Genomic DNA, 237479 nt, shown 5'->3' on the forward strand with positions numbered 1-237479 from the left:
CTGAACTAAGTGCATTGGCGCCTGTACCGATGGAGGTCGCTCCATGTACGGCTGTTATGGAGAATTGGAGGCACTCGTACAAAGCAAAGCTCTTGATGCACTGTGGACCCACTGCATAATTCACAGAGAAGCCCTTGCGTCAAAGCACCTGAGTCCTCCGCTGAACCTATTCCTGGAAATTGGTGAATTTCATAAAAACTTAGCCACAGAAGGTGAGGTTTTTTAAAAATCTGAGGAGATGGAATCTGAGTATACATCTTTGTTGTACTACTGTGGCTCGCGATGGCTCCCCGTAGGAAAGTACTGTCCCGTGTGTTCGAATTACGACAGGAACTCTTGTCTCGAAGAAGAAGATCATGAATGTGCTAAAAACTTTTTAGATACTGATTGTTTGTCAAAATTAGCATACCTGTGTGATCTATTCAAAAATTGAATGAATTGAATTCCTCTGCAAGGAAGCAACATTCACATTTTGAAACTTGCAAATAAAGTTTTAGTCTTCAGAAGAAGTTACTACCATGGAGAAGAAAAATTAATGAAGATGGTGGCAAAGACTGTTTCCCCCTGTTGCAGCAGTTTGTTACATCCAGTGAAGTGATTTGATCCACGAATTAAAATCTGATCTTGAGGAGCACCTGACACAGCTCAGTGACTGGTTTGAAAATTACTTTCCAGAAGATATGGAGAAGCTTGCATGGATCCAAGACCAATTCAAGGCTAAGGCTTCATTTGAATTTACTTCTGCAGAAGAAGAACATCTTATTGAGCTGTCTTGTGACAAAACTTTAAAAAGAAAATTTGGTAGTATGGAACTGAGTTTTGGATATCAGTAAAAGATGAATATCCGTTGCTAAGTGCTAAACCTCAGTGAATCCAAATTCCATTTTCGACGTCATATCTCTGCGAAGCTGGGTTTTTAACGGTTGCTGTAATAAAATGCAAGTACCGCTCGAAAATCAACGTGGAATAGGAAATGAGGGTAGGGGTGTCCAATCTGATTCCAAGGTTTTAGAAGGTGTTCAGTGCCAAATAGGTACACACATATAATTAGTAATTGTGGTTATTTAAAAATGAAATAAAAATATCGTTTTTAACTTTCAATTTGCGTGTATTACTCTTTCAAATGACTACTAAGTTGTTATAACATAAACACTTAATAAGTATTAAGTTGTTTGAACCTAACTACTTAAGAGGAACTGTTAGATTTTTCTTTTTGCCTAGGGTCGCCGAGAACCGAGAAAGTTTTGAATACATTGATCTAAATCAGTTTTCATAATGCATCTGTTATTTCATAGAATTATGATATTTGTTTTGCTATTTTTTTATAATGATTGACTTTTAATAGATAATTTCTAAATACAAAAATAGATAAAATTTTAAATGTTTTAGCGAAAAGCTATACAATGAAATATTTGCGTTTTGGTCATTGCAAGGAATCGTACCTTATATTTTACGTTGAAAACCTGTTAACTTATTGACACACAGGAGGACTATAGAGTTAAAAAAAACAAATTAGTTGATTTTATAGATGTTGAATATCCGGAACTTTTCCGATTATATGAAATATTTTTTCACAAATGTATATATGTTACCTAATTTTATTTGTATCCTTTTGACGAAATAAAACAAATGTTTTATTACTAACGTTATTTAAATGTTAATCAAGAGTTTATACCTTTCGACGTTTCTAACATTGTTACACAAATGACCCACACTCGTGTTATGAGCGTGGCGCAGTGGTTAGTGTTTGATGTAGGAAAAAGAGAGAGGAAACACAATCTTTACTTCGGAACAATATGTGTGTTGTAAGAATGAGCGTCCGACATTACTATTTAGTGAGATAGTAGTTAGAAGTAGGTATGTTCGACTGAATGTTTTACATCTAGTTTACTACTTTAAAATTAGTCTGTAGTTTTACGGAAAAACAAGAAACATTAAGGCAAATTTTAAATATTCTCAAATATGGTAAAATTTTGCTAACTCATATTAGCTTATACGTAAAAGTGTATTTTTAATGAAGCTTTATGCCAAATGTTATTTATATATATGAAATTCCTAAGATACTTTTGATTCATGATTATAAAATTTTATGTAATTTAAAACCTTAAAAGTACAGACAGTGTGTTAATACTGTTGTTAATATTTTTTTCGTACACTAATTTCTTCTAGTGCTTTGTAGTTCTTGTGATATTTGACTTTATAAAATACCTAAACATAGCATACCAGAATATTGCAAAAAATGGTGTTATATCAGTTATTCAAAACAAACAAATGTATAATTAAGTTATATTATTTCAGGGTTTATTGATTTTTTCGATTAAAGGTAAAAGAGTAAGAGTTTTGGCTTAAATGATTATGCAATATATTAGTATTTTTCAGATTAAAAATACGAGAAAGAAATGTTTGTTACGACACCATTGATAAAACGAGATCTAATTTTGGTTTTATTTGTGAAAGAACATGTTTTCAACTGTAACTAATAAGCTCAATTCTACTTGTACATTTCAGAGAACACATTTGTAACTAGTGTTAGTAAAGAATTTACAAAATTAGCTTTTAAATCTTTCACTTTTTTCGAATTATCGTATTTGTATGTTATTCCAATATTACATGTTTACTAGTTCTGTAAAAACTGTTAACCAGACACTTTGTTAAACAAAATTTGGAATTCATAAATATATAAAACGATGTAGTTTAACCTCAACGTTCATGGCTTCTGAATACTAAATAATAATAACAACATAGTTTATCATAATCTAAAAACCTGAATGAAATCAAATGAAAATCCTATATTATTAAACGTTTTGACAGCTTTATATATGAAATTCGTTTGAAAAGTTGTCATAAATTTAAATCTGTCAATTTATTTACCAATGTATAAATTGATCTATCTAATTTTAAAGTTTTATGAAAAAGTAATTATTTTCTGTTATCCATGTACATATTAATCATTCTTCTAATGATGCTAACTTAAATATACCTTTAATGACAATTTTTTTCATATTTATTTCTTTGAAGCTAGACATGTATATATCGTAAATAATGTGAATAACCAAAGTATTAATAACGTTACCTTCATTTCTAACATTAATAGCACATCATTAGCATTGACGTAACATGTTACTGTACAAATATACCTTGTATGACTAACGAAGTAATATGCTCAGATGTGTGGTGGTGTACCAACATGACAAGTTGTAGATGCTCAATTCAGTCAATTTGGCTATAGTTCATACACATTTGGCTATCTACCGACCTGTTCAGCCAAACCAGTAGATAAAGTCTGATGTAATGAAGTACATGTTTTTACCAACATAGTTTGGTAAAAAACTGGATATCTGAGTTACTTCCCTGATTCAAGTGCTCTTAATCATGTTATTATTCATTGTTAAAGCTACAGCTTGGATAATCTATGATTAGATTGATGAAATAATAACACCTTGTGCCTAAAAATGATATGTTTCAGCTACAGAAAGATTATCAGACAGATCTAAGACGATTCTTTCAAGGAAAAAACTCGCAATTCTCTATTAGAGTTTAGTTAAATGTGGTCAGAACAAAACACTTTGGAATTTTGAATGGTGTATGAAATTCCCAGGTATTTTCGGTCCTTAGATTTCATAAAATCTAAAGTATCTTATGCTTTGGAGTTTTGAAACCATTAACTACGTCGCAGGCTGACTAACATCTCTTTGTGGTTCAAGATACTTGTACAATGTGTCACCCTGCACTAGTAATTAATAATACTTGTATCAAACGTTACCTGCAGGCACACCTTTATGCTTTGTTAAGCACACAATAACGTAATTGTTGCATGATCCATTCTAGTGGTGAATTCTTTCTCATCAAAGTAGGGTAGTAATGTTTAAAAAATACTACTTATAAAAACAGTTACTTTTTAACATACAGTATCAGCATTCAAGTAAGTTAGTGTATGACTCTCACATGTAAACATACACTCAATACTGTTCCAGTTCTGCTATCACTATAACCAGTCATCTGGGATTACTGGACGGACCTAGTGAGAGTAAGCCAGAAACGAAGCTTCAAAGTAGCACAGTCCAGAACATGTATTTACCTTCTTGCATCCATAGAAGGTACATATCATCTCTAGTTGATGTTGGCAATGGTGCAGTTATCTTGGGAAAATTGGCCATAAACTGTAGAACATAAGACATTAAGTCTAAAACGCAGCAGACTTTTCATTTGGTTTAAGACTGTTGCCAGTCCTTGAATGAAGTATAAGCCTCAGTTCAGTCTGTGAAGTTATTAGTAGTGAGTGAGGTACATGTACCAATCACTTCATTCATTCTTGTGAAATGGGTGAGTGACATCTGTAAAGAAAATCCATGAATCGTCTGCTGAAACTTATTGTAACCTGAACATTAAACACCAAATACTCCTCCAAATAAAATAGTGAAAAAACAGTCCATAATAAACGACCACGTCTTGAATATTATGAACAGCAATCTTCAAGATGTGTGACACCTGTACCTCATTTTCTTATATAACATTCTCTTTTAGACAAACCTTTAGGGCAAATGTCTCCCTTTTTTTATTCAGAAGGGACTAGGGGAACTTACTGGCTCTCCATAGTCAGTCAAAAAGCTTTGCTCTGGTGACATATTGGTGGAAACATCCACATCTAAACACAGTGAATTCGTCTTGCATTCGAAGGCCATTGATGTTACTCCCCATGCTACTTTGAATTAGTCATGAAAATTTATTGTTGAGAGGGATTTGAAGAACATTCCCAAGTCACAGATTCTCGCTGGTTTCTATGCCCAAGGAGTGTCTGCAGTGAGGCGTATCTTCACACGCAAAGATAGAATTATGATGCTAACCAGTGTCCTCATTTCAACATTTACATCACCACGTCCACCTACCAACATCAAGGCAAGTTATCTTAATTGCAACGTAAGGCCATACATTCCAAACCTTCTTGAATGTTTCCAGTGTCAGTGATTCAGTCAATCGAAGACATCATGTTGTGGTTCCTTGATGTGTGCTCATTGCAATGACAAGGATTGCAATGCCTATGAGTGTGAAACATACCCTCATTGCATTAACTGCAATGGCTCTCACCCATCCTGCTTTTGTTTTTGCCCTAAGTGGTTGGAAGAAAAAGAGGTGCAACGTTTGAGGATGATTCAAAACTTTACTTACCCTGAGGCTCAAAAGTTGCTGTCCACTACTTCATCTCAGATGTATGCTGCTGCACTTTATTCCACTACTACAGTGGGAGTGCAGATGGATCTCTCTGTGCCTCCAAATGAATCATTCTCAAACCAAATGAAAAATCTCTTTGACTTCTATGGTTAAAAAAGTTGATGAATCAACGTCAACACCCATCTCTGTCCCTAACAATCATTCCAGTAAACCCCAAGATCCACTTCCTGTGGTTCCGGGTACAGGCATTTATTCGGGTACATCTTCTCCCACTCCATGATATAAAACAATCATTCATTCACGTCCTCAGTCCTGGAATCCTTTACAAAGACAAATAACCTGCCCAATCGACCCAGGACAGGATCCATGGAGGTCGAAATACCTCCCTTGAAAAAAAAAAAAAAGACTTGGTCGAAAATAAAAGGGCTTTCCACCCACTTCGTCTACACATAAATATAAATGGCTACCTTGATACAATGGAACTATCGAAGTTTACGTTCTAATCTGGATGACATCAAAGCACTGATTGCTTCCTGCAATCCTGTATATCTTTCCTTACATGAAACATTTCTGCAACCTGCTGGTAGTCACATTTCGGCAGTTTTATTTGTATAGAAATGACAGGCTGTGTGGTGGAAAAGTGCATAGAAGGATGGCACTCTTGTTCGATCAGCACGTGTCCTCCCTGTCTTTGTCATTCAACACGCCCTTGGAGGCCGAAGCCATCCGTGTTTCCATTAGTCTTACCATCACTGTTTGTTCTCTCTACCTATGGTTAATCCGACCTTGATTCTCTCATTGAACAGATGCCATCTCCATTTTTAATCCTGATAGACTTTAATGGAAATAATCTCTGGGGAGTACTGATATTGATGGGAGGGGGTCGCTCCACAGAATGTATGCTCTCAGGTCACAACATTTCTCTATTCAGTACTGGTTCTTATACTTATTTTCATGCACCTAGTCAGTCCTTTACTGTTATTGATCTCTCAGTTTGCTCTCCTACACTGTTCTCCCACTTTTTATGGAGGGTTGACAATAACTTACGAGGCAGTGATAATTTTTCTATGATTTGAGAGAGACTGACCATTGTTGATGCCACCCAACCCCGTGTCTTGATGGAAGCTGGATCAAGCCAACTGACCTTCTTTCATTGCTCCCACATAATTTGATTCTGCCATCGTCTGTTAACCATCAATAGACGAATGCATGGCAGCAGCAGCTGACTGTATTATATTGACAGCTGCTCAATATACTCCTAAAACCTCGACAAGTTTTCCACAATGTCCTCGTCCGTGGTGGAATCCTTCCTGCCACATGGCAACGAAGGCTAAAAAACAGGCCTGGGATACTTTTCATAGGTATCCCACACTCTTGAACCACATCAATTTTCAGCAAGCTCGTGCACATGCTCAGCTGGTAAGACATCAAAACCATAAGGAATCGTGGATTAAGTTCACAACCAGCATGTCTTCTGCCACCAGTTCCAAAGTCATATGGGACAAGATTCTATAAGTCAGTGGGCAATATAATTCCATCCCACACTCAATCTTGCTCTCTGATGACCAGGAAGTAGCTGAAACTCAGAGCATTGCTAATACTTTGGATGAAAGCTTTTGCCAGGTATCTAGCACTGATGCTTCATTCTCAATCTTCTTAGCAATCAAGACTCGAACAGAGCAATCACCTCTTTCCTTTCAAGCTGATTGTATCTACAACTACAATCGTCCCTTTACGCTGGTGGAACTGAAACTGGCCCTTCACCAATCTGGCAGTACATTGGACCTGATGATGTACACTACGAGATGCTGCGCCATCCATTTTCTGCTTCTCTTGCTATTCTTCTGACAGGAGAATGTTTTTCCTGGTGCCTGGCACCAGGCTATTGTCCTACCTTTCCCTAAGCCTTGAAATGATGCCAAGATTCCTTCAAACTACCGTTCAGTTGCTTTAATAAACTGTCTCTATAAGACCTTAGAGATGATGGTCAATGCTCGTTTTCTTTGGTTCCTCGAATGAAACAGCCTCTTCTCCCCACTCAGTGTAAGTTCCGATGCCAGCACTCCACCATGGACCACCTGATTAAGCTTGAAACGTCAGTCAAAGAGCCTTTCTCAAATGACAACATTTTGTATCAATATTATTTGACCTTGAGATGGCTTATGATACAACATGAAGGTATGGTATTTTGTGAGGCCTCCATGTATATGGGTTACATGGTCATTTGCCCATTTTTATTAAACATTTTTAAGATACAGGCAATTTCAAGTTTGTGTTGGTTTGACACTTTTCTGTTCTTTTCTACAGGAACTTGGAGTCTATCTGGGCTGTGTTTTGAGTGTCACACTTTTTAATATAAAAAATTAATGCCGTCACTGAACAACTCCCTCTTACTATTGAAAACGGACTCTATGTCGACGACTTTCACATCTCGTGTCGGTCGTCGAACATGAGGTATATTGAGCGGCAGCTACAGACTGCTCTCAATCGTTTCCTGAAGTGGACTGCAGCAAATGTTTTTAACCTTCCTTTCTCTAAAATCGTTTCCATGCAATGATCCTGAACTTTGTATCAGAGACGTTATGCTACCTGTGGTCCCTGAGACAAAGTTCTTGGGATTGTCTTTGACCATGAGCTGACCTTTATACCACACATCAAGCAGCTATGAGTCAAATGTACAGGAGCACTGAACATCCTCCATGTCCCCTCCTCCACCACTTTGGGAACAGATTGATGTTTTATGCTAAAGATATGTCGTGCTCTTATTTGATCAAACGAGACTATGGGTCACTGATCTTGGGCTTTGCCAGAACCTCGGCCTTAAAGATGCTGGATCCCATTCATCATCAGGGACTTCAACTCTGCACTGTGGCTTTCTGCACTTCCCCAGTCCAGAGCTTGTACACAGAGTCTCATGAATTTCCTCTACACCTCTGCTGTTTGGAACTGTCTTTACTCTACCCTTTGAAACTTTAATCCTTACCACAGCACCCAACCTGGGGTTGTGTTTTCCTTCTTCAGTGGGCCATGCTTTTTTAGAACAGACGATCTGCCATTGTTCCTTTTGGTCTTCATATCCAGGTGCAGTTGAATGAACTGGATCTGTCCTTGGATAACATTGCTGTATCCACTGGTCAGCCCATCCCACCATGGCTTATTACAATCTCCAAAAGTGACCTTTCTTTAAGTCATCTGGGAAAAGCAGATACTCCTGATTAGAAATACTGTCTTTTATTTGCTGAACATCTTTCGAACCATCTTTCCATTCCTATTTATACAAATGGCTCAAATGATTTGTTGTAGTTCAGTGGTTGTGCACAGAATCCCCTCTACAGTTTTTATGTTCACTGCTGAACTATACGCCATTTCTCTTGCCCTGGATCACATAAAAGCTAAGCAGGACCGAACTTACACTATTTATACTGACTCACTTAGTTCTCTTATGGCCCTGGAATTGCTTTACGTTAGTTCTCGCCGATATTCAAAAACCGACTGACCCATTTCTCTTTAAGATATACTTTTATCCAGTTTTTTGGATACCAGGCCATGTTTGTTTTCGCGGGAATGGGCTCGCCGACACCGCAGCTAAATCCGTCTCCTCTTGCACTATCACCATTGTGCCTATTCTGTACATGGACTATGGTCCTGTATTCAAGGCTAGGCTCCGTGCCATTTGGCAGTCGGCTTGGAGTGAGCAACGTGAAAAAATAACTTTTCCAAATCAAACCTTCTTTTGGACTTTGGCCGTCTTGCTTTCGTAAGGATTGAAAAGAGGAAGTTGTCCTAACTAGACTATGCATTGGTCACAATTTTTTAACTCGTTATTTTCTTTTATCTGGGTCTGATGCACCAATGTGTTATCTGTGTAACACTAATGCCACATTAAGCCACATTTTACTGTCTTGTCGTCATTACGACTCTCAACGACGGTACCATTTTAAACACGTTTTGTCGCAAGGTTTATCCATAACATTAGCCTGTCATTGGCGATGGTGACAGTGTTCACCCTATAATGTTTTTAGTCTTTTAAAGACCATTAATTTTTTAATGCTATTTAAGTTTTTAATTTATACATCAGACCTTTTTTTAATGTGATTCCCTTTTAAGAATTAAAATACATCTAGTTCGATTTAAAATTAGAAAATAGATGTAACATCAAATAACTCGAAACCGGGACTGGTAAGGCCAACTTCAGGTGACTAACGCTGATGTTTGAACTACCCGTTAGTCATCCTGACGAGTTATAGTAATTAAACTTATGCTACAGAAAGTCTTTTAAAACTTGTTTTACTTTACTTTCTAAAAACGGCTGTGATGTCAAATAACCTAAACCATACCTGGAAAGGCCAACTTCAGATGACTGATGGTGGTTTTTGTACTTACCTGTTAGTCTTCCTGGTGAGTTGTGATAATTACAATTATGCTACAGAAAGTCCTTTACAACTTGTATTACTGTAGTTTTTCTCTTACTGCTGTAAATTAGATATAAAAAATGGATTTAATGGTAGTTGTGTTTTTAATTCAAAAATTAAACTTTGTTTTACCTTGATTCCTTATTACGGATTTTAATAATTTTACTTTAATTTTAACTTCTTACCGGATGTTTGGCGCAGATAACCTAGTTGCTTTGCGCCATAAAACGCCAATCCAACCAACCAACCTAAAATGTTAATTGTATCATCCGTCCACTAGTAATCTTCAGCTGCAGAAATGGTTTCAACTCCAATATAGTGTCTAAAATCAAGATATTAAATAAACAGAAAGGGTCTTACTATATGGCGAGAAAATGCACCTGAATTTCTGTGTTGTATGCCCAGGTGATGCATTTTTACAAAGTCATATTTGCTGTCATCTGTTCTATACGTTTAAAGCTGATTAATCGTTTTAGCAAAGCAGATTCCACAGAAATGTGAACTTATTACAATACAAGTAATGTTGATAGTTCTTTCTTCTGTGTAAAGTATCTATGTTCGGGATACTTTAGTATATGACTATCATAAACAATTATGTGTTACATTCCAACCTAAAATGATAACAATGTCTTGATTCTGCTACCATTAGTAACAGTGTCCAATAAGAACTCACTGTCTTATCATGATTCGTCTTCATAGGAACTTTCACTAAGGTAAGCTTTTGGTATTAGAATGTTTGATCACACTCTTTGCTCTATTTAAAGTTGTCTCAAATTTAGTGAGAACGGGCTGTTTTAGAGAATAATGACGACATACCATCACTAATATTATCCATAACCAAGGCAAATCTAGAAGTCTCCCTTAATCATAAGTTCAAGCCACTCTCTCACTATTGTTAACTTAGCAGGGTCTGTAAAGACTCCACTGCTCAGTTAAATGGTCAGAATAAAAATTAAGCATCAGATGAGGGCTTGCATTAGAAAATCCCTGATGGCTTAGTTGTAAACCTAAAGGCTTGTATTACTAAAAACTGTAATTGTATAGCTTTGTGATCGACAACAAATGGCTAAATCATCAATGAATACGTTCTGTGACTCAAAATGCAAATTGTCAACAATGGAATAATAAATTTGCAATGTAATGCATACACTGCATTTCAGTATCACTCAACGGCTTAGAAAGCAAGGAATGCTAATTCTTTTAAGTTCTTCATCACTATTCAGAATAGCAATTGTCCTATTTCTCAATAATGGAGTAGTAGTAACAAAATGTAGTTCATAAATTCTTCTAGTCTTTCCTATCCACTGGCTCATGAAACAACGAGCACGATTTCCTTTCACTCACTAGTTCCATGAACTAATGAAGATGAAGCAGTAACTCGATAATACAATTCCTACACTGTTTGCAGTGGTACTCAAGGGCTCAGTCTATTTTAGTCAGCATTCTTCCGACTAGCTTTTAATAATCAGGTAAAGATCATATCACATTTAAATGTGCATCAGTTGATAGATTAGAAAGCAAAGAACGATGCTTCTTTCAGTTATCACGTTCTTAACCTATTGATCATTCCAACTTCAATAATCATACCTATCCATGTATTCTCAAGACGGCTGGTATTGGTATTAAAACTAAAATAAAGTACAGAACGTTTCGACCTTCTTAAGCCATCTTCAGGTTAACAAAGAGATTTTGCAACTGAATGTTGCTGGACAACAGTTTTACTTTAAGTGGGTTTCTCGTCATCACGAATCACATTCCCACCTGTACTGAGCAATATGCTAATACTGACATCCATCTGATTTTTTGAACTGGTAGATGTTTCAATTTCCAACTACTCATTTGATTCATTAAAAACTTTCAGCTTTTTCTCCCTTGTTTGATTGGTTAAAATGACTCAAGACGCTTTTCCCATCCGTTTCTTGCTTATCAGACTTCTGGTCAAGCCAATACAGAAAAGGCTTGTCTGTGATATATGAATAGCTTGTCAACATATTCCACATGCTTATATGCATCTCTCATTCACTGTAATTCATAAGTCAAATTGTCAATTTGTCAAAATATCAGATACAGTCCAATACAGCCAGATCCAAATTGCTTTTGTGCAGCTAGCATGTACTGCAGCCACACCTACTCACTGCTTGGGAAGAACTATTTTTTCACCATCCAGTCATAGTACTTCTGTCAGTAGACTACTTTTCCTAATTACTTAGGTAGATTCATGTACACCAACCATCACTGACCTAAGATGCTCTACGTACTTGTTGGAACAATGGAGGACCTCTTGGTGAAGGATCATATATCATAACCACAGAAGTAACACTTTCCAACAGAACATGAACAGGTCGGTAAACAGTTTTTATTCTTGTCCTGTTGCACAGTGTCACCTTCACACATGACAAATATTCACCCTCCCTAGTCAACTCTGTAGGGTTTAAAAACTTCACAAGCATCTGCTTGGAAGTTTATGTTATCCATTCTGCCAAATTATCAGATTTAGATAAGATAAAGTATGAGCCTTCACCACACCTAACACGACACAGCTCAAGAAATATTTGCCTGTTGAAGTTAGTGCCGTAGCAAATGTTGATTTCTTTTGGTGCTTCAAGTCATGCTATCCATTTTTCAACTAACACTCTGTAATAGCATGTCAGTGATAAACTTTGGTATACTTTGTTAAGTACTCAATGATCATTTAGCAATGACTTTTTGCAATCTCCAGAAGTGGACCAATGATATTTGGGTCTATCTTCATCAGAGGAGACCTAACAATTCTCTGTTAAAGTTTACCCTGTTTTGGTTATTTTTTCTCTGTTGGTACAGAATTCACCTGAACATCGAGCATCTCAACACATTTAAAACCAGATAAACCACTGTAGAATGCTGGAATAAATCTTGCTTGTATCTTGGTTCCCTTCAGTTTACGTGTGGTGTAAGTATAAAGTATATTTTGACACATACTTCAGGGGACAATTAGTTGCAAAATTGTCAAAGTACCATGATCTGTGGGCTGATAACATATGATACATCACTCTTCCTTGCACTTGCTGCTTATACACGTGCTACAGATTACACGTACACACATACCATGCTACTTATTTAATACTGGTTGGGCTTGGCATTGGTGGATATCAAGGTCCTTCAGTTGTTTGTTCTCAAGCTTCCAAACTATTTACTTCAGCATCCATCCTTCAATAAAGGCGTCCACTTCATCGTCAGTTTTCATTAGAGTTGAAACAGATGTGGTTTCAAACCCACATGGTGTGCCAAGTCAGAACATTCAATTAATAAACAAGATATTATCTTACAGTGATATAGTCCATCTGTGTCCATGTCTTGTGGGCACAGGCTATGAATTATGACAAAGTAATATTCTTCAAATTTTATCTAATTTCTGTTTTTAAAATAAAGTGTGGTACATCCAAATAGATGTACAAGTAGATTACCACTACGAGCAGTTTTTATTCATCATACAATATATGTGCTTTAAAGTCACGTGTGTATGTATGATTAGTGTATATAATTACGCATTCTACTCCATAATAAAACTCCAATAACAACTCTGACTCTACTATCACTGGCAGTACAAGAACATATACTATAGGAATTGGAATGCCCGATCATATTCCTCACGCCATACAAAATGGAATACCACTGTTATAAAAGATAACAATGGTTTTGCTATCTTCGAAGAATTAGTCATAAATCACCAGTAATTTACACAAAACTAAAAAACTTCTAAATTTTTTTTGTTTCATAATAAGTCGAGACTGATTTGTTACTGTAGCTTTCTTAGCCAAGTCTGTCAAGACCCAATCACTCCTTATACTGTAGAAGTTTAAGATGGCTTATTTGTATTTTAAGATTGCATCTAAATATTAAGGGTGACTCCCTTCTAACAACTGGCTGTAGATAGCGAAAAGCAGTAGGAGCTGAGACGTCGTGGATTCGAGCTCTTCTAAGGCTTGACTTATTTTCCTTAGCTGATGACTGATTTGACATCGGCGTCTGGATCGTGTCTGATAGATAGACGGAATATTCTCGCGTTTGGTTGCTATGGTCGCAGATATTATCTGTTATATGTTTTTTAAGGATTAGTAATGGGAAAATTAATTTTTATGTTTCAGTTTCTTTGTAATTTTTTTATTTATTTATATGAAATTCACCATTATTATTTTGTAGTGCTGATGGAAATTTCGCTTATTTACAATTAATATATTTGATAGCTTTTGAATTATTGTTTATATATTTATATATAGATATTCTAGAAATTAAAAGGTAAGCAATCAAATTTCATGAATAATTATTGATGATAATTTAGGTAGGTATGTAATAACTCTGAGTGATTGTTTTATTTGTAAGACCTAAATACGAAAAGTTGGAAACCTGGCACCAGGTCGCAGTATACATATGAGAGTATTCAGAACATGTTTAGGTTTGGGATTAATTTGCTCTTCTTATATGTAAGCGTAGTTTGTTTAAAATTAACTTTTAATATATGAGTTTTAAGTGCATATGGTACTTAGATTACAATAAATAAGTTTTATATGTAGAATAAAATTTAAGTTACTCAATTACAGTTGCTTGTATTAATTATTAATATTTGTCATGTTTATTTTCAGTGTTAACCACGTTTAATTCTTTTTATAACATACATTTTTATAGTATAATTTATAGTAATATCAATTCTAATCAATTATAGTAATATCAATTCAATTAAAATTGTTAATTTTGCAGGACCTATGCAGGACATTTATATTCCGGACGATGTAACTAACATTACAACTACAACTTAAAAGCAATTCCAGAGATTTTGTTTGTGCTTTAAATCAACGTGAGTAATAGTTGTGAAGAGTCAATATTTGATTATGGAGGCAGCTATAGCCATGGAAGATGCAATAATTATAGGATAATGTACGAGTATGCTTATGAGGGTTAAAGCCAGGGAGCCTCTGAAGTTTTTCAAGAACATGTAAAAATTGCCCTATCATATGTTACGAATTTCAGTATAGGTGTATACTATACTGCCTTTGTTGTTGTTTTTCACTCATATATCGAGTTCAGTGAGATAACTTCTTAGCCTTATCTCTCCAAAAGAAAATGCATTAAGAGATTTTAATCTCTCTCACTGATATAACCTTTCAGATTCTAGTATTATCCTCATAGCTCTCCTCTGGACCATTTCCAATAAATAACCACCCAGATATGACATAGGAAGGTAACCTGCAATTCACATTATAATTGTTATTTAGCAAGTAGTGAAATGTATGCATTGTTTGCCTTTTTGTTATTCATGTTTCAGATGGTGAGATGTGAACTGTTTTCTCCAATTTCAACTTCTGAACATTCTGTAAATTATGATGAAGGTAGCAGGATTCATGTCAAAAGCTATGATTTTGCAAATGAAAATGAACAACAACTCTCTGTTACAAATAAACCTGGAAGTTTTATTCCAGACTCTGGCATGAAAAAGTCACCCTTGTTTACTCTGGAAGCAAAACTCTATTTTAGGACAAAAGAAAAAAGACCAATAATTTATAGTATAAGAAAAAGAGATCAGAATACTAAATACAGGGATAATAGCTCCATAAATGAAAGATTCTTTTCACAAAGCCAAGAAAATGTTACAAGTAATTTGGTCAACATTACATCTGCTGTGGAATCCTTCAGTAAAAATAATGATGAAAATGTGGAACAATCTAAAAGTTTCTTTAGAAAAATTCACATGACAATTACACGTTCAAGAGATGCACTCTGGGCATTCACAGCTTTGATGGTGTTGTGTATTCTTCTTGCAGTAGCTGTTTTGTGTTCTCGCATGTGGCAGGATCACCATGGTATACCACTTTATCAACCTCCTATACCTGATCTTAATGAGAAGATACCTTTTAAGGGTAAGGTTGTTTTTGATACTACCTACTTGTTTTGCATAATAAGAATACTCCATGAGCTAGCTAGATGCAACAAATACACTGCATTAACTTGTTCAAAGTTGGCATAACTTGAGTTAATATGGTTCTAGTATAATATATGAAGTTTATTTTAAGATTTGGATGTGTATTAATCATTCTTTGTAGTTTCATAATTACTTGAAACTAAGTAGTTGACAGTTTTTTATTGACTTCTTAATAATGTATGTTGTACCTTTTCATGGGAATTACATGTATAACAATAAGGTATTAACTTGCATCCTTTCAAAATTCTTGGAATTTGTTCTTGGATGGAGTATTAAGTTTTTTTTGATTGGTAAATTTGTAAATGATGTGTTTCACTGTTACATATAGATACATCCCCTATTGTTAAAGATACTTTTTAATCTATGTGTTAAAGTGAGCTAGCTCTATGTCCACGCAGTGCTTTGCTAAATCTTGTATGAGAATATACTATTTAAGGTAAAGTATACATATGACTATACATTAAAAACTAAAAGTTGGCAAAGCCATGGAATTTTTTTTTTCCATTTTCTTTTGTGTCTTGTACATTTCCACCCTGCTATTTACTAAAGAAAACACACTGATTTGCAGTAAAGGCAAACAACAACAAATTAAAAAGGCTATATATCTCTGTCTCTATTGTTTCTATAATTAATAAAAGAAATATACACAGACTAACTACTCTGAATAAAATTATTATGGCAAAATGTGTTGATATGTAATGGGAATTGTATGGAAGTAAGATGCAACTAAGAGTGAAAGCAAGTCCTTTGACTTCTGTTATGATTCCAACCTTTGTAATGAGAAATTTTGAAACCAGTATCTCCATTGACAGAAACATAACTAAGCATTCTTATCAGGAATGAAAAACATCAACATTAAATAACAGATTTACATGATCTTGTTAACACGTGCCTGTTTTTATGAATTACTATAATTTGTCTGTAGATGTTTATTACTAATAGTTTTTATACATAAGAATGTTATTTAGTAGTAAATGGAATTATTTATAATGCAGAAAGATAAACTTTACTTCCAACTGAAAAATAAAAAAAATCATATTCGCATGTTACGATTAATACAACTGTTGGTGAGTAAAGTAAATCTAATTTTGTTTATACTAAATAAAGGAAAATTAGATTTTAAACTGTACATACCATTGGTATACTTGGAATTTTCTTCTTTTAAGCTTGAGTATTATTTCTAATTAACATTACTACTGTTGTGATTTATATCACTTAGTAATTGTCTTGTGCAGTATTGAATTTTAGGAAACTTTTTTTAAACAGTAAAATCAGCTGGTCACAAGCAATAATTTGATTTTGGCCAAAGGCTGAAATCAGACATTTAATATATTTATGTAGAGGGTTAGATGTAAGATATGGTAACTGGGATATTTATACAAGGCCTAAGTCTACTGAGAAGGCTTACAGCCCTAGTTAAAGTACCTTTTTTTTTAAGCACTGTTTCCACACTTGAAATGCAATTTACTTAGCCCATAATCAATTCTAGCTAAATGCTGGTGTCTCTTATTGGTTAAGAAAAAGCAGAAAGATAATGAGAGACTAAAAGAAAAAAAATGGCAAAGCAGTTAGTGAAAGACAACTGCTTGAAAAAATGTTAAGACTATTAAATATTTGGTTTTAAATCTCTTGCAGATAAAGTAATTACAACAATGATAGGTTTATTGATGTTACAGTGAAAGACTTTTGACTTTTATAATTAACTGTCTGACATGTTGGAGATTCTGTTTTGAAACCCATTATACCTAAACCTGGCCCTGTTTATGTGTAATTACTGTTCAGGGTACTAAAGTATTTTCTGTATATAACCTGCAATGAATGAATATTGCACTAACAATTAAAACAGTTTCAGGAGAAAGCTTGTCATAAAGTCCAGCTCTTAACAGTGTAAATATAATGTTTAAATTTAAAAAAAAAAAAAAACATTTTGTCTACTTTATTGATACGTTTTTGTAATGTTTTCCCATCTTTGTTGCTAGTATTGACTTTGTAATTGTGAATACGACATTTGATATAAAAGTAACCACTCAATAATAGTTGTGCAATATTGAAGAATTTATTTAGAATGTTAGCTTACACAAATTAATTTTGGCTCTACACTTAAGACCAATTTTATACATCTATATACATGTATATAAATTATATATTCAATGGCAGCGCTAGGATATTTTTGTTGGGGGGGGGGACTGAGGTAAACTGTGGAGGGGGCTTCCCAAAATGCCATCAATATGAAGTATAGATGGTAAATTATAATAATGTAAATATCAAGGTACATTTCAGAAAGGTGTGCTATTTTGAACTGCATTTTCACTGCAGTTTTCATTGGAAACTCATACTCTGATTAGTAATTCATTATTACAAGTTAGAAATAATCTGTTTATGAAAATATGCATATATGTAAAAGAGGAAGCTCACCTAAATTCCACCCAAGGTAATACATAATAATAAAGAAAATCAAGATTAGTTTAGATTGAACATTTAATATACCATTAAGAGTAAAGCTACAAATAAAAAGAAATACAACATAAAGACATAGTTTACATAGCAAAAATGAATTATCCCATGTGAAGTTAATACACTCTGAGGAAAAGTAAGGTCACTATCAGGCTAACTATCTTTCATCTTAATGAAGACGTTGAGTTCTACAGATCTATGTCTCTTTGATGTTAATTGTTAAGCAACAACGATGATTGTGTATTCCACATTTTATGAATATATGTAGGTAATAATATTGGGGGGGCTTGGCTCATTTGGTGGCTCAAGAAGTGCCACTGTATATATTGCATTTGTTAACAAGCTTTAATATTTTCTAAAGTAACAAAATATTTACTTTCTGGAATAATTAAAGAATTCAGAAGAGTAAATTATATATCAATTTTGAAGATAAAACAATTTGTGATTTAAATTTGAATTAGTTTTGGAAGTGTAATCTTACTTGGTCCACATCATCTACTACCAGGTGTTTTGTTTTCACTATACTCTTAGAAAATGTCATAGAAAGATTGTCTTTGAACTGTCTCAAGTCACATTTGATAAATTTTGTATGTATTGCATGATGTGCTCCAGTGTTTTATTCCTGTTTTTTGAAGCTTTCTGGTTTTCCATTTACACTTTCTGGTTGTATTGAGCTCATTAAAATTTTTTTTTTCCCGTATGAGTAATTTCATGGTTGAGTACTTTTTCATAGACTAATATTTTTGTTATCTAGGTTTAAAAAGATATGGTAAAATTATGTTAATTGTTATTAAAAAATGTTTTCAACTTGTGCAGTTAAATGTATTTATTTCCAAAGGCCCCCAAGTAACTCGGGGAATGTCTGTGAACTTACAAAGCTAAATGCAAAGTTTCATTACCTATGTAGCTTTGTACTTAATTACAAACAAAATATCTCTCAAAGATTAATTAAGAAATTATTAATTAAATAAGAAATTAATATTTAATCAAAAACATTTCTTCTGCCTTACTCAGATTCTAATCCTACTTCTTGAAAGATGAGGTAAGTGAAGTATAGTTTTCCATCTGTGTTATGCAGGTTTTGCCATATAGAGGGCCTTTTAGAAGAGAAATCTTAAGATAATGCTGCAAAATGTTAATATTTCTGGTTTGTACAGGTTTCTGCCCTATGCAATTTCTGGCTTAGACAGGTTTTACTGTGTGTATATAGTATCAGTGGCACTTAAAAGGACAAAAATTGTATCATTAGGATTTAACCATGATTGTCAACAAAGTACAAATATAGTTCAAGATGGTTAATGGCAAAACCTGTGCATATACATGATGTACATATGGACTGCATTATTTTATAATACGTGTTTGTTATAAATAATGGAAAAACTAAATATTTTTAGTATCAATCAAAACTCTTTGTTTTTTTTTATATTGTTCTTTTATTAATTTTAAATATTTATTTATGCTTATCATAATTATGTGGATTTTTAATATTTAATATGAAGTTCTTATCCATTTTTGTAAATGCTTTATTACCTCCCCAAAACTCCTGTAACATGAATTTATAAAAAAATAATGAGATGTAAGCATCTTTCTCAGTTTCCCAATACATTCATCTAGATCAGTGGTTCCCAATCTTTCTTGTGTCCTGCACCCCTAAAAAATTTTAATATGTTCTCACACCCCTCACAGTAATTATTTATTCAAGAATAAAGGTGAAGGTGGCCTAAACAAATGTTATCTTGCACCCCCTGTAACGCTATCTCGCAACTACCTGGTTGGGAACCACTGATCCAGATGGATGGGGATTATATCCTGACAACATAAATATTGCAGTATTCATCTTTAATTCACTAACAGTGACATTAAATTCTTTCTATTGACCAAGAGCATATATTTAGCTCTCTTAATTTATTACAGAGAAGGATTATAAAAGAAACTCAGAATTTTCATAAAACTCTCTCTTGGGTCCTTGGTTAATCATGAACAGTTACATCCACCAATTGGCTAAGCTGTCTCCATAAATTTATGGGAAGCAAATTATTTTTTGATACATTATAGGACTTTTAGTTGAACCAGTTTGATCACTTACACAATGAAATTCACTGATTTAGCAAATAGTTGCTTCTGTTTCTCCTAAGAATACAACAGCACATACTATCCTAATCAATACATTTCTATTAGATTGTCCATCAGCTGAATCTTCATCTCTGTTCTTTAATTTTTGGAGAATAAATGAAAATTTATTCAAAATTAATGTCTTTCCTTTAAAAAATGTCAAATATTTTACTTAAATTTAGAGATCTGAAAATTATATATACAGTATATGTGAAACTGACAAACAGCAGAAATCTCATCCCAAAAAACTCAATTATTTTTTTATTCTTCAATAAAAAATGTACATTTTGTTTGTATACAGGGCAGCTAGTATTTCTCAGATTGTAGTATGTACAACCAAGCAAAACAAAACAGAAATGGGTGGCAGTTGCCTTTTCTTCAATCAGCATTTCCAAATAGTGACAGCAGCAGATAGCTTAATAGTTTCATTATAACAAATACAGGATGAGCTAATGGGAATCAAACCTGAGACCTTTAAAATCCTTCCTTTCAAATCACCAAAGCTAAACAACCTGTAAAAAGAAAAAAAAATTGTATAGTTAAAAGTCTGTAGAGCACATATAGCCCATTATGTGGATTTGTACCTAACAACAGATAGACAGTTTTGCAGTATTTCATACTTGGAATAATAAAAAATAATAATAATCAGAAACCCTAATTTTGATTAACTGACTTAAGCAATTGTTGGAATAATTGGATAGCTAATTTCAGTTAGTTGATTATTTTTGCAACAGTTGATTTGATAATAACTTGAAATAATTGTATGTTGGAATAATTTGATAAAAATGTAATAACTAGAAATGTTACTTTTGATTAATTATTTACATGTTACTAATCACTGTGATCACTTCTCATAGGTGATCAACTAAACTGCCCAGCTATAAGTACAGGACACTAAATTTAAATGTAAACAAATGAGGGGAATTTGGCAAACTGGTCCAAATATTGGCATTAAAAGCCACAAAAACATAAAGTTTATAAATAAAAATTTAATACATTTGTGTTATGTATTTTTTGAAAAATCCACTCTCACAAAATGGCTTCAGTAATCTTATGAACAAACATTTTGTGAACAACCACAAGAAATTCTAATGGAATTATGTATTTTTTGAAAAATCCACTCTCACAAGATGGCTTGAGTAATCTTATGAGCAAACATTTTGTGAACAACCACAAGAAATTCTAATGGAGTGAAATTTTTATAAAAACATTTTCATTTGTTCCTACTGTCATAAAATACTGACATGTATATACATTAGCTGATATGGGATAATTAACTACAAACTTTGAAGTAAAATCTCTCCTTCCAGAGGCTTTAGGGGCAAAATTAATGTTCTTGAGGTGGCTGAAAAGACGACAGAAACGGAGAACCAAAAGGGAAACAGGAGCAAGTTCAATAGAAATGGAAGAGTTTCTGAGTGGAACTCTTTACACTGATGAAGAAATACAATAAATTAACTCCCTCTGTTTTTTGTTTTAGCAAAATGTTTGCACTTGTCAGAATATATTGTAATAAAATTGAGAAGCCTTGCAAATGGAATAAATATATTGGTATAACAATTAGAAATAAGCCACACTTAAAAATACTGTTAGGAGATGGACTATGGATTAAAAAAAACAACACTAACAAACTATATATATTAACATTTCATAAAAGTATTGCAAAATATTTCCTTTTTTTATTTTTCTTATCAGGTGAAGTAGCAACTTATGAAAAACAAAACCTTAGTAAGTTATATGCATGCTTTTCCTTGAGTCCACAATTCAGGTCTTAGACAAACTATTTTTAAATAAACAAATTATAATTATTTATTGTAAAATTAATCTGTGCATTACAATATATAATTGTGTATGTGCCAAAATCATTGTTTTTCACTATTGTTGAATTTGTTTCCCTTTAAGTTGATGTGTAGACAAGTTTTATTTGAAAAATTGCTTGGTGAAAGCAAGACCTTTTGATTTCTTTGTGAGGTGATGTTTCAAATGTGAACTTGATGTATATGTTGGAGACATTAGATCTGCAAATCTTTTATATGTTGGATCTAGCATATGGTTGTGTTTGAAAGTATTCAATCTGGAAGTTTAACTTATCAAAATTAAACTGAAAAATAATATTCAGCATCCCACTTTACATTTCTTGCACAATTTACAGGTCTTGTATGGCCTGCTGGTTAGAGCACTTAATTTGCAGCCCGGGGTTCATAGGTTCAAATATTATCACTGAATATGCTTGCCCTTTCAGCCATGGGTCAGTCCCCATTCATTGGGAAAAGAGTAGCTCAAGATTTGGCAGTGAGTGTTGTAGACTAACTGTCTTCTCACTCGTCTATCACTTCTATATTAAGAATGGCGAGTGCAAAATGCCCTGAAGTTACTTTATGTGAAATTCAACAAACGGGTATATTTTACAACCATTTTGAAGACCTTATACTATTATATTTGATTGTGCTTTCAGTATTAAAGTATAGATATTTTTGTTCTCCTTACTTTAACTTTCCAATTATATTTAAGAAAGTTAACACTCTTACCTTAAATTGATGCATGCCACACTTACTACTGATTTTAATAAGTATTTTACATGTACAATACATTTACTGAAAAGAAAAACTGAACAATATTATCTGAACTGACTACATTTGATAATTAACATTCTATTAGCTTAGCCAGCAGTTCATTGGACTTGGTGCAGAAGTGATACATTCTAACATATTTTTGTTAAAAGGCTGCCTCTGAAATATGAAAAGCATCTCCTTGTTGAATTACTCTTATGCTGTCAAAACATTATGCAACAAAAGTTCTTGATTTTCCTTGACATAATCAGAGTATGCCTCAATTTACCATAAGTTGTCCACTGCACTACATGACTTGTTGCATCTGCAAATTGTCCCTTTTCATCATAATCCAAATCATTTTTAACAGTCACACTGTTAACTTTTTCACAGTTAAACTTAAAATGGATGTTAATTGCATATCTTGGATTCTGCAGCTTTTGAACCCTTTGCAATAATCTTTTCCTCAAGTCATATTTTGGTTTATTATTTGCATTGGGTGGAGGACTTGACCTTCTGATCTTTATAGCCTTGATGCTTTACCTATATAGTTCTTGAAAGGCTGTATATCCAGATTGAGCCTTCATACCTAAAGCTTAAGCTGTAAGGAAAGATAAGTGCTGTTTCTCATATACTGTTCCCTGCCTTCACTGATTTTGATTTTTGTTCTTTGAAATGTTTGTTCTGTCAGGGTTATTCATCATTACTTAACATGTATCAAGTCTTGCAAGGAACCTCAGAAAAGGTTTTTTTAATACCTTGTGATCATTTATTACCTATATTAACATAATAGCTTGAGTAGTTGCTTTAACTTTTATTTACTAGGATTTATCTAACTGCCTTGAAAGTAAATTTAGGTTACATCTTACCACAAATGTCATTTGGCAATATGGTCAGAGTATCCTTATGAGCACATTATGCAGGTTTCAGTGTGAACAAAAATAAGTTCTTAATGTATTCCTTAAAAAAAACGTTTTAAAATTCTAGTTGCCTCTCATTACAATTCTTTAAGCTAGAAGTAATTCTTATCAGGTCAGTTATTCTTTTTATTTTCTTTGTAGTTACCTCTTATACCTATTTTGTGCATGGTAACCTGCATATAACTATGCCACCCAATACACTTTTTTTTACCAAATGCAGGGTACCTTGGGTTGTATAGCAGTTTGATATATACAAAAAAAGTCACTCCTTTATAACATGAGACATGCTTCATTGGACTCATTCAGTTGGGAACACTTGCATGTTACACATACCTCAGCAATTGTACTGTACAAAATTCCACCATCTGTGCTGGCATTTCATTTGCAAGTGATTCCAAAAGATATGTGAGTTACCATCACAATTGCTACTACAAAATGCAGTTCACTAAAGAAAAGCAGATATATAAACCCTTTTGATAAAGGTGCAGTAAGTCACATGTAAGATGGAAAAGTGGAGAACTTTGGATAAGTTAACAAAGGATTTTGTATAAGTACCTATTTCAAATTAATTGTAGTTTTAAAAACATTATAAATTTTAGTTTTTAATAGTTATAACACAAGGTAACAAAAGTTATGGAGTTTTCTGAATAAAAATGGATCACAACTTTATTAAAACAATTGCAACTTTTATTTTTTGCATTTTATGAAGAGCTAATGTAATTTAAGTAAATACTGTTGGCTTATCAGCCAAAACCACCTTTATCCGAGGGTTTTGTTGGAATGAAAATTTTCAAAAGATTGCATACTAAATCTGTATTTGTCTTTTCATTCAACCTGTTTGTCAATTTGTATCCATGAAACTGCTGGATTAGCCATATGAAAGTGTTATTTGAAGCACTTGATTGCCAAAACCTGTTGGAAGTTTAGCTTTGAAGAGACATCAGGTGTGTGATTTACACCTCACATTTAACTACACTTTTGCTGATGTACAGGGTCATATTAATGAAAAAATTGATGCAGTTCTAAAATATGTTTATTCAAGGTGGATGTCTCCAGAATTGCTCAAAGTTTTCATCTTTCTTAGGTTATGGTGTTACTTTAATATTTATACACCCATTTGTATATTCTCTTTGTGTGAATGTGTCTGTCTCTCTCTACATATATATACAAAATATGTCCATTATTTTTACAATATTACTTTTTTTTCATCAAACAGTATTCTTGTCTTTATTTCTTTTGCATGTAGTTATTTTTTTGGTGTGAATATTAACTTGAAACCTGTTCTTAATATACAGTTTAGTTTGATCTAATTTCCTTAACCACACCAAATTATTATTTACATCATTACCATCTACTTTTCTGTTAAAACTTAACAACTTGGTTAGGTTTTATAAATTAAAGTGGTCAAAGTAAACGTTTTAATAGCTCATTTTTATACCCCATTATTACAGCTGTATTTAGTATATTCTCTCACAGAATGTTGTGATACATATTAGTGTACTATTTTTTATTTATTTTTTTTGGTTTTTAAAGTAATCCAGGAACTAACAACTGGGCCTAAATGACCTAGTCTAGACAAATAAACAAAATGGTACACTAAATACAGCAATTCATAACCATTTTTACTTTTTTTTTAATTTAGTTTTTATTGCTGTTTTGGATTAATTAAGTACCGAGTCCACTGAATCCAGATGGTAAGAGGAAGAATTACAAATTCTACCTGGTAGTTTCAGGGTTAATAGTTTCGAAGTAGTAATTGAAGATGTTCTGCAATATTTTCCAACAATATTGGAATAGAAATGTGTTACAAAGTGACTATGGTTGTACTGTTACCTACTATAGAGATAGTGTTCATAGGTTTAAATTTTTAAACCCGATTGCTTCATCTCACGTTTTTTATCCATTGATAATTTTCTATTTTTCACCCTTTTTTCTCCAAGTACCAGTTTTTATTATAAATGTAAAATGACAAAATAATCATAAGTTACAATATTTTGATGCTTCTTGAAAGTGATTGTGATGGTTTCTATTCGAGTAAAAATAAAAAATTATAGTTTGTAATTAATCACATTTAGTGAAGTCTGAATGAAAACATGCACCAACCAGTTGTAAAAACAAGTTTTAACAAACATGTTTGCAGGGACATCAAGCAGCTACTTTTGATGAGGGGGAGGGTAATAATAATACAAATACTGAGTAGGTACCTTCTATTTATTATTAACCCAAATATGTTGAAGTAATTTGAAAATATTTATATACTTTAATAACCAGTGATGAGTTATTAGTAATAACAAGTCTGTGTTTTACTTTTCTTGTTATTAAATCCAATAAGTTAAAGTAATTTGAAGATAATTTATACAGAAATCTGGGATTATTAAAGGGTGTGGAAAGCATTTGGAAGGGCGAGGCTACATCCACCTACAGCCTATGAACATGCTGCCACTTTGTGTAATTCATCATTACTTCCAAAACTTTCTGTCCACACCACAATAACAAGTTTAAATTAGATTGTTAATGACTCTTCATGGTTTTACTTACATCTTATGATTTAAAATTTACTTTTTTTTTGCATGGGTATCTAAAAAGTTATTTTAACAAAAAGCTTAAAATCTTTACAGCCATTGCACAAACTGCTGACTAAGAAATTATTTTTCAAGTAAAAAAAACACAACAGAGAACAAGGAATGAAGAGAATTAAGTCATTCGTAATTCACCAAATGATTCAAAACATTACGTTCTCTTTACCCTAATATTGTACTGGGAGTTTATTAGTGACAGTTCTGCCAGTCACAAGTTTTCACATGGAAAGAAGTACCTTCAATTTTTATGGTCAAAACTTGAGCACATCTCTTAAAAGGTTACAACATCAGTTTTAAATTTTAAAATATTTATTTGTAAAGATTAGAAACTGGTGTAGATTTTCCTTTGTCACTGTTGAAAAAATCAAGTTTCTGGAACTATCCAAATTTTGTATTTGAATAGAAAACCTATGATATAAGAATAAATTTAACTTTTTAAATGTCAGTCTTGGAAATAATATATGGATTTCCAAAGGTAATAATTCACAAGAGTTAAAATGCTTTAACTAGGTGTTTTGTAAGGAAATTTTTTTTAGTTAAAAACAAAACAAACTCAAGACCTGATGCATAAGTACTACTATGCCAGTTTAGTTCCCACAGAGTAATTTTGTAGCAAAACCAAAAAGAGAATTATTGGTTTGTTAACATCTGCCACACAAGCCAAGCTAGTATTTTTTAGTACTGACCCTGACATGGTCAACAGAAGGGGTCATATAAGAAAGTGGTGATTACTTTGATGGGCCTTGACAAATGAAGATTGGTACAACTTCTAAAATAAATATATTAATGAAAATACATAATGATGAAATATGTAAGGAAAATACTATGGTACCATGTTAGGCATTATGCCATACTTCTTATATTTACTATTCTCAACAGAAATGGTATTTTCATTTTGACAATTGCCAGAGAAATCATAATGCATTGTGGACTTTCTTTCAGCTTCAACACTGCCTCTCTGGGATTTGTGCAATTTCTACAATATTCTTTTCTTGTTGCTATTATACAGTTCAGTCCTGAGGTATCAAATGCAATAACAGTTGATTTTTAATTTGGGAAACTACAAAATTCACACTGAAATTCAGACAGATAAAGAAATGTTTCAAATTAGACTTAATTTCTGCCAGAATGCTAAGATTTATGTCAGTTTTTTTTCTATTTTTATTTTAAACCTTTTTACTATTTTAAATGTACAATATATTTAAACTGATCCTCAAACTTCCTAACCTTATGTTGTGAAAATGCAATTGACATAGAACTGTTATACAGTAAAAATATAAAAAAAATGCTTTAAACCTTTTCCCCCCCTCAGTGGTTTTTCATCATATTTTAATTCATAGAAAAATTTATTGTTGAATGTAAAATACATAATTACAGAACTTGTATGTTTTTCTCTTTTTGAGTTTAAATACAAAAAAAATTCTTATTTGACATGAGAAATAAATATTAAAGAAACATCCATTAATATTCTTTATAAACAAATTACAGTCTCTTTAACAATTTCTTTACATTTGCTGCCAAGAATCACACATTAGTAATTATACAGAATAGACAAAAACTATGCTTGCTGAATATTTAGTACTAGGAGAATTTCCATGTTTGAAATTGCAAGATTTATGTTTGGTAGTCATGACAGTATGGATTTCTAAGTATTAACCATTATCATGTTAATTAGTAAGGTTATTAGAAAACTTTCCGACTCTAGCTCCTGACAAGTTCTAATTAAATGTTTAACAAGGAACAGTTGTTTTAAGGTCCATATTTTTGTTAAGCAACACATTTACAACTGCCCAATTTTGGGGTAAATTGATGAAATCATGGTTAAGGCTCAAAATAATGTTATTTATCATTACTGTACAGTAACAGATTTATTATATTAATGTGCAATTTAACTTATAGTACATTTAAGATAAAAATTGTTCAAATTCTAATGAAAAGTACACTGATATGATAGTAATGCTTTAAAAGGATAAACAATTATAACACACAGACAAAAAATATTTACATTACTTAACATGTTTGAACCCTTCACGTGTTGATAGCAATTTTATTTCTTCTTAAGCTTGTATAGTTAACCCCCCAAAAAAAAATTTTTTTACATAATTGTAAAAATAGAATTCCTTAACAGGTTGTTCCTTTGTATTAAAAAGTTCAGTTAAAAACAGAAAGGACCATTTTAAATACCTCTACTTCATTTACTTTAATTTTAAGCTATACGTAGAATAATTTAAGAATAGCAGTTTAGCATAATTAAATACCCCAAAACTGCATGATCATATGATGTACCACAATATCAAAAATTGAACACATTTTAAATGAAAATGTAAAAAATTAATACTTTTAATTCAGCATGTGTAGTTCAATGAAGCAGAGTATGAAATACTAACTGTATATAAACACAAAAACATAATACAAACTAAGATAACACACACAGTCTAGTTGATTAATTATTTATTCAAGAATGACAATTAACAGCAAGAATTTTGCTAGGAAATGTGCCATTACATAAGAATACTGACAAAAAAAACACGGAAAAACAAATGGTTTGTGACTCTGCATCTTCTAATAGATTAATTCTAGCAGCACATTTCTAGAAAGGGAGACTAATACACATAATGAAACATGACTAAAGTAAGAGCAGTTTATTTCTAACAGTGGATGTTGATTTTGTCTAAAGATTTTTCTATAGAAAGATAGTGATATATACAGAAATTACTGTATTTGAAGCTGTGAAATTCATAGAAAAACACACAAAACATGAACCCTTAAAGTCAGAGCACGACAAACATTTCAAGTGTAAATGGAAATAAGCAGAAGAATTAAGTTCCTGATGCCACATCACAATAATTTAACCAGGACATCCTCCTCAATGTAAAAGTGCTACCTCCTTCCCAACAACATGAGAAAAATTTCATAGCAAAGAAAACCCCACTAAACAAAAGTTTCATAAATTTGTTTTGGAAATTTTTATTTGGTTAGTGACCAGAACAAACAGCCTTTATAGTCAATATAACAACAGAATAAGAAATTTTATTAGCACAGTAGCCTCTCACAAGTTTTTGCAAATAACAATGAAGACAAATCACTAACTCTATGTCAATAAATTTAACAGTGTATAGCAGCAACACAGTAAGATTTAATAATTTTTAATAGCTAGAGGAAAGCAGAATACAATACACTTTAGTATATTCTGCCTCTGTTATCTAATATCTTTGAGAAATTAACAGAAAATGTACAAACATGCTGAAAGTTCCAAGATGACAGGAATGTGGTTTGCATGTAAATATGCAATACAAAGAAATAGTATTAATATGGGTTTGACTAAACCAATGCTTAAAAATTTATGTATAAGAATAAAAGGGAACAATTTGGTTCTTCATAAAGTGTGTAAGGAATACAATTCAAATTCTGATACTTTGGTAAAATATATCAATATACTTTGTAAAGACATAAAAGTTCACCAAGAGCACTGTTGTAATAAATGTCAACTTCAAACCACTAGAAGTGAAAAAAGTAAAATATTAGACAAACTCTATGGCCAATTTTGCACCAAGACCAAGAAAGATGTTTAGAAGTTTAAAGACACCTCCTTGAATAAATAAGTTCAAGAAGCTTTCTACATAAAAACTATTTTCATGAAGAATTCACCATGTAAACAATACTTCTCAAGGTTCACAACATTTCTCTAAATTTGATGTTGCAAAAGTATTCAAGAGAAACTTATTTTTAAGTTATCTCAAACAGAATATTATTCCTAAGAGAAATGTTAAAACAATTGTTGTGTGTCAACCAACCAAACCAATATTGTAATGGTTATTGTCTGGAAAACAAGCACACTGAAAATAAACTATTTCCATCACAGAAGTTCCAGTTTATCATAAGTTTTATAGTATCACAATATTATCTTAACATTTTACTTCTGGTTTATTTTAGAAAAAGGATACAAAAGATGTTTCATAAGGTAGAAAAATTTGTATTTTGCACTAGAAAATCACAGGAAAATAAACTGCTTGGATTCCATAACTTTTCTTCATTAAAGCTGTTATAAGAGAGAAAATTTATAATACTGTTATAAAAAGTTATAAGAGAGAGAATTTATAATACACAATGTAGCTAAGTGTAAAAATTCATGCCTCATGATCTACTTAGTGAGTTGGGTCCAATTAGAAGCATGAGAACAGTTACTAAATGTACCATTCTAATGATACTGATAACAGAAGTTGTCAGTTGTAAAGAGAAATTGTACAAAAAAAAACAAATAAAAGTTAACTGATGTTAGAACAAATAAGTTCTGACAATGTTGTCTTGTGTATTATGTGTAAAACTGCAACAGTCAGTACTCCCATAAAACTACCTGTGTCAAATTTAAAAATTAAAGGTACAGTAAAATTTGATACTGTATCATAAAAAGATGTGATGTATACAACTACATCAAGTTCAATTCCTTGTTTGATTTATACATCTGTAAAATTAGTAAATGTCCAATACAAACATTTTTATTAAAATAATATGAATTACCAATTATATACTTGTTAATTTAAATAATTTTCAGGTTACTCTTATATGTACTGCCACAAATAGCTATGACAAAGACACAGCTTCACCCAAGATAAAATGGCATGATTTCCATTACTCAGTTATATAAATAAAATCAAATGTACTTCAACAAACCCCCCAAGTAAAAGTTTCATTATAATATGAGGATAATTATTTCAGACTGTATTGTTTCTTACCTACATCCATGTCAAGCTAAGTTACATACCAAATCAGAACATGCACAATGTGAAATCTGATGAACAGTGATGATAAATTTTATAATACTTGTATTTTCTATTAATACTTTTAACTAAATGTTTCATTTCTAACTCTTAGTTTTTTTCCTTTATTTCTTTATAACATAGCCTAGTAAGTGATTAAATTAAATGTCACTATAAACAGATTTGTTCATAAAGTTAAAAACTTTAACCATATTTCTTTAAAAAAACTGATTTTTACAACTATTTCTGTATTTACTAAATGTTAACTTCTCACTGTGACATAACTACGTATCTAAACACTTTAGTTATTAACATAAGGATTGATTTCAACAAGATCAGTTAAATCTAATTTGTTCATTAAACTTAAATTTACATAAAAATACAGTTCTTGAAGTAAAGTTTTACCTACGAGAAGCATGGCACTTTGACAAAAATTTTGAAATGAATAAAAAGATAAATCATAAGATATATTCCATAACGTTCCCAGAGATATGCTTCATAAGACAAAGTGCACAATAAGTTTAAATGGTGCAAGTAAAAATGATACAATTAAAAAATAAGCTTAAAAATTTATATTTTTTTGTTGACATTCCAACAGTGCTCTAAAGAAACATGGCTGAAGGTTAACCCAAGTATAACACGGAGGAAATATGACAAAATGGAGCTACAAACAGCAATTAAAGGATACTCTTCTAGTGGTTATCCACAAGATCATGCCTTGAACATGAAAATTAAAATAATTAAATTGATTACAAATCTGCATTTTACGTTAATGAGTAATTTTCAACAGATCTAGACAAACAAATGAAACATGACTTATGAGACATCTTGTTCTTCAGCATCTTCAACCTCCTCTTTTTTTGACTGTTGTTCATTTTCTCCTTCTCCTATAATGCAGGACAAAAAGGCACAATTCAAAAGAATATCCAGATTCATCAATCCATGAAGCATTCATAAATAACAAAACTAATCTATAATGTGTTTAACAAAGGCATACAAACAAGACTTTCTGGATGGACAGTTAGTTGACAAATCAGTAAACTTATGGGAATATTAGATCATTTGTGTTTTTATAGTCAAACATTTTAAGATCCATTATTATGCTGAGCATTCTAATAAAATATTAAAAGTTCTGAAAGAGGTGTTGAGACAATTGTCTTACCCCCTTCAAAAATGTTAAAATGGTATTAAGTGTTCATGTTATATAGCAACAGCTTTTTTCTTTGGAGTATTACTAGGAAAACAATATTGCTTTTCTTTATAAATGAACTGACTAAAATATCAGACATATGTACAGAAGAACAAAATTGTTTTTGCTGTATTTAAATGCCAGATAGTGTTCATTTGAAGCATTATGGGAAATCAAGATGCTTCCCTGACATCTCGTACATTTGGGGTCAATGATCAGTGCATATAGAAGCAAAAGCTAATGCAGAATGAGGGTAGATAAAAGTTATTTAATTCTTGAAGGAGTTTAATAAGTTTCCAACTAGTAACCAAAATTAATGCTGCTTATTACTTCATTTCAAATAAAAAAAGTTATCAAACTTGAAATTATTAGATAAAATTAACTTTTGGAGAAATATTTTCTTATGGCACTGTACTAAAACTTGTTTTTATTCAGAATTAGGATTATTTCAAATCTAAATGTTTAAAAGATAAACTTACTCCACAAACTGGCTGTGAAATGTTAGTACAAGAACAAATGATACAGGTTTAACTTCAGTATGTTTTGATTCTTCAGCCAAAAACACATCTTATTTGAGAGAAAATATTCTGATTTAAAATCAACTATTTTACTGCACATTGTTCAAATGCTTAACTGAAAACACCTATTCAGATAAATAGTTTACATTGTGCTACTTGAACTTTGGAGGCAGCATGGCTCAGTGGCTTCACTCTTTGGGCACATACTCAGATAACAGAGTTTGAAAATGGTTCACATCACACTGTTATGTTATTAATAAAGATACTTTAAACTAACAGTTTCACTCTACAGAGCTTTTTGTTGGGGGTTAACCTGTGATGAGCTGGCATCTCTTGAAGTAGGAATATGCTACCATTTTCATCTTCTAGTGACACTTAAGCCAGAATTCAACACCAGATCCTAAATGTCATCTCAGCACAAAAACAATTTAGCCTTGTTTTTCAGCTTTACTAGTCAAATAGTTAAATTAGCCTTCTAAAGCAATCACATATATGTTACTAACCATTGAAATTCTTTCTGCAAACCAGAGTTACATAAAAAGAACATTAAAAGAGTACCACTTCCATTGTAAAGCAAGAAAAAATGAAAATTCTTGAATAAAAGCACACAAATACTTACTGAGAATTAAGTTCTCTTTTAAAAAATAAAAATCAGAAATTAGTATTAACCAAGTCAAACAAATTAGAAGAACTTGATGTATATCTTCTGAAAGCTTGTGTTACATGCTTTTACAGCAAGACTTTCGTATCCTAAAATGCCATTGTGGGGTGACTATAACCCTATAAAAGTTAAACCTGTACACTAAACACTGGTGTTCTAGGGTGAACATAATAAAGTTTATACCAACTTCAAGATGAATGAATAAAGAAATATTCAATCAATACTTAATATTGGTTGTTCCTTATCTGAATTTTAGGACTGTTTTGCACCAACAGGCCTATTGTCTGATTCATAACTACTTTTAATAAGACTTGAAGTATTGTGATTCACTGGATAATTTACTCATATAACCCACAGAATGAATGAGATTTGTTTTTCAGAAAAAAACCCAAACAAACATGCATATTTTAAGTGAAATCAAGTGCTGATTCTGGTTTATTAAATTGGTAAATATAAAATAACATTAGGTTTTACTTTTGTACTTTAATTTAAAAAGTTATAATTTATTCACTTCAATATAATTATTAGGTTGTCCAGGAATAAATGTTGGAATTCTCACAATGACATTCAGAAGCTGAATACTGATTAATGTATCATTGGTTGGTTGGTTTGATCCAACGTTTGCCACTTACAAGGTGTCTTAATTGTCTGTTATTTCAATTTTACTCAGAGTAAGTTTTGCAATCTGCAAGGCAACATTGACAAGGGCTTACATCTGATTTTCCTATACAACTTCAAACTTAGACAAAAAGCTATCAAAACTACACAGAACATCAACCAGGCATTCAGCCATGGATCTGTTACTGAACTACAGTTCAGTGTTGGTTCCAAAGGTTTTGACATGGAGATGAAAGCCTTGAAGACCACAAGATTGTGAAAGGAAGCCATCCTTAGATTAAAATACATTAAGGGAAGCAGCTGAGACCAACTCTCCCACAACAGTATGCAAGCTTGCACAAGCAAATCAAGCATGCCAACCATCTGAGTGCAAATGGAAAGATGAAAAAGTTGGATAAGTGGGTTCTGCATGAACTGACTGAACAAAACCAGCATTATGAGACCTGTCAAGGATGACGCTCCAAAAATTGAATGAATTAGGAATCAAAATTCTACCTTGTTCACCTTATTCCCTACAGATTTTCATTTTCTCAAGCATTTTGACAATTTTTTTTTAACTATAAAAACTTTCAAAACCAGACAGCTGCAGAAGAATTTTCATGGAGTTTATTGACCATAAAAACTGATTTCTACAGCAGGGGCATAAAACAGTATCATTACATGTTTGCAAAAGTGTGTCAAAGCAAATAGTGCTTACTTTGATAAAAGCATGTTTTACAACACTAGTTTATAGTTTTCCAAACTTTGCAGTTCAAATATGACATTTATTTCTGGATAACCTAATAAACGAGTAAGTTGGGAAGTTAAAAACATGTGTAACCAAATAAAAATAATATAGTTAAAGTGTCTTTTCTGAAGTTCATAAATTCCAATGAAGAGAGAACAGCGTGAAACTATCTTACCATCATGCTGCATGTCTGATGTCCACAAGGTAAGGTTATCCCGCAACAACTGCATAATTAGAGTTGAATCTTTATAACTCTCTTCACTAAGTGTGTCCAGCTCTGCTATAGCCTCATCAAATGCAGCTTTAGCCAGTCGACATGCTCTGTCAGGAGAATTAAGGATCTCATAGTAAAATACAGAGAAGTTAAGGGCAAGACCCAACCGAATTGGATGAGTTGATGGCAACTCACAATTGGCAATGTCACTTGCAGATTTGTAAGCTAGCAGGCTGTTTTCAGCAGCTTCTTTCTTATCATTTCCTGCAGCAAATTCAGCAAGATAACGGTGATAGTCCCCTTTCCTACAAACAAAAGAACAAAAACAAGTTTAATGTACTAAAATAGCAAAAATGTGGTAATCTAGTCCACAGTAAAACTTCACAAAATTTAATCAAATCATTGCCATACAATACTAAAACAATAGAAGCAATATTATAGTATGAAAGTCCATTTAACAATAACAGCAGTGAAAGGTAATTCTGCAAAACAGTTTATTCTAAAGCACATCTAAACATTAAATTATAATAAGCAATATTTTCAATATTGTAATTTAGTTCTTTGCTATATGGTGCTGTTAATCATGATGAGGATAATGCAATTCCTAAAACTTTCACGTATGTTGAGGATTGAGAAGCTTTGTGAAATATCTAGAAACAATGGTACATTATAAACAAATAGAGTCAGTAATTATTCAATGAGTGTTTAAGATCAGTGTTAGGCACTCAGAGTTATCACATCTTGTCTGCTATTCAGTGAATTACACATTTATTGATCAAAGAGGAAGCACATTAATAAAGAATTTCAAACTTCTGTTGAAATGTGTGTGAACTTATGCCTACAACTTGTATTAAAGTGAACATAGACTTAAATATTAAAGAAATTAACTAATAAGCTTTCATTGGGATTGAACTTCACATTATTTTTCAACAAATAATTACAAAGAATATATCCATTAATAAAACATGTTCCAATATTATGTGAAAAGGATGAAAATGTCACAAGTGAACCAACATGTCTCATCTTTAGGTCAACTTTATTAAAAACAGTTTTTTAATGATCTGTTGAGTAATACTTACACATCTTGTTATGAATTATTATTTGTAAATATTTGGCCCACTTTCTTTTTTGTTTTGTTTATAGTGGAAATAAAGAGTTACAGAAACAGTATTTATGGAAGTATAAATATGATGAACCTTCATAGCGACTACCAGTAATTGAGAAATTACTCATCAATTATGATATGATATATATTTTAAATGTATACAGAGAAATGAAAAAAGTAAAAAACCAATTGAAATTTACTTTTGGTAATATTCTGATGATAACAGAAGCTAAAGATCACACTATTTATGTACAACATTTTACTACAGTCACAAAACATTAGTAACTTGCTCATGAGGTGGACAATAGGATTTTATTTTTTCTTACCTAACATAATGAGTACATTGAAGTTTTTTTTAAATTTTGGTCATTTGCTTCATTCATTCAGCACTCCAACTCTTAATTTCTTCACTTTAGGCTAGACCAAACTTGCCAAGTTTGCAACACCAAATTAACCTTCATAGTTTCCACACACTACCTTCTAATATGTTTTGTGTATCTTCACAAATTTTGCAAGCTTTCAGTAATCACCAAGTCATTTGTAGCCAAAAACAAAATCAGAATTTTTAATGAAGTATTTTCACTGAAATTTTATCCATGAATGTGTAGAGTCAGAATGTCAATTTCTTTGAATGCAAAGTGATTTTCAAGTTAAGATAAAAATAATTTTCTTCATTAAAAACTTCAAATTTCATCTGTATAACTTATAAAATGTCTCAAATAAATTCCAAAAATTTTTCAGTAAAACTTTATATTTTATCTGTACTTTCCTCTACCCTAGCTCCATATGAGAGTGGTTATATGATCTTGTAATTACCCTTTTTCATTTCTAAACTGACTCGTTTTATCATGAAACTAACTGTTTGTCCAAAATACCTTTAAACGTAAATACAAACAGATGGGTACTGTTTCAAATTTTATTGTTTTATTGCTTTTTAAACATATCTAATTAATATCCCCCCCCCAAGAAACTCACATTAATGTTTTTAATGTAACTCACTAAAACCTGACATGCACAGAAAAAAAAATGCCCATAGTGAAAGTGTTAATATTATCACACTAAACATTACCCAAGTTAAACATATAAACAAAGTTCAGCATCACTTTAGGTAAAGTGATATGTCAAGAGTCATGATAAATGTAACTGACATATTTCACACTTAATATTCTTAATGAATAAAAAAGGCACTTGTAACATTTGCTTTTAATTCCACACCTTCAAATAATTTTCAATGTTTTACCTAAAGGCTGTAAACTGTATCAAAGTCACTATAAAGAGTTCAAAAATATATTAATTTAATAAATAGAGTGAAAAATCACATCTGAAAAAATTGTGTAGTACTTTAAGGATTTTTTTCTTGTAACTGATATTTCACACAGGATAAAAAGAAATTGGCAACTACATAACTGAAATCATATTCCCACAAAAAAGTAACTCACATTTTGTAGTAAAAGACTTTGGATTCCCCTGTGTTAGCTACAGGAACAAGGTGTTTATCAAGAACATCTAATATATCCTGACAAATGTCACGGAGTTCATTCTCTACCTGGAAATGGAAAACAATCATAAAGAAAGAGCAATTGTGTATTTTCATCTTATTTAACTGTGTGCAAAGCTATATAGCAGCCACCCCCTACCATTACTGGACGTCTTGATTTTATTTCAAATGAACTTGAGGTGCACAAAATTTAATAGTAAAAGTTTTAGCTAAAAGGAATCAGCATATGAACTTTGTAACCTTGTACATCATTTGTAAAAACAATCATAAAATAAAATTACATATTTTATATATACACACACACACACACACTGGAGCCTTAATTATCTGCTCAGATCCGAAGAGAGCAGAAAATTGTGGATAACTGAGGTATTAGTGGATCTCATTAAGTAGCCAATTATTCAATCTAAATGAAAATGTTCAATACATTTAATTCCATATTTTAAACTATAATCTTAGTGTTATTTAATCAAATTATCCTCAAAAATTAACACAATCATAAAAGTGAAGTGTTGACTTCTCAGACTTTCATGAATTACAAGAGTCCAATTCCACTTTTTTCTCCTCAAATTTTCCCTCTTTTGATTGCCCATTAGCATTCAAGTTGAATTTAATTGCTAACATAGCCACAAATATATCCTATATTGATGCTTTTTTCTCCTATAGACACAGAAGTGTATTCACCATGACTCCTGTGAAAAATAAGTAAAAAATTGGGGCAAATCTATCCTTGGGAATTATCACCAAAAAGCATTTGTTAAAAGACTTAAGATCCCAATAATCTGTATGAAAGAGGACAATACGTAACTGGGCAACACCCCAACATAATCTGAATGTGAATCTGTGGCTAAAGGATGCCTGTTGTACAGTACAATACAGCAGATGACAAATGAAGTTGAGTGAAATGGGAATTCTGTTTTTTATATCATGTTTTTAATAGCTAATCAAATAAAGTTAACCAAGTTACAAATATCTTATATTTCTGACTTACCAGCCAAAAATAAAACAAAACCAGCCAACTTATGATTTGAATAATGCCAGATCTTGCACGAACTGCAACACCAAAACTTTTGCAAACAAAATTAACTTCTGAGTGACAATTTCTCCAAAACATGTAAATTATTGTCCAGAATTATCATGAAAATTATTTGGAGAAAATAAACCTAAAAAAAATGGTAGTGCAGATAATCAAGGCACAAGTGTAGCTCTCATTATCATGTACAAACAATAATGTAGGTAGGTTAGGCAAAAATAGCTCCTAGACCTCTTTTAGATTTCTTTTCATTTCTTTGTTGTTAAATTCAAGAGATCAAAACCTGGTTTTTAGCATTCAAGTTTTCAAACTCACTACTAAGCCACTAGGAGCAGGATTTTTAGAGACATCACTAAGATTACTACTTATATCTAAACATCACCATTAATTAACAAAAATACAATTTTCTATATTAAAAATTGTACATCCAAATAACTTGCTTGCTTCACCCACAAACATTACTCAAATTTAGGATAAGAGACCACCAATATTTGGGAAAGGATGAAACAAGCAACCAATCTGTATTCTAATAAATTAAACTTAGGGAAAGTTTATACTATAAAAACAAGATGGAATTCTCAACAGCCATGGCACTTGAAACTCTTAGGTAGGATTAGAGTAAATTAATATACAAGCCCTTTGCTTTTTTTATTTTTATTAGCTATATTTTCATACCAGCAATATGAAGTGTGGAGTACTCATATAGCCTATTAAATTTTTATTTCTCATCAGGATCTCTAACTGGCCTACCCTGAAATGGAAATTCTTTCATTCAGGATTAAAGAAATTTAATCTACAAAAACTTGGGCATGGTCAAACACATCAAAAGGGTTTGACCTCGTAAATTCATAACTCTAATTTGATCTCAAATTGCTCAAGAATTGAAACTATGAGCTCAAAGTTTGTACTTGTAATAAAAAATATTTTTTTTATGAGCCACTATATCACAGCTATCCATAAATATTTTAAATTTAAAAATAATTTTTAACATTAAAGTCTTGAAAATATAAATTCACTCTCAATTCAAATATTCAGACACAGGAATTTAAAGGATTTCACTCACCAGGCAAAGGAGGCAGAGATTTTGAAAGTAGCATAAGAACTACAAAATATATCTCATAAAATACAATTAATAAGACTATACAAATTAAAATATATTGTGCTCTTGTATTTTGTGAATTCTTAATAGTTATTTTTAAGATGTCAAAGAAAGAGAGAGGGGTGAACAAATCAGATAAAAAAGATTCAAAGCAACAATACAAGAATTTCCAATTTCAGAAAATATTGTGGAATAATTATTACAGACAATCTTTACACATAAGATTATATCTATGGTAAATATTTCTGATCCACCCAAGCTTTTGGTTGCAATTACTTGTAATATTCAAGACTCCTTAGTTTAAAAATTGATGGATAATTTTCCCTTCCCACAGATTTTTTTCAAAAATCAGAAGATACCTATGATAGGCTTAATGGACTATTTTGGCACCTACTAAATTGGTCTTACTGCATTTACTATTGGAATTCACATATTTTATGACATTTTTCACATTATTTCTTAATGAAAATTACATCAGTAAAAGTACTTTCTATTCAAAGAACTATACATTGTAAACTATGTTTTCTTTTTTTATTATGCTAAGCTAAATATAAAATTTCTTTGCTTGATAATCTCAAAATTCTTCTTGTCATTCACACACACATTCAAAAGCTCTTACCCCCTAATTTTGTTTGTTCCAATATAAAAACATTAAATGTCAAAATTCATTCATTTTGGAGCATATTTAAAGGCTTCTCAATGTGATTGAAGTTCTAAACTGCAGTGACCCCTATACAATGCAATATAAAGTTTTCCAAAATTTATTTCAAATATTTTTATTGTCTATACAACAGTATAATTACATTATTACGTGTTTTTGGTGTGATTAGATACTTTTTCCTTGTTACCGTTTCTTTTCTGCTTTAGGTTGGTTGATTGATTTAGTGTTTTATGGCACAAAGCAGCTAGGCTATCTGCACCAAACATCCAGTACAAGTTTAAAAGTAAATTTAGTAAAATTTATAAAAGGAAATTAAGGTAAAACAAAACAAAGTTTAAAAATAAAAAAACAAACAGCATAAAACCAATGTTTATATCTAGTCTACAACGTCAAGAGAAAAACTACAGTAATTCAAGCTGAGGACTTTCTGTAGCATAACTGTAATAATCATAACTCGCCAGGAAGACTAACAGGTAAGTACAAAAAAATCACTGTCAGTCACCTGAAGTTGGCCTTTCCAGTCCTGTTTCAGAGTTATTTGACGTTACAGCCATTTTCAAAAAGGAAAGTAATAAAAAGGTTTTAAAAGGTGTGGAACAAAATTATAATAATATCTCCCCACAATGACTAACGGGTAGTTCAAACAGCAGTGTTAGTCACCTGAAGTTGGCCTTCCCAGTCCTGGTGTCGAGTTACTTAATGTTATGGTCAGTTTATAATTTGAAGTTGAACTAAATGAACTGTGATTCTTAAAAGGGAGCCACATTAAAAAGGTGTAAAGTATATATTAAAAAACTTAAATGGCATTAAAAAGATTAATGGCCTTTAAAAAACTAAAAACATTACGAAGGTGGACAGTGTCACCATCACCAATAACATTGTCTAACGTTATGGACAAACCCTGGAACAGAACATGCTTAAAATGGTGCCATCCTTGAGAATCATAATGAGAACAAGAAAGTAAAATGTGGCTTATTGTGATCTGAGTGTTACACAAAATACACACTGGTGCATCAGTTCCAGACAAAAAAAAAATGATGAGTTAAAAACTGTGACCAATGCGTAGTCTAGTTAGAACAAACTCCTCTTTCTGATCCTTACGGAAGCAACACAGCCAAAGTCCAATATAGGATTTTATTTGGAAAAGCTTGTTTTTGCATTGCTCACTCCAAGTGTAATATACACGAGTTTTTCTACACATTTGCACACATTGAGTATTTGTATTATAACTTTTGACACTGCAAGTGTACCTTCATAAAATTTGGTAGACATTTAGTAAAGTTTACAAAACTGACCTTTAATTCTTCCCATTTTAGCTGTGTTTTAGTGGAGAAGTATTTTGTAATATAGTCACATTTCAATTATTACACATTATATACAGTTTTTGAATACAAAAAAATCAAATTTTTTTAATGAAGTATTTTTACTAGAGATTAATTTGTGAAAATAGAGTCTGTTTCATTACTAGTCTGGGTGCAAAGTGATTTTATGTTATGACTGAAAAAATCATTCTCCATTCCCTAAAATCTCATTATTTGCATAAATCTAAAACCTGAAACATTTACACACACACACAATTCAATAATCAAAAAATCATAAATAACTATAAACTTATGCACTAGAATTCCACTATAATTTATTAACTTTAGTTACTAAGGATTAAATTTTACAAAATATGAAACTTCGAGCATATTAAAACACAACCTACCTCCTTAAAAACTTGAATCAAGAAAACAAGGAAGTCTTTTCAAAGATTAAAATGGCTGGGAAAACCACACTGGGGACAGTCTAAGCTGTTAATTGGTTATTCACATGTCAAATACAGGAGTAAGAGTATAAAATGGTCCATTTCAAAAATTGAAAAGCATTGAACAGGGCAACTGTTTGATTCAGTACATAAGCCATATCTCAATGAAATGAAAAGATATGAGGTTATTTTATATTCTAGCTTGTCAATATTATTAATTTAAATTCCCAATTTGTACAAAATTATAGACTATGTATTTTGACATCACAAACATCTAATTTTAAACAGTGTTGCATTCAACATATGCGATTCACTAAAATCTATATTTAAATATGTTCTTTTAATATTTACATTCTAAATTAAGAAATTAAATCATATAATATTAGTTTGAATTATAATCTACAATTTGATTACAAACTTAAATTTAACTTCTGAATACAAGACAAGAAAAGCAATGACATGGCCTTTGAACCCTGACCCATTACTAAAGGGTTAATAAAATATGCTTCTAAATTAGCAAAGAAGAGAGAAAGTTTGCACTTGTATATCCAGGTAATTTCCTTCAGAAGTTTTGCATAGCAACAACTGCCACACAAAATTAACTTTACACAACAATTTGACAAAATTCCATAACACTCATAAGCAGTCCTAAGTGTTGCACTTTCCAAAATAGAAACCAGACTGTTTTAAAATGTAAATAAAAAGGCCATAACATACACTGAACTCCTTGAAAAATGTTTTTATATTCAGTAACTTTAAAAGCTTGTACAATCCAAAACAAAATACTGTACTTTTTTCTTTTTTTACAGGTTTAAATAACTGATTTTTACATTAATTTTCATGTATCACAAAATTTAAAGTCTATGACTGCCATAGTGTACAGGATTTGTGTCAGATTCCAAAAACTTGTATACTATCATGAAACCAAACAAATATTTTGGAAAAATCTCGTATCCAATATGTAAATGTAATTGGAATGTCAGGGACAAATGTCAAGCAACCAAAACTACAATGAAAATAAAAATCATGGTTAATATTAATTATACCAAATATAACAGAAAAGGTATTTTAAATCTTCAAAATTCTTGAGGATTTTTATTGGAAGCACTTTCAATTTTTGATAAAAGTTGCAAGTTAAGCATTATAATAATTGAACCTGTTTATACTCTCTGCAAAAGTACTTTTGAATAGCAACAAAGAGCAAATGGATACCAGAAAAGTGATTCCCTGTTTATCTACACAAAAGTATTTTTTAATTTCATGATAATTTGTCTACAGGCTGAAAAGAAATTTAAATGTAAATATATGAACAAACATCATAAATATCCTATGCATGGTTTGTGATGAGTAGTTTATTTCATGGGAAACTGAAAAGTAAGCAACTTGAACCTATAATGTACTCATGAATACAGACATATATAAAAACATTACAATTTTTGAATAACAGATAATGTTCAACGCTTCACCTTTATACGATACTGACGAATCATTTCAAGTTTTCCTTCATTGCCTTTGTTCTCTTCCTTCTGCTCAATACTACTAATTATCCTCCAAGAAGCTCGCCTTGCTCCAATAACATTTTTGTAAGCAACAGAGAGTAGGTTCCGCTCCTCTACAGTAAGTTCGTTATCCAGGGATGCCACCTTCTTCATAGCTTCTACCATTTCTTCTCAGAGCAAAAAATACAGTTCAGATAAGTTTGGTGTATAATTTATAAAAACACAAACACACAATAGTTTTTCTAGGACTTTTATAACATCATTTAAATTTACAACTCTGCAGATTTAAACTAGTAAAACTAGCAGAGTAACTAACACTGCTGGATAAAAATGGCATTAATTGAAAAAGTTATTTTGATTAAATCAACCATATTAATTGTGATTTTCTTTTTTAACACAAAAATCAAAATGATTTATTACAACCTAAATATTTTAATTAAAAATCAATAAAGGGACTACATTATGCAAGGAAAAATAAAAATTTGCTACAGTTATTTCAATCAAAATTATGCCAGGTGAATTGCTACTGTTTCTTGCATGAACTTTGCATAAAATTTAAAGTTTCCAAAAGAAAATTCCATACTCTTTGGTGTCCCAATTTCTACTTTGTGGTTGAGTGTCATTTGCAGTGTTCTATTATTTTTTCATTTAATGAAGAACTGATTCTTTCAAACACAACCTAAATGAAAATTTGATAAATATTTTTGTAAAAAGTCACCATATGGATGATTCTTGTAAATGCATGCAAGCAGAGTAAAAGATACAGCTGAAGCAAGCCTATATAATTGGGGGGAGTGTGCATGCATACTCAAAAGAAAGCACCAAACATTTTCGGTCAAGATAAATTAGAGATTATGCAAGTTTTTAAACCATTTTAACATAATCATGGATAAAATGATTAGAAATCCTCATGTAGAGGAAACGTAAATAGCCCTATTGATGGTACACTACCCAAAAAATGTAGCTTTTTAAGTTTGAGACTAAATGGACAGCTGTTTGCAAAACAAAATTGCTATTTAGATCACTTGGCCTCAATTTACAACCTCAAAATAGCCTCTGAGGTTATGATCACATAGCCCATGTTACTTCCCACACACAGTTTATCCACATCCTGAATACAGTGTTTTAAGGTTTAAAGACATTGCTATGTATAAGGAGCAGACCCATATGAAAAGTCATTTCATGATACTTTTATGCCACTAATAACTGATATGTCACTTGGCATATACTGAAAATTCAGGTTGAGCTATTTAACATTTAATGATAATAGTATATAAAAACTGGACTAATATGTATTTGTTTTAGTTATAACAATCCAGTCACATTCTTATTCAGTCAATTTATAACTATTTAGGTATTAAAAAAGTAATTATTTAAATTTTCTCTGTCCTTCTCCCATAATTTAGCTGTTACATGGGACAAAAGTTATGCTTCCAAAATAATATTCAGTGATTGTTATGGAACATAATTATCATCTAGTGGTGAAAAACATTTTTGCCCAGTCTTGCAATCATGATATCCTATTGAATACTATTAAAAAAGCTAAATAGTAAACATTTTATTTAATAATTTATTATATAAACCATATTTAAATGGTGAGTGAAACCAATATTAGAATAAAACTAAATTCTCCAGATGCAGAAGGTTAAAACACTCCACATAACTAAAAACTAACAGGACATGTTTGCCTTGTTACCAAACTTTGTTTATGTAATACAACAGAAGTAATTTTCACTCATTCTGAATTGCTACCATTTGCTTTAAATCAACATCTTCAAATAAATATAATACTGTTTACAGTCAAAACACTTCATCTAGCACAAGCTAGTTTTCTAGTGTTCAATTTTTATAACAAATAAGTCATTCTCTAGTATTTCAATATTCCCAAATATATTTAAACAAAACCAAGAGTAAATCATTCACAAACTAATAACTTAGTTATTATACCCCAAAACAATACCATTAATGTATATAAGTATAGGCCTAAACACATTAACAGATGAGGTATTCCATTATTAAAGTAAGGGTCCAGTTTGAATGGACACAATTACTATATTTTAGTTTTCTCTCATCCAACCATCCTTCAGTCCACTTACTTACCTTTTCTTCACTTGATACAATTTCTTAGCTAGCCTTTAGGGTGCCACCCTACCAAAAGCTTTTGAAAATCCAAACACACCAAATCTACACCCTTGTCATAATCAATAGAATGTACTACCCTCCAAAAAATGAAAAAAGAATAGATCAGCAGAGGAAGATTTTTCATTTAGTGAATCCATGTTAATTTTCTTTTATAAAAATCACATATTACTGGTGGTTTTGAAAATTTACCAGCCTCTAGAATTCTTCCAGTCACAGAAGTAAAACTATATGGCCTATAATTTCTAAGCCAACATTGATCATCTTTAAAAACACTGCAGTAACATTAGCAGTTCTCTAGCCCTCAGTTGCCTGCTCATTGTATATTAACCTACCACAAAAAACACTACAAAACTGAAATACTTGATCTTTGATCTCCTTCAAACCTCAAAGTGTACGTGGGACAAAATGGCTATATATCACTATCTTTTTACAGTTACATTCAAAACTTAAACAACTTAGCATTAAAATTTAGTTCATATGTAACATATTAACATTGAAAGTCTTAATTTCAAGATGAAATATTTAACCAAATTCTCAATCATCAAATGTCTGTATCAAGTGAGCTCTTTCATTCAAACTGTTCATTTTACATCTTCTATTTCAATATGACCTTCCAGCTTTCCATGGAATTTCACACTTATACTATAAATGTTTCTCACACCTCTGGCAAAATGAACTTCCCTGACTCTTCCCATAGACTATGATCTAGGTTTGTAATTTATCATTACCTATAGCAAAATTTGAAATTACAAAAAACATTATTAATGTACTGTCCAATAAAGACAAAAACAGTGTTTGTTAAGAGTCAAAGTCTGCTTAAGTGTCATGTTGCAAAGTTTCAATGCAATAAGTCATAATGTTCTTAAATTTAGTATGTTATCAGAACACACAAAGGCAGTTTATTCATTTGTATATGAAAGTGCATAGTATTCACACTTATTTTAACAACAAAAAACATTAAACGCACACAAAGAACTATAGATTTTAATCATTGCAATTACTACACTGACGTCTAAACGTCTGGAGACGAGTAAGTAGGTGTGCATATGTTACAACCTTTTTACAGAGCTAAATTTAACACTCCTACAAAAAGACGTTTCTAGTCCTGATTTCTCCAAGCCCGTTCCCCTGGCTGTGGTTTAGCTAGATAGTAGATAGGGACAGTGGGAATCTCATTAATCCATTCATTAATGGATTTAAATGGCAATTTCATTTAAATACAAAATTATTAGCCTAATATTAATAACCTTTCAAGTTGCTCTGGGGCCTATTAGGCCCCACTTTTCATAGGAGTGTTAAAAGTTAATGAAAACCTTATCATTGTGCATCTATACACTTGGTATCAAAACATAGTTAATAAATCAAATTATTAATGATGTTTTCAATATTCACTTTTTCATCACAAAACACTTGTGCACTCTGAAGTGTATGATTTAAATAATTTTTTCACCTCTATTTCATATTCTGAATATAAAGGCATACTAAAAATATTTATGAAATGCAAGCTAATTCATACAATGCTATCTCACTTCTTAGCCTGAGATCCTCTTGTACTTAGATACACACCAGCCATAGCCTCATATCACATCTTTCAAGAAAAGGTCAATACATCTCTTTGAAACTTCCAATTACATTAATTACAAAAAAACAAAATTTGAGATTTTGTATAATGCTAGTTTGTTCTCACAGTAGCTTTTAAATTATCCTGCACAGACATCAAAAGTTACTATCACTTAGTTCAGCTCGACCATCAAAGGGAACTATTTAATGCACTCAGTTTAGTTAGAAAAGCAGTTAAATAATAGTTGTAGACCCTTCTTGCTTTGTGTAAGTTGTCATTATGTTCTAAACTGACTTTAAGTAAATTCAATACAGTAACTATGTCCCTAACAAAAATTAACTTTTATCAACACTTGAGTTTTCAATTGCATAAAAGACTAATATGTAATTATTAAATTTCTTTATTATGTACATATTTATTTATTGTTATAAAAGTAATTAAATTGCAAAATTTATAAATCTATCACTCTAAATGAGAAAACATAAATGAAAATATTTCAAAAGTAATAAATTAGTTCCCCAACCAGGTATGGTTGTGCATTACACAATTTCTAGCTTCTTATGCAAGTTTAGTAGTTAGACATGGGTCAAAAACCAACAAAATAATAAAAGTGAATAAAAATAATCATAATTTGTCTCACTCCAAATGTTCCACCATTTCAACACTTGCAAATATGTCCTCATTTGTAGTTAACAATAAATCTACAGTTGCATCCCCTATGGTTGTATTTTTAACCATTTGGTAGAGAAACTTCCTGAATTACTTCAAGAAATCTCTATCCACCATTACTTGATTCCATACAGTTACAATTGTATGCTTTAAAAATAGCCTCCCAACAATTAAAACATCAAGAGTTTGATAATTAATGTTATTTGCTAATCAATTAATAGTTCAGTCATTAATCAATTATTCCCATGAGACTTTGTTGAAAAATAAAAAATATTAACTAGAATCATTAATGTTGACTAATTTCCATCAACTTTATGAATTTAATGATGACATTTTTGTTATAACAATGAGCTAATCATAATTTTGATTAATCAGTTAACTGCCAGTTCTAAGCTTCTGTATTCTTAATAGTATCAGCACTCATTTCATTATACAATTTCACATTTAAAGTCATGTGTCTCATTAATAAGCCCTATAAAAATTGTTAATTAAAAATTATACCCTTGAAATCCATGATTTAAACTCAAATTCTACAATTTAACTGTAATTCTTATGTCTTCACTCACAACAGATCAGTCCTTTACATAAAATACTCTTTACTGCCTCTTTTTAAAGTCGATCACTATAGCAACTTATAACATGACATTTCAATATTCACTAAATTTAACACAGCTTCACTAATTCTTATGTCATGTTTTCCATTTCAACATAAACCCTAAAAATCATCCATTCTGTACCATGTTTTTTTAACATTAAAATAACAGCAACTAAACATTTTTTACAGCTATTATTTAACTCTTATGCAAGGGGCTCAGTATAATATACAAGACTTTGTATATACATTTGCACACATTATGTATTTATAGAATAACATCTGATACAGTATGTGTATCTCCACAAAATTTGGTAGACTTTTAGTAAAGATTGCAAGTTGTTTGTACATACAAAAGTATTTTCAATGAAGTGTTTTTGTAAAGATTTGTTTGTGAAAATACCTAATCTGTTCATTACTAGTCTGAGTGTGAGGTGATTTTCAGGTTATGACTAAAAAACTATTCTTTGCCCTAAAACCAAAGTACATTTCATATGTTCCCTTTCATTAAGACTTTATATTTTTTGTTTGTTTCTTTAACTTGTGTATATGGGGTCTGTAAATTTGATTGATGTTGTAACCAACTTAAAAAAAAAAAGGAAATATAAATGCTTTTTTCATTCTAGAATGACTACAAATTATAACAAAAATACAAATGCTTAATCTGAATAGCTTAAATAATATACATTTATTATTTTTTGTTATACTAACCTTCCAGCCATGTTAGGCTACCATCCACTGATATGGTGCACATGCACTCATATTACCATATCCAATAACATAAAACTGGCCTTTTGTCTTTATAAAGTGACTCTTGGCTGTGCTTTTGTAGACTAGTATTTTGTAATATATAGTCACATTTCAATTAGAATACATTATACATGTATACAGAATACTAATATTTAAAAACCTGTAATTAAAAACATTTGTTCTTCTACTTGGTTGCTGCTTGATACAGGTTGCTAAGTGTTTTAAAATTTCATATGTGGAGAGTAAAATATTGACCCTAAAAATATTTTATATATATATATATATAGCTAAGCAACCAAAAAAATCAAATTACTACACTGATACCATAGAATTCATCTAACTTATCATGCTTCTTAACAAAGCTGTATTTAGATCTAACAAAATTATGAAATTTAAAGTAAACCTTGATTCGAAAAAAACAAACAAGGTAGCCTTCTAAAGCATTGAAATGGCTGAGAAAACCACTAAAGATACATTTCTACGTTGTCGATTGGTTATTCACGTCATAAAGGGATAAAAGGGACCATTTTTAAAAACAAGAGGTGAGCATGGGAACACTGTCCGATTCCCTTGTATCAGTAATCTAACTTCCTAACTCCTACAAAACTATAAACTTTGTATTCTGACATCACAAACATCCAACTCAAACCAGTGCTGCATTCAACATGTGACAAATACTGATGTTCAGGTGTGTTTTTTTCAATATTTATTTGTAAATTAAGAAATTAAATCATGTATTATATGAAAATTTTCAGTTTGATGCCAAACTTCAGGTGTTAAATTAATAAATGAGGTCATATGGCCTTTGACCTATCATAACAGGATTAACATATTCTCTAAATCTTTATCCAGTCTCCTCATTACCACAGCTTTCTCATCAACTCATCCATTTCAAATTTCCTAAGCTTCCCCACCATCATATGTTTATTTTGACCTGTTTTTCATAAATTTCTTTAGAGGTTACACAAACATCTAGCTGCGAAGTCTATTTAACTCTCAGCACAGGCTCAGTTCTGGAACCACCCTCAACCATTTTGTGCTTGTTATAGTTTTATGTGAGAACTTAAAATTATAAGCATATGATTAGACAATATTTGGCAGATTATCAGTAAAAAATCAAGGCTTTCATATACAAAATATCAGATTTCTTTTATCAAGTCTTACGGTTTGATAAGCAATGTCTTTCTCATACCCTTTTTTTCTTTTCACATGTTGCGTATCCAACCTGTAAAGTAATTTTCATTTTAAAATTAAAGATACTTTTATGCATCATAAAATTTTCAAATTTTGAATGAGAAATCTTTATAACATTCAGACAGTGATCAAATGTTGCTTATGAAAAAAAGATATTTTTTAAGTTATTTTCACAGATGAATCTGTACTGGTTCAATTGATTTGACTATTCTTGTAACTACCATAAAAAATTAAGAAATATAAGCAATGCTTCTTTGTTTCTAGAAAGACTACAAATTATAACATGAAAACAAATGTTTAGACTAAATAGTTTAATTCTCATATCATTATATCTTTATTATTTATATTATCTTTCCAATCACACATGGCTAACAATACAGAAGGTAGAATGATACAGGGTACCTGCACTCATATTACCAAAACCAATAATAAAAAATATGGTATTTAGTCTTTACAAAGTGACCAGTATTGGTTTTGTTTTGTAAAATACATTATTTACATATAAACCTTATTGCTATTTACAAACAAGTTCTTAAACTTATTTTTCTTAAAACATAGACCAATAAATAAAGAAGCAAACAATTATTTCTTCTACTTACAAATTCTGTCATTTGCTTTTTGTTCCAAGTTGCCAAGATTAAAGCCATATAATATTTTACACGTGAAATGAAATATTTGTTTAGGTTATACATTATATTGGAATTAACCAAAAAAAAATAAAAATTATATTGATACCATACAATTCTATTATAACTTATCAAGCTTGGTAACTATGCTATAGTTAGGTCTAAATAAATATGAAACTTTAAGCAGACTAAACACAACAGCTTGAAGTTTTGTATCAAGAAAAAAGAATGTGATGTAGTAGTACAGGAAGGCATTCTGAGCTTCTGGTTGGTTATTCAGGTCAGACAGAAGTGTTTTGAAAAATGGAAAGAAGCAAGCGGAACCACTGAGACTGATTCATTACATGAGCAATGTCTTATGAAACAGAAAATATAGGACATTCCTATTTTATATTCTCACATTTCAATATCAGTAACTTTAATTCCTAATTCATATGAAACTACAGACTTTATGTTTTGACATCATAAACATCTAATCTGAACAAGTGATCCATTCAATACATCATACGACACAAAAATCAATGCTTAGGTGCGTATTTTAATATTTAATTAAGAAATTACACAATGTATAATAGAAAAACTTGAATTATATTCTATAGTTTGATACCAAACTTACTGAAAATTTCCTGAAATAACAGATCAATAAAATTTTGAACAAGTGTCACCAAACTCAATGATATGGCCTTTAACCCATTACTCATGTGGAGAAGGTAAGTGGAGCCCATATGTAGCATATCTTACCCTTACCTCAAAAACTATCCAACTGGTCCAACCTACCCATCTGTTGCTCTAAGCATATCCTCAATAATTTTCTATTTAAGCTTTGGATTCTGCTAATAATTCATTCCCACATCTATCAAAAAAAAATCACTTTCAAGAGTCGCATGCCTACTTCTATCTCTAAATCTCTTTACAATTTTCAACATTGTTCACTCTTGCATTCACTATGAAAAAGTGTTTGATAAGAGTAGCCAAGGAAATTATGTGCCAATTAATTTTATTTCCATAGTAAGAAATGTCTAGGATCTGATGAAACCTTTAAGTCATTTAATGACATATACTTGAAAGCTAATATGAATTCACAAAAAGGAAATCTTGTCTTTTTCATGTTACATTTTTTGAAGATATTTGTTATTTAAACACTGGAAAGGGTGTGTATTTGGTATGTACTTAGATTTTCAAAGACAGCTGTTGATAAGGTGCCACACAAGATACTGGCTATGAAAATAATACAGAAGAGTTGAAGAAAAGTTAGTTAATCAAATAAGAGAAAGCAAATATTTTTTATGAAGTCCAACCAAGATGAACTATTGTAAAATGGTCCTGAGGTCATTTCGTTTTTGTTATTCACATTAATGATAATGACAGGGACATACTTAGTGAATTACTATCGTTTGCTGATGACTCTTGAGTATTTTAAGTCTTACTGAAGATTCTGAGGTACTAGAGAATGACTTGGGTTAATTAGTAAATTATTTTAAGTCTTACTGAAGATTCTGAGGTACTAGAAAATGACTTGGGTTAATTAGTAAATTGGGTAAATAACTGACAAATAACCTTTAATTATATTAAGTGCAAGGTAATTCATTTAGTCATCATATTACACATCACGTTTAATATAAATGGAAATTCACTTAGTATTGTGAATGAATAAAGAATATTAACAAGGTTTTGTCATCAAGGTTTTGCTCGATTGCTAATAATAAAGATAATAAATTTTAAGGATATATTTAAACATGCTGCTTATAAGCCAAAATATACTTATATCTATACATATCACTAGTTATGCTTAGAACAATATGTACAGTTTTGGCCTAATTTTCTAAGAAAAAGAGGCTGACTACATGGAAATGATTAAGAGGAAAGCTACTAAATGATTCTGTAAATGAAACATATTTTATGAAGATATTTCACTTCATCTTCAGAAGAAGGGTAAGAAAATATTCATATGAATGTTACAAAATTATGAAGGTTCATTGGATAAAAGCTGCTGATTTCTTTATGATATACTCTGAAAAAAAACAGGATGAGAGGAAGCACATTTAAGTTCTAGTAAAGACAGTTTTACTTTTTCTGACAAAATTTTTTTACTGAATGAGTTTTTGTAGAAAGTATTGGAGGATAAATCTAAAGGTTTATGGTAGAAATGATGATTTTATAAAATATTAAAACAATGTTTATATCTTTATTTTTCTCAGAGGTGAATGTGCAAAGTGCCTTTAAGGGCTGAATTGTCTCTTGCAATATTTTATGTTTCACTTTTACAAAGCGAGTGTAACAGTACAATCTCTAATACTATAGAATGAAAAGTTTGTTTTGAATTTTGCACAAAGCTACTCAAGGGCTATCTCCACTAGCTGTTCCTAATTTAGCAGTGTAAAACTAGAGGGAAGGCAGCTAGTCATCACCACCCACTGCCAACTCCTGGGCTACTCTTTTACCAATGAATAGTGGGATTAACTGTCACATTATAACATTTCAATGGCTGAAAGGGTGAGCATGTTTGGTGTGATGGGAATTCAAACCTGCAACTCTAGGATTACCAGTCAAATGCCTTACCCATCTGGCCATGCTGGGCCTCAGAAGGAAAATATCCTAAATTTTTGTTCCTAACCAATTCAAACCCATTTTAAGGTATTATGCTAGTCTGGGATTTATAATGTCTTTTCTTGGATCCTTTTAAGAAAAGAAAATAGCAGTAATTTTTCCAACAGCTTCTACATGAAAACATTTTAACTTCACACTGTATGTTTGTAGTTACTTTGTCTGACATAACATTTATGATTACTGTTGCTAATTTTGCTGTCTATGAAGAAAATTTGTGTGGTATACTTTCTTAAGTTTGTAATTAATGTATATAACATAATTAAAACAACCTATGATTTTTAACCATACAGGGGAATATGTATTTCAAAACTCCTTGATATGTAAAATTATCACACTCAGCTACATTTATTACAAGTTTTGCATTACATCCCATTAAAATATTGTGTGTCAATATAAAATAAATCTATTATTACATATATAATCTGATAACTCTATATACATTTTTAAACAGTTAACTGCAAAATGGGCAATGTTCCATTTGACCATGAGACTATATGAATATCATGATTTAAATGTTAGGCTACTACTTACTTTCTTAAGAAAAAAAAAGAAAGACCCTTCAGTCTAGAAGATGTTTCTAACAATAAAACATTTTAACAAATTACATCCCAACCTTTTTTTCAGGTAACTTATTCCCCTTCATTATTTAGTAATATTTAAAAATCTCTAAGATATGAAACAAGTTACAAATATTCTTTCCCCTTAAATACCCTTTCATAAAATATTTATTTTCCAGCATTATCCTCTTTTTTTATTTAGCTTGGACAGCATAAACAGAAAAATGCCTTAACAAAACTCCAAGTTAAATTTAATAAATTGCCCACAAAAATCATGATCTTGTTTCACTTTACATTGAAAAAAATTTAACTATTTATTCATATTAACAAAGCCACATACTGTTTTACACATTTTTAAAACAATTTGAATGTTCCTTAAAAGCTCCTAAAACCAGATAATTACTAATGTAACTTGTAATCATGTCCGATCATTATTCTAATGCCATTATTCAAATTCAGAATATCTATCTTATTTTATTTTTACACTAAAATAGCATGGTTAAGCCTAATTTTAGTATTACTTAAGAAAGAATAGATCGGAAATAGTCACACATTTAATTTTAAGATATCTCAGAGTCGTTGTCTTACTCACCGTCATAACGCTCCGCTTGTTCCGCTAATTTAGCTTCATACACGTTATCTTCTCTCTCCGTCATTTTTATATAATCCAAACGAGTTATTTGTCACTTAATGTTAATAATTAAAATAAAAGTAAAATATCTTAACAGATTAATACTGTAATACTAACAGTCCTCAACAAAAGACACGTACCCTTGCGCACAACACCTCCTTAAACACAACTATACGGAAACCTACAACGCTCATTAATGGTCAATCATCATGCCACTACTAGTGTGCATGTACCGCTTAGTGTATTCATGCGCTTATACGAAACTGAATTAAAAAAAAATATATTATATAAATAACCGTGTTATATTTAAATAAATATATTTACATTACAATTGTATGGTAAAAAGTAAGTTATATTAATTTTGTTAAATTGTTGAAAAATACGAGTTACGTTAAAAAGAGTAACAATCAATCCGTTACTGCCGACTAGCTGCCATCCTTCCGATCAAGTAACAACATTATAACCGAGGTGGATATCCTTAATAACTTTCCATAAATACAAATTTAATAAGAAGAAATCAAAACTATATATGGCATATTTCGTGAATTTGATAACTATGTATTCAAATATTAACAAAAAATAGTGTCAACTTTTGATCTAGTAGTTGCCAAGATATTAGATTTAAAAGGCATTTGAAATGTTTCTTAATGAGTGGAGATAATAAAAGAACTCGAAAATGTCTTGAGAAAATATAAAAACGTTGAATGCATCTGCAGGAACAATTTTGAACGATCAAATGACTTCTTGTTTTTCATATGGCACATTATATCATTGCAAGGAAGTCAGTAGAGTAGCGTTTGTGTTTTTTTTATAACAAAGCCACACTGAGTTATCTGCTGAGTCTACCGAGAGGAATCAAACCCCTGATCTTAGCGTTGTAAATCCGTAGACTTAACGCTGTATCAGCAAGGGACAGTGTAGTAGTTGTCACAATAAGCTCTTTAAAATGATAAAAGCTTATCCATTTGCACATCTAAGCCTTGCGACATAATATCTCTTTTAATGTAACTATATCTGAGTTTCTTTTTTTTAATATAAAAATATTAAATCGATTGAGATACAAATTTTGCAAGTACCTCTTTAAATCTGTTTTTTTATTCGTTCTTGATATTAAGCTAAAAATATTTCGAATTTCATTGAATGCGTGTGTGTGTTTTTCTTATAGCAAAGCCACATCAGGCTATCTGCTAAGGCCTGGCATGGCCTACCGCGTTAAGGCGTGCGCTTCGTAATCTGAGGGACGCGGGTTCGCGCCCGAGTCGCGCCAAACATGCTCGTCCTCCCAGCCGTGGGGGGTGTATAATGTAACGGTCAATCCCAGTATTCCTTGGTAAAAGGGTACCCCAAGAGTTGGCAGTGGGTGGTTGTGACCAGCTGCCTTCTCTCTAGTCTTACACTGCTAAATTAGGGACGGCTAGCACAGATAGCCCTCGAGTAGCTTTGTGCGAAATTCCCAAACAAACAAAAAAGCTATCTGCTAAGTCCACCGAATGGATTCATTGAATAGTAGGAGGTTTAAAGGTATAACTCGTGTATTTTACAACATAAAATTAAACCCACAGAAATATTTCTTTGTCTGAGAGCAGGATTTCCTTCTTTATATATATATACATAAATATATTTTTAGATCACTTGAGTGGTTTTTAAAAGAACCAAACCATGTTAGTATACGAGAAATATTTGAAGTGTTTGAAAAATTAAAGACTAGGCTAAACCTTTTGTAGAATTACACATCATTGAACTCTTTTCTTAAGACTTGAAACGAAAACTTAATCATTAAGCATTCTCGAATTTCATAAGAAGAGATCTAAGCTTGTTAGATATTTATAAATCTCTGTGTTTCTCTGTTGTGCTAGATTCTGTTAAACAGGGACAACTACACAGGGTCGGTCAAATGGACTGACCCTGTAATGGTAAAGGAACATTGGCAAAAATTCCCGATTTACTAAGTGTATATACCTGAAACATAGCAAGCTTTTAGTAGTATATACGGGTCTGTGGTGCACACAAAGCTAGCTGTGTTTGAGTGTTTGAAACATACTTGTATTCTAGATATGCCTGTGACATGACGACATCATTCTGACGAGTAAGAGTGTAAAGACGTGCTCATGTGAAGAATAGAAATCTTTTGTCCATCGTATAGTTTGTACATTGTATCTGCATAACTTCCAAGATGCACATATACATATTTTTTATATTATTTTATAATATCTCTGGTATTTATTCACTTACGCTATCACTGCCTTGAAGTGTAGTGTAAAATGAATTATTGGTGATTCTGACATCAAATACATCATATTAATATTTAGGGCCCTACTTGACCTACTCGAACGATTCTTCTCGTTACTGAAAGAGCCAGTCCAGGAATGTTTCGTCTCATGGCTGTTAACATGGTATCAGTAGGGTAAAAGCTGGTAGCTGGTACCCAATATAGGTCCTCGTTACTCTTGGTTTGATTTTATGTTTTTAAAGTGTGGAAAATATTCTTTCTGTAACTGTTCTAAACTAAATATTTTAGGAAACAATTATAATGATAGAGGTATAAAATTATAGCTGTCAATGATTCTAATTTTCAAACTTTTGATGGTCTTACCCGTAATTATTCCTCCATTTACGAAAAGGTCAGGCTTTATCCCTTAGTGTAAAAGATAATACAAACTCGATAAGTCCGTCAAAACCTTTATTCTTGGAAGCTATAGCAGTAAAATTTTTGTGCTCTTTCGAAAACAAGAGTTAACAAAATTCGTCAAACGAAAAACAACTGTTTCTTTAGCGTTAAAATTATAGTCCACACAATAATTCACCTCATGAATTACGGTTTCCTGGTCGTTCTCAATATCAAAAAATAAATATCTTTAGGTGAATTTTTGACGTCTTTACGTTGGAGAAAACAAAATGATTATTTAAAACGCGTGATTTACATCTTAGCATCTTCTTTCACTACATCGATGAAAATCTGGGTAACCTTTTGTTTTTCTGTTTGTAATAATAAAGTATTTATGTGTGTGTTTTCTTATAGCAAAGCCACATCGGGCTATTTGCTAAGCCCCCCGAGGGGAATAGAACCCCTGATTTTAGCGTTGTAAATCCGGAAATATACCGCTATACTAGCGGGGGGCCAAAGTATTTATTTGTACATTGACAAAATTTTCACATGAAGACATTGTTTGTTTTATGTTTTCTGTCGCAATCAACAAAAACTACGGACTGATCCCCCGCTGGTACAGCGGTAAGTCTACAGATTTACAGCTCTAAAATCAGGACTTCGATTTCCTTCGATGGACTTAGCAGATAGCCTAATGTGGCTTAGCTATAAGGAAACGCATGCACTGATATTTTGAGCATTCGTTACTGTAACAAACCTGAGAATAATTTGTAGAATGGTGCATGTTTAAAACATTAAATCTTTTAGCACAATCTGAATAATAATAAAACTTGAAGTATTAGTCCACCTGTTGACTTCCAGAACTGAACTACTCTCGGCTTATATCTGGAAAAATGGCTGTATCCCATGCTAACACACACTGAATTATCGATACAATTTTTTGACTCGACTAGAAGAGCAGAAACATGCAATCATTCTAGGTCTTCTCTTTCTCCATGGTCCCAAACCACTCATAACTAACTGTCGAGGACATTCCGCCCTACTCCTAGCTCCCGAAGACGCAATAGAATCTCAGTCCGACACTCGACCACACTGAGAAAAAAAAAAATCTGTGTTCGATCTTGACCACACTTTTCCTTGCTCTAAACTTAAAACAATGAACAAGATAAAGATATGCGAGCACCAGAGATATCTTCTTACTCCAGGGGTATTTATTTCCACACAGCAACTGTCAAGGACACTTCACTGCACTTCATGTTTTGGCATTAAGACCCATTTTGTGAGTCAGTTGCTGGTCCTCCAGCACAAATAATATACTAACTTCTCTAACTAAACAGAGAGAGGTTTCTGCCCCTCTTCCTAATACTACAGAATAGTATATAAAACATTATTTAAAAGAAAAAAAGGGAAATTGTAGTTATCTATTTATCTTTTTCTCTTTTCAAAAATTTACTCGTATCTCGTCGCACACACTGGGAAAATGAATGACTAATAATGGACAATAAATGATTCATTTCTCAGTTTGTTTCACAACTTGTGTAGGTCAAATATACAATCAACACATCCTAACAGATACACACTTATAACTATTGTTGGTCTACTGTAGTCTTTCCTCTATTTCGAGCGCTTGAAGTAAAACAGTATGTTTGTTTCGGCATTGTGGATTTAAGTGTCAGAACGTAAAGTCCAGAAATCCGCCTCTTTGTTCCAATAAAAGGCTCGACCGAAACCAAGTTTATTTTAACTTCCGTTTCCATGAGTCAGTGCTGGTAGTAGCTCATCTTATGCTGGAGCTCACTCTTCTCGTGACTACTGGAGCACTTTCTCTACCGTTTTAGACACTTGCTGCTTGAGCTCTCTCATAAAAATCATTAATAAAAACAAATGAGTTTTCCAAAAATATATTGAGATATTGAACAGTATCCTCGAGTATTCGATAGGTCCAACCTTAAAGACAAAGGATTGATAGTTGTTTTTGAATTTCGCGCAAAGCTACTCGAGGGCTATCTGAGCTAGCCGTCCCTAATTTAGAAGTGTAAGACTAGAGGGAAGGCAGCTAGTCATCACCACCAACCTTCAACTCTTGAGCTACTCTTTTACCAACGAATAGTGGGATTGACCGTAACATTATAACGCCCCCATGGCTGAAAGGGCGAGCATGTTTGGTGCGATGAGGATTCGAACGCGCGACCCACAGATTACGAGTCGCACGCCTTAACCCACCTGGCCATGCCGGGACAAAGACAAAGAAAACCTTTCTTTAGTGTAACTGGGCGTTGGCACAGTTTAAAACAAAATAGGTGTGTTTTACACACTTAATGCAATGACAACGTGGGCATACTACTTTAAGCCCCTTAAGACGTTTGAGAATATTTATTATATTATGGGATACTTTAAAATGTAAAGATTTTCTTTTACTCCCTATTATTCTACTGTTTATTATTTTCCAAGTGTATTTATTGTTTAATTGTGGGTTTTCACTTTGAATTGTAAAAGTAACTGAGGGAGTTGTGGTATCATTTGTCTTCTCTTCTGTTATTGAGTAGAGTTTTATCTTACTATTGCTTCGATATGTTTTCAGTACAGTTTATTTAAAAAATATATGTAAATTGGTAGATCCTGTAGTCTGATTGCTTGTATTTATTGTTTTTCTAAGAAATATTTGATTCTGTTTCTCACTGTGTCGTTACTGAATAAGACAGTTGTGATCAGAGTGAAGAATTTTACAAGTTAGTTAGTAAGTTGAAAACCCTTAACACTACAACTGATAGAAAACATTCAAGGATGAAAACGTACAAGATGGGTAATAAGAGATAACCCTGTCTCACACCTGACCTTACTTTTCAAAAAAATCTGTTAAAGAACTACTAACATTGATCCCAGCTGTGACGTTTGTGTAACTTATTTTAATTCAAATTATCAGTTCTTCTGAAAAGCTGTAACAATGTATTTCATAAAACTAGAATTGCTGGTAAACCCTATCAAAAGTCTTTTCCTGATGATGCGAAAGGACGCAAGAAAGAGGACTGTGGTTGTCAGACAAACAAATGATGACTCGTAACATATTTATATTAGAAATATATATCACGTCTTAGAACACTAGTCTTTTGTAAGAAGTGGCAAAATGGCAATTGAATCTGTTACTCTTATTATATTATTGTTTATGTATTTAGTAAGAATGTTGTAATCAACATCGCTCAGTGTAATGGGTAATCTATTAAAAGATTAGTTTGCTCTTTTTATACCACAAGATAACACGCCTTCCTTAACGAAAAAAGGGAGAGTACGTTTATTTAGTGGTATGTTGAACATTTCTACGTTAACAAATATTTTACACTTACAAGCATATAATACTATAAAATACTAATATTGTTAACGAAAACGTTTCATGAAAGTCTACTGCGAAGCCAGCTAATCCTGAGAAGTTTTGGGGTAAACGTATTTATTACTTTGTATACTTCTTTATTTGTTATAGATTGATTTAAACTTTTGATTGTTAATCGAGGTTAGTACTCGGTAATTTCCAATGATTCATCTCTACTAACGGGTTTATATGCATATAATTTTTGTAGTATCCTATGCCTGTAAGACTAATATATTTGTTACTGTTTTACCATTGTCTTTGTATTATTGTTGATTTATCTTTCCATAATCATCACCACTAAGACCCCCATGGCCAGGTGGTTAGGGCGCTTGACTCATAATTTGAGGATCGCTGGTTCAAATCTCCGTCACGCTAAATATGCTCGTCTTCCCAGCTATGGGAGTGTTGTACTGCTTGGTCAATCCAATTATTCGTTAATAAAAATAGTAGCCCAAGAACAATCAACTATCATCATTATCTTGGCAGTTATTTATATTTAAACTATTGTAGATGCCTGAAAAATAACCAGGAGCGCCAAGAAACCGTTGTTTCTCTTTGCCTAACTTGTGGAATATGCGGTTAGTTGTTTTCATGAATCAAGTGGATTATTCATTGTTGTCGATGTGGGTATTTAGAATTACCACGTGGTGACAGCGGTCACGCTCCGCGAAGTTAAGCATAATTAAGTGATTTAAAGGTAAAGAAAACCATCGTCTGATCAGTCTGAAGACTTGGTCAAATCTCTCACAGAAATGGATTATTGAACTAGTGACTTAGATTTTAAGTATCTTGGTTAAGATTTATTATTGGTATTTAAAAATTATTGGTTCGTGGTTTGTTTAGTGATTGACCAGAAAAGAGTGTGACGTAAGTATAGCTAATGAATGAATCGTGTCGACTCAATTGAACCGGGAAAGCCATGAATATCTCAAGCTGAGAACAGGAAGTTGCTGTGGTCGTAGTTGTTGACAGGGTCAGGGATGTCAATATCTTTGATGTTGTGTCATCGTAGCTTGGCTTACAGAATAGATCTTTAAAGCTGTAGGTAAAGGGTGTCTGTGGCTGGTCGTAATATTCATCAGACTCTATATGATCTGAGTCGTTCGAAAGATTGGATCTCAAGATGGACATGGAAGTCTAACTTGGAATCCGTCCATTGGGTGGAGGGTACATCTGGCTGCCTGGATGACCTGAGAAAATGGTGCAAGTCGTCACTGAGTCGCTCTTTAGTCTAAATTCATTTTCAATTTTTGACGATACTCTTGGTTGGATGCTTGAAAACTGCCAATGTTGAGACATTGGACTTTGTGAGCTGTATTCCTTGAGCCTGCACTGCTTGTCTTCGATAAAAACTTCTTGATTGTTTAAGTTTGTGTAAACTTGTTTATAAGAGCAAGTGGTATGAGAGTTTGCTTCTTGGCTTGTGTTGTCTGTATAGATATGTCTGTAGGTTCTTCGAGGCTGATATGTCTTGAGTGTAGGTAGGAAGCGTTTCAATAATCGTTTGCAATGCACTAACTAGTGCAGGAAATGTGAGAGTCCTGTTGAAATATGTTGTAGAAGAAAAGTGCCGTCTCTATCCTTCGGCTCCAAAATGGAAAAAGAAATAAGAGAAACCATTGGATAATAATTGCTTTGCAGTGGATTTGGATGTGGTAGCAGTCTTAACATACTGGGTTGGTAAGCCTGTGGTTCTTGACTTGATGTGGTGTGCAGAATGAATCGAGTAGTTAGGTATGTTCTGTAAACGTATTTTTATTTCGTCCAGTGAGGTGGACTGGTTGATGCTCCTAAGAAAAATAGAAAAAAGTTGTTGTTATCTCGTGTAAGTTTACAAGAAATGGAAAGGCTTGTGTTCCATGAGGGACAGAGACAGGTGAAGTCTCCAGGAGTAAGAGATTAAATAAAAATTCTGCCCCTTTGTAAGGGTCTAGTCCTCATGGGATCAATGACAGTATTGAGCTTTTGCTTCCTCAAAAAATATTAATTTGGTTGAGGAAGAAGTCCTCTTAAAGCCTGTAGGTATGGGTTGCGTGAATAGTCTTTCCGTGGGAAGACTATCCTCTTGATCGTGGAGCATAGAGATAGATGTCTTCATGACTTTGTTTATCATTTATATGCTTGATTGAACCCTAAAAAATGGTCTTGTACAAACTAATTGTAGTCTGATTTGACTGCAGTTTATATATGAATAAGTGACCCAGATCTGGTTGATTCCTATATATTGTGAAAGAGATTTAGCCAACCCAGAACTGACCTTTTTCATTAGTCACATGAATGTCAATGACCTCAACTTGAAATTCAACCTGTTCTAGTGCCATGCAATATTTGAAACCAATATCTATTAGGATTTGTGTGATATAAAGTAGTACTGATTTGTATAATTTTAAGTGAAATGATAATGCACGTTACTGTAACATTGTTTCAGAATCTAAATTTGTTTTGAGATAGTTGATAATCTAGATTTTCTGAGCCTACAAACTGAAATATTGCATGTTTAGTTTACATTGTATCCTTTATTTCTTTATGTATTGACATGATTTTAATACAATGTAAGTCTTGTAATAAATTCACTGATTGTTTCCAAAGAATGCTACACAAATGATATATATGAACTCTAACTGAAATAGTAATATGGGCATATGTAGAAAAATCTGTATGAAAGCTAATCCAGTATTGAAGTTTACTCAATAAAAGTTTCAGTATGTTTGTCAAGTATGGGGTTTTACATTTTTGTTGTAAAGTACATTCTGTAACGATAAACAGTAAATATGTTGGATTTATAAATTGTGAAAGAATAATCACTTGATTTATAATTAAAGGTCCATTTAAGACTGATATTAATTTCTTTTTTAAGTTATGAAGAATATTCACTTGTAAAATAAAAATATATCTGATGCTTTGGTAAAATAATAAGTTTAAATGTTACAGTGTGCACAAAGTGAAATTTTAAAAGATATAGAACTATGATTTCTGGTTTGTTTATCAATTTCAAAGAAATGAAGACTTCACCAATTTTAGCCTTAGACAAGCCTAAGGAACAAGCTTTGGCAGTTTTTAGAAAGCTTGACCCTTTTATAGTTGGGTTTATCAACTCTATTTGAGTTAACAATATCAGTATGAGTTAGAAATCTGTGCAAGATAATAAATGTATACGATTTGATTTATGCGTAAAGGAAGTTTATTTATAAGCTGTACTTTAAACCCACAAAACTTTATGCATAAAGTTCTAAGTCAGAAAAAGAAAGCATGTGAAAATATATACAGAAAGATAAGAACAGTAATAATATGTAGATCCTTTACACTTTCGCAAAACAAGTCAACTTATAAAGCTAAACATGAGATTTAGATAAGCACCCTTTTCATGATGATTACATATTAGATAATATATTAATTATAGAACAAATTGATTAGCGGTAGGTGTTTTACTTATAACATTTCAGAAAATGCAAAAAATATGTCATGTAAATGTGATATAGAAGCAAAACTACAATCAATATATCGATTGTATACTAACTCAATAGTTAAAAACACAGTCAGCTTTATTATCTGTTTCGTTCAAGATTTATGAAAATGACAAATTAGATTTGATAATAAATGTACAGCAGTAAGTTAAATGTGTAAGTAGCACTATCCCCCTATATAAACACATGCAATACAATTAAACATATGAATGAAAAATATGAAGACAAGCTGATACAAGTTGAAATCTGTATACAGTGCTATGGACATTTAGTAAAACTGTATGTTGAGACAAGTTTATAATCTGTAGAAACACCATTAATCTTTGTAATACAAAGAAATTTATAAACGAAGTATTTTGTCAAGAACATTTTTACCGATGTGTTAAGCCAATAAAAATACTAATAATAATTTTTAGATGTAATTATATACAGACATTGATAAATGTTGAGACACATTATAATGAACTCATCGTCCAATTTAACTATTCGTTTAGCGCTGATATTTGTCACAATGTCATTCAAATTAGATTAAATTATTAATTTTGAGACTTTGATTGTTACGATAAAGTTAATGTCATGTTAATCTGTATTACATTTTAGTGGTTCGTTTGCACAATATAATTGAATAGTGTGATTTTTATAGCCATTCTTATAACAGATCCATTGCTCCAAAGTGAGAAACACGATTATTGTCCTGTGACAAAAGGATGATATGCCATTGATAAACATTTATTTGTTTATTTACTATTTTCTCTTTGAACTAATTGTATGGGTAGAAGATATCCCAGTATGGAGTTAGACAATATCTATATCTTTTTGTATTAGGTTGTTTTTTTTTCAATTTCATTGTTTCCCATTGAGCACAGAAATCTATAATTAAGTAAGTGTGCAACTTGACAATTTTTAAGTAGAAAATTTCAAATCCAGCTCTGTCATTGGTGAAAGTCTGACATGTCTGGTGAAAGACTACAAGTAAAAGTAAACTTTCAGTCTATAATAGCTTTCTTTTTGAAATTATTGAAATGCACTTTAAATGCCTTACCTTAAAAGTTTTGCAGCTTATTTTAAGGAGATTGCACTTATTTGTCTTTATTCTTTTGGAAACGCAAAAAATATACACAAATTTGCTAAAAATGAGCAAAATCTCTATGAACATTTTTGTAGTATTTATTCTTCAAAGAAATTGTTATAAATCAGAGGAAGAAGACAGGAATTGTAGCAGTCGAGTCGAAATAATTGACAGGAATAGCAAAACATTTGCGTTACTTCATGTTCAAAACAACGCATTTGACAGTAGAAATGTTGTAGAGATTTCTGTTTTTTTAAGTTGGTACGTTGAGTTTAATAAAAAATCTTGAATTTTGCTTTTATGAAAAAATATATGCTGAACCAAAAAGTAAGAAATATCCTAAAACCATTTTCATTACAAAATACTTTTCTTATTCAAGTTTAAGCGCTTATTCTAACCATGGTTTAAAGAAGTTAATGTGTGAATCAGAAAAACTAGGAAACTTAAACAGAAGAAATACGAAGTGTGATCAAAAAAGTATTAAGACATTACTTCTATTTTGAAGAATAATGTACATACATCAATATTATATGCTATGCCTTTCAAAGTAATATGTCCCAGCTGATACACATTTGTTCCAGCGTTCCTGCTATTTTCAGAAGCAATACTGAGAGTCTTCAACTGTTATGCGACTAAGTTCTGCTTTCATATTATTATGGATGGTTGAAATGCCAACACATCTCTTTCCTTTCAATTAATTTTAATTTTGGGGAACAGAAAAAGATCGGCAAGACTGGGAGAACACGTGGGGTGTTGTACCACAGGAATGTTTTTTCTGCCAAAAATTCTTGAACAGACACAGCAGTGTATAAAAGCACATTGTCGTGATGAAGACACATGCAGAGTTTTTCAGTTAAACTTACCTGACATGATCCACAGTAAATATCCAGTTCATCAGAAATTTCGCGGATTGTTAATCATCGATCACTTCGAATTTTTTTCTTTTATCTTTAGCGGCTGTTTCATCAGTGAACAATGTCGACGGTCGTCCATAACGTGGGTCATCTTGGACCGATTCCCGGCCATCTTGGAAGCGTTTTATCTACTGATAAGTGACAGCCTTACTTGAGTAGTCATCACTAAAGACAGTTATTAACATTTAGAGTATTTCTGATCCTCCTTTACCAGTTTTCACACAAAATTGATGCAAACACGTTGCTCTTATTTTCTATCCATTTTTGTTGCGACAGAAGCAAGAGATACGTCTGTCTTTGAACACGTTTTTCGCAACACGAGTATAAGGTCAAATTTTTTCATTGCTAAATAGTAAAATATGAATTTAATACATCATATTTGTTAAGTGTTATGCATGGACCTTTGATTTTATCTAATGACTAAACAGAACCACTTTCTTCACAAGATGGATATCCATCACCTTTCCCATCTTCAGAGCGAACTCTCATCTGAAAAATATGATGTTGAAACAGATGATTGCACAAATAAACTAAGTTCCAATAATAATAAAACAAATGGGGAAACTTTTCGAAACGATTGGTTTGTAATGTTCATTAAATGACTTTTCATTGTGGTAAACTAAACAATATTACGCAAACTTTAAATTTATGATTTTCAAAACCGAACATAAAGCGCAAATTAGCTTTGCTTGCATTATAATCTGAAACAAAAACAATCTCATCTATTCAGTTTAATTGCCCAAATGAACAAAATGCACGTGAGTTCACTCTCTTTGCTTATTGAATGATGAGTAACGCGTAGTTATTGGTACTGCTAAATAATTTAGCGTCCTCATTATAAACTTAATTTTAATAGTGAATGATTAAACAAAAATTAATAAAACTACATTTTCTGAGCACGTGTAGAATGAAATTAATTAAATAACTGTTTTCACAGACCTTGCGAAACATATGCACAAAATGAAAATGGTTTTAACCTACAACAGTGAACCCTTTGGATATGTTTCGTTGAATTGTAAGATTGATTTGTGAATCTCATATGTAATCGATGTAATAATAGTTTGGCTATATTGTTACCGTGTTTCTCCGAAAATAAGACAGGGCTTATATTAATTTTCACTCCAAAATATGACACTAGGGCTTATTTTCGGGGGATGTCTTATTTTGATATATTAAAAAAATGAAGTTACAAAGTAAAACTATTAAACTAACCATTTAAAACAAACTATTATTAAACTATTAAACTAACTGATTAATACTTAAACAAACTAATTAACAAACTATTAAACTAATTAATAAATTAATTTTTTTTATTTATTTCCTCTTCCTGCCACTCTTAACTAGGGCTTATTTTATGGGTAGGTCTTATTATCGGAGAAACACGGTATTGTTGGATTTCGGTTAAAATCATAAAAAAATGACTGACTTTGTATTTACCAGCATTTTTTAATCATAATATATGTAACAAGCATTATTAGAAAGTGCATCTAGTTAAATATCAAATTGTCGGTCTTTGTTTATCCTTAGTAATAGTCCACCGATGGCACAGCAGTATGTCTGTAGACTTACCATGATAAAATCCCGAGACTGATTCCCCACGGTGGACACAGCAGATAGCCCAATGTGGCTCTGCTTTAAAACAAATAAAATAAAACGTGCTAGCGTTTTTGAACATTGTTAAAACTTCGAGAAATTCGTGTGGTTTGTATGAAAACGACTAGTCAAGAGACAGAAGAATATTGTTAGTCAACTTCAGTTAGTGTGCTAGAGACCTCAGAACTTATAAGTGTGACTTACGCTTATTGATAAGAAAACTTCATAACTGAACCAGGAACGTATATAGATTTCAAACAATACAAACCGCTCAACTTCACTGAATTAGTTCGGACACTATCACTTCTACGAGGACACTAATTATGTAAGAAATAAGCTTGTAACCGGTGCGAGACAACCAAGCTGAAGTGTGACATTAGCAATTCAGAATTAATTTGCACGTCGTAGACGTCGATCGATAATAAAATATCCAGTTTTAGACCAGATATGAGACTCAGCATAATCTTTAAGTTTGTAAAACTTGTGTATGTAAACCATCATTTGTAATAACTATTAGTAGTATCAGTTATTATAAACTGTGTTTTGGTTTGTTTGTATATTAAAATATATTTGTATTAAAAAGGAAAATTTGGTGTATTAAACTTGTTGGCAAATATTATACATTTAATACATATTAACATTTAATTAATTTGTAAATTAAAATTAAAATTTCTGTTTATTTGAAATACTAATACGTCAGCATACGTAGCATAATAAATTGGAAACTCGTCTAGAATCGGTTATAGTACATAAAATTGTCTATATGTTTCATTTTATAATGTTAGTACAAAAACTAACGACATTAGGTTATATTTTTGTGTTAGCAACATGATATAAACGTCATTGTTGGAACGTAGTGTTACAAAAACGCACTGGCTTTTCTATATACTAATCCAACTAATTTTTACCAATAATTACTGCGTGAATACTTCACGAATTCACAAAAGAATTTACCGACGATTGCACTTTTTTGCCTCTGTTGGTGAAGCTGGACGTCGCAAAATGTATTTATTTATTTCAGTTAACTACGAAATGTGAAATTAGGGTATACAATGGAGTGAAGGTACTCATTCCCTCATTATTTCAGGGCTGTACGCCAGTATGATATTAATAATTTTTTTTACTTTCACGTAAAGAAAGCCGGCGAGCTCATGAAAAGTCGGCTAAACCAGTCATAACTGGCCATAACTATATCTTTGGGCTTATATCATTTTGGTTTGTAACATATATATAATTAGTCATAGCATCTACGAAATACTTATTACGTAACGTATCTTGTAAGAAAGGCTTTTATTTACAAGAAAAAATGTGTTCTATAGATTTTCCAATTGTACCGAATTATCCAGTAGAACTTTCTCTACCTGCAGATTTCATCCAGTATAACCTTATCTACCTGTAGATTTCACACACGACTATATTAGAAACGGGTATCATTTCTATAGACATGTTTTGTTTTTCACTCCATAAATTCCTTTTTTTTATTCAAATTTCTTTTATATCAAACAATTTAATCTATTTTGGATATTTGCGCAAAGCTACAGAATGATTAACCTGCGCTAGCCGTCCCTAATTTTGAACTAATAGGCATAAGAGAAAGTAGCTATCAACAACGATCACCGCCAACTCTTAGGCTACTTTAATCGGATAGTTGGATTGGATAGTTTTGAAATAACGTATAACTTTGTTGTTGTTGTGGCTAAGGGGATGCAAGCCATGAACACGCTACCCATTGCTCTGTTAAACAATTATAAAGGATACCTGCCGGGGTCTTTACATATATTAGTCATCTAACGTATATAAAAGCAAGTGTGTAGTACGTTATTCTTGATTTTTCAAAATAAGAGGATTCATAAAAGCCAAAATGCATTTATTCGAATAGAACACTTCGATTACTGTCTTCCAATTACGAGTTTAGTGACGGAGATGCAATGAGGCCGTGAAGGAGGGGCGCTATGAGATCTTATAGGTATAATGAGTGTTGGGATGATAAGTCTAATGACGTACTGTGGAATCACCTAGCCTAAACCCAAGTCCATAAAATTTATCATGAAAATAAAAATATCGATTCAAATTTAAACTTAAATCTTTCTAAATTAAACTATTTTCTGTTATATTCTCAGATCTCTTTAACCAGTGGAGTCTATGTAACTTAAGGAATCAACATTTTTTTTTTCAGTTTGAATGTCGATATGTTTTATTTTATACTTTCAATACACAGACAAACAAGAATATTAAATTATACTTTTGTTGGTATGCGACTCCACATGAAAGCCATTGTCGGAACGTAGTGTGACCAACAGTGCACTGACTTTTATATACAAAACAATCTAACTAATTTTTACCAATCATTATTTTATGAATACGTCATGAATTCATTTCATAAATGTTCTTAATATTCATTGCCTCACAAATGAATTTACGGGCACTTGACTACCTCGGCTGCACTTTTATGCCTCTGTATTTGCCAAGCTTGATTTCGCAAAATTTATTTATTTCAGTTAACTATGGTTGTTTGTTTGTTTTTGAATTTCGCGCAGAGCTACACGTAGGTTAGCTACGCTAGCCGTTCCTAAATTTCCAGTGCAAGTCTAAAGGAAAGGCAGCTAGTCATCACCACCCATCGTCAACTCTAGGGTTTCTCTTTTACCAATGAATAGTGGCATTGACCATAACGTTATAACGTCCCCACGGCTGAAAGGGCGAGCATGTTTGGTGTGACGAAGATTCGAATCAGAGACCCCCAGATTACGAGTCGAGTGCTTTAACCACCTGTTCATGCCGGGCCAGTTAACTATGAAATGCAAGATTATGGTATATTACTTGATGAGGTTTGTAGTACTTGCTCTGTCATTTTTGACGAGCTGCACGCTAACAGTGACGTAATTCAGTCTGAGTACGTAGTACTAATTACTATAGGCTCAATTTGTTAACGGTAACATTTATAAGACTGCATTGACGAAAAACAAAAGATCATCGCAAAACCAAACATTAGTTACATACAAAATTAAAACAGTTTAATGCTGGTGCTGTTTAAAAGCTGTAACTATGCATTTTGATTGTCATTATTAGCATGCCCGCAGGGTATGGGGTACTATGGAGGTCTTTAACCCCCACTTTGGAAAAATATTCGCTCTCAGAGAGAGATTGAGAAAAGAGGGTGAAGAAAAGGAAATAAAAGAAAAAACAAGAGGAAAAAGAAAAAAAAGGGAAGAAAATACTGAAGGAATAGGGAAGAAATATGGATCGGATAGGGTGTCTGAAAAATCACCATAATAATAGCAAGATTAAGATTTGACTTCTGTTTTTTTTCTTCACTCATTTCCTTACCGTCGGATAGCGAACGCATGCATATCAATAAACAATTGAACAGTGGATCAAGTGAGATAATACAATGACCAATATAATTCTGTTTCGTTTTTGTTTCTTTTACCATTGTCTTGTTATGATTGAACAATGAATATATAGAATACATTTTTTAAATATTACACTGATTATTTTCATTTCTTTTTTTCCCATTTCTGGACTAATCAGTGTTTACCCTTTTCTGTTCTAGCTCTTTACGTAATAAGTTCAAAGATGCTGGGTAAAAGACATGCAAGTGATCGTCACAAAATCAAATGCTTCGAATGTAGAAAAGTCATGGATAATTACTACAGACACAGACATAGTGATATGTTGAAGACCGGTAGAAGTCCAAAGTCCTCTGAAATCGTATCAGAATCGTAAAAGAAGATATTAAAGTTTTTGTCTAACTTCATCTACATCATCATTCTCAATGAAAATAAAAACTAATGAACAGTCAGTAGAAGTAGAGACTGGTTCAAATTAAAAAAAAAAAAAACAGTTTGAATGACCCAGCTTTAACAAAAGTCGAAAGCACTGTTTCAAAAGAGGCACACGATTTTTAGGAAGAAACTCTTTTAGATGAGGTGGAGCCTCTCATAACAAATTCTGATTCGTCCAGTGACGATTCAGAAGATGATCAAAATGAAACTATTCGGATAGAGTAGTCGGCAGAAAAAGTTAGTGGTTCGGAACTTACTGGTCTACAAAAACAACAACTTTTCGAATTCCCATCTCGGATTATCTACGGGGTTCGCTGATCATTTCAAGCTGAGTGGTATACAGAATTACCTTGGGTATCTCATCATCAAAATCATGATTCTTATTCTGCAACTTGTGAGAAGTTTCTCTAAAATTTTGTAAGACATTCACATTTGTTAAATGATCAAAATAAGAAAGATTGCAAAAACATACTAAAGGTGTACACCACCAAAATTCAATGATAGCATGGATCTGTTCAAACGCAACAGAATTTCTTCAGAGTTCTGTACTAAAAAACAAAGGGAAAATGAAATACAACTGAACAGATTTTATACTTTAAAAGTGATATAAACACTCGTTTTTGTTGTTCTTAATAAAAACATCGTAATTAGCGGTGACTATGAAGATCGCCTTAAGGTACATGATTCTACTGATGTAGATCAAGGAAATTTTCTTAAAATTTTGCATCTGTGGATTAAGGTTCATCCATGGTTTAAGGAAAGCTTCACAGAGCTAGTTGGCCGATATAAAAAAATGGTTGAGTTGGGATATTCAAAATGAAGTTTGAATCTGAATACTATGAACGTGAGAAAATTAATAACCGATGAAGTAAAATCCAATGGTTTTATTCTGTCACCACAGGTGAACCACGGATATCAGTCGAGACGAGCAACTCTTTCACATTTCAGAAGGTGTTATTAAATAATAGTTTTTAGGCTTCTTCTAAGCCTTCTAAAATCAACGAAAGCCCAAGCCCTTTTTGAATTTATTACAAAAACTTTAGTGAAACAGAATCTCGATCTTTCTTTGATAGTTAGCCAAGAATACGACGGCACCTGTAATATGAAAGGTGATCATGTTGAGCTTCAAAGTCTAATCAAAACTGTGGCCTCAAAACCAATTTATGTCCATTGTTTTGGTCACTTTATTAATCTTGTCGTTCAAGAAAACCCTAAAGAAAGCTTAATCACTGAGAAACACTAGGAACAATACAACCGATTTATTCTTTTGTTGAGGGAAGTTTTAAGCGTTACCAAATTTTTCAGGTCATTCAAAATATTCTCGGAGAGAATATCATTGTAATTCAGTTTTAGAGTGACACCCGCTGAGCTATAAGACATGCCGCAGCAGCGGCTTTGAAAAAACGCATTGACGCTACAATTTCTGCCGTTCTTAAAACTTTTTCAAACGATCCCAACACTTCGGCTACGGGTAAAGGCCTTTCAGTTTCAATCTGTGACTTAGACTTCATTTTTACTCTCCTAGTCTTGGAAAAAAAACGTTAAGTGAAACATCATCTTTGTCAACTTGCATTCAATCAGAAAATAGATGTCTTTTTTGGCGAGAAAATCTGCTTATGCAACATTCAACAACCTTAAATCACTAGAGACAAAAGAAAATTTTTCGAAGCTATGAGATGAAGCCACAAATTTGATGAAAGACATAAAATAAATAATTAAGGAAGAACAAGAAACTGGTTTCAAACAACTTACCGTTCCTTGCCGCCGAATACCGACAGAACGTTCCTTAGGAGCTGGATTGCCATCTGCTAATGCAGATTTTCATAGTACAACCTCCTATGCAAAAGATGCCATCTTGTTTCCCATTGTACGAGCTTTTAAAGAGCAAATTCAAACTCTTTTCGATGAAAATTATTAAAATATTCTTTGCGGTCTCTCTTCTGTCATAATGCAAACATAAAAAGAAGATGCTTTAGATGACGTCTCATTACTTTGTGACTTTTATGGACTGAATATGAATCAATTATCTTCAGAAAGAAATATTGTGGTTGGTTTTCTCAATAAAAAGAATACAAAACCCCATTTGTCTTCGGGATATAATTTGTCATAATGGATTTATGAGAATGGCATCTTTCAACTCCTTCCAACTTATTCTCACTTGGCGCAGATATTCAGCACTGTTCCAGCCTCATCATGTTCTGATGAAAGATCGTTCTCTGCTGATCGAATCAAAACTTAATTACCTTTTACCATTATACAAGAAAAACTGTTTCATGTTGCCATATTGAATATTGAACGGAAAATAACAAATTTTGTGATAGAGAACAAAATGGAAGAGATGATCAATGCTTTTTCTCATCAGAAGAATCGTGAAAACTTCTTATTTATTTGAATTTTATTTGGTCTTATGTTACATACAAAATTAAAACAGTTTAATACTGGTGCTGTTTAAAAGCTGTAACTTTATATTTTGATTGTCATTATTAGCATGCCCGCAGGGTATGGGGTATTATGGGGGTCTTTAACCCCCACTTTGGAAAAATATTCGCTCTCAGAGAGAGATTGAGAAAAGAGGGTGAAGAAAAGGAAATAAAAGAAAAAACAAGAGAAAAAAGAAAAAAAAAAGTGAAGAAAATACTGAAGGAATAGGGAAGAAATATGGATCGGATATTATTTATTTGAATTTTATTTGGTCTTATGTTAAATGTGTTATAAAAGTAAAAACACTAGTTGGAGTGAAAAAATTATGTTTACGGTTTTCGATTCTTAAAAGCAAATGTATGTTGTTACTTTTTGGGAGCAATTAGGGTACTAAAAATTTATGTTTACGTTTTATGATTCCTAATAATAAAAATATGGTGTTACTTTCTCCCCATTGGGAAATCTGCCCTGCAGGCCTGATTATTAGTGGGATGTAATAAATTTCTTCGATGTAAAAAGTCAGTTGTTTAGTTTCTATTTATTAGCTACAACTTTTCTTTCTGTATAATTTGGTCTTTTATTTATTAGAAATAAAATAGAAATTTAAATTTTTGTCATTGTATGTTACTCTACTATTGTAGGATAAGAGTTAAATCTACCAAAACGAATGTATTCTCACAATAGGCTCAATCACATACTCTTTATCTTTTTTGAAAATTTGGCTATTTAGGTTTTAAAAACTCATTAAAATAATGTTTATGTGCAAGTGTTTGTGTTTTTTCTTATAACAAAGCCACATCGGGCTATCTGCTCAGCCCACCGAAGAGAATCGAACCCCTGATTATAGCGTTGTAAATTCAGAAACATACCGCTGTACTAGCGGGGGGCGTAGGTGCAAATACCTTGGAGTTCCAATTTAGCTGTTCCAAGTTTTGAATTAGCGACTACAGAGACATCTTTTGCTACAAAGACTTTGGCCGACTTTGAACCAAATAACGGAATTATTTTACCATTTATATAATGCAAATAACATAAGAAGGTCTGTCGGAAACTTGGATTTCCTGATCCGCGGTCTAGCATGCTAATCACGAAGCCACGACTATTAAACATAATATTTTGCGATCTGAATGAAAATAGATCATTCACCTGCCCATTTTACAATATTTTCTCTTAAATTGTTTTTATACTTAATTCAGACTAATGATCGCACTATTTGAGTTATAATCTCAAAAAAAAAAAAAACGTACACAAAAGCGTGTGTGTATGATTGCTTTTACACCAGAGTAAGAGGTATCACTCGTTCCACGTTAGCACAATTCATAGACAATTTAGAAAGGATTTACTTTTTTTAAATAAAGTAGCTGCTAAGTGATAACATGTGCAATCATACATGATTAACACACATTAGTTACTCCTTTAAATCTAAAGTTAATTATTTTATAGTTATTTTAATTGGTTAAAACCAAACGCCACAAATTAATTAAATTAATAGATACATTTTTTTTCATTTAGAAAAAGGTTGATTTTGACATTTATCTCCGAAAAAGAAGCTTACACTTAGGTTAATATTATTATTAATTTCTATTAAATATTCATATTGTGTCCGGATTATTTTGAGAATACGACTGATAGGCCCGGCATGGCTAGGTGGTTAAGGCACTCCACCTGTAATCTGAGGGTCACGGGTTCGAATCCCCGTCACACCAAACATACTCGCTCTTTCAGCCGTGGGGCGTTATAATGGTACGATCAATCCCATTAGTCGTTGATAAAAGAGTAGCCAAGAGTTGGCGGTGGATAGTGATGACTAGGTGCCTTCCCTCTAGTCTTACACTGCTACATTAGGGATAGCTAGCACAGATAGCCCTCGAGTAGCTTTGTGCGAAATTCCAAAACAAACAAACTAGTCTTACACTGCAAAATTAGGATGGCTAGCTCAGATAGCCTTCGTGTAGCTTTGCGCGAAATTCAAAACAAACCATAGAAAATAAAAACGGTTGCAGCCTACTTATAGTCATGTAGCAATGCAAAAATAGGCTTAACGAATGTTTTTATATATTTATCATTAACAGCTTAAGCACAAAAAATAAAAACGGTTGCAGCCTACCGAATGTTTCCCTATCGCCTGTTTAACGGAATTTAGGGCAATGTCACGCTACCTGAACTGCGCACTAACAAATATATATTGTTGGAACTCCATAACTGGAGGGAAGAAGAGTCGACGTTTTGGCCTATATGAAACTCCTCATCGTGTAAATCAAATGAAAAATAAGCTTAAGATATATACATCTGCTATTAGCCTAACACGATATTTTCGAAATATAAATTCAACAGTATTTACAAGACCAAAGCCTTTCCATTGATCTTTAACAGAATAAGTTGTTTAAAATAAATGGCTAGTGTTGGAGTTATTCAGTATAGATTAAATAGCTAACACTAAGATGATGAAATAGATCAGAGGAAAGGTTATTAACGGTTAGCTCATACTCAGCAGTTTAATATTTACCAATAACCATTCATTAGCAAATTTGTTGATACCAAGGTACTAAACTAGTTGTTTTCTTTAACAGCGAGTAACATATATCTGTGCATATTATGCATAACAATGACAAAACAAAGAAATGACAGATGACCTTTTTTGTTCTGTGCTTTACATATTTAACACGTATTTGGGTAAGAATTCTAACATGTAGGATTACCTTAATGTTATTTGTCTGTGATAATTTTTTCTATTCTTATTATTAAAAGCATTTCTATAGGTAAATTTCATTTCTCCTAGTATTTTTATAAGTCTATGAATTATTGAAAGATGTCATGTCTCCATATTCCTAAATAATTTGTTGTTCTTTTTTCGCGACATTTTGTTTAATTTTAAAACGTTTGGAATCGAAGGCTTAATAATATTTCGAGTGTTTTTGTGTTTTTTAAAGTTTGTTTTCACAACTGTAGCTCATGGATAAATGTAGATGTATTTTTTTATATATTTAATAAAATGTTTAGTTATGACACCAACATTTTTCCATCATTAAATCACATTTATCGATTATTTACTATGATATATGCTTAACGTATTTATTCAAAAAACGCTGACATCAAAATATATATTGGAACGTGATTTTTCAAAATATGCTATAATAACTTAACTCTGTTTTGGGTTCTTGCCACAGAAGGATTGAGCTTGATCTAATTACTGAACTGATTATTACTATTTTGATTTCTCTAAACTGCAAATGGTATAATATATTACTAGTACAAACATAGTTGACGTAATCTGAGTAAAATATTGTAAAGTTCTGCGAGAATAAAAGAGGAAAAAAGTAAGTTGCAATGCTAGAATCTTGGGTTCGATGTCCCATGTTGGAGAGATAGCCCATTGTGTAGAATTTTGCGTTAACAAGAAAATCACACACTTTTATAAAACATTGTTGTAATCTCACTAAATCCTAATATGATATTATTGTAATCTAAAGCTCTTCGAAAGGCATGAAAGAGTAGTGGGGATGGGAGTATAACCGAGATGTGTGACTGTAAGTCAATATAAACAAAAGAGTACACCTTTTATAATTTCGCTCAAATAGTTATTTGATAACTGACAAGTAACCCTATATTCTTTTTTAAGGAGTGAAGTAAACACAAGTATTAATAAATACAGAGAGGTTTATGTTCCAAACAGCTGATTTTGTTAAATTTTCTTTTTGTTATCGAAGGTGGTTTTTCTTAAAATGCTTTTTTCCTTGTTAAATTTCATCGAAGTCAAAAACGTTTCACAGGTATGTTACATTTTTACACTTTCATGTCTGTAAGACGGTCTGTGTAAACACTCGCGAGTACTGTAACTAAGAAATTAAAATTGATATAGAACATTATAATAGCTGTTTTATACCTTAATGAAGAAGGTTGTTTAAATAAAATTATTGCTGTTTTGGCTGAATAAGATGTTATTACGTTAAACATCGCTTTTAACATCTGACAAACAAGTATGTACTGTCTTAGTAATAAACTTGTCTGTTATGTTTGTTTGAAACATGACGTATTTCAGAAATGCTCTCACTGTGCCATCTTTAATCATCAGTAGTACGAATATTGGAAGTAAGTGACTTTTAATCACAATAAACTCTATATAACACATTATAATCGCTGTACACATATTTCTATAGATTATCTTTGAACTTTTCTCAAATAAAAGTTTTAAATTGGAACTTGAACAGTGGTCACGTAAAAGTTTCAACGTAAAACGAGGGCTAAGGCAAACTGTTCTCACCTAAGTTCTGAACTAATCTCTCATGATTACAAAAACATAAATTTTATACATTTAAGATACTATATACAGTTATACATGAAAACTGCTTAAAATTAATTCAAAGCAAAATCGACAGTTTTTAATGTCCATGTTTCTCCAGATAGGATTTTTAAATAGTGTTAACTATTTTTAAATATTTTCTTTGTAAAAGCCGAGCGTATTTTCTCTTCAGGTTACAACTAGCTGCTTCAGCCTAATTATAATAATATTTAAATCTAAATTCCATTCACTCTATTGGTTGTAATAAAATGAAACATGAAACAGTTTGGCATGCATAAATTTTACAGGCGATTCTACTTGAGCAAGTATTTCTTGTTTACAAACTCAGAACTATCCTGCCTGTTTCAAGAAACAAGATGGCAAAATTCACATTGATGACCTTTGTAACTGTCTAGTTTTTAAAAGATTCTATTTCTTCAAAACGATGTTCATTGTCTTCTGTACAAAAGGAAAGTGTTTTCTGTTTTAGACTGGCATGATGACAGTGACTTCTGTGAAAAAAAAATATATATATAATTATATATATTATAAAATTTATAATATAACTGAAGATTATAATTTTAAAAAAACACTATTCCTTAAAAACAAACACTCGATAGGTAGAAATATATACATATAACTAAAATATTTTCTATGCCAAGGGAACAAAAGGTCAATGACATTAAATACATTTACTGTTGTTGAGATTATAATAAGTAATGTCTTTTGTATTATTATTATTACAACAAATCAAAAAAACGTCACCATATAATTTTCATATTATTATTATACTATTCTAAGTTATTTTTTTTTGTAATCGTCAACCTCTCCATAACTCGCCTGTGATGACCATTACATAAAAAATACATTATTTAACATTTACAACAATTTGTTTTAATGGAATAGTAGGTCCTGATGGCAGTTTATAAATGAAAGCAACAACTGTTTCACTACAATGATTACATTAGTATATAGGAACAGTTATTTATATTGAGACCAAACTGATATTTCGTGGAAAACATAGGAGTTGGTCTAGTCGTTAACACTTAACACTAAAGTGTACAAATCACATTTGATGTTTATTTTACTCTTTACTTCAGTGAGGAAGGTAAACGCTTCATGTTTACTAATAATTTTCATTATTTTTCTTACATACAAATCTCTAACTGTTCTAACAATAAAACGTTTACTAAGGAATGAGGTTAAACTTATTTTGTTCTGCTACTTACTTTTTAGAATACTTCTTTTTGGTTTTACGTGAATTCTCTTATGAAAAAAAATTATTGTATAGTAGAATACGCCAACTAAAAGTGGGTGGCGATCTTTTCTTTAGGCGGATCATATGATACATGAAGGATTTATCTTCCTCGTCTTTTATCAGAATGAGCAACAATGATGTGGGTTGTACATGTATGTTGAGATGGATGGCACAACAGAGTTTCATATATAGTCTGTGGTGTCACAGTCTGGAACAAGTTACAGATCTAAAACAGAGTTAGATCTCAAGTAAATCATTGTCTAATCGAACTGTGTATAATTTGCCACATCCTTTTACAGACTGCCATTCACCATTGTATCATGTATTTAATATTAGAATTGCCAACTAGTTATTTTACTTTACACTGATAATTTAGCGACAGTTCGTGGTAGAGGAGAGTAAATATCAGATACAATATACAGAGATACGGTGAGAAAACTGTAGATGTGTATTTCAGAGGTTCTAAAGGCTATGCTATTGTAGTGTATAAACTGTAAGGCAGACAAAATTATTTCGATTATTCACATGGATATCACATTGCACTTTGACTTGTTAGAGTATGAGTCAGACTAGTGTTATAAATGTCTGACAAATCTTTAGTACAAATAATGTTGTAACACATCTGATTTTTTGTGTACAAAAAGTATCATATTTCGTATAGATAAACATAGAGAATTTAAGATTATAATACCCAAATCCAAATTATTTATTCAATATGAGTGTGTCCAACATAGTAATTCAATTCACATTTAGTTAATCTGAAGGAAAAAACAGCATAACCAGAAGTACCACAAAATGAGGTAGTATGGTACCATAATTGCAGGATATATTTTTACAGCTTTCTGTCTTCTTGATGATTACATTTTACTTTGTTCTTCTTAACTCTTGTATAATTTAGTTTCAAAATACTTATACAAGATGTTATTGCATTTTAAACTAGATGAATGATTTATAATCAAGAGGACGTGTTTGTCACTTGGGATAGACGACTGTCTAAGAAAGTGATAAGGTCTCAGAGAAGTTTTCTTCTAAATTCCTGTCTTTCACTTCTGCCAATATCCATAACCGTAATCTTAATACATACACAGACTAATTAAGGGGAAAAGACCAGTACGAGATGTCCATAACTACTGACTGAGTTCTATCACCAGAGGGTTGACCTCAGGGCAAAGGGAACACAATTGATTGCAAGTAGGCATGATGACTTCAGTCTGAAACCAAATGGAGCAGTATGTATCAAATTCCCAGGCATTTATCAACCATTATATCACAAACCTGACATTTGGTGATGTCAACTAAGATTAAATGAAAGAGACTGCAGGTGCCACTGGTGAATGGCATACATCAACCCAACCTGTTTTGCTGCCAAGTAAAACAACAGGCATCAAATGATAAATATGGTGACCTTTCGAGGAGCCATAAGTCTTACTGTGACTGGATGAATGCTTCCAGTGTGACTATTGGCCATTGAGAAACCTTTGGTCACACATGGCCTATGCATGAGATGTTTTCAGCAACTACTTGTTTTGTCTCTTAGGGTTAAGGATCTAACATTTATACAAATATAGGGAGCCCTGAGCACATGTACTGTAATGCACTCCAACATTTAGGAAATTTCAGCCTCATGTTAACTGAGACTGTGGAAACATGCTGCTGTTGGCACGGTAAGTACCTTTGAGTGAAGTTAGAAATATTTCTTCCCCAATATTCACGATGGGACTAAAGAAGACTCAAATAATTTAATGCAAACGTCTATTCAGTTAATCGATTAGAAAGGCTGAATTCAAGAAAAAGCAAAGCAATGCCTATTATTAAGTCTGGTACTTGACTCTTGCATTTAAGTCATATTCAGTCACTGTTACACAATTGAACAAGTTGTGCTGAAAGTTTAATTCAATAAAGAATCATGCTATTCGTTGGGTTAAATTTAAGGTCTGAAAGAGAGGGTCCTACAGAGGGCTTGTCTACTTATATGAGCAATCTTACCCACCTATGTAAGAAGGCATATTCTGCTAAAGTATCAGAAAATAATGAGAATAGTCTTGTTCAAAGGTTTATTAAGGGACTATCAAGTTAGATAATATTGCATCAACTGGCTGTGAAGGACGTTTTCATGCAGAAGGAAGCAGTAACTATGTAGACTAGGTTTGAGATGATATCTTTCATCAAGTGACAAGAGAGGAAGAAGTCCACACTGGTAGTGCCTATACTTTATTTATACAGTCTCATGGGATTCTAGGTAATTCTATATATCCATTGGTAATTAGTAATTATTTTTTATTCCAAAAATGTACAAAATCGTGTGACACTAGACATCAAATAATAATACACTGGATTGGATGTAACACATAAATGATATTAATAATAACAAAGATAACTTATGAATTGATATGGAAGGGAGCCATGAAGTTTTAAGAGATATTAACAATAAAAGTACAACTTTAATTCAGATTTTACAACTGTACATAAACTTGGCCTATTCTGCTTTTATGAAATGAAATATAACTTAGAGATGAGTAAACCGAATACAACTTAAACATAAAATACTAAATTTTACAGGCAAATTATAAAAGTAAATTCAACGATTCTGCAAAACTCCACACATATTTAAACATTCCACAGTCAGTGGTTCTTTCCATAATTGTTTCTGAAATCATGGAATCACAACCCATCCTAGGGAGTGAATATTGGGATAATGTAACAGCAAATGTCTGTAGTTATTTAGGACAGTTATTTTAACAAAATGTCTAACAATACAAGGATATATTACAGATATGTTGATATAAATAAATATATATATATATATATATATGTTACATATATATTTATATGGTTGCATACACATCTGATGATGTATATACTTGTATGTTCTGTTGTACACACACATAAGGACGTTACATAATGTTACTTATAAAAGTTGTATAACAACATCAATTACACATAAAAATGTTAAAGCATTAAGGTTGTAAGTAAGCTTCTATTACTAATCTGTGAAACATTATTGCAAATATAGCATTAAATATTTTCATTGATGTTAACAAAAGAATATTTTCAGTTATAACATTGAAATATTCAGCAAGAAGTGAATGTAAGCTCACACTATAATGAGAGAAAATCCTGATATCTGATACTTTGGATAATAGTTTGCATAAAACAAAGACACTTGTAGGAGATCAGGTGCTGTAGGCATGTCGTCATTTTAAATCCCATTATGCTCAGTCCTTTTTCTCTATGAAAAGCATAATCCGAAAAGTTTCCATTTGATTAACTTTTAATCAAATCACACTGAAGATCAACCACTTTATTTATATTGGTAGAAAACTGAGATTAAAAACAAAATTCAACACTAGAATAGTGAGACAGGTAGAAGATCTTGACATTTGGATCTAGCTTGAGAAACTGTTTGATGTAAATGTTAGGTTGATTATTGCAAAAGTAATGAAAAAAGTAGAACAGGGCGGTTTCCTTGTGACTGCCTTTTTAGTTGTTTTTTTCCACTCATAGAGCGATTCAAAAATAAATTACAGTTCTAATAGGAGTAAACAGTAGGTTGGCAGTTATGTAATTAACTAACGAATTATGTGGAAGAAGAATTACGCTTGTCCCTCTGTTATAAATAAACTGTATCTTCACGTAATTATCTTGAAATTCTTCTCGATAAAAAGAAACTCAGGTATCAGTGTTCTATAGCTGCAATATTTATAATCCACGATATATATTTTTAAAAGTATAAGAAATGTTACAAGAGATGAAAATGATCATATTCAAACCAATACATAAAAATTTAAAAAAAAAACTATACACAACGGGAAAGATTATCTACATGACAAAAGTAATTTAAAAATAAGCTCATATTTTTCTGTAATAGAACTTTCATAGGGTAAATTTACAAAATTGATATTGTCCATTGACACATCCTCACTTTTTAGATGCGGATCGGATCTATGTAAGCCTCTGCACAATTTTGATATTAGTTTGTTTTATTTCACTATTTTGCTTCAATGTTTTTATATGAACGTCATTATTAAACAACTTCAGTATTATTATGCTATTTATTATTATGAAATGTGATAAATGCCAAAAGACGATATTGTTTAGAGATGGCGCTAGCTACATTCTTCTAGAATTTATTTATGTTAAGTTGTCAAGAGTTTTAACTTTTTACTTCGTGCTACAAATGTAGAAAATACAAGATGAACATATTTCAGTGCATATTTAATTGTATGTATACCATACGCGTATGTATGAGACAATAAATATTAATTTATTCAGTAGAACAACAATACTGTTACACATAAGTAGTTATGTTATCAAATGAAGCTGACACTTCAGTCTTTATGGTACCAATGGTGTTTAATAAAGATTTTCTCTTAAGTAGTAGTTTTTAGACTCAGACTGGAGTAATGTTAATTCGACGTTATTTTAGTTATACCGAAGTAATAAAGATTTCTCACAAGTTGTGAGAATTTATTATGATCCAAAGAGAAAAGGCTCATATGAGGACTACAGAATAGCGATCTAAGAAAATACCTTCAATGAGGAAAGGTCACTTTTGTCAAATATTACAACAGATTACAATGAAACTAACAGAAGTCATCCAAACTACGATCTTTATCTATATTTAAATTCTGGCAGGCCCGGCATGGCCAGGTGGGTTAATGCGTTCGACTCATAATCTGAGGGTCGCGGGTTCGAATCCTTTTCGCACCAAATATGCTCGCCATTTCAGCTGTGGGAATGTTATAACATCACAGTCAATCCCACTATTCGTTGATAAAAGAGTAGCCCAAGAGATGGAGGTGGGCGGTGATGACTAGCTGCCTTCTCTCTAGTTTTACACTGCTAAATTAGGGACGGCTAGCGCATATAGCTCTTGAGTAGCTTTGCACGAAATTAAAAAAAAAAAGTTCAATCCTGGTGCATCCTAGAGACATCCAGGTTGTACAAACTATAGGTATTTAAGGTTGAGCATCAGATCAAGAGAAATAATCATGCTAAGTGTGTACTGTTATGAAAACGTACCCGGGAAAAATAGTTTGTACTTGACAAGTACCAGATGACTGATGCTAATATGAACTACTATACCAGTTATAACAGAACAAATCTAATTAATCTTATAGAGCTTCCACCCACTTGCAGCAGAAAAAAGATCGGATGAAATACGTCTTGAAGTTAAATGATGACGAATACTTTTAAAGTCACTGATCAAGTATCAGTATGATGATGCGTACTCAAGGATGCTTTGTTTGAGGAAGACTTATGTAAGGTCTGCGAAAATATGTTTGGTGACATAATGACACGACGATTACTCATCACATATTCCAAAGTTATGTTGAAGAGATTCGCTCTTGGTTACAACAATAAGACGTGGCGTTGTCGATAGAGAATATAGAAGTTCATTGTACCTTCTTAATGAGCTGAATGTAAAACACAAACGTTATTCTTTCTACGAAATGGATGTAACCAGTATCTTACAGAGTTACGAAAATTTTCAAGACTCATTTCACAAGTGCTTTGAGTGTTAGAAACAATAAATAGTCATATGAAACTACTGAGCATGTTACTCACAAACCTGTAGCTATTGTCGTTGTTGTTTTAGCGTTTCTTGCAATTATCTGCTTTAACATAAAATATCGAAGTTGATTCTACTCTTCACAATGCATGCACGAGCTGATAAAACAATTAACAATTAATTTCGTTAATGGATCGTTGAGGAAAAACGATTAAAGCATATGGTGTGGCTTTGGACATTTTACAGTTTCCTGAATAATGTAAGCAGTTACTGACACTGTTTATTCCAGATGAAGTAGGAAGTATCATAGATGGACTATGTGACGTTTGGTATAAGTAGTGAAAGAATCGGTTTTATCTCTGTAAAAATACACGCCCAACACGTATCACTTAAGTGTACTTCCTTTGAATGTGCGTTTTACATATAGCAAAGTCTCATCTGGCTACCTGCTATGTCCACCGAAGGGAAGCGAACCTCTGCTTTTAGCATTGTAAATCTACAGACTTGCCGCTGTTCCAGGGGGGTACGCACTTCCTCTGAATTCTGATTCCATGTCTGATGATGTTCAGGATGTTGTTGCAGTCACTGATGACCTTCTGATAAATTACTGAACAATGATTGAAGGTGGTGTGTGAGCCCTTATTGTTAACGGTATGTGAAATGTGACATTTTTATAAGTGAATTACTAACAATAAAGTTTTTCAATATTTGCAGGACAAAGAGAAAATATATGTAAAAAATAAATTCGTAGCTGTTGTAGCTTAAAGACTAAGAAAAGAATAATAGGATAATACTTTTGATTTTTACTACTTTTGACGTTGTCATTAATGGTTATAGCACACTAGGCTAGATCATTGTAATATTTTTGTCAAAATGCTTGATATTTCTCATTAATGCAAATATACAAATAATAATGGTAAATACAGCAACTACACAACGATTGTAGGGCATAACATGAAACGGTTGTAAACTTCGGCGAATACATTTGAATTACCTTGTTTATAAATCTCAATCTTGTTAACCTGATCTGTCTATACGTATATTTATAAATTATACTACAAAATTACATACATACCGTTTATCCTAGAGGGCGCTGCAGAAAGGAACAAAGGTTACGAGATGTCCATACTAGCCAATTCCAATGTATCCACCAACAGTTGACACAAGGATAACCATCAGTACGGCCAAGCAAATGAACATTATAATTTTTTTCTGTTTTGAGGTAAGAAATAACCATCTCAAATTTCAAAACATTTACTAATGACTTTTGTATACAAATGTCTATGAATACAAAATAACTACTAAGACGAAATTTAGAAAGAAAAACATAATTTACATCTAAGAAAGCAATAAGATTTAAAATAATGATTAATATCTTAATAATTTAGTTATAAAAAGAACCGTCTCATTAGAACAAATAATAACTGTAGGGCATAATGTGGTACACTTTGGAACTTTGGGGCTAAATGTAAACATAAATCGCAACACATTATTCGAGTTACTACTTGTCACTGGTTTCGAATACTTCTACCTCTCATCAATTACCTTGAACAACATAAAGTCGAAAGAAGACTCTTATATAGTGGTGGAATGTATACCATATAGGCTTGGCATGGCCAGGTGGATTAAGGTGTTCGACTTGTAATCTAAGGGTCACGGGTTCAAATCCCCATCGCACCAAACATGCTCGCCCTTTCAGCCGTGGGAGCGTTATTATGTAACGGTCAATCCAATTATTCGTTGGTAGAAGAGTAGCCCAAGAGTTGGCGGTGAGTGGTGATTACTAGCTGCCTTCTCTCTAGTCTTACACTACTAAATTAGGGACGGCTAGCGCAGATAGCCCTCGTGTAGTTTTGCGCGAAATTCAAACAAAAACAAACAAACGTATACAATATGTGTGGTCTTTTGCTCACACAGTAATTTTATATTTATATAAGAATTTCAAAAATATACAGCATTGATGTTACTAGTTTACATTTGTAAATTATTCGCTCAGATAAGTTGCTCAAAATACCAAAAAATAAATTTAAAACCCAATTTATTATTTGATTTATATTTTTTACAATATTTTTCTGTATATCAAAGTTTGTCTGATTGAGTAATTCGCAAGAGAATAAATTAGTTGTATCAATGTTACACATTCTTTACATTCCTATATAAATATTGGATTACAATGTTAGTGAAAAACATTTCAAAACCTCATCCAATTTATGATTGTTGAACAATAATTTTTTCTGTTTGAAACTGAACTGCCAAGCAGCTTCCCCTGAATCCACAGAATAAAAAGCTAGTTACGTTCTACAAAGGCAGTAGTAATATGTAGATAATACCATAAAAACGGCTGCCCTACCTTACATGTTCTTGCTTAATTACATATCTATATAAGCAACAAGCTTGCGTTTGTTTACACAGAACGTTTCTCGCAAATTTCTCGATCGATTGGTACAAATCTCACAAATCCAAGGTGTTCGGATAACATATTGATTTGTTTCATTCAGAATAATTTTACCTGTTGTTTGCTCGGTCAAACGTTTTGATGCAACGAGGATGCTGTACGATGACACATGTCTGTGTCATCACGTGATGACTGACTTCAACTGGCTTCGATTTCAGTTTTGTTTTTCTTTACTTGCAAAATATTTCACACGAACTACATTTAACATGCGCGTAATTTCCTAAAACAAAAACATTGCACTAAATGCAATTGTTATGAGCTTTCTTGACTTAGGTCTAAAATACGCATGGAGAATTCGTTAAAAAACCCATGTGCATATTATTTGAACACGCATCAGACGTTTCTACTTATTCAGGTAAGAATGTCTTCATTACAACTTTACTTTGTAATAATTTACCTTCGATTCGTTTCATAGACTGCTATAAACACCTTTTAACGACTTTGTTCTTTATTATTGTGGGTTCTATTCTTAGTTTTTGTGAGTTTCTTTGTTTCAACCATATCATACACTGTACATCTATAATTGTTTCATACTCTGTACGTTATTATAAATACCATTACGATTCATTATTTTTCACTTGCATGTTTATGAAATAAAGTTACGTGTATGTAATTTCAATAAATAAAAATGCATCTCCCTGAGTTTGTTTGTCTGGCCAAGTAAATGATTTAGCCGCTACATTGTGACTCATGGAAAGGCTCTGGGTTTTTCAAGCACAAACCTTTATCTCTTAGCTACGTCATCTCTTGACCGATTTGACATCTAATTACAGTTTTCGACTCGGGAGGTCGAACCCTTTCGACTGATGTACTTGACCACGTTTAAGGTCTCATAGATTAATTTACTGTAATCCTGTCTAAAAGAATTTTAATTTGAGGGTAAACGAATAATGATCTTGACGAGTAACAATATCGAATCAGCACATGCGTGTTCCACGCTCCATGTTCCTGGCGCACAAAAGTGTAGTTAATAAAACGTAAATACATATATTGTAGAATAATGTACTTTAATTCTTCCTAAACGAATTTCAAGTGTCGCGGGTATTGAAGATCCCATTTTGTTTCAATTAGACTAGGATTTACAGAGCCAAAACATAATACCTACAAGAAAGCATACTTTAAAGGTCTTGCGCGAACATGATAGAATAAGGAAAATTCAAGTAAACAACATGAGCACCACCGCAAATATTTTGCTGATCGCGACTAGTATTTAAAGAATTGCTTCATTTCAAGTTTAAAAAATGCCACATTTTCTGGTAAACATTGTTACCCATAAAGTGATCTAGTACAAGTCTTACATACATTTTAACCCTCCCTTTCCAAAAGTAAGCTCTGCTTCCTTCGCCAATATGTACATGCACTTTAACCCTCTCTCTCAAAGTAAGCTCTCCTTCCTTTGCCTATATTACATGCACTTTAACCCTCTCTCTCCAAAAGTAAGCTCTGCTTCCTTCGCCTATATGTACATATATTTTCTAAACATGCAGATTTAATAAAGTTCCTCACAGTTTAATTTTTTTTTAAAAAACACTTCATTATGACTAATTATATAGTAATACAATACAATAAATTTCAGACTCAAACCTAATTCTGATTAAAATCGAGATACAAAGTAAAAGATGTGTTAAAAGTAAATTGAATGCTATCTACTCAATACTTAATTGTAGTTTATATGTGTGTCACAATACTATACATATACAAATCCACTTTTCTCTGATGAAGATAGGTGTGTTTTTCTCTTATAGCAAAACCACATCGGGCTATCTGCTGAGCCTACCGAGGGGAATCGAACCGCTGATTGTAGCGTTGTAAATCCGTAGACATACCGCTGTACTAGCGGGGTGCAATGAAGATAGGTAGGTCTATCTTTCGAATACGCTGGAGTTATAGAGTTGTTTTTTTTCTTATTGTCAGTATATAAAGAAGATATACTCTTTTTTTTTATTCCTGAGCTTTACCACGTATTTTGCAGTATGAACCAATGGCTTAACCAACCCCGAAACTTTGAATGGGTCTGGAGTTACGATGTATGGGCAGGAGGTGTTCAAGCTCTTCATAGCAAGAGGAGTTAAAAACGATATGTATGACGTATATGGACAAAAAATCATCATTCAAACTATAAACCAGTGATCTGGATGCTAAATGGATGGGTCATAGCCCATTCAATCCCAACTGTGATTACGTCAGTGGCATGAATTGCCTCAGAGCCAGTAGATGACAACAAACAGACACATCCTTCTGAAGGATATACCAGTTATCTGAGAGTAAATGAAAAGATTTATCCTGAACAGAATGTGATTTCACAGTGGAGCGTTCTTTTGGTCAGTACGGTGTAGAACGGTATAGATACTTGCCTATTCACGTTGTACAGAGAAACTGGTCAGCTGATCGTTAAGTACGTTTGAATATGTTATGATTCAACTAAGGTTACTGATATTACTGTAAACCTGCACGCAAATATGGCGACTCATAGAAGTAATGGTTATTTGAGTTCCAAAGTAGGATTCATTCGTACATCCCGAACCCTGCTAGCGACTAGTATTGAAAGTTAAATAAACTTGACATCATCCCATTATTTTAGCAGCATTTTGTAAACTTATCAACTGAATAATACATACTTTTAACCTGTTAAACTTGACACGAACCGTACGAAATATTTTACTAACGTTTCAGTGACTGTGCAGTTCGGCAGCGTTACTGACGCTTATAACAAGCTAGTCTTGTCAAACATATTCCACTCAACATATGTAACGCACAAAAACGTAAGAAACAAGAACATGAAAATGAATTTTTATTGATATTGGAGTAGTGAAGATAAGTTTGTGATGGATATGCTGTTTATCACAAAAACAGAATAAAAGAAATATGCTGTCCATTAATTTCAACTGAATTTTTATTATTTACTGCTACATTTTTAATAAAATGGAACTTATTATAAGCTGTAATGCATTATTGTTATTGCTTTATTTTATGGGACACTAGTTAGTTTTAACATATTATTGAATAACATCAGTTTGTAAAGTTTGAGACAACAGCTGATAACTTTAAATATTTGTGAAATCTGTGTTTCTACGAGAAACAGAACATAGCCATTAGTTACGTTGTTTTCTGAGTGGGAGGAGCAAAATATATCACAGAAAAAAATCGTTGGCGAACTAACAATTTTGAAAATGTATTGAACTAATTAACAATCTGAGTCGCCCCTCCCAGTGGCTCAGCGGTATGCCTGCGGACTTACAACGCTAAAAAGCGGGTTTCGATACCCGTGGTGGGCAGAGCACAGATAGCCCATTATGTAGCTTTATGCTTAATTAAAACCAAAAAACAATAATCTGAGTCATTCCCAGTCTTCGATATTTTTCTTTCTAACCTTTACTTATCATTCGGTTTTCATATAAACCTTGTTGTTGCATTTTATTATTTTCCTCGTTTAATAATGAGGGTTGAGAAGCAGTGAAGCAACACCAACAAAATTGATATAAAATGTTGTAACCTTAATGCATTTGCAACTCAGTTTTAATTTGTTTTTTAAACTTGTTGCTTATATCATAACCAAACCTTCATAAAAACGCAAAACTGTATTGCTGTTATTTTGTACCTATGTTTGTACCTCCTATCAATTCATAAAGATACTTTATCAGCTGTATAACACACTTCTGTGGTTGTCAGTGTCATTCACATTTTATTTGTCTGGACCATGATAATTTAGCTTGGCAAATAATAATTTCTCGCCTTTTCATCCACGGTCAATCCAACTATTCGTTGGTAAAAGAGTAGCCCAAGAGTTGGCAGTGGGTGGTGATGACTAGCTGCCTTCCCTCTAGTCTTACACTGCTAAATTAGGGACGGCTAGCCCTCGTGTAGCTTTGCGAGAAATTCAAAAACAAAATAATAATTTATATTAGTTTCCTTTGTACTCGGACAAAAACTCAGTTGAAAGATTGAAAACTAATAACACGTATATTATACATTTATTCAAAATTAGAATTTCTCTCTTTTATATAAAAAGTTTAGATAAAAACACAACATGAGTTATAACGAGAAAATGAGATATGCTCAGAATATGTTTACACTCAAAAATAAAATAACTTAAAGCTTGTATATTCTACACAATAGAATGTGAGACATGTTTTATTTTATTTTAAAGATAGAGATAATTCTTAATATTTTTTGTGGACTCGTTAGTTTTATATATTTATTGAGAGTTACAATAATAGGGGATATGATTTTTTTACGCCATGTTTTAAAGCACATCATTTACGATTATAGCCAGAGAAAGCAGAAACTTGATAGCCGGTAGAACAGCATAAACAGCCAGAGAGTCACTCGTAAATGTACTCTTTTTATCTTCTGAGAGGCAGGCCTCTACAAGAGGGGTACACGTTTGATGGCGCAATCCACGAGATCGTCATCTAGTCTTCAACTGTAAAAGCTATCGAGTAAGTTAGTACAATAATTAGAATTTCAGGTTCATTGAATGTTGTAACGTCTTATGATAAATTCTGGTCTTATGTAACTTTGGGCTAAAATTTTTATTTCCTTTTCTAACTTGTATGAGCCTAACTTATGAGATTTGGTATCTAAATAAAAATCCTGTCCAGAACCGGTTAAATGACAGTTTTCTTTGGTTAACTGGAGAAAAAAACTTTTCCTTGTTTCTAGACTTAAAATCTTTCAAAAGTGTTATAAAAATATTTATTATAATTTGTACGCAAGAGCTCTAGTGAAAACCACTATGCACAGATCAGAAGCGCTGTTGAACCTTTTGGTAACTTCGAATAACAGTAGTGTGGTAAAACCAAGAAACAGAGCATTTTTCAGAGTACTCTTTTCCGCTAAACCATGGTGCTGGACAATCTTGAATTAAAATCAATATTATTGTTACATTGAGAGTTACCAGTCTTTTTTACAACAACATAAATTACGCGTGAATCTCCTCCAGACACTTTAAAGTATAAAATTCCATTCTGACGTATGAATCTCCAACAGACACTTTAAAGTATCAAATTCCATTATTACGTGTGATTATCCTACAGACACTTTAAAGTATCAAATTCCATTCTGATGTGTGAATCTCCTACAGACACTTTAAAGTATCAAATTCCATTTTTACATGTGAATCTCCTACAGACACTTTAAAGTATCAAATTCCATACTGACGTGTGAATCTCCTCCAGACACTTTAAAGTATCAAATTACATTCTTACGTGTGAATCTCCTACAAACACTTTAAAGTATAAAACTCCATTCTGACGTGTAAATCTCCTACAGACACTTTAAAATATCAAATTCCATTCTTACGTGTGAATCTCCTACAGACACTTTTAAAGTATTAAATTCCATTTTTACGTGTGAATCTCCTACAGACACTGTAAAGTATTAAATTCCATTTATACTTGTGAATCTCCTCCAGACACTTTAAAGTATCAAATTACATTCTTACGTGTGAATCTCCTACAGACACTTTAAAGTATAAAACTCCATTCTGACGTGTCCTACAGACACTTTAAAGTATCAAATTCCATTCTTACATGTGAATCTCCTACAGACACTTTTTAAAGTATTAAATTCCATTCTTATTCGCCATTTTATTAGTTGAATTTTAACTGAAAAATAAAGTATAATCAAAAGAAAGGAAAACGATGCTATAATTTATCTTCCAAACAAGAAATACCAAATTACAATATATTTTCTAAAGAAAATAAAAATTCAAACCAAGTGGAACTAGAACTCACTCTCACGTTTACTAATACAAATTGCCATATTCAGAGAAACCTATGAATTTTACTGTTACTACTAATAATTGGTGTTTCGCACGTAATTTAGACAATTACACATCATAGTGCATTAACTTAAAACTCGTACAGTGGTAAGTATACAGTTGGTGAGTTGATGTGAAAGGGCAAATGTATTTGCAAATGTTGTAAAGGGCAAATGTTGATGTACTAACTTTTTACTTCTAAACATGTCGGTTTTTATCATGTATTTTGATTGAGAAGCAAGCTTTAAATTGTTGTACAAAACTCCCATAATTTTACAGCATATAAATTATTTTTAAAGTAATGTAATGAACGTTCGTTTCATCAATTTTTATGGTGTAATACACATTTGTTTCATATATTAGATCAGATATTATAATACAACATCACATACGCGTTTATTGATTGATAGTCACACTGAAATTAACTAAAATAATTAATTCCCCATAGATAAATGCTGGTAAAATACACTTTGTCCAAGGAATTGGCACAGATATTGGACCTTTTACATCATCAGAGGCTTCAGCTTTGCAGATGTTTTTAATATATTTCTTCGAGAGCTTATACGCAAAGTTCTATGAACTGACAATTCGACTCGTAATCCGAGGGTTGCGGGTTCGAGTTCCCGTCACACTAAACATGCTCGCCCTTTCAGCTGTGGGGCGTTATAATGTTACGGTCAATCCCACTATTCGTCGGGAAAAGAGTAGCCAAGAGTTGACGGTGGGTGGTGATGACTAGTTGCCTTCTCTCTGGTCTTACGCTAGTAAATTAGGTACGGCTAGCGCAGATAGCCCTCGTGTAGCTTTGCACGAAATTTTAAAACAAACTTTTCTTTTGTTTTTTGGGCAATTTTGTTTCAATGTAATTATCATAGTTCAGCTAAATAACTTTCTACGTAAACAAAACTAGATATTTGGTCACTGGATATCAATTAGATTTTACATTCAGGTTGGTTACAACATGTTTTGTAAAAGACAAAATTAAAAATTTGTTAACCAGTGTAATTAGAACATAATTTTTGTTCCAATTCGCAAAATATCATAAACACTCGCATATTTATCTGAGTTTGTTTTGTTTTTTCTTACTGAGGTTAAACATTACTGGTAAGAATGGATTTTATTATGAACATATAATGTTATATTATACTAATATTTACTACCTGAACGATGTTGTTGTTTTCAATTAAGCACAAAGCTATACAATGGGGTATCTGTGCTCTGCCCACGACGGGTATCGAAACTCTGTTTTTAGCTTTGTAAATCCTCAGGCATGCCGTTGAGCCACTGGGGGGCACCTGAATGAACCTTAGTTGACACACGAGCTAAGCGTTCATGTCAAAGACTTCAAGTATTAGACAGAATTATTTCTAGTTTTGAACTTCTGGCTAGATGGAAAGCAAACTATGAGTACTATTTGCTACCTACAAGGCTATTCTTAACTGAGAGGCGATATCAAGTGTCACTTTATAACGTAATCACAGCTGAAAGTGCAAATAATGTCCTGCAGCTTATTGCAACCCCGATCTTTATAAGAGGAACTCGAAATTCTAATCATTAGATCACACCTGTTATTACAGAGACTAAATACGTTACTTTGAAACGATTCTGTAGCTTTACCACGTCGTTACACTGTATGTCACCACGTCCATTTACGCTCTTTCTGACTACTGTCCGTCTTGACCGGCAACATAGTTTCCACTACAAAAATCTCCGTCACAATGCTGTTATGTCGAAAGCATAACAATCCTTGCATAATCAGTTCTAGTATGTGAGTACGATTGCTTCCCCGTGTTTGTTTCAAAGATATCTGTAAGTGCTGCATCCAGCGACTTGATCGGTATGTCTTCGTATGGAATATCACGAGTAAATGTTTCATTCTACAGTTGTTTTATACATGTCAGCTGGAACAATGTGGAAACGCTAAATGAGTCACATGTACACAAAACGTTTCCACAGTATTCTCACCTCTTACAAGACACTACGTTTAGCTTGCTATCGCTGGTGTATGACTTTTTGCATGTCCATTTGCAGATGTTCCTAGCACCCCAAAGTGATCCATATTGGCAAACAGTGCCATTAAACACAAAGGATACCTTTATCTCGAAAATAATGAATCTCTGATTTTAATATCTTTATCATCTAAGTGCATGAATATTTAACGTCGAAACATGCTGTTACATACCCGTCCCAAAAGCGATATTTTTTTATATTTTGGTGGCAACACGCTATCTATAATATGTCAAATAATGATAAAATGTAGTTCTGATCCATACTGTTCCATTGCGACTTTACATAGCTGTTATTGTCACGCGACTTACTGGTTTATAGATTTAAATTTGTTTTAACATTACTTACTCAGCCCTCTATAGAATATTAAAAGCAGTTAATTTACAGTTAAGGCCCGGCATGGCCAAGTGCGTTATGGCGTGCACTTCGTAATCTGAGGGTCGCGGGTTCGCGCTCGCGTCGCGCCAAACATGCTCGCCCTCCCAGCCGTGGGGGCGTTATAATGTGACGGTATATACCACTATTCGTTGGTAGAAGAGTAGCCCAAGAGTTGGCGGTGAGTGGTGATTACTAGCTGCCTTCTCTCTAGTCTTACACTACTAAATTAGGGACGGCTCGGTGCAGTGGGCTAACAACCTACTCATTTTAAAAAACCTGTTGAAGAATCCGCAAGTGATTGCGGCCCTATGTTCCTTGATGGAATCGAGTGGTGAATGAATGAATGAATTTACAGTTAGGGTTTGTTTGTAGTGAAGTACAAAACTACACAAATGTTTATCTGCGATCTGCCCATCACGGATATCGAAATCTAGTTTCTAGCGTTTTAAGTCTATAGATATATCGGTGTGCCACTGGGAGGATACAATTAGCTTAAGTTCATGCATCATCAAACAAAGGTAGATACTATTTCATATATTTAGACAAGCTTATAAACGTCTCATAAGATTCGGCCGGCTTAGGAACTTTACGTTAGTCTTAAATTCATATGTTCAGCTAATGATGAAAAGTAATTTTTATAACAATAAACCAAAATAAAACAATCATATATGTTATACTAAATGGGATAACCATTATTATTAAAGTAGCAATAGAAAAATATTATCTTACTTAGGAAATATTGAAACACTAGCTACCTACTTAAGCTACTATCGTAGAAGAAAAGTGCGAACATCATATAGCATGTTTGTTCTTTTTATCTCTTCATATCCGTCTTGTAATCAAGGAAAACTTCTAAAGTCACTCCTACTCTCTCACACCAGAGGCTATTGACATCTGTATTTGACACATATTACTGCTTAAAATGTGCCAAATTTCCAGCACTAATTTCTAACCAAACTAACATCAAGAACTGAGATCTATGAAGGTACACAAATAAAAATATGAACTAATATCTAAAATGTATATGAAAAGTTACAGTATAACACAATATCCTAATTATAATTTGTAGTGTATGTAAAATTTTACTACTCTTTAAACGTCTCATGCAAGGAACACTTAAAGTTGGCTATAAGAAGTGATAAATTACCTTAAAATCCACTGTAACAGTCAAAAAGAAAGTACGGTAAACCTCTAAAAAGTATAAAGTTTTATGTAAATAATGTATTTAGAGATGAAATACACAACAGTCTTTAATATGACAAAGGCAGTAACCAAAATGTAATGTAACAAAAGTATCAGCATAATGTTACGCTATGCTATACAAGGAACTGTTATATAGCTAATATTAACTGTAATACTAACTTAAATTAACAGATGGTAGAAAAACCATCGTTAAATCTTAAGCTATACTAACTGAATAATGGGATTGACCATAACATTATAACGATGTTACGGCTGAAAAAGCGAGCATGTTCAGCAATGGAATTCAAACCAGTAACCCTCATAATGGGAGTTGAGAGCCATAAACACCAGGCCAAGCCAGGGATAATAACAACAGAAAAGTTGATCCGTTCAAAAATTTAAAAAAACAGTGAAGTAAGAGAAAATTATACTAATGGTATTTTAATGATGCAGAAGAGTACAATATAAACAACTACTTTCAAATAATTGTGGAAACCTTAAACATCTGGTTTCTAGAGTATAGCAAGTGCCGAAACAGGACTCACCCGTCTAGCTTTACTTTGGTATTTCACAGCCTTTTTTGTGTCTCTTTTAGCTGCATCAATGTAGTCCACTGACTGCTGCACATTGTATTCTATTCTGTCTATCATCTCTCCCTAGATTTGATTTGTTGAGTGACAACCAGACAGACAGATTTATATATAACAACAAAAATTGAACATGGTCTAACTAGTTACAACAAAACACTAATTATAGACAAAATATTTAAGAGTAATAAGACATTTTTGAATGGTGCAGAAGCGAGATAAGTTATGAATGATTGCAGCTTTTTACGTGTAATTGTTAACCTTTAAAAAAATCAGTTGAAATAAAATAATGTAAAACATGATAAGAAATCCGTATATTTACTATACAGAAAGTGCAAAAAAATGAAAGCAAAAACTAAGTACAATTTAAATAGTTACAGGGAAAAGAACTTTAGAAAAAACATGGTAAAATAGTAGTTTGATGTTTAAAAATTGGTTTAGTTTTATAACTTTTTTTATTTTAAATAACGTTCTAAACAGAGTCGCATCGTTTCAGTTGTCTCTGGACCAAAAAGTAAAATAAAAATAACCTAAATGTGCATGTTATAAAAGTTTATTTGAAACAATTGTAAAGATGTGTCATAGAATTGGATAGCAATTAAATAAATTATTGAATAGATTCAAAACAATAAAACTGAGATAATTCAAAAGCGAAACAGTTAGGCAGTAAAACAAGCAAGTTCACTATTTGAAAACTAATATAATATAATACGATTATAAGGTAAACACGACATTCATGTAAAGTTTGTGTTCAGCAATCGAACGAAAGGTTTGTTTGCTCAGAACATTGTTTATAATGCCTCTAATTAGCTGATGTATGTAATGTTCTTTTTTTTAACGGTGTTAACATTCTGAAAATAAAACTGTCTGTTGAGAGAATCACTATTTATAATCAACCGTGTGAGAGGCCCCCTCATCTGTACATAATAAACTTACAACACAAATTAAACATATTTCATAAAAACTATCGTCACTTCATTGTTATCATTCTGTATTGATCACCTACACTTTCTCGTATGATTTAGTTACACTATTTCTTTACATATTATTTGTTTTATGTATTTAAATGAAAATTATTTGTAAAACATGATTTGTATGTTAAATAACTATTAACGTAACTAATAAATATTTAAACACCGAAACAGTAGTTTAAGTAAAATGTTTTCATTTTTACATTAAAGATCAAAGCATGAGGTGAGTGAATAAAACAAAAGCTGGGATCTGGGTGTTCTTGTGGAACATTCCTACACCATTGGTCTTCAGTAGCTTAGTAGTAATTCTGCAGGCTTACGACGTTAAAATTCAAATTTCGATACTCATGGATAGCATAGATAGCTATTCGAGCATAGATAGCCCATTGTGTAGCTTTATACTTAACAACAAAAAAATACAACCTACACCATTAGTTTATATACAATTTTTATTGTTTTCATTCTCGTACATTCTTTTTTGTGAAATATTTTATGTGTATTTTAAATTAGTACTAATAGCACTAATAAATTACTAGGTTGCTTATAGTGTTGATATTCAGGTTTGAATCGCATTGACATACACAATACAGATATTATATTGTGCGTTTTTGCGCTAAAAACAATAAATATCTGAATAAACAAGTAACAATAAAACTTATATAGGAGGGTAGTAGGTACAGTAAAACTTTTCTACCTATTAACTGTGGATAACAATACAGAGTAACCAAGGTTTACGAAACGTATATTAACTGTGTGGTTGATGTTACGGTTGGTTGGGTATATAAAATTCATATAACAGCTGTTTGTAACTTGCTAATAATAGTTAATTCGGATATTGCGTGTGTTGTTGCTCTATTTTAGTGGCATTTATATTAATTTGTGAGCTGAATAGTCGTCAATGTTATAACATATTTCATACCAACGATTAATCACAATATTATTTTTAGAATTAACTAATACCATAAAATTTAAGGTTTGTTTTTATTTTTAAAATATGTTCAGTAATTTTCAAATGGAATGTGTATTGTAATTTATCATGAGTTTCCCAATACTTAAACAAATAAAAGACGTTGTGGTTATTCAAGAACACAGTGAATATTTTTCCATTTTAATTTGAAACCTATTAGAAAGTAGTTCCTGTTGGATTTGATTTTACTGTCTTAATAAAATGGTATTAAACCTGTAACTGTACATGTAAGCGATACATATAAAGTCAACAAAGTACGCTGGTGACATGACAGTGTGACATTTAGTGTTACAATAAAGAATTTTTTTTTATTGTAGAAACATAAAAGTGTGCATACTGGATGGTATGATGTTATGTGGAGGTTTAAATTTCCTGTGACGTGGGAAAAGGATATAAAAATCCGATATTATTATTTCATCAACTTCACTAAATGTAACTGAAAATTCTAAGATACTTCAATGAAAGATGATTTTTACCTGACTCTCTACCAACATTGCCATATCCATAAACATATCATGCAGCTCCCGGATGCTTTTTTCTAGTTTTACGATATCAGCATGACGAGCTTCAATGTCCTCTAGAGTCTGTTTAGCTTTCTGAGTTTCAATTACAATCTACACATAAAAGTGAAAGACAAGTTGACCATAAGCAAGAGTTGTTTTGTAATTAATCACGAAATATTTATAGATAGCTAATCTATGGTTAAAAAGGAAACATGAACTTGTCTCTAAATTGCTTTAAGAATTATATTTTTTATATTGAGTTCCATATGATTTGATTTGATTTTTATGTCCATATTAATTCTTTTCTGAATTAAAATACTTTAATGAAATAAAGTTTGTTTTACTTTAGAGTTTACTCACTAGGTGCGCATATTTTTACCTTAATTTCAAAATACGTGCATGTTTTTACTAAATAGATAGGATTAAACAAATCTACTGAAGAATAAAAAATTTTAGTAAGCTTATGTTTTATCACTGTTAAAACAATTTTATAAATTTTTTCCATAAATTAAAAGTTCAATATCTTGATAAAATAAATATTTTTTATAAGAGTTGAATTTATATACGTGTTTAATTATTAAACATATTAATTACAAGAAATCATTAGTTGTCGATCATTTAATAAAAGAAACTACCCCCTGTGTGAAAGTTGCTGGATTGTCACTTTCTAACATTTCTTCCAACTCATCATCAGTGGTGGCTCGGCCAGCTGGTGTGAAAAGTAAACAAAAACATCTATCCGACATTTAAATTAATTTTTCATTTGAAAATGTAGCTAAATAAAAAAAACTTTATATATCTACAGTGACAATGTGGTTTTTCCTTAAGGTCCCTTAAGGTTAGTATTATAACTGTTTTTTTTTTCAGACACATTTCAATTTTTATTAATTTATATATATTTTAATGTAAGTCATCTCAGAATTTACAGAACAAAAAAGACACTTGGAAACACTTCTTCCTACAGTTTTCTATTTTTTCCAAGTTACCATCTACATCTAATTTTGAAACCGTTTACCAGCTATTACTTGAGATAATAACTCCATGATTAATTTAATCCTTCTATAAAATTTGTCAAACATATTCGTGATTTCGCAAGAATTTCTCATTTAGGTCTACTTGACGTTTGAACTGCGTTTCTTAAATAAATTAGGCTTAGCATGGCCTGTTGGAGTACTGTAGATCGTGGATTTGAATGCCACTGTCGAGCATATTCGCCCTATCAGCAGTGGGGGCTTTGTAACCTAACGTTCAATCCCATTTTCCATTAGTGAAAAGTAGTACAGGAGTTGGCGGTGGGTAGTTTTGACCGGCTGCCTTTTTTTAGTCTATCACTTCAAAGTTAGAAACGGCTAGCTCATTTAGTCTTAAAATAGTTTTTGTGCGAAATTCACCAAATGAAATAAACCATTCAGTTTTCAGTAACGTCTCAGATTGTTACTTGTTGTACTGTAATGTCCAACTACTCATTATGTAAGATTGACCTTACCACCAAGAATGTCGTTTTGTTGAATTCCTTTTATAACATTTAGAGTTTCTATTAGTATCAATACAGCACAAACAATAATTATAAAAACACATACAGTTTTAATATTTTTTGAAAATATTTTAAACAAAATAAAAGAATTTAAAATTCTGAATCGTCTCAATTATCTTAATTCTACTTTTAACTTAAGTAATTTATAAAAACTTCAGAGACAATTGTATTATGCATATTTTGAAAAATACTTAAGAGCAAACGATGATTTGTAAGAATTTAAAAAATACCTGAATGATTGATATGCTACAGTTTGATTTGCAACTATCAAACTAAAAACCTTACATTTTTGTAGAATCACAAGAAAAAATACTTACTTATTTCTAATTGTCGTTGAATCCTATCCTTACACCTGTCTCGATAATCAGTCTGGGTTTTATTGTAGTCTGTCATTATCTCTACGAACTTTCTAGATAATGCAGTATGCTGTGTTGTACAAAAAAGTGCAATATAAATTTTCTAAAGGTTTCTGAAATAAGCTTGCGTTAACGTGTTTTTAAGTTTAAAACTTACGAACACTTCAGGAAAAATAAAACAGAGAATTCAAATCATTTTTGGCTGGAGTAATATCTGAGCTATCAGAGAATGACATTAATACAGCTACAAGTCTTATTCCGAGATATATGTTATTGTACATCCAAGATTTGCCTCATGAACGGTAGATATAAACAGCATTTCAACACATTCTTCGTATGGTGTGCATCAGTCTGTCCACTGTATCAAGCTAAAAGCCTTCTTGTAAGCCAAGTATGAGTGAAATGCCATTGTAATGTATTTGCACTAAAAACTCGTGTTGGGCTAGTAAGAAGCGACGTAACTTTTATTGTGACGTAATATCACGTCATATTTTACAGCACGGTTTATTTATTTTTAATTTTTCAATCTGACTAAAGTGTATTTTATAGAATTCTTATACTGAGCGTGGATATTAGTTATCAGTTTCAACAATATAGCAAACGTTCTTGTAATTGTGCAGCACGTCGAAGTTGAAGAAACAATAATACTTTTTGTTTTTTACAATAGTAATTAGAATCGATCCTTAAATTCAATAGTGGTTTCAACAATTCTTTAGAACTAAAAAAACCTAACTGCTCATCACCTTAGGGGCCTTAATAATTTATGGTTTTCAATAACAAATAGTATAAACTTATCAAAACATAATGCCAAGGTGGCCGCCTTTAGTTCAGCGTATTAAGATAGCTGGACCCATGTCAGCCAAAAAAGTATATCTGAAACCTCACTTATGTGCATTTCAAGAAATGCAGTAACGTATCGGTAAGTCTGAGGGCTTACCCGCGCTGGGCAAGGCATGGATAGCCCATTGACTAGAGTACCGATTACGGAACTGCGGGTGAAATTCTACTGTTCAGACTGACAAGAATAGCCCAAAACGTTTCGTAGTGGACGCTCTTGTCCAGCTGTCTTTCCTCTAGTTTACGTAATCTGAGAGTCGCAGGTTCGAATTCCCATCGCACCAAACATGCTCGCTCTTTCAGCCGTGGGGGCGTTATAATGTAACAGTCAATCCCACTATTCGTTGGTAAAAGAGTAGCCCAAGAGTTGGCGGTGGGTGGAGATGACCAGCTGCCTTCCCTCTAATCTTACACTGCAAGATTAGGGACGGCTAGCGCAGATAGCCCTCGTGTAGCTCCGCGCGAAATTAAAAACAAACAAACTTTTAGTTTATCAGATGAAAATTATGAATAGTTAGCAAAGATATCTAGCGAGAAGTTTTGCATAAATCTCCGAAATAAAAATGAGGAAAAATAGCAACTTGCCTGTTTAAAATATTATCTAGAACAAACTTTGATCTTGAAATACTGATAAGTAAAATTTATCATAGTTTTGGATTGATGAGTTATCAAATAGTAATATATATATATATATATTAAGGGTGGAAACCTCTCTTACGATTTCAATAAAAACTGTCCCCTGCTATCTAAGGATTTACAACGCTAAAATCAAGGGTTCGATTTCCCTCAATCCATACAGAAGATAGCCCGATGTGACTTTGCTATAAGAAAACAAACACACATAATAAAAGTATATTTCAGAAAAATATTTTAAAATAATTTTTATTATAAATAGATAGTGGGACTTCTAATCACTAAGACTTCGTACGTTCACATTAAAACTATGACGAAAAACCTTATTCTGTTTTAATGAAGACAATAAATTTGTTACCGTCGTAAGTGTTACCTGAGTTTTTCGTATTCTAAGATCAGCTGGAGAGCTTGTGTCTGCTTGTTCATCTTGTTCAATATTATGTTCCATCACTAAAAAAGTAAATAGCAGTTTATTAGCTGATGTAAACGTTAAAAATGAGTTTTTTCTAATTAGAGGACCCTGATATATAGAAAATCAAACTTTTATCCATATGTTAAAACACTATGCTAAAAATAAAATATGTTAACACTGGAACCACATTTATAATTTTCAATCAGTCCTTATACTTAGCATCTACAATATTAGGGTTCTGTACTTTAATATTTTTACTGGAATTACTATACTCCAGTAACGTATTGTCAAAGTGCATTACACCTATTGTTTGACGTAATCTATCTGTTTATTTAGAGGTACGTACGCTCAACAAAATATATTCTAAATTAAACGCCTCTTCAGCATAGCTACTATTAGAAGCTCTATTTGTTAATATATTTTTTTACTGGGCATAGTACGTTTCGTTACTGAAATTGTTTGACAAGCAACGTAGGCCCTATAATTATTAGTTGTGCTTTAAATATATATGCTAGGCTTCAGTTTTAAACGTTGCACATACTGTAGACATAAAATAGAAGTTGAGTAAAATGTCACTTATTACTTAAACTCAAGTTCACAATAACAGTAACTCCTGTTCTTAGAGAAGATCGCGTCAATGTTATAATTGTTAACTTGTATTGGTATGTTTTATCTTCGAGGAAAAAAGGCAGATATTACAAAAGGTTTAGCTCAATCATATTCAATACGATCATTACGCTTTTAATTACAGTACAGTAACACAGTTTAAATTTACTGTTTAAAAGTGTTTATCTTATATTCATAAGAGATTACTAGCTAAAACTAATTAATAACAATGATATTTCTGTATTTCTAGATTAATCTAGTCTGCTGTATACTATTATCGAAAAACTGTTACAGTAAAAATAATGAAAAAGTATCTATTTCATTGCACAAACAAACTATTGTTAATATTTCAAAGTGATCCAATTTATAACTTATGTGTTGGTATAATCATGTCAGAAGAATACTGTAGTAAGAGAACTTACTTTTTAACTTGGTACGGGATTTATTGGCTGTTTTCTTGATGTCAGTCATTAAATCTTCCAACTCCTGCTTTACCTCTTTAGAACGTTGAAAATAATAATTGTATCATGTTACACTTATAGCATTATGAACGTAATAAACAGAGCTATATTTTTAAAGAAATCTTTATTACACGTCATATTAAGGATTTCAAAGCTTTAGTATACTTAATCTATAGATCTGATTAGTTTGTTTTGAATTTCGCGCAATTCTACATGGAGGCTATCTACGCTAGCCGTCCCTAATTTAGTAGTGTGAAAATAAAGGGAAGGCACCTAGTCATCACCACCCACCGTCAACTCTTGGGTTACTCTTTTATCAATGAATAATGGGATTGGTCGTCACATTATACAACCCCCATGGCTGAAAGGGTAAAAATGTTTGGTATTACGGAGATTCGAACCCGCGATCCTTAGATTAGGAGACGATCGCCCCTAACTACCTGGCCATACCGGACCTAGAAAGTAAGGAGCTACAAACTAAAATCTTTAATACGAATTAACTAAATTTACCTTGATAAAAAAACACCAACAAACAAATGATTAAAATAAGGGCACAAGGGACGTTATAATCTTCGTAATTCTTTTGAGGAGTCCACAAAACGGTAATTTTCGTAGCATATAGTTTCACAGTAGCTTAGTTAGTACGGAAGGTTTACTCTAAAAAATCGAGTTTCGTTGCATGCGACAATTAAAGCGTAGATAGACCATTTAATAATTTTGCACCTAACAACAAACAAACAACCTTCAGCATATATTTTCGTAGTTCAAAGCAAAATATAAATAGCAATTATTCTATCCGAAGGCTACGATAGAATCTTGTAAATAAAGTATTTTTTTTCTGCTGTTGTTTGCAATTAAGCGCAAAGTTACACAGAGCCATCTGTGCTTTGCCCACTACAGGTATCGAAAACCCGGTTTCTAGCGATATAAGTCCGCCGACATACCGCTGTGCCATTGAGGAAGAGCATTTTGAATACGTAAAATTATTATTAAATGTTTACGATAATGTGAATTGGTTTGGTAATCTCGTAAATTTACGAACTTGTGTCACTTCTGTGATTTTTATGCCAATTTTTCTGTCCAATTGTAACACATAAGTACCCAAATTTTCAACTTGTACACTTTGAATTAATTAAATTCGTTATTGTTTATGTTTTTGAATTGGCATAAAAAATATTGAAATGTAGTTTTGCAACAAAAATAATATAGTACGTTTTCGGACTCAATTATTTTGAATATTCTCAACTCTAAAATAAATAAAACCGTAAATCAAAACAAACCTCATATTTGTTCATTGTAAATAGTTGTTTGAAAAATTATTAAAGGTTATGAATTCTAAACTCAAAGGTCTTCTAGTTTTAACAGTTTAGTAACCCTGAAAAATTTAAGTGAGATGATAAGGTCATTCATAATTTTAATATTTTAGCCTAATGATGCACAGTGAGCCTTCTTCCACCTGGGTGTGGCAGAAAATGTGAATACCCTTCGCAAAGTCCCCTTTATAGACTTCAACTCATTCCTGACCTAGGCCCGGCATGGACAGGTGAGTTAAGGCGTTCGACTGGTCATTTGAGGGTCACGAGTTCGAATCCCTGTCAGAACAAACATGCTCGCCCTTTCAGTCGTGGAGGCGTTATAATGTGACGGTCAACCCCACTATTTGTTGGTAAAAGAGTACCCCAAGAGAAGTTGGCGGTGGGTGATAATGACTAGCTGCCTTCCCTCTTGCCTTACATTGCTACATTAGGGATGGTTAGTGCAGATAGCTCCTCCTTGTAGCTTTGCACAAAATTCAAAACAAACCAAAACTATTCCTCACCTCTCGTGAACAAGTATGTTTACTGGCTTTTATACGTCACTTCATGCTCTGTAGGATAATTACAGTTTTGTGGTGAATCCAAATATAGTTTCACTGCTGTGACTAAATCTCTGGAAATACAAGCTTTGGGAATTTGGTGTAGAGAAATAATAGAAAAAATCTGCAAAGGTCAAAACTGAAACCGTACAGGATTCAAACCTGCGATGCTGCTTGCAGCACAGATATTCTTGGCAAATAATCCATCAGATCTGAATACCCTATTCCTCAGTTCTCCCATCATAGTAAAAATGGAATCTGTAATAAATTCTGCCTCGTGTTTCCTACGGTGAAGTGAAATAGTCGATTTATATTTATGAATTATCTCTTAACGTTTCTGTGTTTATAATTACTAAAAGATGCCAGTGATATTTTAACATGTACTATTTAATAACTTCCCATTACAGATTCTATTTAACATGCAACACAAAAGACACATTATTCATGCGTATATCCATTTTAACTCCATTTGTATTCAGTTTGTCCTAGTTTCTTTATTCATCTGTCAAAAAGACTGATATCATACACGAGTGCTGTTGGTGCCATTCACATTATACGGTCAAGGAGATTAAGAAGTTTTCAAAAATAGACAAAGAGACTGGCAGATAGTAAAGATACCGTTTGTGTTTTACAGTCTTTATAAAACGAGAAAGTGAAAAGTCGTAAATTTTTAAAAGGTAAAAAATTCACGGAGAAACTTTAGAAATTAATTTAATGACATGCTTTATCGGTTAGTTTTTTTTATCGTATTATACCAGATAACGATTTGTAATCTAAGAAGTATAAGAAAGTTAATCATGTGGGTTCCTTGATTTCTTTTTCTTACCTATATAGGTTTACCAAAATAGCCATACCAAAAAATATTACGTTTCTTTATTATGAAAAAAAAATAGTGTAAACCTATATCTCCGTGATTCATTTAACTATTTGCTAATGCTGGTTACAACCGATGGCTCTCGTTTTTAATGTTTTTTTAAATTTTATTTATTTTATTTGTTGCTCCAAGGCCTTCCTCGGTCTCATGAAATACATCAAAGAAACCGGAGAACTAGCATCAGACTATGAGACTAAAACTGTTGATTAAATTAAGATGAGTGCGTGTGATGTGGGAAGCATGTCCTCCGTGAACCATCTAACATACACGTGCCATGCACTTTACAAAACCAGACATTTCCGTGTTAGAAAGATTTGATTTTATCATAGATCAAATTATCAATTTAAGATTTTGTTGATATTTAATAATTAACGCCCCCCCAGTGGCACAGTGGTATATCTACGGACTTACACACTAAAAACCGGGTTTCGATACCCGTGGTGGACAGAGCACAGATAGCCCATTGTGTAGCTTTGTGCTTAATTCAAAAAAAAACAAAAAACAAATAATTAATTATTGTGCGATTTTTATTACAGATTAACTATTTTATAACCACATCAGTACAGGATGAATTAGTTACTCAAGTTGCTAAAAATGGTAGGTATGGAATTATCATTTTTCTATCGTTGTCCCAACCTATAGAGGCTCAACGGTAAGCTTGAGGGCTGATAACTCCTTCAACAGCGTTTGATATCTGCGGTAGGTTTCTTTGTTTGTTTAACTTCGCGCAAAGCTACTCTTCGGTTATCTGCGTTAGTCGTCCCTAATTTAAAGAGTGAACTTAGAGGGAAAGTAACTAGTCAATATCATCCATCTTCAACTCTTGAGCTACTTTTTACCAACGAAAAAGTGGGTTGACCATCACATTAAAATCTTTCATGTCCAAATGGGCTAGTATGTTCAGTAACATAATTCGAATTCTCGACCCGTAGCTTGCGGATCGAGTGACCTAACCACCAGACCATGCCAGCCCCAACCGCTTTTTGTGCATAGCACAAATACCCTTTGTGCGCATTTATGTTCAACACAGACAATGCTATTATTATATCGATGATCCACTGACCACTGAAGTTATCGAAATAAACAACTACTGCGACAGTAATCTTACACAATTTATTTTTCCCATGTAGATGACGCATTAGTTTCAAAATTTTTGGGAAGAAAAAACAGTAAACTCGGAATTAAACAGTTATGTTATCACGCATTATATTTTGGAAGAAAAACTATGAGTGTAGCTATAATCAATCATAACTATCTTAATATAAAACTAGGAGTGTAGCTATAATCAATCATAACTATCTTAATATAAAACTAGGAGTGTAGCTATAATCAATCATAACTATCTTAATATAAAACTAGGAGTGTAGCTATAATCAATTATAACTATCTTAATATAAAACTAGGAGTGTAGCTATAATCAATTATAACTATCTTAATATAAAACTAGGAGTGTAGCTATAATCAATCATAACTATCTTAATATAAAACTAGGAGTGTAGCTATAATCAATCATAACTATCTTAATATAAAACTAGGAGTGTAGCTATAATCAATCATAACTATCTTAATATAAAACTAGGAGTGTAGCTATAATCAATCATAACTGTCTTAATATAAAACTAGAAGTGTAGCTATAATCAATCATAACTATCTTAATATAAAACTAGGAGTGTAGCTATAATCAATTATAAGTATCTTAATATAAAACTAGGAGTGTAGCTATAATCAATTATAACTATCTTAATATAAAACTAGGAGTGTAGCTATAATTAATTATAACTATATATAAATAGGGTTATATATTTACGTTTTTTCTCTCATTTGTCATACGTACTTCTTCAGTTTGTACTGAAGGGTATTAATTACAAAAATTGGTTTGATGTGAGCATCAGGTAATAAAACAGTGAATAGCTTATGTATATCAGAACGGCTGGTATGAGTATTAACACTTTTATTGATAAACAGAGAACAACGTTTCGACCTCCCTAGGTCATCTTCACGTTATCACTAAAGGTGTTAATACTCATACCAGCCGTTCTGAGATACATGTTTATTTCAAGTGGGTTTCTCGTCATCAAGAATGAAGAGTTTAAATCTGAACTCCACCCGCTCCCATCACTTCTGGAGTAAGAAAGAAAGATATCTGTAATTTGGTAATTTAATCAATAACGATTTTCAAATTAACATTTATACAAAGTATTAAAGCTTCAATTTTCAAGCTCCGATCTAAAACGTCTGGCATGGCGTAAAAATTAGCGAGCTATACTGTGAATCTGAGTGTCCATAGTCTGCATCGCAAAAACACGCCTCCATACTTTGGAATCTTGGATACGTTATAAGAGCAACAGCTAAATCCAACTATACGATTAAAGTAGCCCAATAATTTGCTCTATGTGCTGTGAAATGGCTGCCTTCCTTCTAGTCTATCAGTTTGAACTTGAAAACAATAAGTGCAAGAATAGCATTATGCAAAATTCTAGAAAAATAAATCAATTTATGTATTTCTGATACTTGAGTAGCGGACTTTTCCGCTGAAGTTAGACTCTGACCTAATCTTAAAATGTCTGTAAAGTATATTAAATAATTTTCAGTTCTGCTCAAGGTATTGGCTGATAAAACTACGTACGATATTTTAAAGTTCTTGTTCACTGAGACGTGTATTTTGAGAATGTAGTGCTGCCATAAACAAGTGATCTGGTATTTCTTTTTTATAGGATCAGCAGTGTGCAAGAAGCATGACAAACTTGAGTAACGAACTTAAACTATACATATCGTTCACTGGGGACGTTAAGAATAACCATGTCAATGTGATGGTTTGCTTACGATTTAAATCATAAAATAAAACATGGTAACTTGTACTGAATAAAATGTAAGCTTCTTCATGTCCCTTTGGTATAATTTTCTTCGACTAAGTCACGTAGTTTTTAAATGTAGTAAATATAAATGTTGTGCTTTCTTTAAAATCATGACCCGGCATGGCCAGGTTGGTTAAGGCGTTGGACTCGTAATCCGAGGGTCGCGGGTTCGAATCCCCGTCGCACCAAACATGCTCGCCCTTTCAGCCGTGAGAGCGTTATAATGTGACGGTCAATCCCACTATTCGTTGGTAAAAGAGTAGCCCAAGAGTTGGCGGTGGGTGGTGATGACTAGCTGCCTTCCCTCTAATCTTACACTGCTAAATTAGGGACGGCTAGCGCAGATAGCCCTTGTGTAGCTTTGCGCGAAATTTAAAATAAACAAACAAACAAATTCTATAAAATCGCCCTACAATCCCTCTAGAAAGTCTAAGCAAAATCTCATTTCAATTACTTCAGTACATAACAGTAGTGAACCTATAGTTCACGGATATCCAGGATATCCCTCTTATGACGCGAAACTGCACTAATAAAGTAATCATATTAGAGGGCCATACGTCATATATTCTTCATTAACTGCATAAAATTAGCCAAGTCCTGACTTTTTTACTCCGCAAGTACTTTACAGTTTTCTTGGCCTAGCGCCATCCAATGGTTTATGTGGTGAACTTTGTAGTTGTGGTTCGAGTCCTGTTACCAAAAAAGACAAATCGCACTTTGGAGCTGAGACCATAATTGTGATATAAGAGTAACGGCCAAGTACTATTTTTTGGCGAGAAAAGTGTAGCCCAAGGGTTGGCGGTAGGTAGTATTGACTGGCTGCTTGTTTCTAGTTTATCATTTCAAAGTAAAAATTGCGAACATAAATAACCCACATGTTCTTAACGGAACCTAAAATAAATAATTTCTTTTATTCCTTGTTGTTTTCTGCATCGACTACCGATAGAAGTAGAGAATCTTATTTGTGTTAGTCTTTGTTTTCAATTTCATAAAAAGCTACACGAAGGCTATCTGCGCTAGCCATCCCCAATTTAGTAGTGAAAGACTAGAGGGAAGACGTTTAGTCATCATCACCCACTGCCAACTCTTGGGCTACTCTTTTACCAACAAATAGTGTGATTTACCATCCAATTATAACGTCTCTACTGCTGAAAGGGCGAGCATGTTTGGAGGAAAGGCAACTCGAATCTGCCCTTCCTAAACGAAAACATGATTTTGAATTTTGTGAGTCCCTAACCACCTAGCCATGCGGGGCTCTTATGTTAGTTATTTCTGTGTGAGCGAGAATAACGCTATTGAAATATTCAAATCATCTTAATGAAATTTACAAGGTTTAGTCTTTTTGGGAATGAACAATATTTTTTGGTTCAGACTTTTTGGGAATGAACAATGCTTTTTGGTTCAGACTTTTTAGGAATGAACAATGTTTTTTGGTTCAGACTTTTTGGGAATGAACAATGCTTTTTGGTTCAGACTTTTAGGAATGAACAATGTTTTTTGGTTCAGACTTTTTGGAAATGAACAATGTTTTTGGTTCAGACTTTTGGTAATGAACAATGTTTTTTTCTGATATTTAACAAGTCTTAAGTAAGTGTAACAGCTTCAAACATCTTAGGAATAAACAGCAACACTTTCAAATATTCAACTCAAAGGCAGAAATTTAAGATCTACTGAGAGTAAATAACAAGGGTGTGCGGAAGTTGGATTTCCAACCTATCAACTTGTTATTCAGAACACTTCATGTCAATACCATACTTTCTATAAAGGGTCCATGAGTATCCTTCCATGCAAACGTACATGTTAAAAAAATATTTTGAGCCAAGGTAAAATTATACAACAACTGTTACTACCACAAACAAGTATCGGGGCCATTTCTGTGACTAACAATTATAAATCAAACGTCAGACACATATGTGCTTCTTTTCTGCTTCGTCACAGAACAGGTCAGTTTGGTGGCTTTGAAGGAGACATCACAGTTCACACAGTACTGATAAAAGTGATATAAAAATAAAATTCTTCTATTAGTTTTAACTTTCTGTACTCTCAGCATTTACAATAATTTTCCAAGATTCCCTGGACAAAATCCCAAATTGATGGATTTTTAAGTCAATCCTGAACAGATGGGAACTATTTTTTTAGATTCAATTCATCTTAAAGAGGTTTATCCTTTAGGAGTAAACAGTTATTATACTTAGATATCTAACCCATTTTGTATAATATTTTCATAGCAATGTTTAAATAACTCGAATTCCTCTGGAAATAAGCAGAAACAATACATATAAATTAGAGGTTTAAATGGTTTGTTTGTTTCTTTTTGGAATTTCGCACAAAGCTGTTCGAGGGCTATCTGTGCTAGTCGTCCCTAATTTAGCAGTGTAAGACTTGAGGGAAGGCAGACAGTCATCACCACCCACCACCAACTCTTGGGCTACTCTTTTACCAACGAATAGTGGGATTGACCGTCACAATATAACGCTCCCACGGCTGAAAAGGCGAGCATGTTTGGCGCGACGGGATTGCGAACGAATCCGCGACCCTCAGATTACGAGTCGCACGCCTTAACACGCTTGGCAAGGCTTAAATGGAAGGCTTGAAGTGTAAAACTTATAAAAATATAATATTTTGTTCAAGTATAAATCACGAAGCAGAACCACGATTCATATAATTATAAAATATTTTCCGTTTTTTTAATTTATTTACAGCACTTCGAAAACTTTGAAACTATTATTCTGTTCACGACAAACAAAGTTACACAATTAAAAATGTGCTGTCTGTGCTCTGTCTTGCAGGGAAATCGGTCTTCAGATTTTAACGTTTCAATTCCATAATCTTATGGACGTCTAGCCACGAGACTGTTCGCAACAAACGTTGAATCACAGACTCATCGAGTGTTTGTGTTTTTCTTATAGCAAAGCCACATCGGGCTATCTGCTGAGCCCACTAAGGGGAATCGAACCCCTGATTTTAGCGTTGTAAATCCGGAGACATACCGCTGCACTAGCGGGGGGGCCAGACTCAACCAACTGATATATGTTATCTTCAAAGGAGCATTTTTTTCTTTATGGAGCATTATAAAAATTATCTTTTATTTTTGTACTTTTATAAATTTTGTAGCCAAAAGGTTACAAAAAAAACCATTCCAAAGCATACCATATTCATTTATTTTTTATCTTTATCTTTATCTTTATTCGTTTCCTGATTCTAACGAGACGATTTAAAAAGAACAACGAAATTAATATGTCAAAGAAGACATCGATTAATTTAAATTCATCAGTTTCTGAGTGTGTTTTTAGAGGACACGAAACTTCTTAAATGTAGCTGAATCTATCTGCATCTTGTGGAAATCATTTATATGTAAATTTGTTATTAATGTTTCATTAACGAAACGTCCAACCGTAAATTTCCATTTGAGCTTGTATTTAAACACATCATGAGTACGTGATTTCTCCGTGCATGTTCGAAACATAGAGCTATATTGAAACACAATGATTCAGTCACAAAAAATAATATAAGTGGTAATTCAGACTCTGTGATTTAAGTACCCGTAACAATGTTGCATCTGACAATCTCAATAGATTAGAAAGTACCCGTAACAATGCTGCATCTGACAATGTCAGTATATTAGAAAGTACCCGTAACAATGCTGCATCTGACAATCTCATTAGATAGCCACTTAAGCCACTTTAAAGTCTGAACTTATTTAACTATGGCAATTCATCCGAACAAGCTAATCAAGTATAAGAAATAAAGCAGTTTAACCACAGCAAGTTATATGTAACCATGGTGATGCAAGAACATGTATCTCAGAATGACTGGCACGGTATTAACACTTTTATTGATAAGGAGAGAATAACGTTTCGACCTTCCTAGGTCAGCTTTCTTTTTTTTATTTTAATTGTACGTTTCAAATGCAATGATTTTCATTACAGATAAAAAACGTCTGCGCAAAATATGATTAGTGTAAAATAGTTTTTTAACTTACAAATATTTCACGAGAATACTCATATGACACTTTACGTATTATCTCATTATACCGAATTTAACTTCACACTTGAAGAAAAATCTTCCGACTAACAATGAGAAACCTTTAGATTTCATCTAAATTATAATTTCCCGTGTATTAACACAAATAAATAGCTAAACAAACCGAAATATATAAAAACTTTGTAAACACCTATGTGTATATCTTTTCGTAACTTTCCAATTGATACGATTCCCCACCCCATCCGCATGGAAGTCCCACGATGGGTTTGTTTGTTTGTTTTGGAATTTCGCACAAAGCTACTCGAGGGCTATCTGTGCTAGCCATCCCTAATTTAGCAGTGTAAGACTAGAGGGAAGGCAGCTAGTCATCACCACCCACCGCCAACTCTTGGGCTACTCTTTTATCAACGAAAAGTTGGATTGACCGTCACATTATAACGCCCCCACGGCTGGGAGGGCGAGCATGTTTAGCGCGACTCGGATGCGAACCCGCTACCCTCGGAATACGAGCGCAAGCCTTATCGCGCTCGGCCATGCCAGGCCCTGCCACGATAGGACAACGGTAATTTTACAGACTTCCAAAGTCAAAATCGGGGCTCTCCGATTCCCCGCAGTGGAGATAGTAAATAGTACACTGGGGCTTTGCTCTAACGCAAACAAACAAGCACACCTCTCCAACAGCCCCAGCCCTATAGCTGAGCTTGTAGACTTATAAGTTATAACGTTAAAATTCTGCTTTTTCGTTTCAAGATGTCGCACAACTCAAACAAGTTAGGGTTTAGATTCAAGTATAAAATCTTTTGGTTTCGGAGTGTTTCTATTGATCGTGATTTTGAGTATTCGTTTCATATTGACTTAATCAACTAAGTATGCTACTCTGTGAATACAAAAGTATCTTTCTTTTTAAATCTCTCACAGGCTCACGACAAGTCATTAAGAAACTCATCACAGAACTTTAGTGTTTAGTATTGATTATACATTCTCTCTACCTCTAGTAACCAATCACGAAAGCTTGCTTCCCTATCTGCGTCGCCAACCTGCCTTCTATGAGTGCTATTTCTTATTCTGAAAATACTGCAGCAAGTCATGCGTTAAAGAACTGGTGGACAGAAGTACGAATAACGTGTTTAAGCAGCTTTGACATGTCGCAGATTTATAGCACCATGACCTGGTTATTTAGTACATCTAAAATAATTCCCATAGAGTTGAATTATAGAAATAATTCAAATACACACATACACTCACACATATATATTCGAATATAGATATGTATGAATGTTGCAATAAATGTTTAATAGCTACATTCGTTTTAAGAAGTATCCAATTAATTGTCGATTTTTTAAAACTTTAAAACGGACATTTTTGGGACAATACAAACAGGTTAATTTAAGCATAACTTATATTGAACGCCCCTCCAGTGGCACAGTGGTATGTCTGCGGACTAACATCGCCAGAAATCAGGTTTTGATATTTGTGATGGGGAGAGCACCGATAGCCCATTGTGTAGCTTTGCTCTTAATTCCAAAAAAACAATACTTTGAACGTTGTGCGTGATCATGTCTTACTGTTAGAGTTAAAACGTTACACACTGAAGAGCAAAGTGCCAGAAACCATGTTGGCCTCCGTTGAGAGAATTTACAACGCTAAAATTAGGGGTTCTATTCTTCTCGGTGAACACACCAGATAGATCGATGTGGCTTTGCTATAAGAAAACACACGCATATGTCTGATGTTAAACAAAGTAAACAAATGAACTATTTGTGCTGTGCTCACCAAAGGTATCGAAACTTGATTTTTAGCGCTGCAAGTCTTAAAATTTACCGCTGAACCACCGAGAGGGAGAGGCATGTTAGCAGCCAAACATAAGTTTTCCCGTCTCCTTTTATATAATAAAATAAATGGGTTCAAATACGTGTTATAGACACTTGAACTTGTATTTAACTGTTATCAGGTCATCCCTTAAGTAATGTCCGATTTTAGGTTCAGAAAAAGAGAAAATATTTCAAACGCTTTTAATGTTATTTAATCAATAATGTATGTTCCATTATTATTAACTACTTCCTGCCCACGATTCACAATCTTCTGAATGATACTTCTATAAAATTCTTGGGGTTTGGAGGACAAGAATGTAGAGAGAGTAGTTTCGATATCTTCATGTGTTCTAACTCTTTTCCATCAAGATAGTTCTGCAAACTTCGAAATAGGTGATAATCAGATGAGGCAAGGTCTGGAGAATAAGGAGGATGTGGAAGTTTTTCCCAGTCTAGCTCTTCAATATTTGCAAATGTGATCCTTGCTGTTTGGGGCCGTGCATTATCCTAATGTAACACAACACCTTTACGATTGATCAAAGCAGGCCTCTTTTCTTTTAGTGTAATATTCAAGCACTCACACTGGATCATACCAACAATATCCCACCAAACGCTTAACAAGACTTTCCTAGGGTGGAGGTCCATTTTGGGTTACTTTAGACAGTTTACCTGCACTGAGCCATTGTCTGCGGCGCGTAATATTTTTTATAAAATAACCATTTTTCATCTCCAGTTACTAACCTGTCCAAAGAATGTGAGTTACGTTCACGAGAGTACAGAGTAGTATAAATGTCCACTCTTGCTCTAAGGTTGGCTTCTGTCAAATCATGGGGACCCATTTTCCAAGTTTTAACCTCTTTCCAAGCTGTTGCAGATAACGGTGAACTGTTGAATGGGTTGAGTTAAGCTTGTGTGCCAGCTTTTAACTGTTACAGCACAATCTTCATCAAGTGCATCCAGCAGCAAGTCATCATTAAACTCAACAGCATGACCTGAACGTGGCGCATCACTTAAGCTGTAGTCACCTGATCTGAACTTCTGAAACCACCTTCGACATGTTCTTTCATTGAGAGACCCCGCACCATAAACACCTTGAATGTTTTGTGTAGTTCCTGCTGCACTATTGCCTTTTTTAAACTCATAAAGTATTATATGTCTGATGTGTTCCTCACACACATTCATCTTCATAAGGGTTTATTTGATTAATGTTCTGATAAAGTGGAGTTGGGTTAGTTTCTTTTATTTGTGTAAACATTTTTATACACGTCCTACTACACATTTTAGTCATAAAAGCCTTCTACAAAGACAGAACTGATGATGCACTTTCTGTATCAAATTTTCAGACATTACTTATGGGATGACCTGATAATTTAACAGGTTTATTAGTTGTATTACTGTAGTAAAATTTATAACTTACCTTATAGGAATCGTCAGATTCCTATAACGATACTCAAAGTCAGCATAGCTGCAATGATCCCAGAACTAACCCAAAACTCACAAATTCTTTAAATTAAGAATGTATATGGAAATATTCGGAAATCATAATTCAAAAATCTGTATTCTATAACAGTGATCTGCTAACTTATACCTTTCTCAAATGCACTTTTGTGTGGGTCACATGTTCGAATGCCACAATTGAACATTCTCGGCCTTTCAGACGCACGGCCTTTATAACGTTACAGTCAATTCCATTATTTGTTAGTAAATAGTAACCCAAAAGTTCAATGAAAGAAGCAAATGTTTCCCAAGAGTGTGTCGTACTCAAGCTGAGGGATAAAACAGATGTTTTTGCAATTTAGTTTTAACTGGCTGTTTACCTCCATTATATTAATAAGAATCATCGCTGATGTAGGTAATTTAGTTCTGCGAAATATCAAACTGAAACTAGAGTTACCAATAGTTTAGTAAACATAATTCTTAGTTATTTTTTGTCTGGTGAAGACGTGCTTCCAACGTATTCTTTTAACCAGTACTTAACTGAACAATAAAACTAGCTTATAACGTAAGAAAACCTTGTCAACCTTTCTTGTTGTATGCAGATAATTTGTATGTTCATAAATTTATTTGTTTAACAAGTTTGACTTATTAGCTGCTTAGTATTTCCGGAATCTGTTACTTATTGCTGATTGGTTACTAATAAAAGAAAGCATTTGACGTTGTACATACTGAATATTAGTCTATATAGTTTTAAAATACTTTCGCTTTAGAGTAATAACAACTCAATGACCTCAGGGTGTGAATACGGCTCGGCATGGCCAGATGGTTACGGCACTCGCTTCATAATACGAAGGTCGTGGGTTCGAAGCCCCGTCACACTAAACATTCCTCCTATTTCAGCCGTAGGGATTTATAATGTGTGGATTATGGCGTGCCGATTATGAAACTGTGGGTGAAATTCTAGTGTTCAGACTGACAAGAATAACCCAAAACGTTTCGTAGTGGATGCTCTTGTCCAGCTGTCTTTCCTTTAGTTTACGTAAATTGTGGGTCGCGGGTTCGAGTCCCCGTCACAGCAAACATGCTCGCCCTTTCAGCCATGGAGGTGTTATAATGTGACAGTCAATCCCACTATTCGTTGGTAAAAGAGTAGCCCAAGAGTTGGCCGGTGGGTGGTGATGACTAGCTGCCTTTCCTCTGATATCTACAAAATGAAGGACGACTAGTGTAGATAGTCCTTTGCACTTTCCACTGTGTGTATTTAATTGCAATTCTACAAATGTAAAATATATTTTAGAATGTGTGGATCATGGTGAATTCTATATTAGTGAGACAGGAAATTTAAGATTACGAATGAAATTACGTGTTTGACTTCCTGAGACAAAGTCCAATATATGCTAGCCAACATTTCAATGAATGTCTTTAGAGCAAATTTAAAATACTGGATGTGTGATTGTGTTTTCTGATAGCACAACCACATCACCGGAAAACTGAATGAATATTATTTTCATGTGTTCTTTTTCTGGGGATGTAAAATATAAACGATTAATTTTTCAAAAACTATTTCAAAAATGCTTATGACGTCACTTTACAGAAAAGTAACAATGGTTGAGTAAAGCTTGTTGGTATTGTACAATGGTAAAACTATTACTAGAAACCATGGAAAGGACAATAAAGTAAGTCAGAATTATTATTTTTTTCATTGATTTGTTAAAGATTATGGAAATAGACTGCTTTTCTATAATAACAAGAGTCAGTATAATTAAGATAAGATTTTAGTGGAAAGAAAATAATAAAGGAACAGACAAAAAGTTTATTTAATGAACTTAAACCAATGAGTGTATTTTATTGTACTTAATTTAGATAAGGATTGTACTTTATATTTGTATATTCTTAAAATATGTATTTAATTCAGGTTACTTGGTTACTTAAGTTTTTGTTGAAAATGTATTTCAAACTTTTTATTATGGATAGTATTTCACTCTTGAAGAGTAAGTTGCGAAGTCAGGAAACAAGTAGAAGTTAATAAAAAAATTGAAATGTATTTTGTATTCAAGTATTGTTTTGTTTTTATTTGTTTGTTTGGTTAGAGTTAGTCATAAAGCTACACAATACACAATAGACTGTTTGTGCTAGTGATTTTGTATTTGTATCCACAAATGGATACGCGTGTGTATGTGTGTTTGGGTTATATTTGTTTTTTTATATATATAAGCAAGAATATTCCAGTTTCAGAATTTCAACCTTTGTCTGAAAAAAAAACAAAAACTAAACAGGTAACAAATCTCAAGTTCTAACATCAATATTTTGGAGGAATCAAACAGGTCTTCTAATGGGTCAACAGTAAGTTTACGGACCTATATTACTAAAATCCGGAGTTTGATTCCTTGTTGTAGGCAAAGTACAGATAGCCTTTCCTGAAGCTTAGTGCTGAAACAAATAAATAAACAAACGAGAAAAGCAAGAATACAAACATCTAAGTCCAGCTGTTTTTAAGTATCTTCATAAAATAATTTAGATATCGGGCACATGTAAAATAAATCTAATATATTTCGTGACTTAAAATGTTTGACAGATGTAGATATTGAATATAGATCATTACCATGGTTAAACGCTTTGAGAGCTGTTTTTTTTATTAATCAAATTTCAACGATTTTTCCCGGCAGGTTTAACACAATGAATGTAAACAGTTTCATAGTAATTCAATAGAATGGTTTAATGAGACTGTGTTATTCTTGCTGGAAAGCGCAATTTTATTTAAAAGATGTTTATTTTTCTGTTTAATCAACAAGATTCAGAACATAAATATTTTAACAAGACAACTCTCAAGATCTGGACGAAGATCAGTTGGATGAAACATAGAATAAGCAGTTCTATTTATTACTTATCTAAGTAATACGTATATTAATGCATCGATCTGAATCGATCTTCGTCACAGATTTACTAAAAGAAATGAATGAGACAAAGACCACAACGAGAGGCTTTTTGAAAACGCTAATAATATATATTACTTAAAAGTTCATAAAATAAGCAAGATAGAAAAATAACAAAACCACAATATATAAATAACTGCCCCACATACAACGATGATAACACTGTATCACAGAAATAAAGTGCGTCACAACAACACAACGACAAGACAATAATAAAAGAGTATTGTAATCTCGCTGCTTTGTTACTGCTTGACAGGATAGAATTCCGTGATCTTTCTTCCTGTATTTCTAAGAAGAAGAAAAAATATGAAAATGTTGAAAACAAAAGTCTGCGCCATCCAGAAAACGGTATTTGTATATGATTAATTAATCTGTATTTTCTTTTTAGAAGTTTAAATGATCACACTGAAGTTATTTGGGAAACATATACACAGAGGTTAAAAATTACTAAGGGAATGAATACCGATAAGTGTGTGTGTGTGTTTTCTTATAGCAAATCCACATTGGGCTATCTGCTTCAATAGGTGTAGATAATTACTGCGTAATATTGTGATTTCGGTTCGCTGAAACATGTACAGTGAAGGGGGCATAGAATACAACTATGTCATAATGTACGAAACGTTTCTAGAACTTAACCACCTACTTTCGTCTGTCTGGGGAGCTGACAGGATGGCGCTGTGCTTTTTCTTGACTTCGCTAACACTGGTCTCAATCTTCTCAACACCTCTGCCTATATCCTCCACCTAGGAAAGAAAAGATGGGAATGTTGTGTTTTTTAAAAGGAATCCTGCATAAAATATAGTTATACACACAATTCCTAAGAAAATATAAAACTAGGACAGTATCTTGGAATTAATGGCCATTTATCATGATTTAGCAAAAACAAGTAGCAATAATAACGAATATGATAAAATTATGACAAACCAAGCAAATAATTAAAGAATGACACCTAAACCGAAGCCAGTTTCAGTAAATTTCATTCTCGCTTTATGATCTGTCTCGACTTATCTGTAGTTGTTGTTTTTATCATTGTTTCTGTGTAACAATTTCTCCAAGCCCGTTCCCTTTGCTGTGGTTTCGCTAGATAGTAGATAGGGACAGTGGGAATCTCGTTAATCCATTCATGAGCGTCACTAATTAGATGACGAGGCATATGGTTACCTTAAGAGAGGCATAGTGGTAATTCGTGGGTAATTGCAACATGTCTTCGCCACTTTCAATCCCTTTCCTCTTTGAAAATTGAGTAAAAGACAAACATTCCAAACGTGTCTACATCTATGTTTAGAACCTGTAAAAAGTATCTTTGTACCAAATCCTACGTAAATTGGTCAAAATGTAACCAAGTAATTGCTCCCAAATCCCAAAATTATGTTTTTTCAAAGTTGTTCATCCACATGAAAAGACGCAAAATGAGTTAATCAAGCTTAGTATGTAAACGTGTTGGAATCATGAAAATTTATATTTTTGCCAAGTTTCATCTTGATAACTGTAAGTATGACCACAAAGGAGTATGATAACTGCAAGTATGACCACAAAGGAGTATGATAACTGTAAGTATGACCACAAAGGAGTATGATAACTGTAAGTATGACCACAAAGGAGTATGATAACTGTAAGTATGACCACAAAAGAGTATGATAACTGTAAGTATGACCACAAAGGAGTCTAAAATATACATTTTTGAGTTGTTTGAGCTTTGACTCCTCAAAATGCTTAAGGATCCCTCAATAAAAATAAGTAAAAACAATGTCCAAGTTTATTTGACCAAAGTATAACCCAATCAAGTTTCAAAAAAATCCGCTTGGAATAAAGGACTGGTGGTCGATTAAAAAGCGTTTGGGAGAAGGAGAAATAAAAAATAAACGACAGAAACACACTATGTCTCTCTGTAGAGATATAATATATGTTGAAACACACTATGTCTCTCTGTGGAGATATAATATATGTTGAAACACACTATGTCTCTCTGTGGAGATATAATGTATGTTGAAACACACTATGTCTCTCTGTGGAGATATAATGTATGTTGAAACACACTATGTCTCTCTGTGGAGATATAATATATGTTGAAACACACTATGTCTCTCTGTGGAGATATAATATATGTTGAAACACACTATGTCTCTCTGTGGAGATATAATATATGTTGAAACACACTATGTCTCTCTGTGGAGATATAATATATGTTTATTATCTTATGTTTTTATCTCTCTGTCTTTTCTCTCACGTCGTTAAATAATTGAAGATGCTTTCAAAATTGGTAAATTCGCTCGTTCTATATTGAATTTCAGAATATAAAAGATGCGTTTTAACTGGAAGAGCAGTAGCACCCCTATCTTTAAACATTTGAATTCTAGAGCAGTTGTAAATTATATTACTATATTAATTTTCTAGGGGTCCATACTCCCAGAATTCCCTTTATACTTTCGATTTCTGGTTGTAAAATTTGCATGTCTAGCCACGAACCACCACTTTTCAACTCCTTTCTACACCAATAATATATAGATAATGTAAGTATCGTTACATAAACTGTATTTTGGACTGTCTTTTGTTTTATAACCAGAAGAGAAGACTGAAGAAATATTTTTCCTCTGCTAGAATGTTTTTCGATTGATATTGAATGAGGTGTTCACGTGTATGTTTATGGTGTGAGTATTTCACACGATATTATTTATCTGAATTTTCGCGCAGTGCTACTCAAAAGTTAGAGGTAATAGCCGTTTTCTAATTGCGAAGGACCCAGTAGTTAGTGTACCGGAATGTGGTTTCGTGGCTCACGTCCTGCTTCTACACGTTTGTTCGTTTTTGAATTTCGCGCAAAGCTACAAGAGGGCTATCTGAGCTAGCCGTCCCAAATTTAGTAATGTAAGACTATAGGGAAGGCAGCTAGTCATCACCACCCACTGCCAACTCTTGGGCTACTCTTTTACCAACGAATATTGGGATTTACCGCCACATTATAACGCCTCCACGACTGAAATGGCAAGCATGTTTGGTGCGACGGGGATTCGAATCCACGATCCTCAGATTACGAGTCGAACGCCTTAACCCACCTGGCTATGCCGAGCCACAACGTGTCCGAGATAAATTGTAATATGTAACAGGATTAGACGTGGATTTATTTGTGAGATACAAATTATTTTAAGAAGTAAACTGTTGAAAAGCTAAATAAATGAAGCTTTAATTTTCATAGCTTTTCATACTCACAAACCTTCATCTAATAACAAAAACACTTAAATACATAGAAAAAAGAACGCATAATTCATCGGCGTTATTTATATAATATTAACTGTCATCGGCTTTATGAAATTGTATCTTTCATATAACAAACTCATCTTTCGCCTTTATTCAGAATGCCGGCCCTCAAATTTACAGAATAACTCTGTTCGTTAACTTCTCGCAACTCTACTGTTAATAATTGAAACAAAATGTGAAGATGTCCTAATATAAAAGCAAGAGTGAAACCAAAACAGCGAAACATTCTTTTTCAGTTAAGTACTAGGTAAACATTCTAGAGAAGTTGCCGACAGGCTTTGATCCTTCAAGTGGAGGTTGATTGCCTCACAGAATGTAAAAAAAAAAAAAAAAAAGAGTTCATTTACTGACAAGTAATTTTATGTTTCTTTCCTGTCTTATTGATTTCCTATCGTTTGCTTTACTTAGCTACACCATAAGGTATTTTGCTTTTCATTAATTTAATTCTCCCTGAATGTTTATGAAAACTTTTCGTCGGTACCACTTCTTGTCTTGTTATGTGGACAGGAGGTCAATATCCTTCCAGTAAAATTGTGCCGCATTTGATATAGGATTTTTATTACAAACTTGTCAAGGCCTGGTACATGGGTTACGAGAATGTTCTTATTATGCAAAACTTTACTTTCTGTCACTTTGAATTTTATACAGTATAACCTATGAGTCACTTGTAAATATTATGTTGATGAAACTGTTTCTGTTTTATTACTTTCAGGAATAGGTTTACTTTATGGCTCCTTATTCCATCCTGCTTTCTACTCGTTGTAACTTTTAATGTTCCACCAGACAATGAATGCCCGAAAAACTCTCTCATTGTCTGTTGAGTAGGAACCATCTGTGGCTATGATGCATCGTGGTTTTTAAATAGGCACTAACAAGTTTTTCTGCTTCCGTCTTATCTACTTTCAGTATCTTCTATCTAGCATAACTTCTATAGATAACAGTTATGTCATATATTTATTACAGATGAGACATCTGAAATCAGTGATAACCAATTATTTCAATGGCGATTTATTGCATCTTTTCACCCATGACTGTCTCCTGCTTGGTTGGTATCTGTGATGTCATTGTGGAGCTACAATATCCCAAACAAAAAGAACATTGTCACGATGGTTGTATGCATAATCTATATATTACAAGATCTTAGTAAAACATTTTATCTTGCAACCACTGATGATGCTTTGTAGTATTGCTGGAGTATGCGAGGTGTAGTAGGGTCTTGATGTGGATGGCTAAAGTATATGATATGACCACTCATAAACAGGTATTTTTTCAGCTTTTCATACTAATAATTAACAGTGCATAATCCACGATATAAATGATAAGACTGGTATAAAATAAAAAGATTACTTTCTTCACCTATATTTTTACATCAATTTTTGGCTAACCATATCAGTATATTTGTTATTGAGTGTACAAAACATGGCTGTGGCTTTTGTAGAATTGATGATATTCCTGTCTGTCGTATTATTGGCTCAGCCTTTTAAGAAATAGTTACATCATCTTTACTAGAGACTCTGCTATACTTCAGAATGTCGTCAGCAAAGGTTAGCAAACGACATTTGATTCGACTATTAACATAGACTAAAGTTATGGTGTGCATATTGAAGACAACTGGAAAGAGCAGTAATTTTTAAGGCAGCCTATTACTGATGGCGATTCATTCTGAATGTCATCTTCCATGCTTCATTAATCATCTTATTGGAGTTAGTGTGGCTAGAATATGTCTTATACATGCTATAATGATGCTATTATGAGTATTTTCTGTACAAGTGTTGACATCTGGAGTGTATGATTGTATTATATATATCTTCCCTATTTAAAACTATTAACTAGTTTCCAGATCCTTCCCATGTATTATTTGTAAATTCAATAGCACTGTTTTATGTTTCTTTCTTGTTGCTGGAACTACTTAATGATGAGATGCTAACTGATATCAAGCTATGTTGATATTCTTGCACTATCTTCAAGGTTTTAACTTTTGTAAGCTTCATAAAGGGTATATTCTTACATTATCTAGAACTGGAGTTTCACGTCTCAGCTGTAGCATGGATAGAGAATGCTGTAAATTGAACTTCTCTTGAATATAATAATCTTCATACTGGTTAATGTATTGTACATTAATACCATGCTTTTGTCTTTTTCTGTATGTGGATGATTTCCATTATCTCCGTAAATGGCTGAAGTTACAATGTTTTTATTTCATATGCCACCTATAAACGTATAGAAGTGTCAAAATTAAGTGTTTTTGAGATTGGCCTTACTTCAAACCTAATTCTATTTTGTGCCTTGTGCTTTCCAATCTGATTTTCTGTAGAAAGCGCGGGCCCTTTTCCCATGAAGTTTTTGTCTTCTCTGCCTTGTTTGGATCATGCCTTATCTGCATAAACTTATCCTGGTTTTGATTGCATGGTCTTCAGGCTTTATCACTGTTCCAACACTATGGATTGTTCCTTTTGCAAAACTTATTGCTTTAACTACTCACTGGAGAAGATATGCTTGAACTCTGTCAAATATCTTGACATCTTCCTTCGGGTTTCTTGATTGTTTTATGCCTCCATGCATTCCTGTATTCAAGTACACCACTTGCATATGAGAGGAAATATAACATTCAAGATAGGGTTACAAAAAGCAAGATATATCCAGGAGTTTCTGTCACCTTGACACTCAACAATTATTGTTGATTTACCTGTGTTTAGCAATATAAGGTTGGTGGATATACTGTGGGAAAGTGAATGTAAACTTTTGCTATTAGTATCTTAGTGTCTTCTCCTGCATCCCAGATGAGGCATCTCAAATTGAAGTCTCCTACTGCTAAATACATAAGAGTGTTCTCACACAAATAAGGCAGGAACCTCTACTACTCATTTTGATATGCTATGTTACCTTTAGTGACTCAGATTTGTATAGGTACCTTTTGGCTGAACTATCTGAATGGTTTGTAGCTATTACAATGACATAGTGAATGTTGCTGTCATTCCAAAATGCAATAGTCTTCTCAGCCTCTAGGTCAATGATTGGTATGAACTTAAATCAGAAAATGTGATTCCTGAGGAGCAGAGTGTTTAGTTTCCTTAAAGAATATTTTGTCATAAAACTCAGAGGGCTTCTCCAAGGCAATACTTCCTTTCCCTGGTTCAAAAGGAAGTAAACTGTAATAACGTGAGACTGGCGGAGTGTAATAACGTGAGACTGGCGGAGTGTAATAACGTGAGACTAACGGAGTGCATATTTTATGCCAGCTCTGTTTATAGGTTTTGGTTTTCTTTCCTTTTTCTCCTGCTGGTGGTCATTTGAGGTATCCTCCCTTAATATACAAACTATGTTACTCTTACGCAAACCTATTTAGCTGTTATTTTGTTATGTAAGCAATACGTTGACCACTCACTGTTTACAACTTCTGTCTTCAGCCCTGTCTGCTTTAATAAGACAGGCGAGAGACGACGAACCAGTAAATTAAGGTTTTCATTCTTTGGATGGGCGCAGGACCAAACGCAGATTAGTCTTGCTTGTAACTGTGTCTAGGCATCTTGCATTATTTCCACCCTCGCGTAACCCGTGTGACGAAGTGTACTCTCTGCTCGATGATCTGTCAATCTATCCAATAAGAGTAGCACTAGCTGGTGCAGCTTGCAGTTATGTGTAATGTTGGTCATTAATCCCATATTCTAAGGATTCATTCACTCCACTATTGCATACACCTTAAGCTCCAGATGATTTAATACTGAGACTTACCAACAAATATATCAGACTTGATGCCTTGTACACATGCTAAAACTAATCTCTAAGTACTCTGACATTATTGTCCTATAATGAATAGTATTCATTTTACTGGTGCTGGAACAGTTCACAAAACCAAATCTTTCAAGTTCGGCTATAAGTAATTTTAACAATGTATTCATTTCCATAAAATATGCACCTGACTATATCGTTCTAACAACGAAATATTTTACTTATTTTACGTTGTACCTGCATTTCGATAAAAACAAATTGATTTCGTGATGATCCGAAGGCTACTGAAAACTTTTAAGTAAAAGTAACCGGAATATATATATCTGAAAAACAACCTATAATGATGTCTGTATGGTAAACGTGTGCAAACGTGCTCGTAATTAACGCGCATAAGAAATGCACGCATACTAATACATATATGTCACACGTCTCTTTGTAAACGAGCACACATACAGGTACTTTCATAATACACTGTTTATTATCAAGAAACACACCACATGTTAGTATACTCAAACAACGACTAAATAAAAACGTTTATTAAATGTTACGATTCTCAATGGTGAACAGAGCGCAAATAGCTTATCGAATAGATTTGCATTTAAAACAAATACCAATGAAAGTTAAGCACTCTTATCTAAAGTAAAAACACTTGCTATATCTGTAACCTCGAACATAACCGCTATAAACGCACACGTGTGCACACATTAGTAATATATATATGTTGATTGTTTGAAGTTAGGCACACAGCTACACAATAGGTCATTTGCGTTCTGCCCGCCGCGGGTATCGAAACCCGATTTTTCACTTTATAAGTCCGCATTCATAGTTGTACAAATAGTTGCACGTAAGCTTTAAGTGAACAAGTACATAGTGTACAATCAACTACTCATAATACTGTACGCTATATGTCAAATTTTCTTCATTGATACATTGATTTATTACATCAGTGCGTTTATATATTAAATACAAACGGCGGGCGATTTCCTTTTATCTCCATACTTTTATGTAGTAAGCGAATTTGTACGAACATTGACATATCGATTTATTGTTTCTGTATTGCTCATATAGTAATTGAATCTATGCGAATATCGACATACAGATTTATTGTTTCTATACGCTCATTTAGTAAATGAATCTATACGAATATGGGCATATAAATTTATATATATTGTTTCTGTATGCTAATTTATTAATGAATCTATACGAATATGGACATAGAGATTTATTGTTTCTTTATGCTTATAGAGTCAAGGAGTTTTGGAGTTTGAACTAAGAAGTTAAAAAGATTCGTTACTAACCGTAGATATTAATAAATTGAAAAACAACACTGGTGTGCGGATAAAATATTTTATTTCGTCGGTCTTCACTTGTATTCGAGTCCTTCCTTTGTTATTTGTGTTAATCGTATTTCTTGTAAGCATTTCCTTCGAAACTATCGTGTTGTTTAATTTCTATACGCTTGTCAGATTCACCTTGGAATATCACAATTTCATGACAAGTTCGTACGTCGTATACCCATAATGTCATGATTAATTTATATATGTGTGTCTGTGTGTGTGTATGAGATCACAATTAGTTTATTTATAATATATATATACATGTACATATGTGTTGTGATTGTTAACGTACCAAATACAGAACTGAAAATAGCAATAAAAACAAAATATACTGATACAGAAGTAATAGCAAAAACATTGTGAACTTATAACACATTATCATAAAACCTACAAAGGAAAAACGAATATGTTGCACAGTTCTGTAGTATTTTGTGAGTGAACGTTTCGCTTTATAAGAACGTTTTATAAGTTTTATACTAATACACAGCTTGTCAATGTACGATTGTAGAATATTGTTCGAAGTGTGTGTATTACTTCAGCCAAATTATTTGGTTGTCTTTTGACCGTTTCGGTTTCTAATAAGCCTATACAACTTTAAAAATGTTCATATCGGGACTTTATGTAGCCAAGCCATGGTCGAAAGCCATTCATCGATCTCTTTATCGTCAATATATAGTTTTACTACGAATTTTTGGGATCATTGTCTTGTTGGAAGATGAATACCCGCCGAATGACCCGTGTTCTTGAGGAAATGACATGATAAATCAGACTTTTTCTGTACTCTTCAGCAGTCCGGGTACTATCAGTTTTCTAGACGAGATGCATCTCCTAACTTGTACTAATTCAATATTATGTTTTATTGTAAATCTTGTTCGCTGTTTGCGATATCGCTCTCCTCTCTACCATCGATAAAACCAGGAAACAATTCACATTTAAGTTGATATGTAAAGACCATCCATGTATAGATCTCATAATTTCACTGTTTCTTATCCAATTCCCATATCAAACTTCTGGTTTGGGTAACTCTTCTAAGAAACAGGTTTTGACGTCAGTTAAGATAACTTCGTGCCACTGTATATTCTATTCTTTTCAAAATATTATTCTTGTTTATATTTGCAAGATCTGTATCTCATAAAGAACCTGAAATATTCAACATCACCTTTGGAAATTATTATTATTACTAGTGTCAGTTTCAGGTAACTTCTTCAGCTTCTTAGTGAAATGTGGAACGTTGTTACAATTTTTCGTATGAAATATCACTGACTCGCCGAAACTTTGATTTCTACACGTTTGTCATGCGGTATTTCAGGCTTAGGGTCGATGACTTGATTACAGTACAAGGAATAGTACGATTGCATGTATTTTTATACTGTGTGTCATTTCATGATTAGTTATAACTAGTCACAGTGTAAACTATTAATGTGTGACTATACTCTGGCGCAGTTCATCTTAACATGATAAAGGAATGACATTCCAATTTATTTGTGGTTTATGCCCCATTTCCTCGCCGTTTTAACAGTTACATCATATACTGTATATGTGTCGCCATGGTTAATTTAACCATCATATATAACTGCTGTTATATTAATTATTATGCAGATATTTTTCCATAGTTATTTTAAGCATTATATTCATATATTGGCAAAGCTAGTTTATATAGATATATGTCTCTATACGCTCAAGCACGCACACACACACATATACATATGTAGAGTGAGAGAACATTTAAGATATTAAAAGACAAGTTTACTGATAAGAGTATATATCATGTTATTTTTGTTTACTATCTGACAGTTTATCATACGCAGATATTTAACACGCACAACGCACTTAACAGACCTGATTGGACGAACAAGTATAGGTTTTAAATTTTTTAGACAGAGTAGCTGCAAATGTGTGCACATTCAAGATAATACTAGCGTAAAGAGATCTCGAAGCACACACACATAGGCATACAGTATTCAGAATAGTACAAACAACTTTTGAATGCAGCACAAGCCAACGTAACCCATGATATTTAAACGATCCACTTAACCAACTGTAACCAGCGTAGCATAGATCTGTTTCCAATCTAGGCACGCAACCTATATATTTGGGCGAATAAAAAAATACCTTTTGTGAATCAAAAATCAAAGATTGATGTTACTGTAGGAGAACAGAGAATAATTTTCGGTAATTTTTGCAGAACGGCTGAGGAAGCTGTCTTGTAACTGATAGACCCGACAAATTCTGTAACTTATGAAAAGAAATTTGTATTTATAGTCGGGTTTTATTGCCTCAGAATAAGGGTTTAGTATACGTATGATGAAAGGTTATAAGACGTATTTACTATCATATGATGAAAAACTATAAAGAAGGTTAATATCCGTATGATGAAAGATTATGAAATAGGTGTACTATCATGTGATGAAAGATTATAAAATAGGCTTACTATCATGTGATGAAAGATTACAGACTAAGTTTACTATCCGAACCATGAAAGATTATAAAGTAAATCTACTATCCGAACCATGAAAGGTTATAAAGTGGGTCTACTATCCAAACCATGAAAGATTATAAAATGGATCTACTATCCGAACAATGAAAGGTTATAAAGTGGATCTACTATCCGGACCATGAAAGATTATAAAGTGGATCTACTATCCGAACCATGAAAGATTATAAAGTGGATCTACTATCCGAACCATTAAAGATTATAAAGTGGATCTACTATTCGGACCATGAAAGATTATAAAGTGGATCTACTATCCGGACCATGAAAGATTATAAAGTGGATCTACTATCCGAACCATGAAAGATTATAAAGTGGATCTACTATCCGAACAATTAAAGATTATAAAGTGGATCTACTATTCGGACCATGAAAGATTATAAAGTGGGTCTACTATCCGAACCATGAAAGATTATAAAGTGGATCTACTATCCGAACCATCAAAGATTATAAAGTGGATCTTGTATCCGAACCACGAAAGATTATAAAATTTCAAGAAAGACTATAACATGAATCTACTGCCCGTTTCATGGAAGTTTATAACGTTGATTTATTTTCCGCACATTAAGGAAACCAATGAGAAAAGTGTTTAGTTGAAACCCACAAGATATACTTAGAGCTACAATCGATATCTATTGCAAACTCAAGTTTGCAACGATAAGCACATGACTCTAAAAGAACTAAAAGAACAGTCAAGACTTGTACTCTAAAACTAGTGTGGCTTCATTATTTAAGGTATTATTTAATACTTAAAGAAACAGGCATGGTCTGGTGGTAGAGCTGCTCAACTCACAATCTGTAGGCCGTATATTCGAATCCCCATTATCGAACATGCTCATCCTTTCAGCCGTTATAAAGTTGTGGTTAATTGCACTATTCGTTGGTAACATAGTAGTCCAAGAGTTGACAATGTGTGACGTTGATAAGTTGTTTCCTTTTAACCTATCACTGCTAAATTAGGCACAGCTAGCGCAGATAGCCCTTGTGTAGCTTCAGACAAAATTTAAATCAAGCCAAACTTAAAGAAACAGATTAAAGTTTGTAAAAGGTTCCTTAATAGACCTGATGAGAATTGATACAGTTTGAAATCACAATTTAGTCGGTTTCAGTATATGATTTTAATTGTAGAATTTTAAGGATATACTCGTAATATGATGGTCGCGGGTTTGAATCCCCGTCACGCCAAACATGCTCGCTCTTTCAGCCATGGAGGTGTTATAATGTGATGGCCAATCCCACTATTCATTAGTTAAATAGTAGCCCAAAAGTTGGCGTTGGGTGATGATGACTAGCTGCTTTACCTCTGGTCTCACACTGCTAAATTATGGACGGCTAGCGCAGATAACCCTCGTGTAGCTTTACGCTAAATTAAAAAAAAACACAAGCAAATATACAACTTTAAGGGTGACAAAGTGTTTTGTAAAGTTACAGTTCTGATGAAGAATTAAAAACTGAGAACTTACGGTATTCAAATCCGCAACTCACCAAGTGTATGACATTGCGAATTGAACAGTGAGTTAGGGCTTCAGAAATTAGAGTGGTATAGCTTAGCCTCCAGCTAAATGTTGTATGCGAGAATGTAGACTTATAGCATTCAATAAACATAGTATTTTCATGTCAAGGTATCTTCCCGACAAGCAGGAGTATGGGTTTCAATTCCGCACGGTCTTAGCTTTCACTTCTTTCAAGTTTCAATTTGTTAAATACCGTAATGCATATAGTATTTAGAAAACGCATTTGAAAAGCTTTATGGGATAGAACAAAAAGCTTTACATGCTCTAATACATCTAACAATTTGTAAATTTCCTACAGTGTGTTCAGCATAAATTAACAATTATCGATGTTGCAAGATCTGTAACACTTGCATATTTTCGTGGTTCTTTATACAAAAAAAAAAAACTGGTCATAATATACCATTAGTAGAGAAAAAGAACGTTTGTTATTAAATATGTGTTACCAACTCTGCCTCGTAATACTTTTACATTGATTTATTGTGGTGTTTCTTTCGACCTTTTTTTGCGCTGCTTTTCCTACTGTAAAGTAAAATTAAACCTAAACGAACCGGCAAATAAAAGAATGAATTGGTGTGCTCTAGTTTTTTTGTTTTGTGTGCATGTTTAAAATTCAATGGCATTACTGTGACCATAATAATACCAGTTGCTTTTAAGTAAACCTAGAATATGTTTGAATGGCAATGATGACGCCACTCTATAAGAATTAGAATGTAAAATAATGTAAAAAAGGTCAGTTTAACCTGTTCAGTGCCTTAAACGAGATAGCTCGTCCAAGCCAATCGGTAACACAGTGCCACGGACGAGTTAATTCGTTGTCAATAATACTTAACTTTAACGCCAGATGTCAGTCACCATACATGCATTTGACCTACTTACAAATTGTTTCACTTTCGATCCAAAATGGCGTCACGAAAAAAGTTACAAAATGAAAAAGCATTAGAGTTGTATTGTAGAAGCTGAAATACTTGGCAGTCAACAGGTTAATATTTTTTCAAAGAGATAAAGCGTGATATGTACATACTGTACAATTTTACAAACAAAAGAATCAACAGAGGGAAAAAAACACGTTTCCTCACTAACTGTTACATTACGAATGTAGAGTAAGTTAAGCAGTTTCTAATACTTTTATTGTACTCTTTAACTTTAATTTGCTTTTTACCAATGTTGTTAGTAATTTCACTCTACATTTGTAAAATGTTGCCTTCTCCTTACAAAATTAATTCACATTCCACGAGGAATAACTCCAGAGGAATGCTCTGATTTTAGCTGGCTTTCTCAGACCTTGGTAATTTTAACACTAATTTCAAAGTTCTGCTTAACTGCGTACAGACGGTTGTTCGTGGTTTAGTTTTAGCTAGCTAAATTAAACAACATTTGTCATGCTCAACTTTAAATGTTTCAATGAGTTTGAGTGAATGCCTCACGGGAAAAGTAAAATAAAAATGCGACAAAAACGTGAATTTATGCAAATAAGGTGAAACATATATAGACAGAAGTCGTCGTGAAGAGAGTAGGGACTGGTATGACATACAATGACGGTTTGTTTGATCTATTATTATGCACAAAGCTACGCAAAGAGCTCTGTCCACCACGGGTATCGGACCCGGTTTCTAGCACTATAAGTCCATAAATGTACCACTGTTCCACTGGGGAAATATAGTGACAGATATAATAGAAGCAAAGTGTGTAATGAGGACAAGCAATGTAAACAGTTATAATTAGTAGATATAGCACTCGTGTTTACATATGTTGTTATTCTGTACATTGTAGAAGTTAAATATTATATTATTTTACTTTTAATGAGTTCATATGTCTGTTTTTGTTTGCTTAATTAAGGATTTGTCTCCAGAACTATCAGCACATAGCATCTATATAATTTTAAAACAATAAGACTAGAGAGAAAACAGCTGGTTATAAATATCTTCTGCTTTTTTCTCATTCGAATAATAGAATTTGACCGTTACACTTACACTACATCCACATTCCCGAAGTAAGAAGCGCATTTTTGAGGGCAACGTACCACAAACCATTAACCTGTTGACTGCCAAGTATTTCAGCTGCTACGGTAACTCCGAACCAAGTTCAAAATACAACTCTAATGCTTCTTCATTTTGTAACTTTTTCATGACGCCATTTTGGATCGAAAGTGAAACAATTTGTAAGTAGGTCAAATGCATGTATGGTGCTGACATTTAGCGTTAAAATTAGGTATTATTGAGAACGAATTAACTCGTCTGTGGCACTCTGTTACCGATCGGCTTGGACGAGTTATCTCGTTTACGGCACTGAACAGGTTCACCTTTAGATTCACAACTCAAATATGTTAGCCATTAGACCACATCCATACTTATGTGTCTACAAGTGTTATTATTAAGCATTCATGGAGAACGTGTAGCTGTAGATGCTTTTATTAAAATTTATGTATAATTAATATATATTCACAAATATCAAAAGCCACATACTTGTGAAGCATAATTTTAAAGTTGTACCTGGAAAGAATTTCACATTAAATACAAATAAGTTGGCAATTTTAAAAAATCGTCATAGTTTACTAAATTAAATCATTCTTAAAACAGAAATAAACTGTTTTTGTTCATAACATTTACTTACAATACAACCGTTGGAATTTTGTTATAATACAGCAAGTAATTTAGAAATACCGTTAGAATTATCACATTTCAACGTGTGATTCTATTATATTACATGTTCGAAGCGGTTGTGTCATATTTTTCTTTATTTTGTTAAATTTCGCGCATAGTTACTCGAAAGCTATTTGTGTTTGCTGTCCGTAATTTAGAAATGATAGAAGTAAAATAACTATAGTTATCATAACGCCCACCAACTCTTGGGTTACTTTTTACTAACAAAAGTGGGATTTATCGACACATTATAGCAAGGTTGAAAGGTCAAACATGTTTGATGAGGGCATTCGAAAATTATTCTTATAAAGAAGTCGAAACATATTTTATGTTTTCATTTCAGATGCAAGACGCTTCTAAACAATAGAATATCTCTTCTCTGTGTAGGCCCGGCAGGACGCTCGACTCACAATCTGAAGTTCGGGCGTTGGATCCTCGTCGCACCAACCATACTCAACCTTTCTGCTGTGAGGGCATTATAATGTGAAGATCAATTCCACTATTCGTTGGTAAAATAGTAGCTCAAGAGTTGGGGTAAGGTGGTGATTACTAGCTGTCTTCCCTCTAGTCTTACACTGCTAAATTATGGACGGCTAGCACAAATAGCCCTCGTGTAGCTTTGCGCGAAATGCAGAAACAAATAATACTCTGTGTATTTGTAAGAGTTTATATCTTACATAATAGCTTTATCAGGTAGAGTGTCATATAGCTGATAATTCAAAGGTTTATAAATTTTAAATTTTCTTTTAAAATATCATTGCAAAATTTCAGTTGAAGAACAAAGAGGAAAATATCGATGTATCTTTCAACAAAAACACTAAGAACAGATGTAAGTTTCAAGATTCAACTCTTCAAGCCTTTTATTAGAATTTCAAATCAATAGCGGTTTCAAGAAACTGACAATAAGTAATGAAACACGTAGTGTCGTAATGAGCACTAAACAATGCACGATAGAAAACAAATATTCATATCTTATTATAAGTACAATAGAAACATTATCTAAACGGGCTTTAAGAGAACAAACAGTGCTATTGGATTTAACAGTTTATGAAGCTCTTCGGAAGCCTTGGGCTAGTGCAACATTATATTTTACTTGCTCTTATTTTAAAGCTATAAGTTTGTTTGTTTTTGAATTTCGCGCAAAGCTGCTCGAGGACTATCTGCACTAGCCATCCCTAATTTAGCAGTATAAGACTAGAGGGAAGGCAGCTAGTCATCACCACCCACCGCCAACTCTTGGGCTGCTCTTTTACCAACTAAAAATGAGATTGACCGTAACATTATAATGCCTCCATGCCTGAAAGGTCGAGAATGTTTGATATGACAGGGATTCAAACCCGCGACTTTCAGATTACGAGTCGAGTGCCTTAACCTCTTGGCCTTTCCGAGCCTTAAAGCTATAAAAAGTAACATTGTTTTTCATTTTTTGCGTAGCTCGGACCTAGAATGTACACAAAGTTGAATGAAAATCGTTAATATATTTTACATTCACTTCAAAAATACCATAAAATAAAGATGATACAACTTTAAACATAAAATATACGTATAGAGATATTCACAACTTCACAACTTTTCAATATCCAATCTGCCCATGAGATTACATTTTAGTTTACAAAACTTCTTGGTGATCTTACATCGTATTTGTTTATACTATATTGTATTTATTTAATTCAACAACAATAAAATATTTGATCGTGAATTAAAATTCTCAACGCTTTAACCATCAATCGTATATTTATATATTCGACTGTTATTTAACTTTTAAACGTTCCCTAGTGAGTCAGCGTCAGGTTTAAAAGCTTTCAACACTCAATTCCTGAGTTAGATTCCACATGGTAAAGTGGAGAAAGCTCAATGTGTAGTTCTCCGTTAAGAAAACAACAATTACTACTACCAAATCGTTCTTTGTCACAAAATTTTGTAATTTTCTCTTACATAAAAACTTGTATCTTACGTTTTACCACAACATTACATAAATCACAGAAGATACCATCATACTGTTAAAGCATTGTTTAATCACATAAATCGCTTTCAGTTGAAATAGTATGTTTATAATAAAACTCGATATATTTGTATAAGAATAATAATTTGACTACAGAGCGTGTTTTTACGATACTTCATCATAGAATATTATATATTTCTGTTTAAATTATAACTAGATCAAAGAACGTGAAACTTTGTGTTGAAACAATACGTTTATTTCAAAGCATGCTAATCAACATTAATTTGATCGACAACATAACTTCCTATTAGCAGCCTTGCCCTTCTTCTTTTAAATTACATGGAGATATTTAATATTCAAATGTTACCTTTATTTCACTGGATCGAACGATTGCTTTGTTTTTGCTTTATAATCTTTTTTTTTTTTTTTTCAATTACCGGCAGTTCCACCTATTGCTTTATCTAGTGTTTGTTTGTTTTGAATTTCTGTGCAAAGCTGCAAGAGGGCGATTTGTGCTAGCCGTCCCTAATTTAGCAGTGTAAGATCAGCGAAAAGGCAGTCAGTCACCACCACCACCGCCAACTCTTGGGCTACTGTTTTACCAACTAAGAGTTGGATTGACTGTAACATTATATCGCCCCCACGGCTGAAAGGGTGACATTTTTGGTGCAATGGGGAATCTAACCTGCAACCCTCAAATTACGAGTTGAATGCCTTAACTACCTGGCCATGCCGGGCTGCTAATTGAGGGCTAAAAAACTATTAACTTCAGGACAAAACAACAAAAAAAAAAAAACAGGCCTCCGAGTGACACAGCGGTATGTCTGCGAACTCACACCGCAAAAAACCAGGTTTTGACATCTGCGGTGGACAGAGCACAGATTGCCCATTGTATAGCTCTGTGCTTAATTCCAAACAAACAAACAAAAAACAGTTATTATGTGTGCTGAAATTATCAGAGTAATTATGAAAATATTTCTTAACCTAAGTTATTTATTCTTACGCTACTAAAGTAAATATATTAATTTCGGTAGTTTTAATTGTAACATCAGTTGTTTGATTACTTCTTACTGTTGCCGCTGGTAAATTCAGAATACGCGTTTCTTAAGTTACTATAATTAATTTGTTCGCTATATGAGAAATATGCTTGAAAATTTATGGTTGTTACAATGTTATGCGACGTTGTGCGTAGCTTTTCCAAAGTTTTACTTTTGTAGATTATTATGGCTGAACTCATAATGAAGAAATGTTATTTAAACTATTCAGTTATACTCTAAAGTGTTTGTCGGTGAGTTAGACATATGTTTACGGACTTACAGCCCTAAAATACGATGCTTGTTTCCACCGGACATTGCACGGATTATTGTGTATGCTTTTGCTACAAACAAACAACATTTTATGACAAAGACCATAAACTCTTCCGTTTGGGGGTCTATGGTGTTTTATATTTATCTCTAATAGGCAGGCATGTTTGTTGTAGATGATCTAACCTGAGGTGTGAGATGTAAGTTTGACGAACGTCTTATTTTATTTGTGAATCTCAACGTTTTTCTCCTGTTTCGCTTTGGAAACTACACGGCTTTAATAAATGGAATATTAAAACTTGTTTTCAAGCAGTCTGTTGACATTTTATTTCAAAATGCAGTTATATATTTAGATATATGTTGTAATTAATTAAAATAATTACACAGCACGGACCTTTTAGTCCACATAGAGTCCCTTGCAGAGTTTCTTTAATATTATGTAAATTGGTGTAGATCTAACATATTTTCGCAAACATATTTTGGCCAGGTGGATAAGGCACTCGACTCGTAATCTGAGGGTCGTGGGTCCGAATCCCGGTCGCACCCAACATGCTCGCCCTTTCAGCCGTGGGGGTGTTATAATGTTACGGTCAATCCCACTATTGTTGGTAAAAGAATAGCCCAAGAGTTGGCCGTGGGTGGTGGTGACTAGCTGCCTTCCCTCTTGTCTTACACTGTTAAAATTAGAGACGGCTAGCGCAGATTGCCCTCGAGTAGTTTTGTGCGAAATTAAAAATACAAACAAACCAAGAAACCTCCCCTACTGGTTTGATGATAAGTCTAAGTTTCAATACCCACGATAGGCACAGTGTAGATAGCCCATTGTGTAGCTTTACGCTTAACAACAACAACAGACATTTCATTCACGGAAGAAGAAAATTCTTCAATAAAGGATAAGATGGACAGAAAGGAGTTTCAACCCTGAATGTTGTATCACCAGAGTACTAACATATAATTTAAATGAATACTTCAAATAATAATTCTGTTTGTGTTAAATAATAAGGCCCGGCATAGCTAAGCGTATTAAGGCGTTCGACTCGTAATCCGAGGGTCGCGGATTCGCATCCCCGTCGCGCCAAACATACTCACCCTTTTTGCCGTGGGGGCGTTATAATGTAACGAACAATCCCACTATTCGTTGGTAAAAGAGTAATCCAAGAGTTGGCGGTGGGTGGTGATGACTAGCTGCCTTCCCTCTAGTCTTACACTGCTAAATTAGGGACGGCTAGCGCAGATAGCCCTCGAGTAGCTTTGCGCGAAATTCATAACAAAGAAACTGTTAAATAATTGCATTCACTCCATATTTTTAAACTTTAATTAGATAGTTTATATTTCAGAATTTAAATTTTGGAACTAGAGAAAAGACAGCTATTCAAAAACACCAACCGTCAACTTTTGAGCTACTCTCGTATAGTGCACACATAATTCCAAAGTGCGGTGGTTGTTTTCCAACAACTAGGTGCAAACCATGAATCCTCGGATCAACAGTTCGGGCACGTCAGTGTTACGGCCACACCCGTACCCTAAAACCCTAGTAAAGTTTCACAAACGTATCTGGTGAATATATTAGTTTTAGGGAATTAAAGATATAAATCCATAAGACAGTTAATAAAAAATGCAGGAAGTTGATGCTTGAACTGTAAAGCACACATGTGTATGTCATAAAAAAGGATAGAAGGGAATACGTGATATCCAATCCGCCTGTCTGTTGTAGTCGTCCTCTGCAAACTTTTCTTTGTGAAATATTGTTTTTGAAACGCACTCTCAGAGGCGGGGCAAGAATGGTTGTTTTCCGAGAACTCTCGTTCATTCCAATCATGAGATCAATAGCAACTTATATACAGCCAGACCTTTAGAATCAGAAGTAACTCCTGATCTACTAAGCTGTTTGGAAGAAAAGCACTTTACAAAACCCTTTATTACATTTACTTCAGTATTAAACAGAAATATATTTATCAAACTTAGAACATCACGAAATGTTGGGACTTTTAACATTACACTAGCACTAAATATTAAACCTTTCTGCATGTCTACCTTGTTACAGCACTAAATGTTATAGCTTTTACATTACACTAGTACTTAATATTAAAATTTTATCTTATATTTTTTTCATCATTAAGTGTTGGCACTCAACTCACAACCTGTGGGTTGCAGTATTGAATCCCGTCGCCGAACATGCTCACCTTTTCAGCTATGGGGACATTATAATGTTACTATCAAACCCATTGTTTTGTTATTAAGAAAGTATATAAATAGCTTGTAGTGGATGTTGTTGACTTACTGCTTACCCTCTAGTCTTTATTTTAAAATGATAGAAACCGACCGTGATCTGCTTCGCACGAAAATTCACCACATAAGCATTAAATATTGAGTATTTTGTACGCCATTAATACTCAGTATCAAACTTGTCATAAGGTTACGCTTTATTTCAACACTAAATGTTGAATAGCTTATATTGCATAAATACCAAGTATTAAACGTTTTGTTTCAACACTAAATATTAAATATTCTATATTATATAACACTAAGTACTGAGGTTATTACACTTTTCTACTTTCTTATAACACTATATATTTGGAATTTTACATTATATTTTCAGTTCTTATTAAGCTTTCCTACCTAAGCGCTTAATTTACTAAAATTGAATATGAAGCCTAACCTTATCAGTCAGTTTAGGCAAAGGCAAATAAAAAAAAAAAAAAGCCTAGGCTTCTACTATATTATATGTATAATGCTTACAGTTGTATATTACTCATCACTGCGAACCTGTATTTGAAATATATGCAGCGTTGATGCTACCAGTTTATTCTGTGCATTGCAACAAGAAACTCAGTTTTACATTTTCGATGTACAAGGTTACTAATGAGACATGGGCCCGAAACCCGTAAAACTCAGTAGGAAGTCGTGAATCGAGTGTAGTAGAAAGAGAAAAACAGAACAAATTAAACCCAATAACCCTGTGTGTTAATTCTTGACTGTGTTATTATGTAGGGATAATGCAACTGTCACCCCTACCATCTTGTTTACATTGGTTTTGAAGGATTGATATTTGCCACCCCTACATTTACTTTATTTTTAATGTTTTTTCTTTACTTGTCTTATCAATACAGTATTTCAGTACACCTAGATAGGTTGTATTTATAACCAAGTTCTAAATACAGTGAGGATCCAGCTGTAATATTTATTGTTTATCTATTTTTGGCTGGTGGTTCCTGTTTCACCCTGTACTGAGGTTATTGAAAGGAACTCTAAATTTCTGCAAGAAGCCCGACTTGAAAGGGTAATAATAATATTGCTTACGTTAGAATTATGAATTTTTCCAGTTACGTAAGCAAATAATACTTATTAAACCGGATACCCCGTTTGAAACCATGTCACCTCAGTGAAATTGGTTGACATCATTGTTTTTGTTTTTGAGTTGTCATGTAATAAAAAAGAAACAGTAAACAGAAGAACAAGAAATTCCACCTTTTTGTTATGATATTTACAGACACTTCCAGCGCTTGTGACTCAGTCATTATATAGATATTGTTATAAAAAGAAATGTTAATGTTTTTATAGTATTGTAAAGTTCTCATGACCAACTAAAGATATGTTTAAAATACCATTGTGAGGAACAATGTCAGTCATCCTTACATAGGATGAGACCTGTGGAATATACTAGCCTAAAACTTTTCATTACATTCAAATATATTATGTATATGGAGTACCACTATACTGTTTAGAAGTAGTCCTTTGAGAATTCCGTATATAATTGTCTGTACATTTAATTATTAAACAGTGATTAAACAATAACACAAGGAAAATACATTAGGATTGTTTAGTATGTTGAAAGTTCTATTATTTAAGGGCTATAGGCTTACAGTATCCTTCAGTAAGTAGTTGTCTGCCGAAGACGCTGGTATACAGAGGACAAAAGGTTGAAATAATGAATTAATCTGGAAGTGTGTTAAGTTGTTATAAATACGATGACAACAGAAGTCAAAATGGTCGTTATGTCAAACAGGATGGATGCTTTGAATATTGTTATGTATAAACGAATAAGATGCAACACATCAAACGAGTCTGATTTCAAAAATTAGAAACTTAAATATTTATCGAGAAAGTTGTTTGCGTATTGTTAAGCCTAAGTTTACTAAGGACTATTTCTGCTAGTCACACAACTTGCAGTCTTACCGTTGAACTACGGGGGGTTCGTTTTGTCGCCAAGATTATTTAATTAAATATATAACTGCTTTCAACTCACAGCCCATGTCAGAAAAACAGAAGCATACATATGATAGCATAATAAAAGTAAACACATAATTGTTGGTTTTTGATTAGATTCACATTCAAATGAAAAGCAAAAATATGTGTAATACCGTGCTAAGTATTCTATATACAATCTTGTAGGTGTTTTTTGTGTAGTATATAATTTTGAATATTAAAATCAACAAGTCACATGACAGCCACAGCCGATATAAAATCGCTGTGCAACGGAATGATTGGCGTTCTTAGATAAAAGGGTGCAATTGAAACTTTATCCCTTTTTAGAAGGGTATGTAATAATCCTTCCTGACTTAAAATATTCTTACACTCAGATGGTAAATATCTCTTTAAATCAGAGATTTACAACTTCCAAGACGAGGACATCCATTGTGCTTAATGGCAATGAAAAACAAAGAAATATGGAACAATTAGGGACTCAGAACGCTACAGAAAGAGGACTGCAACAAGTCACACCTCCAATCATGGTAAGCAAAGCAAAACGTTTTGTAACAGCTGAGTATTCGGGAGCACAAAGAAAGGTAGTAAAAGCCGTCCAATTGCCCTAGACAACAGCAAACAACATAATCAAGAAAAAAATTGTCTGGGAACGAGGCCATAAGAGCATGGGTTCACCAAGATAAGACTTCCAGTCTTATCGCCATTCAACCATTACATACATATCTCAAACAGCTGGGAAATAAAACTTGTATTCACGCTACTCCGTGGCAAGATATTCTGGTCAAGTCATCAGATGTAATGTCTTGGATTTCTGTACAATTGAACTGTTGAATCAAGCACCATAAATTTGTTGTCATTGTACAATTGATTGCTTATGGAAAAATTTCACAGAAGATTGGCGTGGTTTGGAGATAACCTTACAACAGAACCTTTTACAATAGAAATTACAATACGCAGATAATTATTAGGATGCTCTCTTCGGCCAGAACATAATTGCACATGGTGACATGGACTGTAACGCTTTGGTTAGGTTCTAAATTATTTTTACTATAACATAGTTAACAGCTGTAGTCATACGAAATAGTCTAATTTGAAGGAGGTTTTGAGAATTTATATGTAGGTTGTGAATAAGACAAACTTGAACAAATAAAAACTCGACATATTTCTTTAATGTCAGTAATATTTTATTGATAAAAATGTCATATAAAAGTAACAGCAGAACACTTTATATTTAGTTCTCTTATTTCTAGGCAGACTTCTACATCTAATAGTAGTCAATGACGTTACGATCACCAGAACAGCACCACTGCTGGAAAAAGAAAGTGGTGAATCTGATGGAAAACAAGCTTGGCTTGGAACCACATTAAAGTGCAGAGTTTGCCAAGATTACCTAAAATGTAGTGTCATTTTCGCCAGGAGAGTAATATTTGGAAAAAGGAAGCCAAAGTTTCTATCATCCCTAATGTAATAGATACCGTAGAAAGGTACATATAGAGTTATCTAATATAATGGCCACAGAAACAGACAGACACACCCACTTAAACAGTCCTCACTATGAATGACTGTCTAAGGACAAGAATAAATGTAGATCACAGCTAAATAAATCCTGTTCACGTAGCATAAAATTAAAGTCACACAATCCTTTGAAAATTAAGAAAAAATACTTGAATAAATTTATATTCATTTAATACGACATGAAAGGGATAGAGCCATAATATTCATATACTACCCTGTCACTTGTAAAAGTAGTAATCGAGAGACATAGAGCTATCTTCATATACTACCCTGTCACTTGTAAAAGTAGTAATCGAGAGACATAGAGCTATCTTTAAGCGGATTTATTAGAATATCACATGTAATGTTTTGAAAGCTGAAGTAAGATAACAATTTTAAATAGGTTTCTATAAGCAATATTTTCAACGCTACTTGTTTTATACGCTTTCGTTACTCCTAAGATTTTTTAATGAATTGTTCAAACTCAGCCATTACATAATAATGATCCTAACAAAAAAAAGATTCATAACAAACTTTAGTAACTTAACAGGCCTCATGATGATAGTAGGGCATACACACTATTAACAGTTATTGTAGTAAGAACAAGATGGCTCATCAGCAAACAAATGTATTACGTCGTTTTGTGAACTAGCCAATAGTAAAGAAATGTGTAACGTGAGACATTTGTTTGTGATTTAGACGAACTAGCCAATAGTAAAGAAATGTATAAATTAAACACCTGTGAAGAACTAATATCAAATAAGCATCTAGCTTACAATTCACGTATAACAAAATTCCATTTCCGGTTTACTCTGTCTTTTAAATCGATTTTATGAACATCGTTTCTGCTTTCTTTGTCAAATACCTAACATTGTTTCTAGTTTTTCTTTTTTCGTATAGCTCACTTATGCCTAACGCCACTTTGTATCTTTTATAGTAGATGCCACCTTTACTTTAAAACATCTTAGCGAACACGAACTGGAAAGTGGTCATATACTTGTAGTTTGTTTGACTTTGCGAAAAGCTACTTGAGAGATACCTGCACTAACCGTCCCTAATTTTGAAGAGACAGTCTAAATAGAAGGCAGCCAGTGAACATAGCACGCCGCCAACTCGTGATCTTTTGTAATCGAATAATGGGATTTGACCGCCACGCTTATAACGCACCCCCAACTCCACAATGTGGAGTGCGAAGTTTGTTGTTTTTGTTTTTGTTGATAACAGAGCCTGAACCAAAGACCCTTGAATCCACAGTCTAAAAAGCTCGCCTGGTTTTTATTCTAATATTTTTTATATTACTGTGGCGTATTTGAAATATGAAGGTATCTAAGCAACATAAATAAGTTGCCTAAATTTTAATTTATTTTAAACACTTAAATTACAGAAGTTTTCTAGTGAAGTTATTGAAACTCTGTTTTTAGTCTTATAAGCCTTCAGAATTACCACTGAGCCTAGGGGTGGTAAAGTTATAAGTGCTGTTTCATTAGTTTACTTTTGGGTATCAAATGTTAATTACAAGCAGCACCAACAAATTGTTCATGAATTACGAACTACTTTTTCTGTGACGTTTTATCACACTGTTATCACTTTCAAATGAATTTGGCTTAATGTTATTTAAAAATTTTATTTTACAACTTTTCACTAAATATATAACTTTTTTTTTTTTCAGGGAAATGATAAAATATTATACCATGTAAGAAAATTGTTTCACTTATTCATACCACACCATTTATAACTGACAAAGAAACACGGTGTTTTTATTTGTAATTAGCAACAAAGTTTCACAGTGGTTGTCTCTGCTCTGTCCACCACTGGTATCAGAACTATGTTTTTAACGTTGTAATTCTGCAGGCATGTCACTGTGCCACTGGGGAATCGAGAAACACAGTGGTTTGTTTTGAATTTCGACGCAAAGCTACACGAGGGCTATCTGCACTATCCGTCCCTAATTTAGCAGTGTAAGACTAGAGGGAAGACAGCTAGTCAACACCGCCAACTCTTTTACCAACGATTGAGTGTCACATTATAACGCCCCTAGGGCTGAAAGCACGAGCATGTTTGGTGTGACGGGTGACATTCCAAAATATCACCTGTGGATATACCACGAGTCAGTCAAGGAAACAAAATTACTTCCACATATCACCTGCATATAAGGAAATCTGCACTTTTTCATATAGAATGAGGATAATTCTTGGATTCAGTGGATAAATGCATTTATCTTTTAATATTTTTAGAGGTAATTTAATACAAACATTACAAGAAAATAGTAGATAATATTCGTCATGACGAGAAACCCACTTGAAATAAAAATGTATTTCAGGACAGCTGGTTACCTGAATATGATCTAAAAAGGTCGAAACATTGTACTCTGCTTTGTTAATAAAAGTGTTAATACCCATACTAGCCGTCCTGAGATACAGCAGACAAGATTTTTTTCCAGGCTTAATCAGTTTCGTCGTATATTTACAAGCTAAGTTAACTCTTATGAGTGTGACTCTATATAACACATGTGCTAATCAATCCTTTATTGTGCCCGTTATAGCTGCAATAACAAGCTAAAATGATAATTTAACAGGTCACATCACCATACTCTTAAAATTCACGCTGATACTGACCGTATACCTCTCTCACAACCAAGCACTCACAAAACCTTGATACTGACCTCATACCTCTCTCACAACCAAGCACTCACAAAACCTTGATACTGACCTCATACCTCTCTCACAACCATGCGCTCACAAAACCTTGATACTGACCTCATACCTCTCTCACAACCATGCGCTCACAAAACCTTGATACTGACCGCATACCTCTCTCACAACCAAGCGCTCACAAAACCTTGATACTGACCGCATACCTCTCTCACAACCAAGCGCTCACAAAACCTTGATACTGACTGCATACCTCTCTCACAACCATGCGCTCACAAAACCTCGGTATCAGCGTTCCTGAAGATTTAGGATACATTTTTTGAAGACATAGAACCCATTTCCTACCTATGTTGGACGTAAGCACTTGTATAACAATTACAATCTATAAGAAAGATCAAATTATCGTTTATTTTCTTAACTACTTATGACACTTCAATTATAAATTTTATAAGACGAGTGATCTGCCATTACCTATACAATGTGCATTCTCTAATAACTGAAGCGTAACAGTTATCTAATTGCAGATAACGGTTATAAAGGGCCGTTACAATACAATTTGCAAACATTTCTATAATTCTCAGTAAAGAAGTCAAGAGATCCTTATAACATAATAAATTTCGACGCAGAAATGACAGGAACAATTTTGAATTTTCAGAAAGGAAAAACTTGATATGTTGAAGAATTCACGTGTTAGACGATTTTCACTAATTTTAATCTTCTTACAGGTTTTACTAATGTAGTGAAATTATCTTTTTTTTGTGATCACGGAACATTTCTCACAGCCTTTTTTAAAATTTTTACAGGAATATTTAATATCTCCTCTAGATACATATTAGACAGATGTTAAATATACGTCACTGGGAACTCTGAAGTTTCGTGCATTCTCACATTTCGTATGCTAAAACTAAATGAGAATATAACCTTTTGCCTTCTACAAGCTGTAACTACACCACGATATAAAGATAAACGAATTATTTCCATATAGCCTAACCATACAGCAAAACATATATATAAAAGTTTTCTTCTATATCTGAATACAATGCCCACCACATATCTTCCACACGCTCTATGTATCTATCACCCTATCAAACATGGTTCTAACTATATCAGAACACAAAGGTAAACAGTTATCTTCTTTGTGCGCCAAATAATCGAGATTTCTGTCACCTTATCGAACACGATTGTAGTTAAATTTGTGGAAGAAAATAAATGCGGCTACATTTAAACGGAAGTGTTAGCCACTGAAATATGATAGCAATTACGTTTTTGTTAATAAGTTCAGATCGAAAGTCAGCTTACTTTATAGATCTGAGCTAAAGATCTAACTTGTAAATTAATGAAGCTAGTTTTATTTAATAAACTGCCTAAAATTAAGTGTCGTAAATCAATGCACACGAAGACTAAAATCTATAACGATTCTAGGGTGTTGAGTCATCAGTTGGATACTGAGATTTTTAACATTTTTAGCTTGAATCCCATTAATAATGTCTCACTTTGCTCAATTAACAAAGTTAATAAATAATAATATGAGTTGTTTTAATCAGTTTACTTAATAAAAGTCATCAATTTAACACTAATGAACAATTGAGTACATCATTACTTACGGCCCCCTAGTGGCTCAGCGGAATGTCTGCGGACTTACAACACTAAAAACCGGCTTTCTATACCCGTGGTGGGCAGAGCACCGATAGACCATTGTGTAGCTTTGTCCCTAATTCAAAACGACAACATTACTTACAAAACAAGAAAAAAACAGTTGTTTACGCCTCAGGCATATCAATAATCGAAACGTTAATTTATTTGCATTAGTACACATTTAACAACAAAAACTACTGGAGAAAAAAACAAAGTCACAAAATCACAAAAAGACAACACTAACCACCTATACAGAAAATTTTACTGGTGTTCTATCTCTGATTCCAAAAAAAAGCGAATTAAGTTAAACGTGATTTTAGTCAGATAGAGTTGTCAACCTATTAAAACTATGTTCTTGGTTTTAGTAAATCGAACAAACTTTCAAATATTACTCTTATTTTACATCTAATTTTTCGAAAACTTTTATACCTGTGTATTGTTAATTGGAACATAAATCTGCAACGTTAGAACAAACCAACTGACTTTTAGTACACACAAGAAAAACGAACTGAGTAAAGTCGTAATTAAAATGTAGTTCCGAGTCCACTGATCGACAGGGTGAGGTAAAAGTTACCATATTCGTTTCATTTAGAATATAAGTAGTAAGGGCCCTACTTCAAAGTCGGAAGATGTTTTTTTTCTGTTTTTGAATTTCGGACAAAGCTAATCAAGGACTATCTGCGCTAGTCGTCCCTAATTTAGCAGTGTAAGACTAGAAGGAAGGCAGCTTGTCATCACCACCCACCGCCAACTTTTGAGCCACTATTTTACCAACGAATATTGGGATTGGCCATCACATTATAACGCCTCTACGGCTGAAAGGATGAGCATGTTTGGTGTGACAGGGATTCGAATCCGCGACCCTCAGATTATAAGTCGAGTGCCTTATCCACCTGGCCATGCCGGACCAAATCGAAAGATAATATGCTGCCGTGACATAAAAAAGATAACGAGGTCATAGTACAAAGATTTTCTCACAAGAGTATGTCGTTAGGGGCGCGTTGCTAGACCGCCATGACAGGCGGCATGACAGTGTTGAAATTACACCTATATGAAATAGAAGTTTGTTAGAAAATAATATTCACGGTGTGTAATTTAACCATAAAAGGCTCAGCTTGACATTTGTTTGTAAATTACCCATAACAGAATACGGCAACATTACTATCAACTTATCTCACAAACAGTACAAGACTATACCACAAGCCAAACTTTTTGCAACTCGAATCGCTCCCAGACTCTCAATGTACACATCTCTCACATATACCTAGAAAAAAAAAAAAAGCAAATTTCCCACTCTCAGAAAACGTCTCACATCCCGAGCGACCCTATACTACAACAAAGCACGCTACCGCTCTGCACACACAATTCTCATCACTGGTCGCCACTCCACAAACATAGCAACGATACCTCTCCCTATTAAACATGATTTACGCTCTAAATTAAAGTGTTTATCATACATACCATTATCTTCTTCCAGGTACGGCACTGGCACAGTAAAATATTCGGTACCATACCAGTGAAAGTGAGTTTTCTCTGGTACTCACCACACACAGACAGACAATTTCCATTCATATTTTGATATATTAATCTCAGCCTTTAAAAGACCCATCTTATTTTTATTTAAATATAACTCTTTCAACTTGTTCTATAAAAGCCTAAAAACAATAAAGACAAAAATGAATATTGATTTCAAACAAAATCCCGACGTATCTTCCTGGTCACCTCACTTCGACTGTTCAACGACTCAAACCTCTCTTCGACGGACTATAGTGGATGTTTTCCCTTCAGTCAACAAACCGGCCAACCAAGTTCTCTTTCCCTCGCTTCCATCTCCTCGTCCTTTTTGGCTTTTCCCGACTTCTCGCAGTATCTAATCATCTAAAGAAAGTTTAAGTCTCCATCACGATAATTCAAGATAACTCTACGTCCGGCGACCTTTAACTCTCAACCAAGTAGTGGGGCGAAGAAAAGCAGACATTTCTGGCCATTTATGGTTATATTTCGAAATAAAGTTTAACCTAAATTTGTAAGCTAACAAATTTTCGTAAATATTATCCTAGTGTATTTTAAAGTTTTGTTAACAAATGTTTCAATATTTGTGATATTTAATTCCGAGATTTTATTTATATGTAATAAAGATATTACATTAGTCTATGATGAGAAATGAGTTTCATGATAGAAAAGCAAAGAACTCTGATGACTTTATTGGCTTGATAAAGTGTAAGTGAATGATACTTCTTGGTAGGGTAACAGTCTCAAAATCCACGTGTGGAAATATAACTGTTTTGCAATAGTTAAAGAGTAATAACTTGAATTACAGCTGAAGGTTCTTCTGTGATTACGATTATCATATATAACTTGTACATGAGTTTACCAACACCACTTGAAAACAATCTACTGTGTTACTACATGAGTACATAATGTACAGTTAATTCTCATAGATTTTACGTGTTTATGTAATATAAGTAAATATTATAAAATAGAATTGAACCAATCTTTCATTCTGAAAATTCTCCCAAGCCAACTAACACACTCTGATCACTTGTTGTATGTCTGGCACAGTATCCAATAACTATACACTAACTGAATAGCTTATATGGATTGTAAACATGATGGATTTATAAAATGCTGAATAAAATATATGATGTTTTTCTTTTCTTTTATCTTAAGAAGCTTGAAATATACGAAAATAAAATTTCTACTTTGCCTATCCATTTTATAGAAATGATCGATATACTTGTTTTTGGTACGTTTCATGTCTATTTATGTCTAATAGATTTGTTTTATTTACACCATCAAATGAGTAAACATTTAAATATTCCCTATGTTTGATAGTGTGGCACTTTACAAGTCTTGGTGTGTATACTGAAGGTCAGTTTTAAACTTACGTAAAGTGTAAGGCTGGTTTAGTTTGCAAATGTTTTGTATAAAAAATAAAGAAAACATTGGTTACTTGTGTAAAGTGAATATTAATTATAGTTTTTTTCATTCTGAGCAGACGTTTTTTCGAACTTTATATTTGTCAAGTCGGTCAGTAATGTTTAGTGAGTCAGACTTGGTAAACTGTGTTGAAATAAAGTTTGATGACATCGGAATATATAAAGTACTGTCAAATAAAGCTAGATACGCCTTGTCTTTCTTCTTATATAACTCTCTATATCCGTAACAAGTAATATTAAACAGTATCAAGGTTTGACATCAGATACCAGTTTGTTAGTCGTATAATAGAAATAACATGTAGAAATTTGTATTCTACTTCATGACTATATACTTTCACTGACACAAATGTCAAAGATATTTTGTACACTTCGTTTTGAACACGTTACATCAAAATGTGGTTCTCGATGATTTATGGTAAGTGTTGTTCGATAATAGTAATTAAGCATGTGTCGTAAAATGTAAGTTGTAATCTTATTCAAACATGTTATGTTAAATCATTTTTTACAACTTGTAGAAGTACTGTCACAGTATATGTGTTAAAATCCTACACTAATAATGGTAATTAATCATATGTTAAAGTATGCCTTTGTAAAACATAAGATAAAGTAACGTGTGAATTATTTTGTCAAGCTATAAATTTAAATTAGTAAAAGCGCTATTGCATAATAAGCGTCTAATTAACGATGTAAATTGTTGTATAAAGTCAAATTAGTAAAATTATATGTTTAATTAATACATTATATCACCTTTTTAGGGCGATTTAAATCTACAGTTATGTAGTGTATGCATCAGATGGAGTAAGATATAGTCCTTTTGGGAGAATAAATGTAAAAATATGATACAGAAAATCTTTAAACACTTGACTGAGTGACTTTTAATCAAGATAATACCTTTTTATAATTATTTAAATGGTAAGAAAATGTAATTAATTTAACGATAAGCATCCTTTTATGACACATTAATTATACGTGTATTTATGAATTAGTGTTAAGAGTCCTTTTTATGATGATTTCTTCATAATTTTTTCATGACACATCCTTTGACGACAACACTTTGTACTATAATCTCGTCATCTTGGATGACAAACATGGTAGAAACATTTAAACTATGACTTCGTCATCTTTGGCAACTTCACCTCTCTCACCGAAACTTCCGTCTTCGTATTATAATGCAGCATATAAAGTGGAGCCCTTACTACTAACATAGTTTAATTTCTAACGTCTCACACTAAAATAACAGTAACATTTATTGCACTTGTCATAGAACATTGATATAAGGGTTTGTTTGCTTGTTTGTTTGGAATTTCGCACAAAGCTACACGAGGGCTATCTGTGCTAGCCGTCCCTAATTTAGCAGTGTAAGACTAGAGGGAAGGCAGCTAGTCATCACCACCCACCGCCAACTCTTGAGCTACTCTTTTACCAACGAATAGTGGGATTGACCGTCACATTATAACGCCCCCACGGCTGGGAGGGCGAGCATGTTTGACGCGACTCGGGCGCGAACCCGCGACCCTCAGATTACGAAGCGCACGCCTTAACGCGCTAGGCCATGCCAGGCCCCTGATATAAGGGACAAAACCAAATTATTCGTTTCTTTACTACAGTTGCACTGTGTAAATTTGTCTTCTCCATAAATTAAAACGTAAAGCACAATCCCTAAGTGAAAACACCATACAAGGCACTCGGGTAATCTGCATGAATTATGACTTGGATGTGAAAACAGTGCTTGTCTAATCTTTTCCTTTGCTGTATTAGATATGCTCATCAAGTAAACTGTGGGGATTTACAGACTTTTAGAAGCAGCTAGATCAGTTTCATTGTGTGAAAGATGGATGATTGACTGTCTTGGTGTTTTGCTTCCAGTTGCTTGGAAATAATGTAACGAGTTTCAATAGGCGCCTGTTTTTTACACACACTTTAAGACACGTGAACAAGAGCACGTGCCGAAAACCAAGATCTACAGTTTATTTTTTGTTGTTGTTGTTCTGACTCGTGACGAAACTAGAGGCGAGCAATAGAATTCGAATGTTATCAAGAGGTCACAAAGAGTGAGGTAAAAGTGACTACAGTTGTTTCATTTAGAACATTGTTTAAATTTTGTCCTATTCTGTCACATAAGAAACTGAATAAGGAACACAGTGTTAAAAATATAATAGGTCTAATACTGACGTCTTATGACATGTATCATATAATTAATTATAACCATGATTCACCACCTTAGAAAATGTGATCACAACATAACAATAATTAAACTAATTTGAATTGTGTATGTAATGTTTCTTTATTATCAACTGTATAATGCAAACTATAACAACCTTAACAACTATATAGTAATTTTTGCCGCACCCTGTTTATTTCATAACTTTATATCATAACTAAGTTATTTATTTTGAGTAATGCAATATATTACATCGTACGTGTGTCTTGTAAAAAAAAAAAGTATAGCAAAAAAATAGCATATCTGTATATAAAAATACATTGTCAACACCAATTCAGGTGATCTTTAAATGTCAGTATATCTACACAGGTTTAATTGTACCACGGAAAGGTACGCAGACATGTACTGACAGGCCCGGCATGACCAGGTGGGTTAAGGTGTTCGACTCGTAATCCTAGGGTCCCCGTCACACCAAACATGCTCGCCCTTTCAGCCGTAGGGGAGTTATGAAGTGATGGTCAATCCCACTATTCGTTGGTAAAAGAATAGCCCAAGAGTTAGCCGTGAGTGGTGATAATTAGCTGCCTTCCCTGTATTCTTACTCTGTAAAATTAGGGATGACTAGCGCAGATAGCCCTCGTGTAGCTCTGCGCGAAATTCAAAAGCAAACAAACAAACACGCACTAACAAAATCTATACCATAGTGAACGTTAGATATATATTAATTCTACACATAACAGATTTATTAATTAAGCTGGTATATTTATCCTTGTTGCTTTTTAAAGCATAGTTTCGTAATTCTGGTTGAAGTGAAAAAAATTGAAGAATTCAAATATTTGTTCCTTAATATTTAAAAAAAACTCGTTACGCTTAAAATGGAATATAACTAACATTTTGTGATATTGAAAGGCAAATGTAATTTGTTCTAAAGTGAGAAAAATACAGTTATTGTTTTATGATCTGAGTAATTGCATTTTAAATAATCTATACACACTCATTGAGGTTCTATAAATCTACAATATCCAAAAACAATCATTATGACAATTGCAACGGGCCTGGCATGGCCTAGCGCGTAAGGCGTGCGACTCGTAATCCGAGGGTCGCGGCTTCGCGCCAAACATGCTCGCCCTCCCAGCCGTGGGGGCGGTATAATGTGACGGTCAATCCCACTATTCATTGGTAAAAGAGTAGCCCAAGAGTTGGCGGTGGGTGGTGATGACTAGCTGCCTTCCCTCTAGTCTTACACTGCTAAATTAGGGACGGCTAGCAAAGATAGCCCTCGAGTAGCTTTGTGCGAAATTCCAAAACAAATAAACAAGACAATTGCAAATATACATTATGTACCATTATAATGAGTAAAAAGAGATGCGCCCAGTTTTAAACACTACAAACCGTCGATTTTATTTTTTCTTCTTAGTGTTATTCAAAATGTTAACAGAAATAAAATGCTTAACAGGGAAAAAAAAATTTTAAATAAAAATAGCAATATTCACATTAATCAAACACTGTGTGCAAATTAACAACAATAATTATTTTTGTTCATAATTATTGGAAAGGGATTCATTTGAAGGAAATTATGATTTGGGTGTTTTCCGAGTTATAAAAACTACAAAAAGTCTTAATTATTTATTTGTTATATAGTTGAATAACAAATGTCAAGAACTAATTATTTTGTTCCATTTTAGTTCGGTTAGAGAACGGCAAATTTTACATTTATTAACAGCATGTTTTATAAATTATCGTTTCATAATTATAATTAGTAAGAGGCCCAGGAGGTTTATTGATCCAACTGTCTATAACGGCGTGGTAACTCACCCATTATATTATGTTTCTTTCTTTACTAGTTTCACGACGGTTTTCATTCTAACAGAGCAACTCAGCCGTGAAGAACGCGCTGTTTTGGTCACAAGCTTATTATCGTCTTTGTCTGTTTTAAAAATCAAATGCTAGAGACGGTGACATAACCTGGTGGAAAGTATGTCTTTTTTATTGCCAGTGTCTTCAGTTAATGTAATAAGAGACATTCTTTGATTGGTTTGGTTTGTCTTGAATTTCACACAAAGCTACACGAGGGTTATCTGTGCTAGCCGTCCCTAATTTAGCAGTGTGAGATTAGAGGGAAGGCAACTAGTCATCACCATCCATCGCCAACTGTTGCGCTACTCTTTTACCAACGAATAGTTGGATTGGCCGTCACATTATAACGCCTCTACGGCTGAAAGGGGGGAGCATGTTTGGTGTGACAGGTATTCGAACCCGCGACCCTCAGATTTCGATTCGAGTGCCTTAACTACCTAGCCATGCAGGTTCTAGAGAAATAAGAATAGCTACGTTGGATGTGAAATATATATTAAGCCTATAAATAACTTCAGATCATGAATTAACTTAAAAGTCTCATATGTTTCATTAAATTCAATGTTGTCTGAACAAAATCAAACATATAACAGCATAGAATAATATCTTACGTATTGTGTGAAAACATCTACAGTTTTACAATAAGTATCAAGTGCGTTGTAGGTGCTTAAAATATTCGGGGCTTGGACTTACAGACGCAGGCTCGATATTTTAGTATGATATTGATCATAACTTTCTGATTTTTAAGACATCAACAATGGCTTCTGGGCACTGTCAAATAAAATCGGGGCACAGATCCTATGTTCCAGTACCTAATGATCCCTCTGATAAATACTGAATATCGTTATTTATCCTTCTCTCTGGATCAAATGAAAACAAAACAAAACACTTCTCCTTTAGAGATACCACCACAATAACTAACATGTACACAAAATAAGATTAAATTGTAAACTCGTTTTTTACCCTATCTTACACTCACTGTGACAGCTAATTAGTAACTATCCTGTTTTATTTATTATAGCAAGGGTGGATACATGATCTTCCAAGTCTTAGGCCATAAAGTAAGCTTGATAGTGTATAGCAGCCTGCCTGTAATAACGCCTGAAACGCATTTATAGTGTGTTACTTAATAAAATAATTATATAATTAAAATGGATATACCGCTCTAGTCTTTATTAATGACATAAAATAATGATTGCTTATTTTAGAGCTTCAAACTGAATAATAAAGTTTCACACACTTTTTTGTTTTCCATGGAAATAGCGAACGTCTTGACCCTGCGGACCCTTGTTCTCGTCCTTGTTACGACAAAAACATAAATATGATAGTATTAAATAGTTTATATTATTTATACAATACATCATAAGTACCTAATCACACAGGCCTGTGAATTTAAACTTCATAAAAGTTGTTTTGGTTTTAATAATGGACTTTCCATAATTCAGGAACGCAGACTTCGGACATAATACTTTTGTTTTCTGTCTCATAAGGAGATTTTTTTACTCATATCAAATTATCATTTCATTTACCGCAATGAACATGTTTAGTATTCTGTTTGTTATGTTTGGGTTCTAGAACGATCGATAAGAGTCAATGCGCAATCGGTCTATAGGAATCTGTAGCCAGTGGTGGTCTATTTCAAGCATAACAAAATATCACCTGATTTCAATGAAAATGATTCACGTATGTAAAATTCCATATGACGTTTTGTGAAAAATCTGTAAGCGCTAAAGATAAATGGATATCATTTTCGTGTGTGTGTTTTCTTATAGCAAAGCCACATCGGGCTATCTGCTGAGCCCACCGAGGGGAATCGAACCCCTGATTTTAGCGTTGTCAATCCGAAGGCATACCGCTGTACTAGCGGGAACATCATTTTTGTATTCAGTGTACAGGAATTACTGAAGAACATGAAAAGTTTTCATGGCGGGCTTGTGTTAATAAAGTTACACAAGTGGAATTATTAACTAGACAAGACAACTATGATTCCCCCAGTGTCGCTTCTACGTTTAGTGAAGGTGTTAAATATACAAGGTTTTATTTTTTTATTATGCATTTTGTGAGAAATGATGTAAATCGAGCCTTTTGATTCATACAAACCATAAAACTGTAGCTGCAAAATTAACAGCGTCTAAAGCATACCATTTTTGTATTTAATACTAACTTAAGTACTTTTACCATTAGCCTCGGGCCCGGCATGGCCAAGCATGTTAAAGCTTCGACTTGTAATCCGAGGGTCGCGGGTTCGCATCCCGGACACACCAAACATGTTCGCCCTTTCAGCCGTGAGAGCGTCATATTGTGACAGTCAATCCCACTATTCGTTGGTAAAAGAGTAGCCCAACAGTTGACGGTGGGTGGTGATGACTAGCTGCCTACTCTTTAGTCTTACACTGCTAAATTAGGAACGGCTAGCGCAGATAGCCCTCGAGTAGCTTTGCGTAAAATTCAAAACAAACAAACTATAAGCCTCTTCTAGTGGTAATAGTATGTCAAAACAAACAAAGAAATTTATTCTGAATACGAACATACAAAACAATGTGTCCAGAACTTACCAATAATTTAAATATTTAGTGAAAAAACATTGAATTTTATCTTTTGTTTTGTTTGTTTTCTGAATTTCGCACAAAGCTACACGAGGGCTATCTGCGCTAGCCGTCCCTAATTTAGCAGTGTAAGACTAGAGGGAAGGCAACTAGTCGTCACCACCACCGCCAACTCTTTGGTTACTCTTCTACCAACAAGTAGTGGGATTGACCGTCACATTATAACGCACCAACGGCTGAAAGGACGTATTTTATCTTACCTGTGTGTTTATACTTGTTCATTAACTGTGTTTTGTATTATCCATGTTGGTCTTTCTAATGTTTTCCTTCTGGTTGTTTATAACCATCTAACAACTGTATTTTATGTTGTTTATAGTTGCATATATCTATCGTTCAACTGCTGTTTATTTTGCTTGCCTGGATACTCTAGGGGTACTTTCCTTTAAACCCCACAATATTAATAACTTTTAAAAATATGCAAAATACATAAACATACAAATATATATGTATTTAAATATAAATATGCATTTTTCTCACATAGTAAATGTCTGTAATAAATTTATCAAAAATTACCAATAAGCATTGTATTCATATAGTAAACATCATTTGCTGAGGTATAATGGAAAAGTTCTCGTTAAACGAGTTTATAATGAACGTTGAACTGTTTTCGTGTCGTCTAAGAGTTTATAACGACTGTTCGACTCTATTTAAAGTTGTCTACGTGTTTATGTCTATCTTTCAACTGTATTTTATGTTGCTAGGTGTTGATAATAACTTTTCTATTGTATTTTCTAGTTGCTTGTAACGTTTTCAACCGTAACTGATGTCATCTATATACATACGCGTTTATAAGGATATTTCAATTGCGTTTTATATTGTTTAGGTGCAATTGAACTTTATCTTGTGTTGTCTAAATGTTTATAACCATTGTTAATCTGTATTTTATGTTGTCTAGGAGCAACTGAACTTTATTTTGTGTTGTCTTGATGTTTATAACCATTGTTAATCTGTATTTTACATTGTATAGTAGCAGCTGAACTTTATTTTGTGTTGTCTAGATGTTTATAACAACTATCATTAATCTGTATTTTATGTTGTCTACTACACCTAGAAAAGAATATGTTTGAAGGTTCGTTCGTTAACCAGGAAATTGAAGACAGTTCTAACTTTGAAGGTTTCATCAAGCGGCATTCAAGCAATTTATTTTCTTTCTTTTGTCAGCAGAAACCGTTGGACAGTACTTGAGTAGTAGCTATACACACGTGAAATTTCGTTTTCAGATTTTAATGATGCTCATAAGTTAAACGAAACTTATATCAAAAAAGAAATTAAAAACAAAACAACATACACCACCAAAACGTGTAAGAAGCAGTTTCTTCAGTACAAACCATTATAGTGAAACACAGGAAAGTACGTTAAACGATTGTATTGTTTCAATAAGATGTACTGAATACCTGAGTTCGCAACCTAAGATAAGTGTTATGATAGAATAATACTAATTTGAGAAAAAGAGCGCTGATGTACTTTTACACTACCCTTCTCAAGTTTAATTAATCAACAATGCTATTAAAAACAGTGACTGATAATAATTGTTTGTTTTAACTGAAGGCCCGTATTTACCTTCTAATAGAACTCTTGCTGTCTTTGCGTTTTGTTTTGTTTTTATTTATTAGTATATTTATTAGGTATATTTAATTAATCTTTCATTTCATGTATAACAAACTGTGTCTGTTAACTTGCTTTTAACGATAACTTTTAACTAAATATTTGTTTTGCTGTAGTTCTCTGTTAATTAATTGGTCTCAATATTGATACTCTTGCAATGCAAGCTTACTGTATGTATCTATAAGTATGACACGTAGCTTTAAGTACATGTACATCAACAACGTTTATTTATTTACGTTTAAAATATAGAAAAATTTGATAACTTTGTTATACAACGTATTTTTACCTACATTTAAATGCCTTATTTAGTGTATTTGTTTTACCTGAGGAACAATAGAATTTTCAACCAAATATAGAATGGTAGTTATGGTTGACATCATCAGTAAATTATGCAAATTGTATGATCGAAGTTTCAAACCGTCGTTTGGTGATTTGTTTTGAACTTATGAGGATTAAAACCTATCTTTCATTGCAGCCCTACTAATAACGACTGTACAGTTGTAGGTGTTTAGATATGTATAATCATTCCGTTATGCTTCCTTCTTCTGTTTGTAGGTCTTTGGTAAGTCAGTATGTAAAGTTCCGTTTTTTTAGAAAAACATTGCCACCAAGGAAGTTAATCTAGGTAGGAGAGTAATTCACATCTTTAAATTATTGTCGCAAATAAATAAAACAGCGGTTGTGTAGTCTAAATAATAAAACAAAAGAAGAAACAAAATTACTGTAATAATTTCTGTTTAGATAATTTGTTTATTAATTATAAAATATGCAGCCTTATTGGGCCTCTGCAGAATTAAAAATGGCTCACCTTATCCTGAGTATTATGCACTTCTATAAAAAGGTTTACTAAATATCATTCATCAGCATTGCCTAGTTTCGTTTCTAGAACCATATAAAGTTTCCTCAAATCTTCAGAAGTATCGGTACCAATAACATTTGTCCATCACATTAAAATAGCTGCAGCATTTGAAATTCTTTCAGGCAGAATTAGATTAAATTAATTTACGTGCCTATTTTTTCATTTTTTATTAGCTACATTTTTGCACACCCGCAATACCAACCGTGTATTCTTTTTCTTACTAATGTGAATATAAAAATGAAAGTTCAGTATGCTCGTTTCTGCAAAACTCGATTGTCACAAATGAAAAATCTACTTTAAAATGCGTTTCTAAAAAAAAAACATTGTACTTTGTCGTTATTCGCAGCCACAAAAATGCTATTTCAAAAATAATGAACGCCAAGTACAATTAAAACGCGAGCAAGTGGCAACCATCCCAAGCGGATCCTACAAATTATATAATATATACTAATCCTAGCGCTAGAGGCATGAAACGATGAATTCAACCTGCTGTGTATTTAACTAGGGACGATACCAGTTGTAAACAAATATTTATCAAAGAAAATAATGACACATGAGCAGCTAATGAAATCTAACACTGATTAATAAAAATAAAATACACTCTTGTCCTCTTCATTCAGTTACACTCGTTTACCTCAGTATAGTCCAGATAAATGATACATCCTACTCTTTCTTACGAGTTTTTATCTACCCTCACTTTTCAACCTCATACAACCTACTTGGTAATCACTCTCCTGTATAGGTTGCTTACCTTTGGAGGCTCAGTTAAACAAAAACGATTACACTGTAAATGTCTTGAGTTGGTGTAATACACAAATAAACAATGCAACGAAAAATAACCTAATAACACAGTAAAGTATTCACGTGCTGTAAAAATGAGTTTACTTTCAACATAGTTCTTAATTCATCACACTTTATTCGGTGTAACTCAACGGCGATTTTTATAGAAGCTAATTTGAATGTAAGTTACTTTTGGCAAGCATGAATAAGGTTATACATTGTGAGTATTGCAAAGTTCCTGAATTCCTCCTGCTTCTCTCCTACAGTGTGAGATCAAGCACAAATCTGTCTTATTTTTCTTTGGCTCACGTATTTGTGTACAAATACACTTTTACCGACTAGCCTCATGATACTGTTTCTCCTTTCGAGATAATTATTATGCAGTCTGCGTTGGAAACACAGTAGGGGTGTTAAGAGATGCAAATGAACCAGTGTCCAGAACACAAGGGTCCCAAAAACTAGAAAACGACAGGGGTGTAACACTTACGAACTAACTCTTTCCTTTGCTCTCCCTGTTCGTGTTTAAAATATCCCTATACAAGCTTTCAGGGATGAACTTATCAGTAATTTTTAAATATATGTGATGTGACATCATAAAATGGGTGGTAACCAAAGCATGTACTAATTAAAGAAATAAAACAGAAAGGAAAATCACGAAAAAAACAAGACGTGAATAATATATTATCTTATTAACTACAAACCTATACTTTGAGCAAAACAGAATCTGAAAATAATTGACAAGTGGATTGTTTTCAGGCATAATTTCTCGAAGCCACATAGACTTGACGGCATAACTGGTACATGTGTCATGTTGTAGCCTTTTCAAGTTATTTCGTATACTTTTTACTTTGTACTGTTAGCTACTATAACAAACAGTTTGGAAGTAGTAAGTACTCAGTATATATTCTAATACACTTTTTGCTGGTTAAGGTCGTGTTTTAGTTTCTCTATTTATTCATTAACTAATTACACTGTACAATATTGAGCCCCCACCCTCTGGAAAATGCTAGTTGCAAATAAGACAATGGAAGATAAAAAGTGGTAAAAATTAAACTCTAGGTATAGGATTTGCAGTAAACAAAGAATGGACTCCAAGATTTGTATACGATTTTCAGTGTATGTCTGCACACCAATGAACAAAACCTTAGGAAAACTTAGTAGGCCTACTTTACAGGAAACGATGTCTACCATATAATCAAATTTAATCACGTGTCTACCAATTAATCCAAGTTAATCTTGCGTCTACACATTAATCAAAATTAGTCATATGCTATTAAATAACTAAAGTTAGTCACGTGTGCACTGATTAAACATGGTTAATCATATATCTACTTACCAACCAAAGCTAGCCAACAACCAACCAACTAACCAAAGTTAGTCACGTGCCTACTAACTAACCTAAGTAAGGCATGCGTTAACCAACTAACTAAAGTTAATCATGTATCTACTAACGAATTAAGATGAAACGTGTCAACCAGGTAACCAAATATGATTATACGTTTACGAACTAACGAAAATTAATCATGAATCTACACACTATCAAAGTTAATCTCAGTAGTCTAATAAGTAACCATTTTGCATGTGGTGAGAACGGGACAAACTCAATGTCTTCTGTTTATATTTGAGTTCTATTACTTTTTAATTTTTTTGGATGGCAGTTTTGATGCATCATAATCCGGAGGGCAGAGAACAGATAGCCTATTGTGTATCTTTGTGCTTAATTCTAAGCAAACAACCCTCTTCTTTACACCAGAGAAGTTTCAGATTATCTTAACGATGTGGTCATAATAGATGGCATTGATCGAAGAGAGACACATGAATGGTCGCCACGTTCTCCCGACCTCACCTTACTCAGCTACTTCTAGGTATTCCTAAAACTAAGACATACAGCACAGCACCAAAGCAATGGTAGCTGATGAGTGCATTGATATTACGCTGGATCAGTTGAGAAATGTCAAGTGTTCTTTCTGCAATCAGATTGAATATTGTCTAAAGATTAATGGAGCTCATTTTGAACGACTGGTGAGTTCAAATGTAGATTACGTGCCTAATGTCTTAAATACGTCAAAATATACTTTAAAAAATAGTAAAACTTGTTGTAAAACTGCATGAATTCTGTTACACACCGTTTACCTATACATATGTGTATATATATATATATATATATATAACCAATTTTACCACAAAAATTAGAATAATTAATAAATAAAAAGGAAATCCTCAATAGCCACGTCACTTAAAATTCTTTTAGACAGGTTTAGAGTAAATTAGTCTATGAGACCTTAGGCGAGTTTGTTTGTTTTCGAATTTCGCGCAAAGCTACTCGATGGCTATCTGCGTTAGCCGTCCCTAATCTAGCAGTATAAGACTAGAAGGAAGGCAGTTGTCATCACCACCCACCGCCAACTCTCGGGCTACTCTTTTATCAACGATTAGTGGGATTGAACGTAACATTATAAAGCCCCCACGGCTGAAAGGGCGAGCATGTTTGGTGCGACAGGGATTCAAACCCATGACCCTCATATTACGAGTCGAACGCTTTAACCCACCTGGCCATGCCGGGCCCCTCCTGAGTTTAAAATATAATTAAATCTTATATCGGTCAAGAGATGACGGAACTATGATCTGAAAGTTTATACTTGGAGATAAAAAACTCAGAGACGTTCTGTACTGCGGTTTAAAATATTAATAAATATAATATAGATTAAAAATATAGATTTATCTTTCATTTTAAAGATAAAATAAAAAACACATCCAAACCGCCTGTTAATAACTTCAAAAAGTTGTATATTGAGCTGATAAACTGAATGATATATAAGAGTAGAGTGACTTGTATTAATGTTTTGTTTTAGACTGCAGTATGTATGCGTCAACAAGATTGGTGTGATACATAAAGTAGGCTTAATTTGCTTTCAATCGTGGTGTTTGTAGAGGCGATTCAGAGAACTTTACTTTCATACACTGACAAAAACTTTAGTTTTGATAGTCCAGACTCGTGGTCTCTCTTATTCTCAATCCCAGCTATTTTCATTCTACCCACCAGTCTCCTAATACTTTTACTTTTGATTATAGAACAACGAAAAAGATAAGAAATTAGCTTATTTATTAAAGCCTGAGGGTTTTTAAATCATTAATAAACACAAAGATACACAGTAGGTTATTTACACTGTACCTACCGCAGAATCGAATCCTAGTGGGAGGTAAGGTGCATTCAACTGTTATGAAATGTTACAGTAACAGGTACCACATCATTACCGTATCAACTACAAATCTTCAAATTACGGAAAAATCGGTTTACTTTCATTCATCATGAAGAACTGTCGTGCTCCTTGTTGTGAGTCCAACTTGTTCTAATTTCATGTTCGATCAAAATTGTTATTTGTCCAACCAGTCTTCTTTATTCCATGATTAATCTTATACTGGTTGTAATTACAATAAGTAGGAAAAGTTCCTTCCTGCATGAGCAATAGTACTTCAATTCAGCACAGTTATCACTACAACAATAATGTGAAACTACAATACTAAAATCTTATAAATATATTCCTACACACTTTGGAGTCCTACAGTCCTTATCACAATTGTATTATTCCGAGACCGATTGCCTCGCCGTTTGATAAGTCATTTTTCAAATCAACACAACTTTTGTACCAAAACTATCTCCTTGTTTTTCGTTAAAACACCTACAATATTTTGTAACGCTTCACGATAGTGAAAATTTAGCTTTGCCCTAAATATTGCAATAAAAATAAAATACTGAATCCAGTTCATAACTGTTGCAAGTTCAAGTCAATTTTTGGTTATTTATTTAGATAATCCAACACAAGTGTGTATATGTGTGTGTAATAACTTATATATTTCATTCTTTTGACATCTATTGGGAAGTATAATACATGCAGGAACAGTAGTTATAGTGAGAGTGTTAAACAAAATTGTAAACCCATACCTGATAGAAACCACGGTTTCGATTGCTGTTATGTTAAATCATGTTAATTAAACAAAGCCATCAGCATGAGCACGTGTTTATCTATTTAATTTGCTTCAACAACAATCGTTTTTATAACGTTTAGAATAGGCTTACAATAAAAAATTAAAATCGAATAAATCAAAATGTAAAATTTGCTTACATGCGGTTTTCCAACTTCAATAATAGGAACAAATTTTTACCTGAAGTCTCTAACGACATACTTCACCACAGTAAATTACTAACAAATGTTATACAATGTTGTTTTAAGAAATACAGAATTTATATCAAAGAAAAAACTAGTTCGTGTTCATATAGCTTTGTGTGAATTATCAAAACACATGCAATGTAAAATATAAACTATACACAATCAACACTCTTCGTTTTTAATACATCAGTAAGTGCACAGCACTACCGTACCTCAAGCCAGGGTAAGCTACAGCACTCTAGAGCCTACATCCTCAAGTTAACCTACTCCAGTTCACAACTGTTGCAAGTTCAAATCGATTTTTGGTTATTTATTTAGATAATCCAACACAAGTGCGCATTTATATTTTTATTTTTTTCTGTATGATTTTATTCTTGTGAGTGTTTATTCTCATGTGAAAATGTGGTTATTACGTTTCTGAGAGCCTGGCATAGCCAGGTGGTTAGGACACTCTACACGCTATCAAAGGATCGCGGGTTTGACTCTCCTTCGCACTAAACATGCTAGCCCTTTTAGCCATGGTGGCGTTATAATGTTTCGATCAATCCTACTATTCGTTTATAAAAGAGTAGCCCAAAAGTTGGAGTTGGGTGGTGATGATTAGCTGTTTTCCTTCTACTCTTACGCTGCTAAATTAGGGACGGCTAGCGCAGATGGCCCTTGTGTAGCTTTCAAAATTCAAAACAAACATTATTCTAGGTTTGGACACAGTTGGAGCTCACGAAACATATATTCACTATTGCACATTAAAAACATGTATAATGTTTTCACACATAAGGCCAGATTTACCATAAGGTAGTTATATTTCAGTGAAGCTTTGGTTTTGCAGATTTTTCATATTCTTTTAGACTATCCCATTCACTTTTAAGGCTAGAAAATTTTAAAAGAGCTTAGAAAGTTTGAGGCCTCTCTTTATCTTGGGTTAACTTTTGCTTTTGTACTAACAATCGCCTTAATGAACTATGACTTTGTATTTTATTATAGCAGGCTTTGTTTAAGTACAGTGTCTATGCAACAGTTTTATGTCAATGAAATTATTATTACATTTCATAATTGATTTCAATTTTACTTTTACTTCAATTAGAATTAACTTTGGGACTTTTAGTGTTATATGATTTTATTTAAACTTACAGGGAAGCACATCAAGATGACCAGAGTTTTTCAATAAAGTCTTAATTACTCTTATCAACTCCATGAAAAACCTCTTATTGTTTTATTTTTGTGTCAGTAAATAATGTTTGATTTGTACATTTTTGTGCCATCTCTATTTTTTTAGGACGAACTGTGGTTGAGTTCGAAGAAAAGCATAACTAGACATTATTTGATAGATTGTTTAGACAGAGTTTTCATGATGAAACTTTGTAGAATGGACGGCAACTACCTGTTGTGGAGACACAAGTGTAGAGGACGATGTTTCGAAAGTCTTCCGCCTTTCGTCTGCAAAACTTCATCATAACTAGATATCTCTGAGACTCCTGTTGATAAGCCTCAATTCAATACTCTGATTTAAATTTGTGAACCACATAAAAAATAAAGTGAAATTCTGAGGCCATGACTAAAGAATATCATAGTTGGAAAGTTCTTGAGACCCCTGAGACGATGAATAATCTACCAGTGAGGACGGATCATAATGAAATGGAATATTCTACAGTACAAGGGGCATATAATATAGAGGAAAATGAACCATAAGTTACAGCAGGATGGCCAGATTAGTAGGAGTTTCCTTCTAGACTTGGATTTTTGCTGTTTCTGCAAACTGTTTTGCAACCATCATAATACAACTATGAGCCCGCCCTGAATGGAAAGCAAATGCTGTTTAGTTCACCCAAAAGAGCAGATGAATTTGTCTTCATGAAATTAAACTTCTGTAGTGGAACCTAAAAGACCATAGCTACATGATTCATGACTGAGAGTTACAGTCTATAGACGACCCCTAGATATATGCTGATCAGTGATTCAAACCCTTCCTTTAACTCATCTTACCCACAGGAGAAAGGGGAGAGGTTCTGGTGGTAGATGAGCTCTACAAACGTAAACTGTTTCACTGGCAGGCAAAACAGCAAGTTCATGATGAGAAAACTGGTGCTCAGTGAGTTAGCGAGGAGCATTTTCTTCAAGTAAGGCACTTGAAACCCAGGCATAAGGTCACCAACAACAGCTATTTTGCCAGCAGGTGAGATTGCAAGCCTTTGTGCAAAATTTCAACAACTGGTCGGGTAGTGGGAAGCTTCTCTACAAGTTGAGGGACTGAACCCTCACAGGAGTCAAGTTGAGATACATCACCAAAATGAATAGTCTCACTTGGGAGACAACTGGTACCCGTGATCGAATATCAGAAAAATTGGTTGTGAAACACAGAACCGCTATGACACCAGACCACTAACTGCTAAGACAAAAGATACAGGCAAGAGATTGGTAGAAGACGTTAAGCAATCGCCAATCGTGACGGTGATTGATGGGTTAGCAAAGAACTTCTCCATGAAGAGGGGTACTCATCTACTCTGAGAGTTAGAAGTGAGATATCATTAGTACATGAAGCTCATTAACATGAACTATATAGCAGAACATCAGTGCAATTAGGTACACGCAGGCAACAAGAATGGGAATAGCTGTAGGAGAGACCCTCCATGAAAAGAGAAATAAATTACAACTACTGAGATAACCACAGGCTGTAGGGTGATCTACGGTTCAGCAGACCCCATGAAAGAAGTATATTCTGCAACTTATTGTACAATGACCCCAGGATCAAGAGCTTATCCTTGTACAAGTGTGAGACTCCCAAATCCTGTCAACTCGACTATGTCTCCATTATGCTAGATTATCAAATCTAAACTGGTATACCAACAAGTAATTACGTGGAACCACTAGTTTCACAGCAGGCAATGTAATGCATGATCCTGAGCCTAGACGACCAAGCACTTGGTCTTATCAAGTATTTTATGAAAGTGTAGCTGACTAAATGAGACAATATCATGTGCCTACAAAGATGTTGTATGTTGATGATTTATGCCTTTGGTATCAAAAATATACACTGCAATGTTAGAAGCAAACTAAAAGAATATCCTAGTCAACAAATTCATATACAAATTTCCAAAGGAGATCATGAGGCATCACCTTGTGGTAAAATATATTCATACCATATTCCAAGTTATATCAGTGGTAAGAAGATTTAAGATGACCACCTCAGATAAACTGTTAGAAAATAGGAAACCAATGCCCACAGTCCACTCAGTATCTCTTAGTCTAATCCAACTGCTGTAAATGTGCTTCCATTAAGCTAAGGATATACCACGTAAGAAGCAACGATCAACACTTTAAGAGATTGTGGCAATACCAGACTGGTATCCAGTGGATGAGAAAAGCTAACCAGGCCCTTCTATGATGTTTGTACCACATAAAATCACTTCATAAAGGAGGATCCCATCACTTTCTATGGTTGTTGATTGCAGAACATTTCCAAATTAACTGCTAATATTTAGCTGGTAGTAAGCTGTTGGTACTGTCACTCAAACTCCAGATAACTAACAGGGACCAAGTCATGGCAGACCATCAACTTGAGAAAACATAGCAGACATGTTATACAAAAAAAGGAGTACAATATAAAATGCAGTAGTGGTTGGAACAATATGTATATAAGACAATTTCTACAACACTATTGTGTCTGTGAATTTTGACCAGTAACATTTCACTCAGGTGAAACTGAAAGGTAAGTGAATGAGGTAGAGTTATCTCACAAACAGTATCACTAAGATTGTTGTACCCAATGTTTGTTTGTTTACATTAATGAGCACTAAAATTGTAACGCTGGAGACAAGATGCAACATCCTTATGTAAGGCGTAGCTATATTCCTCTGTGTTGAGCTTGTAGCTAAAGAACGTTGCATGGGAGGATAAATGTGGATGTTTATGAGTTTCTATAATCAGAGGAATCAGGTGAGCAACCAAGCAGTGTTCAGTCCAAATCAGCAACTGTGGCCATTCATTTTTTTCTGTTTCTTTCCAACAAGACATGAGCTCTTTTGGTATAGTAACGAGAAGGTACTGAAAGGAACACAACAGGATTACAGGCTAACTGTGGACCATCGTTATAATCATAATAACCTTCGAGAGCACAAATGATATTTAGGTCAAGCTCAAGACTCAATAGTGCCTGTTGTGTCAACTGTAGTCTGCAAGTAGCACAATCGCTCTACTTTCAAGTAAATCAAGTGAACATCTATGCCTGTAAAGATGTTAATTTTATTTTAGGTTTATTTTGGCGTTTCATACTTTGTTTTCGTGATTTTTTCATAATTAAGTATTTTTGTAACCGAGTTCTAGACCCAGTTTTCTTGAACACTTTGAGCTATTTTTTATCCTGATTTTCCTTACTGAAGATCAAGTTTTAACATTTTTGGTTATCTTCATTTTTCAACCAGGTAGTTGGAGTTACTAAAATTCTCTGCTGCATAAAAGTTATCTCATTCACTAACATACAAAGTAAAGAACTAATAGTGAGTAATTTCTGTTTGGATTTTCAGCTCATTTAGAATTTTTTATATTACCTACCACTCAGCTTTCCTTTTCACCAGCGTGCATGTAATATAGGTTCTCTATTGACTGTCATCTGCCTTCTTGTGTTAGAAAGATAACTTGTAATGTTGTTAGAGAGACAGTTATTTTTCTAGTTTGCGAATCAGATAAGTGCCAGATCTCTAACACCCTTTTCATACCTTTCTATCAAAACAACAAAACCTTAACATGGGTCCAAACACCCTCGAATTACTACATTTAACATACCTTTAGATTATATGTTGTTGGTTTTTTGCAAATTTCTTACTTTTGCATTTACGAAGTCTTTTGTTTTAGAGTTAACAAAATAAATCGTTAGTAGTGAACCGGTTTAACGTGGCTTTAGAATTTAGTAAATACATTGACTTCTAATGAAGATAGAGTTTGTTAAAAGTCATAGTTTAAACATTACTTGTATTTTAAGTGTAAGTTTTAAAAGAATTTATTCTTAACTTAGACTTTACTTTTACTTGATTTAAATTTAACTTTACGGGCTTTTTGTATTACAAGATTTAATTTAACAGAATGAGAAAACGGTAAGCACACTGAAAAGTTAATCTTATCAGTTCCATACGTATTAACGAAACACAGTCACCTTATTGTTTACTATTCTATTGTGTTTTCTGCCAACAGATATTTTTGTGATGCAGTAGTATTCTGCGTTTTTTCTTTCTCTCATTTGTATAGCGAACTCGTTACGAGTTGCGAAAAAGCACCTCCTTATCTCGGTGTTCTTGAGCCTTCATTAGCGATCCCCAGTTGACTAATCTGAAGTAAATACGCCAGCCAAAAATTTTCACATACTTAAGAACTCCTGAATTCAAAGTACACTATTAGTGGGTAACGTGATGGTACACTAGAATCAGAAGTGTAAGAGACAAATGAAAGTTTGTGGCTGGGGGATAAAAGTTTATATGAACCAGTATCATGGCTGGGTTCCAGGGTTTGTCTTAGGGCCATGAAAGCTCTTAGGTTCCAGGGCTTGTCTTAGGGCCATGAAAGCTCTTAGGTTCCAGGGCTTGTCTTAGGGCCATGAAAGCTCTTAGGTTCCAGGGTTTGTCTTAGGGCTATGAAAGCTCTTGGGCTCCAGGGTTTGTCTTAGGGCCATGAAAGCTCTTGGGCTCCAGGGTTTGTCTTAGGGTTATGAAAGCTCTTGGTTTCTGGGTTAAATTTAATGCACTCTTTTTCTTTTTCCTGAAAGTAATTTTCCTAATTTTGATATACTTTTACTGGGGCAGATTGATAAATGGGGGACAGTCCCTCGACCTCTTCGCTTCTTACACCACCGAAAATGAAAGGGGAAGCTCAGACTACAGACTTCATTAAGTAGTAAGTATTTTAATTAGCGCACGTACATTACATCTAATATAAAATAAAACAACAATATTTAAACTATAGATTTACAGTACACATTAGACGGCAGTATACATGAGATGTATTTAAAAAAGTGTATTATTTTAGTCATTTTATCGTAATTGTCTACTCATTATTTATATCATTAGAAAAAGCATAACGTAAAACCCGAATATAAAAGAAAGTTAATTTTCAAATGTCTGAATTTTTCTTGAGCTCCTAGCATCAGGAAACAGACATGAGATTTCCTCCTCAAATCGTTTTAGCAGAAATCGATGAGCCATTGATAGTAGCGTTCGTTCAATGTGTTAGACTAAAACTTCATATAATGGAAGTAGTAAAACTTGCTCTTCTGAAACGGAAGAAAGAAGAAAACGACGCCAAAGTGTAGGCCTTATCGTAATTAAGACCATAAAGTAAATTTAAACCATGGACAATATATTTCCGTAGATAGTTATATGTTCTCCGGATTTACAACGCTAAAATCAGGGGTTCGATTCCCCTCGGTGGGCTGAGCAGATAGCCCTTTGTGGCTTTGCTATACGAAAAACACACACAGTTATATGTTATTATGCTGCAAGTTTCAAATACTTATACGAACACACACATGAAACATAAGGCTGACTTAAGTAGTTACGGAATTTGTATAATCTACTTCAACTCTACAACAGAAAATAATAAATGGCTTAATTCAAGAAAAGAAGGTAGTGGTCTCGCAGTATACCAGTTTTTTCTCACTTTCAACATCATAATTAGTGTTTCCAACTGTTGAATGCAACTTTATAATTTCATTTCTGGCAGTAAAATTAAAGAAGATTGTACAGAAGCTGCATCTGCCATAGTCAGCTTTACCTTTCATGTATACACAGAGCAGAACTACGATATGATAATTTATTATTTTTATTAAACTGTATCTGTCTGTATAGTATATGCAAATTCAATAACTTAAACGCAAAAACCTTTCTGACATTAACATACCATCTCTCTATGAAAATTATATATAACACTATTTCGAGATTGTAAATTATCTGGGTGTCCCCAAAAGTCTGATCCCATTTAGAACTAATACATTCTATATGTTTTGCTCGATGTGTTCCTGGAGTTTCACTTCTGTCTTTAAAAGAGATCAGGTTTTCAACTTCTATGAAAACTTATACTATGTTACTTGTTTTCCTCGTGGGAAATACACGTTTAATCATACCAACCATTTTTCTAAATGTAAAGAATGTCTAAAAAGAAAGTAACATTTCCTTTATTAAATAGGTTCATTAAAAGCTCGTATCTTAAACAAACTTCCTACAATCAAAAGTGTTGAAAGAATTAATACTTCTGCGATGCTTTAGAGCATTGTTTAATGACTTTACTACTGAGCTCAAACCTGGCATCTAAAACTGGATGGTGTTTCCTTACTTATTTTTTTGATAAGATAACAATAACAGGAAATTATAGAAATCGAATACGAACCAATCTCTTTCTGTGAGGTGTTTTATAGAATAAATTTCTTCGATTTCCGATTATTTGTTTTATTTATAATGTTATAATATTTTTTTTGATTACATATGATTTGTTGAAAGAGCATCGTATTATGAATTCAATTAATTCATTGATGATCTAATCATTCTACCAATGAACTAGTTCCCACAGTAATGACGCCAGTGATTGACTAACCTTGTGTGATGCAACTAAGTTAAAACATTTTCAATGTTTTTACGATGCATAAATCAAGAAATTATTACAAATTACTTCATTGGCTTAGCTGCTCTAATACATTTTTTTTTCCTTTACCAGAAGTCATTGATCCATATGGAATTTAAGTTAAGATCTCACAGTCTTGTGTGACACCTTGTGATTCAGACTGCTACAGATTTATTTTGAGGGTCGCTGGTTCGAATCACCGTCACATCAAACATATTTGCCATTTCAGTCGTGGGGGCGTTATAATGTCACAGTCAATCCCACTATTCGTTAGTAAAAGAGTAGCCTAAGTGTTAGCAGTGGATGGTGATAACTAGCTGCCTTCCCTCTAGCCTTACACTGCTAAATTAGGGATAGCTAGCGCAGATAGTCCTCGAGTAGCTTTCCACGAAATTCAAAACAAAAACAAACCAATTTACTTCGAGCATTCTGTTTCATTGTATTTTTACTGTTGTTGTTTTTTGGTCAATATTAGAGAGGAACTTACAATAAGAAATCAGGTTATTTTATTGTTGTTGTTTGTTGTCTTTTTAATTAAGCACAAAGCTTCACAATGGGCTATCTGTACTATGCCTACCACGGGTATCGAAACCCGGTTTTTAGGGCTGTATGTTCCACTGACATACCGCTGAGCTACTGGGGGCTTATTTTATTGTAGCAAAGAATGTATCTCAGTATAAAGAAAGCGTAAAACAAACAATTAATATAATCCTCTATGTGTTCCTGGCACAACACAATGAAAAATACTAAAACATTTTTTCAAGGGTATACATAATCCATTTAACCCTTTCCATACGGATCATAGGTCAAATACTACGTATGTTATCACGTTTGTTGAGTCACATTCACAAGTTTTATTGAACAAATATTTTACAAATTAATATCATTAAGTTTGATATAAAACTATAGATTATAAGTCAAGTTTTCAGATTATAAATTATATAATTTCTTAAATTGAAAGTAAATATTTTAGGAAAATCAGATAGACATAGATATTTGTGTCACGTAGTGTGTTAAATGCAGCACCGGTTGAAATTAGATGTTTGTGATATCAAATACGAAGTCTTCAATTTCGTGTGAATAGGAACTCAACTTACTGATATTAACAAGCTACAATAAAAATAACAACCTTCTACATTTTGTACTTGTTGAAATATTATCGCTCATGTACTGAATAAAACATAGTGGCCTCACTCACCTCTTTCAATTGTTGGAAACGGTCCCATCAGCAAATTTACTTCAATATACGATATATGAATAACCAATCGAAAGTTCAGAATGTCTCCCCTCATGGCTTTTTAGCCATTTTTATGTATTAAGACATCTTTTTTTTTCGAAACGAGGAGACAGGTTGTGTCTGTTCGAAATTTCATATTTTTTTAGACTGAAATACAGCTTAGCTACAAAGTTTGATTAGTATAATGGAATTCTGTGGCATCGATATAGTAGTTTATGATTGTTCGGTCACTCAAAAGTTTGTTTTAAATTTCGCGCAAAGCTACTCGAGGGCTGTCTACGCTAGCCGTCCCTAATTTAGCAGAGCAAGACTAGAGGGAAGGCAGCTAGTCATCACCACCCATCGCTAACTCTTGGGCTACTCTTTTACCAACGAATAGTGGGATTGATCGTCACATTATAACGCCCTCACGGCTGAAAGGGCGAGCATGTTTGGTGCGGCCGGGATTCGAACCCGCGACCCTCGGATTACGAGTCGAACGCCTTAACACGCTTGGCCATGCCGGGCCTTTGGGTTACTTAAAAGTATATATACGAACTAAAAAATAAAATTTCGTTTCGCATCTTTCACGTGCAAAAATTTCTTTTAATCTTCATGTGTTTTCTTATAGTAAAGCCACAATGGGCTGAGTCCACCCACGGGAATAGAATCCCTGATTTTAGCATTGTAAATCTAAAGCCTTATCGCTGTAACAGCGAGAGACGTTTTTTTTTCAATGCAAGAAGGCTATTAGAAACAGCAACCAAGAAGAAAAGCTGTAATTATAATAGATAACTGTTTGCTTTATTTCTGTATTCACTGTTTTATGTTTTAAGAGAAAAGGTTTAAAAACTTATTTGTAAATAATAATAACGTATATACATATATATCTAATGTATTTTAACTGATATGTGACTGTATTTTACAAAATACTAGTCCACTAAAACACAACCAAGGCAAGTCACTTTGTAAAGGGCAGTTTCATATCCTTAGATAAAGTAACATGAGTGCACATACGCCGCGTCATTGTAATTTCTGTGATGTAAGCCAGTAATGGCTAAAAGATCAATATGATAAAAGTAATGAATATACGAGGGCTGTTCAAAAAATACGCGAACTGACGTCATAAAACAAAATGTATTTTATTTAGAAGTTACAGGTCTGGGATCCCTTCAAAGTACTCTCCTCTCCAACGCACACACTTATCCCAACGGTGTTTCCACTTGTTGAAACAGTCCTGGTACGCTTCTTTTGTAATGTCCTCCAGCTCCTTCGTCGCATTTGCCTTAATCTCGGGAATCGTCTCAAATCTTCTTCCTTTCAAGGATCTTTTGAGTTTGGAGAACAAGAAAAAATCGCAAGGAGCAAGGTCAGGTGAGTAGGGGGGTGGGGAAGAACATTGATCGAGTGTTTGGCCAAAACTCACGAGTTCTGAGGGCACAATTTCGCAGCAACGCGGTGCATCTTCAATTTTTCGGTCAAAATCTCGTAACAAGATCCAACTGATATCCCACACTCTTCAGCAAGCTCCCTGACAGTCAGACGTCGATTTGCCCGCACCAGGGTGTTGATTTTGTCGACGTGTGGGTCGTCAGATGACGTGGAAGGACGTCCAGGACGCTCATCATCTTCAATGGACTGTCGACCATCCTTAAAACCTTCATGCCACTTGAAACACGCCGTACGATTCATAGCAACATCACCGTAAGCCGTGTTAAGCATAGCAAAAGTTTCAGTCGCAGATTTTCCAAGTTTAACACAAAATTTCACAGCAAGTCGTTGCCCCTTCAGGTCATTCATTCTGAAATCCTCCAAACGAAAAATCGCACTTCACTTAAAACCGCGTAGCTAATACACAAATGAAGATATCTGCAATCGAAAATGGCGTCGTAATCAGCTGATCTGTGCAAACCTAGCGACACCAAGCGGATTTCCCTGGAACCAACTGGAGACGCGCAATTCAAACAGTCCGCGTATTTTTTGAACAGACCTCGTATATAAATGTTATTACATTTTAGATAGTTAGACTAAGCACTTGAGTTTTCGAGTTACAATCTGCAGTCATCCTAGAAAGAAAAAAGTATAATTTATATTTATTTCATATTTATTTACGGCAGTTACAATATCGATAAAATCTACTCACCATTAACAGAGATTCCGATTCAACAGTGAAAATAACAGATAAAATACAAAGTGTTTCTTTAAAAAATTTAATATCTATATGGAGGTTATAAAGATTTCACATGTGAAATGTGAACATTTTCTGATGCGGGAAAGTATTTTAACCTTAAAATAAAATTTACTCTTTCTGATGGATAATTAACATTAGGATAGAAAATATTTTACCATAAAATGTTTAATTAAAAATCTTATTACTTTATTCAAAAACCTGATATTTTGTGTAAATATATGCGTATGTTATCAAAAATCATAGTATAATTATACTGACAGATACTTTCGTAGTTACGAACTGGGTGGGCTCTACCCAATCTGTCATTCAGCGACACAGCAGCATGCCTACGGACTCAAAACGCTAAAAACTGATTTTCGACACCACCTGTAGTGGGCAAAGCACAGACAACCCATTGTGTAACTTTGTGCTTAATTCCAAACCAACCATCCACCCAGCCCGTTATGGCAAGATTAACGAACTAAAAAAAAAGAACAAACCTGTATACTAATGAACAGCAATGTTTCTAGTACTATGCATCTACTTCTTTAAAATTATATAACTTTTAGATGAAAATTAAGCAAGTTTTAAGAGTTTTTAACGCTTTCAAGATTGACCATGGACGATGACATCTTGGAAAATATTGGGTCATGAACATCCACGTTCCCTGTTTTTTAAGAAGGTATTTCTGGAGATTTCACGTCATATTTAGAGACGTATATCGTGGTTCATTTCCACTGTTAAATCAGTGCAACTTCTGCATTTAACTTAAGGCTACCTCTTGCTCTTTTAGGCAATGATCTTAGGATTACGAAATATATCATCATGACGCTTAACCGCAAAACAAGCCCAAAATAGCTGGTGTCTTTTAATGAAACAAAATAACATTAGTCTTTATGTAACTCGTATTTATTAGTATCACAGTTACATCTTACAACTCCAAACTTCTCTTTGAATATGTTCAGTTTCTTTTTTTTCAGTTATCTATTTATAAATATGTGTATAGGGAGAAAAATGATACAAATTATAATCTTCAACATCACTCCTGCGAGTAAATTCAGTTTTTAGCGATCACAAAATATCTAAAAATAATGAAAAGAAACCATGTAAAAAATGAAATTTAAGTTCAAAAGTCATGAAAGAAGGTATTTAGAGTCAAAGGTCGCGGAAACGAATGTTCAGATAAAAGGGTTAGGGAAGATGTATGTAGATCCAAGATATACGGAAGTGTGTGTGTGTTTATTTAATGGCCTCGGTCAGTGTAAGGGAAAATAAGAATATGCTTGAGTTCAAAAGTCATGGAAAGTGCTTACGTTCAAAAATCAAAGAGAAGTATTTTGCGGTAGAACTGTGGAGCTGTGTGCTGCAAAATCGATCGGTTATCTCTAGTTCCAGGATGAAGGATACTTCAGCCGTGTTAGGATTATCGATGTCCAGTACAAGCTCATTTTATCTGTGCAATTTCATACTTCAAAACGACCAAAGATATATACACATAATAGTTACTATGTACGAGTGTCATGTCTATTGTTACAAGGATAATTTACTATCTCACCTTTACTATATATATGTATTGTAGTTTACACTAGTAAATTAGTAACTAAAAGCACATTTAATTTGTACAACGTATTTATTGTAACAATGATTGGGCATGTTAAATCATATGATGCGTCATCCGATTCTATAGGGATTTCTTTGACCTATCTTGTACAACTCATACAATATTTCAAACGTTTCAATCAATCAAGCAGACAACTAAGTGCATATTGTTTCCATTTCAATTACACAATCCACCTGTGTATTAATGTTTATTTTTATATAACATAAATACGTGCATCTTGGGTTCACTGCATTTGATAATGCACTTACACAGTATCCCAAACGTTGGTCCTTGTATAATAATACTTTCTTTCCTTTGTTTAAAGGTTCAATTATTTACTACATGTCTTCAAGGTCGGGTATGTGAAATCCTTGTTTATCAAAATCCAAAGTGTATATCACCTAAAAGAACATATGATTTGACGTCATAATCCAGAAAGCACATTGCCTGCTTCATGCAGAAAATGGGTATGCTGCTTATTTCGATATGTTAGGAAACCACAACAAATACTTAGGTTACATATTTTTATTTGTTTGTAGTGAAGCACAAAGCTACACATTTAGCTTACTGTGCTGTGCCCACAAATGGGTATCGAAAACTACTGTGCTACTGGGAAGCAGGCTATATATGAATTACATAATTTCGTTACTACTTTAAATCGACTTACAGGATACACTGTATAATATACAGTTCATTATCCATGAACTTCCAAAGATACCGTCAATCAATGATAATTACGATATATTGAAATAAACAAGTGTAATCACACATTTCATTTTATGTTCTCTGACCACTGAACTATGATCTTCAGATTTCAGTCATACGGCCTAACACAGTGAAATAATTTTCAATGATTTTAAAATATCATATAAAATTTAATGGTATAATATTTTATTTTTTCTTAAATGTTTTATTGAAATTGAGATTATGATGTCTCGGAACTTGAACGAGAATTTTGTTATACATTACACTTGTACGAATGTTTTCTTCTTTTTTTTTTTACAATAACAGAGTAAATTATTTTAATTACAATTATACATGTAGTCTATGTACAAGAATTTCTTTTATTGTGTCCTCACACAAACAAATGGCTGTTCACACAAAAGACTAAAAACTTTACGGTTTTTATTGTTGTTTTTTGTAATACTTCGTCATAACCTGTTCTTATTTTAGATGAATTAACTTTCTGTTTAACATGCACTGCAAGTTATGCATTCAGAATAAAAAGCAATAAATGTTAATTCAAAAATTTAAGGACATAATTTGCCTGATTGGAACTAATTTGTTTCGATATGCTAGAGAAGAACGAAGGAAGTCCGTTACACCTAAATCTATTTTTAAAGAAACCTTACCTCTTTGAAAAAACCTCCTAGTGCACCATCATGAAGCTCCACTTCCATAGCAACCAGGTTATTACTTTCTTCCTCTTCACTTTGAGCCTATCCCACAAATAAATTATTTACATTCGAAAAAAGATAAAAATCACACAATCTGCTCATCATTATTGGCAGATGACTAAATTATATATTTAACTGTATAATAGTAAAATAGTCAACTTCCATCTTCTTATAAATACCAACATCATATTCTTTTATAGTTTGAGGAAGAGGTCATTTCCATTTGTTCCGAACTCATAGTGTGATTTAAATAACTACAGAAACCTAGTGTGTTTTTCTTGCTTTTCGCAAAGCCACATTGGGCTATCTGATGAGTCCATCGAGGGGAACTGAACCCCTGATTTTAGCGTCGTAAATCCGTAGACTTGCCGCTGTACCAGCTGGAGGCAAACCTAGTGTGTCTTTATGTTTCTAAATCACTTGCTTCTGGTCCTTTTGTGTGAGAAATGAGCCGAATGTCCAGTTTGTTTGCTGTTAAGCGCAAGGCTACACATTAGCCTATCTGTGCTGTGCCAACCAATGATATCGAAATATACATATTTTACGAAATTAAACGTTAAACCTATAAGTAAGTTCATAATGCAAATAAAAATATAAAACAGCAATTTAAAGTCGTTGTTATTGTTTTGAATTAAGCAGAAAGCTACACAATGGGCTATCTATGCTCTGTTCACATAAAAATTTTGTAATTTGACACTGATTTCAAATATACGGAAAACTCTTATTCAAATAATACTTCATTTAATGCTATTTCTGTTCCATACATAGATAAAAGTTGTCATCTGTAGTAACAAACTATGATACTTGATGTTTCTTCAAAGTGTTGTTTGAAATGTTATTTATGACGCAATGATGTTCTTTTTTACTGAAAAGTAAAAAGTCAAAGTATGTCTAGTTATAAATTTCAGTTGAACAAGAACTTAATATTATATAAATCTGAGTAGAACTTAAAGTTTAAGACCAAAATCTCTGAGTTAATGGCATTGGAATCAAAATGTGTGTGAGTAAAGTGCCAAAGTTGGATACAACAAACTTGTCAAAAGTGCGCTTACTAGATATGGACGAAAATTAAGGAGTGTTCAGAGACTAACTCCCTCGAAAATATTTTTCAATTAGAGACTATTGTAACGTATTTTGATGCAGTGTAAAGTCAAGATATGATGGAATTCAACACGTTTTTCTTTACAGAACTCTCTTTATCTCGACCTACCAAATACTTTTTTTCTAATTTTCGTCTGTTTATACTGAATCATTATTTTTATTAAAGTCTCAATTTAAGTTTGGAAATTCCTAAACCTATTGAAAAGTATGATGTGCCAAATTAGGTGCTGCTCCCCTGTATTGGAAATAGGAATTATGCCACCTATGCTGACGTTTATGTATATATAATCAATCCGTAGACAAAAAAAAAAAAAAAAGGTTCTTCTTAAAATTTTATCTTATCCCGAATATTATAACTATGAACAGAAAAAATACTAATCATTAACTAAATACTTATGTAAAGAACGTCTCAATCTACTGTATATACATCTATATATCGGAATTAGCAATATTCTTCAGACAACATGAAAATAATTATCTTTAAATAAACACACTACTCATATCATTGTTATCAAATATTATTTTTTCTTTGTAAGTGAAGGGATTTGTATCAATCTAATATATAAAGTATTAGCAATTTCTAATTTCAAACTTAAACACATAATATTTTTTAAATATACACGAGTAAACCAGCATTAAATTTCATATTCGAATTATTAAATTAACACCTTAATCAACGTTTTCGCTTTTAGAATAACTCTGCTAAAAATCACTTACTGACTTTAAAGCTCCAAGTCTATCTTTGATCATGTTTATAAATCAGCTATAGGTTGAAGTTACCAATTGATTCAACTGTTTGAAACCCCGCAGAAAAGTTTCTGTACTCAAAGTGCACTTTTCTTCCGTTCCTTCAAGTTCCAAGTTACTTAAAAAGGAATGGCCTTTATTTGCAGTCTGTAGCTGACCTACTGGCGACCTGTTATTTAACAATAACTCATCAATTGACACTGTTTATTCTTAGCAGTTATTTTCTTAATCAATATACTTATGTACTAAAAAGATCAGTGGCTACAACAAGTCTGTTCATTATCTTTTTCAAATAATCTATTTGTCACTCGATGTTATTTCTAGTTTCTTAATAAACCGTAATTATTCTAAATGTTTAGAAGAAAAGATGCTAGTATAGATGTTATTGTATAACGCTTTTGCAAGTGATATCACTTCCACATTAACAAATAATCATTGAAATAATGCCAATAAATTAACCATTTGTTGATCTGCCCACTTAAAAAATAGTATAGTATGGGGTAAATCCTTCATGTTTCTCCATTAATCAGAACAATCAATAAACTAATGGCTATTATTAGCGTACATAAAACACTATTTAACACAAGTATGATTATCATAGTATATTAAACAAAATCAATAATATAACACACGTAAATTAACTAGTACGAATACGATAACAATAAAATACTTTAAAAGGATGAAAACTTTCTTAACCTTAATTATTGTAGAAATTACATGATTAAAAAAAATTCCATCACAGTAGTTGTCTCATTTGTTTCCATTCATTCACATAACACATACTGTTGCTAAGACGCAGCTTCACAATTGACGCAATATAACGCGCCGTACGTTTTGACCATATAAACCTTGGGTGATCAGATCATCGTTTGACGCCAGTGCAAACCGTACTGAAAACGCCCGCTAAAGGGAATGTTGTCCAAATTGTTCAGCGGAAACGACTTTTATATGACGTCATAGCGTGGTAAAGCAACATATTCACAAATAAAAACAGAAATGTAAATTGATTTATTTGAATAATCAAAAAATAATTAATCATAATAATTATTATGTTATGTTTTATTTTAAAATGTTTAACCAATAATGAGGGTGAAGTTGTAACAATTGATTGGGGTGAAAGAGCATTTTGGGAGATTGATCACTAAATAAGTAGGTTTGATGTTCTGCCAATTGTTGAGACGAAAAAAAAGGGGGATGTAATTGTAGTTCCTAATTTTAAAAATGTCAGTTTTGAGGAAATGATAACAAGATTTCCTGGTAGAAAACTCTAATAATGAGGTAAAATATAAGGTGTTGTGGGAAAGATTTAAGAAATTTCAAAAATGAAATGCTTCTATTTTAATTCCAATTAGATATATTTCCCAAAAAAAGAAATTTAAAAGTAACGAAGGTTAAAGGTAATCTCAGCTTATTAAAGCCGAAAAGAGTCAAACAAAGGAGAAAATCGAGATTAAATGGTTTATTTTGTTTGTTTTTAAATTTCGCGCAAAGCTACACAAAGACTATCTGCGCTAGCCGTCCCTAATTTAGCAGTGTAAGACTAGAGGGAAGGCAGCTAGTCATCACCATCCACCGCCAACTCTTGGGCTACTCTTTTACCAGCGAATAGTGGGATTGACCGTTCATTATAACGTCTTCACGGCTGAAAGGGCGAGCATGTTTGGTGCGACGAAAATTCGAACCCTCGATCTTCAGATTACGAGTCGAAAGCCTTACCCACCTGGCCATGCCCGGCCTAGATTAAATCGCAATTATTCAAAAATGATTATTAGAAACAGGGGAAAGGAATTTGGCAGAGTGGTAGACAAGTCACTAAATCCATCAAAGAGATGCTATGTTGCTAATAGTAAAGTTAACAAAAGCGTAGAAGGTATTTACAGAAATTGGTTTTAAGCTGACAGAGATAATTATATATCTGTACAAATCACATTATACTTCACTTGAAATTTGTTTACAGTTTTGACCTCAATAGCTAAAACAATATATTGGTTCCATGGAAATAGTTGAGAGGATGACTAATACAAAGAACATGATCTTGAGGTTTACTTTGTGAGGTTAGGATAAGTTTTCTTTAATTTATTTTCTTCCAACAAAAGAAGAATAAGAAGTGATTCTATTAAAGTTTGCAGAATTGTCTCAGGGGACAACAGAATAAAGACTTCTGGTTTCTTTATATAGAATTCTGAAGGTAGCATAATAAGGAGCACAATTTTAAATATTTGGAAAAGAAAGACTACTGTGTGCTCAAGTTAAGATAGCTTTGTTTTTATAACAAGATGATTAGTTCATGCACTGATTTTCCAACATTATTAGTAAGACCTGCAGGCACTTCACAGTAGTCTAAGAGGACCAGAAATAAATTATTTCTTGAGGAAGGGGTAATTTTTACTTTTATTTGAGGAAGGGAGGCAGGTGTGCAGAGACAGTCTTGAAGGACAAAGTAGTTCCTTGTTTTTCAGGTGTAATATTACACTCTTCTTTTTCCCCTTTTAAAATCATTCAATTTGTCAATTTTTACCTCAGCTGAAGACAAATTACTTCATAGTCCAAACATTCTGCTATAAAAATAACACTATTTGAAGTTGTGTCTAAATTTCCAATACCTTAAACTTGTATCCTCAAGTATTAATATATGAAGAGTTTTTTTAAAAAGTCATATTCATGAATTTTATACCTCTCACAGTACCTGCAGTAATTATGCTGTCTCTTCTCTGAACCCTTTCCCACAGTTTAACATCCTTTCTTAAATAATGTAACAAGGACCGAAGACAATATACCAATACACCTAGTATTTTGATTTCAAAAATAAACTAGTAAATACAAGGCCATATTTTTTACTATTACGCAAATTAAATAATTTTGAATGTGAAAATAATGGATGAAGTAAAATGCTTGCCGACAATTGAAATGTTTGCATCATGGATAGATCCAAATTATGATTTATTGGTACATATGTAAATTCAAATACTTTTCTTGCACTGTATCATTTGCTATTGTTCCACACCACATGCTTGTAAAATGTTATTCTATAACTGACCAGATTTTTAAATGCACTCGTTTTTTTTAAATTGGAAAAAGTAATCTATTTGAATACTTGTCGAATTATCCCATCACTTTTGTTCATTCGGTACAAAAAAAATTGTAATCATCCATATAGTATCCCCGAAGTTCTGAAATAATTCACACTTTGTAATGCTTTTTCCTTTTTTAAAGTAAGAAAACTGAAAAATTCAAGACTAGCTGTACAAAATTTTGTTATATTTAGTAGGATTTTAAGTGTTGTCTTTTCTCAATTTTTAACACTGTTTTTTGTTATTACAATTTGTATCTTTTCGTGTAATTCTCTCTTTTCTAAAGGTATTCTGTAATTACTCTGACTTCACCCATTATAGATACTCCACCATAATTGTGGAATTCATGGATGCCTTCTCTGTTCTAGAGATTGGATAGTATGGCTTTCCATCTTACTTTATCTCCGTTCAAATGAATTACTTTTAACTGAAATATAAGAAAAAATTGCAAAGATTTTGGATGGTTGTTATATTTTAGGTGAACTTGATCAGTGTACAAAAGAAGGTACTGCTTATGTTTGATACTAACATGGTATTGAAATGGCATCACAAGTCATAAACATAAAAATGTGATTTATCAACATTCTACTTGGAGTTCCATATAAATGCATCACATTAGTGAACAGAAAATAAATTTAAATTCTTGGAAGCATACTTTTTCATTTCCACAAGTAACTAAAAATTGCTGGTGAAGTTCTGAATCTATTGGCTTATCAGAGATGTTTTCATAAACTGTTCATGTACTAAGTTACTTCTAGGTCCATGACTGTGCTGGTTATAGGGTCTCTTCACTAACAGTCTACAAATCATAAAACAAAATGCAAACAAAAGCACCATCAACATTAACGATTAGTCTACTGATCACATTGCTGGACAATGAACATAAAAAAAAATATGCATTTTGCTTTGCTAGACTCAACCACTTATTTGAGTAGAGCTTCGAAAGATGATTTGTTTGTTTGTTTGGGAATTTTCGCACAAAGCTACTCGAGGGCTATCTGTGCTAGCCGTCCCTAATTTAGCAGTGTAAGACTAGAGGGAAGGCAACTAGTCATCACCACCCACCGCCAACACTTGGGCTACTCTTTTACCAACGAATAGTGGGATTGACCGTCACATTATACACCCCCACGGCTGGGAGGGCGAGCATGTTTAGCGCGACGCGGGCGCGAACCCGCGACTCGAAAGATGAAAATAAGAAAAGGAAAATAAAAATAAAAACCTTTTTAGCATTTAATAGGGAAACTGTAAACATTATGAAATGAGCCTAAATATTAGCTGGTCAAAGTTTGAGACCATACCAAAAAGAAGTTCTAAACAGGGTAGGAAATGCCCTACAAGAGGTCTCAGTAGTGAGTTACACGGCCGTTACTTCAAATAACTGCAAACATTCGCTTTGGCATGAACGATATAAGTGTTTGCAGAAGGCTAGCTGGAATGGTATTCCAAGTGGTGAAGATGACTTCACAAAGATCATGCACTGTTTGGAATTGATGTCCATTTCTATAGACTTCCCTTGCCATCCACCCCCAGATATTTTCAATGGGGTTCAGTTCGGGCGAACACGCTGGATGGTCCAAAAGAATCACGTTATTCGCCATGAAAAAGTCCTTGTCCTGTGGGCATTGTGTATTGCAGCATTGTCCTGCTAAAAGATCCAGTAATTTCTGCACAAGTGAGGGTCTTCAGCCAATAAGAATGCTCTCTCCAACATGCCAATGTAGCCAGCCACTGTTTGACGCCCCTGTATAACCTGAACTCCATTGTTCCATGGAAGGAGAAAGCACCCCAGATCATGATGGAACCTCCTCCACTGTGTCGTGTAGTAAATGTCTCTAATGGGATATCCTTATCGTGCCAGTAACTTTGGAAGCCATCTAGACCATCCAGTTTAAATTGTTTTTCATTAGAGAACAAAACATTCTTCCACTTTTCTACCTCCCATATTTGGTGCTTCTCAGCAAAGTTTAACAGAGCTGTTTCGTGGTGTGGAAGGAGGCGGTTTTTAAAGCCTTTCTCTCGTAGATGTCGTCTTATTGTTTTTGAGCTGCATTCTGCGTCCGTAAGGGCCTTAATCTGGTTCGACCATCGGGTGGTGTCTTGCCGGACAACCCGTTGAATCGTCCTGCTAAACGCCGGCAAAACGTTCTTCAGCCGACCACTTGAAATTCTCGTTCCGTATCCCTCAGGGTCTTTTAAGAAATTTGCAACAACAGTTTTACTATGCCCAATCTCACCAGCGATGGCACGTTGAGAGAGACATTGCTTTTGCAGCTCGACAATTCTCCCACGTTCGAACTGTGTCAACTTTTTAGCCTTTGCCATGTTTTTACCCAATGTAACACAGAAGATGTCAGTGGGAGATGTTGACAACGCTAATGCTTGAACACGCATGACTAAATTTCATTATTTGTTTACCGATTAACGCTTCGCTTCAGTATGTTATCTTAATCTTTTGACCAGTTAGTATTTAGGCTAATTTCATAGTGTTCACATTTCCTCTATTAAATTCTAAAGAAGTTTTTATTTTTATTTTCCTTTTTCTTATTTTCATCTTTCGAAGCTCTACTCAAATATGTGGTTGAGTTTAACAGCACAAAATGCATATTTTTACCTTATGTTCATTGGCCTTAAAAGTTTGGCCAGCAGTGTATTTCTGGAACACCCTGTGCATTTTAAAATAAAAATGAGTGATTTCATGCAGTTTTAGTCACTTCTTTACGTTAAGTGATGTAAAAGACAAAAACACAAGGTTACTCAATATAGTGCAACATGTGAATCCCACTAGTATTGACTGAAATAAAAACGGGGTGGTCAGTTTTTATTGTTGAATAAAGTGAGTGGAGTAGTGTAAACTTAAATTATCATGAAGTGACATAAATTAATAAGTATGTTGATTTACCTAATTATATAATCATAAAATGTATGGTAAGTTGAATTTCTTGTCAGAACCGTAAATGTGGTGAAAAATATGAATTGAAGACAGAATTGGATTTACATGTAGTGATTAATATTGACTGAAAAAGTTAAATGATTCAATGAGTTAGAAAACAAGAAGAAATATTGAAAGGCAACATTTATTTACAAAAATGTGGAGAAATTAAAACATTCCATTTAAACTAGATATACATACCATCAGTTAGACTTATTAAGCTTCTTAATGAAGCAGATGCTTGTATTATACACACGTTCAGAAATATTTTTGCCAAAAAATTTGCAACACATCTGAAAATGTGCTTTCAGAAAAATCTATGCATCATAGACACCTATAAGACAAAAGTTACACAGTTTACAAACATACCTAATTTTGATACAAAATCCTTTCACTATTCTAAAGCATAGGATTGTAGAAAACAGACTCACATTGTGGTGTAGAGATAGTCTATCTGGCTGTTGTTTTGTGAGTACCCAGAAATTTGAATTCTACAAAAAATTTTACACAAAATAATGTATGGATTTACTTCATTGTTACAATTAGTAAGTTCTCTCGATTTTAAAACTAGGAATAAAACTGTTAAATTTCATTTTAGTGGAACAAAAATTAAAAGCTAGTGAAGTGTTTTTCACACTGCTATCCTTTCTTCACGTTCAACATTTTAGGTTGTAAGAACTTAATATTATTTGCTGTAATAGGCAACTTCATCACCAGTTGTGAGGTATGGAAATTTATCTTTAAGTTTGTAATTCTGGTGGCTGTCATAATTGGTTGATATTGTATTTTTTAAAAATTTTTTTCATAAAATTGAAGAAATATTTATCTCAAACAATTTTTTAAATCATCTAAAGTTTTTATAATTATATTAGTTACAAACTATTAACATATTTCCTTTTTTTAATAGTATAGTATGTTAAATAAATATTTGTTTCCATACTTCTCATAAATAAAGCATCATTGGATATGATATCACGTTTTGAGTCACCTATAGAATTCTCCCAATTGGCATCAAACTTTTGTCTAACTGTGAGAAAATATGCCTAAAGTTATCTGTGCAGATGAAGTAAAATCATATGTACAAATATGACATCTAACTCTGTCCATTTTTATGAATAGAAGATCCTGTGAGTGAATTTATTTAAAATTTACATCTAATTACTTTATATTATCAGAGAACTTTTTCTAGCAAAACAATACATTTCATTTTGATACACTACTTACCTCTGATCACAAGATCAGCTATTCTCATCCAATGCTGCCCTCTACGTACAAATATTTTCTTTATGCATGCCACAAGCCTTCTGCTCCATCCAAATGGAATTAAATGATTCCAGCATGTTTTCTCATGCAAGTCATCACGCATCACTTCTCCACCAATAGAAGCATGACATATATGATGCATGCAACTTCCTCTGTATGCCTCTACAGAACTGTCACTTCTTATATGACAACACTTGTACTCAGACGTGTTCTTTTTTGTTTGTTTAAAGTTTCACGTTCATCTTTCGTATGCTAATAAAAGGGTCTACATTGATTTTCTCTTCTAGTTTCTGTTAAAACTGTTTCTTAACTTTAATTTATTCAATCTTTGTTACTGTTACATTGTTATTTATTCTTTCAATTATTGGTTGACTCTTCCTTATAAATTCTGAAGTTCATGTTACCACTTTAGGCATCACACTTGCAACTAGTACTATGTTTCAGACCTCAGGTGCAAGTGACTTGATAGAAGATTTATCAGCATTTATTTGCTAGGAGATGAAATGTTCCTTGAGGCACCTCTATATTCGGACCTTGCCCCACTTCCTCTTTCTTGAACAACTGAGCCTGTTTAGGCTGACGAAGACTTGTTTTACCCTCAAAGCTCTTTTACAGTATCTCTCTAACATCCATCTTCTCTTTGAGGCTCTTCACTAAAATCCTGAGAGGTTTTGTGGTGGCATCTTTCTTCTTCCCTCCATGTTGGCTTGTTTGTCATCTTTGGTTCTAGCTTTGCATATGTAAATTGTTTTTGAGATATTCTAGGTTGTGATGGAACCTTAATTCATGTCTATTTATGAGCATCTTCTCTTCAGGATTTACACATGGCCCCATTTTTGAAGCAGCATGTATTTCACATGATTCCCAAGTCCTTGAAGTCATGACTTGCATCAATGCATCAAAAGTTTACCCCTTCCAATTGTGTTCTCCATTTGTCCCAGTCAGAGCCCAATACAGTACCCATTCCATTTTTCCATTATTCCCCTTCCCAACCTTATCCGTCTTTCCTTCTCATGGTATCTTTGTCTTGTTTTCTTCAATGACACAAGTCACGTCACTAACAGTATCAATTACTACTTGATGTGTTTTGATCCAGCAGGAACTTCAACAAGGATCATTTAGCTCTTCAAGAATTTGTGATCCCATTTCTTTCTCCAATTCCTATTTCTCCTATGCCCATTTCCTTTCCTCTTCCTTGGGATCCAATGACTATCCAACATCTCTCATAGGTGACTAATGACCTATTATCTCAGAGGGTAACTCCTCTTTTTTACCAATTTTACTTCCTTCTATTTATTATCTCTACCCTTATTCTCATCCAGATAAACTTCTATGTCCAGTCCATACTGACAGCATGGCTACCTTCCATGATACCCAATTCCTACTCTTTAACTCTTGGAAGTCTTCTTCTATTCATGATCTTTACCTTTCTACCCTTTCCAATTGGGTTTAACATTTGATTCATTCAGTATATTCCTCCTTGTCTTCTTCCCACTATAAGTTGTTCAAAGTGTTTCTCATCAGATTAAAATTCTCTCTCTTTTCCATCGCTTCTCATCTTAGTTGGCCACTGGAAAAAATTCTATAGTCATGCATGTGGACTACACTTAATACATTCATCTCCAATTATTATACCATATAATGGTTTTGTCTTCATTAGGTTTTCATCTACCTGTGGCTTCTCTTCAGTGTGACTTTGACTGGGTTAGTTTATACTCATATTTTCTTATCCTTTCAGGAGCCCTTGTTTCATTATTTATTTGTATCTCACTCTTTGGTGAATGGTGCCTGAGCTGGTATTTTTCAATTAGAAATCTGCCCTGTACAGCCATGTTGACTCAAGCTTTAACTTCCATGGCCTCACAATGCTTACTGTTGAAATAAGGTGTTCACAAGATTGTTTGTAAATGAATAACCTTGTAATGTACTTTCTTGATAAACTTGCTCATTCCAGTCCATACCACCCATGAGATAAAGAGGAATAGCTGTCCATCCTTGCTATGCCTTTTCCTGAATAACTTGGTATAGACTGCTTTTCAAAATAGGGTTTCATAGTCAACCATTGCGCTGTCTCAGATGATCACATTCTTGCAGACTCTCCACTGCCTTTTCACTTCCTCCCCCTTTTTTTCAAATGGAGTGCAGGAGTCCTTACCACTTTAACTTCCAAGTTGCTGGGGTGGTTGACCATGGAGGCACCATACTGAATGGGTTCCACACAAAAATGACTATAAGTATACAGAGCAGAGTAGAGTCGGCATGTTCTGCAAGCGTAGAAACATCAACTTTGATAGGGAGCCCTCATCTTACCCCTGCATGGATATCTGTACCCTGTGGCTTGGTTTTATATTTAAAGTAGAACCAAACATAAATATTCACACATTTATGATTATCTGTATTCCTCCCTCAATCATATTCCTTCTGTGTTGTGGGCCACATTGGATGTAATGGGAATTATTCCAGTTCTGTCTTTTTTGCTATCTCTTATTGTATCTTATGCCAAGGATGCTATTGCTTTTTGAATGATGCTAGTTAGTTTCACTGTTGGGGAAGTTTATTTCTATTATAAATACATACTTTTAATATGGGATGTCTGGTCCCTGAATCGACAGATCAAAAATATCACATCATGCTTACGAGTTGTAGTGGTTTAGATTCCTTAAACTTGAAGATGGTATGATCTTCATCCTACCCTTTAGTGAATGTTGGTTCCTAGTGACATGAGTTTTAGATGTAGTTAACTTATTCAGTACAGTCCATTACATATGAACAAATCCATCAATTTTACCCATTTTCATATTTTGTAGGATTGAGTTACATATATATTTACATGATCTGGATAACTATCCTGCCACAGTTTTCTCTAATGTGCTCCTCCATTTTTCTACCCTTATTTCCTACACATTTCACAGATGGGCAAAGTGTATACCTGGTTCATAAGTGGTGTGGTTCCCTCTTCAGATTTTCAGGTGTGACTCTTTCTTTTACAAGGATATCATTCAGACACTTTCAGAAATTACTTCGGTCATTCAGTTGCATCAGTCCCTCCTCACATTCAGCATGGGACTCTAGCTGATCTTGTGAGAAAAGGGAAGTTCTGTATTGAAAGTTATAATTTTTCCTATACTTAAAACATATTTTCACTTTCCATTCTTTCTACCCACTTTCCTCAGGTGCATACATCTTCTGTTAAAGTTTGAAGTGATTGTTCAATAGAGGCATGTAGAGGAAGTCACATGAATGTCACACTCCTGTTGATGGAGAAGTCACTCATAATAATTTGCACAAGAGACATGTTGGAATCATCTGATTCCAGTAAAGGGGAGCATATGGTTTCTGGCATGTGTAAAGAAACGTTTGCATATAGAGAGCAGTACTCAATGAGAAGAGCTAAGTTGTGAGCTGGGTAAGTACCCATCATAAATACATTTTTAGTATTAGAAAATTATAACTTTAGTTCTTAGAACTATGTTTTATAGAGTAACTTTACATTACTGTTAGTTACTTGGAAGTCTTTTGAGTTATAACTTTTAAATAACTAATTTTATTGCTTTTGTAAGTTACCTGTATACATTGAACTGTTTTAGAGGCAATTTTGTCAAATTAGTTTGACCTTCAATAAAGTGCATTTATAAATATACATTTTGCTCTTCTTTTAACTGTTCATTCGATGTTTGTGCTTCTGATAGGTTCCTTATATCAAATAAAATTTATTTTGAAGTGTGTGAGTTAAAAAACAAGTTAACTTTGATATCATGAACTTTTTTATTAAATACATTTGTTTCAGTCATGAGAATATGTCTCATGGAGGAGAATGAATTTCACTTTAATTTACGAAATCTAATGGACAAGGTAACAGATAAAACTGACTTACCTCTATAAACTTCTAATGATGTTTAAAAATAGTTTCTTAAAATTAAAATAGTGCTGCTAAAAATTATTTTTATTTTTCTCAAATTGTAATATGATCAGAGTTATAAAATAAATTGGATTCTGTTTCTTATAAGCTAACAACAGTACATTGCAATGTATGTTAAATATGTCCACAACCATGCATATATCATTTCTCATTTGTACCTTGTTAGTTCAGATTATAATCAATAAATGTTGATTGATGTCAAGAATGTGCACAACCATGCAGACGTCACATTTGTACCTCATTAGATTACATTACAACCAACAAATGTACATCAGTAATATTAAGGGCGTGGGCAACCTTGCACACATCATTTTTCATTTGTCCCTAATCAGAAGTAACATACTCTGTTCATTATTTTAGTTAAAATACACTTATGTGGAGTTATGTATCAGATTGCTTACAGCTGTTATAAGAACAACAGCTGTATGTAAGTGTCCCTGCAAACTATCCTGGAAAGGACAAAAAAAGATAGAATCATTACTACTCATGCCTTTTTATACAGTAGTGTACTCTCTGTTTTGTCTTTTTTTTTTGTTAAGAACTTGATTACAGAACATTGTTTAAAGTAAATGCCACTTGAAAGTGCTCTTAATACTACATATCATGGGAACACACAATACATTTTTACAAGAGACAAATATCAACTTATTAATGCAGTCTCTTATCCTCTAAATTCTACATTCATACAATATATGTGAACTAAACTTCCATTTCTTCATAAATACATCTCCTATATATTGTGAACACTATAATGTTGCTAATTTTGAATACTTTTCCCTTTTATAAGTATGTAGATGTATTATAATTACAAATATAGTAATATTGATGTGATCTTTAAACATTATAATAGCTTTAATGAGATAGGGATGTTTTTAATACTGACAGTAGTATGGCATCAGTGTTATAACTGTGAGAAACTGTTCCTGTTGTTGAAATGAAAACCAACCAACACTGTCAGCTCTTATTTTTTCAGATTTCTCTGGATCTTGAGTTGTAAGCAAAGCTTAAAAACAAAAGTTTTTACCAATAATAAAGGGTCCAAGGACAGGTTAAAGCAGAGATAAAACCCGTAATATTTCATACTTTTGCATTAAAAATAATTTAGCAAGATTCTATGATGTTTAATAATCTGAATTTACATTGATTTGGATATAAACAGTGTTCATTGACTGATAGCCTGGTAGAAAGAGACAAGATTAGTTTAGTTTATATACTTCATGTTTCTGGTTAGAAGTTGCAGTTTTTGGAATTTAGCCAGTATGAAGTGCCAACACAAATAACATTAATAATTTTCCATATTTAAATGAGCATGAAGAAAAAATGTAAAATATGTTATTATTGAAATGTATTTGGGTATATAAGAAGAGATAATTTTCTCATCTGTTTATTTGCTGTAAAAACAAAGGTATTATTCATTAGAAAATGTTTTTTCTGCATAATATTGTACATGCAAGTACTTGAACTCCAAATATGTGAGTATATAAGAAGAGAAAATGTTCTCATCTGTTTATTTAATGCAAAAACAAAGGTATTATTCACTAGAAAATGTTTTCCTGCGTAGTGTTGTACATGAAGGTACTTGAACTACACATAAAACAGATGACTGATAATTATCAATTTGATGTTAAAGACTATCTTCTATATTGCAAAATGAATTAAATTAGCAACTCTAAGATAATATTTAACACATTCTTTAGAATATTTACTGACTCAAGTTGGATTTCCAGTTTTATAACTGTTTTTGTTGTTGTTGGTCACTGTTGATAATGCTAAAAAAACTAGTTACCTAAAAAAAAATGCTATTGAAATTCTGTTATTTCCTTCATGTTACTTAAATACGTATTTGTCCAGACAAGACTTATGTTAAGAAACATTATTACTTATGCTTGGCAATAAGGATCATTGTTTTCATTCCTGTGTTTTTGAATAGTATAACTTAAAAAAACGTTTCTATTTAATTCTGATCAAATTTGGTACAGAGGTTTCATGCATTGAAGGTCAAACACATCTGTTATTATCACAACAAATCAGAATAGAATATTCTGGTGTATATTTTTGGTCTCTTCAATTATAATCTAAACTTGAGATGCAAGGTGTTTAAAAGAATTCTTATTCAGAGTTATTGAAAGAAATTATGCAACTGTAATTTATTCAAAATGTTATTTACAGCAATATGCATTACCGTACAAGCAAACTGTATTTACAAATTACAGTAGAAAAAGAACTAAACAGTGAATGAAAGAAAAAAAAAATAGAAAGGTCGCATGGAAATCAAAGATCTGGATATATAACCCATTAAGCTGTTTAAAATACTAGTTTGTTTTTTTGTAATCAACAAATATAGTTAATTGTACAAGTTTTTACTCCGGCTGTGTTAAAGGAGTTAGTTATACATTTTTAACCCAATTGGAGAGAAAATGTTTTACCAAGGAATAAATAACACTAGTTTTCCATACAAAAATGAAGCAAAAGTTTCCATATCATTGCATATCTTTTTCAGCATTTTTATCATGTTATCACATTTCATATTATTTGAAGACTTTAAGATAAATTTGTAGCTTTGATATCATTTAAAGAAGGGCAATAGCATTCAGTATGAAATTTAAATACTTCATGCAAAAAACTGCAAGACGTTACTAGAACTATGTGAAAAATGTGGCTGATATATCGATACTTTACATAATGTCATTAAATTGGTACTTTATTCATTTATTAGAATTTTCTTATGCGTTTAGATTTTAGAAACAACCATTTTATCTTGTCCTGTTCATTATATTACCTCATCAATTGTTATTAAAAAGTTTTTTGTTTTGTTTTTTTACAGTTTTCTAAATGTAATCAACTTGTATTTTGTAAATTACAGCAAGGAAATCATACATGTATGTAAGAAGTAACTATTTAGCTCCTGGTTATTAACTGTCCATTTTCTTCAATATACAGCAAAGGAAATATTTTTAATAGTGGTTAAAATACATCATAAGGTGTACAACATCACTTTTTTCTATCAGCTGCTTTTTCTTTTACATGTATTAGCAGAAAAAAAGAGAAAATAACAATTTTCATTGTGTTTATTTTCTTATTAAAAATCATAAGTTTAAAATTATAATAAAACTTAAATGATATTCCAAAAACTGTATACACAGCAAGTATATAAATTACAACAGTAAAAATGTTGGCATATATCCTTCTTGTAACTTAATTTTGTTTGTTAAGTGAAAAGCTACACAATGGGGTATAGTTGTCTTCTTAACACTCTGTATATCAAAATAGATTTTTGTGTGATAAGCCCTCTATCAGTTCTTACTGACAATAAAATTTCCCTCTTTTGGTAAAAGAACTTATGTTTGTTTTTCATCAAGGTGACTAAAAAAACCAACTGGCAGTTAAATGTGTTTATTGTAGAATTGTATTATTGGCAAAATAATTATTTCAAAACTTCACCCAACTTCTTTGTTCATTGTGTTCCAAGAAATTGTATATTTTGCAATTTTCAAATATTTTACAAATTTGTTGGACCTAGAACAAAGATGGTACTATAAAAGTTTATAATTAAGAAATTTTATTTGAACTTCGTATAATAACAAAGAATAAAGTATAACAATATTTCAATCACATTATATGTGCCATATTCAGATCCAGCAAGGCCTTTGTTCAGCATCAAGGCTTATCAGGGCATTTGGCTGGAATACAACACATAGTGGTTGAGGTGCTACTGACATTATCAAATCAAATGAGAAACAAAATCATACCTAAAAGTTTAAATTAACAGTTTCAATTTAGAATATGATGTAATTTTTAAGATGTTTGTTGTTAAGTGCAAAGCTACAGAAAGGGTTATTTGTACTACACCACTATAGGGATCATACCCAGTTTTTAGTATTATAAGCCTTCATACTTACCATACAGCAACTTTGGAGGTTTTTGTTTACACATTAAAGTTTTGCTTGATTATTTGAGGTATCATTAAGAAATATGTAGTTGTTTTTTTAATGTACATTTTTCTTGTATATAGCAAAATCCAAGCAACTATTGATCTGTTATTTTGAGGTACTATAGTCTTAAAGTAACTGAATTAGAGAAGTCTTATTTTCCCATGGTCTGGTTTTTAGGGATGTACTTAGTGTGTGACCAAAACATGTTATATCAGTACCCATATGATGAGGATATTGTACAGCTGGAAGGGTTTAAAAAGTACAACAATAATTATGGAATTTTATTACATCAGTAAATTACTGTTTTAAATCTTTCAAGGACATAGAATAGTTCTGTGCATATATACTTAAGATTTTATGATGAAATTCATTTAATTGTTGTCATATTTATTTTATATTTTGTAAAGAATAAGTTAAATGGAAAAATGACTATTTTAAAATGTTCAAATTTTAAAATATTATAGTGCCTACACATTTTGCATAAGCAATGTTGGTATAACTAAAATTAGACAAAGGAACTCTGGTCTTAATGGGCTTAAATTTAATAATTATTGTCATCCTAAGGTATTCAGATCTTAGTGTGACTAAATTAAAGTACAATTTTACAAAAGTACTCAAAATTAGAGATGAACAAATTAGAAAAGCATTAAAAATATTTCTCTAAATATAATTGTTAATGATTATAATGTAAGTGAAGAAGTGTAAAAAATATTATCACCTAATTAATTGTATAACAATCAACAGTTCAGAATTGTGACACTATATGCTATGAGAATTTCACTCGAGCTACTCATAAGACTTTACTGTTTACGTCTAAGTGTAGCTGTTAACTCTTTCACTTTTTCACCTTTGAGTTCCACTGAAATCCACAACTCCTATTTTCCAGTGTAATTAAAAAACTATTTAATTATATATCTGAAAAATATAGGCATTTAATATAAAAAAGAAAGAAATTCTTAAGTCTTAAAAAGTCTGAAGTGTCTTCATTTGTATAAATTAAACATAGAAAAGTTAGTGATTGGATTTACTCTGTATATGAAGCTTAAATCCTGGTGTTGATTTCTTGAACTTTTGTAAGAGTAAATTATTATGAAATTGTCAGTTTGTTAGTGTTTTTAGTGACAAATCACTTTTTAGTCGTATTAAGCAGCTATATGTTTTGTATACTAGTTATCAGCATTTAAGAGTTAGTTTTTAGTTTAACATAAGGAATTTTATTATTCAAATAATTTGAAAATTTTATTAGACTAAAACATGTGAATCAGCTGTGGTAGAAAATTCATTCAGTTAAAGTAACTGAAATATTTTCTGTAATGTTTATTGCTTGCCAAAAAGTAATCCTTAATAAATGAGTTAATAAAACCTATCTGTCTGTAGGATAGGTAGGTTAGTCAGATTATTAAATTACTAAAATATGACTAAATCATCAACAGTCAGAGAAAATTACATTGAGAAAATAACAAATCAAAAAGTGTATTTAAATACATTTAAATAGTACATCAAAGAACTTCAAAATAATCTGTTTCATAAGCTGTTAAGTTTAAATAAGACACACTACAGTTAAAAACAAAATTGTATAATAGGTTATGGTTCAACACTGCACTCTTCAAGAAGCTATGAACAATGACTCAACAGGGTATTGTTCATTAGACTATGATTTAACTCTGTAATGTCAGTCAGTCAAAGACTTAACTGTACTGTACACCAGCTCCATTTTAATACACAGTACTACCCATACTAGCCTGTATTTCCAATACTTTATTAAAGCTAATGTCTCTATCTCAGAATGGCTAGTATGGGTATTAACACTTTTATTGATAAGAACAGAACAGTATTTCGACCTTCCTAGGTCATCTTCAGATTAAGAAAGAGAGAATTTGCAAATAACAGTTGATGGGCACATGTCTTAGGGATGAAAGTATAAAAGGGTACAGGATTGTAGGGGGCGTTGCAATTGGATGTTAGGTTATTAATCAGTATAGGTGCAAAGGTGTTCCTTTATGTTGGTTTAACTTTTGTTTTATATGCTGTACAAGGAGGGCATCTTTGATTTTGCATTTATTTATAGTTGTTTCCCTGCTTAATATCTGGGTGTTTTCTGTGGTTATGTTGTGTTTATCTGACTTGCAGTGTTCAAAAACATGTGAAGGTGTTTTTCTTTTTGTATTCTTTAAATCTAGTTTCCATTCTTCTGCTTGTTTCTCCAATATAGAAGTCATGGCAGTTGTTGCATTGTATTTTATAAATTATGTTAGTGTAGTTTTTACATAGTATGGATGTTAGTTTTGTACCTGGTTTTTGAATAAATTTGTTGTTTACTAGAATGTTGTGTTTTATTATAAGTTCTTTCCAAATGTTGGTTACTTTTTTGCTGATGTCAAGAACATATGGTATGAAAAATTATAAGGTTTTGTAGTTTATTGTATCTTGGGATTTATTGTTGTTTGTTCGTTGTTGGTCTAGGTGTGCACATATAATTCTTTCCACGGTTTTTTGAGGAAATATGTTGGCATTGAGAAAGTGTTGTTTAACTTTGTTGATTTCATCATCAATTTTATCAGGTGAGCATAGTTTTGTGGCTGTGATTATTTTGTTTCATAATATGTTGAGCAGAAAAATGGAAACTAGATTCAAAGAACACAGAAAACACTTTCACACATTTTTGAACACTGCAAATCGAATAAACACAACATAACCACAGAAAACACCCAAATACTAAGTAGAGAAACAAATATAAACAAATGCAAAATCAAAGAAGCCCTACTTATACAGAAACTAAAACCAAAATTAGACCAATATAAAAGAACACCTTTATACCTATACTAATTAATAACCTGACATCCACCTGCAACACCCCCTACAATCCCATACCAGTTTATACTCTTGTTCCTAAGACATGTGTCTGACAACAGTCACTTTCAAACTCTCTCTTTCTTAACCTGAAGATGACCTAGGAAGGTTGAAACATTGTCCTCTCCTTATCAATAAAAGTGTTAATACCCATACTAGCCGTTCTGAGATACATTTTTACACCTTTGTGCAAATTAATTGAAACAAATGGTCATTTTACAACAATGTGTAGGCTCGCTGGACCTGCTGATTTCCTTTAATAGTTATATTTTCACACAGACGGTGTCATTAGCTGTGTTTTACAGTACAGTTGATCTATTTTTGGGATATATGACAAAATTTTGAGGAATATTACGTTATTCGAAATTGCGTTAGAAGGGCGAGGAGACCAGTCAAAAAACAACTTCTTATCAACTCAATGAAGAAAAAACAGTATCAATGGGGTCTGAAATACAAGAACTGGATGCAAGAACAATGGTGTTATTCAGTGACAAGATTCACTTCTTCGTACATGGTCAAAGAAGTCTACATGTTTGCAGATCTCCAGGTGAGAAACTTCAAGAGCCTCACATCAATCAGTTTGTAAAACATCCCTTGAAAAAGATGTTTTGGGGTTTTTTCAGCTACTATAGTGTCGGAGGATTACAAATCCTAAAAGATATGATGCAAGGACCACAGTACATTGAAGTTTTGCAGAGAAGAGTCATTCCACAATTGAAAAAGAGATTTCCAGATGGATCTGGCATTTTTCAGTAAGATCTGGCTCTGTGCCACACATCAAAACTTGTGAAGAATTTTATGACTACAATGCGAATAAAGGTGCTGGACTGGCCTGGAAACTCTCTGGACTTAAATCTTATTGAAAATCTTTGGGCGATTTGTAAAGAAAGACTTCAAGGAAAAGACCGTACCATGAAAGATAAGCTAATTGAGGCCATAATTGGGGTGTGGTACCACGATCCAAAAATTAGTAAAGATTGCAGTCAACTCGTGGACTCGATACCAAAGAGGATTAATGATCTTCTGAAAAATAAAGGTGGTTATATCATGTATAATTTGTGAGAAATTTTTGGATTCTCAGAAATAAAATGCAAAAAATTGAAAAAATCGTAATTTTTCATCTTGTTTCAATTAATTTGCACAAGGGTGTATTTCAAGTGGGCTTCTCGTCATCAGGAAAGCTGATATCTTTTATTCCATAGCACAAATAGTTAAATACAGTTCCATACTCTGCACTTCTAATGAAAATGTATCATTTAAGTTAGCAGTGGTTCTTGTCCCATGGTTATATTCATATAATGATTGTACTTTTAATTGTTAACTGTTTTGTCAGTACATAGTGAAGGTTATATTTAATATTACTGTAACAAAATGTTATCAGAGACTCCACACAGAATGATACAAAAAGATCAATAATATTATTCTAACAAAACATTATCCATCAACCTCTAAACTGTGTTATAGTAAAAACCTTAAATGATGTCAGCTTAACAAAAATATCCATGAAACCTATATAGAGTAATGATGGCAATGTCTGATCAAAATCAAAAATCAGCCTAGCCATCAGCCTAGTTGGTTAAATATACTTTTTTGACACTTCTTATAATGTATTGTTTAATCAGTTAGGTACCATCACTGTTACAATATTTTCAGCCACAATTTCAATAATATCTCACAGAGTTTGGGCAACTTAGGAGATGTAGGCTGGTCTTGATTATATATATTAACCTAGCAATGCAAAACAATCTTTGTAACAGAATTATAGTAATAAAACCAAAATAAAAAGTAATGACATTGAAAATATTATTATAATATTGTGAACAAAAGTAACAATAAATAAATAGTATACCTTATTATCACGTAATATAATACCATACTATGATAAAGTACTAAATATTGTTAATTTAATACACCATAATCCACCATTCTTTAAGAACAATCATGGTAAAGTATAGGATGCTGTTAACTTAACACACTATAATCTATCTTCCCTTAGATAAAATAATGAAGAGAAGTTAAATAATGATGGTTTTAAATACTGCTCAAGGTCCATTTAAATAATTTGTGTATAAAATAATTATCTATAACAAAACTATAAAAAGAAACAAAGGTTAAAAACTGTCAACAAACAAATTATTCACACACCTTATAAACGTACTAAATTAAAGTAAATATTACATGTGAATGAGGTTAGTGCCTAAAATGAACTACACAAACTTGTAGCTAAGAAGTGCAGCAAAACAAAAGGAAGTTAATCTACAAGTACATAATTAGTGTTCACACAACTTACTTTTGATTAGATTTAGGTAAATACCTTATGTATCCTGTTTGTTCTCCCACTTTTTAATGCTTTAGGTTTTGTTTTGCAACAGTATTAGAGATAGAGTAATATAATGAATATATATTCAACTTTGATGTTTCTTTAAAAGTATCAATGGAACAATGCATTCAAAACCAAAAACAAGTGTTTTTAGATATTCATCTCTTCTCAAATGCATATACAATAAAATTGTTTCCTTTTTTAAAACTTAATATTAAGATTGAGACAGTTTAATTCTAATTATGTGATTTAGACACTTGTTACTGCCACAGAATTAATTTTTTCCATTGTTTTTATATTTATTTCCACAAAAATAATCACTTTGATATTAAATGTAATTACTTCATCTTTTGAAATAAGATTAATCTTTGTCCAGTTTCAATCAACCTATAACTGGGTATCAGAACAACTTTAATTCAGAAGGCCACATAATTCCAGTTTTTTTTTTTACAACTTAAACAAGAAAAAAAATAACATTTTGCACATCTTGAACTCATCAAACAAAGTGAAATAGAATATAGCTATTGTTTTTCTGTGTTTATTGAATCTTATGCAAGGCTACACAATGGCTACCTGTACTAGCCACCTCTAATTTTGAAATGATAGACTAGAAGGAAAGCAGCTAGTCAATACTGCCCTCCGCTAATAGGTTATTTTTGTTATACTAACTAGTAGAATTTAAATATTCTTATAATGTACCCATAGCTTCAAAGAGCAAAAGTATAATTTTTCATTTTTTATTTTTGCAATGATGGAATACAAGCTTTAGAACCTCAGCTCCACAGTCTAACCCACTCACCAATGAGCCTACAGAGTAATTTAACCTGATTTTGTTTCTATATTGAAAAACTCCATCTGACCAACCATTCTAAATCAGAGCACTAACAATGCACCAAATATAGTTCCTTTTACACCAAAGACTTAAGATTAAGTATATCTCTTACGAAAGTAAACACACTTAATTATTCACTAACAAAAACTGATATTTCTATCTAAAGTGACATAATTTCAGAAACTTTTTATGGCAACTGTAAACCACTGTCCAATATAGATATATATATATATATACAGGGTGGCCCATAAGTCCCTACCCATCCATATATCTTATGTACCCAGTGTATCTGTGTGGTGTCACCAGTATTCTTGCACTCATGTACCCACACACTTTTCACAATACGCTCTCCAAGTGTAAATGGGCTTACATCAGCCATATTTCTCTGAAAAAAAGAAACAACTTTATAATAGATGCGTAAGTGAATATAACATAATAACATATGGATGGGTAGGGACTTACGGGCCACCCTGTATATATATGAGTTGGTATTTTTTAATATGTTATTACGGCCATTTGATATGAAAACTTCACAAATATATCATTCATTTTAAACAACTTTTTAACTTTTGGTTTTAATTGCAAGTGAAAAATATCAAAGATATAAATTGAAAATTTCTTCTTAAAAAATTAACAAATTGTTTAGGAAGTATTTTGTAAATAATTTTAGGATATGTCAAAGGGAATTATTTTAACCCAAAATATCCAAGATGAAACTCTAGTATATCAAGGATATCACTGTTTTAGTGTGTTACAACGTGTTGCCTCGGCCAATTTGTTTTATATCTGGAGCCAACCATTTTTTGTAACTGAACACAGGAATAAAAGAAAAAACCTAATGTAAGTATACTTAAAACTTTGTAATAGTAAGTGCAATGTTAACTGTTGACATTTATGGGTTATCTGACTGTGATATCATTATATGTATATATTAAGGTATTGTGTATTATTCCCATAAATAACAAAATGGAATAAAACACGATTTTATATTTGTATTTATTATTCATTACTTCCTTAAATTTCTACAGTTTACAATTTAATAGTCCTTTCATGATACTTGGGTCCTTCAAAATAAAGTAAAATGTTAAGCAGTTTTAAATCCATAAAAAAGTTTGCAATGAAAAACATGATGAAACTAAGATATAATAAAAAAATCCAGTTAGGAGTTTGAATTTTTACAACCCATAAAGTATGAGAAACTTTAGACACTTCTTAGTTCATGAGTCATGATAATGTGAAATGTCTCTCACAGAAATTAGGAAAAAGAGGGATAAAAGCACAAAACTTTCACATCCCTGGGTACCCTCCCAGAGTGGACATTAGTACTACCAACACAAGTCATGATTATTATCTTCTTCTGTTGGAATAAATACAAACCAAGAAAATAAAAACATTCAGAAACAGTAACCTTAACAGCTGAAATATAAATAAACAGTTAAAAACCTTTAAGAGGAAAAATAATCCAGTTAACATTTTTAATCAATGTAATTTTAAAAATAATAGAAATTTAAATTGTTCAGTATTTTAATGTACTAAACAGAAAATAAGTAACTTTTAAAAAGCTTCCAATCATTTTCTTGTAATTGGGTCAAATATAACCATTACTTACTACACATATTTACTTTTCTCTATCCTCACACAGCTTTCACCTGTCCTTATGAAGTGTTTGTTTTTATTTGTAGGCTTGTTAAAACACAACTAGTTGTATGCTTATCCTAAAAGAATGTTCACTTTCACCCAGATACTTGTACACACGTTTTTATCTATCCATGTGAAGTATCCATTTTCTCTCATTTATTAACACATGTCCAACCTTCTCTGACTTAATATCACACCTCAAGAAATGTAAATAAGAAACCCAAACCCTTAATTTATTAAATAAATTACAAAAATCAATAAAATATATCATACCTTGTAATTTGATTCACTAATGATTATATTGATTAGGTTTGTTTTTTTTTCAATGAACTGATAATAACAAATGAAATAGAAGACAGGATGACCATGAAGAAATAAAATGTCATTGCTATATTACATAATCCAAAAATAGAGCACTATTGTAACAATACTTTACATTATTTTATAACAGTTCATATTTTTGGAAACATTGTTTTTAATGGATATAGAACAACTATTCCTCAAGGAAATTCTTATAACACTATATAGTGCAGATGTGTTTGGATAAATTTGATTTACGAGAGAGATTCCCTTCTGTAAATGCTACACACCAAATAATTTAGTGCCATGCTTGCCAAACTAATGTTACTATTGTGGACATCTTGCAATCAAACCATTTGAAAATACAGAGCATAACAGAATTAACTTGCCATCTAGTGCCAGTTTATCAGTATCCGATAACTTCCTATTATGAGGATAAAATCTATCTCAAAGTATTGGGTTGAGGAATAATTCGTGAGCGTTTTTTCAAGTTAAAAAATATATTCATAAATGAAACGCTTTCGCAAATTATTTCATGTCATTTGGTAGATAATTTTTTGCTCTAATAGATGGTGTGTTTGATTTTCATATGTCTTTAATTTTTGCTTTCATTTTCAGCTCATTAAATGGAATGTCAAGTGGACAAAATCGAGCATTTTCGACACCATCTGCTTTTCGCATTTAATTTCTTGCAATTTCGTTTACAACAATGCATACCATATACCTAGGTATTACATGAAATAAAGTATCATAATAAATGTTTTAGGTGTAATGTGTTCATGCATTGAAGTATTGTATAGTCTTGCATGTAATGCTTGAATTAAATTATTTAAAAATGCTCACAAATTATTCCTCAACCTATGGAAGCTCTTGATTCTACAATTGTTCTTTGTTCAGCACATTCAACACAAGTGGCAACTATTCATAAACATTTCTTAATTTGTTTTAAAGCTTTGAGACGGCCATTTTGTTCCCCAGTCACAGTATCAAGTAATGTACAGAAAAATATTTTCACTCTGTTTTTGTACAGGAAGTGGAGCACTCGATATCTAAGATCTAAAACAACATTCAATTGGATATTTTCCACATGAATGATTTTACTTTGTTTATTTTTAACATTAAAACAATACATTATACTATACAACTATATGAACAAAAATTAATATGTGGTAATTACTGATACCATTATTATAAAAGCTTCACTATTTGATCTTTAGACAATTTGCTTCTACACTTATTCTCAAAACAGCCAGCTCTGACACTGCACACACATCTGATTTCCAAAAGTGGTTTCCATGCCAAGGTGATTCATATGTTTTTGACAACTTTCTCTTCAGTGATGTAAAGTTGCAAACAGTTTATAATGCTTTATTATACCAAATAAAACACTGCAAAACTGACTGTATCTCCTAACATAACGTTCCAGTTATGGCATCTGCATGGCATAAAAAGAGCCCTTGGAGTTTTCAGGATTTGTATCTGAACACCATCTTCCTTTCTTTGCACACTGAGTCCAATGGTGTAACCCAAATATCAACAATCATCTACAGCAGGAGTCTGCAATCTTTTTCTGCACAAGGGGCCAGAAGCCATGTCTGTGAGTGATTGAGGGGCACATTAAGTTACAAACTTGAATTCTTTTTTAGGACCACCACAGGCAGGGTGGGTGTGATATTTCAGTTAGGGACTGAGAGCCAGATGATTTTGGCTGGTAGGCTGTGGGTTGTCAACCCCTGATCTACAGACAAGCCAGATACCAATCATTATTTTGAGAAATTATTTAATCACAAACTCTTCACCTTGTTCACATAAAGATGAACACCTGTGGAATTTCTAAATTGTAATACTGCCAAACATTTGATAACACTAATTTTTCTATGCTACTGATATAAAAACAGTATTCGTTGACTGAGCAGTATTTGGTATCCTTTTTCCATTCATTTTGTTTTGTTTCACCCTTGTCATGATATTTTCATTGTATTGTTTCTGTCTCAACACTAAACACTTGTTTCACTGTCTAAAATTAGGTGTATATTACAGATTCAAACTTGAGTAGCAATTCTACCAAATTACGTATTCCTATTGCTTGATTTAGTTAAAACATTTATATGCCCACACAATTGTTGCTTATGGCTTGCTAAATAACATATAATATAAAACAGTTTAGTTAGAACATTTTATTTCAGTAAAAAGAGGCATAGGAAATTCTGTTTACCAGGGGAAGTAACTTTTAAAAAAACCTTAAATTGTCAGATAATACATACACATAAAGGGTATTACAATTAAGCAACCATTGAAACTATACAATATATACACATTAGCAAATCCATGGGCCTATGGCCCACTATAATACAAATGTAAACATACATAAACTGCTGAAATTAGGCCTAGTACCAAAGTTATTTGGACCTCCCTGAATTCCTAGGATAATTTATTCAACAGCCTCTCCCATTGACATAAAATGTGCCATTCCTTCCACATCTTTATTGCAGTGAAATAAAACAGAGTTATTACAATGTATTGTACTTTAGATAACTCAAGGCAAAATTAGTCATCAAATAATCTCAATTAACTGCTTCATTAATAACAGTTAATTTGTTAAACTTCTGGACTAGAAAACAGTAAAAAACTGACACTTGTTATGAATGAATGTAAAACATCACTTTCAAAGCTATCCATGAAAATATCACAAAACAATGGAGATATGAAGAACCCATATCTAAGCTTCCAATCTATTTATAGGTCTTATTATTAAATTGAAAAATGAATTTACCACACAAGTTTTTTTTTTAATTTATCACATCTAAAATTTCAATGACTGACATGCTATTCACTTGAAATTTGTCTTCACAACAATTAGTAGTTTTATCAATAGGTACTTTCATAAATAGTGATACAATATCAAAAGATACAAGTATATTATTATTAATTAGATTCACCTTATAAACACAAACAATTAAAATGATTTGGATATTGTAATTTGTAAAGCTGACAAAGGTGGTAAATAGACTTCAAAAATAAAGAGGGTTAATTAAGAATTTTGAGGAGTTGATAAATGAAGGTGTGTTCAGAAAGGTTAAATACAACTCTCTTAACATACTTCATACACTGATTAAAGAAAGAAATTAAAGATTACAAAAGACTTAGCCCCATAAAAAAAAATATTTGGTTGCAAGTAGTTCTTCAATTCCACATTTCATGTTTTACCAAAGGTTCATAAAATAGGAGATTCCTATAGACCCATAGTATCAATTACAGGTTCATCCTTGTACAAAGTAACTACAATTTTAGAATGTAAGAATTCTTTTCCAAGTGATAAATACACTTATACCATTAATAATTCTATAGATTTAAAAAAAAAAAAACAGACTGAAGGCTTAGTTATGGGTTCTCCAATATCTCTCTTGTTTTGTCATCTTTAAAGGGGTAGGGTTTGAAACTGATATTTTACAAAATGCTAAACTGAAACCAGAAATATGGGTTAGGTATGTCAATGACACTTTCATAATGTAACAACAGTGTAAAGAAAACTTGCTAGTTTTTGTTATTTAAACAGTCTTGAACTCATTGTTCAATTTATTTATGAAGTTGAAGGAATTAATAGTTTACCAAATTTGAATGTAGTAGTTAAGAAAAACAAAAATGTTATAAATTATAGTCTGTCAAACTTTTTTCTGTTATTATGCCACATCAAGAATTGTGATACACAAAAAAAAATTCAGCATTTCACTATCATGTTTACAGGTCTTTAAAGTTATGTTCTAATCTAGAAGGTTTAAAAAATGAGCTGTTATTAACAAAATGTGTGGCATTACATAAAGATTTCTCACCTCATATTGTTGATACACCTGCAAAAAAAATTAATAAAATAACAAATAGTGATCAAAACAATAAACTAAAATCAACTTCTAATAAAACAAATTAAAAAATATTGTTTTTACCATACATTCCAAGTCAGTCAAGTTTTAATAAATTTAAACAACAAAAAATGTCATTCCCATTTAGAAACCATTAAATAGAATTAATCAAATATTAAATAAAATTAAGGATGAAACCAATATAATGGAGAAGACTTACATATATAAGAATGAATGTAAATATAGTTTTATATATATTGGTCAAACTGAAAGAAATTTAAAATTTGGAGTAAATAAGAAAAATGTTAAAATCAAAAGTGAAAATTGCACCAGCTGAACATGTAAATTATGTGGTTATTCTCATCCAGTGAGGAAAAAAAAAAGTGTCATTCTGACTCAATAAATAATATGATGGTTAGAAATATTAAAGAAAGCATATAAATAACGAAACAGTAAAAATAGTTTGATCTTAAATGAGGATAAAGGGTTAGAAAATCAGAAAATAAGTAGATGTCATGATCTATTTAAATATGTAAACTTGTAGTCATATAACAGTGGTTTTTAATATTTATATGGTTGCACAGTATTTGTTTTTTACACTCTTTTATATAGTGTCTTTTATGACCATTGATTGGTCTTTAAATAAATATTTTAATATATTTATTTCATGTTGTTCCAGGTTCTCCACAAAATGTATACCTATAACCTATCTGTCAGATGAAGCAGAACTCACCTACATGCTAGTAGTCTACTGGTTAACTTTTGGCACTGTTGTAGGCAAGTTATTTTATGACTTGCTTTTCATTCTGAATCTGGCATACAGGTCAATCTTGTGAACTCTACTTCTAAGTATCTGCACACTTATTTGATATCCAATTGTGGCTGCAAACAGAAGATTCAGTCTTGAAGCAAATATCCTAGGGCTAGCAGTGAAACACAGTAAAATAGACAGTTGTTGTCTGCTTGTACTGGAGATGATAATCTGCTTTGCCCAGATGCTCAACCAATTATACTACTGGTTTTGAACATTTCCATATTCTGTTAAATCACATTAAATTTGCAACACCTTACTGTGACTGATCAGCTTTCATGAATCCAATGGTTCTTCACGTGAATGAAACATACAAACAACTTCTGTAAGGTCTATTCATGGTTTATGAGTAGTATAAATACCACAATGAACTTCAAAGTGAAAACTGAGACTACTATGGACTGAATAAGCATTCACTTGCATATCAGAATGAAGTGTTTACTTCCATCCACACACTTATCATATACACATAATGATCTGTGTATTTGCCTACATGACTCACACATATCCACTTGTCCTGATGAAATGTTCACTTCCATCCATACCCTTATTATACACACACAGTCATCTGTGTACCCATGTACACTGCACATATCTTCTTGCCCTGTTGAAATGTCAGCTTCCTTCTATACACTTATCATGCACACACACATATTAATCTGTGTACTTGTCTTAATGAATCATCCACTTCCATCCACATCACATACAGATATTCATCTGTGTATTTGTCAACATGAGTGACACATATCCACTTGTCCTAATGAAGTGTCTACTTCCTCCCAAACATTAATGAATCAAACATTTTACTTGTCCTAATGGAATATACTTTCATTCATATAGTTAATAACATGTATAACTTATATCAATATCATAAGTTTTTTCTTAAATAATGAAATCAAGAGCAATTTCCATAAACACTCAGGAAGTTTTTTAATTTACAAAATTTGTAACATTATGTGAAAAAGCCTTCCCATTAAGCTAAAGGAAAGCAATGAACAGTGAACTAATCTGTTTGAATTTCTTCAATTTGATTTGTACACTAGTTATTTACAGATGAAACATATCTGTTTTTCTTGTCAGGAAATGAATTCAAACAAGGTGAACTTTCCATGAATAACTCTTGTAACTGTTTCAACACGATATTAAAATGTTGGAGATATACTAATAACAATATTTGAAAATTATATACAAACAGATAAAACAAGCCATAAAACAGTTTCAAAATAGACTCACACACACTGCGAAACAAAATAATTATGATGTATTAATGACAGTAAAGTATTATCCAGGATTTCTGCTGTGTGTTACTTGAAAAACATTTTATTCTTCTACCAACTTTGGCTATATGTAATTGTTTTTTTTTTAATATTGGAATTGATATCCAGGACTATATACATGATTGTAATATAACAAACATGATACAGAAGTCACAACAAACAAATTTATTATTCTTACAGTCTTTCAAAACTTTTCAACATTTCTCAATGATAAGTTAGAGCCATGTGACTAGAATTATTGTTTTGTATCAATGAAACTTTTTTTTTACAATATAAAAACTCTAATTTGAAGTGATAAAATATTAAAACCTTTTCATGAGGTTAGCTCAGTATTTGATATGTATAAGCAATAACTTACTTACAAAAACAACTTCACAAAATTACACCTTTAAACGAAATGAAACAAAAACAATATTGCATGATATAAAAGTCTATGTAAAAATGTAGATTAAATAACATATGAACATTAAATTATATTGTCTAGCTTTATTCTACATTGTCTTAAACTGCAATTGGTTTTAATCATATAGGGGTCATGATGTTGCTTATGTAACTCATTTTGTCTTGGTTTCTTTGTTTGTTTGTTTTGAATTTTGTGAAAAGCTACACGAGGGCAATCTGAGCTAGCCATCCCTAACTTAGCAGTGTAAGACTACAGGGAAGGCAGCTAGTCATCACACCCACCACCAACTCTTAGGTTACTCTTTTACCAGTGAATAGTGGGATTGACCATCATATTATAATGCCCCCACAGCTGAAAGGACAAGCATGGTCTGGTGTGATAGGGATTGAAACCTGTGACTCTCAGATTACGAGCCAAGTGCCCTAGCCACCTGGCCATGCCAGCTCCATCTTGTCTTTAATTATAATGTGTTATCGCTACTAATCATCAAGAGACAATGCTTCCAATGTATCATGTTCTATCTAAATGTATTATCAGTAAATGTCATGATGTTGTTGATGTACCTTAAGTTATCTTTATGTTGGCCATCTAGGTTCAACAATATTATCTATGGGTGTTATGTAAATAGCAAATCAAAAAACAAAAACCAATGTATAAATTAGTTGTTTGTTTTTAACAAATAAATTAAAATGTCCATAAACATAAAAATAAAATTACTTTCATACATAAATAAATTAATGATTATCACAACATAAGAATAAAATGTACAAACAGAACTACCCCTTATATTATATATATATATATTTGGTTTCCTCATCTACATACAAAGTGTAGTCAACTGGTTAAATAATACAATTCTCTGAAACAAGATATTCCTTTTTTTAACAAAGTAAAACTGTAAACAAGACACTTAAACCTGTCTTTCCAGCAGTTGCTTTGAAAATTCAATCATTTTCAATGGACTTTTCTTATTTCAAGTCAGGAAAAAATATAAAATTATGCTTACAGCACAAGGTTTGAACAATAAACAATGTTTACTTACAAATTATTTAGAAGATTACTAAATGTAACCCTTAAATTATTAACTTTATTTCCTTTTACTTCTACTGAAAGGGAACTGTTTTTATTCAATTCAAATAAAAAATATGGGAAGTGAAATAAAACCTTTCAGATGCATAAGTCTCAATCAAATTATTTCAGTGTTTATATGTTGAATTACGTGAAATATAAAAACAACAGACTTTATACTCAAACTGTATGGACTACTTTCTTCTTCATAAGCATCAAGTTCTTGTAAATGTAAATGCATTAAAAAATTAGTATGTGCAGACTAATTTGTGATTTTGAAAAGTAAATTTAAGTTGGACATTTTATATATATGTGCTATGAGATATAGAACCTATAGCAAAGAAAATTTTTGGAATACTGTTCATAGCAAATAGAAATGATAAAAACACAAGTATGTATGTTACAATATATGTTAAATCCCCAAGCAATTTTTCCTTTAAAACAAAAACAAACCACTAAGTAATAATGCCAGTAGAAAAGGCAATAATGAGGCCTAATACTCCAACTAATACTATGACCAGGACTACTAAACAAAAACTTTTCTAGGAAAGGAAAAAAAAAAAGGAATATATAAACACTGAAATAAAATAAAAATTAAAGTATGCAATGAACATTTGCAATCAAATAATTACAAAAATGGATCAAATATTGAAACTAAATAGTAAAGTTTACATTACATGAAATAAAAACTATTTTTTAACAATATTTTTCATGAACAAATGTCAATAAGTTAAAATGTCATAAATTGATAAGAACATGTTTAAAATGGACATACAATAAAACCTAAAAATGCAAAAATATATCATAACTATTGTATAAAAGATGAAAATTAATCATAATTTCTGAAAATGGCTATTTATAGATATTTAATGTGTACCAACTTCAAGCTCTTGAAAACAAGCTCCTTTTATTTACAGTATTATTTATCATTTTACTTAAAAGACCAAAATATATCTTATTGTAATTATTGTTTTAAAGAGTAATTTATTGAAAGCTCCTGAACACAGCCCCTTAAAACTGCTATTCTAATCTACAACTTACTCAAAAATCAAAGTTATTTTGTAACTACTCTTTTTTTTTTGGCATTAAAACAGTTTAGTCAAAACTCTTTAAGTGTACTGTAAGGGGTAATTTACAAAAAAAAATTCTTACAAAATTATATTTTTTAATTATAGTATCTGAAAATTTCTTTCATACTACATAACCTTAAAGATATTTTTCTGAAAACATTATATGCATAGTTTATTCAATGCTTTTGAAGATAACCAATTAACACAAACAGGTATTATTCATGATTCAATGTCACTTACCCTTCTCACTTTGCTTTGGTGTACAAGAGCCTTTTCTGTGTCTTGTTTGGCAGCTTCAATATAATCTTTTGCATGTTCCACATGATATTCAAGTCTATCAGTCATTTCACCCTAAAATTTGAAATGTGATGATTAAACTTCATGTAATTTAGATTTTCATTAATTTTAAGGAAATAAACAAACAAAATAAAGTACTCACTGCTAATGATAACATTTATAACATACTACAAGCTCTATTATCAAAAACAACCAATTCAGAAAGCGTTACTTGATTATTAGTGGCACTAGCCTGACTGCAGGTCTACATAATGTATCAGAAGAGAGAGAGAAAGTGGAATAAAAAACATTATGCAAATTATATAATTTTCTGCATTATTTCTTTCATTTTTAAAAAGTAATCAAGATCATACCTTTGGAATATGCACAAACACAACCACTGAAGTTATAAATATCATTACTAAATAAATAAAATCTGGATACAATGATGAGAAAACTTTAGAAATAATAATCAGAAATACACCATAGTATCATGCCTATTTCACTAAAAGTTATAATGATAAACTTCTTAATGGCAGGTTGAACCAAGTAGTTTTCAGCTTATCCTTGCATTATTAATCATTTTATACCGTAACTATACTGGATTTATTTAACATACTTCATGTTGATTACATTTCTACTTATAAGTGATATACATTGATATCTGAATAAAATTAGCTCAAGAAACTTGATAACAAAGTTTACATACGCAACAAGTGACTTTAGACAACAAGCTGACTCACTCCACTAAACTAATTTAAGTACATATTGGTTACTTTAGGAAAAGGCAGATCGATTTATAAGTGATAAAACAAACGTTATCAAAATGACATTTTTAATCCAATCTCATTCAGAGAAACCAATTTGTGATAAAAGAAAAGGGTTTATAAATGGCACAAAATATGTCACCACAACATTGATAGAGGGTAGTCATAGTGACACAAAGAAAACCATCAAAATAAGGTTTATAAACTTTAATCTTTCACATATTATACACCATCATGCTATGCACATCAGTGTTTTCTGCTACACCTCCACTTCTATGTTTTAGGAATGTCATATTTCATTAAAACTTTCTTTCTCAATCACCATTGGCCGGTGCATGTATTCAGACAGAAAATATGAATATCCCTAAATTTTCATCAGGAAATCTATATATATTCTTTGTGTCTGTTGAAATACAGCTTGAAAAGGATTACTTGAGTCTAAGAACACTAAATACGAGAATACAAAATTAGCATTTCTAATACCCATTAGAATATCTTAAAATAATATGTAATATTTCAAGACTTGTGCTTACATCTGTTTAAAGTATGCATGGCCTCAATGTTAAGTAAACTGATCATTCTCACATCAAACAAAGAGGTGTAACTACACCAGAAGTAAACAAGTGGCATCTGTGTTAAGTATATATAACACCTACATTAAGCAAACATGTCACAACTACTAAAAGTAAACTGATGATGTGGGGCAGTTGATAATTACTCCCCAAGATGCAATTAATCAAATTTAAAGCAATCGCTTTGCTTTTGATGTTACAACAGCAAGTTAGATACATTCTTGCACTACTCATGAAAAGCAAGTCCTCAGTTATTGGTGAGCACTGATATTCATGTTACTTTTTATAAGGTTGAAGACTAAGAATTTCTTGTAAATAGTTTGTTATGAAAATGTTTTTACCAAATAATATTATGATCACTAAACTCCAAAGCAAATTGTGTCTACAGTAAAAACAGTGTTAATGGTTTTGCCTTCCACAACTTTTGCCTTCTTGAATTGGTATTTTTATATGGCACCTTATGGCTGGCTGGGTTGGTTATTTGTTTGGCATTTAATGGTGCAAAGCAACTTGGCTATCTACACCAAACAACTGGTAAAAAAGGAAAGGTAAATGTGCTATAATGGGTGTAAAAAATCAAGTTTAAACGAAACACTGTCCAAAAATCTGCTCACTCTAAGTCGATTGCCAAGTGGCACAATGCTGAGTTTTCAATACAGGACCATAATCCATATATGGGAAAAGCATGGCTTTGAAGGCATAAAAATGGGTTTGGACTGGTTTGTTTTGAATTTTGTGCAAAGCTACACGAGGGCTATCTGTTCCAGCCATCCCTAATTTGGAAGTGTAAGACTAGAAGGAAGGCAGCTAGTCACAACCACCCACTGCTAACTTTTGGGCTACTCTTTTATCAATGAACAGTGGGATTGACTATCACATTATAACACTGCTACCCATGCCTGAAAAGGTGATCATGTTTCATGTGATGGGGATTCAAACCTGCAACCCTCAGATTACGAGTCAAGTGCCCTAACCACCTGGCCATGCCAAGCAGAAAAATGGGCCAAAATCACCTGATTTCAAACCATTCTTATAAACTGGAATGGAAGAATGGTTTGAAAGATATTTGGTGCTTCCAATTGAGGGTATCAGCTTTCCTCAGATGACTCAATAAACGTCATAGGTGGGGTTGGTAATAAGCAATGGTGGGTTGGGCTGATCAGAGGAAACAGCAACATCATCCAATGACACACCCAACCAGTGGCAGATTTAAGGTTCTGTGGTGTGTGAGCCTAGGGGCTAATAATTTTTATGAGCCCTACATCCCATGTAATTTTAGATAGAATAAAATTATCAATGGGCCTCCATTAAGACCATAGGCCATGGGGCTGAGTCCCTTCTAACCCCTATCTCAATATGCCACTGCATTCAACTCAACCAGCTGAGACTGGATACGAAGGCCAAAGGGAAGAATGACAGACTGTCTATTCTGAAAGACCATTATCCACTAAGGAAAGGAGACAAAACTCAAAGTGGAATGCCATGGTGAGGATTGAAGTTTAATGGCATACTGCAAAGAAAGTTGCAAATGGTGTAGATGAAGAAGTGTTCATGGGACTCTGTACAAACTCTGGACTGAATAAATGCAGAAAGCCTCAGATAGTGAATGGGGTCCAACATTTTCAATGCTGAGATCCTGGCAAAACCAAAGACCCATTGTCCAATTTGGAGTGAATAATGGCATGACAAATCCTGAGCATGGAACATCAATCTTTTCACTAAGAGGTGAAAGAGAAGACACAGAGGATATTCAATGCCTTCATACACTTGGCATGTAGGTTCTTGATGTGAGAAATAAAAGTCAGCTTGCTATCAAAGATAAGCCCCACAAACTTTGTCTCAGGGACCATGGAAAGAACATCACCACCTAAACAGAGCTCAGGATAAGGATGTATATGCCATTAGCAACAAAAGTATATGTAAATGGTTTTGGAAAAAAAAATGGTAAAACCGTTTGCTATGGTCCACTTCAAAAAGTGAATGATGGCAGTCTGTAGTTGCCACTCAAGAAACACGTTTGATGACCAACAAGAAATGTGGAAATCATCGACATGGAGCCCATTTGCAACAGTAGGAGGAAGCTTGATAGTAATAAGATTAAATCTTGATACCAAAATGTACGACACTCAAAACAGGGCCTGAAAGGATTCCAAGTTCCTGTTAAAAAGAACATGAAAGTTTCAAACCCACACAAACTGTCCAGTAAAATATTCTATATAAAAATAGGTTAATGGTCATGTAACCTATAGGAGTGGAGATCCCAAAAATTCTATAAACTCCAAGCGTCATAAGCCTTCTCAAGGTTAAAAACACACAAAAATAAGACGTTCCATCTTGAGGATATCATGGAAAATGCGTCAAGGATTTAGAAGAGTACTGAACAGCCACCTAAACAGTACATTCAGTCACTGCTGCAACACAGTTGTCTATCAATGGCTTACAGATGATGGCAGGATCACATTCTGCAAGAGCAGTGAAACAGGGCCAGTTGGCTTGATACAGCTTCCACTGGGGCACATGAGTCAGGTGGCATTGACCACAGCCAGTCTCTCTCAAAATGACAGGAAAATTATCACTGCCTGCCTCATGAGTTACTGTCAACCCTCCATAAAAAGTGAGAGAATACTAAAGAAGAGCAAATTGAGAGATCAACAGCAGTAAGAGACTGACTAGATGCATGAAAATAATTATAAGAACCAGTACTGAAAAGCGAAAGGTTGTGATCTGAGAGCATATGCTCTACAGAATGACCCCTTCTATTAATATTAGCACCTTCCCAGAGGGAATTATGTCCAGTAAAGTGCCTCAAGATTAAAAGGGGAGATGGCAACTGTTCAACAAGAGCATAAATGTCTGACTGATCATAGGTCTCAGGAGATAGGAAACATGGATGGCTACGGCCTCCAAGGGTGTGTCAAATGGCAAAGACAGGGTGGACACATGCTGATTGACCAACAGTGCCACCCCTCCATGCACTCATCCATCACTCAACCTGTCATTTCAGTACAAAGAAAACTGCCAACAGGTGAATGTATCAGCAGGTTTCAGAAATGTTTCCTGTAAGGAAAGACATACAGGATGGTAGGAAGCAATCAGTGCTTTGAGGTCATCCAGATTAGAATGCAAACCTTGACAGTTCCATTGTATAAAGGTGGTCATTTATATTTATGTGTAGGTGAATTCTATATTATCTTTTGTCCATGGAGGTCTGCCCTGGGTTGATTTGACAGGTCTTTGTTGTTGGAAGAGGATTCAAGTAACTGAGGACGTGAACAAATGATCATTTTGCATCTTAGGGTGGAAGAAGAAGATGTACCCGAGGAAATGCCCATAATCGGAACCAAAGGAATTGGATCTTGGGGTTTGCTGGAATGTACGTTAAGGACAGAAATGGGTGTTGATGTTGATTCATCAACTTTTTTAACCCTGGAGGTCAAAAGACTTTTCATTTGGTTTCAGAACAATTCTTTTGGAGGCAAGAGATCCATCTGCACTCTCACTGTAGTAGAGGAATGAAGTGCAGCAGCATATGTGCAAGATGAAGTGGTGGACAGCAACTTTTGTGCCTCAGAGTAAGTAATGTTTTGAATCATCTTCAAATGCTGCATCTCTTTTTTTTCCAACCATTTAAGGCAAGAACAAAAGTAGGATGGGTGAGAACCATTGCAATTGACACAATGAGGGTCCATTTCACACTCATAAGCATCGTGGGCCATGCTATCACAACAAGTACATTTCAAGGAACCATGACGCGATATATTCGAGTGACCAAACCACAGATATATGAAACACCTGAGAGGGTTGGGAATGTATAGCCATACTTTGCAATTATGATAACCTGCCTTGATGGTGGAAGGTGGATGTGGTTATGTAAATGTCAGAATGAGGACGTTGATCTGCATCATAATTCCATCTTTGCAAATGGAAATACACCTCACTACAGAAACTCCTTTAGTGGAGAAACCAGCGAGAATCACTGACTCCAGGATGTTCTTTAAATCCCTCTCAACAATAACTCCTCATGACAAATTGAAAGTAGCATGAGGCATAACCTCAACAGGTATATCCCCAATTGCCTTTGAATGCAAGAGGAGTTCACTGTATTGAGATGTGGATGTTTCCACCAATATGTCACCAGAGCAAAGCTTTTGACTGGCTTTGGAGAACCAGCAAGTCCATTCTGAATGAAAAAGGGAGATATTTGCCCTAAAGATTTGTCTGAAAGAGAACGTAGTATAAGAAAATGAGGTACAGGTGTTACAGATGTTGAAGATTGCTGATCAGAATCTTTAAGATGTAGTCATTTACCTGTGGAATGCTTTTTCACTATTTTATTTAAGGTTTTATTTGGAGGATCCATAATAAAAAAAGAATTTAACAGTGCCCGCTGTCCCACCCACCATGGAGCCCTAAGGGGATGCACTACAATGTCAAACAACAACACTGCACCCAAACACCAACATTAGATACAACGTCCACAACACCTGTTGAAAACATCCAACACTGGTACTTGGTTGACCATAGCCCAAATGGACCAGCCGACTGACCCTAGGGGAGCCATGTCAAGGCTGCCTGTCTACAGGAATTCAAGGCCAAAGTGGTGTGTTAGGGTTGGACCTCTCAACCACCAGGATCCTCTCCTCCCCTTCACGGGTGACTATGCATGGCAAACATGTGGGTGGATGTTTAGATACCAGAGGAGGTGAACCGAAAGAACAGAACCTTCCCTGAGAGGTCCCCTCACAACATACAGAAATCCACACTGAGAGAATGTGATTTGAAAACATGGCATTCATGTTAGAATTCTCCTATATCAAAAATGTTATTCCTATAGGTACTTTCCTCCTCTCACAAGATTAGCTATTCTTACCCACTGCTGCCCTCTATATGCAGAAGTTTTAATTTACACATGCCTGCTGCCCCTATTGGAATCGAATTATTCCAACATTTCTCTCATATAAATCATCATACATACTACTAAATCAATAAGAGCATTACATACTCACATGATGCAAGCAGTTCCCTCTATATGCCTCTACTAAACTATCTCTTCAAGGTTTGGTAGATGAAGTAAGCACTGGAGGAAAATGAGGAGGAAGGATGGAGAGTGTGAGTGGAGGGAAGTACCTATTGGAAATACATTTTCAGTATATAAAAATTATAACTTCTGATATGCATTTCCTTCTACCCAATGGTTTAGCTAGAATTGATTAAGTGTGGGAATGGTGTGAGGAAATTACAAAAGTATCTCCCAAAAGCATCCAAAGAACACCCTTGGAAATGAGAAAATCAAATCTAAAGAAATGATGAGAGTAACCACATCTCTTCTGAATTAAGTATACTCTTTGCTCATCCATGAAGTGTGTAGTAAATAAGGGCAGAAAAAAGAAACACTTCCAAGTGGGAGAGAACTGTGGCAGGATTGTGATCCAAACCATGTAAATATATATGTCAATCAATCCAACAAAATATAAAAGTGAGTAAAACAATGGATATGTCTCAAGGTGTTGAGTGGCTAAGGTACATTGAACTCTAATCAATAAGTCAACTACATCCAAAACCCATATTGCTGAGAACCAATATCTTCACCTCATACCAAAGACCATGGAATTGAGAATCACTCTGTCTCCCAGGTATGTCACAAGTAGGATTAGAGCTCCCAACTGAATAAATGATCTGCATTTTGATGTCCCCACTCATTAGTAATTGAATAGTGCATATTATCCAGCACTGAAAGGTTATAGCTATCTTTGTGTGGAACCCATACTCTACTAGATGAAAAGGGGTGAGAACAAATTGGAGAGTCTGGAGGAATGTCATCATCTAAAACACTGCAACAGACTACTGATTTACTCAATACAAGGCATGGTAGGGATGAATTGCTATCTATTTCTACTTTACCCATGCAGTCCATAGATGGTACAGTCTGGAACAGACATGTTTATGAAGCAATTACATTATGAGGTTATTCACCTACAAGCAATATTGTGGAACATCCCATCTCAACAGTAAGCATTGCAAAACCATTGAAAATAAACTGCAAGTAAACATGGCTGTACAGTGCAGGTTTCAAGTTGAAGAATACCTGGTCAGACAGAACTCACCACAGAGCAGTATCCATAGAGTGAGTAAATGAAGCAAGGGCCCTTGAAAGGAAAAGAAACTATGAATATAAACATACCCACTCAAAGTTACATGAAAGCCATAGGTGGAAAATTAAAACCCTAGTGAAGAAGAAACTGCAATATGGGGTAAATAATGGGTGTGTTCCACATGGCCAACTGTAAAATTTCCTCCGATGGCCAATGAAAACAACACAAAAAAAAAGATAAGGTGTTGGATCTGATGAGAAGACACCTGGAAAAATTCTGGGAGGGAAAAAACAAGGAGAAATAAGCCAATCAAATCAAAAGTTGAACCCACTTGTTGAGGGTAGAAAGAAAATATCCCAAACAGAGGAAGACTACCAAAGGCTAAAGTCAGGAACAGGTAACACAGAAGGAAGCCACGCAGACAACATAACAAAGCAGAGTATGAACCAGACATAGAAATCAATCTGAATACAGATGAGGAGAGAGATGAAAAATAGAAGAAAGAAAATTGGCAAAAAAAGAGAAATTATAACACCTAGCTACCAAGGTCTTTGGGAGAAAGGATAAAAGAAAAGATAAGTAAAGCATAAGCATATGTGAAATGTCCATAGCAAACAAATCAGACTATTAACATCCAAAGATTAAGAGGAGAAGGAAATACATTTAAAGGGAAAGGTGAAACATGGAACACAAAGAAAGTAGTTCAAACATAAGTAAAGTAAGGAAATGCAAGACCACATTAATATCCCAGTCCATAGTAGGCCGTCCTGGGGAACAATGAATCCAAGACAAGCGAAATAACATGGAGATGGCAGGAGAAGCAAAAACTCAATAGTATCACAACAGCCCAATAACTCAAGACTCCCTATTAAAAGGCCATGAGAGAAACTCTACTACTCAAGTCACAGTAGGCCGGTCATCAAGGAATCTCCAAGTCACAGACAAGCTGAATAACACTTTCTATTTGCACTGATACACATCCATGAAAAAATGACCTATAGAATAAGCTAAAAGGAGAGCTACTTTGCAGGAGAAACCTGATCTCCTTGCCAAGGACTAGATAAAAGCCAGGTGTGAAGACCTAGGACATGAATGGTTAGATGCATCACAAATAACTGAGGTTGAAGAAGAAGGGAGGGAGACAAAGGAGACTAAAGGGAAAAACTGAAGTTGTTGTACTTGTAGAACCCATGGTTGAGCTGGCTAATAAGGAGAAATCAGAAGGGTTTGACCCAAAGTGGTATGGATGGGAGAAATCACCACCTGATGAAGTAATCAAATAGAAAAATAAATATAATAGAATTGTGAAACCAATTCTAACTTAAGGCATTGACAGCCAGAGCCTGAGGATGAGGTGCCAAGGACAAAAAGAGGGGTAATGCATGACTGGGGTATGTGGCAAATGCATCTACATAAAAAGAATCCAACAGACTGCAAAACCACCAGAAAAAAATGAAATCTAAAGACCACTCCATTGGCTATAGTTAGTTGGAGCTGAAAATATGATCCACTACAAGACTGAAAGCACCTGGAACATGACATGCAATAAGATGAATATTAATCATAAAAACAGATTTTTTTCTTGAAGACATCCCAAAAACTAATGAGCTACACAGAAAAAAATTATTTTTTTCCATGCAAGTCAGGAGTTTTGTCATTTAATTGCAGCAATAACATGACAAGCATATAAATTACTTTGTTATTAGGTGTTTTAATGAATAATGAATGGGCCCAATATTTTAAATATGACTTTTGAAAACAGAGATTTCACAACCAGGTACCCCTTTGATGACTGATATATGGTACCACCATAAAATTGTTGGAAAGAATCATCACCTGAAAACCTCAGAAAACTGGAAGTGATTCAACAAAAAGCTTGATGATATTTATATGCAAAGACCTTTCATCTACAAACAAACAACCTGAAGTCTCCTAGTAACTAACCCATACACCCCAGCCCTAATGGGATGGACTCATGAAAAATTTAAATCCATATGAGGAGAAGAAAGCAGAATGCCTGCAAACATATGGGCCTTGTCCAACCACCAATGCAAATCATTCATCATGGTAGGAGGAATGATAATGGGAGTTGACAAGGGATCCTAAGCAAGATTCCATTGATCATGAAAAGTCCTCTGAAAGGATTGCATACATGCACAACCAAGAGGGACCAGTAACATCAATGAAAATCACATCCCCAAAAGTGATAGACCCTTGTGAGTAGAAAGTGAGAAAGCTGGAAGGGCATGAAAAACTAACAGTTCCATGGAAAAAAATTCATAAAAAAGAAGGTTGGGCACTATTTAGTCAAATGTCAAAAGGATAACCAAGTGGACCAGCCACTAGAAGAAGCTGACCAGTATGGTTGACCAGCTCCAGTTCAGATTGAGCCAAAAGAAGTCAATCATCCATATAGTGATGAAATCACAACTCGTGAGCATGAAGATGGTGAGCAAAAGCACTGACCCCCAACATAAAATACAAGAGGCAGAAGCAAGTCAGAAAGATAGAGTGTGAAATTAATAAAACAACCTGTAATTGAGGAATCCAAAGATATGAATGAGATTGTGATGATATAGGGATGTAGAAATAACATCATCCATCATGGTCATCTATAAACCCAGAGAAAACACCCACTGTACAGTAAAAAATAGCTCCATGGTAAAACAGGGCAGTTGAACAAAGCAATTGCAGTGGGTCAAATTAATGACAAGCCCCCAGTCAACAGTTTTCTTGGGAACAAAAGGCTCAGGAATGAAAACATAGTGAAGAATGTATAACAGGTTTGATAACCTGCTGGGATAGTAGGTTCTGAACCTCCTCTGACAGATGCTGGCTGGTCATTGGATCCCAAGGCAGAGGAAAGAAAACATGCATAGGAGACATGGAATGTGAAAAAAGAAACAAGATCACAAATACTTTCAATAAAATGTGAAGAACCCAATGACCCTTGATAAAAAAATCACCAGTGATGAATAAACTCAGCAAGCCGAGCTGCCATTAGACCAGAACCCACCTGGTAGTAAGTAATACTGTTGGTAACTTATTGTGCATCATTAAAGAAGTAATAAAACGAAGCACCTTGAGCAACAAGTAAGGGCCAAAAAGGGGAGAAAAAAGAAATAGTAACAAGTAACAAGTAAATAGTAACAAATGGCCAACAAGGTTGGAAAAGATAAACTTGTTGTGCAAATGCAACTCACAATTCCAAAGACATAAGGATTGTGTCAAATACATATCACCACAGAAATGGGTCCATATATAAATTTTGAAGATAAAAAGATGTTATACAAGCAAGAGATAAGGTCACACCATGACTTAGAAGGGCCCAGCAGCAAAGAAATCACATATGCAGAGTTGGAGTCAATGATGAAAAATGAGCCAATGTGGAAGAAATAAGGGTGACAATGTCTTCAGAAAACCCCTCAGGATTTCGGTGGAGAGCCTCAGAGAAGAGAAAGCATTGTCAGAGTAAGATGAAAGCAAGAACATTAAGCATGGGTCAGACTTAGATAAGATTCAAGGGCTGCACCCCAAACAGGCAAAATGGAAACTAATAACTGCTGGTCCAGAAACGAGTAGTCTGCATGACAATATGCAAGAGTAAACTGACCTGACACTCATGGGAAGAAAGGCATGTTAATCCTATCATTCAGTTAAGAGCATATTGATCAGTGTGTCTGCAATTATATGTGGAAGGGGAAGCCAAATGGAGATAGAAAAATTGGTCAAGTCATAAAGAGGGATGTGGTTCACAGAAAATAAGAGAAAGGAATAATACATCACATACCTGAGAAACGAAATCCACAAAGACCAATTTATACCTGACTCTTCAGGCAGGGCACAGGAAGGCAGAGCAAAATCAAGAGGTGAAATAAGTAAATGAACTCCTTCTCAGCTTGAACAGGTTCACCTTGTTTGGAAAGAAGTGGGTCAAAGAGTCTGGAGACACAGGTTGACCCATGTAAAATCCAATATCCCAGAGAATAAACATGGATAACTCCAACATCAGATTGTCCACACCTGAGAACTGAGACACAGCACTAGTCACAATTGTGACATGAACTTTGATATCCATAATGAGGTAGAGTCAACCAGCAATTAAAAGTATAAATAACAATGTGACTGCAGTAAACGGGGATTAAATTTGAAGTTAAGAAACAATCTTAAGAAAAACTAGAAATCAAAATAAATGAAAACAACTTTGTGAGTATACTAAAGATGAAGGTGAAACTTTAAACAAACAAAAATAAAAACATCTGAGTACAAATGCTGCCCAATGAGAAATGGTTGTTTGTTACAGGCATATGGAGGGGGGAAGCAGAAAGCTTGTGGTATGCATAAATAAAAAAGCTGTTGATGGAGGCAGCACTGGATGAAAGTAGCTAATTTTGTAAATGGAGTAAAGGACAACATCAGAAGAATTTTCACATAAGAACAAATATTAAACATTTTCTTAACAAAAAAGTTGAAAATGTGTAGTGAAGTTAAAGTAAATCTGTCACACGGATATCTAGAAACTATATACACTTCAATTTATTTTTTGCATGTATATTCACCTTTCTGATAAAAAGAAAAGGGAAAATACCATAATTAAAAAAAAAAGGATTAACTATCCATTATTGTAGGAACACAAAGCAGCTCATCTAAAAATATGCATACATCTTCCATCAGTGAAGGAATGTTGAGACACTGTTTGGAAAAACCTTCCAAAACCAAATAACTAAGTCCTGAATTCAAAACCTTATTAACAACAGGATTATTTTGAAAATTGAATATCTAACAAAATTAATTAATAAAGTGACCCACAAAAGTTAAGAAATCATAAAGCTATATTATTTTAATTAGATGATTCTCAGATATACATTGCTTGTTTTAAGCCCTGCAAACACAATACTGTTCCTTTCCTTCTCCAACTAGTAATGAGATTATTATTATTATAAATAACAATTGGTGTGTGATTAAAACTTCTAAATGACAAATGTTTGTCTTTAATGAATAACCCATGAATGAATACTGCATTCTTGGTTGATCTTAGAAAAAGTTGTCTACCAACATTGTAAATAATAAAAAAATATTGCTAAGTTTATAGTTTTTAAAATATTTTTCCTTGAGGACCAGTTATTTAGTTTGAAATGGCCTTAAAATTAAATTTTCAGTTAGTGCAAGAACAAAACCTAATACAGAGTTAATATTTCTGATATGAAAAAAGTAACTGTTTTTTTTCTACCTTTTAATGTGGTAAAAACTTTATTTGCTGCCTTTTTTATGTCTGTCATTAATTCTTCCAGTTCTTGCTTCACTCCTTTACTTTACTAAAAAAAGGGTTATTTATCTATAAAGATTATCATAAAATAATCTGTGCTTTGTACATTAACAAATTTTGTTTAACGTTCATTTTGATATCTCACTTTAAGTTTAAAATACGAGAATTTATCTTCAAATAAGAGAGAATAAACATTAATCAGAAATTATAGATTTCTTCAAACAACTCTTATCACATTAATAAATACATGTGTCTCAGATTTCCAAATTATTGATGAAATCACAATAGAATTGTATTTTAACTTCTTGAAAAAATGCACTTCTGATGAATTCATTATGTTTTCTTTTCACAATTATCATTTCTATGGTTAACATACTCTTTAGACTTCTTGTTTTAAATCTTGAAACCTGAATAATATTATAGTAAATCGTTCTATTTCCAAACATAAAAAAATGCCCAAATATGACACTAGTCACAAGTATATATGTATTTTTTATCTTTGATACTAAAAACTCAACTGAAGTTGTTTTTGTGTGTATCTACATCACAATAATAGAATTAAGCCATACAAGACTATAGTTGATTAAAAAAACAGAAAGTTAAAATCCTGTCTCGCAACATTTATCTCAAAAATAGCAAACAGAAATCAAACAGTTAAAAGACAACTTGTTCAACTGAAACAAAAAAGGAGGAATAAAAGGTAGCTAAATCTAAATTTATAAATGATTTCATACTATATTACCGAGACAGTTGTGCTGATTTCGTTTTTAATTTTACACATAAAATCACTGCATATTCAATAATATGTAAAGAGAAACAACCAACTTGTGCTAAATGTCACCTACTTCCATCTGTCTGTGGAGTAGAAAAAATGGAACTGTGCTTTTTCTTGACCTCTTCAACATTAGCCTCGATTTTCTCAATGTTTTCACTGATTTCTTCAATCTGAATAAGTTGAACAAGAAACTTGGTATTTTCAAACATTATAATTAACCACTACATCTTTAAGATTGTTATTTATAATTCAATCTGCTTTAATTTTTTTTCCTATCAGCTAACACTTGTTAATAATAATGTTGCTATTTGTAAATGTATAAGCCATAATTAGGCTGCATACAAAACAGCATGAAACTTTCACAGGTATTGGACAGTGTCTGGTTACCATAAAACACTGATAACTGTGAAATATTCAATGGATCTTTAGACGTGAGCAATACTTGTGTTACACTGTACATGAAAGCAAAAATCAATGTTTCAAGAAACTACCACATTTTTAAATACTTTGGAAAAAATACAAACCTGGAACATGCTTTAATAAAATACTTATTTTTTCACCTCAATTAAAATAAAAAATAAAACTGACAATTGTGACCAAGCACATTAGAATATCGGGTGATTAGTTCTAAAGAAAGAAAAATACTAAAAATATCTTCAATGGGGAGCAAGATGACACCAAAATATGCCAACATTTTTGTAAATGCCTAATTAAAACTTATCTGCTTATGTTAATCACCACATCAAAGATATCCCCACACATTTGGCATCATACATTAAAAATACAATACATTTTCTGAGCCTGATCTCTGATATTAACAGCAATGGAAACTTTCTCCAAGCACTACTCTCTGTACTATGGATGTTTCTTCTCTCTGCATAAACATTCCTCATAACAAAGTCCTAAAAGGCCTATAATCTTCTCTGCTAAAACTAGACAAACTCAACACTCAAATTATTACACACTTATCTGCACTAGTACTTACAAATAACAATTTGAACTTAATAGTGTATTCTATATTCAAATAAAATGCACAGCTATGGTCACCAACATAGCACCAAACTCTAACAACATTTTTATACCACCACCTTTGGCTGTTATTTTTATTGTTTATTTAATTTTTAGTTTTTATTTTAACTTTAAATAAATTAATTAACAATTTTTGTAATTATTATTCCACTTAGCCCATCAATACTTCAAACACCTCTCTGGCACAAACTAAACCCGACACACACAACTCTAGGTTATGACTGGCTAGTTCTCAAGAACAACTTATACTGAACATCAAGTTTAAGTAACAATGACATCCGAGTCTATATGTTTCATTACACTCATTAACCATAACCCTTTATCCTTCTGAAGAAAAAGAGTCAACTATTTGAAAGAGCTCAAGTTTGAGGTCTTGTTTGAAAAGATTTCCACATCATATTGGTAGAAAAATAAGAATTGTTAAATGTCCAAATGCAATACTTTTTTTTTTTTGGAAATTTAAACATTTGATTTAAGTTCTACTTTTTTTTTTAATTTGAATGCTAATTGTAATGTTTTTCATATATATTTTTATATTTCTTTTTTGCCTTTTATTTTTATTCAATGAGCAACATGGTACTGGTAACACAGTTATTTTATTTTGCAAATCTTCAACTCATCTAATGCTAAAACAATGTCTAGAATCATTCCATAAATGTATTCAACCTTTTATGTACAAAAACTTCCTGTAATTAATTTTTTTACTCATGCATATTGTTTTAAAATTCACTTTTCAGATACCTTAAAATAAATCCTCCAAAAAGAAAATCTACTCATTTTCAGGTTTTTAAACTATTAAAAATTCTTGATATCAACTTCTTAATGACAGGTTTAACAAAGTAGTTTTCAGCTTATCCTTGCATTAATAATCATATTATACCCTAACTCTACTGGATTTATTTAACATATTTCACTTTCTACTTGTAAGTGATATACATTGATATCTGAATAGAATTAGCTTAAGACACTTGATAACAAAGTTTACATACGCAACAAGTGACTTTTAACAACAAGCTGACTCACTCCACTAAACTAATTTAAGTACATATTGGTTACTTTAGGAAAAGGCAGATCGATTTATAAGTGATAAAACAAACGTTATCAAAATGACATTTTTAAAACCAATCTCATTCAGAGAAACCATTTTGTGATAAAAGAAAAGGGTTTATAAATGGCACAAAATATGTCACCACAACATTGATAGAGGGTAGTCATAGTGACACAAAGAAAACCATCAAAATAAGGTTTATAAACTTTAATCTTTCACATATTATACACCATCATGCTATGCACATCAGTGTTTTCTGCTACACCTCCACTTCTATGTTTTAGGAATGTCATATTTCATTAAAACTTTCTTTCTCAATCACCATTGGCCGGTGCATGTATTCAGACAGAAAATATGAATATCCCTAAATTTTCATCAGGAAATCTATATATATTCTTTGTGTCTGTTGAAATACAGCTTGAAAAGGATTACTTGAATCTAAGAACACTAAATACGAGAATACAAAATTAGCATTTCTAATACCCATTAGAATATCTTAAAATAATATGTAATATTTCAAGACTTGTGCTTACATCTGTTTAAAGTATGCATGGCCTTAATGTTAAGTAAACTGATCATTCTCACATCAAACAAAGAGGTGTAACTACACCAGAAGTAAACATGTGGCATCTGTGTTAAGTATATATAACACCTACATTAAGCAAACATGTCACAACTACTGAAAGTAAACTGATGATGTGGGGCAGTTGATAATTACTCCCCAAGATGCAATTAATCAAATTTAAAGCAATCACTTTGCTTTTGATGTTACAACAGCAAGTTAGATACATTCTTGCACTACTCATGAAAAGCAAGTCCTCAGTTATTGGTGAGCACTGATATTCATGTTACTTTTTATAAGGTTGAAGACTAAGAATTTCTTGTAAATAGTTTGTTATGAAAAATGTTTTTACCAAATAATATTATGATCACTAAACTCCAAAGCAAATTGTGTCTACAGTAAAAACAGTGTTAATGGTTTTGCCTTCCAGAACTTTTGCCTTCTTGAATTGGTATTTTTATATGGCACATTATGGCTGGTTGGGTTGGTTAGTTCTTTGGCATTTAATGTTGCAAAGCAACTTGGCTATCTACACCAAACAAATGGTAAAAAAGGAAAGGTAAATGAACTATAATGGATGAGAAAATCAACTTTAAATGAAACACTGTCCAAAAATCTAATAAATGATATAATAGAAGCAAAAAGTTAAATACACAAGAAAGTTGGACAGTGTCATCATTGCCAATGACACTGTTCAACATCAGGAATAAACATGTCTAAAATGGTGCCTTTGCTCACAGTCATAACAATGGCACCACAGTAAAATGTGAACTATTGTGACTTGAATATCACAAAGGCCATATGCTCATCAGTCAGTCCCAGATAAAAGAAAACAATGAGTTACAAAACTGTAACTGACTAGTGCATAGCCTAGTTTGGGTAACTTACTCCTCCTGATCCTGACAGAAACAAGATGAAAATAAAACAACAGAAGATGTGGTCTGGAAAAACACCTTAGACGTTGTTCACTCCAAGTGCCAAGTGGCACAAAGCTGAGTTTTCAATACAGGATCTTAATCCATATATGGGATAAGCATGGCTTTGAAGGCATCAAAGCTAGAAGATAGAGAAAAATGGGTTTGGACTGGTTTGTTTTGAATTTTGTGCAAAGCTACACAAGGGTTATCTGTTCTAGCCATCAGTAATTTTGCAGCGTAAGACTAGAAGGAAGGCAGCTAGTCACCACCACCCACCGCTAACTTTTGGGCTACTCTTTTATCAAGGAATAGTGGGATTGACTATCACATTATAATGCTGCTCCCCATGGCTGAAAAGGTGATCATATTTCATGTGATGGGGATTCAAACCTGCAACCCTCAGATTATGAGTCAAGTGCCTTAACCACCTGGCCATGCCAAGCAGAAAAATGGGCCAAAATCACATGATTTCAAACCATTCTTATAAACTGGAATGGAAGAATGGTTTGAAAGATATTTGGTGCTTCCAATTGGGGGTATAAGCTTTCCTCAGATGACTCAATAAACATCATAGGTGGGGTTGGTAATAAGCAATGGTGGGTTGGGCTGATCAGAGACAACAGCAACATCATCCAATGACACACCCAACCAGTGGCAGATTTAAGATTCTGTGGTGTGTGAGCCTAGGGGCTAATAATTTTTATGAGCCCTACATCCCATGTAATTTTAGATAGAATAAAATTATCAATGGGCCCCTATTAAGACCATAGGCTATGGGGCTGAGTCCCTTCTAACCCCTATCTCAATATGCCACTGCATTCAACTCAACCTGAACAGAGCTTAAAATAAGAATGTATATGCCATTAGCAACAAAAGTATATGTAAATGGTTTTGGAAAAAAAAATGGTAAAACCATTTGCTATGGTCTACTTCAACAAGTGAATGATGGCAGTCTGTAGTTGCCACTCAAGAAACACGTTTGATGACCAACACGAAATGTGGAAGTCATCGACATAGAGCCCATTTGCAACAGTAGGAGGAAGCTTGATAGTAATAAGATTAAATCTTGATACCAAAATGTACGACACTCTAAACAGGGCCCGAAAGGATTCCAAGTTCCTGTTAAAAAGAACATGAAAGTTTCAAACCCACACAAACTGTCCAATAAAATATTCTATATAAAAATAGATTAATGGCCATGTAACCTATAGGAGTGGAGATCCCAAAAATTCTGTAAACTCCAAGCATCATAAGCCTTTTCAAGGTTAAAAACACACAGAAATAAGACGTTCCATCTTGAGGATATCATAGAAAATGCCTCAAGGATTTAGAAGAGTACTGAACAGCCACCTAAGTAGTACATTCAGTCACTGCTGCAACACAGTTGTCTATCAATGGCTTACAGATGATGGCAGGATCACATTCTGCAAGAGCAGTGAAACAGGGCCAGTTGGCTTGATACAGCTTCCACTGGGGCACATGAGTCAGGTGGCATTGACCACAGCCAGTCTCTCTCAAAATGACAGGAAAATTATCACTGCTTGCCTCGTGAGTTACTGTCAACCCTCCATAAAAAGTGAGAGAATACTAAAGGAGAGCAAATTAAGAGATCAACAGCAGTAAGGGACTGACTAGATGCATGAAAATAATTTTAAGAACCAGTATTGAAAAGAGAAAGGTTGTAATCTGAGAGTATATGCTCTACAGAATGACCCCTTCTATTAATATTAGCACCTTCCCAGAGGGAATTATGTCCAGTAAAGTGCCTCAAGATTAAAAGGGGAGATGGCAACTGTTCAACAAGAGCATAAAAGTCTGACTGATCATAGGTCTCTTCAGGAGATAGGAAACATGGATGGCTACGGCCTCCAAGGGTGTGTCAAATGGCAAAGACAGGGTGGACACATGCTGATTTACCAACAGTGCCACCCCTCCATGCACTCGTCCATCACTCAACCTGTCATTTCAGTACAAAGAAAACTGCCAACAGGTGAATGTATCAGCAGGTTTCAGAAATGTTTCCTGTAAGGAAAGACATACAGGATGGTAGGAAGCAATCAGTGCTTTGATGTCATCCAGATTAGAACATAAACCTCAACAGTTCCACTGCATCAAAGTGGCCATTTTTATTTATATTTATGTGTAGATGAATTGGGTGGAGAGCCCTTCTGTTTACTACCACATCTTTTTTCTTTATTTGAGGGAGGTCCATTGACCTCCATGGATCCTTCCCTGGGTCGATTGGTCAGGTCTCTCTCTTTGGAAGAAAATTCCACCAACTGAGAGCATAAATGAATAATAGTTTTGCATCTTGGGATCAGAGAAGAAGATGTACCTGAGGAAATGCCCATACCTGGAATGAAAGAAAGTGGATTTAAGAGTTTGCTGAAATGAATAGTAGGGACAGAAATGGATGCTGACATTGATTCATCAACTTTCTTGATGATGGAGGTCAAAAGACTTTTCATATTGTTTGAGAATGATTCTTTCAGAGGCATGGAAAACTCATCTGCACTACCACTGTAGTAGTGGTACGAAGTGCAGCAGCATATATCCAAGGTGAAGTGGTGTATAATAACTTTTGAGCCAAGGTTTTGAAACATTTTCAAATGCTGTACCTGTTTTTCTTCCAACCACTTAGGATAAGAATGAAAGTAGGATGGGTGAGAACCATTACAATTACCATAATGAGGGTCTGTTTCACACTCATAGGCATCATGGTCTTTGCCACCACAATGAGCACACATCAAGAAACCACAACATGATATCTTGAAGTGACCGAACCACTGACATTAGAAACATCTTGGAGGGTTTAGAATATATGGCTGTACCTTGCAAGTAAGATCACCTGCCTTGATTGTAGCAGGCAGACATGGTGATATAAATGTGAAAATTAGGACATTAGCTGGCATCATAATTCCATCTTTGCACATGGAAATACACCTCACTTCAGAAACTCCTTGCTGGTTTCTTCACCAGCATCCCCGTTGCACCAAACATGCTTGCCCTATCAGCTGTGGATGTGTTATAATGTGATGGTCAATCCCACTATTCACTGGTAAAAGAGTAGCCCAAGAGTTGGCAGTGGGTGGTGATGACTAGCTGCCTTCCCTCTGGTCTTACACTGCAAAATTAGGGACGGCTAGCACAGATAGCCCTCGAGTAGCTTTGTGTGAAATTCAAAAACAAAACAAACAAACAATAGAGGCCAACCATGGCTGGAGTATAATAATGCTACTGGACTGATATTTTGCTCAATTTGTCAGGAATATGACCAAAGTAGCAGAAGGCAGAAGAACACCTTCATAACAGGATCTTCCAACCTGAGAGCAAATGCTGTTAAGGAGCATGAAAACAGTTGCGCCCACAGTCTAAGTTGTCAATCTAATATAGCAAAAAAAACACCTGATTTAACTCCCATGATGAAAGAACTGAGCAAACGTAAACAGACTGAGAAAGATCATTTGCTTGTGCTGTTCAGGACTACCTTTTATATGGCTTTGAATGCCAAACCATTCAGCAATTTTCAAGAGCTTCTGTTGCTGCAGGGGTACAACTTTGGTATGAACTTAACAGAACATTATGCCAATGACAAACAAGCAGTTATCTTTACAAACTATATTGCAGAAACAATTAGTATTAATGACAGATCTCGTCTGCACACCTCATTATTCTTTGGCATTATGACTGACGGCTCAACAGACACTGCCAACATTGAGCAGGAGATAGTCTACGTAAGATACCTGGACAGTGACTGTTACCCAGTAACCCACTTCCTGTGTCTGCAGTAAGTTGAGAAGGCTGATTCTGAACACTTGCTGTAGGCACTAAATTCAAGTAAAGGTTTCTTAATTACCTGGGATGAGAATTTTCTGGATTTATCCTGAATTCATAATTAAGAAAAATTAAAATGGACAATATTTCATGTACATTTGTGTTTTAATTCAGGTTTACATAGTCATTCCGTTATTAATACACATCAGTGAAAACTCAAGAATTTTTCAGTTGATTTAAACCAAGAAGAAACATATATTCACCACTGACAGAATTGGAGCTTAACCTAACACAACTAGCGTAATAGATAATGGAGCAATTGAATTTTCCAAAGTACAAATTTACATTTTGTTTTTGTTTTTTACAGAAAGTAACTAATATTGGGTACTAAGTTTTTGTACTTGCAGCATTGTCCATATGTGGCAAGTTTCCCGACTGGGCTTGAATCAATTGTATGCCTAACAGCTGATGGGGCAGCTGTCAATTTTGGCACAAATAAAGGACTTGCAACAGAATGAAGGTGCAAAAACCTTATTTGATAGGGATCCACTGTGTTAGTCATAGATTGAAACTTGCAATTAAGAAGACCATCAAGGGCATCCCTTACCTTGATAGTATCCAAACCTTTTTAAAAAACCTATGAAAGTTTTATGACAATTCCCCACAGAATTTGGCTGGCCTCAAAGAAGCTGGTAAAGCCAACAAAAGGAACAGGAACCCAGTGGGTGGCCTACAAAGAGCATGCTCTGGAGTCGGTTTCTCATAACTGGCCAGCTTTAGCAGAGCATTTGTATCAAGTAAAGCTGCATGACTTCAGGGAACGTGGACAGAAAGCTGCAGGATTATACAGTACTTTGACAAGCCTTAAATTCATCCTGTACATGGACATACTCTTGGCAGTTCTGCCTGTTTTGACATCTCTTAGTCTCAAAATGCAAGACCATTTGCTACTGTGAACATTGTTTCTGACAAACTTGCTGTTTGCAAAGAGAAGCTGGGCAATCTGAATCATGTTTAAAAATCCCAGAAAATTGTTAAAGAGCTCACAACATGTGAACAAACTGGCAAGTGGTTACTTAGAGGAAAGGTGATTGCTATTAGTGGTCAGACAAATGCCAGAGGCTCAAAATGTGCCACAAATGAGACAGTTGCTCAATCCGTGGCTGACGAAACTGCCATCTTCATAGGTAAAATTGTCACATATTTGAATGAAAAATTTGAAGAATTTGATAAGGATTTTATTGGTGCTTTTCAAATTTTTGAACCAAGCAACTGGCCTAAAAGCAAGGAAGCATTGTCATCTTATGGCCATAATGAACTCCAGACACTATTGGACACTTTGGTGCTCTGCTAGAGGCTAATGGTTTCAACATTGCAGCTGATATTTGCCAAGCTGACTTACATGAGACACTGCTCAAGGCCACAAGACTTGCCAAATCAGATGAGTACCTGGCTCGTAGTGCAAGTGGAATGTGGGCCCACATGTTAAGTCAAATTACTGTTGAGGACAGTAAACCTTTCCCTGGATTAACAGTGTTGGCTTTGGTATGCCTAATGCAGGTGATTTCCGTGTCACCTGTTGAACCAGAACATGGATTTTCCCAGATGGCAGTTATCAAGGATGACTGGTGGTCCAAACTAATAAATGATTCTCTTAATGACTTGATGACAATAAAATTAGCTAAGAATAAGACCTGTGATCTTGCAAACACAGAATTACTGTGCAAGTCTGTAGAATTCTGGTGGAAGGACAGTAAAAAAACCAGTCGATTTGTGAATCCACATGAAACTCACACACATAGAGACAATAGAGATACTGAGTCTACATCAGCTAATGTCTAAGTGCTGGATGACTAAATCTACCAGTTTGATTGATGTGTTATTTTTCATGGATACAAGGCTTGTTACCACTTGCTTTGAAATAATGTTTCAGTGCCATAAATAAAATGATTCTGTTTTATATAATAATTGTCTGTACTTGATTTCTTGTTTTCGGTAATGTCCGGTGACAATTTTGAGGTGTCCTGCTCACATTTCAAATGTCTGGAAATTTTCACTGTCCAGCAGGACATGTATCCTGCTGAAAATTTAAAATATTTTTACCCCTGAAGTTGCATGTTGAGTTGGATTCCACAGCCACTAGGATCTAGGATCGTCTCTTCCCCCTTCACAAGTCACCATGCACAGCAACCACATGAGCAGATGTTTAGATCCCAGAGGAGGTACTCTGAAATTACAGTGGGAGTGAAATTAAACCCAAAATAAATGCTAGGTGTGGAAGAAGTGGTAGGAGAAAAGAAAGGAAACCCTGTATAGAAAATATGCCTGAGATAGGCAGACAAGTAAAACTATTCATTAGTTACAAAAGCAATGGGTAGAAAAGTTACTCCATTTCATTCTTCTCAAAATCAGCTTCAACATTCTTTGAAGGGAACTGTGTGGCAAAGATAGAAGAAGAAGGTCCAGGCAGCAACACAGACCTCACCACACACTAGACAATGGCTGTCCTGATTTCACTGATCAAAAGAACTTCCTAAGTTGTTGGTAATTGTGTGCTATTTGTACTCACTTCTCTTAGCAAAAATAAACATGCTTTTGCATGATTGTGCTGAGGAAAAGACTACAGAATTTTATTCTTGAATGTAAAAGGAGCATTTGTGCAAGATGTGTCACACTTCTATTGGTGCAGGGTTTTGCTACACAATATGTCATCGTGCAGTAGTAGAAATTCATGTTTCACAAGAATTTTAGATGAGAGTTTTCACAAGTCTAGTGGCATGCAAGTTTCTTGCATAGATTAGTATGACTTCAAAATGAAAAGAGCTAATCTGTGTATGGAGGTGAGTGTTCATATCAGAAGATAAAACATATAGTCACCCCCAAAGTCTTGTAAAAACAATGGGTATTGAGAGGGAAATGAATAGGCTCCACCTTTTCTGTACTCTCCAAGTGAATGTAGATTTTGGGTAAGTATTTCCGGCAAAGCAGCACTTGCCACCCAGTGGATTTCATCATCTCATAATATAGATATATCTGAATATATTTTAAATAAGGCAAGTTTTAGACCTGGAAAATAAAAGAGAAAAATAACCAACTCACCTTCAGAGCCACCATAAACAGTGGAGAATGGCAACTTAAGGGAAACTGAAAGACAGAGCACATGTTGTCTCCACCTGGAATACATAAAGTGACACTAATGTGTTGAGGACAACATATTTCTGGTTTAAATATCTCAGCAGAGAACATCAATGGCTAAAGGCAAAATAAACCATGAGATGATAAACACAATGGATGGGCTGTATAAGACAAATGGAAAAAGTTGAAGCAGATAAAGTAGAAGAGGAAGAAAATTTCTACAGCAAGAAGACATTAGCAAGTTCCCTAAAATGGGG

At 33.2% G+C, this 237479-nt stretch overlaps 4 protein-coding genes across 16 annotated transcripts; 1 reads left to right on the plus strand and 3 right to left on the minus strand.

Annotated features, from left to right (window-relative positions):
* Window positions 1-13926: 13926 nt before the first annotated feature.
* LOC143237805 (uncharacterized) lies at window positions 13927-25634 on the plus strand. 5 transcript variants are annotated; one of them, XM_076477417.1, is made up of 4 exons: window positions 13927-14041; window positions 14316-15472; window positions 19003-19030; window positions 21411-25634. In XM_076477417.1, exons 2-3 carry the CDS (start codon window positions 14842-14844, stop codon window positions 19020-19022), a joined length of 651 nt encoding a protein of 216 aa, XP_076333532.1. In that variant the 5' UTR covers window positions 13927-14041; window positions 14316-14841; the 3' UTR covers window positions 19023-19030; window positions 21411-25634. The 5 variants fall into 5 exon arrangements, with proteins under 5 accessions (XP_076333532.1, XP_076333533.1, XP_076333529.1 ...); XM_076477418.1 differs by lacking the exon at window positions 21411-25634 and adding an exon at window positions 20958-21404; XM_076477414.1 differs by lacking the exon at window positions 19003-19030.
* Window positions 25635-28584: 2950 nt separating this feature from the next.
* On the minus strand, window positions 28585-55057 carry LOC143237804 (14-3-3 protein epsilon-like). Of its 2 annotated transcripts, XM_076477413.1 has the most exons (6): window positions 54765-55025; window positions 50381-50413; window positions 43442-43641; window positions 37377-37483; window positions 34794-35137; window positions 28585-31792 (listed from the first exon to the last, which is right to left on the minus strand). In XM_076477413.1, exons 3-6 carry the CDS (start codon window positions 43637-43639, stop codon window positions 31722-31724), a joined length of 720 nt encoding a protein of 239 aa, XP_076333528.1. In that variant the 5' UTR covers window positions 43640-43641; window positions 50381-50413; window positions 54765-55025; the 3' UTR covers window positions 28585-31721. The 2 variants fall into 2 exon arrangements, with proteins under 2 accessions (XP_076333528.1, XP_076333527.1); XM_076477412.1 differs by lacking the exon at window positions 50381-50413 and having other exon boundaries at window positions 54765-55057.
* Window positions 55058-78158: 23101 nt separating this feature from the next.
* Window positions 78159-182361, minus strand: LOC143237807 (syntaxin-like). The gene is made up of 12 exons (XM_076477419.1): window positions 182163-182361; window positions 181437-181635; window positions 179574-179660; window positions 121110-121209; window positions 104679-104753; window positions 103612-103688; window positions 101730-101838; window positions 100514-100587; window positions 99852-99989; window positions 97396-97506; window positions 86143-86279; window positions 78159-78809 (listed from the first exon to the last, which is right to left on the minus strand). The coding sequence occupies exons 2-11, from the start codon at window positions 181467-181469 to the stop codon at window positions 86196-86198; spliced, it is 888 nt and encodes a 295-aa protein (XP_076333534.1). The 5' UTR covers window positions 181470-181635; window positions 182163-182361; the 3' UTR covers window positions 78159-78809; window positions 86143-86195.
* A 19912-nt stretch (window positions 182362-202273) lies between these two features.
* LOC143239770 (syntaxin-1B-like) lies at window positions 202274-226031 on the minus strand. Of its 8 annotated transcripts, none has more exons than XR_013021359.1 (5): window positions 225947-226031; window positions 213250-213360; window positions 209114-209262; window positions 208354-208371; window positions 202853-202970 (listed from the first exon to the last, which is right to left on the minus strand). XR_013021359.1 is itself a non-coding variant. In XM_076481252.1 (4 exons), exons 2-4 carry the CDS (start codon window positions 213352-213354, stop codon window positions 202773-202775), a joined length of 321 nt encoding a protein of 106 aa, XP_076337367.1. In that variant the 5' UTR covers window positions 213355-213360; window positions 225947-226031; the 3' UTR covers window positions 202274-202772. The 8 variants fall into 8 exon arrangements, 2 of the variants coding, with proteins under 2 accessions (XP_076337367.1, XP_076337369.1); XR_013021358.1 differs by lacking the exon at window positions 202853-202970 and adding an exon at window positions 203564-206261; XR_013021357.1 differs by lacking the exon at window positions 202853-202970 and adding an exon at window positions 203564-206345.
* Between the last annotated feature and the right edge of the window lie 11448 nt (window positions 226032-237479).

The sequence above is a fragment of the Tachypleus tridentatus genome, chromosome 13, assembly GCF_004210375.1.
Source record: "Tachypleus tridentatus isolate NWPU-2018 chromosome 13, ASM421037v1, whole genome shotgun sequence".
Taxonomy (NCBI): domain Eukaryota; kingdom Metazoa; phylum Arthropoda; class Merostomata; order Xiphosura; family Limulidae; genus Tachypleus; species Tachypleus tridentatus.

What these genes read in the sequence shown, in the direction of transcription:
- LOC143237805 (XM_076477414.1), top strand. Translation starts at nt 14,842, where the DNA reads ATGTATGCATTGTTTGCCTTTTTGTTATTCATGTTTCAGATGGTGAGA. An exon ending in TGAGAAGATACCTTTTAAGG is followed by an intron (nt 15,473 to 21,410) that starts GTAAGGTTGTTT and finishes CTCTCCTTCCAG; the next exon opens with AGGCTTTAGGGGCAAAATTA.
- LOC143237804 (XM_076477412.1), bottom strand. Translation starts at nt 54,828, where the DNA reads ATGACGGAGAGAGAAGATAACGTGTATGAAGCTAAATTAGCGGAACAA. An exon ending in ACAAGCGGAGCGTTATGACG is followed by an intron (nt 43,642 to 54,764) that starts GTGAGTAAGACA and finishes TGCTCTGAGAAG; the next exon opens with AAATGGTAGAAGCTATGAAG. An exon ending in AAAGTCTTTTACTACAAAAT is followed by an intron (nt 35,138 to 37,376) that starts GTGAGTTACTTT and finishes TTTTGTTTGTAG; the next exon opens with GAAAGGGGACTATCACCGTT.
- LOC143237807 (XM_076477419.1), bottom strand. Translation starts at nt 181,469, where the DNA reads ATGATCAAAGATAGACTTGGAGCTTTAAAGTCA. An exon ending in GACTTGGAGCTTTAAAGTCA is followed by an intron (nt 179,661 to 181,436) that starts GTAAGTGATTTT and finishes TTTGTGGGATAG; the next exon opens with GCTCAAAGTGAAGAGGAAGA. An exon ending in TCAACGACAATTAGAAATAA is followed by an intron (nt 100,588 to 101,729) that starts GTAAGTATTTTT and finishes TTTTCACACCAG; the next exon opens with CTGGCCGAGCCACCACTGAT.
- LOC143239770 (XM_076481252.1), bottom strand. Translation starts at nt 213,354, where the DNA reads ATGACTGATAGACTTGAATATCATGTGGAACATGCAAAAGATTATATT.